This window comes from Sinohyriopsis cumingii, unplaced genomic scaffold (assembly GCF_028554795.1).
Source record: "Sinohyriopsis cumingii isolate HCF-2022 unplaced genomic scaffold, ASM2855479v2 utg000624l, whole genome shotgun sequence".
Classification (NCBI taxonomy): Eukaryota; Metazoa; Mollusca; class Bivalvia; order Unionida; family Unionidae; genus Sinohyriopsis; species Sinohyriopsis cumingii.
In genome coordinates, this window is record NW_028315919.1 from 1,939,884 (window position 1) to 2,180,663 (window position 240,780).

Below are 240,780 nucleotides of genomic sequence, written 5' to 3' on the forward strand. Positions count from 1 at the left end.
CAAACTGAAAATATAGCGAGAAGAACTAAACAGACAGAAAAGATTTTAAGAGATCTTCCAGCTGGAATAACTGCTGCTCAGCCTCCGTCAGAAGTAATTGAAGCTATTGAACAAGTTCGTGCTGATTTAAAAGAAATAACAAGTCGCATACCAGAACCAAAAATAAGAAAAGAAAGTATTTGTTTGAAATATTTAGAGGTGAATTTATCAAAGAATTAAGAAGTGCTGAAGAGGGTGATTTACCTAAGAAGATATTTGGGTGGTATTCTAAAAAGGCTAGAATTTTAAAACCTAAATATGCCACTGTAAATGATGATAATTTCACCAGGTGAATGTATCGCTTATTTTACGAGAAAAAAAGGATTATGAAAAATGATGAAGTATATCAACGTCTTGTTGATGATATAAATAAACTTCAACAAGATGAACTAAGACAAAAACCTTATTTACGACAGCGAGGGCCTCCATATCAACTTCCTCCACCGCGGCAACAAATAGAACAAAACAATCTTCCTACTGCAGCAAAAGTTGATGTTGGAACTTGAAAAGTCTAAAGAGCTACTTGAAAAAGCAAAAGTAGAAAGATCACCCTTAAGACTATTTGAGAAAAAAAAAAACGGAAACAACAAGTCAGGAAGAAGGAGCAACTGGAAGTAGTTTTGTTACTCAAGGAAGTGGCCTTATTGATTTTCTTAACAATGTTCTTTCTGACGTAGATAGATTAGAAATTCTGATTGGAGGAAAAGGTGCTGGAAATAATTCTCCAGAAATCGTTAATGAAATATCTGATAATTGTCAAAGATTATTCACAGGTGGTATCATGGATATCAATGTTTATCAATCTCTCATTGATGAACTCGTTGATGGAATTAAGATCGCCACGATTCAGATCGCTGATTAAATAATTAATAACAAATAAGATGATCTTGCATAATGCTCAACGTGGACCGATCATGGTCAGAATGATAAATTCGCGATTACCTACTTATAAAGTAACTTACGGAGATGGACTTGGCTATGTTGTTCAATGTTATTTGCGAGGGTAGCCCCAAAAAGCAATACCGATTGCAAAACAATTAGGAATGAAATCTTGAACACTAATAAACTCATCGTTATTTTTACTTTTATAATATCGCGCCAGTTCACGATACTTTTTCAGCATAAAATTTGTTATGTCTGTAAGTACCAAACTAGGCGATATTTGGATTATTCGAGCCAACAGTGACCCTGTACGTTACACTAACAAAAATTGTTACGTTAATTAAAAAAATACAAACCAGGAATGTTGATTTATTTTGACAAACCGTATTATACACGAGCATATTCTGTAACTGCAGTTATCTATGCGTTATATTAGTTAAATACTAAACCCAACGTTGGAGATCTCAAACCAATGAAATTATCAAGGCTAAATAGTATAGCCGAACGAGTAACGGAATATTTCACCGTTTCAATTCGGGAAATGGTCTAACGGATATGAGACGTAAAATAATTAACTCTTGGGGAGAAATAGTTAATAGTCTATCAAAGATGTTGCTAATTTAGAAAGAATTTTTTTCTCCAAGAGGAGCTCCGATTGAAATTATTGATCATAATGCACTTGCGTGGACTAACGCAGTAATAATATTTCCACGAAATCAAACTGTTAAATTTTACCCTGAGAAGGACTCTGAGGGAGATATATTTGAATTTATTAATGAACTAAGTAAAGATGATCTTGTATCAGTATGGTTATTTCAAAGTTCCGATGATGGAAATTATGATCAGTTTGTACTACCTAATTGCGTTATTTATGGCGCAGAATCTCACCATAAGGAAATTAAAAATCTTGCGCAGAAATACTCACTGCTAGATACTGAGGAGTTACTCAGCAACTGTTTTACAGTTTCATCGGTTGCGGGTCATTTTGCTGAAAAGAAAAAATTCCTGGAAACCAACTCGATTCGATTTTCTTAATGATATAACATCAAGTTGTATCGAATATGGACATGGTGGATTATGGAATACTAAATATAATCATAGAGATGTTATTTCTGTTGATATGGTTGCATGTTATCCTGGAAGTTTTCTTGGATATGGAGATTGTTCTGCATATTTTAAGCGATTTGGACATCCAACACACAAAATGACTCGCGTATCGATAAATTGACCTCTACATGTAGGACCTGATTTTGACCTTACTCGATTTGCTTGTATCGAGTCATTTGAGTCTACCGAGGATCTCCACGCGATTTGTTATGTTTGGTTTGTCAAACATTTCTCAACAAGGATGTGGGCACCAATAGTATTATTACGATATATGCTTGATGTGAAAATATTATTGTTGTTGATAGTCAATGAAGCATTAATATCATAGCATAAACAAACCGAAGTTTGGTTACCACAACCAGACAAATTTGATATGAGAAAACTGTCAGAGAAAATCGATGTAATGTTTATTTATCAAACGGAACTAAATTAAATACAGTTGTAAATTATATTGATGGTGAGTCACCACAGTTTACTCATTTAAGATCTTCAATACTCGCGTATGTTTCGATAAATGTATTATCGAAGGTAAATGGATTTCCTAAGTTTGCTGTCAGAGTCGCCACAGATTCGTTTTTTATCGATGGAGACTAAAACAGTAAAATATACTTGATTATTCTGAGTCCGCTGATGCTCTGATTGAAGATGTTTATCGCAGAAATAATCAAATATCAAAATTATCATCAGCACCATCTGTATATGATCCTGTGATGAGACGTGGTTGTTTTAACACCCACATATAGACTCGCCAGAGAAATAAACGAACGAGTAAAATCTAGTACTTATCACAGCTTCTTTTGATGGAGCGGAGACGCATGGACTCCTGAAAGAATGGGCGAGAAATATATTCCAAAAATTATTTGGGATGAAATATGTACTGTGTCGTTGGAAATACTAAAAATTTTCTTGATTGGTTATTGTTGAAGAATACAGCTGTGATTATGTGCGGATATCATGGACAACCACCACCTGTATTTGGATCATCTTCACATGAGTGGTTAAAAACTTTTGTAGATTATTATGAGCAGATAAATGTTGATTGTGGAGCGCTTGATCCAGAATTGAGCGAGTTTAAGAAATTAATCAGACCGGAATCAAATAAAATTCAATGTGAAATAATGCGCATAATGATCTCAGAAACACCTATTAAGAAATTTTGGGATTTGTGGAGACCAAATGATTTGATAGTTGCAAGTAGAAGAATAGTTCGTGATACACTTCAACAAACATTATTTCAGTTACATAAAGAAAAATTTCCAGAATTACCAGTGCTGCTGTGTTATCGACCAGCAGGTACACGAAGACAAAATATTGAAGTTGATATAGCAGGACCGCTGACAGAGCCAAACAAGACAACAAAATCTTGTGTTAAATGATATTGTTTTAGTTGATGTTAATGTTGTTACGAGTGCATTAACTGATAAAGTAAAAGACAAAACTCCATGGACGTTAGGATATGCAATGACAATTCATTCATCATAAGGATTAACTATTTCTGATACAGTTGTTTGGACGGTTGATGATCGTATCGAATGGTCAAACTTAGTTTATCTCGCAGTGTCTAGAGTTAGAAAAAATATCTCAGTTGAGAAGAATTATCCCTGCAGAAGAAATAACTCAATCTAATTACAACGAAATTGTCAATGACGATATATTAGGAAAAAAATTAAATAGTTATAAACAATATGACAAAAAAAAAATAAGCGCGACTTTGATCTTGACTCTGAATTTATCATGACATTAAAACAAGAACAGAATAATCATTGTGCGAGTTGCAACACAATCATGTTATGGAACAATATTCTTAATAATCCAAGACAATGTACCGTAGATAAAATTAATAATAGTCTTGGTCATACACGTGAAAACGTGATACTAACCCGTCTTGAGTGTAATCGAAGTAAGGGCGCTGGCACTTGCGATAGTTAAGTGAAGATAGTGGTAATTGTTTATCTTCAGGAATTACTTGTAATTGTTCACGTATGTGTTATAAATAAACTTCTCATTCCATTACTAATGCTATGTGTCTTTGCTAGATCCAATCCCCCAGTGTTTAATCATCTTACTACACGGTTCTCCTAGCTCAGATTCCAACCCTTCGTTCTCGATCAGCATCTCTGCCATTTGCCTTGTAAAACTTGTGTACACACCTTGCAATGACAACAGCGATGAGTAAGAAAGATGGCCATTACTTAAATAATAGTAAGAATTTTGTAGAGTCATTGCCAGGAACAACATTATCTAGCTAGGGCATGACGTTGCAATCAAAACTTGAAAGCAGTAAATAAATATCCGGAGTACTGATGACGAAGCTATGCTACCAACAAAAATTTATATAGTCTTGTTCTATCAATGGAGACATGTCTATTTCGTATAGGTAAAGAGTTTAAGTATTATATGCATCAAATAGTCATAACACAAAGGTTTGCTCCTTATAGCTTTTGTCTGGTACATTTTATTTTCAGTGATGGCATGCGAGACAGAACTTTGACTTTGGAGTGAAGCAGTACAATTTGCAAAAAAAATGTGCTTGATATATTCCCTAAAAATGTTTTCATTGATAATATCGTATTACTACTTCAGCTGAGAGTAGTGTAAAGTACACTGAAATTGGCATTCATTCAGGGTAAGGAAAGTCTCATCTTCCATTTTATTTTTGAAATATCTTTTTTAGCTGTACGCTATTTTGGCTCATTTCCTATGCAGATATACAAAATGTCACAGAAGATGTAGTTTTACACAAAAGAAATGAAGCTAATATGTACAATTATAAGTAGTATGTATTCGTTTTGATAGTTACTTTAGAAACGTCTAAAATTTTATATTGTGTTGTCTCATCTGGCAACTCATATCTTTCGCAGTCACAATACACAGGGCTACACTATGATGCAGAGTTTGTTTTGTTATACCACAACTATAGCGTTAGGTATGTTCAGAACAAGCTCAGTTTCTGTTAATAAACCTTGAGGATCATTTGGTTTTTGTAATGTTAGTTTATCAGATTCTTTGATAACATTTGATTCATCTTTTTTTGGGGTGGGGAGAGGGGTCTTTGTTATCTTCATTTATCTATTTAAAAATTTTTTAAATTGGCATAAATATGATTTTAAGCTGCTAAAAAATTTACTTGGAAGCTGATTTTACAAGCAGTTAAAAGTAATGTGAAATTTATTTAGGTGTAAAATTATTATTTAAGTCTTGCACACATGTAATCTTTATTATTGCACCTCTTATGCAAGGTGTCTACAGCACAAATGGGCATTGTCTACAAGATTAAAATTGTGTATTTTAATTTATATTAATACTAGTTGTCAACTGGAATAACCATATTTTTAGAAAACATTTTGATAATTTTTTTGTGACAATGTTTTATCAATGTTTTATGAATGCATTGAAATTGTACAGGGCAAACCTTTTATTCCGGAGAAATATATATTTAACGGGGTAATTATTTGAATTGCTGTTGTAGCTTCTTTGAATCAAGTTTCAAAGAAGTTTAATGTATCAACATCAATGTGATTTCCATTATCTTTTATGTTCTTCGATTTCTAATATACCAGCTTGGAGTCTTTTACATTATATTTACATGTAGTGAAATTCAGCTTTATATTTTTCAGTGTTGTATCTCTTTATTTCTTCGGTGCTGTCTGGATCATCCAGCTAGGATATTGGGTTTATTGTAGTCTCCACGTCACATTATCAATGTCTGCCATTTTGTTGCAAGCAGCAGTGTTTTTAAAGACTTTTCTTTAATCCATCTGGTCCTGTGATCAGTACAGATTTGCAGTCTCCACATCTTTCAACCTATTAATTTTCTATAGAGTGGTTATTTTTCGTTTCTTCATGTCACATTATGTGAGCTCATTATCTTTCAAAACTTTAAGCTTTTGTACTCCTTGCTACTTTTTTTTTTATATAATGAATTGTCTCACTTTTCGTTTATTTTAATCGCATAATATTTTAAACCGTTAACCAGCTGTTAAGCAATTCATCATACCATTTCTATTTCACCAGTATGTATTTTGTCTCTTCATACCTTTGGTCTTCAAGACCATTTCTACTTTGTTATCTTGCTCGCAAAGTATGCCCTCTACGTTATGTAGTTTTAAGTATTTCAGTTTGTAAACTATTGAATCACCAAAATTTACTTGCCTGATATTAAATGTGAGGAAGTTAGGTCTTTGAAACTTTGTCTCATCTATTTAAACTTGGGAGCTTCCTTCACATGAAATCATGTCTATTGATATGTGATAAGTGTTATTTTAGGTTTTCCATCTTTGAAGATAACTCTGAAGGCATCGTTTATGTTATCTCTCTCTTTTTGGATTTGGCCCTGGCGTATTTCGAAAATATGTATATTACTGTCAGAATGTGATAATATCCACTGTTGTATTTTCATATGCATGCATGATAAAAAATGTCTGCATGTATTTTGTCATCTATGTGATTCAAATTAAATCTTCTTTATAAAAATTTCTTTTGTTTTGTTCTGTTTCTGCTTGCTTGTAAAGTGTGTACCAGTAGGCATATGTTTGAAGGGATATGAAAACCACGGTGCTAAAGAATACTGAATGCTTGACAATTTGACATCAGGACATCCATTTATAATAAGAACTGTTTTTTTTAATCATTTAAAAAATTTCTTCAATCCTTTCAAGCTTATGAATGATTTTGAATTTATGTCAGTTTTCTATGTTAAATCATATGAATCATTCCACAGCTAAACAGAGGCTAGAATCGATACATATACATATATATGGTAGCATACATATAATCATATCTATATCTGCACTGGGCAAACAGGTACCATACTGTCAGTGTCATGCTACTTTGATTGTATAATACACATACTCAAATTGAGATTTCCACTATGACGGAAATATGACAGGCACTGAAAAATTCAATTTTGCCAACATTTGAAATTCCAGGTGGACTTACTATAGTAGTCTATTGGATAAAGTCTTGTTTCTCATGTTAATGATGGTTTTTGCTAGTAACCAAAGAAATATTTCACCATATGGTTTAATTGTCGAGCTGCTTACGAGTGTATCGCTAGTTTACATTATGAATTTTCATTGTGCTGACCTTGTCTTTCTTTTCTAGATTAATTCTCATTAACGTAAAATACTTTCTCACATTCTAGGAATATCAGTCATTTTTATGTGCTGTGGCGGACAATACACTATATTTCAACAAAAAATTTAATTAAGGGTCTGTCATTGAAAATGTACATGAGGTCAAGTCAGTTCCTGCATGCATTCAGAGTGTAAAGTGATATAGGTCTTAGTAAGGGAAAATAATTTTATACCATTTCTTAAGTTTAGACTATGTGGAAGAGGTTTCAGCCTGACCTTTCAATGGCTTTCCTGAATGTTCCAGAAATTTCATTGAAAATAATAATGTCTGAATTAGTGAACAAAATTGTTTTTATTTTAAGGCTATAAAATATTAAACAAGTAATATTCATGCAACACGATCACAAAGCAAACAGTGTATATATGAAATAAATAAAACGTGTACATCAAATGATAAAAGATATATAATGTTCTTTTGGTCATATAAAAGGTATATAATGTTCTTTTGGTAATATAAAATTTAAAAATAAATAATATCATAATTACTGTTCATCATTATAAAAAACATTGTGCCATCAATTAAGTGAAAATACAGAACTTATCAATTAAGTGGAAATATAGAACTTATCAAATTCCTTTCTACAAATATCTGCCTGATTTGTGTCTTTATTATGAATATTTGCAAATGGTCATTTATTGATGTCTCCAGAATAATGATAATCTCGTATTTCAGGAATATCTCCATTAACCACACAAAACATTTTCCTTTTTAAATGTCTAAAATATTGTATGGTGAATCAACAATAGCTGTACAAGGTTGAATGCACTGTATGCCAGGATTCTTTCTATCAAATTTAGTCATTATAAAGCTTGTCAAGTGGTTCTTGAAATGAAGTTGTAAGTGATTTTGGAGGAATCTTGCAAAGGTCTTCTAATTTTGTAACAGTGACTATATCTGAGGGTGGATCAGCATCAGCTATACAAATACTGAAGTCATCTATCTATGTCAGTTCAAATTCTATTCAGTTATTCTTGAGAATATGCTATTTAAATTTATTCCTATTTTCAAGAATGGTGGCCATTTTTTTAATTGCAGAACAGCATCAGTTGTACAAGGTTGAAAGCCCTCATTGCCAGGATGCCATCAATTAAATTTGGTCATATTCTGCTGGGAGGTTTAAAAGGATCTTTTTTTTACAAGCTTTCTGGTTATAGTATTGGTGGCCACATTAAGAAGCGGACCAGCATCATTTGTTCAAAATAAAAATCTTCATGTCAGGATGTTTTCTATACAAATATATCAAATTATATTCATTGATATTGGAGAAGATATTTAAGGTTCTATTTTTAGTAATAGCAGCCATTTTTGATGGCATTCAGCTTTATTTGTGCAAAATCTACAGAGTCTACATGACAGGATGCTTTATATCAAGTTTGGTCAAATTCAGTTTTGGGAAAGAGTAGTTTAAAAGTTTATCTATTTTAGTAATGATTGCCATATCTGATGGCAGATTAACATCATTTATTTAATTTGTAAATATTTTTATGCCTGGATGCTTTCTGTTCAATATCAAATTCGTTCAGTGGTTCTGGAAAATTAATTTTATAAACAATTTGAATCTTTGTAATGGCAGCCATATTTGATAGCAAATCAGCACTAGTTGTTCCAATTTTGAGCACTTTATATCAGGATGCTTTCTGTCTCATTTTAAATTCTATTCAGGGATTCTTGTGAAATAGTAATTAAAATTTTCTTAAAATATTTTTAGTAATGCTGAAGGCTGAAGGTGGCTCGGCATCAGTTGTATAAACCTGAAAGCCCTCTAGGCCTGGATGCTTTCTGTCAAATCTCATCAAATTATATTGAAAAGCCCTCTATGCCTGGATGCTTTCTGTCAAATCTCATCAAATTATATTGAAAAGCCCTCTATGCCTGGATGCTTTCTGTCAAATCTCATCAAATTATATTGAAAAGTTTCTGAGAAGTGAAATATTTTTCGATCTTTAGTAACTGTGGAAATGCTTGATGGCAGATTGGCATCATTTGTATAAATTTCATGGCCTCTATTCCATGATGACTCCATAATGTTTGGTCAAATTCTGTTGAGAGGTTTTTGAAAAGCTGCTTAAAAGTTTTGCTAACTTTAGTAACAGTGGCCATATTTGATTGAGGATTGGCTTTTGTACAAACTGAAAGGTATTCATGCCTGGAAGATTTCTGTAAAATAGTATCAATTATGTACAGCAGTTATGGAGATGTCACTGAAGTTTAACAACTTTAGTAATGGAGGCCATACTGGCTGGTGGAAGCCCTCTAAACCTGAAAGCCCTCTATGCCAGGGTGATCTTTCAAATTTGGCCAACTTCTGTTGAGTGGTTTGAGTTGGAAAAAGATTTTCAAAGCTTTTTGTCACGTTAGTAATGTTGGCCATACTGGATGGGTGACCGGCATCATTTAAATAAGCCTAGAAAATGTCTTTATATAAAGAAGCCTTCTGTCATGCTTCTTCAGATTCTGTTTAGTGATTTTGGAAAAGTTGTTTTATGGGTATTTTTTATTATCAGTCTCAGTGGCCTTATCTGATACATGATTTGCATAATGCATGCCAAGATGTTCTCTACCAAATTAGGTCAAAACTGGTTCAGTGTTTTTTTTAACATAGATGAATTTAGCTGATGGACGCCCAATGCACAAACAATGCACAATGGATGCAGGGTAATACCATGAATTATTTGGTCTTATGGTCAGGTGAGTTATACTGGTGTCAGGATAAACAGTGTGAGCCAACAAAACTTTATTCACATAAAAATGTCCATTCACTCCTCAGGCGCAACATTTTTATTCCCATAAATATATATGAGTTTACAATATAATCAAAATTATGTTGAATTCTGAGACAAGAATAGATATATAAAAACAAAAGTACTGTAAACAATATATTACACACCTACACCATGATTAATAGTCCTCTGTGTAGGCACCAGTAGGTCATAGTAGACTATAGAGATTATTGTCCAACATGTCTTGAAGTAAACCTATTGTGCGGAAACCATTATTTTCTTACCCGACTTGCTATGCCACTGCCCTTTTGACACCAAGTTTCTTTCTTTTCTTAAGACCAATGCATATACATATGTTTGGCCAAGGAACTTACCCTAGGACAAATGTAACTGAGCAAATTGCTTTTTATGTGATTCATAATTGCCCAATAAACAGTTGGTTTAGAATTTAAATAATTTTTATATTCACTGTGAACTTGACCTATGACCTTTTAACTTTCCTACCCAAAGTGTAAATCATCCATAAACTTTGGTGAAGGTACTGTTAATGAACTTAAATGTTTGTGCAGAACCCATTTTTAAGTTTTCATCCGCAGTGACCTTTACAGTTGGTCCTTTGACTAAGTGCAAGCCATCTACAAACTTAGATCCTGGTCAGTGACACAGAACTAAATTTATTGTACAGAAACTATTTTTTCTCTTTCAGTCACAGTGACCTTGACCTTTATCTCCTGACACACACCCAACCCAATTTTTTTATTCTACCTTATTCTATGTGCATGTTATCCACAAATATTACTGTGCAGAAACTTGTTCCTTCTTTCAGTCAGTGGTCTTGACCTCTGACCCCAAATTCAAAAGGTTTTGTCATTACCCAAAGAGCAAGTCATCCAGAACAGTTGCTCAAGGGATGTGATGCAGAACTATTGTTACTGTGTTGAAACCATTTTTCTTCCTTCAGGCACAATGATCCTGACTCTTGACATTTTATCCCAAAAACAATAGGCTTCTTCAGATCCCAAATGTATACTATTTACAAGCTTGTTAATGGTATATAGTGAAGTATTCAAGTTATTATGCAAGAATTAAAATGGGAATAATGGATGGATGGATATCATTGCATGATATGCTCCACCTTAAAAATGATTATGCTGGTACATAAAACCTTCTTTCGAATGTTGTATGTAACAAAATGTTAGGAGCTTTATGTGTTACTCTCATAGAATTGGTCATATAAAATGAAACATCTGCAGACTGATCCTTCTATAACCTAACATATTGCAGACTGGTTCAAAGACTTTTGTCCCTTAATCATTTTACTGATGATCTCTATAGAGCTGCCAACAGTTCTGGTGCCATTCATGTCAGTTTCACTTTCACTATATAATATGTACAAACCCAATTAGTGAATGTGTGGAAATAAATATATTAACCTACTGAAAATCTGTAAATTTCATAACACTGAAATACTGTAATGTATAATACTTAAGATTTAAAAAGATTATATTGCCACGTAAAGATGCATCATAAACCTGTTCCATATTTTAATACAAATGTAATTATACTGTATTGGCTTTGTAAATAGCATAAAGTAGTCCCTCAATATAAAATAAACCCTTTTTATAAGGGAAGTAGTCATGAATCCAATTAAATTACATAATTGTAATACTATATATTATGAATCACAGTAAAAGGTAACATCACCTGCAATGCAGTACACTTTTATGACTCCCTTTAGCAACGGTGTTATAATCATGATCACTGTAATTATGTCACATCAGCATACAGCTCTGGTACAGTAGTAAATCCTGTTGAAAGGGAACTACTATGCGAGACCACCCATCTTGAAAGACCAGATGCTCAATGTGCAGATTTGTTAATTACTGGTTCATAGTGTCAATAACCTGTCATATTAGATCACCTGTCTTGAAAGACCAGATGCATATAATAATTATTATATAGTTATCATTATACAATATTCTCTCATAAGAAAATCAGGAGGCAAGCTTTAAAAATGTCAGAAGGTTGTGGGTGGGCCTATTATCTGACTTGGGTGGTTATCATTGGATACATACAGCATCAAACAGTATCAGAAAATTATTTGAAAGCAAAATATTTATATAATAATTGGATCAAGAATAGTTGGTCACTGTGACCTAATTTAGCCTGTGGTGAGTGATACCCTTCAACATGATTCATTCCATTAAGTTTTATTACTGTACATATAATCAGCTAAATGCAAACATCAGAGAAAATGAGCAAAATGCAAAAATTTAACATAATCACTGGAATGTGAAAATAAATCCACCAAGTTATATGACTTTACATATAACTGTGTCAGAAATAATAAAAATAATAATAATAATTGGGACTTTCTATAGTGCCTAATCTTTAGAAGCTCTAAGCGCTTTGCAACATTAGACAACACCTATAACATAAAAAACATAATGATATGGTTACAAAAAACAAACACCATGAAATTAGAAAACATAAAAAAACATGTTGAAAATATTTAAGGTAGGAAACATTATTAGTTTGTTCTTGCAGTCGAAATAAGCAAGTTTTAAGAGCACTCTTGAATGGGATCACTGTGTCTTTGTGTCTAAGTTCAATGGGCAATTCATTCCATGTTGCTGGGCCCTGGTATGCCAAAGAATGTTCACATGAATTCATTTTCATAGTGGGAATAATGAGTATATGATTGTCAAAAGAGGAGCGTAAGTATCTTGCTGGTGTGTACACATGTGAGGTTGGATAGGTATGTTGGACTGAGCTAATGCAAAACTGTGAAATTAACACCTATTAAAACAACAATATTTGATACCGTCTCACCTATTATTAAAAAATATTATTTAACAATTTCACAAAATATATATCTTTGAAATGTAACAAAAATTCAGATTGCTTTTTCATCATTTTGAGATTTAACAAATGAATTGAGCATAAAATAAGATATAAAACAGTCACCATTAGTGATAAGTTATACAAGTTCTAAACTTTGTTCCTTTTACAGCAGTATATCAGGCACTCAAATGTTATCAGTGCACATGCATTAACTGAATTCAAAATAGGTATACAAATATATGAATTCCAAACAGATGATCCAATAAATTTATGAATGAATTCCTTGGCACAAAAATCTCAAAAACTCTACCTATTTATGAGCAGAATACATCAAACAAGAGTCTGAACATTTCTCATACAAACAATTTATTATTTATGCAGAAACCTTGATATATGTTTTCTGAAACATTTGCTCTGTATACAATACAAAATTGTAAATACAAGCATTTAGAAAAATACATGCATCTGTATAAACATTCATTGTACATCCAATCCTTGTGATAACACACCATTTCACTTTTAAAAAAATTTTTAATGAAAAGAATTTTTATTATTTCAAATTTAATTGATGAGATTAAGAGATGAATAAAAATAAATTCTTGGAAACCTTCAGTGTCTATAACACAGGCACATGTTAAATTTATCTGAAAAACAAATTTGTGTGCTTGTTAAATAGCATAAAGTAACACAAAAAATCAATGTCTAAAAAATTCTTTATTCAAAATTTAAGGTTTAACAATAGCATGCTGGTTACACCAGCTTTATAAAAAGAGTTATTTGCATCCTTTTATAATTGGGTTGGGTCAAAACAAAAAATGTGCACAAGTGCATCTGTTATTATGGTATAAATGATGGGCAAAGTTCTAAGTTATAAAGGAACCATAACTCTAGAATTCTAGACTTGTGCCTGAAAACAGTCAAATTTAAACCCAACCTTAGTATTCCTAATGAAAAGCCTTTGTATCAAATTTTGTTTCAATCCATTAAGTCCTTCAAAAGTAATTTAGTGGCTATGGAAGTACAAAGTTCTAATTCAAACAGGGGCCATACTGTGTAACATTATCTGAAAACAGTAAAAATCCCACTTGACCAAGCTAATCTTAATGTAAATCATCCTACCAAATATGGTTGTTATTTATGAAATCTTTCAAAGTTATTTAGAACAACTACAAGTGCAAAGGTCTAGGTCAAACAGGGGTTATAACTACATACAATTGTATTTCAAAACTCAGTGTGTGTGTGCGTATTTGTTAGATTTTCTAACATAGCTTTAACAATTTTTCAGTCATATCGCTACAATGTCTGCAGTGTGGCAGTTTATAGTGATGTCTAGCATTGGGGTATCATGCTGCAGACATGCAGCATCATGTCCCTTTCAGTCACATTATCCTGATACCAGGCTGACCAGTCCTAACACCAACCTCTTAATGATGATCTCCAAGCAAGGCACCTGCTAGTACATTTCTGAAAGTCTTTGGTATGACTTGGCCAGGATTTGAACTTGAAAACTCCCGCATCCGAGGCAGATACAATTTTACCTAGATCTTCCTAATGTGAAGACTCATGCAAAATTTGATTTCAATCCATTAAGTCCTTCCATTATACTGAGGATGGACAAAACTCGTGATAAATGTGATAAGATGAAAAGACACTGATAACACTATATTCTTGAAAAGTTCATGAACTTGAAATGAATATATTAAGCCTTGGCACACAGTTATTGTGTTATACATATCTGAGGTTTTTTTTACTGTAATACTGTCAAGTAAGAAATATATTTCAGAGTTTGTCTTCGGGGTAAAGAATATCCATGAAATTAAATCACTATAAACAAGAGCCCCACATGACGCAAAGATTGCTCATCGGCCTGCAATCTGCATGATAGCCAAATGCAAGGCTAATAAAAAGTTGCTAATAAATCTGGGCCATTAGGATGTTTTCTGTTCAAATTTCCTTCTATTCTGCTGACTACATATTGTTTACAAATACTGGAATTTGCCAATATGATTTAGGTCAAAGTTGATAAAAGCTCTGTAATTTTGTGTGTTTATGTGTTGTTTTTGGATTTTTAATGCAGCTTTAACAATTAGAGTCATATCGCTAAGATGTCTGCAGTATGGTAGTTTATAGCAATGTTTAGCACTGGGGCATCATGCTGCAGACATGTAACATCATGTCCCAGCCAGTCACATTATTCTGACACCAGGCCGACCAGGCCAGCTACTAACCTCTAATACTAAGCGCCAAGCAAGGCAGCTCTTAGTACCAATTTTATAAGTCTTTGGTATGACTCAGTCAGGGTTCAAACATGCGACCTCCCACATCCGAGGCAGATGCTCCAACCACTTTGGCCACTGGAGCAGTCCTGTTATTTTAGTTACATAAGTTGTGTCAATGTTTATCTACATTCAGTAGTGATGTGCATCATCTGTACAAATTTTAAGGTCATCTATGCCTGAATGCTTTTTGTCAAAATTGGTAAACTTCAGCTATCATATTTGCTGGCCTATAAGACGATACATTTTGACAAGAAAGTCTTAGCTTCGTCTTATACTCTGAACCAACTTATATAAGGATTACGTCATCCGGATCGCTTTATCATATTTCTCGTATGGAAAATAATTCTCAAAGAGTACAAAATATAATGTGCAATAAATATTTCATTTTGGGGAAGAGACCATGTATGAACAAAATTAATATAGGATCCCACAGTGTTGTTGTTGAGTTTAATTATAGTGGCGTGCGCACAATTGTGCATCTGCCACTTCATCCCACAGTGAGTATTTTAAACAATTACATGATTATCAGTATTAAAAATTAACACAGCTCAGATGTAATTGTGCTAAAGCAGCATGCACCAGTAATGTATGTTGTTTGTAATATACGTTGTTTAAATTTAATTACGTATATGTGCGTTAGAATTTATACAAGTTAGAAGATGAATAACCTAAACAAAGACATATTCCATCACAATTTTCATTTTGCACCTAATGATCAAATAATCTGTATGCCTCATTGAAAGAGACAGACAGAGATGTCTTCATGTGTGTAAATCAGTATTGTTCACTCACCTGATGACTGATTTTATTTGTGTACAAGTGCAGTACTATATTCCATTATCAGTTAATACCACTAGTTATGCGATTACTTCTAATTTTTTTGTTTCCACTTCATTCTTAAAAGAATCAAATGGTTTTGTAATGGTATTTACATGCTAATTAAACATGCTACGGTTGTATTCAGTCATTCCAAGATAACACCTGTTTGAGGTCAAGATTCTGAAGACCAGATCAGATTAGCAAGGCTACCAATAGGGAAATGAGGCTACCCATGGGTATAATGAATACTGTACCATATACAGTAGTTAAAGGAAATGCCAGGTGGTTACTATTGTAAATTTCTCAGCCAAAGTACATCTAGCATGAACAAAGATCAAAAACAATTCCGGCCTATGTACATGAAGAGTACATGCAGTTTAAACAAAATCTCAATTGCTGGGAATGGAGAGGTCGTTATACTTGCAAAGAAAATTAGACAGCATGCAAATGGCCATTCTTGGGATTTAACCTAATGGAGATGACATGGATATAACTATTGTGAATATTTAAACCCTGAAGGAGTATGGTATGCATTTTCATAGTTCACAATTAATGATTAATTTATGTTTTTTTTCTCTCTGACAAAAGCTTCAGCAACACAGGGGCAATAAGTTAAAAAAAAGGACAAATAAATCGACAAAGAGCAGAACTCACTCTCTCTCTCTCTCATATATAAGACCATATTTGATTTTGATTATGAGGTGCAAAATGAAAAATGCGATGGAATACATATGCATCCTTCTCTCTGTATCTCTCTTTCCCCCCCTCCCGGAATATGCATCTTAGTATTAGTGATGCAATTTCCCTATTGCTGGCAATCTGAAATAGCATACAGTGATACTTTTAATATTTATGAAACTGAAAGTTGTTATAATATAATTCCACGCAGCATCGCAAGTTTTATCCTATCTGTAACTCAATCAATTTTCCGGTCAGCATCATTATATGTAGTTAAAGTACATAATATATTTAAAATGCTTCTTGTGAAACAAATTAAGTACTTTAAGTTACATTTAATAATCCTGAATGGAAAGGTTACTGAGTTACAGGTAGGATAAAATTTGCTGTGTGGAACGAAGTGAAAAACAGTCTGAGGTGTTGATTTGGCATCATCTTATACTCAGCATCAACTTATATAAGGCTGAAGGATGGAAAAGTTGCCAAATTCGCTGATTCGACTTACACTCCACATTGACTTATAGGCTGGCAAATATTGTAAGTTGTGTTTTATAAAGTTAAAAAAAAAAAATTCCACTTTTATTATCAGTAACCATATCGGATGATGGATCAAAACTATCTGTATGAGTTCCAAGGATCTTCATGCCAGAATGTTTTCTGTTGAGCTGGTTAAGTTCTACTCAACAGTTTTGGAAAAGAAGTAATTTCAAGATGTTTGTATTTTTAACAATAGCAGCCAAATCTGATTGGATTATTTTGTATAAATCTGAAGCGCTTTATGCCAGCATGATCCCTCTCAAATATGATCAAATTCTGCTCAGCAGTTTAGGAGAAGCCATTTAAAGGGTTTCTATTTTTAGTAACCATGACCAGAGTTGGTGAATGAGCATCAGCTGTATAAATTTAAAACTACTCTATACCAGGATGCTTTTAATCAAATTTTGTAAAATTCTGTTAAAATATTTTGAAGAAATCGTCATTTAAATGTTTCTATCTTCAGCATCATTTGCCATATTTGATGGCAGATCAGCAGTAGTCATGCAAGGTTGAAAGCCCTTTTATGCCAGAATGTTTCCCATCAAATTTGGGTGTGGTTGAGTGGTTTTTGAGAGCTTGTCAGTGGTTTTTGAGCATAAGTTGTGTACAGGTCTTCTGGTTTTGTACAGACACTATTTTTACAAACTTTTGAAGTCCTCTATGCCAGGATGCTTTGTATCAACTTCCATCAAATTCTACAGAGTGATTTTGGAGAAGAAGCCTTTTCAATGTTCTATTTTAAGTAGTGGATGGCCACAAATGATGGTGGAATCTGGATTAGCAACATTTGTTCAAACTTAAAAGGTCCTCATCTCAGGATGCTTTCTCTCAAGATATGCCAAACTATATTCAATGGCTTCTAAGATGTTTAATGTTCTATTTTTAGTAATGTCAGTCATAATCTGATGACAATTTGCATCATTTGTTCAAATCTGAATGTTTTCATGACAGGATGCTTTCAATCAAGTTTGGTAAATTCTACTTTGGAAATGTGTAATTTAATTGCAGATTAGCATTGTTTATAAAATTTAGCATCATTTATGCAATTCTGAAAGATATTAATGCTGGGATGCTATTAGATCTCAAATTATGGTCAGTGATTTTGGAGTTGTTTAAATATGTTTTCTTTAAGCTTAGTAATGGTCACCATACCTGGTCACACACCAGCACTAGCTGTACAATCCCAAAGCACTCTGTGCCAAGATGCTTTCTGTCCAGTTTTATTAAATTCTCTTGTGTTGTTTGTAAAGAAATCATTGAAAAGGGTTTTTACAATTTTTTAGTAATGATGGCCAGAGCTGAAGGCAGATCAGTATCAGTAGTACAAATCTGAAAGCCTCTATCCCTGCAAGTATTTGGTCAAATTCTGTTTTTGAGACACAGTTGAAAGGTTACTCTATTTTTAGTGATGGTGATAATTTTGGGTTTACCACTTTTTTAGACTATGATACATGGCCGCCAGTACATTTGGTGGATGAAGAGCCCATCAAGAACCACCAACTCAAAGGAAGATACTGGCAATCTTTCTCACCTAATCACATTGGTTGAGCCAGGACCTGAACCCTCAAGGACAGAGGTGAAATAAGTGATCTATAAAGGTAAGCACCTCAGACCACTTAGCCACACAGAGACCCTCTATTTTAGTAACAATAGGCATAGTTGATCATTCAACCACAAAATCAGTAGGCCTCTCCTTACTTAAGTACAAACCTTCTACCAACTCTCATCAAGGGTGTGAGTTTTGAGCAAAGAGATATAATGCACAAACTTTTTTCTTTCAGTTACTATGGACCTGACCTTTGACCTTTTGACCCCCAAATCACTAGGCTTCGAATCTATTTTTTAATGAGCAAAAAAACCACAATAAACTCCACTTGTATTTCATATGATTATTCAATAATTAATCATATACCTGTGTAGTAAGATATGTATCATGGCCCTTTTGAGTCTCTTGTGATACAGTGAAACATGTCTATAAAGGACATCCATGTTCAAAAGGTTGTTCTTTATGGGAAGGAATCCATTATATAGAGGATAAAATAATATAAACTCCAATAAAAGAAAACAATATACCTTGCTCTTTATGCATTTTTCATTATATGATGTCCACTATGGTAGGTTTCACTGTACAAGTACTTTATCTGGATATAACAATATAATATATGGACTTCCTTTGATGTCATTGATATGTGTAAAACTAATGACAAAAATATCTATGTATCGATGTATTGACGAGTTACTGCAGAAAAGGATGCATTTGATTTAGAATCGAGCAATATCATTTCTATAATATATACACAAAAATACCTTTTTCAATGGGGATCAGGGATATTAACTCGTCCATTTAGAATCAAGTTTCTCACACTGGTAATATATATTGAATTAACATCTCTCTCTCCATCAAGAAACCTCCAATACTTAATCCCAGGGAGTGGATTAAGCTCAATTATTCGAACTCTTTCTCTGGTAGACCAGACTGGAATAATTCTGAATTTTTTCCAGTCATCATAAAATGAATCTGTCAGGATCATTTCTTCAAAGTATCTCAGCGTATCATCTCGAGTAAAACTTTGAGAAACATATACAAAGATAAAACGACAGCGGTCAAATACAGTCTCAAGTGCTCTCATTTCACTCATGACACCATTATGAAACTCTTCATAAATTACAGTCCTGACATTTGGAACTCCAATATCACGACGAAGATGATTCTGAAACTCAATAGCGGCCTGACGGTCATTTTCCGTATGGATAATGAGAGCATCATATGTATAAGGATCTGAAAATAGTAAATATAAAGCTAACATAATAGACACAATAATTTAACAAATACAAACAAAATGCAAAATATTAAATCTAAATCTAACATAATAGACACAATAATTTAACAAATAAAAACAAAAACAAAATGCAAAATAGTAAATATAAATCTAACATAACAGACACAATAATTTAACAAATAAAAACAAAATGCAAAATAGTAAATATAAATCTAACATAACAGACACAATAATTTAACAAATAAAAACAAAATGCAAAATAGCAAATATAAATCTAACATAATAGACACAATAATTTAACAAATACAAACAAAATGCAAAATATTCAATTAGGTCTTAACATTTCCTTCAAATTTGTCAATATAAACTTCCTTTCAGAAACAAGAGAATATACACTGTTGGATAAACAAAACAAAACTAGGGATAACTATTCTATGTACAGTTTTGATTTGAACTGAAATGAAAATTTCCAGTTACATTTTTAATGCTTTTGTCAAAATATGTACTAAGACTTTGGTTCAAACCCAATACCTTGCTTACTCTAGACAGTCATTCTACAAACTAAGCTATCCCAAGTGATGTCTATCCCTGTAACATATTCCACTTGTTTTGTTTGCTTGTCTACGTATTCCTAAAAAGCGATACCAGTTATAGTTTTTACTGCAATAGCTTGATAGGTTAAGAAATTGTAACAAAATGTTTAGTACAAATCTACACAAATTTGTCTCTCTAGATAAAATCAAACATAAATATATGTATATTGAAACCTCACAAGATGTTATATGCATAGAATTCTACTCACCATTAATATTAATATCATCTTCCAGTTCATTAACTGCTTGAGTTAACTTTTGAACCAAGTTGGTAATTTGGTTAAATGTTGTGTGATTAAACCATCCCTGTTGCAACCAGCCCAATATCCTATTATAACTGGAAAAAGAGAAAGAAACTAATTGGTTTTCTCTAAAGAAAAATATCTCCTAAAACCTGCTGGTGTTAATCTAAGATTAAATACCATGAATTTACAACATTTTTTATGTGGTATGAGTTTGTGTGGATTTCTTTGCAGGTAAAGACCATAAAATCTATGGTAAATCAAAGGCCCAACAAACATTCAACCTTCTGTGAAAACAGAAGGACCTCTTCCACTCAATAACTTTTGGGATGGAGGGTAAAACTTGATCTCTATAACAATTATCTTTGAACATTTTTCCATTAGAAGCCAGTATATAGAACAAAATTTCTTCAGACAAGCTCACAAAAAGATGATGTCCAGAGTAAGATATATAACCACTGAAAACAGACATTTTGATTGATTGCTTGAAAGAAAAAATTAGTTTTGACAATGAGGATGCTTAATTTTGTTGACTCTCTATAAAGAGTGAACTACTGAAAAACGCTGGTTGAGAATGTGGAGAACAGACTCCTAATTGCCACTGAAACATAAAGAACCCTTTTCTCTCTCATTTAGTTTTAAGAGTAAGGTTCTTGAAAAAAGTTTTACCCAGCAGTTTATAACAAGGTTTTGATAAAGCCCACACCATGCAAGATAGATTCTATTGAGACTTTAATGATCAAGATATCAGTCTCTGCAGGTCAAAACTTGATAAGATTGGAAATATGAGGGTCCAAACCAATCACCAGACCCCCAGAGAACTTTATCATGGTACACAGAGCTGCCCCATAGTCCTTAATAACAGAAACCAAACATTCTCGGTCTTCAAACTGGAAGAGAATAAAAGTCTGCCACTCAGAGAGGGACAATTAGGATCAATGTGTTTCCTCCTGCACCAATCACAAAAGATTCTCCACTTTGCATTGTACACCTTGACAAAACATTTGGCAACTTTGCTTGAGAACTTGTCCAGGCAGACTGATTACTTGAGATGAGTCATGCATGAAGGTGAAGAATCTGTGGGCTGTTGAGGAGACCACTTGAGCTGCAACAGAAGGTCCCCCCCACCCGCCCGCCCTAAAGGCAATGTCCTGGGCAGGTCTACCAACAGGTTGAGTACAACACTGAACAGCAATCATCAGGGCCACACAATGGCTATCAAAAAGAGCTGAGCAGTGGAAGTCCTGGCTTTGTGGAGTACAGACAATCCCACCTGACACTGAAGTCATATCCAATCTCAGCTTCCTGATCTGATCTTATCTAGGACTGGGAAGGTATAAAAGTGGAGCATGTTCAGTCTCATTGCGAACAAGTCCACTATAGGTCTCCTACCACTTTGTCTCCCATGGAAAGACTGTCTGCCAGGGGTAATCAGCACAGCAAAGGAGGTTCTAAACCTCCATGCCAAAAAAAAAGAATGTGCACTTATCATTCTAGGAATGACATTACTAAGTTGTTTGAAAAGATTATTACACAATGACTCCTTATTTGGTAATGCACCCCTTTATGGCTTAAAAACATCCCCTCATTTCCAAATTGTTTATGTGAAAAAGTAATTTCTTCCTGGGATCATGAGACCTAAAGAATTGTATCCTTTGGCTATAAGAGATGGGTTCTGGGGCATGCATTATGACTCTGGCCAAAAGCCAATCCCAATTTGTCCACCAAGGTGATGATATTCTAACCAGATCAGCACAGTCTGAGCTTACAGGGTATCCTTATTGAGTTTCAGTTTGCCAGAAGAAGAACATGGAGAGGGTGCAAGTACAATCTTCCTAGAGGGATCAGGTACACATGGACTTCACGGTCCCCAGGTGTGATAGATATAGGTGAACCAATAAGGTCTTGGCTTGAAATGCCACCAAAAGAGCCAAGATTCTGTTTATCCTGTCCAGTGGAACACAAACTCAACAAAGTCTGGAGAGGGAATTCATCCCCCTGTAAACAAAATCCTGAGAAATGATTTCTCAAGGTTCAGAAGGAGTCCAAGCAAGGTCAAAGTGGACATGCAGTGGGCAGAGCTTGCAAGAGGGACTCCTTAAAACCATTGTGCATCAAGTGGAAAAAATATGGAGGATGGGGATCTCTTGAGCCCTCATGTGGATGGCAACTATTCCCATCACCCTGGTAAAAGCCTAAATGGCCCTGTCCAGGCAAAACCAGTGGTATTTCCTATGAGGAGAAATAATTGGGATGTGAAGGTACATATTCTAAAAGTCGAGACTGTCCACTGGACGGACCTTACGGCAATCCTGACTGAAGCTGTAGTCTCAACCTTGATTCATTCTTCCTGAAAAAACATGTTCAGGGTAGAAAGATAGTTGATAAGCCAAAACTTTCAACCATTTTTGGACACCAGGAAAATACAAGAGCAGAAACCAGAGACTTGTCATTTGCCACCTTCTCTATTGCAAATCTTTGCTTAACTGAACCAGTTTGGACTGGTAAAAAAGAATTGGGGGTTCTTGCAAATGAATAATGCTCCTGGAAATGACATTGGTATCATTCTATTAGTAAAAAAAGAACCCACATATCTTATGATATGCTCAACCAAACCTGTGAAAATTGGGCCAACTGAGCACCAAGGAGATCTTTGGAAAAGGGATACAGAGCAGGAAAGGGTTCAAGCCTCTAGTGGTTCCCTCTGTTCCTTTAGAAAAGGGTGAGAAGTTCACAGATGGACAAGAGGACAGCTTGAATTGGTGCTGCTGTCTGGGCTGTTGGGACTGCAGCCTTTAAATAACTTTGAGGAAAGCCCTGAGGGGCAGTGAGGATAGGAGCAGGCCAATTTCAACATGCTAGGAGCAGCTACAAGGGACCATTGAAGTTGGTCTCAGATCCTCAAATACCATGGAGGGAATGGGACCTCTGATGACAATCTCCATCTCCAATGAAGCAGCCCTAAGAAGGTTCTTACATTGATCCAGTAAGAGTCTTGACGTGTCTAGGACAACATACCTGCAGATGTGAAGCAGTTCTGCCAATGCACAATGGACAATGACAATGCTGGCCTCAAAGTTTTGGCAAATCCCCACTTGTGATGCTCCAGCATCCAGGGGGGGAGGGGCTTAAGAGGCCAAGGAGGGTGAACCCTGTAGCTAGACACTGAAAACAGTGGTCACAGCATGGGGGGGGGACAGGTTCCTGGTCTTTCATAAACAGGACAGTGAACAATGTTGCAAGATGCCGAAAACAGTGGTCACAGCATGGGAAGGAAGACAGGTTCCTGGTCTTTCATAAACCTTTTTGAATGTTCCAGCACCATGGTTGAATGAGGGAGTAAAAGGAGAGCTGGTCATTCTGTGGACCATGAGAGTGTCGCCAATTTGTTGACATTCCTTTCCTCCATGCCCGAAGGCTTGGGATACAAATCAGGGTGTAGAAGGCAGTGAACTAAAATGAGTCCTATCTAAAGACCAGATCTCTTCCGCCAACTCTATCTGTACCAAAATGATGTCATCGTCTAGCTTGAACTCCAGAGGGGAGATGCAACTTTTCTACACAGCATCCCTCTAATGAGAGACTGGGGAGTATTGTTATCTTCATCATGCAACTTCTCATGGGGAGTGGTGGAACTTCTTCGTGGTTTGCAAACATTTTTTGTCCCTACCACTGGCAATTCCACATCATGCAACTGCTCAAAGTGATGAGACTGTCCTTACATGTAATGGGTAGAGATACTTACCCTAGCTAACAAACAAAATAAATGAGCACCACTGAAGCAAGTACTAAACAGAATTCCAGAAATACCTCACAGATGGAATTACATACCCTAACACCAGGTACAGGAAAGGGAAAGATCAGTAAAGAGAACCTATCATACACACACAGAACAATGCAGTACCCATAAACATCAAGAGAGTTATTTTCACAATCAAACAATGCAAGGGCTGAGGGAATAAAAACTAATTAGAAGGCAAAATGAGAAACATTTGCAAAAGACATACTGAAACACAAAAATGAAGGCAATTTTTCAAGAGTGAATTGCACATGACTTAGCATTATAAGCATCAGAGCAAAAAAGGAAGATTATCCTGCATGAGCTGATGATGTGGCAGTCAGACTGGTTCTGTCTTCTCTCTGTTCTAGATTTCTTGAACATTTCATATAATAGGAGGCAAGAATTTATGAGTTTCTATGAGGGGACTTAAGTGTCTCTGAAAGTAAACAAGGCAATAGTGACAGATATTGGATTAATAAGTTAAAATATGGAATCTAAGCCAGTATATATTTTTTCATATTTCACTCACTTTCCAGGTCCAATAATATCTCGGCTACTCATTAAAATGAGAACATCTTTAATGTTACGGATTTCTGCTACATCTTCATTAACTAGGCCTGCCCGCTGCATGAACTCGTTCACATGTTCTTGTCGTAATTCATTCATCCTTCGAGCAATGGCAGCAAAAAAACGGCTTTCAATATCTTGGCGTGTCTGAAACAAAGATTTTACATTTCAAGCTACCTATGACAACCTACTTACCAAGACAAAAAGTAATGAATCAACATATTTTAACAAAGACATATTAAGGAGACATTTATCCAATATATAACATTTTGAACAAGATCACATACAGAATAAAAACACTATGTGAGTTTCATTAAATTACAACTGAAATTGATTTTAAAACAAAGCCAACAAGAGCCTTGAAAAGGGACTTGTGCTCTAGTGGCTGATAAGAATTTTCAGCTATTGAAGATAAAACCATTTCTTCATTTTAACCATGATCTGCTGAAACTATCTGATATTCTTGAGCAATAACAAGATTGTCAAACTGGCCACTATATCAATCATACTGGACGTTACAAGATCTGCACCATTTGTTTCGGACCAATTAGAAATCATTAAAAGTTGTCTGGTGAAAACCCATGTCAAACTGGCCATCCATTCAAGAGAAGTAGCATTAACAAGACTTTCATGCTGACTATCAAGGCAGTCTTATTGAATGTAAAAATCATCACCATTTTCATTTAGGACTAACAAGATATCATGTCTTATGATGAAAACTATGTTGATATTACTTTCTATTTAGGAGCAGTGGTGATAACAAGGTTTTCAAGATAGTGGCCATACTAGTTGTCCAATCAGCAGCATTTTTGTGTGGCCATATTGGAGGTCAGAACAGCACCATTTACATTCAGGGCCAAGTAGACCTCATAAAAAGTCTTTTGGTGAAGACCCATACTAATATGACCATGTGTTTAAGAGGAGTAGAAATAACAATATTTTCAAAATAACCACTGTTGTGGACATAATGGATGTCTGAATGCCATCATTTTCACTTAGGATCAACCAGACATTGGGATGAATGTAACCAAGCAGTTTAGGAGGAGTAGCAATAACAAACTTGTGGTAATGGACAGATGTCAAACAAAGGATGACATAACACAATGTTATCCCATAAACTCTTCTGGTTTATGAACCGCTCTGGTGGCTTAGCAGTTGGAGTGTTCACCTTGGATGCGGGAGGTTGTGGGTTCGATCCCTGGCTGAGTCATACACAAGACTTAATGAAAATGGCACTAACAGTTGCCTCGCTTGGCACTCAGCATTAACAGGTTAGTGTTAGGACTGGTCGGCCTGGTGTCAGGATAATGTGATTGGGTGGGACATCATGCTACACGTCTGCGGCATGATGCCCCAGTGCTAGACATCACTGTAAACTGCCACACAGCAGACATCATAGCGATATGAATGAAAAATTGTTAAAGCTACGTTAAAAATCCAAATCTCACACACACTTCTGGTTTATGACCAGTCAAGCTAAAAATTAAAGGAGCAGAAATATATAATTATCTTTACTACTTGTTTTTCTTTCAAATTACTGGATAATCAGACACTTTGACTTTCTGGATGCCCCTCTAATCCACAGATATTGAGCCTGGACATTGTACTTGAATGATAGCTCATGCCTGATGATTAGTCTTTTAACCAAAACTGGTAAATTTGGTCTTGACAAATTGACATGTCCATTGCTAAGGACTGGTGATAAAATGAATGCCAAACTTTCCTAATCAAATATTCCTTGAATATATCTGCACAGGAATAAAATATTTTGCTATGTTAAAAAAGATATCAAATACATCCTCTTTTCTTGGTCTAATTTTATATTTATAAACAGTCCCAATACCTGCCAAGCTGCATTGAAAACAGTGTTAACTCTGTTATCTGAATCCAACTAAATGACATGATTTTGGGTTAAATGACATGATTTGGAGTCTTGATTAAAGTTTCTGATGATTCAGACAGGAAATCAAATGAATGTAGGTGACATTTTCCCTGTTGATCTTCTAACACTGTACAACCACAGATGCTCCTTCGTTGCTTAAGACAGATGTTAAAGAACGACAGAAACTCAATTACCATTTCAATTAAATATGAGGACCACCCCAGACGTTTCTCTGGGAAGTGATATATTAAAAATCACATGGGCATGTGTACAACTGAATTGAAATAAACTGAATGCATTTACTGCAAGCATCTAGAATTTCTCAAAATATAAATATGTATATTTTAATTTATTATCAAATACATTTTATTAATAATATTAAGTACAGTACATGAGATTCACTAGCTTTCATGTCCTAACCTACCCACAAGCAGTGGGCAAGATGGCTCCTCATTAATCATTTCTGCTGGCCAGTCTGACTACCTGGCCAATTTTCTGGTCCATTAATGAAATGTGCCAGAGTTGCTGACTCTCAAAAGTCAAGCAGTCCAAGATTGTTCTGATGCATATCACTGATTTTTATGGTGGCTAGATGATAGTCACTAATGACAAAACAGAAAAGATTTGTTACATATGTGTTTGGAAACAAAAGGGACTTATCTCTAATGATCTGCAACATGGTTTTCTCTAAAACTGGTGATCACTCTACCACCAGCAAATGGTGTTTATCAACTATTGGCAAATAATTACAGGGACAGAAATGTAAAGCAACCAAGTTTTATTGCCCTATCTCATGGAGCATATGTGAAAAAATGCTTAAAAGGCATAATAAAATTTATCAGTGACTTTGACGGTGAAAATAAAACCTTGACTGTGTTACAGTGATCTGTATTCATCTATTAAATTATGATATAGTTTCATTCATGTCATTTATATTTTAAATTCTTCAATTCAGTGGCTGACTGGTACTATATAAAAGTACATGGTCAATGTGTAAAATTCTCATTCATAAATCAAGGCTGATTACCTATGTCAAGTTTAAAACTATTTTGGACATGTAATGCATTAGTTTGAATAGAGATCACGAAAATGTCACATGATACCAGGAGTGCTTTTGTCCTTAAGAGGTATCATGCACACCCTAACTGCTGATTGGCTCAATAATTAAGGAGGTCAGACCATGACTGCTGAGCTATTTCAAAATTATATGATTTAAATGTTTAAGGATCCTTTTCGAGATTCAGATTTTTTTTATTTCATGCGCAAATAGAGACTAAATAAGAGAATGCAAGCAATACAGAGATTATTCCAGTTTATGCCAGCTTTGTATGAGAGAGAGAGGAAATTGTGATTTTTTTTATGAATCACCGTGAATTTTTTTTAAGGACTTCAACATTTAAATAATTCTGTTGGATTATGTGAAACATTCAAGGACTTTTGTGATCTGATTATGTATTTTTGGGAAATAGATTTATAGTTTGGTTTTACCTTGTCTTGTTACTCAGCTTCAGCAACTATGATATATGATGCATGAAATGCCATCATACCAAGAAGCTCAAGTGTATTCGACTTCATCTCTTTACCTCAGGCAGCTTTTATGATATAAAGCAGAAACAATGAAGGATTCATGTGTTGATCAGTGCCTTTGACCTTGAAGAAAAGACCTCACATGTGCAATTCAATACATTTTCTAGTGACAATACTTTTGTGCATTGAGCTTCATTCATTTATCTTAAACAGCTCTTAAGTTAGAAAGCAAAAGAACATATGTGACTGTAATCTAAATTACTGACCCGTGACCTTGATCTTGAAAATAGGACACCTTATGTGGTATGTGACATACTGTTATGAAATGACATAGCTACACCAAGTTTCATCATGTCATCTCAAATGGTACCAACATTTTAGATTGGAAGGAATGTTTAACAGAACAAGAGTACCATAAATTGATATTACATGCATGCCCAGTGTATAAGAGTCCTTTATGCTGGTAACTGAAATTTTTGTACAGATACCACTTTTCTGCTATCATTGTAACCTTAACCTCTGACCTTTATACCCCAAATTCAATTCTTCTTCCTTACCCCAAGTGCAAGCCACCCTTAAAGTTTAGTCCCTTTCTGAGACGTATAACTAATGTTATTGTGCTGAAACTATTTTCTTCTTAAAGTCATAGTGACATTGGCCTTAACCTTAACATATGTATTGTTACAACCGTAGAGTCATAAACTAAGTAACAGAAAGAAGCAAAACCAACAAGTTTTGTTTAACTTATCAAATAATTTAATTATCAAAGTTATAAATGAAAATGTGAGAGGAACTTACAGTATTATTAAATGAATCCAGAATAATCCTGATAAAGTCCTATGAAAGTCCTAAGGAATGATAAACTTCTGTATAAATTTCAAAATTAGAAATTTACTAGTCCACCAAGAATCATGACATTGTCAAGATGGCATTGTCCAGAACTCCTCTGAATAATCCATAACAGTTCCAGAATAATATATAGTCCGAATAATGAGCACTTTCTACTTCCAGTGAACAGTTAAAACTAAAAGTTTTTCCTCCTGAAGAATATCTAAGTACGACATAAAGCATGTAGATTTACAACAAGAACACAAGAAATGAAAGTAACTCCAAATTAGGAATGACTCGGATTGCTCAGTTTTTTCCTTATATACATCTTCAATTGCAGCTATATTTCACAATACAGCCCATGTGACATATCTTACCACTCATTTTGCCTAAAACATGCCTATTCATGTGACATAGCCCAACCAAAAGAAGTTACTGAATTCTTCTAGAATCATCTAATCCCCATCAGCCAATGAAACATTAAGCAAAAGACATCATTAAGTCTTATTATTAAAATTATTCGTAGTAATGGTAAATACCTATGACAGCATCTATTTATATATCGTATGTAATTTAATGCTCTTAACATACTTAGATCACAGAGGCAAAATCTAACTAAAGATATTCTGTACAATTTATAACCTTAAACAGAAATATCAAAAATTAAATAAAATCATGTACCAAGAGTTACAAAAAATATAGATATTCATAACAGTAAGAATTATGAAAACCAAATTTTTTCCTGCATATGGATGCATAAAAATGTTTTTTTTTTTTTACTGCAAGCATTAATTTGCCACATTTTGCTTACATCAACAGCAGCTTGAGGACACAATTTACCCAAGCTTCAGTATGAGACCTAGACACGGATCATGCACACACATACCATAACCCAGTCAGAACCTGAAATCCATTACATACATTGGGTCTACAATGATTGCTTACACAAAATTTTAAAGAGAAAATTTAAATTACTATAAATTTTATTTGACCACCTTCAAGGACCTCCAGAGAAGGTAACCAAGAATAATAACCTTTTTCACATATCTACCATATGGCCAAGTTTTTTTTAAAATTTTCATATAAAGGGTACTCAGAAGACATGGTAATGGAATGATGATGGACAGATGGATAAATGACAGACAAGGGTAAAGCCAGGGTAAAATTACATTGAAAATCTGCACCAACGAATTTAAGTATCACACTTACAATCATCTGTCCACGAATCATTGCTGCATGAGGGTGACCAGCATGATCAACCTGCCTTTGTTCATTTCCAGCATTAACATTCCTCCTATTCTGATCTTGGACAGGGTGATCTAAGGAAAATAAAATGTACATAATAGCAGATACTTAAGTTAAAAACATAACACACCATATACACATACCAGTTTCAGATGTTAAAATTAATGCTGTTTTATTTCAATAACTATTTACTAGGGATCAGAGATTGGTTGGTTGGGGGTAAGGGTCTATAGTTGTGGTTTGTGGTTCTGTGGGTTCAATGATATTTTTCAGCACATAATAGGCTCCACAAGACATCCAGTATATCTGGCGAAGGAAGAACCTGGGAAAACCAATGACTCTGCACACGCAGAAACTATTGGGTACAATTTTGGCTTTATTATCAGATACAATATATCCTTAATATATCAATGCAGCTATTTGCAATTTTTTGTTAAATTGTGGGTTATGGTTGGGTGAATATATCAGTATGCATGGCCTATCACTGGATGAGGTTTGAGTATAGATACTCTGTGTAGTGGCTGCGGAACAAGTCTAATTTATGTGCAATATGATTTGCTATTTCATCTCCACCACCACCACCAGCCAGACTAACTACTACCTATATAAAATCTGTAAAAGGTGATATCACAACATTACTTAATTATAAGACATATTGACCTGATTCACAATCAACTTTTTGCCAGTTCAAATCCTCTCCAAGCCAACCTAGGTAGGCTCCAGTGGTGCATATATGAGCAATTAGGTACTCTGCTCTCACTGTCTCAGCACTAAATAGTCTCTCATAAGCTGATAAGACCTGAAACACAAATCAACCAACCAGCCAACCAACCAGCTGATGCCCAAAGAAACAAGCAGGTAGCTCTTTAACCATTCTTTTAAATCTATCAGCTTGCAACGGGATATTATTCACTTCACACATAATGTGATGTTACTGTATTCTTTGGCATAAATGACAAAATGTTTGTACATTTTGTTTGTACTGTTAACAAAAAGCTTACCATGTATCTTCGGCTTCAAGAAGGACCACAAATACTTCATCAGTAAAATTGTCATTCCCCCTGTGATACCTATAATCACTAAATTTCCTCGAAGCCCCATCTTTCATCATCTGTAAAAAAAAAATCTGGAATTAGTAAGTAGCAGTAATAGTATTGGTTGCAGCAGTATTAGTACTAAAAGTAGTAGCAGTAGCATTAGCAACTGTGGTGATGGCATTGTAGTAGCAGCAGTGGTACTACTAGCATTAGTACTACAAGAAGGAGCAGCAGCAGCAGTAGCAGTAGTAATGGTACTAAAAGTTATAGCAGCAGCAGTAGTAGTGGTGGTGCTACTAGTAGTAGCAGCAACTTTAGTAGTAGTAATAGTAACGGTACAACTAGTAGTAGCAGCAGCGGTAGAACTACCAGTAGTAGTACTAATAGTAGAACTAGTTGTAGCAGTAGCAGTAGTTGTTGTTGTTGTAGTTGTTGTTGTAAGGTTTAACGCCATTTTTCATCACATGATAGGCTATACATGGCAGCCAGTATTAATGGTGGAGGAAGAACCAGGGGAAAGCCCCGGAAAGAACCACCGACCCACAAGAAGCTACTGGCAAGCTTTCTCACATACCCACATTGGCTGAATCTGAGACTCGAACCCACGCAGACAGAGGTGAGATGGCAGTGGTCCATAATGGAGAGCACTTTAGACCACTCGGCCACTCGGGGCCCCACAGTAGCAGTAGTAATGGTACTACTAGTAGTAGCAGTTAGTATTAGTAATGGTACTACTAGTAGCAGTAGTAGTTTGGTACTACTAGTAGCAGCAGTAGTAGTATTAGTAGTAAATTGGTACTACTAGTAGTAGTAATGGTACTACTAGTAGCAGTAGTAGTATTAGTAATGGTACTACTAGTAGTGGCAGTAATAGTATTAGTAGTAATGGTACTACTGGTAGTAGCAGTAATATTATTAGTAGTTATGGTACTACTAGTAGCAGTAGTAGTATTGGTACTACTAGTAGCAGTAGTAGTATTAGTAATGGTACTACTAGTAGTAACAGCAGTAATAATTAGCAATGGTATTACTAGTAGCAGTAGTAGTATTAGTAAGCAATGGTACTACTAGTAGTAGCAGCAGTAATAATAGTAGTAATGGTACTACTAGTAGTAGCAGCAGTAATAATAGTAGTAATGGTACTACAAGTAGTAGCAGCAGTAATAATAGTAGTAATGGTACTACCAGTAGTAGCAGCAGTAATAATAGTAGTAATGGTACTACTAGTAGTAGCAGTAGAACTAGTAGTAGTAATGGTACTACTAGTAGTTGTACCAGTAGTACTATTAGTAGTAGTAATAGTACTTAAAGATGTCAAAATTTTAGAAAATGTGACCTAGGTACCCATCTATCCTAATGATCAATTACCCAGGTACCCAATCAAAAGGAAATTATATTAAATGTGAACCTGAACTGCTTTGTTTTAAGTTCATACATGTAAGCCCCAACCCCTCAACCCCATGGTATAAGTGTAATTATTACTAATATGAGTGGCGAAAAAGCACAATCTGAGCATAAAAAGAGTAACCATATGAAAAATATTCATATTTGCTACTTACTTGGATCTGCAAAATTAGATAAAATTCTTGTCTCAAATCAGCTAAATCCATATGGATTAGTACAATACAGACACCAAAAATGATAAATTATTTATTTACAACATTCACTTTATCTAGTCTACTTAACATATTTAACTTCCCTGAAAGGTTGTAAAGTCCACAAATTCTGAATGCTGTATTACATCACTTTTGAATTATTTTTTCAAAATTTGTAAAGTACTATTTGAGTCGTCCTTTTCCTGATGCAACATGTTCTTCAGTTTAACAAAATCCCTCTCTTCTAACATTTTTTAGCCATATAACATCCATGAGTCACATCGATAAAGCACATTTTACTTAATATTTGGCACCATTATTTTAAATATAGACTGGTCTGCTACTTAGGTCTGTATCAAACTATAGCGAATCTATGGCACACAGTTTGAAATTCAAGAAACCTGTATGTTTTCTTGGAAATGTGTCATGTACAGTTACTATAAATAGAAAATTGTTGTTGTTGTTGTTGTGGGGATTAACGCCATTTTTCAGCACATGATAGGCTATGCATGGCAGCCAGTATTAATGGTGGAGGAAGAACCTGGGAAAGCCCCGAAAATAACCACCGACCCATGAGAAGCTACTGGTAAGCTTTCTCACATACCCAAATAGAAAATAAGGAAACTGTTTGACATACATAGGCAAATGGTCACATACGTAAAAAATACAAGATCAGTAGACAGAGGTTTACAATGTATCAATATCACACGATGCAAGCCTCAAATTGTACTCATTATTCTGTGTCTCACTCACTTCTGACGTTGTCAGATATAATCTTTGATCTGAACATGGAAACATTTTGTTTTGTTGTTTTTTGTTCTTTTCCACATGGGCTAAACGGGTACCATATAGCTAATTTTATTACCCAGGTAAATATGAACAGGCGTGTACCCAGGTATTCACTGACACCTTTAACGGTACTACGAGCAGTAGCAACATTAATAATAGTAGTAATGGTATGATGAGTAATAGCAGCAGTACTAGCAGTAGTGGTAATATTAGTAGCTGCAGTAGTAGTAGTATTAAGAGTAATAGTAGTAATAGCAGTAGCCAATTCTAATTTATTATTGGTAGCACAGGCCACGGTAACAAGAAAAAATCCTACTGCACTGGTTTTAAAATCAGGTTTTTTAAAATTTTAAACATTACATATATTTAATGTGATTTTGTTTTAACCATTGGGGGAAAAGTGCTAGGGGCAGTAATAAGAAACAGGGACAGTCAGCCAAACAAAATCACATATTTTTTTAGGCCAAATCACAATCAAGAACAATGTATTCATCATCATCATCACTACTTTCAATGGTCAACATGGACACAAGGGGACAACATTGCTGATTGGTTGCATACCCTGGACCTTCAATGATATTTCATGGTGGGGCCAGGGGCCATCATTTAGGGGGAAGATGTGATCATTCTGGAAAACAATTTTCAGGGCTAAATATCTGCAATTAGGAATTCTGCATGACTTTGAAATATTTTATATTAATTTCGATTGAGGTCTACATTCAACTCCAAGTACCCCATAAAATCCTTGGCCTTGTGACTCCTATACAGCAGGGAACTCAGGCTGGTCACTGGGTTGGTGAGGCACAAGATTTCAAAGGAATGGTGTGGGACACAAGTACCGGTAGGCTTCACAAAAAATGCAAATTGTCAAATAAACTAAAAATTACTGCCCATCTGGTGAAGCTAAAGTTTGCAAAGAACCCCACCCCAACCCATCACAGCCATCCATAGCTGTCAAAGCTGCTTTATGATTTAATAGTCAGTACTGAATCTGTAAACATCTATACCTCAACTAGTGCTCAAAATTTTTAATTTAGCCCCTGATGCAATCTTTTATTTAAGCCCAACAAGAACAACTTTGTCTCCTTTTCCTCACCTTCCTGTCCTGTTTTTGATACATGTATCTAAAAAGCAACTGGAAGGTTTGGGAAGGTCAGAAGGATCTTTCACAAGTAAAGTCTAATATATCACTTAATTATTTATAGAACCTGACATAGAAACAATATTTTAATAGTATCAGTGACTTCACAAATAAAAGTTCCTTTCTTTCTTGGCATACAAGACATCAATGTCGAGGAACACGTACATTATTTTTTGTCCAATGCTAGCTATGATTTTTAGATTAGTATTCAATGTTTCAAAACTTACTGGTTGTACTCTCTTTAACAATGCAAGGCTTCTACTGTAGTATTTGATGTCTCGCATCTGGATGATACTGAAAAACAACGATTCTTTAAAATATGAGTGCAGTACTGCAATCCAGAAATCAATGTAATAATAGATCCAAGTTACTGATAAAATATACAGGTTGTACCTATCCTACAGTACTGAATGAAACCTAATATTTTTGTAAGATATTTATAGTGTTTACTTTTGCTCAGTGGTGTAGTGCTAAATCAATAAGTGAGAGAATACAATAAAGATGGAAACACATGTTATTCAGATGTGTATGCATGTGTGGAAAACAATGAATACAAAAAAAGTAAGGGAATGCCATTCCCATAGCACTACATCCCTGGTTTTTTTTGTTGGACACAGGAGTATTTATATTTTCCTGAGTGTCTTCTATTACCTCTTTGCAAAGAATGGAGCCTGCTTTCAAATGTGAACAAGCCTGTAAGCACACATGCTTTCACAGAAGTTTTTGCTACTGACACGAGTTATTCATGGCAAACAACTATAAAGTGTCTGCATCTGTTAGTGGTCTCTCCAATATACAAAGACAGGGTTTACGCTGTCTCTGCTTCCTATGAACTGTGCAAGTTGCTATCAAAATCTGACCATTCTTTTCCAGCACTGCTTGTCCTGATTAGTTCAGTGCTACATCATAATCACATTTCTGTAACATGCAACATCAACCTTTAATTAGAACAAGAACTTATTTAAGAAATAAATGTGTCCATTATTTGAAGTGTTCAATTTGGTTTTCTGGCTTCTAGAGTCTGTCAGCTTCTCATTCAGTATAAAAGTAACTATTAAACACTTCTTTGACAATTCTTTTCCAACAATGCTTTTCATGTGGACAATTCTCATTAAGACATTATAGGCTGATAGAAAGAAAAGGTTTAGACGGTCTTTCAGCTTCCCCTGGTGTGTGCATGAAGCTGTTAGATGCTTCTTTGACCATTCATTTTCAACAATGCTTGTCAGATGTAATTTCTGATCAAGTCATACGCTAATAGAAGAGAGTATTTCTGTAGGGTGTGCTTTACATCTTACTATTCATTATGAATAAGGTAAAATGTTACAAAAGTATGTTACATACTTGTTTTTTTCTTTCCTGGGCAACAGAGTAGGGTTGAGAGGGAACTTATTTTACTGCTATGTCATGAGAGATTAACCTACTGGAAGATTGGAAAACAATCCAGCCCACCAAATATTGCTAATTTGCTACAGTGCTATGCAAAAGAGGGACCAGCATGCTGTAAGATCTTTAGGTGGTTTTCTGAAAGGGCAGACAAGCTCATGCATTCATGGTATGTATGTTGTAACCATACAGCTGATCTATACTGCATCATTAACATACAAAAATAAAGGTATCCCTTAACTGACAAAAGAAATGAGTGCTGAGTGCATTGGTAGGATTTATTTGGGCATTTAAGGAAACATTTTCAAAAAATAAGATGTACAAAATGAATTTATTCCATGGCTTTTGTGCAGCTCGTCAAAAACTTGCAAGCAGGACAAATGAATCAAATTCACTTTTATATACTCTCAGTACTGAAAATGTATTGCTATTAATTTAAACTCCATGATATATTTAATTTACCCATTTGATACTTTAAACTGAAAATCAAAGCTGAAATTCATCATAGCCCATTTATCTGAGCCATGTATTCAGATGTGTACAGCACAAACAATACACTGCTAATAAATACAAATATTTAAACAAACTGACACCTGAACAAAACAATACATTGATTTTTTTTACTTTCCAAAACTTCACACAAAAACTGGTCAAGTCCTTAAACATTTCAGTTATTTTGAAAGAACCCCAATAAATGTAACTGAGACCACATTTTCATGCCATTAGTGGTCATGCATTTACACCATAGTGGTAAATAATGTTATTGGTGAGTAACCTCAGTTGTAGATGTTTAACAGTTATAGGGTCTATTCAAAAGTAAATTTGGACTTCTTGGACTTGGGTCAGTGGTCATCCTATGCTACATAATGTCCATGGTCATACATTTTCTTTTTGAACATGTCTCTGATGAACTGACATAATATGCAGGGCCTTCCGTTAGATTTAAAGTTGGCTGGAGGGCAAGTTACCAAAATAGATGGGTGTTTGGGGGGACCTCCAGCAACAGGAATATTTTTTTTTAAGAAGCTGCATGTAAAGTAGCCAGGTAAATCACCCAGCTCCCAGCTGACAAGAAAAGTCCTGAATATGTTGCACTAAAATATGAGTACATGTAACCTCACCCCTACATTCCATCAACCCCTAGAGTTATTGGACATCAACATCTTAGACTGTGTTACAAACACATTCCCCAACAAGTACACATAGCAAACAGACCTTGGATTATGCACAAACTGAAGATTTTGAATAATAATATAGTTCACCCAATCTTCCCACTATTATGCAAAGCAGTAGACCTTAATCACAACCTCATTTTTATTTCTGAATTTCAAAAGAAGTCAACACTTCACTTGTTCTGGCTAGTTTCAAAAGTGAATTCACTCATCAGCAAATATATTCCAAAACTTATATATAAAACACAGACACTTGATTGACGGGGAAACTAATGATAACACCCTCTCCAATTAATACTTAGGTAGGATGTTATCATTTGTTTCCACCTGAATTAAGTGTCTGTTTCCACCTGAATTAAGTGTCTGTAATATAAAACATAGTTTTCACCTATCTAAACCACAGGTGGCTGATGCAAGCTTAATGGTGAGAAAAAAAATGCAATAGCCTGATGGGAAAATGTTATAGAGTGACACAATTACCTCAGATTACTCCTATTACCCTAGTCCTACAATGTAAGATGTATCTCATGTTATTTATGTTTTGGTGCTACATCAAAACAAAAATAACATGTGATACGTTGCACGCTGTAGGACCACTTTGACCTGTTCTGACACCAGACCCCATCATACTGCACACGAGTCTGGGTTCGGTGTCTGAAACTCTTTTATTATACAATAGGGTCCAGTGTCTGTATGGGTCATAGGATTAGTAATATGGGGTAATTTTGTCACTCACTCAGGTTATTCATTTTTTATTTTCAATATTAAGCATGCGTCACCCATCTATGAATGAACTTATTCTAAGCCGAGATGTATTGCACTGGGGCTCGTATCATTGCTTACAAGTATCACAGGAGTCTGATGTTTTATCAATAAAGTACTACGAAATCTCTGACAAAATGAAATCACCTTATCAAAGTAAATCTATAATGTGGTTTAGATTTACTTTGAATTAGGCTTGGAAATAGGTTGGCTTGTTGGTGACTGCCTGTCACAGTTAAATGAGCATTGCAGATCAAATGCGTAACTTTGGCTGCAAATGAGCTGCCAACTTGGCTTACGTATTTATGTGTCTGCTACAAAGGTAAATATCTAAAAATCTAGATGCTTGAGGGGTGATTAAACGTATGCTAATTTGCTATAGTACTAGTGAACTTTATTCATGCATAAGGCACATACTGATTCTTTTAGCTGCCTTGTCACAGGAAAATATTCAAAATATCTATTTCTTGTCAAAAATGAGTGTCAAATTTAGGGGTTGGTGGCAGTGTTGGTTCAGTATAAAAACCACCAGTTGCATCAGGAATTAACCTGATTACTGCAGTCAAAATCTCATATGTATGCTTTCTACAAAAATCATTAGTTTGTTTTTATTTGTATCTTCAGTGTAAAATTATTTTCATTTTTCTGTAATTGGTCATTGCTGGATGAAAATTCACCAGATAAACTGTCCAGTGAGACCTTCATTGATAAAACGTTAGATTCTGTGGTTGCTACCACAGGGGCTCGTTACAAAGAAAATCAAGGGATGGGGGGTTCTAATCTGTAATAATATTATTACAGATTAGAACCCCCCCATCCCTTGATTTTCTTTGTAACGAGCCGCTGTGGTTGCTACCGCCATCAGCTGCTCAAGGGAGAGAACTGAAACGCATTTCCGGTTAAGGATGATGCTTGTATGTAATAATACAGTTCTTTTCCCACAAAACGAAAATGAGTACAAATATATTTTTGGCACATTCCATATTTAGATTCGTAAATAAAACCTCTCCCGCGTGAAACCCTCCATGATCCACACATTTTGTGGATTTTTCATGAAAATGTTCCCCGAGCTGTATCAATTTCTTACCAATAAACATAGAGTTTAAAAGAAAATCCAAATGGTTTCCTTTGCGCAGGTTATGACGTATATTGTTTCCCGCTTTTCATGGAATTATCCAATCAAAGTTAAAAGAATGGGAGCCCCCGTAAAGAGTGGTACCTTCTCTGCTTCTCTGTACAAAAAAAAAAATAAATAGATAAGATGGTTGTACTCGGCCCGATTGATGCGTCCGCTTGTTACGATGCTATCGCAAGATAATGTTGGACATTTCCAACACCTGTAATCGCATCGCTAACTTGATTTATCAAACCCTTCTGTTATTCAGATCGTCCGGTGAAGTCATTATCTTACAGGGGGCACTCGCCAGATAGTATGTACTTTTGAGAGAGTGACGTATGTAAGGGGTCGTCCATTAATTATGTCAACAAAATGGTGGGGGGAGGGGGTTTGAAGAAGTTTGACAATTGTTGACATGGGGAAGGGGTGAGTTCAAGATAAAATGACGTCAACAATGTTATTTTTTTTTTTTTTACAATAAATTTAATAAGTCAAAAAATAGGAAATTAGTCGGTGCGTTGGTATGGCACACACTCGCTCGCCCGTCAACAGCCCAACAGTTTAATCCAAAACCGGTCGAGCTCTTGCCAAGGCAGTCATAGTCTTGCATCATCATATTTTGTTTTTATTCAATGTAGATTGTAGACTGTAGACAGATTTTTAAGGGAAGCTTTATCTGTAGACCTTTTAATTTCCATAATTCTATTTTTAGCATAAAAGCCAGCCGTATAAAATATTGTTAGTTGGGGGGGGGGGGGATTTTATTTGGGGGGGGGGGGTCACTGAAAGTTTGACAGTTGTTGACAAGGGGGGAGGGGGTAAAATAATTGCCTAAAAATTGTTGACATAATTGATGGACGTCCCCTAAGGCGAAGTTGTTTGCATTTTAAACATGCACAATGGAGAGAATGTTGGTATACATCTATGCTACATTACTGTAACATGGATATTGTACTTTGGGATATTGTACGTGATCTAAGCACACTGCTAACTAAAATGCATGCTCCCTTATGCTAAAAAATTAGTCTGAGTTAGTCTAAAGTACACTTTCCAGTGCAGCTATTGAAACAGGGAAAATGAATTTTGCCAGACTAGACAATACCAGCTTCTGAAAGTGCAATGAATCAATTACCAAATATATCAAATGTAAAAAAAAGTTATCGGCTCTTTTTTTATACAGTTTACCTCTGAAGTTCAGGAAGTGAAAATGACCAAGTGGAGCTTACGCTTTTTTGAAAGGTGAACAACTGGAGTAAGGCCAAGCTGTATACTTTTTAACCTATATTATACCCATCAATCATAACACCAAAATAAAGGGAATTAAAGGTTCTTTGAACTATATCTAAGATATACAAGGTCTTTTTTAAATAGCCAGTATAACCAGTGAGGAAAACCGGGGAAATTCTTTTTCTTTCAAATTCTAAATACGCAAAATACGAAACTATAGAGCGCCACCATAATTGACAGTCATGGGTTGAGTTAATGACGTCATGCTTGGCTTTTGCTTCTTTTCAGTCGCAACGGGTAAGCAGCGCTATTGTTTAAAGGTACAGTACTGCACCTTTTTGCTAAATTTTGACACTGTAAAGGTGATTACATTCATGCACTGGTTAAAACGTAAAGCTTAAATTAAGATTAGATAACGTTATGTTTTTTTTATTTATTAATGGAGCGAAATGCATTAAAATAGCAATTATTCCCAAATACAGATGCTTCTGTCACACAACTAGCAATAACAGCAGTTTTAACCTTATAGCATTTATTTAACATTGCATTAATCAATTAGGTACATGTACATCTTAGAAGAAGTTTATGAGCTATCGATTATATTGGTTCTTCGTTCAGCTCTTGGTCTTTCCGCAGTTTGTTTCGGCCGCTTGCACTTAACTGTTCCATCTGATGAACTGACATAGCTGGACGGCTATTGTGGCGATCGGAGTAGCAAGAACTTTCTTGAAATTTATTTCCTTGTCCGTTATATTCTTTGAGTGCTAGGTTTGTTTGTCCTAAAGAAATGAAAGAGACTGACCTAAAAGCCTGTAGCTGCCAGCGCCATAGAAACATCGACGTAGGTCTGCGTTTTTGTAACAAAAGACAATCTGTCTACAAGTTCTGGAAGTCTGAGCTGTTTCCACTCAGTGGCTTCTTTTAAGTGATTGTTCAGGGACTCTACACTATTGTTGGTCCATAACTCAGAAATGATATTTGCTTTTAATGGTTGGTAAACATGTTTTAACACTTTACCATCAGAACCAGTTTTTTTGTGTGTGAAGAAAATGCCTAATGTTACTTTTAATATATTTTGTATACAGCAGATAACTTGCTTTGGGGGAAATCGTTTGATAAGGATTTTCTCATTGCTTTCTCATCATTTGGTCCAAATGTCAAATTTTGTGAGTCTAGTTAATCTCCAAAATGTGAAAAAGAAATGGTGATAAGTACGCTGCTCGCCATCCCAGTGAAGACAAAGAAGTCGTAGACAAATTGAATGCTGGTTAGATTTTCTGCTAATGACACTTCTGTTCTTATAGCACATTGTTGTTACAAACACTTTATTAAGATTAAACGTTTTGTTGATGCCGATCACACTGCCTTCCTCCCCTAAACAGTTTTTCTTCAAGTCTAATATCTGATCTTCATTGTATACAATTATAATTAGTTGTTTTCCTTTCGTCATTGTAACTCCCTGGACGAAATGGTTGTCATGTAGCTCTCCGATTGCAATCAATATCTCGTCCGCAACATTATTCTTGGCACCTTCCAATCTATTTTCTTTTGAGGTTTTTTTTTTTTCTGTAGCTCTTATCCTGGAGTTGTTGGCCTGATTAAGGAGCCATTTAACTGTCATCATCATCCATCTTGCTGACCACTTCCGTCGCCTTCTTCTTGCCTAACTTTTCGTATACCATTTGGAGGATACGTGGATCCGTTCCTGTTTATGATTCACCACTTTTTGCGTTTCCATGCAGATGGTTTTGAATTTGAATTCTTTACATCTAAATACTCAGTCACTGCGAGGGTTTTTAAATGGATATGATATTCGTGTGCTTCAGTCATAGTAGTTGCTTTTCCTGTAGCGCTTATCGTCTTTCAGCTTAGTGTAGTAGCCATGAAGAGTTAATATATATCTGGGTTGAGGATCCATTGAAACATATGTTACATTTTTTCCCACGAACTTTTTCAGGCAAAAGCGACCGTTTTACTTGAAAACGTATATTTTTTAACTTGTCCTTAGTTGTAACGAATACATGGTTTACAGTGGTGCCAGAGTTTGAGTCCTTTGGCCCGCAGTCGTCGGAAAAGTCATTGCTTTTTCCCTCTTCGCTCGGTTGATACCTCACTACAACGTGAATATTGCTTTTGGGTCACAAAGGTATTCTTTATGTTGGCGCATCTTCACTTAAAAGCGTTCTAAGCAGTTCATCATTATCCAAGAACCTGTTTCCTGGATTTTCCTTAACTTGTTGACGCTTGATACTCAGGGGTGCGATGGACTGGTCTGTTTCTGTAGTAAAAGAGATATCTGTTACATTATCACTATCTCTTAAATATTTAAGAAAGATTTCAAATTAAATCTTGAAAATTATCGGAATAGTTCGATGACGACAATTCACTTTCCGGTGATATTAAGGTAAGATTGGAGGAACGCCTTGAGGGGTGTGGGTAAACTCCCTGTAGATGCCACTGAAATGGAAGCTGAACGTCTGCATTTGTGGCTAACACAATATTCAACCATAATGCCAGCCATTGATGGAGACGTTATCATATGTACCACATCAGTAGTAAAGTGGGGCACCCTACGTACAATGGGAATTAGCATTACAGGGACCCCTGGGTCACTCTACGTACAATGGAAATTTAACATGGCGAAAAATCGTGGGTCACTCTACGTACAAGGGGAATTTAACATGGCGAAAAATCGTGGGTCACTCTACGTACAAGGGGAATTTAACATGGGGAATAGAGTTTGGGCTTGTTTAGGGACAAGGGGAATTGAACATGGGATTTTTTTTTTTTTTTTTAAATTTTTTTTAAAAAAAGGGGTAGGCAATTGAAAGGCTATCTCTTTTCGAGAAATATGGCTGGCCCTGAAAAGGGCCTTTGGTTTTTCTTCTGCTTCTAATTTCTTCTTTTCCTCCACCAACTTCTTATTTTCTCACCTACACTCTTTTCTTCTTTTTTTTCTCCTCCTCTTCTTTCTTCTCTTCCTCCTCCTCTTCTTTCTTCCTCTTCTCATTTTCTTCTTCTTTTTCAATTTTTTCATTCCATGCTCTCATCCTTATCCTTTCCTCTTCATCCTCTTTCTCCTCCTTTATTTCTTTCAACAGATCACTGATGATTACCTTCATTTTTCGTAAATTGTTTATCTCCATCTTCACTCGATGGGGACTATAAGAGTAGTGATCCTCGTTTAGGTTAACCAACATTTGCTCAAACATTCCTAAATTGTCCAGGACGTTTTGCAATTTTTCCATTTTGTCAAGGTGGTTCGAAGCCATCTTCTTTTTTATTCTTTGCAGAATGGTTTGAACGACGAATACTGTGGGTTCTTATACGAAAAGCGCGGACGTGATGGAAAACATCCCCCTAAGACATAAAAATTGATCTTACCTAGATCATGACCTAACAACGCGCGAACGTGAAGGAAAACATCCCCCTACTTTCTCATTTCATATAATAAAACCCAAGCTATACTCTTCACATACGCTAAAAAACCTATAATCTACTATTCACACAAACATACCTAAGCTCTTACATCACTAACACACAAACACACATTCACTCACATTTTTTTTTTTTTTTAAAAAGTTAGTGTTTATATTCACACTATTCTACCTACACATTGGCAAATTAATAGTTATTTCTTTTCTAGAGTATTGGGTAGCCCTGAAAAGGGCTGTTTTTTTGTTTGGAACTTCATGGACACCTGGTTAATGGTGGCACCTTCCAGGCCTGGCGCCACATACACATCTTATCCCCCAGTTATTTTTTACCTTTTGGGGGGAGAGAGCAGAGGCAGGATATGTCGCTTCAGAATCCCAATTTTCGCTCTCTGGGATTCTGAAATTTCTTCTTCTTCTCTCCTTTTCCTCCTCCTCTTCTTTGTTTCTTCTTTCCTCTTTGTATCTTCTTTTCTCTTCTTCTTTATATCTTCTCTCCTCCTCTTCTTTGTTTCTTCTTTCCTCCTCCTCCTCTCTTATCCTTCCCTCCTCGACAATGGCTTCCGCGGCCAGTTCATTTAATATGCGCCTGGCATATTCCAGATGCACATGAAGTTCCAACAGTTTCTCCAGTCTCGTGTTCATTTTTGGTGTTGATCAATCAACAAGGGTAGCTGGACTGCCGAACGAGTTTCAATTTATACTGAAAGCGCGGACGTGAAGGAAAACATCCCCCAAAAACATAAAATTGATCTTACCTAGATCATGACCAAAAAACAACGCGCGGACCTAAAAGAAACACTCGCTCACTTTTTATGCTACCCATCACTATTTTAAAATTTTTTATAAATCACTTCAATAGACTATCCACATACGCAAAGCAATCCAATCTAACTCCAAATATACACCTCAAACACCAAAAAAACATGATTTTAATCTACTATCCACACCAACGTACTTGAGCACTTACAAACACACACACAAACACATACACTCTCACTATCAATAAAGAGTTAGTGTTTATATTTACACTACTCTACCTACACACATTGGCAAATGGATAGTTATTTCTTTTCTAGAGTATTGGGTAGCCCTGAAAAGGGCTGTTTTTTTGTTTGCTATGGCATTCTTTTTTAGTTTCTAAGAATGCGATGTCCTCTGAGGATAGACTTTCTGGCGATAGGTCTGCTTCTTCGGAAAGAGAAGAAGAACTCTTTGGTGTCGATACGTCAATCGACAAAGCCTCTGTCAGGTTCAGGTTGCTGCTGCTGTTGTTGTTGTTGCTGCTGTTGCTGCTGTCTCTGAAGTCTGTACTTCTCTGTCCATTCTTCTTTTCCCCTGTTCATTTCTTCTCTGAAGAGCTCTTCTATCAGGTCTTCAGTGACTTTTAACATTCTCACATTCTCTATTTCTTCTGGCTTCGGTATCAGACTGTGTCTGACCCTATGCAAATTCACGTAGGCTTCGTTGAGCTTAGCTAGTTTGGAACACATCTTCTTAGGAGGATGAGTCGACAATGGATGGTTAGACTGGAAACAACCCCGGTTCTTAAAGTCAAAGCGCGGACGTGAAGGAAAACATCCCCCACACGGTTTTCGAGTCGCAACGTTCAGTGAGTGCCATGAGAGGGATAGTAAGAAATCAAAGAGCATCAATCCAACATTCTTATAGCTAAACAAAAGACAAAGGCATTTTTTTCAAAACACAACATTTTTTATTCAAAAATCACTTAACACTAAACAACAACTCTAACATTTTTAACAATAATCCAACAATATAACATCAAACAATTTTTTCTCAATTTACAGTCTACTTTAAACAGGGCTGACAACGTTGTGATTTCCACTGTTGGAAATCATTAGGCCATTGATGGACACTACGTTTCCTAGCTTGAGACAAAAGATAAGCATAATGGTCACAAACCATCGATCTACTTTCACATCGTTTCTTGAAGAAGAACGAGGATCAAAATGAGTCACTAAATGTTCTAAGGAATAGCCCAGGCTGCGATGATGCAGAAAATACACACAGTACTGTCCACACACCAAGGAATCTGTGCCTTGTAATTTCACATTATTGAATCGGGTGGTTTGAGCATTTCTTCTCATAAAGTCGATGATATCGTCTTCCAAAGGAGGTAATCCGTACGAATCGAAATATTCCACACATCCTTCTTGAGGAAAGTAGACGGCTACCCAGTGGGTTCCTGGGAGATGACTGTCGTCCGTGTTGATCACGTAAGCTTGATGGTCTTTAGGTTTGCGATGAGGGAGTTCATCTTTAGCACAGACGACAGGATTCCAAGAAGCCGTATACGAACTGTGGTTCAAAAGGTAATAAAGTTCCCAGGTATCCATTTGTGTGGTTCTTTTTTTCTTCACAGGTAATAATAAGTCGTCAATTCGATCCTGACTTTTTGCTTGAAAATGTCTGACAAATAACCGTTTCTTCGTTTCGTCTCCTCACTCTGATTCAGGAGAGCTTCGATACGATAGATCTCTTGAGTGGTTAATGGTGGACAAGAATGTTCACGCAAGTCTTTATACCACTGGTGCAACACGTCTTTGTTTGAGATGAGACTCCAAGCTTCGTTCAGATACTCGTCCAATTTTTCTTCTTGACTCAACATCAGGCATTTATCGTGTTGAATTTGACTGGGATGATCGTTTTGACATCCATAGCAATCTTTCTTGATCAGTTCCGTCATTTTTTCGACCAAGTGTTTGGCAAAACAGGAGACTAAATGGGCTTCTTGTTCTGGCCATCTCGACTTCATCATGATATCTTCTTCGTCTTTGTCTTGGGATTCTCCTTCCACGGTCTTCTCACATTCCATCTCCAAAGTTTCTCCACTAGGTAAAGAGGGAGAACAGTCTTCCATGGCTTCTAATAATCTAGAATGACTTCTCTCAAACTGTTGATTTCTATGGTATTATCGAATTCTGCATACAGGATGACGTTCACTGTCTCTGGCAGAGGATTTGCAAACTGAAGTTCCACACGAATCTGGCCTGATTTTATAGGGTGGAAATGTCCCTCGTCGCTGCCTTGGTCTGGAGTGAAATCGAAAGCCCACAAAGCATAACCTCCTGCGTAATCCTCGTGCGTAATGCCGTGACTGGTGTTGGTTCCTAACTGGCCCGTGGCTTCGTACAGGGACAAGTACGATCTCAAGTAATTCTTCTTGGCAAAGTCAGGCTCGAAAGGTCGGTTACACAAGGTCTTGCCATCGCGACTGACTTCGATTTTCTTCACGTCGAAGTGTTGAAAGTGGAAAGGATTTTCAGCGAAGGCTCCGTTGAAGGCTGAATTCGAGACCATACCAAGGATTAAACGTTTGGGTAACTGTCCTTGAAACAGATGATCTTCGATCATGGAATGATGGTTAGCGGGAATGGTGAACGTTTTCACTTCCACACGTCGTATGGGATACTTGGCGGTCGTTCTGCTCAACGTCTGACTGATGTCGTTTCCCACTTTGGGTAACACTTCCACGCGTCGTACGTAGAGTTTGGCCTCCTCGATTTGGCTTTTGGGATTGCCAGTCTTAGTAGCATCAGCATCAGCCAACAAATGGAAAGCGGTACTGCTACGATTCAGTCTCAGGCGAACATTGACACCGTTCAGCAAATATTTCTCTTGCAACCACATGTCCAAATGCAAACGATCCATCAGTTCTAAACTCTTTCCATTTTTGATTCTGCTTCGTCTTTCCCCAAAGCCGTCATTGGCATCTGCGTCACTTATCTTAAACTTGGTCGCTTCGTCAGGTTCCCATAGCACACAAGCATTGAGATGAGTGTCGTTGGCATCTATTCCGTACGTCAAGAGATTTTCCAGGTAGGCACGGTAAGGGTAAGTATCCATGCTGCTGCTGACTAGTTTGTTGTTCAAGTACAAGTCCACTGAGCTGAACAAGGAATGCATGAAATTGTTGACGGGAACTATATTCTCACTGTCTTCTACTGTTTTATTTTCCTTATCTAGAACTTTAACTTTCAGGTACAAGTAACTGCTATTCAGATCGATGTAATCTTCGGGCTGTCCTTTGATTTCAAACTCGATGGGAGCGGAATCGGTCAATGAGGAGACGGGGTGAAATTCCACCCACTGGGATTCTTGCATCGTCATCATGGTGGGGGGCATGGCAAACAGATCCAGTTCCGTATTGGAACAGGCGCAAGACTCTCGGTGCATCATTTTTTTGTTCTGTTCTTTCTCAATAATCGAAAACGTCTAAGTCTCGAACGGTTCTTCTTTTCTTGATCTTTCTCGCTTGAAGTCTGGTGAAAGGGTGTTTTCTTCGTCGTCTCTTTCTGCCTTGTCCTTGCTGAATGCTTGATTCGGTAGCGTGCAGGGCATTTATAGGTGTGTCTCGTCGGCCTAAAATGTCTTTGCCCGTTTGCAGCAAGACATTTTTGCCTGCCCTCATGAAGGCTTCTTTAGGGTTTTGTTTGTCGATGATGACATTTTGGAGAAATTCTTTGCCTTGCGTCAGTGCCGCATCTTTCAAAGCGTGCAATCCGCGTGTCACCATCGGTTTCAACACCGGAGCCACCGAACGAAAGGCGGATTTTAACATATCTCCTAAACCGTGTCCTCGCTGTCGAGCAACCCCTCGGTACACTGGATACATGACTTACTTACGAGTCGTGAGAGAACCGTTTTCGAAAATGGAGTTTCACCGTGACTTTTCCTTTGGTGAATGGAATATTTTGTCCCAAATCTCCTTTTATAACAATGTTGACCGTGTCCAAATAAGATTTGCTGACAGGCAAATAATGAGGATGGACAAATTCGCGGTGGACGTGATAAGTGTTTCCACCTTCCTCGTCAGTGGCCGTGGCAGAATTTACTTTGAAAGGAATGACACGCAGTAACGGCACGGAGGTGTGTCCCACCACGTTGTACTCCACCACATCGGAGTACACAAAGATCAAATTCAGTCCTTGGTTCAGTTCTACCGGGAAACGAAAGTACCTCGCAAAATTCACGTTGTTGTCAATCTCTGCTTTCTCTATCTTTTTGGTCTTTTTATCCGTGACCATATTGAGGTCTCCACCCAAAATGTCATACAATTGTTGGCAAAATTTAATACGTATACTTTTTTCCTCACTTTCAAATCTGATGAGTAGGCGGTGAGACTGTTTGTGGTACTCGATGGTGACACGTTTACCTACTTTGGACAGAATTTTGTCAAATGCTGCATAGAATTTGTCAGCGATGGCCTCCACCAGATGTTGACCACTAAAATAATGGCCTGAGTTAATTTTAAATTCATAAACGTAAAAAGGAGGAGAAGGGTCACTGCTGCTGCGGGGTATTGGGGTCTTCGCAAGTGATTTATGTTGAGGAGTGGCCGTCATGGTTTGCTGCACTGTTGGGTCCAGAATTTCAACCTCAAAAGTGTTTTGAGTTTCACTGATGTTTTTGATTTGTGTTGGGTGAATCATTTCTACCAAAGCCACTTCCCAATGGGCTTCGTGATCTAAGGGGATGGCCTGAGGTAATTTGGCCGTGTAACAGCACCACGTGTTGTTGGGAAACACCTCCATGGAACTGTCACTGGGTAAGGTTAAGTAAAATTGGTTTTCGTGACTCATAATTCCAGAGTTATGTGGTTGTCCGAGGGGTTATTACTGGACGTCAGAGGCGTGTCTCCGTCTAAAATGGGGTTCTGATTGTGGTTGGAGTGGTAACTGACACTGGCACTGGACACAAGGTTCCCGTTCGAGGAGAATTTAAGGGAGGGATTGGGAAGCAGGTAACCGATGCAATTGCTCAATAAAATGGTCCACAATTGTTTGTCTCCTTGTTGCAAACTCAGATTGGCGATGGCTGCCCCGATGACACAATACACCACGAAGATTTGGCAGAAAAAGACGATTTGCGTTTTAGGCACACGTTCTCCACACCACACCCACGAGGGTTGTTTTTGTAAATCTTGCACAGAAGAACTGGGTGAAGAAGGAGTGGTCGACGTAGCTGCGTCTGATGTGTGAAAGGGCATGATGGTCACTTCTTTTTATAGTCGATGACTTGCGAAGCGTCGATCCAAGAATCAAAACTGGGCGGATATCCTTTCCAACGTACTTTGACTTCTTTGACACGTCGTTTGCCCACTTTACGGGTTCTGCGTTCGAGAATGCTTTCGATGTCGTACACGTCGTCTTCTTTTTTGGTGACACGTTGTAACTCGGGCAAATAAAACGTTCCTTTGAGCACTTCTCCGTTCATGTCTTCCAATTTATAGACGGCAGGAGGACGGCCATGCACTCGTCCAGTGACGCGAAACAATTCGGTCGTCCAGTTAGGTAAGTAACCTTTGTCGAAAGTGCGTTTGGTTTTGCCAATGCGCACCCAATCTCCTACGGCCAACTCTCCACTTTTCTTGGGGACAGCCCTCGTCGGGGACGTACCAAACAGGCGCTCAAACACCAACACTTCCTTCTCGGGAGTCACGTCTTGCGGGGCACGTCCGATGCTTCGATGGTAAGATTGGTTGTACGCTTGCACCAGGTGCGGTAAGATGTCGATGTACTTCAGAGTGTGGTGATGCGTAAACTATTTCCACATACGTTCTTTCAAAGTGCGTTGAAAACGTTCCACGATGCTGGCTTTGGTTTCGGGATTCTCGGTGGTAAAAAAATGAATGTCACGTTTCTTTAATTCTTTTTGGAAAGCTTGGTTCAGAAATTCGGTACCTTTGTCCGTTTGCCATCGAAGAGGGTGACGACCGCTTTGTTTCAACACCCGTTGCAGGGCTCGCACTAAGTCACTGCTCGATTTGGAAGTCAAGGGTACGACCCAGGCAAATTTGGAAAAGACGTCGATGACACAAAACAAATATTTGAAGCCACGATTGTAGCTGGCCAAATGAGAGACATCGGCTAAATCGGCTTGCCATTGATGATCGATGCCTTCCACTCGGTTGCGACTTCTGGCAAACTTGCGTCGAATGGGTTTGTGTAAAGTGTAGGTAGCTTGTTCTTGTAACCATCGTTGCACTTGAGGTAAACGGAGACTTTTCAGTCGCGTTTTGGCAGCACGATACAATTTTTGAACTCCTGCGTAACCTGCAGGATGCGAGGGATCGTAGTAAATGCTGGCTAAGACTTTTTCCATTTTTTTTTGTGTTGGTTGGTGTGTTAATAAGGCACCCACTCTTGGAGGATGCTACTCTTTTTCTCTTGGGGTATTTTCTTGGATTGCAATGCTTTGCGTGTGCGACCGGCAATAGGTGTTGAAGAGGAGGAGGATGTCTGAGCGGGGGATATCGGTTCTTGTTTCACTTCTGTCTTCACTTTCTTTTTCTCTTGTGATGAAGAAGGGGTGGCCATCATCTTTTTAATCCATCCAATTCTGGAAGTAGGTGGTGTTGTTAACTTGCGTACTTTTTCTGGTGGAGTTTGAAACCCTTCTTCTTCTTTTTCTCTCTTGGTCACTGGTAGTGGTGGTACTGGTACTGGTACTGGTGATGGTGCTGGACTTTTCATCAAGGTCTTAAAATCTTTCAGAGTGGGTAGAGCTGTTGCGTCTAAAGCTTTCTGGTGAAAGAGTTGCAGTCGTTGCAAGAGTTGACCGTACTTTTGCGATTTTTCTGTTTCGGACAAATCTTGGCGATCCATCAAGGACTGCAATTCGTGTTGTAACTGGGACATCTCGCTCAGATTGGGATTGGGAGGTAAATGCGGGGTGCGTTGTTCTTGCCACCGATGGTATTCCATCCATCGTTTGTAAGGCATTAAAGCTAGTTTTCGTCCTTCCATGGGGTTGTCAGGGGTCGATTCTGAGATCTTGGGACTTCCGAAGGCCTTTTAATCTTGCTCCCACCAGTCCTCCCAACATGGTTCCCAAGACTCCTTTCAGTATGGGGCCTAACAAGAGAGGTAAAATACCTCCACGCTGCACTAACATCTTCTTTTTTTGACGAATGGGAATTTTCTTTCGAACCATTTGGCGAAGAACGTGACGATGCTTGCTTATGCATTGTTTCTGGTGTTTGGACAAAGGGATCGTGCCTTTCAAAACGTTCAAACAACATTCGCACACGGTATCGATGACCTCTTTGGAGGCCGTTTGAATGAGTTTTTTTCGTAGGGGTGGAGAAGCTTTGGACAGGACAGATAACATGTCCCCATGTTTGGCTAAACGTGGTGGCAGTCCTTTCCTTTTCTTTCCTTGGGGTTTTCTGGAGGGTGACATCTTTGAGTCTTCAGGAGCACCAAAAAAAAAACACTGATACCCTACTTGGTCACAGGTCTTTTTTATACTGGAACGCGTCGCCACTGATTGTCTTTACGTCGTATTAGTTTGAGGACAGGCATGACACGTCGTGCAGGGGTACGTAACGGACTAAATCGAGCCAGTTCTTGCTTGGACAAATCCAGTAAACTTTGTAACATGCCCGATCTTTCTTGAACTTTGATTTTGGGAGAAGGTACTTTGTGAGCAGCAGCCACTGCCCTAAATTGGAAGGTCCTGCCACTGGGGAAGTTCTTTTGGGGGTCATCAACGGAGAAGTTCTTGGTGTGATCAACGTCTCCAAGTACTCCTCAGTTCTGGATGTCATTAACGGAGAAGTGGACAAACGTGAAGGTGCCGGAGACGCAGTCACCGCCGTGGCAGGTCGTGGTTTGCGAGTGTAAGGTTGCGTCCTGGCCGAAGTGCCTCTCTTGCGACTAGTTTTCTGTGGACTTTTCTTTTTCTGGGGGCTTCTTTTCTTTTTCCGGGGTGGTGGTGGTGTCTGGTCAGAGGAGGGTCCTGCCACTGGAGAAGTTCTCCTTGGGGACCTGGTCTTTTTCTTCTTGGGGCTTCGTTGGACTTTTGTCTTGGGGATAACTTTGGGGGCATTAGGATCCCATCTTAAGAGTGAGCGAATGATGACCCCTCCTAGAGTACCGCTCCCTCCAGGTTTCAAAATGATTTGTTTTTTGGTTTGAGTGTCGATGCGGAGATCGGCCAGTTGGACCAAAGCGACTTTGTTTCGATCGAAAAAGCGTTTGGTTTGATGAGGAATCTGAATGATTCCTTGGAGTAATTGACGTGCCGTCACCGTGAACCATCGTAAGACTTCTTTGAGACTAGCTTCTAAGACACGAGCTCGTGTTTGTGGATTTTTTTCTCGACTGATGCCATACAAGGCACGAATCAATTTGACGGGAAGATGCGACTGAAGGGACGTCATGTTCACACTGTGTGAGACAGACGAAAAAGGGTCTGAGGTTTTTATAGATTTTTTTATGGGGAGTGAAATGAAGTCGAGGACGGAGACGTGTACAGGACAGGCCCTCCGTCTTGGCACCAGTGGTGAAACAAGTGGGTACGAAATCGCAAATCCTCGGGAGTCGTAGGATTCAAATCGACGAGTAAATAGGCGTGTGGCGTTTGAGTGGCATCGTCGTACGCCTGAGTCAGCCAAGGGGTTCCTAACTGTTTGGCTAAGACTTGCACTTGCGATTTATCTCGAGGGCTTTTAAACAAGACCACGTATTTGCGCATTGAGACTGATGGTGCGATGGGCTTTACTTTGTTGAAACAAATTTTGGGTGATGTAAACGACACTGGCATTACGGTGATGCCCTTTGCGCGTGAACCACAGTTTAATTTCTTCTTCGTCTTCTCCTAACATGTCGTCGAAAATGACCAAATGGGTTTGACGGGAGTCAGAGACGATGCCGTCGTCTTCTTTAGGAATGCCTTCCACAAACACGATGGAATCGCCTTGACTTTCTCGCAAGAGGCTGTACGCCGATTGCCACTCTTTGTAACACCACACGATCCGCTGAGGGGGCCGATCGATCAAATGATGTTTATGTTCGATCAAACGTTTGACGAATTCGGTTTTGCCAGAACCTCTAGGTCCAGCAATGAGCATGTTAAAGGGATGGCGAAGATACAAAGCCTCCCAACTGGCACGATCTAAGTGTTCGTCGATGATTTTGACAGTAGAGGAAGAGGGAGCAGAGACAGCAGAGGTAGCCATTGTGTGAGACATTTCACTTGTGACACGAAAACAAACAAGACAAGAGTTTATATAATTTTTCAGAACACGTTTATTGAATGTTTCAAACATGAATACGAAAGACAAATATACATAAAAGCTAAAGGCTTAAGTACAAGGATAAAAGGCACATGATAACTATTAACGTGGAATAAACACAAGTGTCTGTACAACCACATGTTTTGGGTAATGTTCTAACCAGTTCTATAGTAGGGGGTAAGGTCACACAAGTGTCCTCCCGAAAGGGTCTTTCAGGTCTGTCCACGACAGTCCTGTCCTGGGTGACGGATTCTTCTGGCACCGTCACTAACACGGGTTGAAAAGTAACTTTTTTCCTTGAACAACTCTCGTGCATACTGGGCCACTTCTTGGGTCCAAGCCTCAAAACCCCATTCTTTCCAGGCACGGACATCTGTCCAATGGGGATGTAAGTCACAAGCTACACACACATCGTCATACACGTCTTGGGTAGCTAAAAGTTGACGAATCTTTTTTTCCTGTTGAGGTCGAGAAGTATCCAGATGAAAACGCAAGGCTTTGAGCAAAAGGAGTTTTTCGTGACCATTTAAGGCCATTGAGGTGGTAAGTACTGATCGTAAAGAGTCCACAAAGAATCTGCTGGTAAACGAAATCCCAGAAAACAAGTCACTAAGACACACACCACTTGTCGTCCCAAATTGAATGGATAAAATTCTTGTAATAATTGATGGTAATGATCCACGGTTTGAATATGGTCATTGAGTACCTTCCACGGAATCTGTTGAATGATATGTGACATAATCCGTGGCATGGCAACTTGATTTTATAGTGTCTTTGTTTCGGAAGCAATACAGCTCTCGGTAAATCCTTTCTCTCAACTCCTCAGGCAAGCCCGAAATGTTCTCTTGTAAAGTATCCATAAGTATATACACTGTTTTTGGAATCGTTGGGTAGTGGCCAGTAGCCTCGTTTAACTTTGTGCCTAATGTAATATCCACTCATAATCAGTCTTCTTGTACTTTGGAACATAGCATAATTTAAAAACGGACGAATCACTTTGAGTTTGCGTTTCACTTGTATTTTGATCAGTTCTCGGTAAATGCGTTCTCTCAACTCCACAGGCAAAGCACGAATGTTCTCTAGCAAAGTATCCATGAATAGGTCATACTAAATCCTCTTTGGTCTGACACAAGAAATGTACTGTTTGCACAAAGATGGTTTTACTTCAGTGTCGAATTTAAATCGTTCAGTCACTAATTTGCACATTACAATTCGTTCAGAAGTTTCCTCTTTCACCAAGTTGACATTGTGTTCAAGATGTTGGTAATTCGTTAACTCTTCCTCTGGAATTCGATGCAGTACGTTTACAATGATGTAGGTAGAATCGTCCATACCAAACCAATCCTTTTTAAAACTAGAGGATCGTTCATCAATGTCTGTCCGATGGAACACTTTCAATTGAATCAATCCTTGTATAGCCTTCAGGTACCAGTGGTTCAAACACCGGTGACGTAACGGATGCAATTGTTCTTTACGTTTCACTTGTATTTTGACCAGCTCTCGGTAAATGCGTTCTCTCAACTCCACAGGCAAAGCACGAATGTTCTCTTGTAAAGTATCCATGAACAGATTATGGTAAGAAGTTAGTTCAATGTCTCGGTCCCACTAAGGGTAAGTAATGACAATTCGGCGACCATCGAGCATGTTCTACGTAGGCCGAATCTTGCGGTTCCCAGTGGTGAAGTGACACACCGCAACTGAAGCACTTGACTTTATCTCCATCGCCCAAGTAGAAAAATCCGGCTCTGGCTAATTCTTCGGGGGTAGGTCCCCCCAGATACTTAGGCCATTTTCATTTGAACGATTGAAGCCGATTTTCAAAGTCGCAGTATTCCGACAAACGCACAGGGAACGAATATTCGTCTTTCACAGGTTCGTTTCGATGAGGGTTGAGTGACATGGGTAGGAGTTTGCTCAGGGCTGGATGACATCCGTAGGGGGGTAGACGTGAAGGTGAACATTCCCCTTTAAAACGAAACCCAGTAAAATGTCCAAGAAGACGAGCGGCATCACTTTCGCATCCCACAGGTTTGACACGCACAGCATCAGTTTCCATGATAGGGGTAGGGACACTAAAGTTCCCATGATGCTTTACGGCATCGCTCAGGTCACAAGGTACAGCATCGTACCCATCGCAAGGCTCACAATCGCATTCCACTTCCGAAGCCTCACACTTGAATTGTGCCTGTCTAAACAACTTGTTCTGTGTTTCTCTGAAAGTATTCATCTTGTTCGCTCGGTCTTGGTAGTCACAATGAACTATCGATCTTGACCATAGCCCCTTTTTATACTAGTCGCAATGCAGTCTCCAGCTTGTACATCTTTCCTTTTTTACGTTTTTTATGTCCTGTTCTGGAAGGTACCGTCTCTAAGGTACCGTCAACATTGTACCGTGGTGTGATGGGTGGAAAGGCCATAGAAAGGTAAGGGCAGTGCGGAGACCATCGAGTATGTTCCAGAATAGCTGAATCTTTATAGATACATAGATCCATTCGTAACTTCAGTCCGCAAGCGAAACACTGTACCTCGTATCCCAATCCTGACTCAGGTCCCAAGTAGACAAATCCTGTTCTAGCTAAAACATGCGAAGAAGATAATCCTTCCCTATCCGTAGGCCATTTCTGAAACGTGTCCAATCGACGGGCACAATCACAATAGTCAGGTAAGAAGACTGGAAAATGGTAGGGTCTGAACTTGGAGTTCTCATCGGGTTTCTCACTCGATTCTTGCTGTGGCGAAGTCATCTTTCTGGTGGGGTAACTATCCTCTTACAACCAATGTTTTATACCAACGTGTCCATACGGTAAGGTGAAATGATTGGGAAGTCGAACTCGCTTCTGGTACACGATTTGATAGACTTTTTCCAAGGGCCGACTGACGATGTGGTGAGTGGGTAAACGTACAATCTTGTTGGGTTGATAGGTGGTCATTTAAAGTTTCCATCCTCTCCCGATTGTAAGGCTTCTTTCAATATCCCAAAGTTGACCACTCGACTGGTACGATGATTCAGAGTCAGTCCTTTCACTTTGCACGTCGTGTGCACTTCTCCTTGTTTGTCCCGGCATTCGTAGCCGTAATTTTTGGGACCGCCACTGACGAAACTTAGAATCTTGTCGTCGGGATGCTCGTCTGTCCAGGCTCCTAAACGGTCTCCTTCGATGCCAGGGTGATGTTGAATCGGGTGATGGATGTAAATGCAACTGTCCGTGTCAAAGTACAGGACGCGTTCTTCTAACAGTTCTAAAGCTTCGTACAATTTTAAGCGAGCATGGGCTGTCACGTAAGCCGCAATGATGACATTTCCAAAAGGGTCGTCTTGTACAAAGTCCAGATCTTCTTCGTAATTGACCAAGATCAAATCCTCTCGAACGACGTCCACGTGTTTCATGTATTTGGTTTTGTCGTGAATCATCTGGAAGTGGCGGGAAGGTTCTGTCAAATATTCCGTCTTGGGTAAACACGGGCGTTGTGCCATTTTACCCCACAAGCAATTTAACATCACTTTGGCAAACGATCGCCTGCCTTCGTTTTTTTTCGATGTGGTCTAAAGAGATGCCTTCTTGTGCATAGTATTTCTCTTTGAATTGTATTTGGTCTTCGGGAGTGTGACACCAGGAAGGATAGCCGCTGGCTTCTTGTTTCAGTTTCAAAAAGGCATCCACGTAGTCAGCGAAAATGCCTTTCTGAGTAGGGTCACCCTTGTGGTATTGTTGTGTCTTGGGAAAGTGGCAAATTTCGTACACTTCTAACAGTTCGTATCCCATGTCCAGAGCTTTGAACAATTCTACGCTGACCCAGGTTCCCGTCAAGGCCCGTTCTTCCTGGGTGTGCTGACAAGGCTGATCTTGGTTGCACGTTTCGGCACAAGTACGGCACAAGGGAAACATCAGTTTGCCTTGACAATGGTGAGGTAAGACGGGATGGTATAGGTTCGTGGGAGGCAAAACTTTACACTTGATCAAGCCTTCGTATTGTCGAATGTTTTTCAGGTCGATGTGTTCCGTTAACAATTGCGGGTGCCCTACAGGAAAGCGACAATATTTGCACACGTAGGGATACAGCGAACACACGTCCAAGTATTTGATTTCTTCTCCTTTCTCTTCGTCGGCTTGGTACAGCAAACAGGTGGCATTGGTCCTTCCTCCGTACAAACTATCCCTCGGGTTCAGTGGGTCCATGAACTGGTAACTTTCCACGAGGCGTTTAAACTCGGGATCGGTTTTCATACGGTGATCGTACTCGTGTTCCCACATTTCCACCACTTGGTATCCTTCCTGTTCCAACTTCAGGCGCCGCTGACAAGTGTCCTGGTACAAGTCTTCCATGGTTCGTTGCAAAAACTGATTTTTAGTGCCACGGTCAGGGTAGCAGACGGGACATCCGTGAAATAAGCAACCGTTAAACTCGTACACGATCTTGGGGTTTTCTAAGTCCCAGCCATCAACCGATTACGTTCCGATGGTCTTTTCACCCCCTCCGTTGCGGGCATGCTGAATCCATTTGTCGTCCTTGTCGCACAAGTAATGTAACCAACGTAGGGCTTTGACCGAGTATTGACGCTTGACATAGTGGGTCGTTTGAGGGCTGATGACAGCTACGGTGTTTTCAGGCATGAATCGTTGGCGGTACACTAAGGAACACGCTTTGGCAATGGTGCAAGCTTCTTTCAAAGGATCGACCCCTCCGTGTTCCATGAACAGTTCTCGAAATTTTCCACAGCAACGCCGTAAAATGTCCACGTCGGAACGACAATACTTTAGCATTTCTTCCTGAAAGTCGAAGGGGTCCGAGGCATGAGCCTGGTACCAAGCGTAGAAAGCTTCTCGTTGTTCGGTACGCATGTTGTCTGGGTCGTAATAGTGAGCCTCAGGTAAATGGGGTAGAACGGCGTGTTGATTGGCTTCCGTATTGAAAAAGTGTGGAAAGTACCCTTTAGCCATTTCTGTCATTCCAAACGTTTTAGGCATTCGACTCAAAGGCATGGCCAAATAGCTCATCGAATCTTTAAACTGTACTTGTCCCACTTGCATGAAAATGATTTTGGCTCCGTTCAAAGTCACTTTAGGACGCTCGGTGCCTTGTTCCGTATAGTACCTCAAAAGAAACTGTCCATCGTATCCGTGGAATGACGATGACAATCTCCGTAACATTCGATGTCCTCTTGGCTCCACGTCTTGTCGATGGGATCTAAGACCCTTTGGGCAAAATCGGCTAACGTGTTCGGTCCTCGAAAGATTTTTTCACGCCCTCCAGGAATCTTGCTGCAGTGAGGGCAATGACTGAAGATAGGTTCTTGAATGCACTTCTCGCACGCTCGATGAGCCACACAGAAATTAGGAATGTGAATGCCGGTCTCTTGCATGCATTCGAAATCGAAAAAGATGAAATTGCCTTTCTTCTTGTGACCGTCCTCTTTCTCTGGTGGGGGTTGGTATTTTTGCACGTAGCATTCGTGTTCCAAGTCCACGATGTGGTGACAAATGTGACATTTTTTCTTTCCTCGACATACGTGTGCCTTGGCATTATTGGTAAGTATGCCTTGTCCACACGTAGGGCACAATCTCAGCAGTTGACAAGCACATTTCTTCTGTGAACCTTGTGTTTTCAGATGTTGTTGGTAACAGGTAGGACTGACAAACGTGCGCTGACAAGTCGAACAAGGCACTGGTTCTTCGCTCAGACAGGGTGGAGAGGCCAAACATCCTGGGCATTTCCATCCACAATGCTTGTGTTGCTCTCGATTGTTATAACCATAGTCACATTTCTCACAATAATAAACATATCCCAGGAATCCAGTGATACTGGTAATGGTATCGAAATGTTCATCGTGATAATAAAGGTGAATGTATTTTCCGTCCTTAAAATCTTGCCCTCGAAACAACAGAGACCCACGCATTTCTTGAGGGTGCACTTTCAAGGTGTATCGTGGAGCTAGGACATCTTGCAATTTTTGCATCTCAGGAATGCCACAGGGTGTGTCTTTGGACAGTCCGGCTTGTTGTAACAGGAGTTCTGCTTCGTTTCGTTGTTTGGCTCGGTAGGAACGTTGAATAGTGTTCCAGGTTCTTTTCCATTCTACCGTGTCGTTCTTGTTGGCATAGGTTCGTCCCACCACGATGGCTCGAGCTAAACACATCTGGTCTTGAGGGTTGTTAATTCGGACGAGACTTGTTTTGGTGTTGCGAAGGTCGTCCACCAATAACATCTTTTTGCGTCCAGTCCCTTGAGGAAGAGAGACGTGGGCCATTTTCAGTGTGGCTTTACCATCGGTGATGTCAAACTGGTCATTAGATTGTTGTACGTGTTGAATCTTGTCCATGACTTTGGAAAGGGTTAGTTCTGCAGGCCTGCTAAACTCGATCCAAACAGGGGATTTCAAACCGTCGTGATCTATGGATAGTGTCAAACGATCGTCTTCTTTGGCTTGACATTGTCGCTTGAGTGCGGTGAGCAAAGAATCCCACATCTCGGTGATAAACCCTTCTGCTTTCTCTAAGGGTACGTCGGCCTTGAAATCTTTAAACTTCACTGTGTAGGTGTAAGCCGTGGTTCTAAATTTTCTAGAGGAGCGCTTTTCCGTCTCTCGAATGGAATAGTATTTTTCAGGGTTGACTAAGGGTGGTGAACTTGGTTTAGAGGGTTCAAATTCTGGTTCACTCATGTCCTCTTCAAAATCACTGGCATGAATTTGTGCCAAGATTTCAGCCCTGGTTCGAGGCGATAGATCACGTTTCTGCCTCTTACTTTCTTCTTCTTCTTCTTCTTTCTTCTCGAATGAATAGGATCGTTTCATCTTGAGTGCAAAACGTCAAATACTCAAGTTTAAACACCATAGACTAATTTATAGTCATGGCAGACCAGCGTATATAAAAGGGTGTGTGTCTTGTCCTTTCACTATTCATTTCACTCTCAAGCCGAGCACAACGATGGAAGAGACTAATCAAATCGAACGTTTCGTCAGAGCTTTGCGAGGGGTCATTAGAAAATTCTCTTCAGACCAGCCCACGGACTACTCTCCTTCCTTTCGAGATAAAAGTCAAGATACTTGCTATATCTGTCAGAAGAAAGGGCATTGGTCTTCAGAGTGTCCAGACCGTCAAAAGAGAACAAAAACAGGGGCTAAAAAAGACAAAAGTCAAGATACCTGTTATTATTGTAAAGAAAAAGGACATTGGTCTCCAGATTGCCCAAAAAAGAAACAAGAGGAATCAGAAGAAAAGAGGAATTCTTCAGAAGAAGAGAGGGATTCTTCAGAGGAAGAGAGGGATTCTTCTGAGGAAGAAAGAAGACAGGTGAAGAAAAAGAAACAGAAGAAAAAAAGAAGAAGGGAAGAAAGTGAGGAGGAAGAAGAGGAAAAGAGTGTGACGGTGAAAAAATTCAAAAAACAGAGAGACTAAACAAGGAAACAGAAGAAGTCAATGAACTTTTAATTAAAGTGTTCTGTTGCGAATTGTGAATTGCATTGTAACAATGGATAAATGAATAAATTAATGATATAAAGTAAGTGTCTTTGAGTAAAATGGGTGGGTTTTTTTGAGTTATTGGCAAATTGAAATTGTATTTCTTTTCGAGAAATGTGGGTGGCCCTGAAAAGGGCCTTTTTTCTTTATGGTGTAGGGGTGAGTTTAAGCAATCAACTTTAACTGCCTTAAGCCTTTGCCACGTCCAAGGCCTACTTCTGGACTGCGTAATGTTGATGATGATGATGATTGGGTTGAAATCACTAAGGGTGGTACGGTAGGCTTAGTCACAGGGTTGATGTGCTTAGCTCGGGAAGGTCGTATTCTCTTCGGTCGTAATAAAGAAGTCTGATACATTTGTTTCAGACTTCTTAACTCCGCTAAAATGTCCAACAGTACCGTAACCGTTTGATTTTCACCCTCTTGTTTCTTTGCTGCTACTTCTTCTTGCTGTTGGTGCTGTTGTTTTTTTCTTACCTCTTCTTCTTGCTGCTGTTGCTGTAGGAGAAAAGCTTGTTCCGCTTCCTTTTGTCGTTGTATAAATTTCTCCAATTCTTCTTTCTGTCTCTGTCTAAAATTCTCCACTTGCGGTAATGAAGAAGGTAACGCAAGTTCCGGAACAAATTCTTGCGAGGAGAGAAAATCCACAAAATCCCAATTCACCTCTTCTGAAAGTAAGTCCGGGTTCCTTTGGGCAGTCTCCCCTGTTGGTGCACCCCAATGGATCGTTTTCTGAATTTCCGTCATGTTGAATCACTGTCGCATAGATTGACTGCACACAAGCGCTAGCGAATCTATATAGACTACGTGGCGTCACAGACTGCTCTCTTCGGATTGGATGCGGGCTGACTGAATTTTGTAACGCGTGTTCGGATTGGTGAATGAACTCAATCCGTTTCAATCCTACCTCTACCTATAAATAAGCGCAGTTCACTGCATTGATTCACCTGTTCTCGTCGCTTCAAGATGTGGACCGATGTGCAATCTTCTACGCTTGTGTCTTCCATGATGTTCAGGACGGACATGCTCATGTATGTCCGATCCAAGTGGACCGTTGTCCACAGGACAAACACCAGCCTGTGGATACGTAAGATCTACGTTGAAAGACAAGGATGCCTGAAAAGAGTGCTGATTTACGGGCCAACAGTGAGACGCAACCTAAGGACAAGAAGAAGACCAATGCGGTGCCATTTATGTTAATGAATACATTAACATAAACCCAAAGGTCCTTTTCAGGGCCAGCCATATTTCTCGAAAAGAGATAGCCTTTCAATTGCCTACCCCTTTTTTTAAAAAAAATTTAAAAAAAAAAAAAAAATCCCATGTTCAATTCTTCTTGTCCCTAAACAAGCCCAAACTCTATTCCCCATGTTAAATTCCCCTTGTACGTAGAGTGACCCACGATTTTTCGCCATGTTAAATTCCCCTTGTACGTAGAGTGACCCACGATTTTTCGCCATGTTAAATTTCCATTGTACGTAGAGTGACCCAGGGGTCCCTGTAATGCTAATTCCCATTGTACGTAGGGTGCCCCACTTTACTACTCACATCAACAATGGCTGCAAAGTGGTTGACTGTGTAGCACTTTCCTGAACCTGGTATTGATACGTCTCCATATATGTACCAAATGACTGCTAGCTGCCGACCGTTTTCAAAATCTCCAGAGTTTGGTAGGCTATATCGTATTTTCCCTTTGCATATGGTATCACTCAGTCTCATGTTAACACATTAACCCCTGGTGACGAGTGTGGAAGGAGGTAGTCGCCTACTGCCGAGCTCTCTAGCGTCAAGGTCATGTAAGATACACTACAGTGGGCGGTATTATAGAAAGGTAGACAGATGTAGCTCTACAATGATACCAAATAATCTGGAATTTTCCGTTGCACTACAAAATACAGAGGGAAAAACCTCATTTTTTGGACCCGATGTTTTCCACCCAAAACTCGCCCGTGGTCGGAATCCGATTTTGTGTCCGGATTTTAGACGTTTTGGTCTCAGCTCTAAGGTAGACCGGTATGAACTGCAAACAGACAGATGAAGGTTTGCAAAAAGTAGGATAAGATGGGCATTTGGAATAAAGAGTGGTCTCGATACGAAAATAATGGGTCCGTTAATTTAAAAAAAAACAAAAAAACAAACAAACAAAATCCAACTTTTACCCTTCGGTTAAAAGATATAATCAATTAAAAATATAAAAAAGCAACAAATTGTTTAACTGATTTGTATATACATTGTATATGTATTGCATTTAGATACAAATCACATAAATAACTAAAGAGATTTTAGTCTCTAATGTTTTTTTCCCCTTTTATTTCTATGTGTATATAAGAGTTTTTGTATTCTGTATCAATTTATTCATATGTCATCTTTATATACTTACACATCTTAAATTGTCGATTAATAGCTACATAGTATGCGTTGTGAAATCAAAAGCAATTGCATACGTGTAAAACCGATATGTATTCAGTTCAAAATTATGGGACTTAAAAAGCAGGGTCCACGTACCAAGTTCCTGCTAGACAAATGTGTAGCAAATGCTTACCAAACTATATTAAAGCATTCTTCTAACCTAACCCTAACCCTAGAATATAAATATCTGCAATTAATTATGCAAATTAGGGACATATATGCAGATAATTTCAGAGCAAATGATAATTGGAGTTGGTGTGTTCGTTAATTTTCATACAACGAATATCTAATTATTTTTACTTTAACGTATTTCATTTTAACCCAGAACATAACTTTGCAATGAATTTAAAAAAATCTTTAGTTGCACACGTATCACGTAGCTTGACAGTAGTTTAGTGTATTTGGGCAGTATCTGAGTACATTTGGGCATTATCTGGGTATATTTGGACAGTATTTGAGTGTATTTGGGCAGTATCTGAGTACATTTGGGGATCATTTGGGTATATTTGGACAGTATTTGAGAGTATTTGGGTAAATCGTACCACCCCTAGGTGTCGCTTACCTTCTTTACGACGTCATCAGCGCCACTCGCGGCCATATTACTTGTAGATAAAAAAATGACTGGTGACACAAAATGGTTAATTTCTCATTGTCTGATGGGGTTTGGACGGTTGTAGAAGAATTCAAGAATTTCTCAGCGGTTGGGTAGGTCATATGAATAGGCAAATTTCGAAATAAATTAGTACGATCTGTCATATGGAGTATGTTGTGAAATCTAGTCGTAATAGAAGGTGTATATAAGAAGAGACCTGAGCCGATTCATTCCCATTTTAGAGTCATTCATATTTCTCGTGTTTCTGTTATAAGTCTGCAGACATGTGTTCAGCTGTGCTTACATATCATTCGAGAGGCCCTCCCCCCCCCCCCCCGTGTTTGGACTGTTCAATGTGGAACTAAAAAGTGCTCATTATTTGGGTTATAATATTATTCTGGGACTATGTGAATTATTCAAATGAGTTCAGGACAACGCTATCTTAACAACGGCAAGAATCTTAGCGGACTAGTAAATTTCCAGTTTTTAAGTTTATACGAAACTTTTCATTCTTTGGTACTTTCATACAACCTTGTCAGGATTATTTTAGATTCACTTCATAATACTGAAAGTTCATCCCACATTTTCATTTATCACATAGAAATATATAGATATATGGGGAAGTACATAATTCAGCAGCAGAAACAAGAAATCGATATCTTCTACACTAAAGTAAGAAAACACATCTAAGCAAACAAGATAAATCAATGCAAATGTGCTGTCCCAAAGGTAAACCTTGTGAACACGTGATAGTGTTGGACAAGAAGCAAAGAAACACCGGGGGTGGGGGTGGATTTAGTGGAAATGGAGGGTTCCACAGAAGCAAACATTCTGCACTTTCTGACAGTAACAACTTTAGGCTTCTTTAAAGCTAAACTTGCAAAGGAAAGTCACCTGATCATTCCACTAAATTGGTCAATTTTCCATCGCCAATGGACCAATCAAAACAAATTACGTTGACCTCAGCGCCTGCAACTACTCGCACTGCCATATCTACCCATTATTGTTCCCCAAACCGTATATACAACATGTAGACGTCATACATTTATTTATGCTGCGACATAAATCAACTTATGACATATTGATTGAAAGAGGAAGATTAAAAGTCACTGCTGCCCGTCGCGTGCCTCCTACGGTAATATTTCTAACACCGGAGAAGTTGGACAATTAAAATGTTAATAGGTCCGAGCCCCCAGTCAGTAATGCCGACGGTCTAGGTGTATAAAAACTCAAGGTGAAAGGTATAACAATTTCATAAGGTATATCAAATGTATTCAACTATATCATCGATAAATCTCTCAATCGCAATTTCTTCGGACAAATACAGTCAATGACCTATTCACAGTTGCCATTTACTATCATCATATGAAATTAAAGTCTTAAGTGAGAGTGTTTCCCATCGGTGTTGATTCTGTTGCTCATCTGTCCGCCTATTGTTCCTCTCTTTTGGTACTTCCGGTACCCTTTACTCCGTGCTCTCCTGGCACTTCCAATCCGTCCGTCCGACACTTCCGGTACTCCATTCCACATGTTCTCTCCAGCACTGCGCCTCCCCCACAACTGCTTATGTTAGAATATTCATCCCACGTGCTCTCATCGTGTCTTCCGTCTCTCCTATCCTCGGGCGTCGCTTCTCACACCCACCGGGAAAGCTTCCTCAAGAAGCCTTCTTTCGAAATCCAAACTTAGAATTTCACTTGAATTCCTTCCCGCCTTTTTATCTAGTGCACAGCTGCAGTCGGAGTACAGTCTAATGTCTCCCAACTTCTCTATGATCCACTTCTAGCGACCGTCAAACATGTACTAACGCAAAAGTGGACTTAGTCCGAAGAAATTGCTTATTGAGACTCCACCCTAGATTTGAATCTCTCGGTTTTGATTGGATACAGTCTGGTCTCCTTGAAAACTTACCTCCAGTAATTTATCACTTACGTGTTGATCTCGGATTTCCTGTCACCAAAAAGCCTGAACTGCTCCAAGCCGGTAATGATGTCACTGACTGAGTGTAAACAATCGAAGGCGTGTCTACATGGTCTTTGAATTTAACCCCCAACGGATCGTTGCATATTGGTAAACAACTGACATTCAGTTTCTTTGTGTCCTGAATAGGTCCAAAGTCGTAATCTTACATAATACGTATTGAAATTATTCCAGGTGCTCTTACTACGAATTAACTTTAGGAAAACATGTGTATACATGAGGCATGAATCATCAGCAAATTTTCCGCACAACGTGACACTGCCTAAAACGAACCATATCAGTCATGAAGGTCTGTCTACATCCACCCCGAAAAGTACAAGTTAACGGGGATCTGGTCAAGCAGACCGGGCCAACCATTTAGTCAACGGATAACCAATGATTATAGAAACCTTAAAAACGTTGCAAAAGTGACCGACTCAGAAAGATGTCTCAAAGAGACACAATCTGATGGAAGCCATGTCGCCCACCAATCTTGTGATGATGCAAGCAACATTTAGAATTGGAACCAGGAATGTACGTACCATGGAAAGGTAGCCCAGAAAAAGAGGAGATGCAATATCCAACTGCTTAGAATCGGCGAGAACAGATTGAACGGATCTGGCCAGGCAACTCTTTCCAGCGCAAGTGCAAACGTTGACCACATCAATACAAAAAAAAAAAAAAAAAACGATCATAGGAATCCATAGCCAATGCAGAAATGAAAAGGAGAGCTCCGCATAAACGTCTATTCCTTCAACAACTATTGCAGATAGTGTTTGTCCGCACTGTGACATTCATAAAACACGTAGATTTCGCCAGATGAAAAACGAAAACCGACTCTGCCCATATTACGATAGCCAGGAAGTGGAGATGCCCGGAGTTTGTTTGATGCTCGGGTGAAGAAAGAAGCAGATGCTGCATCCGACCGCTGCCTCCTGATAGGCGCGCTGTGGTTGAAGTGATGGGCCTTAGAGATACAGGTGACCTCACCATAAATTAAATGATGGAAGACTCTAAATAATTGAGACTATGGAACATGTTTGTGTCTCCCTCAGAAACAGGTTTGCAGTCCAGTTTGCAGTGAGAACGCATGCCAGTAACTTCTCGTGGGTCGATGGTTCTTAACTGGACTTTATACGCTGAAAAAATGCATTAACGAAAAGTCTCTTCATTTTGGTACGAAAACAGTCATGAATTTGACATAATATACGTTCTCAAGCATTATATGTACAATCTAAATTTGTAAAAAGTCGCTGTCCTAAAATTAATGAAAGAAATTTTGGACCTCATTTTGTCGATTGAATAATGCAGCTTTTAATCGCATCGACCACTTAATGGAGATACAAATGCATGCAAGATCATAATGTGTATTTTGTGTTTTAATTGCGTGTCCTGTATAAGACATACACTTCTCCTGCTCCCTTCATCCCCACCCCAACCCCCAAGTAGAAATATTCCTCGTACTTTCGACAAAAGCTCATTGGACAGTTTGTATAATAATCAGGTACATCATTTGATGCAAGCATTGACCTATTAGTTTTTATGCTCTTGAGTGGTTTGGCCTATAAAGTTATATTAACCTAAAAAAGCCATGGTCGGCGACACATTAAGTTATAAGGGTGTAAAATAATTTGTGGGCATGTGGTCTCATGAAATGATCCAAATATTCTGATATCCTTTATGTCGGATGCAGCTGTGGTCGTTATAAATAAGGAAAACTACATTAGTGAAGCAAATAGGCAACTATGTGCGCTAGGTTCTACCAAAAATTAGACCATGATGCAACACTGGAATTTGCAAAAATCATCACAACTATTATTGACGAGGCGTACCAAATCGGGCACATAGACCAGCAAGCGAAAAACTACTTCAGCCAAGAAAACCCAAGGGTAGGTAGATTTTATCTTCTACCTAAAATCCACGAACAAGGAAACCCCGGCTGACCTAAAATCTCCGGTAACGGGCATCCCACAGAAAGGATATCAGAGTATTTGGATCATTTCATGAGACCACATGTCCACACATTAACATCATATCTTCGGGACACGACAGATTACCTCGTAACAAGCAAAGCAAGCGAACCATTACTGCCAGATACATGACTTGTTTCCTTAGACGTCAAATCTTTATATACTAACATACCACACAACGAAGGGATACAGGCGTGTAGAGAAACATGGGAAACAAGAACTATAGACAATCCACCCACTCACTTCCTAGTCCAACTCCTTGAGCTTGTCCTAAAATTCAATAACTTTGAATTTAATGAAGAAAACTACCTCCAAGTCAATGGAACCGCAATTGGTACAAAAATGGCCCCTTCGTATGCAAATATTTGTATGGGAAAACTGGAGGGTCAACTCTTAGCATCGGTGGAACTCGCACCATACCAGTGGGTGCGCTTCATCGATGATATAGAAATGAAGTGGCAACATGGAAGAGAAAATATGGATGACTTCATATCAAAGGAAACAACTTCCACCCTTCACTAAAACTCACGGCAGACGTCTCCAATTCAAACCACGTTTTCCTGGACACAACAACCAGACTGGTAGAAAAGAAACTCCATATAGACATATACTATCAACCAAACAACAAACACCAGTATCTCCTCCCAACCAGCTGTCATCCAAAACACTGCATTAGGAACATACCGTATAGCCAGGCACTGAGGATACCCATAATTTGCTCCGACGATGAAACATTCCAAAAAAAGGGTCTGAAGAGTTATCTAAACATCTGACTTACCGAGGCTATGACAAAGACCTGAATGTGGAGGCAACCCAAAGGGCGAAACAAACAAACCGCAATGACCTACTAAAATATAGAGAGAAGGGAGCAGCAGAGAGGGTGAACAGACCATAGAATTCCGACAAAACAAATAAAACAAGCAAATAAATCATCTCGTAGAAAGGTCAAGATTTTACAAATGAACGTTTCCTTGAGATGTTTTATTTCTGCAATGACCGATTGTACTAATAAAACCTCAGTTCGAAATAGTAGCTAAAAAATAAAGTACTCTACGTGTTTATTTATTTCTTGTTTATTTTTTTGACGACCAACGTTGGTAGGCACCCTCTCTGCTGCTATTAATTTACCACCATACCAAGTTTGATGAATATTTCTCAACTCGTTCTCGCTGTCGTTTCTCTTCATCTGTTTCATCTTCATCTGAATCTTCGGAATTTGTTCTATGTTTCAAGTAATATTCAAGTTCTGATGGTGGTTTTTCTATTTTTGGATTTATGTTCTTTCTTTTTCTGTAATAGTTCATCAAACTTCGATATCGATCTCCACCGCAATTTTTGCAAATCTGATATAATCCTCTAACACCGTTGTTACAACCAACACAACTTCGTGGACCAGCATGAAGGTTTTTCTTTATAAGATAATTATGTTTCTTGCAATATTCTCCACGGCATTTTTTATTACAACTGTTAGTGGTTCCTTGACGTAACCACGCGCAGTTGTTCATTATATTAATGATATCTGTTTAATTCAATTTAATTTTATCATCACCCCTCTCTGCTGCTCCTCTTCTGCTGATATTAATTAAATTATTATGTTATAATAAAATGATACATCCAGAATCTCATACTGCAAGAACAGCTCGAGAACGATTAGAAGCAATTAAAAAATTTCTTCCTGTCAAAGACTCATTTAGAAAAAATCTACAAGCGCAGCAAGAAGCACGAGTTGAGTATGAAGAAGACACTAAAAAACTGTTTAAGCCCGTCACTGCAGCTACTGAGAAAGTTGCAACTGTCATCAAAGAAGATCTTCTTCCGGTATCAGAAAAAATAGCAAGAAGAACTAAACAGGCAAAGAAGATTTTACGAGACCTTCCAACTGACATAGCTGCGGCTCAACCTCCACCTGTTGGTGAGGAAATACTTGAAGGTATTGGAGAACTTCGTACTGAAGTCGCCGATGTGAGAGAAAAACTTGCATCTAAATCCAAATCAGCAGGAGAGAGCTTAAAATTAATTGCAAGATTTAACGAAGGAGTTGTTGAGGAAATTAGAAAAACTGAAAGAGAGAAATTACCTGAGATGATATCAAAAAATATATCTAATAAATCTAATTTTTTAAAACCCTTTTATGGAAAAACAACTGATGATGATTTCATTAAATGGATATATCGCGTATATTACAATAAAAAACAAGCTAGAGGTCAAGAATTTAAAAGATTTAATGAAGAAGTAAATAGACTTAGAGGGAGACGGGAACAACTAGGACAAGGAGAGTCCTCCCAGTATCAGCTTCCTCCACCTCTGCAACAAATAGAACAACAGCAATCTTCTTCGCCGCAGCAAAGGTTGAAGTCGGAAATTAAAAAGGCTAAAGAGTCACTTAAATCACCCCCCTCGAAGAAAATTCCTTCACCTTTACGTAAAATTTCTGCACCGAAAATGACATTTACACCGACAGATTCACCACCTGGATCACCCCCGGCCACCACTGAAGTACTTACTCCGGTAATGCAACCACCACCTCAAGATGAACCTAAACAGGACGTGGTTTATGTCCTGATAATATCATCAATGACGTGTCACGGTTAGAAGTTCTCATAGGAGGAAAACGAGCTGGAAAAAATTCACCAGAAATAACCAATGAAGCAGCTGATATTTGTCGGCGACTATTTCAAGGTGGTATCATGGATATTGGCGTTTACCGAGAACTTATTGATGAGCTCGTTGATGACTAGTTGTTAGATAAATGGTAAATAAAATAAGATGATTGTGCATGATAATCATCCTAAACCCACACAGGTTAGAGCGGTAAACTCACGATTACCAATCTATAGTGTTATTTACGGAAATGGACTTGGTGATGTCATTCGGGGATTATTCACGAGGATAGCTCCAAAAGTAGCACCTGTTGCAAAACAATTATCGATGAAGGCTATTGATATTGTTCGTGATAAAGCTCCTGGTGCAATTGTCAATGTTGCTGGTAAGGCGTTCTCGGCGATCAAGGAAAGACTAGCACGATTATTGCGACGAAAACAACAACCACCGGTGAAACTGGCAAGTACTGAGGTGATGCCCGCAGACGTAAGTAAAATAATAAATCAGGCTGCAAATCAAAAACTAGCGGCGATATCTGAAGAAGCAGAAAAAAATATAACAGCAAATTTAATAGCAGGGAGCGGTCTTCGTCGACGATGATCATCATTTGGAAAAATGGTAACTATAATAAAAATGTTCAGGCGCGAATCAGACCCAGCATTTGATATGGAGGCACCTGTCCTTAAGTACGAGTCAGTACGTGATTATCAATTTTATTCTTATGACGCAAGACTACCAAATCAGCGGGGGAGAATCGAATTACAGGTTCATGATACAAGTAGATATTTCTTGCCCGCTGAAGCGTTTATTGAAGTAGAAGGTAGACTTGTAACGAATGTTGTAGCTAATACGGCATATGCTGCTAATTTACGTGTTGGTTTTGTCAACAACGGGATCATGGCATTATTTAGTGGCGCCACATACATGATTGATGGAAAAAATATTGAATCAATTCAGAATGATGTCGACGTTGCTACAACAATAATTGGTCTGGCGAGATATTCTGACGACTCTACAAGATCAGCCGGTCCAACAATGATGTTTGCCAAGGATATTACTGACAACGCTGATCATGTTCAGTATACCAAAGTACTGGTAACACGAGCTACTTCAGTTGATCCACAAACGGCTGATTTTGAGCACGTAGACAGACCAGGTGCTGATTTTGATATTATAAAAAGTGTTAATACGACCCACAACTTGGGATTTGCAACACGCCGATCAGCGCTGTTAGGAAATGATAGAAATTTTTCATGTGCAATTCCATTATCTCACATCTTTGGATTCTGCAGAAATGTTAGAAAAGTCATCTTTGGAGCTAAACACACAATTGTGGTCGTAAGAAAAGGTGATGATAATGATGCAATCTGGCGAGGTGCTGGTGTTGCTGAGGGTAAAGTAAATATATCAAAACTTTCACTATGGATGCCAGTAATGACTCCATCTATTACTGAGGAACAAAAATTACTATCTTTTATGGATCAAGGCGGTAAATCATTGCTATCATGGTTAACAGTAACCACAGATGCTGCTCAAAGCAATATTAATGGTTTATTTACATGGCATATAGCATCACAACAGGGTGTTTCTGTACCACGACATATTTTTATTGCACTACAAGATAATGCTCGGACGAATAATCAACAACGTTCACATATGATATTTGATAACCTTGGAGTTAATGAAGTTTCCTTACGGATAAATGGACATCAAGAACCAGCCGAGGATATACAACTAAATTTTGATCAAAATCATGTAGCGCGCGCATATCATCGTTTAATGTCATTCATGGGACGTGATCAAAATATAGATACTGGTTTGCAAATATCACAATTAGATTTTACAGGTCTATATCCGATTTATTATTTTTCACTAGAACATCTTGGTTTATCCAAACAATCTGTTGTTGATATACACTTTCGAGCTCATGTTACTAACCCTCCTCCTGATATACCCGGTCCACCAATTGTTCCAGGCTTCTACAGAGCGATCGCTGTCGTACTTAGCGACAAGGCCATGTTACTTGAAGGTGGTAGTGGTCGAATGAGGGTCGTTGATGCACCGGTGGAAAATATTTAATCGTGTTATTTAGAAAAATATTATTTATATAAAAATGTCGTATAGTCATGTTAATGTTACTCTGACTCCTGGTCAGGTAAAAAAGCTTCAATCAAAAACCGCCAACAAATGCGGAACTAAAATATCACTAAAACGAGATCAGATTGGTGGTGGTCCAAACAAATTATCGTTGACAAATAATCAGATTAAACATTTCAATAAAGCCCTAGAATCAAAAACTGGAGTTCAATTCCATCTCTCCCCGAGCGCTATCAAAGACATGGTTAAAACGGGTGGTATATTCCCATTTCTTGCGGCCATTCCGGCATTACTAGCTGCAGCTGCTCCAGCCGTAGCAAAAGCGGCCGCGTTAGGTGTTGCTGGAGCGGCGGGTAAAAAAATTTTCGAAAAGGTTACTGGTGGACGATATAACAAAAAAAAGGGACGCGGTCTAAGATTACCGGGATCTCGTTGGGGGAGAGGCCTAAGGCTTCCAGGGTCATTTCGTTAGACGTTCCAGCATCAAATTTTGATTTACTTAATGCCGCTAAAAAATTAAAAATATCCGCCTTTAGAGGTGTTTTTATGCGAGATCAATTACCGAAACAACCAAACAAACTAGAAACAGGTATTATTAATCTCGATGAACGTTCCGGACCCGGTACTCATTGGGTATCATACGCGGTTGATCCGCGTGGAATTGTTTATTTTGATTCGTACGGGTTAGCTCCACCTGTTGAATTTATCAAGTATGTCGCACCACTCCACGCAACAACCAGAGGTTCCAAAGTTTGGTATTCAACGCTACCCACACAAACAATGACAGATCCGCCAATATGCGGCCGTGAAGTAATTAATGTACTCGACGCTATATCAAAATCATCCAGGCCGCCACATAAAGTCGTGCACGATTATACAAGCAACCGATTTGTTGCGCGTAAAGCATTTTAAACAACGGATCTTATTATAATGGTTGACATTTACGGAAGATCTTCTACTAGTAAGAAAATAAAATCCGACGTTGATCTGTCAAAGTATGCGACTAAAGATGACCTCGCTGATATTATGAACCTTGCTGGAGTTGATCCAGATGAGGTTGTTATTTTTCAAGATCGATATGGTAAACTAAAAACCAGCAATGTCAAATGGAATGATATAGTCCGGCGAGTACTCGGTGCAGTTACGGATAATATTCCCGTGTTTACTGACGGTGGTAGAATCAGAGATTCAAGTATGTCACTTAAAACCATCAGAGATGAAATTGCAAAAAGTGTTGCTAGTCGCGTGAGAAACACCGGTGACACAATGACAGGTGAACTTAGCATGAACGGGAACAAAATAGTAGCTGTAACAGCTCCAAAATCTGACAACGACGTCGCAAACAAACTATACGTCGACGACGTGGATGGAAAACTATCCACGCTGCGGGCCGAATATGATGTTCACGTAACCGGTTTTACAAGGCTTCGAAGAAATTTTCAGAAAACCGATGATGCCATAAATAAGTTCTTTGGAACTCCTTCCGTCATCGATATAGAACTTTCTGATATCAAAAGTAACCTAGACACGATCAAACGAACACAACTAGACATCGTAGCGGGAATTCCTGAGATTATCAATAAAACCAATCTCATTAAAATTTCAGCTGAAATAACTCCCGGGCATATCACAAACATCGTATACACGGTATCATCGGGATTCGCAACATGGTCAAAACAGAATAATACTATCGAATATATCGCAACAACCACTGGCGTGTACAGGCTGTCTGTGTTTAGTGCTGCAAAATTTGAAATATTTACAACGTTTCCATGGCGTCATTCCACCGACAGGTTTTCCGGGGTTGTATCTGTTATATTAAATATCGGATTCAAAGAAATATTTATCCTGGAAGCAGCTGATAGGACATTAACCGCAACATCTTACTGGTGGTGTTTGGAATTTGTAGCTGAAACACCTCAATTGGTTACTGTATAAAAATATATATCGACGGTGCACAATACAGATACAATCAAGCGCGTGAATGGCAGGCGGCGCTAAAAGATCAAGTTGATCAATATACAGTAAAAGTAAAAAAATATCGACGACGATTGGTTATCGTTGATGTGATTGTTTATTCAGTATCCGCTGTTGTTGCTGGAACCGGTGTAATATTATCAGCGTTGACAACGATGGCACCAGTAGCTGTAACTATCTGTATTTCAGCAGCAACAACTATTGCAGGTGTGCTTAATATCATCACAAAAAAAAATATGTACTTGTACGAACGAAAAATTATCCGATTACACAATAAAATTACATACAGCGACTGTAGCATACTCGAAATTATCCTCGTTGTTATCAGCGAGTCTCAGTGATGGAATTATATCTGATTTCGAATTTTCAATGATAACCAAAATATACGACGAAGGTATCGGTATTAAAGATACAAGTATCAATAATGACAGAATTACTCCAGCAGATCGTGACCAACACAACTCCGCCAAAGATAACGATGATCTCGGTAAGTTCAATTAATCCTGAATTTAGTGTTAATTTTCCTACTGCAATTCCAGTAAAAGAAATAGCACTAGCACAATTACGAGTATATTACAGCTGGCCAAATATCAGATCAAAATCATTTAATGGTACACCAGCAAATAATTCGCTCGTATTTGCTAACAAGAACAAACCCGATGGAACACCTGACTGGGTTGTTGTTGGAATACCAACCGGCAGTTACGAGATTGAAGAGATCAGTGAGGAATTTGCGCGTAGAATAAAATCAATAACAGGAAAAGAATCAAAAATATCAATTAATGTTCATGAACCCACCCTGTCCTCGACGATTGAAATAAACTCGCCTGATTATGCCGTTGATATTTATAAATCTTCAATCAGATCCGTGCTAGGATGGCCTGAAATTCCCAGGGTGTATGAAGGACCACCAGAACCAACGAGGGGTGATTTTACGTCAAAGACCAGTCTTCGTCATGATATTAAAATGAGTTCAGAATGGTTAGATTACATAGAAGTAAAACCAGGATGGAGGGGGGGGGAGCACCTGTATATGATCCTAGAGCTCTTTTGTATAATCTTAATGAACGTGTTATTGCTTTTGATATTGATTCTATATTTGCTTCAATAAACTTAGACCATGAAATACAGGTAAATAATTTACGTGATAGTTTTCAAGAGTATTTATTTGATTCAACATCTGCGCGCGATAATATTATTAGGTACATAGAAGTTTTAAATTATATAGTTAATTCTTCTGAAGTTATCTATAACAGAATTAGAGATATGGTTCTTAAGTCATCAAGCGATTATAAAAAATCCTTCGCGGCCAAGTACAAAATACCCGAAGCTGACATTGTAACGTTTAAGTTTCCTGATTATAATCCGGATAAATTAAGAAAATCTGTCAGTGATGTCATTGATGAGTTTTTTCCTAAAATACTCCATGCATGGAGAAAACTAGCACCATTAGCAGTTGTTCTCAGATATGATAATGATCCACATGGCGGCGGAAGACACGTATCTCCGGGAATCGTTAATATAACACCGACGGTCGCGGTCAATCTGGTTTGTGACGTAATCGATGGCAGCTATCAAATAGATCTCGGAAGATCAAATCAGGCTCAACAAGGATACATCCTGTACACGTTCACACCACAAGTTCCCCCTGGAAGTTTAATCGTGCAAGAACCAACTAATCCCGTGTATTTACGGTGTCACAATAATATGTTAACACGAATAAATTTTTAAGCTCACAGACCACCTTAATCGCTTAATTGACATACGTGAAGAAGAGCTTGTAATAAATCTGTATGTGAAATCTTAAGGATTTCTGTCCTAAGGACTTCCGTCGTAAGACTTCCGTCGTAAGACTTTTGTCCTAAGGATTTCTGTCCTAAGGACTTTTGTCGTAGATCTTCATGTAATGGAGGGTTTTTACACGCGAGGATTTCTTAACAGTTAGAAGAACATTTGTAACAGAGATCAGACTCAAATTCGATCAACTTAAAAAAATATTTTATTATTACTGGCACAAATTTGTGTTTGGTACAAATTAATCGGCCCAGGCAACTAAAAAAGCTGGTCGATGAAAGTAAAATTAAAATTTCTATCACAAAAAAAAATAGGATTTATTAATTTTCCTGATTTTTACTGAAATTGTACAAATTACTTGATTTTGACTACCAACTACCCCGTCAGAAACATAAAAATGCACGAATTACTTGATTTTGACTACCAACTACCCCGTCAGAAACATAAAAATGCACGAATTACTTGATTTTGACTACCAACTACCCCGTCAGAAATAAGAAATTCTAACCTTGTCAAATTGTTCCTAATAAATTTTATTTATTATAAGTTAATTTTATTTATTAATAATATTATTTTTACTGAGATTTTTATTTTTTTTTTACTAAAATACAACGAAATTGCTCAATTTTCCTGATTTTGACTACCAACTACCCCATCAGAAATCAAGTAATTCGTGCATTTTTCTTTGATTTTGACTACCAACTACCCCGTCAGAATCAAGTAATTCGTGCATTTTTCTTGATTTTAGTAAAAAAAAAAAATTAATTCAGTAAATAAATAAATTAATTCAGAAATAAATAATTTGTAAAATTAAGAAATTTGTACAATTTTATGTTTTTGATGGGGTAAATGGTAGTCAAAATTAAGAAATTTGTACAATTTTATGTTTTTGATGGGGTAAAATGGTACTCAAATTAAGAAATTTGTACAATTTTATGCTTTTGATGGGGTAAATGGTAGTCAAAATTAAGAAATTTGTACAAATTTGTTAAATTTCAGTAAAAAAAAACAACAAATTACTAACCCATCAAATTCAGAAATAATATTTCTGATCAAAGATCTCAGTCATCTTCATCGGAATTACTACTTTGGATCGTTTCACGATCTGACATAATTTTTCTTAATAGTCTTATGCGAGTACTAATCGTTTTCTTTGCCTCATACTCGTGGGATAATAACGATTTAATTCTTTCTACGGCGGTAGAAAGAGGAACGAACTCCTTCACATGATCATCTTCTACGGTAGCTAGCGACTGAAACATTGCCGATTGAATCCGTTTCATGAGCCTGTATTCAGATGATAGTGTGTGTGTCCCCTGGGTTTTACGTTCTTGTAAAATCTCAAAATCAGAAACTATTTTTTCAGGATTAAGTTCATCAGATATATTAATTCCATCTTTTTTCAATTTTTTAATAGCGACAATTACATCATTGATATTTTCATGGTTCATTATATAATATATAAATCTTTAAAATAAAAAAAAATATCCCTAGAACACCTATCGAGTGTATTAGCGAGTTCGTCGGGATGTTTCAGGGACAGCACAACCAAGAACTCGTAGCTTGCCACCGCAATCTACCAAGTTCATTAGGCAAATATTCCCTCTGCGAGAGCCCCTAACCCGCCAAACAACGGTCTAGAAGGCCCAAGAGGGAGGACGGCATAATCCTCATTAAACTCGTAGCTTGCCACCGCAATCTACCAAGTTTAGAGGATATACACATAACATATAACTAACTAAGGACGGCACAAGGACAGCACAATCCTCATTAAACTCGTAGCTTGCCACCGCAATCTACCAAGTTTAGAGGATATACACATAACATATAACTAACTAAGGACAGCACAATCCTCATTAAACTCGTAGCTTGCCACCGCAATCTACCAAGTTTAGAGGATATACATATAACTAACTAAGGACATCACAATCCTCATTAAACTCGTAGCTTGCCACCGCAATCTACCAAGTTTAGAGGATATACATATAACTAACTAAGGACGGCACAAGGACAGCACAGTCCTCATTAAACTCGTAGCTTGCCACCGCAATCTACCAAGTTTAGAGGATATACATATAACATATATACAATGAAATGGATATATACAATGAAATGGTTATATACAATGAATGAAGAGCCCCTATCGAGTGTATTAGCGAGCTCAGATTATGAATGAAACGGCACTAACTAAGGACAGTACAAACATGTACGCTCAGCAAAAACCCACCCACAATAATTAATCCAGCGGGTGATACGAAAATATGTATCACCCACAAGTCAATGTTGTGGGTGGGTTTTTGCTGAGCGGGGGGGGGGGGTTTGCGGTTCCCCCCACTATTATAAAAATCGCAATTATGCGTACACCACCGACAAATTGTCAGCCATGGGGGTTTGATCCTGGACCGCGAGCGTCACAGTCCAATACCATACTGATTGAGCTATCAAACATTGTTACGCACATATGTTTCGGAAGTTAATATATAGTTAGCTATATAGCTAGCTATATAGCTAAGGAACCAATATTTACACATAACAGCGGTTTCTGAATAATAACAGTTTCTGTATTTATAACAGTTTCTGAATAATAACAGTTTCTGTATTTATAACAGTTTCTGAATAATAACAGTTTCTGTATTTATAACAGCGGTTTCTGAATAATAACAGTTTCTGTATTTATAACAGCGGTTTTCCTAAGCAGACTGAGAATCAATAATAACAGTGGCATGAACACACACCTGCAGGTCGATTACCATGACAACGGTTTCTGTTCCACACACAGCTTCCTACGGATCAATAACATTATCATGATCTCTCGTAATGTTGTATGATGGGGAAATATTTAAAAAACATAAATAATACTTCTACGAGTAATTAGTTAAACTGACTAATTACGATCATAAAAAATCAAAAATCTACGAAGAAAACTATATATTACAAAGTAATCTCCCCTTATATAATCAAAAATTCAGTAGTGTATGGAGGACCTACTGTGACATAAATTAAAAAAATTAATTCAATGTGGTGATGATAGTTAATAATGTGGTGATGATAGTTAATAATGTGGTGATGATAGTTATTGATACTGAAATGTAATTTTCTGTTTATATTTTTTCGAAAAAGCTGTTTTATATATATTTTCTGCCACTTTTTGCACTGAAGACGGATTAATATCAAAATATTTCGCAGCAGCACACATCGAACGCAATTTTATTTCTTCACCAGTTTCCATGTTTGTGGAAATTACCGCCCTCTTTCCGATTGTCTTACATCTTCCTGTATTTCCACGTGTATTATTCTCGCTGTGAGAGATAGCTTGTAAATTGGATAAATTATTGTTTTGAGTATCCCCGTCAATATGATCAATAACAAGACCGTCATTGATCACTCCGAAGAAACATTCATACGTAAATCTATGACACAGATAATGTTTCTTTACCCCCCCCCCCGCATGTGAAGATTAGATAACCAACATTAGTAATATAACCAACTTGTCTCTTCAACTTGCAGTGTCTGATGATACCATTAATATTTGATTCATAGTTTGTTATGACAGGATGTGGGACAAATATATTTTGCTCCATTATACTAATATTATACGTTTAAATCATTGTTTGTCTGAAATCTTGATATATAATCCCTCACGGATTTTATAGCGTTTTCACCGCTATTATTTTTTTTGTCATAATATCTTTTAAGTTCTCTGAACCGTTTCCCGCCGCACTTCCCACATAATTCTGTCTTTCCTCGCACTCCAATACCACACCGTAGACATGGTATTGGTCCTAGACTTCCTCGTCGTATGTTTTGTGAGTGCATCCAACAAAATTCCTTTCTACAGGATTTGTTGCATCGATTTACTGAGCCGATCATCAACCATCTGCATTGGGACATTGTATATATATATATATAATTTTCTTTATTTAAATATTTGTTTTAATTATATGAACGAGTTTGAGAGATTATCCCAAACTAGGCCTGTTAAATATAAATTCAACCTTGACAGATTATCTTCTGACTTGCCAGTACGAGATCTGGTTGATCCGAAAAATAAAAGTTTGATCTCGAAAATTCACGACGCCAAGAAAGAATTTTACACAGATGGTGCATCTCACACATGGTCAACGTTCAAGATTATTCGCAATACTGTCAAGGACGCTACAATGAATGACAAACGAGCGGCAACTATCATTAACTACATTGCTGAATACGAGGGCAATCAAAAATATTTCTTCAGAGTAAAATTTATTGTATTAACAGAAACAGATAGTTGGATTATCCGTGACAAATATGATCCTGTCCTTGGCAATAATAAAACTATCATATTAAGTAAAAATTCCAGACCGGGTCTACTGACAGGTATTGACAGACCGTATTATGAGCGAGCATATCCTGTAACGGCGGTTATTTATGGAATCTATGAGATAAATAAAAAACCCAACGTTGATAAACTAGCGCCGATGAAATTTTCAAGGTTAAATTGTGTAGCCGAACGAGTAATAGAACACTTTACAAACGCGATGCGTGGAAATGGATTAACTGATTTAAGGCGTGAAAAAATAAACTCGTGGGCTGATTCAGGTAAGGATACCGGTGCTACAATAAAAGATGTTGCTGAGTTAGGAAAAATATTAAAATTTCCAATAACCGTAGCGACAATAACGGGAGAAGTACTGTACCAGTCGAAATATAAATCGAAGGGAGCTCCAATAAATATTATCGATCATAACGCGCACGCATGGACTAACGCGGTAACAATATTTCCACGTGATCGAACTGTTAGATTTTACTCCCCAGATAATTCTGGGGCAGATATGTTTGATTTTATCAACGAAATAAGTAAAACCGATCCTGTATCGGTATGGTTATTTAAAAGTAATGAGGAGGGTGAATTTGATCAGTTTGTCAAACCGAACGGTGAAATATATCGCACAGAATCCCTCCATGGCGAGATGAAAAATCTTGCGACGTTTTTACAGTGCAAGCACGCGGAAAATACTGACAAATTACTAACTAATTGTTTTACCGTTCCATCTGTTGCGGCTCATTTCGCCAGAGAACGAAATTCATGGAAACCAACACGATTTGATTTACTCGAGGACGTACGCGCAAGTTGCGTCGAATATGGACATGGCGGATTATGGAATACCAAATACAATTACAATGATGTTATTTCGGTTGATATGGTTGCATGTTATCCAGGAAGTTTTCTGGGATACGGAGATTGTTCTACGTACTTTGAAAGATTTGGTCACCCTACAAACGAGATGACGCGAGTGGCAATTAATGGACCATTACCTGATTTTGATCTGACTGGATTCGCCTGTATTGAATCGTTCGAGTTTAACGAAAATCTTCACAAGATTTGTTATGTTTGGTTTGGCAGACATTTTTGTGAAAAACGTTGGGCACCTATAGTTTTGTTGCGATATATGCTAGATTGTATGATACTGACATCGTTGGTGGTCAGTGAGGCAATTATATCGTATCATGCACAGACCAAAGTTTGGTTGCCCATGTCAGATTCTGAAGTTATTAGCGAGTTTAAGGAAAGATATCCTGATGTTTCCGAAGATGATATTCCTAATAAACTCAAAACCGCAAAAGATCTCGGTAGAAAAATTATAGGAAAATTTACTCAAGGTGGTGCATATGATTATAAAAGACATCACGCACGATTAATTCTAGATGATGCCGAGTACGATTTTATAATCGCTGATACAACGGCGAAAAATACGTTTGTAAATCGAGAGAGTGTTTATTTATCCGACGGAACAAAATTGGGTACGATCGTTAGTTACATAAATGACGTATCCAAATTGGGTACGATCGTTAGTTACATAAATGACGTATCCCCGCAATATACTCATCTAAGATCTTCCATGTTGGCTTATGTTTCTATAAATTTATTATCGATGATTAATAGATTTCCTGAGACCGCAGTCAGAGTCGCAACGGATTCGTTTTATATTTCAAGTAAATATTTAGAATCTGTTATGAAATTTACAAGTAATGATGAACGATGGGGTTCGTGGAGAATAAAAAAGGAACTATTACACAATTATGTAGAATCAGCAGATGTTCCAATGAGAGATTTTTATCGTGAGGGTAATAAAATATCAGAAATGTCGAAGGCACCATCGTTGAGTGATCCAATAACCAGATATAAGACAGTATATCTCAATGGACCTGGTGGATGCGGCAAAACAACTCGAACGATTAATGTTTTTAGAAATTCAGATATAATCGTGCTGACACCCACACATAGACTTGCACGTGAGATGAAACAGCGGCAAGTACAATCGTGCACGTATCATAGTTTCTTTCGGTGGCGCGGAGATACATGGACTCCTGAACGGATGGGAGAAAAATATATACCTAAAATAATTATTTGGGATGAAATATGCACGGTGTCATTGGATACATTAAAAATGTTTCTTGATTGGTTGTTGACGAAAAATACCGCCATAATAATGTGTGGCGATCATGGTCAACCGCCGCCCTTTGTTGGACCATCTCCACATGATTGGTTAAAAAATTTCGTTGATTATTATGAAGAAATAGATGATGATCATAGAGCTCTTGATGCAAATTTGAGGGAGTTTAAAAAATTAATCAGATTACAATCAAACAAAATTCAGTGTGAAATAATACGTGGAGTGATCTCAGAGACCTCAATGAGTGATTTTTTGAACTCATGGAGACCCAACGATTTGATAGTAGCAAGCAGAAAAATAATCAGAGACGCTTTACAACAGCAGTTGTTTCAGCTACATAAAGAAAAATACTCAGAATTACTCGTACCGTTATGTTATAGACCATCAGATACACGAAAACAGAATATTAATGTTGATATTCCAGGACAGACTGAGAATCAAAATCTCGTATTAAATGATATTGTCGCCGTTGATATCAGTGTGGTCGAAGATGCAATACACGCTGACAAATCTCCATGGGTGTTGGGATACGCTATGACGATCCACTCGTCTCAGGGATTAACTATTTCTGATACACGAGTTTGGATTGTAGACGATCGCATCGAGTGGTCAAATTTAGTTTATTTAGCGGTATCGAGGGTCAGAAATATATCTCAATTACGTAGAATTATAATTCCTGAAATCGTTGATAAATTTAACATCATCGATGATGATATAATAAGAAAAAAATTAATCGGATACAAACAATCTGATAAAAAAAATAAACACGACTTTGATCTTGATGTTGAATTTATTAGGAAATTGATATTTATGGCGCGGTATTCGAGTAATGATTCAAGACAATTTACCGTAGATAGAAAAGATAATAGTCGCGGTCATACACGAGAAAATACCATGCTGACCTGTCTTGAGTGTAATCGACGTCGGGGTGCAGGCACCCTTGGCGCTAGCGCCTTGAGTGCAGGCACCCTTGGCGCTGGCACTAGTGCTAGTTAAGTGATCGAAATCACCGGAGTGATTTTGGTGGCAGTTGTATATCCGCGGGAATTATTTGTAGTTGTTCACGTGTAAATCCACGTTGAGGAGCGGCCGAATCTAATCTGTAGATTGCAGGTCTGGAAACGCCTACGTTTCTCCCAGTGGATCTTGTCACGGTAGATATTTTGTGTGTGGTAACACTCCAAATAGGATCAGTTGCTCTCGCTTTACCACCTTCAAGTTCACCAGGCTCATATAAATATCTGGCTGTGACATCACCTAATATTTTTTGTTTTCCAGCATCTTTTCGTTGTGTTGGTATATTTTTTTTTTGTGACCGCGCTAATGGGTTTCATGTTGGTTGTTCGTGTGATCTCATTATTTAATGCAGCTATCACGCCTGGTAATCTTGCAACCCATTCGCGAGATCTTTTATCCTGAATAAATTCCCTCGCGTATTGATATCCAAATAACCGTTCAGCAAGTGTTCGATTAAATCGCTCAACAATTGCTTGATCACGGTGAATTGCAGTATGACCTCGTCGTATTTTGGTATTATGTTGTTTCATCAGCGATGATACTGGACCAAGAAATTCCTTACCAGGATCAACCTGTAGTAGCTGTGGCCATCGTAGACCACCTTGTGGTCCGAGTCCTCGTTGATAAATTCGTTCAAACGCATCGGCTACTTCAGATGATGTTTTCGCTGATAGCGGCTCTGCTTCTTTATATCTACTTGCAACATCAACTACGGTTAGCGCGTATTTGTACGTTTTTCCACGCACAGTATCATGCGGTAAAAACAGAATATCAGCTTGATGAACTTCATTAGGAACACTGACATCGAAATACGAGTACTGAATTTGTTTAAGACGTGGTAGATAAATTTGCCATATTGCCTGCCTGGACAACCACGTTTTAGCAGTAGAATGTTTAACCGCTGCTGCATCAGCGAGTTTACCAATTGCTGCTTTGCCTCTCCAGTATCCTCTCGGTGAATAATAAATTGATTCCATTATTAATTACCAGCCCCAATCGCTAATTTACCTTTCATCGAGGATCTTACTAACCAATTAGCTAATGATTCTCTAATATTTTTATTTTTTATAGAATTTAATGAATCAATTAATTTTACATCTGCAATATGCCTATCTTGTAGATTTTGACTTTTATAAGCTACATCATGAGCATGACAAGCTCGATCAATAGCATTTATTGGTTCCTCGCCTGGTTTTGGTTGATCTTGATCATTGAGCCTGATATCGAGTCGAGTACCAGGACCGCAATAATTATATCCTGGTAGATGTTTTTCTCCACTGTATTTAGCCCATGGAGCACCTGGAAACTTTGACATCAAATTAGCAATATCACCACCGCGCTTATTAGGTAAAAACGAAAATTTCTTTCTACCGCATATAGAACATTTTCCACCGTACGCTATTTTTTTATTTTTTGTTATAACCGTGGCTAAATCAGTAGTTGGAGTTTTAACTCTACAGCGTAAACAATATAAATTCATGTTATAATATATATGGATATAATTGATTTCTCAGCAACTCGGCAACGAGAGCCAGTTAAGCATCATCCTGCGCTACCGAACTCCATCAGAATGATTATCATAGGACCATCTGGATCGGGTAAGACGCAATTATTACTTAATCTGATAATGAGATGGTTGAAATGGGATAAGTTGTATTTAGTAGCACCATCCGTTGATGATCAACGATGTTATGATGTACTTAAAGATTTCAATGAAAACGCACGATTACTGGATGAAGATAATGATGTTATAGAGTTTATAACCGACATTGATGAAGCACCATCCGTAGATTCCATAGACGGATTTATTAATAATTTAGTTGTATACGACGATGTGATGCTAGATAAACAATCAAATCCAGCCAGAATATTTTCCCGAGGGAGACACAAAAATACAGACGTGATCTATGTTACTCAACGATATACACAAATTCCGAAGGTGATCAGAGACAACTGCAACATTTTAGTTGTGTTTAATGGCGTAGACACACACACATTGCGAAATATTCATCAAACTTGGTGTGGTGGTGACATGGATATAATTAAATTCAAAAATTTCTTCTCACGAGCGCAAGCTACTCCGCATGGATTTATAACAATAAATTTACATGATCCAAGAACAAGATATCGTGTGGGTATTGATAAAATATTTGGGTAACAGGGGTGATGATAAAATTAAATTTAATTAAACAGATATCATTAATATAATGAACAACTGTACGTGGCTGCGTCAAGGAACAACAGATAAATGCAACAAAAGGTGCCGTGGAGAATATTGCAAGAAACATAATTATCTTATAAAGAAAAACCTTCATGCTGGTCCACGAAGTTGTGTTGGTTGTAACAACGGTGTTAGAGGATTATATCAGATTTGCAAAAATTGCGGTGGAGATCGATATCGAAGTTTGACGAACTATTACAGAAAAAGAAAGAACATAAATCCAAAAATAGAAAAACCACCATCAGAACTTGAATATTACTTGAAACATAGAACAAATTCCGAAGATTCAGATGAAGATGAAACAGATGAAGAGAAACGACAGCGAGAACGAGTTGAGAAATATTCATCAAACTTGGTATGGTGGTAAATTAATAGCAGCAGAGAGGGTGCCTACCAACGTTGGTCGTCAAAAAAATAAACAAGAAATAAATAAACACGTAGAGTACTTTATTTTTTAGCTACTATTTCGAACTGAGGTTTTATTAGTACAATCGGTCATTGCAGAAATAAAACATCTCAAGGAAACGTTCATTTGTAAAATCTTGACCTTTCTACGAGATGATTTATTTGCTTGTTTTATTTGTTTTGTCGGAATTCTATGGTCTGTTCACCCTCTCTGCTGCTAAGGGAAAGGCTGATGTGATACCATTTATCCTGACCTACCATCCAGACAACCCCAAAGTAGGTAAAATCATCGGGAAACACTGGCCCATCGTGGAATCGCGTGACGTGCGAAAGTTAATACTCCCGAACAAACCTGTAGTAGTCTACCTGAGACCAAAAACCTCAAGGACATTCTGGTCAGGACGAAGCTAATGCCAATCACTAACCAAGGCCACACTAGTCAACCTGGCCCCTGTGGCGATAAAAGGTGCAAAACCTGCCAACATATGAATGAAACTAGGACATTTTCTAGCACAGTGACTAGAGAAAAACTGAACATACATGGTTCAAAACAAAACGTGCAAAACAGAGAATGTAATTTATCTCATCACATGTAAGATCTCTGGCATCCAGTATATCGGAGAAACTGAAAAACTACACAAAAGGATCAACCTTCATAGATCTGATTGGATGACAAAGAAGCTGTACAGAAGCCCAGTCGCAGAACACTTCTACTCCCATGGCCACACTTTCAGTGATATAACACTTTATAGCAATTGCCCACAACCCAAATGGCGCTCCGAAACCAGGAAAGAAAAGGAATATTACTGGATAAGCTAAGAAGACTAGAAAAAGACAGCTATTCACAAATAAAATTATCTTTTTGCAGCCGACATGTTTTCTTTTCAGTAATTCTCTAAATTTGCTTATTAGTCACCCAATAGCCTATAATTACAACTAACCAATGAAATATCCGGGATACAATTTGCACGTACATAAACTAACATAAATAACAGATGTCGCTATGGCTCATCAATTTCTAGGTCAATATAAAATATCTTCCAGCATCCGCAACAAGTCATGGTCGTGTAAAGTTTTGCAAAGACAACGGTTTTTTCTGTTTTATTTGTTTGTCTTCTCTATGTTTTGTATTTGCCTTTGAAAAAGACTCATTAAGAGTCGAAAGTGCTTAGGTTATTTAGATACTAGTTTTGCACTGTTCATAATCAGTTCATTACATTTATCTTATCTATTGCTGACCAACGTGATCCAGTGCACTTGAAAGAACTGTTATTCGCCATATGATTTGTATTCTTTTTATATTCTATGTATTCTTATATATATATATATATATATATATATATATATATATATATATATATATATATATATATATATATATTGTGGCCCGAGTCCATCAAGAATGTCAATCTTCATAAGTTCCTGTGATTTTTTTTCTTCTTCAAAGTCGAATCACATCTGTTTAGGCATTATGGGATTGCGAACTATATGCATGCAAAATTTACCAACCTCCGAAAGTGCAGAGTTTAACAACGTGCAAAATCATGTATTACCAAAACCGGTGACTTGAGAACAGACGTGCTCCATATGCATGGGCAATGTTACACTTTGTGAAAACACGTTAATATATTTTGTTTGCTAAGAAGTGTGCTTTGTTAAAATCACAATCAAGTGATAGATTGACTTTAGCAGGTCATGAAAATACACATTGTTATAGGCTACGTGTTTGGAACAAATTCGTTTCTCTTAACATACAGACATGACCTCCGAGTTTGTCGGCCTGGGGATAGTATCTAGAATTGTGTAGTTAATAGCTAGATAGCAGAGGCGGTTACTTAACGATGATGGTGCAGAGAGTAAGAATGTTCAAAACAGTAAAAATAAAACATAGTATGAACTAATTCACAATGACCCCAAGAGCAAGCCAATTCTCGACAGGGTGGATAACCAAAGGTTTGTCTTCAATGGACTTTTTTTCTCCAGAAATTATTGTGCTGAAAATAAATATTTCTAGGCAAGAGCACGTGTTTGAACGTTGAAGAAAACGGACAACTGTGTTTCGAGAAAGATACCAACTGACTGGATAACGATCCAAATTAAATCCAGTTGAAGAGAACAGCGATGATAATATGAGTTGGGGTTTTTTTTTGTACCATAGGGGCCGACGCCATCGGCAAGTACACCAAGTCACCATGCAGCTAGACACACTTTTATAATTCGGCAACCCGCATTGGTAGAAAGAACTGTTAAGAAAGTTTCAGACTACGTGCATTTAGATGCTGCAAAATGTTTACAATCAGTTTGATTCGTGTCTCCTACTCGTAAACATCGACACCCAGTCCAGCAAAGCTGCTGCTGCTTTTCACAAGAACCTACAAGGTCTAGCTCTTACATGGTTTTACTCCTTGACTGCCACGTCCATACTGTTATAATGTCCGATACTTGTTTCCTGAGAAACACGGAAAGGAAAACCTACATATAATAGCAGAAGATGCTATTTTTAATAACATTTGTCCACAAGATGGACAGCCTGTCAGAGAGTTTCATTCCCTTATGCTAGAAAAAGGACACAAACCTGGCAAAAGTCAAAGAGAAAATATGCAATTTAGAGCAGGGCTTCCAGCCCAACATACTAATTTGTCACAGCCAAAAAGTGGAAGGAACCTTGTGTCCTCGGTGTAAAAATAGGAAATTGTAAACGCAGATCTGAATTTGTAATTAGGACTTCGGCAGAGCCAACAACAAAGCAACATTCTAACATTCTTAAACTCAGACTCAGCTTAAAAGACTAGCTATTAGAGATTGGTATGTAATTTGATATAAGCCAATCAGACATCGGAGTTTATGGGTGAGTCAAAGCCTTGGTATGGGAATTCTGTCATAATTTTGGGTCTAACGTTCATGATTCTGATTGTCCTATCATATCTAAATGACCAATTTACCCTGACAATCCCAGTCTGGATTGTCATATCTAAATGAAGAGTTAACCCAGACAATTTCATTAAAGGATTATCACATCATAATTACCAACTTACTAAGACAATCCAATTAGGTGTCTTGATCTTAATTACCAACTTACCCATTCAATTCTATTGAGGATTATCATATTTTGACCAAATTACCCACACAAAACCTCTTGGAAGAAGAGTCAGAATAATTAAACAATACTTTGTAAATAAATGACCTGTTGTGCGATCATTATAACTAGGAATCTCCAAATTTAAAATTTATATAAATATATTGTGTAGCTGTGTTGCTCTGTGTTTTAAAATGGTTTACTAGCATCCTTCTCTGTGGCAATTATTTTGTTGAAAAGGCGCTTTCTTCTACTAATATACAAGCAAACGTTTGGTTGAATTTTGTGATAAAAATATAAAAATTATGGCATGTAGGCATCCAGCTCTGAGGCATATGTTTTTCTTTCATTGTACATTCAGCCACTATTGCAAGAGCTATTTTTTATATTATTTAAGTTGAATAAGAAAATTAGTACATGTCAATGCAAACTAACCCATGATCCCAGAATATGTGACTAAACGTGTTCAGCCTTCCACTTAATGTAACCTACTGTATCATGTTACTCATCTGAAATCGTTCCATATAAAGTTTAACAAAGAGTGGCCATTCCTCATATTGGTAAACAGGATGAAGAATATATTACATAAACCATGAGGAAGGTTTGTAGACCATAGACCTTTGCAAGGGGCATAACTCTACATAATCCTCATAATCAAGGTACAAATGAAATCTAACATGGTATACTAATCGAGTCCCAAAAGAAACGTGTGACATTATTCAGGTATGCTCTATATGGGTCAATTGCCTAAATATAAGGTAAAATTATTTTTATAAACAAAACAGAAGATAAAATAGATCTGATCTACAAAACTCAACATCTGCAAACAGAGGCGGCGTTAGGAGTAGGCGAGGTCTAGGACCGAACATGACCGCGCGGGGCCAGAGTATCGGCATCTCGATTGGCATGCTACTGCAAACACTGATTATGTCTAGACTAGATCAACTTTCGTGATTTGGCGCACGAATTTAGTTGGGTTTTTTTCTTCATTATTCAGCGTTTCCAATTTACCGGAGAATATAGCTTGATAAACTCATAGGGACGACCTTAGGCCTGAAGCGCGTGGCCTGGGGCGGTCGCCCCACTTGCCACCTCCAAACGTCGTTCATGTCTGCAAACATGGCATTCTTAATTGGCCGGTGTAGTGTTAAATTTTGACCCTCGTTGAATTCTGACCCGCCGGGTCATTTTTCAACGACCGTGATCAAAATTTCACGTTAAAATCTGACCCTATTTTAAATGTCCTGTTAAATAACGACCCAGATGTAGTATCACATTTTGACCCTCGTTGAATTCTGACCCGGTCGGTTATTTTTCAACGTGATCAATATATATATATATATATATATATATATATATATATATATATATATATATATATATATATATATATATATATATATATAGTGTTAAATTTTGACCCTCGTTGAATTCTGACCCGCCGGGTCATTTTCAACGAACGTGATCAAAATTTCACGTTCAAATCTGACCCTATTTTAAATTTTTAAATGTCCTGTTAAATAACGACCCAGATGTAGTATCATATATATATATATATATATATATATATATATATATATATATATATATATATATATATATATATATATATATATATATATATAATTAAGTTGGTTCCCTATCTTTATATCTGGGTAGCCTCTATCTATTTATCCTGATTCCTATTTATGTTGTTTATTATTATCATGTTTTTATTTTTAGGTATTAATATGTGTTTTCCCTATTTGTGGTTAATTGGTCAGATTACTTTTAGTCCCAGATAGTTATCCTTGTCGATTACTCGAACCTTCTAAGAGGGATCAAGGACATCTGATCTGGTTGGTCCCTATTGCGTTTTCCTTATTTTATTTTGTATTGTTATGTCAATGGATATGAATAGTTATTAATTTTATTTTTATAGTATTTTTATAGTATTTTTGTATGATAAAATTGTTTTTTTTTATTATTTAAAAAATAAATAAATAGGATTTGATATATAATTTAATTGTGCCCTATGGGAAGTTAATTGATCAGAATCATTTTAGTCCCAGATAGATATCCTTGTCGATTACTCGAACATTCTAAGAGGGTTCAAGGATGTCTAATCTGGTTGGTCCCTATTGAGTTGTCCTTATTTTACTAGTTATTGATATATCGATGATTGGCTATTATATTTTTTTTTATCTAAACCTGTTTTACGCAAGTAGGTTATTATATTTGTATAGGTACTGTTCAGGTTAGGGTTGGATTTGTTTAAGATTTCTGGGAAGGTAACTGGGGATCCTATTTTATTTTGATCTGTTTTGAATATTTCCTTTCTTTTTTAAACTTGAGGCATACATTGAATATGTGCGGTAGGTCCTCCGGGACCCGGCAGTAATAGCAATTAGGATTGTGTGGGAAGGGTCCTATGTGCTTGTCATAACTGGTAGCCAGTTTGGTTTGACCTGTATATATTCTATTAATTATCTTTTGATCTTTGCTTTGGAGTACGGGTGGTTTTCTGTTTCTTTTGACTTCATTAATTATGTTGTAAAGTTTCCTACCTTGGGTACTGTCATTCCATTTTTTGCTGCCAATTTCTGTCAATAATGATGTTGTTAGGCTGTATATTTCGCTAACACTGTAGTCTAATTGGACGTGGCTAGGTTCGTTAAGTTTTTGTTTAGCTATTGAATCTGCTAGGTCATTGCTTGGTATATTTATATGGAATGGAATCCATTGGAATTATATGTGCTCTTTATTGTTGTTTAAGCTTTTTAGCTTTAAGCTGGTTTGTTTCAGAAAATTTTCTCCGTATTTGGTATTGTTGTTAAGTATTGAGGAGATGACACTAAGTGAGTCGCTTATAATTACTGTCATCCGAGTGTTGTTAGTCTCGACCCATTTAAGTGCTTCTTTTATGGCCCAGAATTCTGCCGTATATATTGAGCAGTGGTCGGGTAGTCTATGTCCTACTTTGATGTTTAATTCAGGGATGACAAATGCGGCTGCCGTTTTGTCTGGTCCTTTAGTTTTTGATCCATCAGTGTATATCTTAAGGAAATTTGAGTAGTTGGTGTTAATTTCTTCTGTTGCGATGGTGTGTAATTGATGTTCTTGATCCTTTTTATTGCCATATTTGGTGAGGGTATTGATTTTTGGCTCTTCGTTGGTCCAAGGTTCGGTTCCGAAGTGCTTGTTTGTTTTATGTTAGAGGTTTCCAATGTAGAGTTGTTCTATAAGTTCGCTCACTAATTTCCCTGTAGGGGTTAGGTGTTGCAGTTTACTGCTAAATGGTTTGTCACATTTTTCTATCGCTATTCTAGTGGGGTGGGAATTTGAGTGGGATGTTAATCTGGCTGCGTATCTTAGAATCAGTTCTTGTCGTCGGAGACAGAGCGGGAGTTCTGCTAGAGATGTTGATGGTAGCGCGCCAGTGATTGTGATGAGGGCTTTTCTTTGTATATTGTCTAGTTTTTTAAGATGCTGTTTAGGTGCTGAGTTGTATATTTGGCATCCGTAGTCTAGTTTGGATCTAATCAGTGCCCTCTATAGGGTTAGCAGTGTTTCTTGATTGGATCCCCAGTCGGTTCCTTTAAGGTTTTTGAGGAGGTTGAGGTCCCTATTACATCTTTTAATTAATTATTTGATGTGGTGTCCCCAGCTTAATACATTCCCAGGAATCGTGCAAATTTTTCATACTTAATTTCATGATTGTGTATTATCAGTGTAGGGAGATGCTTGTTTATTTTACGTTTTGAGGTAAATATTACGGCTATAGTTTTTTCGTGTGCTAGTTTGAAACCCCGTTTATCAGCCCACTTTCCTATGTTGTTTAAGCTATCTTGTAAGTCTTTAATTATTTTGTGGTTGGCAGGGTTTCCTGCTCTCCAAATTCCACTATCGTCCGCAAAGTGCGATATTGCAGTTAGGTTAGATGCCAAGTTCTTATCTGGGTCATTCATCATGAGGTTGAACAGAGTGGGAATGAATACACTCCCTTGTGGAGTTCCGTTTTCTAAGGGTTGTAAATCAGAGTGAGTGTCACCAACTCTGGTTATTATCTTGCGGTTCATTAGGAAGTATTCGATGAAGTTGTACATTCGGCCTGTTATGGCGTAGTGATTTAATTTGGCTAATAAGCACTTAGTCCAAACTAGGTCGAATGCCTTTTCAAAGTCTATGAATACCGCTATTTGAGGTTCCTGTCTGATTTCCTTTTGGAATGTTGAATAATTAACTATTAGTAGAATAAAATAAGTGTTTCTTTTAGGTCCGAGCGTTTTTTTTTTTCTTGTTTTTTTTCTTCGGTAATCATATAGGTAATGTAAGATTTGGTTCTTAGGGGATGTTTTCCTTCACTTCCGTGCTTCAAGTATATATACAGAAACACTCGTCAGTCTGGCTACCCATTGTCGACGAGACATCAGTGAAGAATGAGTAGCAGAATAAGCAAACTGTTGGAACTCCAGATGCACCTGTAATATGCCAGGCGCCTCCTGAATGAGCTGGCAGCGGAGGCCATTGCAGAAGAAGGAAGAATGAAAGAGGAGGAGGAGCAGAGAAGAAAGAGAGAAGAGGAGAAAAAGAAGAGAGGAATCAGGTCTCACCCTATGATGAGACCTAAGTGTGAGGTGAAACCTGAGGCGAGGACGCCTCCACAAACAACAGTAACAGTACCACAACGTCAACCACATCCATAGACTCTTCCACCAGTAGTACAATTACCTGTGATTCTCCAAACTGAAAGCTGGGAAGAAGAAATAAGGAGGCCACAACATCCTAGACTGCGACATAGAAGAGGAGAGAGGGAAGTTTATATTATCCCAGAGACAGAAGATTGGGGTGCTGAGGCTAATCATCAAGCCTCTGCACCCCCATCTACTACAGTCAACTGGGATAATTACTGGATCAGAAGATGTGTTTGTGGAGCAAGACCTGGAAGGTGCCATCACTAACAGGTGTATGTGGAGTTCCAAAAAACAGCCCTTTTCAGGGCTAACCAAAAACTCTAGAAAAGAACACTATTCAATTTGCCAATATGAGAATGTGGAGTAGTGTTTATATAAACACTCCCTCCTTTCCTGGTGTAATTGTGTGTGTGTGTGTGTGTGTGTGTGTGTGTGTGTGTGTGTGTGTTTATGTGTTTGTAAGCGCTCACGTACGTTTGTGTGAACGATAGATTATTGGGTTTTGTAAGCGCTGAAGGACTCATGGTAGTAATTCAACTCCAATGGTAAACATATGGAAACGCTATCATATTCAAAATTCAATAACTTAAAACTTCTGGGTGCTGATAATGAGACCTATAATTCTTCATGCACATCTAACCTTGGTGCAAGCTTATGTGTGGAGAACACCATATGACCCACGGCATTTTGTTTACATACATGTGAATGAAACACGTGTTATTGATTCTGCACCAAATGAATCAGGTGCTACTTTCAGTATTGAGTACTCCTGAGTCAAGCCTGCAAAAATGCTAAAATTGCATCAGTAGAAATTTGTCAATATTTTTTTTACATTACATATAGGATAAGATCTCAAAAGATATTTTTCCTAAAATTTTAATTTTCATTATTAACCAATTATGGACCACCAAACCTGTAAATACTCTACTATTTTTTCACCCATTTCTAGACTGGTTCACAGTTCTTCCGTATAATTAGTACCGTGTGTCCTGAAGTACGTTTGTGTAGATGATAGTAGAGAGTATGGTTTTTTACACCTTCACCTGTATGGATAGTATATTATGGTTATGATTCTGCTTTTCCGTGTGTGGATAGTAGATTGTGGTTATGTTTTTAGCTTCTCCCGTGTGTGGATGGTAGATTTTGGGGTTTGATTTGGCATCTCTGCGTGTGTGGGTAGTAAATGGTGGGCTTGTTTCTGCTTCTTGACGTGTGTGAATGGTAAATTTTGGGTTTGATTTGGCTTCTTCTCATGTGTGATTAGTATACTGTGGTTATGTTTTGGCTTCTCATCTTGTGTGGATAGTGTATTATGGTTATGTTTCTGCTTCTCCGTGTGTGGATAGTAGATTGTGGTTATGTTGTTAGCTTCTCCCGTGTGTGGATGGTAGAATTTGGGGTTTGATTTGGCATCTCTGCGTGTGTGGGTAGTAAATGGTGGGTTTGTTTCTGCTTCTTGGCGTGTGTGGATGGTAGATTTTGGGGTTTGGTTTGGCATCTCTGCGTGTGTGGATAGTAAATGGTGGGTTTGTTTCTGCTTCATGACGTGTGTGAATGGTAAATTTTGGGTTTGATTTGCCTTCTTCTCGTGTGTGGATAGTAGATTGTTGTTATGTTTTGGCTTTTCGGCGTGTGTGGATAGTAGATTGTTGTTATGTTTTGGCTTCACAGCATGTGTGGATAGTATATTATAGTTATGCTTCTGCTTCTCCGTCTGTGGATAGTAGAGTATTGGGGTTTGTAAGCGCTCACGTAGGTTTGTGTGGATAGTAGAGTGTGTGGTTGTTTAACTTTCCTTTTGTGTTAATAGTATAATTGGGTTTTGTTTTTGCTTCCCGGTGTGTGTGAATAGTATAGTTAGGGTTTAATTTGTCCTCTCCCCGTGTGTGGATAGTATAGTTTTGGTTTGATTTGACTTCTCGCGTATGTGGATAGTAGATTTTGTGTTTAATTTGGCATCTCTGTGTGTGCGGATAGTAAATGGTGCGTTTGTTTCTGCTTCTTGACGTGTGTGAATGGTACATTTTGGGTTTGATTTGGCTTCTCAGCGTATGTGGACAGAATATTTTGGTTATGTTTCTGCTTCTCAGCGTGTGTGGATAGTAGATTGTGGTTATGTTGTTAGCTTCTCCCGTGTGTGGGTGGTAAATTTGGGGGTTTGATTTGGCATCTCTGCGTGTGTGGATAGTAAATGATGGATTTGTTTCTGCTTCTTGGCGTGTGTGGATGGTAGATTTTGGGGTTTGATTTGGCATCTCTGCGTGTGTGGATAGTATATAATGTGATTAGGTGTTTGTATCATTATCTTTGTTTGAGTAGTTTATAAATTATGAGAAGGCAAAAGTAGGGGATGTTCTCCTTCACGTCCGTGCTTTAGATATAAATGTAAAAAGGGCCCGTCATTCGCGCCATTCTACGGAATAAGCGAAAAGAAGATGGTAGCAGTATCTGACTTGTTTAACCAGTTGAAGGAGAGTTGGTATTGGATGATAGATCCGGAGTATGTAGTGGAAAGACTTGACAGAGAATGGAAGTTCCCAGGCAGCTTGGACTTTGCAAACAATCTGTTCACAGACTGACACATCCGTTCATAGCCCGAATAATAAAAGCCAGTTAAGGACGAATCTAATCAAAAAAACAATTTTTAAAAATTTAAAAAAATCACTGTTTGGGAATTATGACGGCCTGCTAGGTCTCGTGGGTTCACAGACTGACACAGGCGTTTATAGCCCGAATAATAAAAAACAGTTAAGGACGAATATTACAAAATCACTGTTTGGGAATTATGACGGCCTGCTAGGTCTCATGGGTTCACAGACTGACACAGCCGTTCATAGCCCGAATAATAAAAACCAATTAAGGCCACAAAAAATTAAAATAGGAAAATAGGAATTAATTAAAACAGGACTCCATAATAACATACAAACAACCATAAAACAAGTTTTCACTCCAAACCAATGAGATAAGGAATCAAATAAATAAGGCATTCAAGAAGAAAAAAAAGAAAAGAAAAAATTTAATAAAAAAAAAATCTTTATCTATACTGCCTTCCTGATCTACCCTTAACCGTCTCCTTGTCTCTTAAACAACATCTGGCTGAAATTTTAAATCAAGCTTCCACAGCTATTTCTACTAACATACTCAGTCAAATCCAGGCAATGTTGGCAGACGACCCCGAAGAATTTGAAACTTCCACGCTGGAAGCGGCCCTGGAAGTATCATCCAGTGGCGATGAAGCTGAGGAACCTGCACCACCTAAACAGAGTGGAAAAAAAGGAAGGCTCTGTCTACCGGAATATGGGACTGGGAAAGGCAATTGATGATATCAAAAAAGCGGGCCACTTCGTCAATGCAATCCAATACATTAATTGGCGCTCTATTATGACGCTTACTCAGAGTTCTCCTTAAGCCAGCTTACCGAGGCGGCTAAATACATCGCTAAACTTCATGGTTATGCCTTTCCAGGGGAAACTAACGAAGAAAGCAAACAGCCCAGCTATGCAGGGAAGCAGAGGACAGACGGGGAACGTTTGCCTAAAAACAAAAGCCCTTCTTAGGACTACTAAAATTGCCTGTAAATATCTAATAGGGATCCATTTTGGCTTGGTATTCCTCCAAGATCAACTAATCTTACATCTGAATTGATCTGTTTTGGTACCGCCGTTTAAATTCTCACACTTACTCTTTTACCATGCGTTACTCAATTGCTATAAGTCGTTTAGACTTGACCGATTGATTTTTAATTTCAATAAGTATGTACACTAAATTCAAACTTATTCAAAATTTATAACTCTTATGATTTGATTAATTGCAGAGGTGGCTAACACATTGTTGATATATTTTGTCCATTAGTAAAACTGGACATGATTTGGAATAAGTACGGGCTGGCGCTTTGGGGAGTACATGACATCCATGGCTGGCTTTCCGAGTACCTTTCCTCCTTTACCACGCTCGGACAACGTACACGTGGCAGTATGTGGAACGATTTCCACCTGCCACAAGACCAGGTGTCCTAATGTGACGTCATCGCTGCCGACCAATCGTAGAGGGCGTCACATACTGCTTGGGTTGACACCTGGGGCATTTCAATCCAACTAAGAAACATGAGTGTGTGGTTTGACTATTCCCACTCATGTTTATTAGCCTTTCAGTCAGGTTGTTAAGGACTAGTTAGTCCTACACCTGAGTGGCTAAATTAAAAAGTACTCTGTGAGTACATAAAAGCCTGGGGGATGACGCTCTTTTTCCTTCCCCCAGGATAATTAAAAATCACGCAGTGCGTGAATAAACAAGTGGTACATTTTCAAAAAAAACGAAACCCACTATAATCCAACTAACCAACCAACAATCTGAAATTAGCCAGGGAAAATATTGAAGGGATGAATGAAGAAGAGGTAAAGAAGTTGAGAGGTTTCATCTCGCCTGAATATGTAAGAGTCGGAACATTGAAGCAGTCTCTTGAAATTGTTATCAAAGTCAGGTGTTTTTTGGATGATATCTTTAACTTGACAGAGTGGGCTTTTGTCAAAAGGGGACGGAACCAAGTCCATAAAGCAGTGTGTGTGTGATTTGGATTTTTAACGTAGCTTTAACAATTTTCCAGTCATATCGCTACGATGTCTGCAATGTGGCAGTTTATAGTGATGTCTAGCACTGGGGCATCATGCCGCAGACATGTAGCATGATGTCCCACCCAGTCACATTATCCTGAAACCAGGCCGACCAGTCCTAACACTAACCTCTTAATGCTGAGCGCCAAGCGAAGCAGCTGTTAGTACCATTTTTGTAAGTCTTTGGTATGACTCGGCCGGGGATCGAACCCACGACCTCCCGCATCCGAGGCGGACGCTCTAACCACTAGGCCACCGGAGCGGTTTCCATAAAGCAGAAGAAATTATGAAAAAGGGTCTTGGAAGAAGAAGTCAAGAACGTTAAAGACACATGGGCAAAAGATATGAAAGAACAAGAGAACAGAAAGAAAAAAGAAGCATTTGAGAGAATGAACAAAAACTGGATGAATGTCCAGGAGAAATGCAGAGCGATAGGTCATCCAGACTGGATTCCTGAGTCAGAACACAAAAAGAAAGGAATATTGGGAAAATTTAGGAGATGGATAAAGAAATGGAGAAAGTAGAAGAAGAAAAAGCAGAAGAACCAAATGACTTTCATGCCTAACCCTTCCAAAAAATAATTATTTTTTAAATGTGGTATCAGTGTTTATAATCCACGATATATTCCCATGTTTATTTCCCGTTGACGCTAGGCAGGCCCATGATATATTCCTTTGTTAATTTTCCCTTGACGCTATACAGGCCCAGGTTGTACTTCAAAGTACTTGTCGCTATATCGTCCCACGGGACCTTGTAATGGTAATTCCCATTGTCGCTATAACTCTTGTCGCCATATCGTCCCAGGGTGGTTTGTAATGCTAATTCCCATTGTCGCTATAAATCTTGTCGCCATATCGTCCCAGGGTGGTTTGTAATGCTAATTCCCATTATCGCCCTATCGTCCCAATATACTACTCTGATGTCTTTCTTTAAATGTTGGTCTACATCTGAAAGTTCTCTACAGGCGTAGGCAATAATCTTTCCATTATTAGTTAATAATGTGCCTAGACCGACAGGAATTGCATGTACAAGTTATTGCGTTTCCTTATTAGGATCGAATTACGCTATTATTGCGTTATTTTATTAAATTCTGTTTTGAGTTTTTCAAACGCTTTATCGTTTTTTACTCCATTCCCATGGTTGAATTTGTTTGGTTAAGGCTCTAAGAGGGTCATTGATTGTTTGATGGAACGCAGCAGGCGAAGTACAAACAAAATTACGTTATATCCATTTCAAATATGGAAGATAACTATATTCATAATTTCATTACTACATGTACTGCATTACATTGCTTTTGTTGATTTTATACATACTAAGCATTTCCTTATTGACGATTCATAAACCCATGTATGCATAACTTAAAACAATATCCGTTAAAAAATGACCCGGAAATCTGATCAAAATTCACCGCTGCGATCAGTTTTCAACGACTGTGAAAATCAAAATTCAACGTTAAGAACTGACCCTGGGTCAACTTTCAACGTTAAAAGCAGACCCGGAGGGTCAGAATTCAATGAGGGTCAAAATTTAACACTACACCGGCGATATCGGAGACCAACTGGGGTCAGGGGAGCCGTTTGTTGAGTTTGAAGTAGTTTTTCTGAGTGTGTGTGTGTGTGCCAAAAGCGATGCTTACCTGGGGAAATATTTCATCCAGTGCAAACTTGTAATGGCCGGCCTGTCTGCAGATTCAGAATGTGAATGAGAACATGTCAAATAATAGTACCAAATAAAATTTGCAGACTGAGATATGTCTTATTTTCAAGCAAAAATCAATGATTAATAAAAAAATTATTCCATGTAATTTGAGCATTTTGAGTGAGTTATATGTTTGTGTTGTTGGTTCTTTCCAAACAGATTTTCAATAGGTATTCATTACAAATGATAATATAATTATTTATGTTTGCTTTTACCAGACAGAATAAGTTGTAGACATTACGATGACCATTCCTATGCATAATAATAACCAATAATCCAATCTGTTATTTGCTACAACAACATAAAAGCATGACTGTTTAGTTCTGACTCAGAATTACCTCAAACTTGTCAATTAATTTATCACTCACTATTTGTTAGGAAACATACAAGCTAAAAATATTTTCTGTTAAGAAAATTACACAGGAGTGGGATTGTGAGGTTGTCCATAATTCTGAGAGGCTGTAACTCTCTCAGGCACAGGAAAACCGAGGCAAAAGAGAGACTCCTTTGATCAAAATAAGACACATTGGTCGACCTGATTTGGCAATACAGTAAAATAATCACCATAGAAAATGGACAAGAAGAGAAACTCCTCTAATTAAAAAAAAAACACAATTAAGTCTGCTAAAATTTAAACTGCCTTTGTTACAAAAGAGACAACTATACAAACTTAAGAAAACATTCTACACATGCATCTGGTGCATTAGCTCGTGTACACTTGTGAAAATTTACAATATCAAAGTGACAAATTGGTTGCTGTGTAAGCCAAATTAGATATCAGTTTTGCCATTTTCATTTGGGTCCAACTGGACATCACAAAAAGTCTTTTTGTGAAAACCGCATCTCGATACGACTTTCCTTTTTGAATAACAAGCTATAACAAGATTTTCAAGATCGCTGCCATGGTGGCTATATTGGACATCAGGTCAGCACCATTTTCTTTTTTAATGAACAACCAGACATTATAAGAAGTATTTTAGTGAAAACTCCATTTTGATTTAAAGTAAGAAAAAGAATTTCTCATACTCATTGACTAATAAAGTCTTGAAAGCAGGAATATGTGTGTTGATTTCAGCAGAAAAAAAAGAGTTCGGCAGGACAGGCCAATAAATTCACTTCACACCTGTCGATGATATTGATACGTCCTCCAAGCAGTTGCAAGGACAAGGCAGAAAGAAACATCGAAGACTCTTCAAGCCTCACAAACATGACCAGAAAAAGAATAAGAAAAAAATAGCATTCAGCGAGTTGGACTCTTTTGATTGCTAATAAATGACGCACCGAGCTTCTTGCGAATTTTCCAAGTCAGAACTCGATGTGTTTGCCATTTCACCAACTATGACGACAATGCAAATATCCCAATCAGTATGATTTAATTCTCTGTAGTCATTTACCACCTCAGCACCTCTCAAGCATGAAATCAAAGGACAAACTGTAGATTACTTTAATCTGAATAACAGTTAATTGTACCTGAAGTTTTCAAAACGGAACAACAATCCAGAGGCCGATGACATAGTGTAATGCTTTCGTTATTCACCGAAATGAATTTGTACTTAAACACCCAGCTGGACTGCATCATGGATACTTACTTTCACCGAGCTTACCTGGAAACTTGTAAACTGTTGTTTCATACTATTAAAATATTTGCTTAATCGTTTTACCGTTTATCTAATTCATGAATACTTCTTGGTACCACACTAATATTATTAACCCGCTCTCGCTCAGTATATTCTTTCGTTTCTGTTTTTTATATTTTCATTTCAGATTTTGAACTTGTCATTTAAATCAGTAAAGAATAATTCATATGTAGTTCTCATAGATCTAATCATACTGTCACTTAAATTTATTGATTGTTGTTGACTGTAAGAACTGTATTATTCTAATGATTTTTTTAAAAAAAAATTCACTCCATGTCACTCACTAATGAATCTCACTCTTAATCCTTTGTTCAGTCGGTTTTAAGTAGTATTGAATGTTTGGCATGTCATCTACTTTTAATCGTACAGTCTGTAAAATCTTTATTGCATTAGCCATGATATTAAATCTCTTTTTACACAATTTATGTGGATCTAAAATCCTTTTATTCTTTTCATCAATTTGTCTTTGCAAGTCTGTTGCTAGCTCTTTCTTCATCTAAATAGATTTGTTTTGTTTTTTTTAAAATGATCATATATGGTAAAATAACTTTTCATTTAAATACACTGTTCAAACAGTTAAGATTTAAAGCAGCCAGTAGATACGGAGTTTCCATGTATTTTATACAACTTAGCATTTACTTTGTTACTTGTTTTATTATCTTTTTCATGCTTGGAGCGTCTCTAAAATCTTATTTTCTTTTCTTTCCTTTCTATTCTCTAAAAATAATTTTTTTTAGTTCATTGGTATTTTGCCTTTCGATGTTGCTTACTTTTTTCCTGATTTTAATCTAACGGTACGTTAGGTTTGCTTTTTAATGCGAAATGTAATTATCCATAGGTCAAATATCACTCATTTATTTACCTCAAACTAATTGATTATTGTATCTGGTGAGAGTTAGTGTGCTCTGAGGTAGCAATGGCCAACTGGCTTAATGACACTGACCGATCCGGTGGCCTAGTGGTTAGAGCGTCCGCCTCGGATGTGGGAGGTCGTGAGTTCCATCCCCCGCCGAGTCATACCAAAGACTTACAAAAATGGTACTAAGAGCCGCCTCGCTTGGCGCTCAGCATTAAGTGGTTAGTGTTAGGACTGGCTGGCCTGGTGTCAGGATAATGTGACTGGGTGGGACATCATGCTACATGTCTGCATCATGATGCCCCAGTGCTAGACATCACTATAAACTGCCACACTGCAGACATCGTAGCGATATGACTGAAAAATTGTTAAAGCTACGTTAAAAATCTAAATCTCACACACACACACACACACTTACTGACACTGGAGTGATCGGCTTTAAGACTTTCGCAAAACACGTGATTTGCTAAGCCCACTGTAAAATTTGCAAGCCTTTTCAGAATGATGTTGTAAATGACTGTAAGAGATGAACTTAGAGCTACAAGGTTAATAGTGTTAATTATGCAGTTTGTCTTCATTTATTTCTGTGAAAAACTGAAGTTAAATCAGAGTATTTCTTCAAATGAATTTAGCTGACGATATCCTGGCTCCTTTAATAAAAATTGTTCAAAATCACCCTGAAGATATAAAGTTATTACAACTTACAATAGAACCAGATTGATTTTTCATTAGAACACCTAAAATAGATAAATTAATTGTGCCTGCACCTAGTACGGCATAACTCGGCTTTTCTCAGGATCAGAGGACTTTGACCTCACTTGTTCCTGTCTTAGTCTTTTTACTTTGGCTGTTTCATATTACACTTGTTTCCCAAGCTCAGCTCTAAGTGCCCCTTTCTTTATTGTGTGATATTACCATCTATCCTGACTTCCTAACCTTAGAAATGATCATTACACTGAGGTGGAATTTTAATCTCCTATACAATTAGGTGCAGTTTAAGTTGATCAATACAAATAAGTTGTTAAACAAGATTTCAACGTGGATGAAGAACAGTGCAAATTAATTAAGCCTTATTTATACACATGAAAAGCAACATTTCCAAGGAGTAATAAAAGCAATACAAATGTCTCCAAAGGGTAATCTAAAAATAGCTTTATCAACTAGAGCCTCGTATGAAAAGGTGAAAGTAAATTTGTCCGTATTTTAGGTTGGAAAGAGACTTAATGGATATAACCAAAAAGTAAACCTACCTCTTTACAGCAACAAAGGAAGCAAAAAAAAAAAAAAAAAAAAAAAAAATAAAGAATTCCTGAGGAAATATAAATGCAAATAATTAATACAAATGAACCATTTCAACAGCAGGTAAGAGAAGCAGACAGTTTAATAGATGATTACCAAGAAAGAATTCAAAGTTGAAAATTTCTAACTACTGGTTGTAGATTATTTATGCTGCAAGAAGGCAAGTTAATAGGTTATGAGAATGATGTTGATGTGGTCAATTCAAAATTGATCATATGAAATCATACATTCCCATATATAATAAACAGATAGAGAACATCAAGAAATGCATTAGCAATGAAACAAGCTATTATAAAAGCAAAATTGAAAGACCTGTTGCAAAACACTGAAAGCAAAAGCGCACAGTTAGACATCTAACCGATATAGAGAATAAGTTTAGAAAAACATATTAACATAAATCACAAAGTTAAAGCATGTTACTAAATGGCAAAAGGTTTAAAAATATTCAAAGAAAAAAGTGAACAAATGACACTGATTTTACAGCTATAGGTATCATAGCAACTCATACTTTAACCAATGCAAACTTTGCCAAAACTCAAACATTATTCCTGTAAGAAGTGCTGGATTATCCAGTACAGGTAACAAAAAGTCATTCGTAGACAAAATCTAATAATGAATTTAAAATACTCCCAACTAGTGTTTCAAGTCTTCCAAGAGGAATTAGCACTATGGTCAACAATCATAGGAAGTATTAAAAATGGTGATTTACAACATCAGCTCAGGATGTTTCCATTTTACCTGAAAATATCATTTTCCTTGTTTAAGCATTAGTTATTGTATTATTTGCAGCTATTGTTAATGATATAACCAATGCCTCTAAAGGATTAGAAACTAATTTACTTTTACATGAAAAAGTCAATCATAACAATTATAAATGGTTATTTCATGATCGATATATTAATTTGTTACATTTTTCGAGCCCATGACTTACACCAGCTTTGTCTTTTTATCTACATAGTTTTTCTCTATATGCATTGTCATTATCATCTGAACAGTTATCATTGACCAAGGACTGCCTACTTAAATTACATGTTATACAAAGCTGGTAATTATATTACTCTTTAGTCCCACTATATGATGACAATTTTAATTTGCAATTGTAACCAACAATGTTATTTGTTTCCTCACCATATCCCAAAGTAACAAATATTTCATCACCACCATTAGCACAATGCAGTCTGAAATATATTGCTGAAATTGAATCATATTGTTTTCATATGAATCATCTCCTCGTTCACAAAACATTTTTAAAACAACCTTTTACAGTATCTTGAACAGTTGAAACTGATTGTGTTCTATATGAAACTTGAGCACCCAAAATGCAATCAGATATTTAACTTAGACTGTTAGTTTGTTGCTATTTTGTTAAATGAATAAGCGTATCCTGTTGTTTCAACACTTGCCAAAATTTTATTAATTTTGTCAGGTGCCATTTTTCTCATGTTCAGCTGTTCCAGAACCATAATTATAATGGCATTTGCAAGCACATTAAATTATCTGGCATAGGTTTTCTAAAACCTTTATGTACATTTTTACATTTTCCAGAACCAATATCAATCATGTATTTATTTTTCCATTAATACATCTCCAGTCATGATCAGCAGGAATATTACACTTATTACAGATTATGTTAAAATGTTTTAAACCTCTACCATCATTTGGAATAAAAAACTTAAACATGTATATTGATTTTATTAATTGCATTATATTTCTTTCAGTTAAATGCCAATATGATATTCAACCTCAAGCTGTTGACATCCATACTGCCCAGTTTAATTATTCTTGCCAGAATTTCAAACGGCAATGTGATCTACTGTATATTCCTTAATTAATGCCCCCACTCTAACATCCGCCTCCTTGTTTAAGAACAGAAAATTTAAAAGATACAGTGTAAGACCTGTGCTTTTCAATACCTGTCTGCTTTAGATCCATAATTAAAACAAAATGCTGCAGTAGTCTCAGTTGATCTCACTGTTACAATGTACTTGTATATATCAATGTATAAATCACTAAAGTTACAGGCACAAGTTCAAAGACTTACCAGTCCTACTTCAGCCAGCCGCTGAGTGGGAAAATGCATTGCTCGTCTGATCATTTTAACTGTGCTGATATTTACACTGACTGAATTCAGTGGCAGAGAGACCCACAAATGTACATGTAGTCATTATAAGAGCATATCAAAAGAACAACTTTAGCTTTAATTATTGTGCTCTAATAAATGCCCCCCATTTGGAAAATGTAATGCCACCAGGGGCATTAATTAGGGAATATATGGTATATTTATTCATTGACTCATAACTGTCAAATTTTAAAGTTAAATTAACAAACTGTATAGTGGCAAGTACATCAACTAATTGTCTTCTATATAGTAGATTTGTATCTCTTTAAATATATGTGCTTTTGTTGTTGTAAGGTTTAACGCCATTTTGCAGCACACGATAGGCATCAGATGCAAGATCACCTCATTAATACACAGAAATCTCATTCATTACGAGATCTTGATCATATGATGATACAATCCCATATTTTGAGTTTGATTAAAACAGGATCATAAATATGGCAAAGTGGCAACAAGCAGTTGTTGTCAGAAGATGGATGCTAAGCCATACAATAAGTATTCAAGTGAGGTAAAATTGAAAGCAGCATAAAATATAAATCTGCAGTGAGTAAGAAAAGTTCTTTATTTTATTTAGAGATTCAATAAATGAATTAAGCATAAATAATAGCATATAAATGATTGTCATTGGGACAAAATGTTGTAAAAAGATCATATCAAAGGATATATACTCTAACATGTAATCAGTGCAACTGTATTCCCTGAATTCAAAATATATGCATGTCAAATAGATCATTTAAAATAAATGTGGATGAGCATTTGACCACAATAAACTTAAAATTTCCTGTCCGCCAAACAAAATATCAGGATTCATTATACACAATCTGACATATATTTTTACTCAAAGGTTTTCCTAGTGTTATACAAATGTTTAATGCAAGCATGATAAAATATAAAAGTATATACATACATTCTAAAGGTATGTCTATTCATGTTGGTGATTAATACTATTGCATTATACTAAACAGTCTATGTGACTATTACATGCTAACTTTATTTAAAAACTAAACAATAATAAAAATTTTTTACCCATGTTTCAATACTGCTTTTTAACAGTCCCATCTATTCATAACAATTAGTTTATTATTTAGAAAAATCTTTCTTGGAATAAAATTGATATAATTAAAAGTTTTAGACAAATGAAAATGAATTTAATATATGCCGAAATTAGCAGAGACATCATTTTCAGAGAAACTGCTCTTTTAAGTGTAAAAAATTGTTCTCTTTATTACTTCAAGTTCTGACACAAGAATAATGCATTAGTCACAGATAATACTTATAATGAGCAGTGTAATCAGGATGGTATGAGGACATTTCAAATCCAGGCTTTATAGACCTAAGAAGCAATCATATATATATATATATATATATATATATATATATATATATATATATATATATATATATATATATATATTCACACACATTAGAGCTGCTTTGAAAAGGTTAATTATACTGAATTTTCAAAAATAGTCCCAGTGTACTTGATAATTATGTAAGAAATTGATATCAATGACTCTTAAATTTGCACACAAAAATTCCTTTAAAGGGACTCTTTATATTTGCATACATAAAATTCCCATTAAGGAATTAGACTGATTGATAAAAATATCATAGGACTTCAAGATAAACCATTTCTTCTTTTTAACTAATGAGTGTTGAAGCCATTTCTGATAACAGATCCCATAAGCTCTTCTGATTTATAGCAAGAAGAGCTAAAAAGATATCAGCATTTACACATAATTGTATGAGCAGAACAGCAACTTCAAAGGATACAATAAAACCTTATGTATCATTGCTGGATTATCACAAAATGTTTGTAGTAAAGTTTTTACTTACATTCAAAGTAATAGGCGTTGAATCTTTCCTAAACGATCACCTCTGTGATCCAGCTTCCCAGTGGTGTACCAAGAAAACCTAATTCTGGGCTTCCCCTTCCAGTAAACAAATACTTGTTTGATGGGAATTCTGGGCCCCCAAGCAGTTGTGGAGTTGCCTGAGCAGTTGCACTACAGCTTCCTCTACCAACAGGCCACATACTTTAGTCCAGGTAATGTAATTGTTTTGCCCTTCAAATGTCTTACAAAATGCCCTAAATCTTTTGCCCCAAAAATGTCACTTTTAAGCTGGATTGAGGTCACCATATTACAGGCAAATTCTGTCATAAAATGATACACAGCCATGCAAAGTATTTGGCAGGTCTGCAGAAGAAGCCAGTTTATCGAGTTGATGCTTTTTAGGGAAGTATTAAAGAATCTCAATACTGCATATGTTTTTAAAAATGTTTAGAACACAATTTCATTTCTACAGATTACTGGTTTTATATGATATCATTTAGATGTGCATTTCTTTTACAATTAAAAAGGAGTATAATTATTTGAATATTTGTCATGTATTTCCTCAAGACATCTAGTCAATGAGACTAATTATAAATTAGAGGACTCATCTACATCCACCCAACAATATCACACATTAGAGGTATAATAACTGTCTTCTTTATTTCCCTTACACATTTTGATTACCAAGGTTAGGGATTTGACTCAATGTTAATAATTAATAAGTAAATTTGAAAATATAAAAAATTCATAGGTTCACAACTATGAACCATATATATATATATATATATATAACAACAAACTCATGCACATTTAGCACATGAATATATATTTCCTTGCCTTAATATGTACATTTCCACATGTCTTTCTATCTGTCTCATGTTTAGCTATCCATGCACATTTTGCTATGGCAGTGTGGATATATAAAGATACTATTCACTTCTACTACAAATAATCAAGTTTATGTTTGTCTTTTCATATTCCTTACAGTTTTGCTTCATCAAATTTTCAACCACACATATTTCTACCTGTGTATGCATTCATGTTAAAATAGATGAATCTATACTGAGTATGACAATGCATACATAAATACAAATATACATACAAACAAACACACATACTTGCATAAAAAAGACATACTATCAAACATATGCACACTTGCAAACATGTATGTACCTACAAATGACATATGTAATTAAAGACATATAAACATATTAATAAAGTGAAAGCTATCACTTAGGGAAGCCTCATGATATATAAACATGTACATGTAACAAAATAATGCAGACAAATTTATAAAAACTCACCTTATTATAGGCATAGTGGCAAATCAAGACAAATTAAAAGTTCACTTTGAAAAGCTTTTTCTATAGCTGCCATTTGGTATCAACATGTTCCCAAGTACAATTTATGTATACATGTGTGCATCTGGTAGAACACAAACTACTCATTAAAACTCCCATGCATTCAAATGTCTTTTGCATCCAAGGTAGTTTGGCTTAATGAAGTTCTATTATACCATACTAAAGACAAGATACGACATGAATGAATTATCAGAATAATCACAAAACAAAAGACCAAAAAGGACCTAGTATCATTCACTTGGTTGGAGATGCCCTCTAATAGAAGTGTAAACATTACATTGACAGGGTGATCACACATCGGGATTTTTCCATGAACTGAATATTTTATAGAATTTGTGAATCTGTACGAAAGTTTGTAAATTTTGCAGATTTTGTTATATCTGTGAAATTTATTTTAAATTATTAACTTTTCTTACACATTTAAAATCCTAACACAACTCACAACGACTGACCTATTGCTGATGGAAAATTATGTAGACATAATTTATGGCACAAGATAAGGAAGAAGTCTAAAAGTGCACTCACTGGTTTAAAAAAGTTGGAAATTCATGGCTCAATTTTTTTTTTGTAAATGTGTGGATTCATTGACGGAATTTGTGGATTTTCTGTCAAGTTCTTCTGGTTACTATATATTAGGTAACTTTTAATATTCTCCAATTCTCTTTCTATTTCTCTCTTTCTCTCTCAATGAACCACCAATTATGTTAACAGTGCTATGCAATTTAGAAAATAAGCTGGAGATTAGGAATAAAATGCACACAATGTGCAGTAACTTACAGTGACAATTTATTTATAATTTTACTTTTGAAGCATATGCACTCACAGCTCAGTAGTCTAAACTTATGTTCATCTTTAAAAAGCTCAAGTTGGTGAGTCAAATGAACAATGAAGTTTCTGTCAAGCCTGCCTTTCTGGAAGCTTGACAAAGTTATTACTTTGGCATTTGTGTGCATGTCCAGCTGTCCATATATTCATGCACACCTCAGATTTAAGGGGAATATTCAAATTCTTCATCTTAAGTTAAATGTTAAAGTTTCTCTGCTTTCTGCATAAAGATATTACATGCTCAAGAAAATTAATTTTTCCATGTTTCACTGAAAAAATGAATTCCTACCTTTACAAGGAAAATAACAACAATTCTTCTCATAGATCTAACTGGCTGCAGGTAAAAATAATCTTATATGTGATTGTCACTGAAATTTGTGTTTGCAAATTGCTGTGTCTGATGTATATAGACATTGTGTCCTAGTTGTAGGCCCCTTGCAGGCACTATCAAATGAAGGGATGGAAAAATTCATCATTTGGCAGCCCAGAACAATTTGAGAAAGTATTTTGTTTTGACTTGCCCAGAATTTTACAAATAATATGAAAGAAATTTCACATTTTTGAGTAAATTCACAAAATCCTTGATTCTTGGGGAAATAACATTTTGGAATTTTTCTATACCTGCAATAGCTATCAGATTCATAAGCAGAATGGGGTTCAAGTTTCACAATGGCACTTTTCTGTTTCGCTATTCAGATATGAACTTTACTTTACTTGCTCCAGTATTCAACTCAACTGTGAACATGTAACAGAACTAATGTGCATAGGGGGTTCAGATTGGAACAACATCTCACATGATGAACCATACATTCTTAATTGCTTCAATGGGATATTCTTTGCCCTTACAAACCTAAGGCTTCAGTGGGATAACTTTTGCCCTTACAATCCTGAGGCTTCAGTGGGATAACCTTTGCCCTTACAATCCTGAGGCAAAATGAAAAAGTATAGACTTGGCAAGGACATGCTTAAAAAAACATTTTAAAAATACTGTAAAATGTGGTAAATAAGCAGATATGCTTAGCTTGAAACTATTGCAGGTCATAGTATTGTGCATAATTTTTATATGTTCTTTTTGACTATGAAATGTACCATGAGACAAGCATTTGTAAACAAAATTCAATAGCATATTATATAAAGATGGTTGAATATAGAGAGTAAATGATATGGCATGAAAAAAAGACAGTAGGATATACTAAAATAATATATTTTCATCAGTACCAATTTCTGATGTTTCTTTTATAAAAGCAACATTTTTTTATCAATACTTAAATTCATGAATCCAGGAAGCAGTCTTGTTCAGCTCACAAACAACAACATTATTAGTTAGTAATCTTTTGCTTACATGAAACTACAAAATCCAGGAAAATGTATACCCGATGAAAAATGATGAGGGAGGGGCTGTTTGGGGTGATGGGAGTTATACAACTAATTCCATTTATGTAGTACTCACTAGGTATTATTGCATTACCATAACCTTTCCTGGCACCAGTCACCAGACCAATGAGATTTCCCTCCTCTAATTAGTAACTGAAGCAGCAGGGTTAGCAATCATAGTAAGAGTTTCATAAAAAAAAAAAACAATTAAAATGTTACACCTTTGGGTGGTGAGTCATACAGAGTCATTCATATACTACCTCACATGGAAAACTACACTAGCATTGGAAAGCTGCATCAATGAGTTTTCATTATATATTCTTTATAAAAACATAAAAATTAATATGCTGAAATGAAATAACTATCACCTTTGAAATTAAGTACTAATAGGCATTCCAGCAGCAGGCCATCAATTCCATTTAGTGGAAACACAAGCTCTGCAGGCTAAGAAGTGAGTGGTGACTGCTCCAGTACAAAACAAATGCAAACTTGATAAGTATGTGGTACAAGTGAGCTGGAGGCCTTTACAACCCACATGAGTGCTGGTGTAATTAATGGCCAACAAAATCGTGTCAGCTGGTGCAGTTACAGCAATCAATGTGTCTGGTTTGTATTGCTGGGATTTGCAAGACTTTCAAAACATCTGCGTTTTGAAATCAGCAACAATACTGACACTATCACTGTCTTGGGGCACTGTTTTTCATTAACCTCCACAGGAGTTGCAATCCTGGATCATGGACATCACATTCCATGTGTGCAAACAGGTTCTTAATGGCACATAATTACCACTTTTATGACCACATATACCCACGTGTTGAGAAATAGTGAATACTTAAGAGAAATAATATTATAACAGAAAAATGAACCAGAACAATAATTGGGTGGATAATAATTACCCAAACACTGGTTACCAAGAAAGGATATAAACTTATGCTACATATTCAAAAGCCTTGAATTCATTGAAAAGGAACACAGATAAATGATAAGTAAGGACTTGAGAGAAAATATAATAAACAATAAGACGGATACAACTGACATTAGATATGCCAGAAGACAATAACTGAGATGATAAAAATGAAGAGTATGCAAGACATGTTTTTTTTATTCAGGAGCTGCAATTGTCATATGTACTCACTTATAAGTCGAGTCTAACTGAAAACAATAAAAATCCTGATCTTATGTAGCATTATGCATCTGCAGATCAGGGTTTATTATGTTTGTTCTACTCCTAACAAACTGCACAGACCCAGATCTGCCAGTGCATTCAGTGATGGCAGATCTGGGTCTGTGCAGTTTGCAGTTGGACTCGACTTACAAGCCAGCATATATAGTACTAACTGGATGAGGGAATAAGCTCTTTGGACTGCTGACTAGTGCCTGGAAAAGATACAGCAGCACAATAATAGCAGGTAAATGACTGATATTAAAATAATGAATTGACATTAGATCCATTTATTCAAATGACTGCTAAATCAGCATCAGAATTACTGAATAACCATCAGGAGATTTTTTAAAATGGACTCATGTTATGTGAATAAAAAAAGATAATTCTTTTACGCACAAAATTTATGTGCAATTAATTTTGTTACAAAAATGTTGGAATGCCAGTAAGCAGTTACTCACTGTATATGCTTAACTTAAAGTACACACTTTTTAAAAATCCAGATTTTATATTATTTTCTTAATATAATGGATCAGGGTACTTTTCTCTTCCATCCAAAATCACTCTCCGTACACATGTAGCATACAGATCATTAATATTTCTCTCCCCTTCAAGAAATCTCCAGTACTTAATCCCTGGAAGTAAATTTAACTCTATTATTCTAACTCTATTTCTGGTAGTCCAGACTGGTATAATTCTATACTTTTTCTGGACATCATACAATGAGTCAATCAAAATTATCTCCTCAAAATAATGCATAACATCATCTCGGGTGAAGTTTGCAGTTACGTATATAAAAATATAACGACATCTGTCAAATACAGTTTCAAGTGCTCTCATTTCACTCATTGTACCAGAAAACTCTTCATAAATGATGGCTTTGACATCCACAACACCAATGTCATGTTGGATATGCCTCCGAAATTCTATTGCTGCCTCACGGTCATTATCACTGTGGATAATCAAGGCATCATATTCATATGGGGCTATAAATAGAAAAAATTCAAACGTAAGTATAAAAATTAAAGGACATGTGCCACATTGACTCAGAAAATGTATGCACAACTGTAAACAACTCGGATAAGCCTTGTGCTTTATTTTTTTGCAGATCAACATTTAAGGCATTTATTTTACTCATGATCTTTGCACTTAGCTGCAATGAGCCATACAAAAACAAATAGGATCAAAATGTTGACTTTAAGTAAAGACAATAATGTTTAAAGAAAAAGAAAACCATGTCTGCACTATTTGTTTTGCTTTCATTTTAATTCTAAGATGATGTCACATTTTTTTATATCAAATTTCATTATTTGATACTTTTTTCAGTTTGTATTTTCACCTGAAAATGAAGTGTTTGCATAATCATTCAATTTGTACTAATAAGTCATGGTGTCCTTCTCTTTTTATCCCGCCTTTAAGAAACGCTGATCCAGGAATCATCTACGAATAACATTATATTTTTTCATGTTAGACTCAACTGCTCGTATGTTGACTTCACACATAAAATTTCAGTCCACCTCTTACAATTGGAAGATATCCTATTTATGTCAGTTGATAATCATGGGATTATTTTCTAATAACAGAATTAATTTCTAATAACATAATGCCCAAAGTCAAGGTCACGGGTGGCAGTGTTGCGAGCTGACTTTTCAAAATTATCATCCAAGTGCTTGCTTGGAAACCAAGACAAGCCACCATATATACTAGCTTATAAGCTGAGTCTAACTGCAAACAACATAGATCCTGACAAGCCACAGCATAATGTTCCTGCAGATCAGGATGTATGTTGTTTGTTCTACTGATTACACCTAACAAACTACACAGACCCAGATCTGCCAGCGCATGATGCAACAGCAGATCTGGGTCTGTGCAATTTGCCTCATCTTATAAGCGAGTATATATGGTAAGTCACACACACACACACACACATCCATTTATTACACCACTAACTGAAGGAATCAACTGTGTTTACTTAATTAGTTCATTGTTCTCAGGTCCTCATTTGTATGGAATATGGTCTAAAAATACAACTGAGGACCTGTTATTCTAACTTGGGACCTACTTTGTATTCTTGTTACATTGTATTACATGTACTTGTTACAATGTCTGAATTCTAGACTGTAAGACTCTAAACACACATATATACATGCACACACACACACACGCACACTTACTCTCTCTCTGGGGATAGATATTGTATTGTTTCACCTGCATTGGTAAATACAAGTATAATTTTTATCATGGCAGGATAATCAGTTAAAGTTTTGTTTCATAGTAATGGAATGTTGTGTAATTTCCACATCAATCTGTAAATAAGTCTTCCAACTAAAATACAGTATTACTCCCACATGCCTACAGTTTTACAAATTTAAATACTTCTTGCAGGTATAACAAAGTGTCTCAATGCTATACTCTACATTGATTTCAATCTAAGAAAATTAGTTTCATCAATATGAATATTTCCAATTATAGCTTAAGTTTCTTTTCTGTATACTCACCATTGATATTAACATCATGTTGCAGATCCTCTATAGCTTGGTTCAGTGTTCTAACCAATGATTTTATTTGACTGTATACTTTATGATCAGCAAACCAGTCAGGCTGCAACCATTGTATTATCTTGCCATAACTGAAGAAGATATTTGTAGATATTTTTTGTCATGATCATAAATACAGTGCACCTTTAATTTTTATCTGAATACAAAATGCTATGCAGCTTCAATAAATATATAATCAAAACTTATTAAGTGACAACTTTTATATAGCAGCCAACTGTCTAGGGCAACCACTAACTTATAAGTCACCTTCAGTTTCCTGAGCTATCCGCATATAGTCACCACCTGCCAAACATGACCAATAACCTGGATGGTGATGTACGGTTTATATAGTAACCAGAGAATTTTATAGGAGTAATGTATACAGTCTCTTCACAAAAAAATAACACTTTACTATCAAAAGACATCACTCTGACTGGCTAAATATTATTTCAAGATTATTCAAACATTTTTTTTATTTTCTGATATCTCATGAATGTTTTAACATTAATGAATTTGCACAAGAGACCTATCTGTCACCCAGGTTGTACATAATACCTCAAATACTTTTTGATCTATTTTAAATTCATTTCTTCCTTCAGTCACTTACATGAAGAAAAAAAAAAAAACTTGACTTTGCCTTACTTATCAAAAGAATAAAACTGAATTTAAATTGCAGCAAATGTTGTTTGGGCCATAGTTTCCTGGAAATACACCACAGACTGTAAGAGTTTATGCAGAAAGATTGACATCCTTGCAGGATCCAAATGATAAACCACAAAAGGTTTGTGGCCAATGCTTTTAAAAGACCATATTCAAAGCATCTTGGTCTCTTTCAAATGACACAAAAACATACTCATCTTTCAGATGAAGACTTGAAAGTAATTGCAGTGATGTTTCCAGTGTGAGAAAACTTTGATGATAAAGATATGGCTAGATTTGCAAAGAGATCACCCTTTATTATGCAAATAGATACAAGACAAATAATAAATAAAAATGGTGTTTCCCATGAGTACCTTAACCCATACATTTTGCTGAAAATTAGTCTACGCTTGAATAAATGCTAAAAGAAATGGTAAATATAGTTTACATGACATCATCGATTATACTGGACTTTAATGAGTGCATAATGTATACAATTTTACATTAGTTACAAAGTCTCTCAAGTGTTAAAAACCATCCAACTTTTGAACACACTGACCATAATTGTACAAGTCATCAAGACAGAAAGTTTCATGAAGATAAAGCTTACAGCATTGAAGATATTGGGTTTAATCCACTCTGGTTCTGTAGTCAAACCTAATTTAAAGGATGCATAATATGACATAAGATGCATCTGTAGATAACCTTTGATTGGAATAGTAATAAAGATATTCAAATTTATTTAAGCAATGAAGTCACTAAATCTATAAAAAAACAAGTTACAATAGAATTTATTCTGCTCTGGTTTTTAGTACTTGTAAACAGGAGTTAATGTACATGTATCAAGTTTAATGGAAGTAGGGCTTCAATATGTCAAAGATACGAGGCAAGGTACATTTTGATTAAATGTTGATCAAGCATAAAAATAGGTTACCTACTTTTGGCATGGCTAAGTTGCTGTTTATAACATTCATCTACATGAAAATTGTACTGCCAAATGTAAAAAAGGTTTAAGATATGGAGAGTGTAATAAACTTCTGAAAAAAACTAAAGTTACTTAAGGACCAAAAATATGTAACAGTGACCTAATTTGGTACAATTAGTTACTTTTGCAAACATACATTTATGCTGCAATTTTGATAAATGGTGGTTAGATGCCATGGGTGTTATTAGCAGACATCTAAAAATACAGAAGTCATTCAAGCATCAAACATAGGTCACAGTGACCAACTTCTGAAGAGCACAGATGAAATAGGGTTCAAGTCATGGTGAAGGATGGAAATATGTGTACAAGTGACCTAGTTTTGGAACTTATTCTAGTTACTCATCTGGAGCTGAATTTACATGTACATACCAATTTTGATGGATGTAGTTTGAATTTGGGTTCAAAAAGTCACTCATGCATGTACATTTGTCACAATGCTTGACATACTTTTGGCATAGTTGAGTTCCTCTAGCTATGACACATTCACATATAAAGTTTTAAACATGTAGGTGAAACAGGATCCAAGATATAGAGGGTGTTACAAACAAACAATAATCTGGAAATACAAAAGTAAAAGCTTCATTTAATATGGACGAGTTTCCCTTGCTGAAATGTATGCCTTTACTTACTAGTTTTGTTCAGTGCAGGTGAAACCATGTCAAAATATGAAGGGTGTTACAAATGAAGGATATAAATAGCAAAAAAATCACTCAAGCGTGAAAAAAGATCTTACTCCCATGTGAAAATACTACTTGTTTCACAAGAACAAATTTACCCAGTATGAAACAACAAATATTTCTGTGCTTAGCAGAACTCAGATAACTGCATCTCATCAAGCAAAATTCATTCACAGAATGTTAAAAAAACTGAAGCAATTTTTGAAAAAGAAAATTACCAAATTTTTACAGTAATGCATGGTATAAAAACTGCATGAAAAATACCATACATCTGCCAAGAAGTTAGGTAATCAAAGAAGCATCAGAAAGGCAAAGGTGCAACTAAAAGTAGGGTCAATATATATATATAATTTGCAATCATTTAAATAATTGCTATTGAGTACAATACCACAATAAGAGCAAATATAAATGTAAAAATTGTATAAGTGTCATAATTCTTAAAGAAAGGGAGACAAACAGTTTAAAAAACCACTAAACTGGATTAATTTCTCTTAGGTGGTGTCAGAGTGGTACTAGTTACACTAAAGCATTATTGTTGAGTTACAAATTTAATTATCAAAGGTCACAAGTCTAGCTGTAATTATGGCAAATTGACAGTACCCTCAAAGGACCTGAACTCATGTGTAAGACAGTTTATATATAATACAGGATACAATACGTTGAATAGTTCTTGAGCCAACACTGGTATTACGGATACCTGTATCATCCATTAAATTATGATATAGTTGTATATAAGCTATTTGGGTTTATGAAAGTTATATTTTGAATTCTTCAATTCAGTGGCTGACTCGTACTATAGTCAAATATGTGTAGTACAATATATAGTAGGCTTTTCATTTATAAATCAACAACTATTTAGTCAAATATAACATGCATTTATTTGAATTCATGTCAACATGATTCTAGGGAGTACATTTGTATCGTGGATATATCATGAGTGCCTTAGCCGCTGACTGGATAAAACAATTTAAAAAGTATCTTTGTTGACCAAAGTATTTTGAAAGGGAAATATCATGTAAAATGTTTGGGAATCTATAATTGAATCAGATTTTGTTAATCTGGGGTATATAGAGAGACTATGTAATGAAAATACATGCACCACACATTCTACTCCTTAGTCAATGCCAGTACTATAATTAATGAGTCACTGAGAAAAAATAGTGATTTAATTATAATATTTGTACATTGGATTTAGCAGAGTGGAAAATCTTTAAACAGTCAGTACCTGTTGAATTATGTACATTTATTGAAGTGCTTAAATATTTAATTAATTCTACCGGATTATATGAAACTTTCAAGGACTTCAGTGATATTCTACTTTCATGGAATTACCTTGAAATAAAAACATTTGGATTTAGAACTGCGATTCTTCAGTAGTGCTAGCATGGTAACAAATAAACACATTAGAACCTTCATTCAGAATATTTTTGGACAGTTTCCACATTAGTGTAAAATTGATATTACAATTTCAGATAATATTCTCTGAATTCATACGCTGTTATTTTTAATTCTTGCACTTTATTTGATTTTATATTTTGGAAAATTTGAATGCTTGTGGGTTTTCCTTGTCTTGTTACTTAACTTTAAGCCCCTAGATGTAACACTGGTTACAAGCAAGTCCCTACATGAATAACAAAACTGACTTTATTAAGGGTCATGAATATATCCAAAAATGGAGGGAAATCAAGAAAACACTACAATATATTATATACAATTAATACTTCCTATTGCACTAATTTCTTGAACCACACTATATTACAAGTTATTTTTGGATGAACAATAATATTGACTGATGGAAAGGTCAAGACCGTTAAGTTTTCCTAGCAATGCCTTATGATCCAGACCTATATGAATCTGTACAAAAAAACATTATTTTTTAACTTACTCTCCAGGTTGAATTACATTTTCACTACTCAGCAGTAGTAACACATCCTTAACATCATTGATTTCTGCAAATTCATCAAGTCCTGCTTGCCGCTTGAACTCTTCTTTCTGCTGAGGTGTAAGTACCTTCATACAATTAGCAATACCAGTGAAGAAACGGCTTTCCACATCATGACGAGTCTAAAATATAACAAAGTCCATTCAAGCCTCAACTGCCTTGGTCTAAATATGTAACAAATTGAAGAACCTGAATTATCCCAATACAGGCAACCATGAGATATGAAATTTTTTCAAATACGAAATAGTTCAAAAACATATCTAAAACTTTTGTCACTGTCTTACTTTCTAAACCATTAAACTAAAATTAATTTTTAGACAAGATTTATTTCAGCTAATGTAAAGCTCAATGATCAATGTAAACAAAAGGTGTCATCAGTGGGCAGTAAGTCAGCCATAACTCTGTGACATTAGTGTTTTAAGCCAAATTTAAAAACTGTGTAGTGGAACCGACTTCTGCTATACAACTATGGCAAGCTGAATCAGTAACTTTTTGAGGAACTAAATACATCTATCTCATAAACTAGATAACATATCTAATAGGCTTTAAAAGATCTCTCACAATTATTACAGCATACTGAATAAGATAATAATACAAGGTATCCTGTATGTTATGTATTGAATCAGATATCTCATAAACATTATTAATTTTATAATATACATACTTTTCAATTTTATTTACAGTCTTTATATTTGATATACCATTTTAATTAGGATACTTTATAAGGTCTATGAGGTGTTCTAAAGGATGTATGATACATCTTAATTAACTTTCATAAGATTTCTTACTGATTTTCTAAAACTGTAAATAACAATATTTGACTAATCTTATAAATAATACATCTTAAAAACTATAAGACATGTGCATCTTGTCAGCAAAGTTAGTATAAGATATTTTAAAATGTTATAAAAAGCCTTTAATACAACTATGCAAGATATCTTATAAAATATATCAGACCTTTCTTAAAGTACATGTAATATCTTATATAATTTATGAGATTACTGTAATAAATTTTATACTTGCGTTATCCAAGACACAGATGGGCAACATCTTAAAAGGTATAAAACTAAAGTAAGGATATCATATTCATGAAGGCTTTAATTAACTCTGAAAAAGGTCACAACAACCTAGCTTGTGTGTGCAAGAAACCTCCACTGTAACATGCATGCACACTGATTTAGACACATTAGTGACAAAAAGACCTAATGCTGGTACAATCGGCATGCCTTGGAACCTTTTTTATTCTACCTCCCTTACTTGATTTGATACAAAAAGACAGCACAGTTGGCACTTAATTAGGTTCTCGAAGTGCTTGCAGGTACAGAAGTGACAATTTAGTTGACTCTTTTCATGTCTGAATAGAACAGAATATAAAATACTTATAATGATTACACTGAAATAGAATTAAAATATTAAAACCGAATTTCACAATATCTTTTTTCTTGCCACCTGTTATGTATATTTAATTTGTATTCTGTGGTTGACCTTGGTCAGTAATTGAGGGCAGAGGCTTACGTGACTAATAATTTTTTTTGTGTAAACAACATATTACATAAATAATTCTTGTATATGATTTTACATTATATTTTAAGATCATTATTTCTTGGAGGTAAACATGTTTACTAGGATATGAGTTCAAGGTTTAGTTAATTATTAGAAATTAAACATGTAGCTTATAAAATTGATGGAAAAATGACCCTATTCCTGGCTTTGTTGTTGTTGTTGTTGTGGTGGTATGGTTTAATGCCATTTTTCAGCACAAGATAGGCTATACATGGCATCCAGTATTAATGGTGGAGGAAGAACCCGGGAAAACCCCAGAAAGAACCACCAACCCATGAGAAGCTCCTGGCAAGCTTTCTCACATATCGACATTGGCTGAGCCCGAGACTCGAACCCACGCAGACAGAGGTGAGATGGCAGTGATCCGTGACAGAGAGTGCTTTAGACCACTTGGCCACTCGAGGCCCCCTCCTGGTTTTGAAAATGTGTCTTAGGATGTACATGCAATCAACAACATTACTCATTCCTAGTCTCTGGAGGAATCAATCTTTTGGTTTTATTCATTTGAGAGGATTTAATTTATTTATTTAAATTGCTCACTAGATTTACAATGTGCTTTTTGATCATTTTGGAATTATTGTGAATTCATTAAAAGATATGTTGGATTATACCACTGTGATACATCAAGACTCTTAGCACATCAACACTATTCCAGACTACTAGCAAATCTGGACATTCAAGATTGGAATTCATTCAGAACACCACTATTCATTCATTTGGAATTTTCTATAATTTTGGGCTTGTGAAAGAGCTTTTAGGACCATTCTGAGATTTAATTCACAATACAATAAGTTCCTTCACCAATTTTAATTTGTATTCTATGGAAATACATTATTTGTCTAATTTTACAAAACTTGCTTTGTTTGCTTTTTCTGTTACTTAGTTTAAGACCATAGAGCTTTATCAAACCTGTTTGCAATTGCCAACATTTTTCACTGATTGTTATTTTGCTATAATATTGTTATCTACCATGTATTGAGAACATTACGAAATGTATTTATTTCTTTTTTAAAACATGTGAATTCATAACACTGATTCTAACTATTCAGGCACTAACCAGCATTTTTCAACATTAAAATAAGCAATTTATCAAGGTCCATTTACCAATTTTAATCACAATTATCTTCACATTAAAAAAATAGAGATCAATTCGTTTGGTATTATGTAAGAAGAATATGGGATCTACACCTGACTCCATGTTCAAGAAGGTTCATGTGTTATCCAGGCATGAGTTATCAAGGGGGAGGTAGGTGATATATTATATATATATATATATATATATATATATATATATATATATATATATATATATATATATATATATATACCTCTGCATATCTCTGGCTTCTGTAGTAGGGGAAGAAAAATATACTTACAACTCTCTGCCCCTGAATTACTGCATAGGGATCACCAGCATTATCAATTTGTCGATTGTTTTGCTGATTTTGTCTCCTAGTCCTGCTGTTTCTCCCTTGAAGTAAATCATATTGAAAAAGAACTTATAGCTATAAATATGCTGTTATTTAGAATTCAAATGAGTCTACTGTTTATTTTGTGCAAAAGACGAAAGATGATAAGATGCCATTAAAGTATTTTTGCATATGAATGCAATTCTGTGAGTATGGAAAGCATCCAGAATAATGGCATTTAATTAACAAGGTTCAAATGATTCTCTAACCCATACTGCCAGATTTAATCCATTCATTCATGCCTAAATGTATAGAATTCATATTACAGCTTATAATATAGCTAACAGTAGATAAGGGTCATCCATGCATGATATACAATGCAAATATTAAAAAATATAATTTGATTCCCTGAATTAATAATAAGATGTTAATTGTGTTCAAATGCAAGATACTGTTGTATGTTTGTGAATTTGTTTTAAACATTTTCTATGTCCAGATTATGAAAGCACAAAGGTTAGGCACAAGTTTCTTCCCACTTTAAATAACTGTTCCTACACCAAATAAAAAAACGTAATACTTCATACATCGGACAATAGTTACAAACTGAAATCACATTTGAATGAGTGGAAGAACATATTGATCTTAAGCAATCATTGTTTTAAGTGCAAGATTGTAAAGAAATAAAGAAATGTGGGACACTATGTTATAATAGATCACACACAAATTTATAGATATCATATCCAAATATATGAAACATTCTTATTTCTGGATAAATAAATTTAATCATATTGGGTTGAAGTAAAATAGCTTTGAATATGTGTGTGAGTGTGTGAGATTTGGATTTTTAATGTAGCTTTAACAATTTTTCAGTCATATCGCTACAATGTCTGCAGTGTGGCAGTTTATAGTGATGTCTAGCACTGGGGCATCATGCCGCAGACATGTAGCATCATGTCCCACCCAGTCACATTAACCTGACACCAAACCAACCAGTCCTAGCACTAACCTCCTCTTAATGCTGAGCACCAAGCAAGGCAGCTGTTAGTACCATTTGTATAAGTCTTTGGTATGACTCGGCCGAGATCAAACCCATGATCTCCTGCATCCGAGGTGGACGCTGTAACCACAAGGCCACTGGAGCGGTTAGCTTTGAATACATGTTAACATGCATGCATATAGATACACAGACATATGCACACAGTTATACATATGCATGCAAATATACGTGTAAACAAACATATATACATGCATATACAAACACATAAATGCATACATGCTTACTCATATATATACAATCACATACATGCATATACACATATGTACATAATACACATACACACTTGAATAAACATGATACTTACACACACATGTATGTATTGCTTAGTCAAAATATGATCGGAAGAGAGAAAACCATGGAAATCCCTTATGGAAAATAATAATAATAATAATAATAATAATAATAATAACATTGCTCAAGACTTAGAAACAATGACACTGATGTAAAGAAAAACAAAACACATTTATATTGAATTATCTTGAACTGTTCTTAAATCTAGAGGCTCAAAACTGATTAGAACATCTGAGGTAATTGTGAACCCGCTTAAAAAATTCAGGATTAATTGTGTCATTAAGAATATCATTGCCAATAGAAAAGCATGTATAGGTCTATATGAACTGGAACTTTAGGTTGTTGTTGTATCAGAGGTATTGGTGTATTAATGTATACTTTACATATTTGAGAAATTTTCAGATAAATGTGCACTACTTTTTTGTTCTTATCACCTTATATGTTTGATCAATAAAGTTTACTGTCAAATTCAATCTTAAACATGTAGGTGATAATTGTATTTAAGATTTAGTCAAATTCTTTAAATATCACATTCACTTCATGACATTTACTGCCTTTTCTTTTCTCTTTTTATTGATTTTAAGTGCGAGATTTAGGTGTAAGCCCAATGTGTATGGTTTTGGTTATTTAATTTGCTCAAATAATTACGTGTTCTGGTCACATGTTTTCAATTGACATGTTCATGTTTTCAACCATTTCATTAAGAATCTTATTAAAGGATACGGTTTTCAACTTCATAAAAATGTATTTCAACACAACTGTTTTCTTCAAATACATGAAAAAGTGATAGTTAAGATATAGTTCTTTCTTTCCTACTAGAATTTTTCTTCCCATTATAATTTAATGAATAATTCAAGGCCATATCCTCAACAACTACCAGTCCCTGCATTTCAGTCTTTGCATATCATAATAATAATAATAATGAGGACTTTGTATAGCGCCTAATCTTTTGAAGCTCTAAGCCCTTTACAACATTATACAACACCTATAACACAAAAAACATATATAATGATATTATTACAGAAAACAAATACCATGAGATTAGAAAACATACAAACATGCTGTAAATATTTAAGTTAGGGAACATTATAAAATCTTTAAGTTTGTTCTTGTGGTCGAAATAAGTGAGTTTTAAGAGCACTCTTGAATGGGATCACTGTGTCTTTGTGTCTAAGTTCAGTGGGCAATTCATTCCACGTTGCTGGGCCCTGGTATGCAAAAGAACACTGTCCATATGACTTTGTTTTCATAGTGGGAATAATGAGTATACAATTGTCAGAAGAGGAGCGTAAGTATCTTGCTGGTGTGTACACATGGGTGAGGTCGGACAGGTATGTTGGACTGGAGTCCATCAGTGAAACGTAACACAGAGAACAAATTTTGTGCTTGATTCTGGATCAAATGGATAGCCAGTGTAGGGTACAGAGCAGCAGGGAGATGTGCTCTGATCATGGTACTCTAAGTATGATCCGAGCAGCTGTGTTTTGAACTTTTTGAAGTAGATATTGCAATGAACCAAACAGAATTGAGTTACAATAGTCCAGTTTTGAAAGTACTAATGAACATACAAGTGTTTTAGCAGCATCAACTGAAAGATATTTGCGAATGGAGCTGATGCATCTCAGCTCAAGATATGCAGCCTTGCATATATTCATGACATGTTGGTGCAACGTGAGAGTACTGTCCAGAGTGACACCTAGGTTTCATACTGACTGTGTGAGTTTAATGTTGGTGTTGCTGATATTTATTGTGTGAGGTAAAAGATGTGATCAGAATGGCCTCAGTTTTATCATCATTCATCTGTAACTTGTTACATGTCATCCATGATTTCACATCAGAAATGCACCTCTCTACACCTTGGATGGTAGCATCAACTTCAGTTGGGTGGCTAGATTTGTATATTTGGGTGTCATCAGCGTACAATTGGTGAGACACTGGTTGATGATCTATGACACTTGAGAGTGGCTGAGTGTACAGAATGAAGAGAACAGGCCCAAGAACAGACCCCTGTGGAACACCACAACATAGATTAACTGGGTTGGAGTGCATTCCATTTGCAGACACAATTTGTGTCCTGTTGACCAAGTAGGATTTGAACCACAGTAAGGCTGTATCATGAATGCCAAATACATGCTGGAGATGGTGAAGTAATATATCATGGTCTATTGTGTCAAATGCTGCAAATCAAGGAGGGTGAGGACTGTAATCTTTCCGCTATCCAAAGCAGAGAGAATGTCATTAACTACTTTTAGCAGAGTAGTTTCAGTACTGTGGCAAGGGCGATATGCAGATTGTACATTGCTAAAAAGACTGTTTGAATTCAGATGAGATACAAGCTGGGATAGAAAAACCTTTTCTAAGATTTTTTATATGAATGGGAGATTAGAAACTGGTTGGTAGTTCTTTAAATCATTATGGTCGAGTATTGGTTTCTTCAGCAGAGGCTTTACAATGGCGGTTTTGAAAAATGATGGGAATTCCCTGGATGAGAGAGAGGTATTAATAACATCCGTTATTGAAGGCAATACTGGATCTAAGCACTCAAGCAGCAGTGATGTTGGAATTGGATCAAGTTCACATGACAAATCAAGTTTTGGTGTTTTTAAAAAAAAATATACTTTTCTAGGTAAAAAACCCACCACCACTTATTGTTTTAATAATAGGAGATTTGATTATAAATCAATTCAATATTTAAATTACTTGTTATAAATGTTTTTACCAAAAATTATTAAGAAAAAATGAAACATAATGTTGGCAAACAGCCCTTTGAAGAGATTATATGATGATTCAGTAGAAGTATGTATACATGATAAATGCATCCCTGAAGCATAAAAGAACAACATTACTAATGGAAAATATGGCACAGGACACATAATTTTATCACAATTCCGCAGACTGTTAAAGACAAAGAACAAAACCTGAAATGTAAAATGCTGTGATTCTAGTAAACTTGCTATATCAATCACATTGATCTCTAGAGATGATTTTTTTAAGGTTCAGCAATTAATGAACGTAACAGGTATGGACAGGTCAAATTGTGATGGTCATCTTCACATTGAACATGTCATTGTACATATGGTCAAATTATGATGGTGACAATCTTCACACTGAACATGTCACTGTACAGATGGTCATCTTCACACTGAACATGTCACTGTACAGATGGTGATATTATGATCGTCATCTTCACATTGAATATTTCACTGTACAGATGGTTAAATTATGATGGTGACAATCTTTGCACTGAACATGTCACTGTACAGATGGTCAAATTATGATGGTGACAATCTTCACACTGAACATGTCACTGTACAGATGGTCAAATTATGATGGTCATCTTCACAATGAACATGTCATGGTACACACGGACAGGTCAAATTATGATGGTCATCTTTACAATGAACATGTCACTGTACAGATGGACAGGTCAAATTATGATGGTCATCTTTACAATGAACATGTCACTGTACAGATGGACAGGTCAAATTATGATGGTCATCTTCACAATGAATATGTCACAATACATATGTTCAGATCAAGTTATGGACATCATCCTCACACTGAGTATGTCACTATACATTTTCAAGCCTAAACCACAACTGGTGAATGGATCATAAATCTGCAAGGAAAAGAGGTGAGCGTGCACAAACAGGGACAAGTGAACAAGCAGACAAAAAGGATTCAACTAAACTTTAATCTGACTATTGCATGTCCAACAATGCAATAAACAATATGATCCAAAGCTTCCTAATTAAGTTGCTTTGATTCATAAATACTGGGTCAGCACAATACTTAAAATGACAATGATTTGCACTTCTATGTTTAAAATATTCTCTCTCTTTCTCTCACTCTCTCTCTCAATTCAATGATTAATGTCATCTAATTTCAAGAAGAAACCACAAATATTTCTTCACATAAAATTTTAATTTCTGCAGAAAAACCATTAAAGTACAGTTCATTTTTAAAAATCTGGGAAAGACTGAACCAGACATTTGTAATCTGTGAAACATTAAATATTAACAAAAAATATCAGTGATTGACAAACTAGTTAATTAAATAAATAAATAATTAATTAAAATATTTCCAATGATTATGACTCAAAATATACTTATCTTACCTGACCATAACTACAGAATTTTGGTATCTGCTGAATCACTATTTATGTGGTGCATACGTATATTTTAACAAAACACTGCTGTATACTAAATTGGAGACACAAGTGACACCACAACCAGACACACAAATGCAACCAAACTGGACAGGAATAAAAGCATCAAGCTAACCAAACTGAACACCTAGCATCAAGTATTTAACAACAGTCCTTCAAAGAAACTGATGTTCTACTGACCGAAAAGAACTTTTAAGAATTCAAGATAAGACTTTCTTCTTTTTAATTGCTGAGTGTTGAAACCATCACTGATATTTCTGAGCAATAACAAGAGTTTTCAAATTAATCACTCTCACAACCATATTGGATAAAATACTGGCACCACTTTCATTAAGGACAAACACATCCCTTATGTCAGTAAGACCATCCATTCAGAAGGAGTTGCATTAACAGAATTTTCAAGATGACTGACATGGTGGCCATATTGGTTGTCAGTCAGATCAGCACAATTTTCATGTAATAACAATGTAACAAGTCTTTGTGGTGAAAACACATTGTCAATATGACCATCTGTTTAGGTACAACAGCAGTAAAAAGATTTTCAAAATGGCCACTATCTTGCCAAGACTGCAAGAAGTTAATAATTTCATAAAGTTTATTGAAAATGTTCAACAGTGTATTTAGAGCTGTCTGAGGGCTGTCTCTACATAAAATACAGACAGTGTGTCAAAGCCATCACAAGAGTAAACTCTGCCCTTATTGCAGTCTGTATGGGAATAGGAGCCTGTGGTATATGCTTACTCTCTAGTACTATTGCTTTCCCCATTATTGTGGTCCTGAGGCCACTCAGCACTGCCCAAATCTAATGGACTGGCTGGATTCTAGGCAAGTTTATTAGCCATTGCCTCCAAGTTAAAACAAAGAATAACAGGATCTGGAGCAGAGTTCAAATTGAATACCATCTTGGTCTACACCTGTGGTTATTAATAGATTGAAACATCTCCAATGAAGTGTTCTAGCTAAATATGAAGTTGAATAATACCATTAGATGAGAGCTGAAAATGGTTCTTGGTCCATAAAGTGCATACTGCTGTGCCAATCAATGAAGAGGCCAAAATCATACTTACCCAGTGGTCATGAAGAGGTCTGTACTGCTCTAGAATCTCATGTCATAAATACAGAAACAAGTCAAAGGGACAGTCTGACAAACAAAATTTGAGTTTAACTAAGAGACTGACTAAATTTATTTAAGTTTGACACAAATTTGCTTGAGTTTGATCACAAAAGTAGTTGTTTTGTACTGATGTAAAACAGATGCAATGGCCTGAATTCAGGTTTGGAAACAAAGAACTGACTGCACCATATTTTTCTGCTTGGCAAGCTGACAATCTCTTACAGAGCAAATGCAAATGTTGAAGTAATAGCGTGTGCTCAGGGCAATGATGGTGAGTGAAGGGGAACGAGGCATCATTTCCCAAATGCTCTATTTATTTAATCAAGTTGGGGGAGCAAAGATGGGCATGGGCAGAGGATCCCACCACTCTTTTTTTCCAAGGAGTTGGAGTGAGGAGGACATTCCCCGCTGCTTCTTTTCTGATATAGTAAAAGAGAACCAAAATAATTTTTTTTATTGCACATCAGTTGATGGCAAAAGAAATGTAAAATAATCAAACCCAGAAATTTACTTCAAAATCTTTTATAAAAGTTATTTAGCCTGACTTCACATATATATGTATACTGGTTTATTACATGCTCATTTTTTTTCTCATTTAACTTTACAATGTCAGAATTGTTCAGTATTTTAGGATATTGCACACCTTAATATTGCATTCACATGCATAAAAAACTACTTTCTAAATGGATACACACACCAGCACTTTTGTAAACCCATCATGTACACTCACATAGTAGGCGCTTTACATTTTGTTTAATGAAATTTGTTTCTGAATGAAAGCAGATGTTTCATGGACTAGCTAGCTGCAACATACCAGCTGCTTTGGCATATTCAGCATCAACTTTTTTGATACAATCCTTTGGATTTAGGCTAGCTATACAGTAGATGCCAGACAGGGTCCTTACAAATAACATGCAAGTGACAAGGCATAAACATGTCTTCTTTAGCTGGTAATAAGAATAGCAAAAATATACTTACTGTTTTACATCCTGAATTTCCTCAAAACATACTTTCTTTGTTCTGCAAATCCGAATTACATGAGCCATGTCATAGGTTCTCAATCTTGATTACACATTTCGAAATTGTACTGTAATTTTGAATATATTCCAAGTGCAATTACATCCTCCTTACTGCACTCAAAATCAAATAAGCATTAAATTCCATAGCATCTTTTTGATAATTGTAATTGAAAGACTTCATATTTTTCCCACATTAGGATTTCAAACATTCAATGATAGAAACAGAAACACATTTGCAGATGTCAACACACTTCTCCCTCACTTCTTCAATCCGCTGTATTTCATGTGGAATTGTTACATATAAATCCAATCCATACTCACAAAATTTCATAGAATTGAAAACAAATACCAAACTCTATTCATTCCAGATCAAATGGGAAAGCTGTTGCAATGCACATTCATTCAAATTATGACTCTAATGTTGTTGTTGTGTAATGATGAATCTGCAGTTGTGCATTTAGCTTGGAATACGGCATACATTCAGTTGCACTGTTTCTTGTAATGTATTTTTGTTTATATAATTAAACCTTAGGTAGAATAAGAAAATGAGCATATAATAAAAAGGTTACTGCATTTATATGGGAAAATAGAGAACTTGTTTTGTCTGAAGGATATATACTGCACTCCCAAGATCGTGCAGTATTTCCATCCGAAACACTCGTTCATATTTTCCCATAGAAATGCAGTAACCTATAAATACTTTATTGAGGTACCTGGAAAATATCATATGTATGAATATTTCTAGACCATTTGATTCTGAATTATGCCACAATGGTCTCTTCTTGTAATATTAGGTACAATGTAAGTATTAAAATCTCACCTTGTGATGGTAACAATGACCATAAATACTGCACAACAGCAACTGCCACAACTGTCACACCAGCTGTAATACATATCACTATGGTTTCTCGAAGCCCCATTCATGAGCATCTGTAAGTAGTTCCAGTAACAGTAGTAGTGGCAGTGGAATAAGTGGAAGTAGAGGAAGAAAAGAACAAGAATCTCTAGAAGGAACTGCTGCTCTGCTAGATGACAAGAATGTCAATGTTTTAAAGATAAAACTCTTTAACTCTTTATTAAAGGCAAAGGAATTAAATTATTTATGATATTCCTAAGAAAATCCAACATACCATATTTGGTAACAAAATATATTTTTATGTTACATGACTAAGCATGTTTACAAGATGTCTTTAGTTCAATACAAAATTCTTTTCATAACTTATGACCTTGAACCTGATATCACAAAAAAGAAAATCATTAAGCTGGTCTCAGTGCTAAAATAAACCCACCTGACTGGTTAGGTTAAAGTCTGGTTAAATTAAAAAAACTGATTTTTCAGAAAAAAAAGTGCCTACATTCAAGGTATTCAGATATACATGTATCGTCAAACTGGTTTTGATAAAAACTTACTCATACTTGTAAGTGGTATCTTACTCACAAGGTAGTACAGATAGAAACCAAGTCATGACCTTTGACCTTAAAATCAATGTCATAAGGTAGCACATGAGCACAATTTTCATTCAGAATCAGTTACATATTGCCATCACAGTATTTCAGTAAATAATTTCCATAATGCCCTCCATTACGGTGAAGTAGCCATAATGATTTTCATGATGCCCGTCAAGGCTTTCATTTGGGACTCTTAATAAGCTTCATTTTAATGTAGGAATAAGTAGATATTACAAGAATGAAGTGGTGAATTTTTTTTTAATGTCTGTATAGACATCCATTTAGGAGAATATTCATTACAAATTGTTTCTTATTATGGGAGGTTGCATTAGCATCCTTTTTTATAGGACCAAGTACATATAATGAGAAGAGTGTGACTGAAACCCCATCTTCATTCATCCATCCCTTTAAGGGGATTTGTGAAAACAATATTATTGGAATGGCCACTATTGTTTAGCACCATTATTATTTAGGACGAATTGTGCATCATCAGATTATTCAACGTTAAAACCTAAAGACCACCATCTGTTCATCAAAAATTGCTGTAACAAAACTTTCAATATCACTAATATGGTGGCAAAATTGTAGGTCTGACTGGTGCCATTTTCATCTACAACCAACTTTATAACATAATAGGTCTTTAGTGAAAATCCCATGTCACTATGACTATCAATGAGAAGTAGCAACAACAAGATTTAAAAGATGGACATCGTGTCCATGAAGCTGGGAGATCTGCTGAGAGCCATTTTCATTCAGGTCAAACTAGATATTATCAAACGTCCTAATGGATGTCAAAAAGGCAACATTTTCATTTGAGACCAACTGGACATCATAAAAATTATTTTACTGAAAACCATATGTCAATAGAGCCATTTGCTCAGGAGTAAGGATAACATGGTTTAAAAGACTGCCACCACTGCAATGAAATTGGATGGCTAAGGGGCACGATGTTCATTTGGGATCAACTAGACTTCATAAGAAGTCTAGTCATGAAACCCAATATCGACAATACATTTTATTCTGGAGCAGTAGCACTAACAAGATTTTTTAGATGATCATCGTCTTTAATGGATTCAGATTGGCAAAATCTGCATTTAGTACAAGATATCTTAAAAAGTTTGTCAGCAAGAAAACCATGCAGACAAGACCATCCATTAAGAAGAACTAGCATAACAAAATTTCAAGCTCCTCATCACCATGGCTATATTGAATTTCAGACTGGCACCATTTTCAAAAAGGAATAAACTAGACAGCATAAGAAATCTTTTGATGAAAACCCCATGTTGATATGAGGAGGAGTAGCCATGACAAATTTTCAAGATGGCCACCATGGCAGCTATCTCAGACATAACACTGTTATACTGGATCAACTGGATAAAAAGCCTTTGAGTGAAAACCCATGGTGATATGACAATTCATTCTGAAGAAGTAGTGATAGATTTTTAAGATGGCCACCATAGTGACCATTTTGATGCCATCACACAGTACCATATTAATTCACAACCAATTGGAAATCAGAAGTCTTCTAGTGAAAGCCCAATGATATAACCATCCACTCATGTGAAGCAGCAATAACAACATTTTCAATAAGGGCATTGTGGTGGTCCCAATAGATGTGTCATTTTCATTACAGCTAGATCTTAGGATGAATGCAAGCATAAAGTTTCATACCAATCCTCCAAGCCAAGTATGAAAAGCAACAAAAACAAATGTGATAACAGAAGGACAATGTATGGATGGATCGCAGATGGATAGACGACGACCAGCAAGCCACAGCATGAGCTCTTCTAGTGTATGACCAGTAAGCTTATAAATTTTTACCATGGACTATAAATTATGTCTGCCCTACATATTTTAAAGTAATTTACAAGATGATGAGCAGACATAAGACGATGGTATGTAGAATAATGACTTCACAGGAAGCAGCTCCTTCTGCATCAGATACATATGAATTCTGGGAAATTAATATGTTGCTTCCTCCACCATTCACGTGGGCAATGGACTTTGGTCATGGTAAAAAGATATCATGCAGACACCACTTTCCTTTTCAAATGTGCCTGTAACCTGGACTTTCGACCTCTTATTGTCTGCATCAATAGTTTATATTATTGTAATGTTCCAGTGCATGCCTCAATGAAAGCTGCTTAAGATGAAAGCAGCCAAACTCAACTTGATATTATATAACATCACCTCTGATGACAACCATCTAGTTCTAAACCTTTCCACCCTGATGACAATAAACTTTTATCCCATGGGGCAAACTATTAATGAAGCTTGCTGGACAGTGATGGACACTAATTACTGTATCAGCCTGTATCCCTTAAGTATTATAATATAATAATATATAGTATAATGTAATATATTAACATATTTAGCAACTAACTAGATATAGCTGCATATCATACACAAAGTCCGTTGTATGTGGTTTGTCACTGAAGTTATTTTACAGAAACTTTTCCTTTGTTTGTGTCATTACAACTTTGACTTATGACTTGAAGCTCCAAAAGAAATAACTTCCCCTAGCACAAGACATCTATGAAATCTGGTGAGAGTATATTGATTAGAACTCAAGTGCAAAGCATTTTCTTTCAAAGTCATGGTGACACTGACCTTTTTCACAAAAAATGCAGTAGCTTATGGTTACATTGTGTGTGTGTGTCTTTCTATACCGTAACCTGTACTTAAAAAAGACCATACAAAAATGTAAACACTATCTAATATGAAGCTTCCTTAATTTCTTATTTTAAGTGGTATAGAACTACAAAATCTAAAAACTATTAAATGGATAGACAGGAGAGAATTAAAATATGAAATGCCAATTCTTACAATGGTTGCTGTGTAAACGAGAAAAAAAAAACAAAAAAAAACAAGTAACTGTTGTTTTTTTTAAAACAAATATTTTCTTGACTTCTAACACTTCCCTCTTAGATTTAAGCGAGTCATGCCAGCATAGGAAATATTTACAATGAATTCACTTTAGTACAAGAAATACATTTTCTTCTCTTTTGGGGAGATCAGCATACTAATCATGATGATGAAAATCATGTGACATACTTTGTCCTCTGAGCTTACTGACAAGGTCAGACAACTGACTGTACACTATTAATGCAAATGTAGTAGTATTCATAGCAACAGTAACAGCAGTAATAATGAAAGTGATAATTTTACGACAGTATTAAGCAGCAAAAGTAGCAGAATAATGGAAGAAGAAAATATCAACGCTGACAGCATCATCATAATGGTAATACACCCCTGCAGAAAGGAGTTATCTCTACACCCCAAGGCTCTGTATGAGGTTTTCATGCTCGCATCACAACTACTATTTCCAAAGGTCTGATAATATTTTGTTTTCACTAGCTTCATAACATGTTTAGGTTTATTCTTGATTAGTGTAAATTTATCAATCTACCTGGAATGTAAACTTATTTTTATATTTATTTATTCAAGGCTTGGTGTTAGTGTAAAGTGGGGATGAGACAGATAACTGAATTAAAGAATTATACCCCCAACCCCACAATGCTTATAATTTCCTGTGTCTTGTCACTTCTATCACATTATACCAGACAGAACACCCTTCATCCAAAGTCATGACTTTATCTGAAATTTAAAATTATTATATTGAGTGGTTAACGTTCATGGCGGTAGTTTTTAACAGCATGTAAACCTTACATGTACTCAGCAACCTTTTCTATCGATCTAAACTAAACTGTGTATATTTCTGTATCTGATGACAGCCGTCCTACTATGATTTCAAGACCCACTGGAATCCAAACCGAAAGTAAAAAGGATCACACGAGTCTGACGTTTTATCAATAAGTATCAAAGTTTTATCAATAAAATTTGAATATGATACAATTAGTCGCACAATGTAAGACATATCACATGTTGGTTTGGTTTAAGTGCTGACGCCCAAAATATAAATATCAGCGTCATGGTCTTACCTGTATGACTAATGATACAGTCTAAAATAAAAAGCATTCAGCCGGTGGTAGAATGGGTTACTTCCGTCTGATTTAATCGTATAGAAAGGATTTGTGACCGTAATGGTGAAAATAAAGGTTAATTCGCCGGATTGGATTCATGCGAATTGTCATCAGAGAGTTAGGCGCTGGTACGTTACTGTCTTTTGAATGGATATGAGTAGCTTTTCAGGACACACAGTACTAATTACACGGAAGAACTGTGAACTAGTCTAGAAATGGGAACAAATAATAGAGTATTTACGGGTTTGGTGGTCCATAATTGGTTAATAATGAAAATTAAAATTTTAGTAAAAATATCTTTTGGAAGTTTATCCTATATGTAATTTTAAAAAATATAGACAAATTTCTACTGATGCAGTTTTAGTATTTTTACAGACTTGACCCAGGAGTACTCAATAATGTAAGTAGCACCTGATTAATTTGGTGCAGAATCAATAACGTGTTTCATGCACATGTAAATAAACAAAATGTTGCGGGTCATATGGTGTTCTCCATAAATAAGCTTGCACCAAGTTTAGATGTGCATGGAGAATTATAGGTCTCATCATCAGCGCCCAGAAATTTTAAGTTATTGAATTTTGAATATGATAGTGTTTCCATATGTTTAATATTGGAGTTGAATTAGTACCGTGAGTCCTCCAGTCTTCTTGCGATTCTGAAGCGGTAAAAGACGCGTGAGAAAAGTCGAATCGAACAGAGGGTTATGGTCACGCTTGCACTCCTTATGTTAATTTATATTACCGATAAGGTAATTTCATGTCAGAGATTTCGTCGTACTTTACTGATAAAACGCCAGACTCTTGTAAAATGATTAACAAACGATGTAAACCAGCCGAGGAATTCGGAATAATGCATGCGCGATCTGTTTGAAACAAGTAGCATTTATCTATGGGCAGCCGTCGCCGCCAAAATTACATTAATCAACTGATGTAGTATGAAATCAAATGATTTAAATCCAAAACAACTTTCCTCCGCATGACTAAAAGAATTTTACATTCTTGAGCTTTATTATAACTTAAAATTTGTCAGATTACATTGTGCACGTTGACAGTCTCCGTCATGATCACACCATGTTTTATTTATTGTAAAATGAGTCTAACTTCTATGTTGTGAACCAAGCAAAATTAGGTAATTTGTATCCATTGTTTAAGATTTTTATTTATGACCCTTTACGAATTGTTACTATAATCCGGGCAGTCGTAAGTGAACCAAGACAGGAGTAGGAGCAGGAACGTCATTTCAACTTTTTTCGGGGTGGGTGGGTGCGCAAAACTTGACGGGCTTGTTAATTTTCGCATATAGGCTACATCAATTTTACAGCACATGCAAATTCAGCCCCAGATGAGTCCCTGAGTTGAAGTGGGTCGCCATTACGCTGTATGTTTGTTTCCGATGGGGTGGGGATGCCTGCGACGGCCTTGACTATATTTCGACAAAACTTCAGCTTTTATCCAAATTCTTTCCCATTGATATTGCTTGAATCGCACATGTTTGTGGTGTGTGTAGTGGGTCGAGCAGGCAATGCACCAAACTGGCCATCAAAAAGTGAAAGTTAAATACGTTTCTCCAGTACGGCTTGTTCAAGGAATCTATCGCCCAGTTTGAATCTCCGGATTTACTTACTACGAAAGATTTGAATGAAGAAATCAAACATCCTTGTCACAGCTTAATGCCCTCGTACGACTGTAGCGTCATTGTCTTTATGCAAAAATGCACCTGCGTGCACTTGATTTGTTATTTGTCAAGTTCACTTGAGAAAGAAAGTGTGTGCCACACATGAAAATGTTTGCACTGATAGACGAGCACAAACGAACAGATTTGTATTTCTCTTCGTTTTGCAGATCAAAAGGTGAACAGTAAAGCGTATCTTGGATATGCGTCTTCGGGTTTCGCTGGAGCCAAAATGTACCAAAGGTGTAGAGTTGGCAGGTACTTTTCCTCCTACATATATTGGAGAATAACGTTGAATATAAATATAAGATAAAAGCAGTTCAAGGAGAATAAGACAGAGACAGAGAGTCTCTGAAACTGTTCACGTTCACTGTAAAGCGCCTTGCTTAAACCTTACTATTGCATGCAAGCAATAATCCCGAAGTTATGATGTTGTGATCTAGCGAGAAATATCTTTTGCATCTGATTATTCAATTAACATATTGGAAATTATTTTCCGAAGATTTAACAGCTGAGCATAATGCATAAAATCAATCATCAGGATAACAAAATTCTGAGCGCATTACCAACATGATGGACCAGTTGTGCAGATGCACTGACAAGTTTAAAATGACCTTTTCTCTACATGTTTGCGATGGCAAAGTTGGTGTGCATCTAGATGCATTTACACTAATTGAATTTATAATTGTGATTTTTGTTGCATAACATATTCTGAAAAATACTGTTAATTTTGTTAATCTGATCTTGCAATTCCAAAATGAGAGAGCTGATCCCTTATTATGGGATTACTCTGAGCTGGTGGTCCGTTAGTTTTTCATTAGACGAAGACATTGCATGCTTTGCCGATCATCAAGCCAACAGAAAATGCAGACAACTAAAACAATACTGGCATAAATCTGCATAGTTATGGATCAGATGAATGAGCAATTTGGAGACAGCCTCCTGGGGAAATTCTGCACCAGTATTATATGCATCAAATATAGGAACTAACTTAAACTTGGTGGGCAAAGGCAAATTAGCAATTATGCCCACATAGTACCCATTTTAAGAATAGAATGGACAATGGGATATGGAGCCTTATGGGAACTACGGCAGATGTAATGCTAAAACTAGATGCATTGACCCACAACCACACGTACTGATCAGCATCCAGACGAACTTACCAACACACATATTTGCTGCCCAAAACACCATCTCACTCGCCAACAAGCCGTGAGAAAAGGAATGTAAAAATAGGAGGGAGATTAAGGAATAGTGACACCTAGAGTAGACAAAATGACATTTCATACTCGTACATAGATACTTGCAAACCTAAAGCCAGAATAACGAGGAGATTCAAGTTTTAGCTGCATAATCAACATAGACCTAAGATAAACACACCAACACATCCATATAAACACGCATGTTTTGGCAATAATTGGGTGGTATCTCTGTTTCTGAGAGATCTGGTGGGTTCTTAAAAGGGTCGTTGCTTCTTAACCCTGAAAATAGCTCTTTATTAGGCCATACTTGCCAGCAGTGACCAGATCTCCAGGACCGAATCCTGCCCTCCCTTTAGCTTGGTCTCCGCTAAACTTTAATCCAGTTTGGTTCAGGCTTTCCTGTGTCTGCGCCCTCCTTTGTCATTCCCTGTCCCTTTTGTCCTGATCCCAGTCCCTCATGGTTTTCGGTATCCTTCCCCATCAACTGCCTAACAAATCCTTTTGCTGTTTTAATCATTTCCATTTGGTCCTCCCAATTCAGGATGTGTTGATCCATTGCAAAAACTCATAATCTGTGAAAATTTGCTTACTTTACAGTGCTCTGACGTCCCGAGGAATCGATTAGGGCAACCACGTGACTAATGTGCCTCTATATATAATCTAAGAGATGATCGGAATTGATTAGGAGCTTTCACCAATCAAAACGAATGTGACATATTTTGCTGTATTGTGATGACCGTTGCAGCTGTATCTATATGTTTACATTGGTTAAGTTTGCTTTCTGTTGTTGCTGTAGTTGTCAGCCTTCTTGTTGTTATTGTGGGTGAAGTTCTTTTCTCTGGTGCTATTGTGGGTGCAGTTATTTTCCCAGAATCCTGGATCCTGTAGCCCCTTCGTCTGGGTGTCCTTAGTTGACTCAGACTACGTCTCACTTTGCTGCTTACTCTTTGATTCCGCCTTGCCGCTGTGGGGGGCTTCTTTTTAAGACTGAATTGAACTCATTGAAGTTATAGGTGTTGTTATAATGGGTGTTGGTGAGGTAAGACAGACCTCCTTTATTAGATTTTGTGAAGTTGGTGTACTTCGCAGTGGAAGTTCTTTGAGGTGGGGCAGTTGTGGAACCGACATTTGGGTTCGGTCGGCTTTTGATGTTATAGTATTTTCCCTCTGTTTTACCTCTTTTGCTCTTGTTAATGCCGGTCTTCTTTGGGGTGCATTTCTCTAATTGTATCTAGTTGTATTATCCTCTCAGATCAGCAAAAGCATTGTACGTTTTGCCTGGACTCGAAGGCTCCATCCTGTACCGACTTGGAGGTCCAGTCTCCTTATCGCATTCAGGTCTTGTGGTGAGATTAATGTCTCCATCTCTGACTGTATTCGCTGATAATAATACTGTTCACTGTTCTTTTAGTTGAAGACTATAGGAATTCCTTCCTTCCTTGCATTAATGTCGCTTTCACCCATTCGGGCATGTGCGATGATTTAGTTCCAGTACCGCTGTATTCTTAATATATCGTATGGGAGGGAATTAGAACACCGCTCGCTACATAGTTGTGTCGCAATTCGGGGCATTGAAGCCCCAAACCATAGTAAGAACTGAAGATGTGTGGGAATCAAAACCGCGCGCGCGCGCGCACACACACACACACACACACATAATGGAACAGTCAGTGTTTCGCTTATGATATGCCAGGTGAAAATTGATACCACCACCCTGGCGCCACCCCGGTTCGGGGCACTTTGTTGCTAGACGAGTATGAATCGGCCAACACAGTTTTTTTTGTATGTCCAAGACGGATAGAGAGGAAAATGGCCCGGCAGTAGGCTCCACGCGTCAACCATAATGACCCTAAAACGACAGAACAGTACTAACTTGTCAAATCTGGCACAGTTTATCCCAATGGGCAGATGTCACGGAATTGTATACATGTACTCTGGTTTCGTTTTTGTGTACAACGATACCCGAGGATGATTTATGTATATTACACAATATTTCGAAACAATCAGTTCGGTGCTTCCTATGCCGCACGTGCGAAGTGCTTTCGATGGGAAGAACCGAATACTTGCAGCGTTCAGACGATGTATGGCGACATCTTCTGTGTATAAATGCCTCACCGTAGGAATAAATCTGCACATTACAGAACTTCTTGTCAATGAGTGGTCTGATTCACTCTGTTGTTCACTGGAACAGGAGAAATGTCAGGAAGAAACAAGGGAGGGAATTGTGTGTATAAGCCTGACCACGAGGCGAGAGTGAATCAGCTGGTACTTCTTTGGAAGTATAACCCATGAAACAAATCTAAAATACCATGGCAACGGATATGGACTTTGATTCATGCCTATGGATTAAATTAAGGATAATGGAACTTTTGACTTTGAATTTCTAAAGAAATAAAACCGATAAAACATACCATAAAACAAATCATACCACGTAACGGCAACGGATACGGACAGATACGGACTTCGATTCAGGACTATGGATAAAATACATATATAATTTCAAATAAGGTACTTATGAAGTGTGGTAAAGCCTGCCAGTAGCTTCTCGTGGGTCGGTGGTTCTTCTCTGGGTTTTCCAGGGTTCTTCCTCCACCAGTTATACTGGCCGCCATGTATAGCCTATCTTGTGCTGAAAATTGGCGTTAAACCCTAGAACAACAACAACAACTTATGAAGTATTACCCATAAAATGCGACTCTTCACGAGCCTAACCAAGAACACGATTAGTGAACCAATGGAATATTACAGAACGGAGGTGGAAATGTACATACGTGATACAAACAGGACAGAAATTATTCTAAACGAAGCGAACAAAAAAAGGTCTCTGAAACAGGAAATAGAGGACCAAATTACTCAAGTGCTGAGACAAAAGCATATTCCACAAAAACGATCTTGCACAAGTTAACAACGAAACAGATAAGGAACCAAAATAAAACAGATTTCGTGCATAGAGAATTACTGTAGCAACACTGCAAACACCACCAACAGAGGACAAAATCTGACCTTGGCAAAAGTCACTAAAAGTTAACAAACTTTAACAGGAAGCGGAAACATGATCCCTTAACGGTGACAAGGGTAGGGGAGTACGAAGCCAGGTTCAAGCCTGCAGGGTCTAGGAATGGAAAATGTCCCCGGAGCTCTAAGAGAATAATCCACGAGGACTATGTCTGCTGATAATCTTATTCTGATTGGTTTTAGGGAGTGGTTGGGAGAAAAGAGTCCTCCCAACCAGAAACTTCACCGGTATGTTAGTCGAGGGTATTGCATTCAAGTTCCTCGAATGGATCCCAAAAGAAACTAGTTTCGAAGAATTTACGAGCTCCATGGGGTGTAAGTACAGACCAGGATCCAGCGGAAGGGATAACTAAAAGAACATTGATAGAACAGAACCAAGATCAACTCTGACAAAAACTACTTATTTAGCACTATTACCTTTTTTTTACATCAACACTGCACATCTATCATGGGTGGGCAGGGAAACAATGCAAAACACACACACACATTTGGAAAACCAATGTGTCATCTCTTGACTTCAAACCAGCTTTGTGCTGGGGAGAAATGAGAGATGTCAACAAATACTTTAAGGACTTGCACATCTTCAGCTGTAGAGGTATGTGAGTTATTTATTAATTTCTTATATATAAGTTATAAATACTGTACTACCACATTTATTAATGTATAATTTATATGTCGAGTGGTCTAAAGCGCTCTTCGTTACGGATCACTGCCATCTCACCTCTGTCTGCGGCGGTTCGAGTCTAAGATTCAGCCAATGTGGGTATGTGAGAAAGCTTGCCAGTAGCTTCTCGAGGGTCGGTGGTTCTTTCCGGGATTTTCCCGGGTTCTTCCTCCACCATTAATACTGGCCGCCATGTATAGCCTATCGTGTGCTGAAAAATGGCGTTAAACCCCACAACAACAACAACAATAATTTATATGTAGCTTCGGCTTACGTAGTATAATGCAAATATTTTCTATTCTTGTTTGTGACTTGGCAAGAGATTTATATTAGCAATATAAAGTTGCATTTTTTTTTTAAAGAAACGTTTAATACTGTAGGATCCTTATCGAGCACGGGTTCACTTCTGAACCTGTGTATTATTTTGTAATCATTGTGCCGATAATGTAATCTGTGTAGCTTACCGTATATAACGTCATTACGTTTTATCGTATATGCCCCTATCATGCATAGCACACGGTGTTAGATGTCTTTTCAGCTGATTGGAGTCGCAGTTGTAGAGCTGATCGGAGTCGACTTGGTACCAGCTGAGAGCTAACCATAGAAGCTAACCATAGCATATTTAAAGCTGAACCATAGCAATCGTAGAGGTGAGTTAACAGTGTTGCTGGTCGAGTAGCAGGTGATCAGGCGTTGCTGACCGATTGATGGGTACAGATTGCTTGATTGACCAAGGAATTGAATGGTGGTCGGTGACTATCTGGAATACTGACTGCTTGACTGACCAGTGTGACTGGTAGCCAAGTGTGCTGGTGACGGAGTGTGTAACTCCATACATCTAATCTTTTAGTCGTGATCTAATTTTGGGGTTTGTATCACCCATTGTTTGGGGATTGTAAATATATTTCGTATGAATCTGTCCCATTGTTTTCATCGTTTTAATATCTGAGTAAAATACTTCATTTGTCACTATTTGAATAACTCCATTTTTACTATTTGAGTCAAACACATCATTCTTTTCGTGGTGTAAAATTATTGTGGATCATTCACCTTGTCCTTGTACTGTGTAAGGTCATTATTTTTCTTTCATTTTTTTTTTTGCAATATTAGGTTCGTGCAGATTATGTTAATTTGTATAATATTTGGATCTTATACACGTACGTATAAATCATAATTCTTTTCTCATTCAAGTCATTCATCATTAAACATTGTATTTGTTTCACCATCGAAAGTGTTCTGTTTTAAATCCGAAGACTTCTATGTTAAAAAGGGTCCCGGCACTATAGCCTCAAACTGGAATTTTACATGGGCCTGTTTAGACTGAATAGGATTTGACGTTACGGTAGTGGACACTGGTAACAATATTGCAGGTGGCTGACCTCAATTGGGCGGAACACTGGCAACAATGTTGCAAGTGGCAGACCTGAATACGCGCTTACCAGGGTAGAGACATATACATATATGACACATATAAATATATTGATACCGTAGGGCAAATGAGGACATATAAGGAAAACACAATGGGAACGTATAGGGACCAGGGAAATTTAACATGGGGAAATTTAACATGGCTGGGACTATAGCGGGACAAGGAAAAGTTTGACATAGGTTGAGACTGTATAGGGACAAGGGGAATCAAACGACAATGGATTGGGACTGTCTAGGGACAATGGGGAAATTCTATAGGACCTATCTAGGGACAAGGATGGTAGAGAACCAAACACAACAGAGACAGACATATACTAATACAAGCCCGAGATTTATATATAAAGCATTACATAGACCTGAAATTATGTTGGCGGTTTTCATAAATTTGCATCACTGTAATGATGATATAAATAGCTATAATCAAGAAAAAGACCAACGCCAAAACGCCAACGCCAAAATGGATGTGACTAAAAGTAACGCTAAAATGACGAAATTGTCCCAGATTTTAAGGAGACTAAACATATCCCCAAACATTAGATTACATTGGATAAACCTAGAAATATTTATAGTCTCAACTTGTGTGACGATCATGGATAAACACCCATGTATCTATTTATGGCTATAACCTGTTGAAATTCCTATGAAAAACCCACTTTTCATATCTATTTATAGCTCCAACGTGTGGAAAATTCCTTTGGAAAAACCCACTACCTATTTATAGCCTCAAATTATGTGATGTTCCTGTTTAAAAACCCTAGTATCTATTTATAGCTACAACCTCTGGAAAAACCCAAGTTTATATTTATAGTCTCAAAATGTCCAGCTTTATTGACGTCACTATACTTGACACTAGGGAAATAATGGCAACAGTGTTGCAAGTGGCTGACCTGAATATGCGCAACTATAGGTAGGTGAAATTAATTTCGTAGGAATAAAGATTTTTACAGGGACAAACAAAGACCAATACATACACACAAACAAACATATGTGCGCACACATACACACAGATGAAACATATGCATGCACACAAACACATGCACACAAACGTACGAGTGCACACACAGACACACACACATACACCACACACACAGATGGAAGAAGAAAAAAACAAACCCCCCCAAAAAAACCCAAATATACTGCCACACAACGTATGCGAACGCATACAAACCCCAAATATATTAGCCACATAATGTACATGAACGAATACAAACCCCAAATATAATATACACATACAGAAAAAGGAAAGGGGAAAAACCCATTATCTACTAACCACACAGAGGGAAGAGGAAATAAAAACACACACTCTACCATTCACACAAATTAAGACCAAGAGTCACATTTTCTGTCTGGTCTATTCTGTTATAAATTTTACAATCCAATTCCCAACACAACACTTTAAAAAGTTCATAGACTTCTTCTATGACTTTATTTTCACTCTGTTTTTTATTTTAAAATTTCTTCACTCTCACATGTTTTAACTCCTCTTCTTTCTCACTTTCTCTTTGTTTTCTTTTCTTCTCTTTCTGGATGTGTCACGGTTCTTCCTTTTGGGAGGATGTCTCTTCTTTTTCCTGTTCGAAATCACTCTTCCTTTTGCTCCTGTGTTTCTTCTGGCAGACTGAAGACCAATGTCCTTTCTCTTGACAGTGATAACAAGTATCTTGACGTTTGTCTCTTCTGACACCTGTATTGCTTTTTTGACGGTCCGGACATTACGTAGCCCAATGCCCTTTCTTCTTACAGGTATAGCAAGTATTTTGACTTTTACCTCGAAAGGAGGGGGAGTTGTACATAGACTTGTCGAAAGAAAACTTTCTTATGACACCTTCCAAAACTCTGATCAGAAGTTTGATCTGTGCGGGCTCTTCCATCATTCTGGTTGGTTTGAGAGTGACATGAATACTGTGACGGATGACATTGACCATTTATGTAGGGAAGACACTGGTCTGACATGGATATAGGGACCCATGGCATTTAAAATGTAGGCATTTGACTTTTTGCAGTCAAGAAGAAACGATTGCATCATTTCACGGAGTAAGGAGAAGAAAGTAAGAGGCAGAAATGTGACATATCACCTCGCACAGTAGCTGAAGTCTTGGCTCCAATTCATGCCAGCTATTTTGGAGATGGCATGAATGAGCCCGAATCCAGACCCAGAGAGTCTACACTCAACCAAAGTCAACCAATAAACCTTGAAAAGTACTACCACATTCAAGAGACGGAAAAGCGCTCCTCTAGAAAACTTTGAACTACAGCTTACACATACATGGTGAAGTTTAGAGATTTCAAATCCGATGTACTGCTGGAAAAAGCAGAGGGGTTCATCACCGATGTGTGGGGTTCTTTGTTAACCACACTGAAATGACCACGTTAAGCCAACGAAAACGATCGGTTGAGACTTTGCATTCATCACTACAATTTGAAGTCGCCCGTTTGGATCGAGTTTAGCAGCCCAGTAAAATTGACACCTTCCAAAGTCATTGACAAGATTCAACATGTGCAACAATCCAATTACAAGTTTCACATCACGATAGAAAAGCGACACTGTTCATGACCCATGTGTCTCTTCCCCAAGGGAAAGAACAAGTAGAAAAGTGTTATTGGTGGACCACCTTCATATCATCAAGCGTAGTGTCATGTTTACCCCGACCCAGAGTAGCCCAGTTGAAACATGTATAATCAAGGTAATTCTGACAGGCCATTGTTTGATGTCGAACATTGCCGAAGGCTAGCACTAATCCGTTATGTAAGATTGTTGTGGCTAGAATAGAAGAACCGGACATCGGAGTTGCAAAGTCACGATAGCCAATTATCACCTAGGTGTCGAAATGTTTCCAAGATCAAAAGAAATTGCCTGAAGAAGTGGGAGTGTCCTAACTTCTTTCCCCTGCAAACAGACAGACAGGTTGAACTGGCCGCTAAGACGATTGGACAGGGGCACAGCGCCACCCAATCAGAATCGAGATAGGGGAGAGACCTTGATTTGGGTAGAATGATATCTCCGCGTTTTCCGGCAAAAGTTAGTTCGCTGAGAGAAATTACCCAGAGAAGAGGTTAGAGTAACTCCGAATAGCCATTCGTTATTGGCGGGAAAATCTTAGAGCGGGAAACTCTAAGTACAGAAAGCTTCAAAAGGTCAGTAGATATTTGTTCGGTCTTTGTGGAATGCGACTGCATTTTAATTGTAGGTCGTATGTATACTTTATTATTACTAGAATCGTAGTACGAAGAATTACTTTGTTTTGTTAATATGTTTGCATATTTTGAAGAAATTAGTTGATATTTGTAAAGAATTATATAGCTTGCAGCCGTCGTAAGAGTTAATATTGTAATTTACTATGTGGGTATTTTATAGTAGACTAACACATATGTTCATATGATTATAGATTTTGCCATTGTTGAATATTTGTAATGTACAGACATGCGTCTGATTGTTGTCAGATTGTAGCACGATGAGATTAAATATATATGTGTATATACTGACGTGACGCAATGTATTGATGTCTGTATAACAATTCGCTGATACCGTGTTATTACGCCATTGTTTACCCTGCAAGAAGTGTGTGGGAATTTCGATGTGTATGCATGCGTGACCGAAACAGTGATAGCTATCTGATGATTAATTGTCGCTATAGTGTGAGGTGAGATTCGATAAAACATATGTTAACGCCTTGTGGTTTTTCACAGGAAGCTTTGAGGGACAGACCAGTTACAGTTTGGTCCCGTAGTCTCAGATAGAGAGACGGAGGAAAAGAGAAGAAAGGAGAGAACTCAGGACAAGTGAAGTCTAGGGGCGAATTGGAGGAGGAGATAGTAGAGACGGAGGAAAGGAGAAGAAAGGAGAGAAGTCAGGAGAAGTTGAAGTCTGGGAGCGAAATTGGAGGAGGAGATAGTAGAGAGGGAAACGGAGACAAAGGAGGAGTTAGAGAAACGGAAAGAAGGAAGGAATCAGCGGGAAGAAATAGATGAGTAGATGCAAGGACAGGGGGAAAATCGAACTCACACTGTAAATCACGGGATGAATTAGGCTGTCACTTGGTCGAGGGGAAGACGAGTGATTGGAAGTTATCGTTTTAAATTATCACATTTATTAAATTGTTATTGATTGAATTTCATCTTCGTGTTCTCTATAATTTAACCTTCGGCATTGCTGACTGGGGGCTCAGAGCTGTAAATCTATCTTGTCACTAATTTAACTTTCTAACCTAACGAGCCAGGGTGGAACTTTCATCATAATTTAATTAAATTATATTGGAAGAACCCCACCCCAATACGTGCAAACGTCACGCGTAGCCTCGTTCAAATTAACAATTCTCAAGACCAGATGTGTTTAGCCCATGTCATCATGGTGGGACAAACGTATGCCGACAAGAATGACACGGCAGAATGGGAAAGAGCCTGGAAAACTATTTGACAATGGGACTGAGCCAAACAACGAAGAGAAGCAGAACTCCTGGCATTCCTGAAATACAAAAATTGCAAGACGTCTTGGCTCCACGCTACACCTTGAAATTGCATCCTCAAGAAGTGTGTGGACCTCTGTTGTTTCGAGGAAAAGATTTTCAGGACAGAAAATACATTCACACTGAATATTTTGATGCTATTACCAGGATCACCCGATTCCTGGGATACAGTTATTACTGTGAGAAATGTGACTATGGCTATAACAATCGAGAACAACACAAGCATCGTGAATCGAAAAGCTCAGGATGTTTGGCTTCTAAGCACTTTCTTGACGAAGGACAAGAACGAGTGCATTGTTCTGCTTGTCAGCGCACTTTTGTCTGCCCTGCCTGTTACTAACTACATCAGTTTTTACAAGACTTGTATGAGGCCACTTGTCAGCGATGCTTGAAGTTAGAACAGCAAGGATACCATGTGGTGGAAATGTGGGAACACATATACAATGACCGTTTGAAAACAGATCCCAAGTTTAAACTTATCATGGAAAGATATAAGCTGGTGGACCCTCTGAACCCGAAGGATGGTTTTTACGGAGGATGGACGAATGCCACCTGTTTGCCATACCACGCCAATGAGGAGATTTTCCACTTTCCCAAGACACAAAAATACCTCAAAGACAACGAGACTCAGAAAGACATTTTCGCAGACTACGTGGATGCCTTTTTGTAACTGAAACAAGAAGCTTATAGCGGATATCCTTCCTGGTGCCACACTCTCTAAGACCAAAAAGAAATTTGAAGAGAAATACAGGGAGTAGGAAGGCATCACTTTAGATCACGTGGAGAAAAACGAAGGAAGGGGATCGTTTACCAAAGTGATATTAAATTCTTTGTGGGGCAAAATGGCACAACCACCGTGTTTACCCAAGACAGTATATTTGACAGAATCTTCTCGCTACTTCCAGATGATTCACGACAAAAATAAATACACGAAACACGTTTACCAAAGTGATATTAAATTCTTTGTGGGGCAAAATGGCACAACCACCGTGTTTACCCAAGACAGTATATTTGACAGAATCTTCTCGCTACTTCCAGATGATTCACGACAAAAATAAATACACGAAACACGTGGACATCCTTCGTCAGGACTTGATCTTAGTCAATTACGAGGAAGAACTGGACTTTGTAGAGGCTGATGAATTTGGAATGACATCATTGCGGCTTATGTGACAGCCCATGCTCGCTTAAAATTGTATCAAGCTTTAGAACTGTTAGGAGATCGCATCCTGTACTTTGACATAGACAGTTGCATCTACATCAAACGCCTGGGTCAACGCCACCCTCACATCGAAGGAGACCGTTTAGGAGCCTGGACGGACAAGCACTATGGCTACGAATACCGAGACCCACAAGGAGAAATGCACTCCAAGTGTAAAGTGAAAGGATGGACTCTCAATTATCGCACCAGTCGAATAGTGAACTTTGGCGTACTGAAAGAAGCCTTGCAGTGTGGACAGGATAAAAACTTTAAAGTAACGCCTATGAACCGCACAAGAGTGTACGTTTACCCACACACCAAATCGTCAGTCAACCTTTGAAAAGAGTGTATCAAATCATGTACCAGAAGCAAGTACAGTTTCCCAACCACTTCTCTTTGCCGTATTGGCCAGCATTTAAAGGGGAAAACATCCAATGTAATTTAATGTAGCATGCAAGAAAATGGCATTCTTTTATGGAATATAAATGTAAACTTTGTATATGAAGTGATTTCCCCCCCCCCCATGATATGAATGGTGATTTTTAAAAATATTTTTCTAGGACCAAGAGCTGGGTTTTTTAAAACTTTTATGAGATATATCTGAGTGAGGGTTTTTAGGCTTTTTGGTCATTGCCTGGTTAGCTTCCTTGAAATTAACATTGACTCATCATCAAACATTGGTCGTGTTGTTTTCTTTTTTAATAGAATGATCAATTTGACAACGATAACAATGTTCTTTGGTCAGAAGTGCGATTCTTTAAGCTAAGTGGTGATGAAAACAGAATCCTAATGTTTGCTCTTTTTCTTTGCATTGTGACATTACCTAAATCTGCAAAAGCAATACTTTCCTGTATAAGAAATGCCATGGTTACTGTTAGTTCCTAATTGTCCTTTGGCTTCAAACAGAGTCAAGCAGGACCTTAAGTAGTTCGGTTGGGCTCAAAGGGTCTGGTACACAGCATCTAACCATCTCGGGTCACTTCTATAAAAATCGTTGAACTGTTGGAATGCGAAAGGGTTTAATCAGCAGTTTCCTTGAAGGCAGCATTGCTGACGCTGCCAATAAACACATTTAGACACTTGATCCTAGAAGGCATGATATTCAATCTTGGATCAAAATCCAGAGACAATAACAAATATTTTTACTTCCATTTATGGCAGTGGATACTTGGCTGTATTTCTAGTCAGATCCAGACTGGTGTCATTTACCACCTTGGGTAAGAATTCCACATGTTGTATGTAGAGTTTTGCTTCTTCAACCTTGATTTTGTTGTTGTTGTTGTAGGGTTTAACGCCATTTTTCAGCACACGATAGGCTATACATGGTGACCAGTATTAATGGTGGAGGAAGAGCCCGGGAAAACCCCAGAAAGAACCACCGACCCTCAAGAAGCTACTGGCAAGCTTTCTCACATATCCAAATTAGCCGAATCCGAGACTCGAACCCATGCAGAGGTGAGATGGCAGTGATCCGTAACGAAGAGCGCTTTAGACCACTCGGGGCCCCACGTTGATTTTGTACTCTTTAGTATCAGCAAAGTGACTTTTATTCAGTCTCAGATGTAAACTTAATTCCCAAACCAAAATGCAAGCTTACCACAAGTTTGCAGCAAGTTTACTGCAAGCTTACGGCAAGCTAGTTGAGGTTGTGCAAGCTAGTATGGAAGCTCGTGCAAGCTTGCAAAAGAAATTTTTTTAAGTCTGCAAGCTTGCTGCAAGCTTGTAAGCTTGCTGCAAGCTTGTAAGCTTGCTGCAAGCTTGCAAAATCTTAAGTTGAAGATTGTGCAAACTTGCAAAAGAAATTTTTCCAATTTAAGTCTGCAAGCTTGCAAAATAAAAAATTAAAGCTTGCAGAAGGAAATTTTACAAGTCGGCAAGCTTGCAAAATCTAAAATTCTACATAAGCCTTCATGCAAATTATAATTTATTCAGTCACGACAGTTTAAAGTTGGCAGGTAGCTATATAGCTCCTGCATGAGATCATGTGCAGTAAGAAACAAGTCAAATTTAAATGTTATTTTGTTTTAATTAATGCACTCTAGTTAAATATATATTTATACATTTTCAATTCTTACAGAAATGCTAAACAGCTGTACTTAGCTGCTACATGCATAAAATGTATTATTCCAACATTTCTGTCTGAACTTAAATAGGAAATTTATTAATATATATTTTAAATTAAACTGATTTCTTTTCCTTGTTTAATATAAAATGTAATTTATTTCTACAATGTTTTTTTTTCTTCTAATTGAATGATATATCTTGTTTAAAATATCAGCCAGGTTAGATAAACAATTGAGCTTTTTGCATATAAGAAAAATTCTTTAAGTGACTGTACTCTGAATTGGCTATTTTGTCAGTGAGTGACATGGATTATAATCATAAAATAACTACTGGTTGTCTTTAATCTGTTAATGTTCCGAAAAATACAAATATTACAATCTACAGGTAAAACAGTTTTAAAGTATACAAAAGCTTGTCATTACAAATACACATAAATAGTATATTATCAAAGTCATACCATACAGTGTTTACTATAGAACTAATTCAATTACTTTCCACAGTATATTATCAAAGTCATCCCATACAATGTTTACTATAAAACTAATTCAATCACTTTCCACAGTATTAGGTCCTAGTATGATACAGCTCTTATCTTTTAAAAAATTAATAAATAAACCCAGACCAACAATGTTTTCAAGAGGTATGGCTACAAAATGATCAGACAATTTCCCCATATAAATGTGATTCAAACATGCATGAACCAATGTGGTTTCATCTACAAATGCACATTTTTCATCTTTTGTGAATTTATTTACAATTGCAAAGAATGAAGGAGTACATCTGCAGTCATTCAACAAGTAGCAGCACAGTGGATAAATTTTAACGTAGAACATAATTTGTCCACATTGGTTTACACCATTGAATGAATAAAGAACAGAGCAAGAATTTCTTGAATGTGTGTTATATTTTACACTGTGATAAAGAATTCCATTTAGCAAAATCCGGTAAAATACATAAAAATTACCAATTGCAAAGTTATTTACAGACTGACTTAATGCAGCGAGATATTTGATGTCAAGTACTTGTAAATGCTTCTTACCAACAATGTATGCACCATCAAATATAGTCTCTGTAATTTTGTGATGATAACTTCTGGCATTTAGTTTTTGAAAGAATATTCCGACTTCTGTTTCATTGACAAATTTAGTAATACGGTCTTGAAAGGGGATCCTTTGAAACCAACATAGTAATAAAAAGCAATTTTGATTTTGACGTCAAAATATTGTTTGTGTCATATATTTTCACAGAACTGACGATTACATTTTTTTATACTTTTTTCTAGATGTGGACGTGACTCCAAGAAAGGTGAAGTTTTTGAAGCAGTTGACCAGCACATTGGAGGTTAGTGTATTACCAGCCAATATTATATATATATATATATATATATATATATATATATATATATATATATATATATATATATATATATATATATATATATAATGAGGACAGTCTTAAGACTGGTTAGCCCAATGTATAAATAATTTGGATGAGACATATCAAGCCCTTATGTCTGCGATATGATGTTCCATTGTTGACATCTCTATAATATTCACAAGTATAAATAGTCGTGATATAACTGAAAAATTGTAAAAAGCAATATAAAACCCCCAAACACGCACAATTGATAACATACATGACGTGAAAGAAAAATCATGATGACGTGAAAGAAAAATCATGAGTCATCGCTGGCATATTGCTGAATAATATAATGATTTTTATCATTAGTCTATTTAAGAATGTATAAAACCTAACAACGTTATTGGTTACATGCACTAATACAGTGTTGTTATGCTAAGTAATTCAAATGATTTATCAAAAGCTAGGATGTGACAGTTTGGCTAATTTTTTATTCTTGTTAAAGAAGTGTAAAACCTACAAAGAAACTTGGTTACATTTGGCGTACAAGTAAGAGATGAAGTAAAGATAGAAACAACAAGGAAATTTCAGATGTTATGAACAGAATTGAAAAGTCATTTATTTCATGCATCTGTGACTATAATGATGGTTGTAGGCATGATAAAACACTACTGTGTTAATTTTCTGATATTGGTACTTAGAGTTTATTTTAGCAGGAAGAAAAATATAATAAAATCATGAAATGCTCAGATACATGTACAACAAACTTGGCTTTGTCAGGACTTCAAACTAAAAGTTGTAGATTTTTATATCTTCAGCAACTGCAGGAACATTTTCATGATGTATTGCATCTAGTAAATTGTATTTCAATGACCTGATAATTCAAATAACAAATATTAAGAAAATAATACTAGTCTGCATTGCTAAAACAAAGTTTTCAAATCTAGTTATTTATTTTTTAGAGATCATGGCAGCAGAATTCTGCAAGTATTGTTAAACCAAAAGCAGCTAGGCTGCAGTTTGAATCACCTTCATTTCATTCAATGGCAAGCCATTCTGCTTCTGAAGCTCAGGAAATTCCTACTGTAGATAAGCCAGTTGGAGCTGCAGCAGACACTGCATCCAAGAAATACGCATGGGAGGAAAACATTACAGTATTTTGTTTCTTCATGTTAACTAAAAATTTCAAGTAGCCAATGCACACAACGTTTCGGGACAAGTTCATTTTGGATTTTGGTCTTGATATGGTGCAACTTTCTCAAATTATTTACTAATTTAAACTTGTGCTAGGGGCATTATTAAATGTAGCATTATTCATAACATTGTACAAACAGACTCGTTTTAAACTGTTTGAAATTTTCTGTTCATTTATTTTCTTTGCTACTGAAGAGCCTCCTATAATTTTTGTGTCCACAAAATGGAATAGGTCTGATCAATGCCTTATGCATGACAAGTAAATGTAATGCTTTTCTACCCAATCCAACCTTATCAGAAGAAAACAATTGCTAAAATCATTAATTTTATTTTATTTTTCAGAGCACTGGAGTGAAAAAATTCCGGTTGGTTGATGATATAGACTGTTTTATTACTCAGTCACAACTGTCCCACGCACTTCACATTGGAACACAACCAAGAAAGCTAGTAATATCTCTTCTGGACACGCTGTTTACAAAAGAACAGTTGGCAACATCGAATGCGACAGGGACTCGAGTTGCTCACAAGTGCCTTGCCAAATTTGGCAATACAGGCAATAAAGGGATTTGTTTTAAAACAGTTCAAGAAAGACAGTGGTGAGCCCTGTCTTTCTGAGGCAATCTTCAATGATGTAATAAATAGTAAATGTGCCACAACTAGACGCAGTATAAGACAATGAACTCGTGGATCTGAAAATTTCTTCTGATTATGGATTTAGATTGTTATAACTAATGTTGTTTTTTGTAACAACACTTCCTTCACATGCTTTTATATTTTTTTAATTGAATATTAATAAATGATTTGATGGCTACTCATTTGTTGTGACATTGATTTTGTGCTAATTACTTTCTAGCATATATCAACATTTTACTTTTAATATTTGATATTACTTGTACTTTTCACACATCAAGAGCAAGAAATATGGCAGCATTACAGGCCATGCAAGCTTGCCATAGTTTCATATCTAAGCTTGCGGCAAGCTTACACAACAAACTTGCCGCAAGCTTGTGATAAGCTTGCTGCAGTTTCAAATCTAAGCTTGCCGCAAGCTTACACAACAAGCTTGCTGCAACCTTAAAAATAAGCTTAAACAACAAGCTTGCTGAAACCTTAAAAATAAGCTTGCGCAAGCTTGCAACTGGGCAAGCTTGCTGCGGTTTCAAATCTAAGCTTGCCGCAAGCTTACATAGCTAGCTTGCTGCAAGCTTGCCGCAACCTTAAAAATAAGCTTGCGATTTTGGTTTGGGTTAATCCAACAATTATTTGCCTTGTAGCCACATGCACAAGTGAAGAAGATCCATTATTTCTACACTATGTCCTTGTATGATTTTCTTTTGTCGATCGTTAAAGCTTAGCATTATGAGGGTCATACTCAGCTGTCAATTGTGTCGCCGTTGAATGCACATAAAGTAATCTGTTTCTACACCACCCATGCATCAAGATGTGTGTTATTGGATTCTTTTCTGGAAGTCATTATGTGATGTGATGTGATTTGGATTTTTAACATAACTTTAAAAAATTTAATTCAAATCGCTATGATGTCTGCAATGTGGCAGTTTATAGTGATGTCTAGCACTGGGGCATCATGCCGCAGACATGTAGCATGATGTCACATTATTCTGACACCAGGCCGACCAGTACTAACACTAACCTCTTAATGCTGAGCATCAAGTGAGGTAGCTGTTAGTACCACTTTATAAATCTTTGGTATGACTTGGCCGGGGATCGAACCCACGACCTCCCACATCCAAGGTGGACGCTCTAACCACTAGGCCACCGGAGCATTTGGAAGTCATTAGATTCTCTAGGTAAGCTCTCTAATGGTTAAGTTTCCATGATGTTGCTGACAAGTTTGTTCTTCAAGTACAAGTTAAATTTTCTGAACTTTACCGAATGTTTAAAACTGTTGAAGAGAGTCACTCTACAACTGGGAGCTGAACAGTTATTGTAGTTCACAGACATTGTACACATGCTTAAAGATTAAATGTATGTGAATAAACATGAGATAATTCTTATGGGGAAAAACAAATTTCAAGATAAAATGTGCATTATTAGTATATTTTATTGTAAATTAGAAAAGCTGAGGAGAAAAAGAAATGTGATGACTTTTTATTTTAGTGAGTGTTGTTGAAGAAACAACAATTATTCCATATTTAATGTAATATGTTAAAAAATATACAGTATATATATATATATATATATATATATATATATATATATATATATATATATATATATATATAATGCTTTCAACAGTGTATGACAGCCAGCTTTTAAAGACATATTGACTTTTTCAAATATAACATTTTTGACCTGATATACTGGTATACCATATATGTTCACTTATAACATTAGTTCAACTGCAAACTGCACAGATGCACAGACCCAAATCTGCTGTAATTAATGTATAATGTGCCAGCAGATTTGTCTGTCCAGTTTGTAAATAGTAATCAGTAGAATAAACAACATAGACTCTGATCTGCCTGTGCATTATGCTGTGGCAGAGCAAGATCTTTGTTGTCTGCAGTTTAATTAGACTTACAAGCTATTACATATGGATGGTTCAACAGTGTATGACTGAGTAGTTTTGAAAAAAGATATTTAGTTTTTAAATTTAACATATTCCTTGACCTGATACATTGGAATTTTCCTCAGTTGTTTTGAGTGTGTGTAATTTGGATTTTTAATGTAGCTTTAAAAAAATGTCAGTCATATCACTGCAATGTCTGCAGTGTGACAGTCTATAGTGATGTCTAGCACTGGGGTATCATGCCGCAGACATGTGACATGATGTCCCACCCAGTCACACTATCCTGACACCAGGCCGACCAGTCCTAACACTAACCTCTTAATGCTGAGCACCAAGCGAGGCAGCTGTTAGTACCATTTTGTAAGTCTTTGGTATGACTCGGCCTAGGATTGAACCCATGACCTCCCACATCTGAGGTGAATAATCTAACCACTAGGCCACCAGAGCGGTGAAGTTATTTTGACGGTTGCATGCTATTATACATTTCTTGTCATAAAAAAAGATACTAAAATTATGCACACGGCACAACCATGACAAGGTTTACCTTCAGTAAATTTAACTTTAATGTTTAGCAAGATGATTTTACTTCCTTTTTAAATTACATCAAGATAACTTTCTAACAGTGATTTAAATAAAATAAAAATAATATTAAAGTCAAATAAAAATACCAAATATTTTTTTTTATGAATTAAAGAAAATCACACTCAATGCTAACAAATACATTCAGATTTTCTTCATATTCTTTGTCAACAGATAAAATGGCTGTAAATGATGTAATAAATAAATGTATCTAAAATATTTAACTTCCTTTATCACACACAATTGAAGTCTTTAAAACTGTTAAAAGTTCACAACAAGGTCAATGCTACTGTACCATACTGTATCCTGTCTTGCCTCCATATTGTGCTCAGACTGCAGAAAAGTTTCGGAAATAAACTTTACAAAGTACAAATTTTGATGATAGCATCATCACTGCCAGCACTGGAAAAGTGATATATATGCAGCTCTATAAACTAATATAGGTGAGATGAAATGCATGAACAGGTGGAAAGAATAAAACAATCAGTTTTAATGTTGAAAAGAATCCTTTTTCAAAATAAGGAAATGCATTTTAATAATACATATCATAAAGCATCTTTATCTATGCTACCTCAATATTTTGTCTGATATGTGTGTGTGTGTGTGTGATTTCGATTTTTAACGTAGCTTTAACAATTTTTCAATCATATCGCTACGATCTCTGCATTGTTTCATATATATGTGTGTGTGTGTGTGTGATTTGGATTTTTAAAGTAGCTTTAACAATTTTTCATTCACATTACCCTGACACTAGGCCGACCAGTCCTAATACTAACCTCCTAATGCTGAGTACCAAGCGAGGCAGCTGTAAGTACCATTTTTGTAAGTCTTTGGTACAACTCGGCTGGGGATTAAACCCATGACCTCCCGCAACCGAGGCAGACACTCTAACCACTAGGCCACTGGAGCAGTTTTGTCTGATATGAAGCAATGTATTAAGACAGTATTGCTTATTTATTTGAAATAAAAACATGGCATGCTTTAAGTAAAAGCACTGTATTGTTCAAGTTGCAATAAATACAGAAACACAGCTACTGTTATTTACCATATATACACACCTTAAAAGTCAAGTCCAACTGCAAACTACACAGACCCAGATCTGCCATCACATAATGCACCAGTAGATTTGGGTCTCTGCAGTTGGTTGTAATTAGTGGAATAAACAACATATACCCTGGTCCACATGTGCATTATGCTATGGCATATCAGGATCTTTGCTGATTGCAGTTTGATTCAACTTATATGTGAGAATATACAGTACTTGAGTATAAAGTGTACACCCTAAGTGTGCTTCGATTAGATCCTGAACTCCTGTGCACTACTGCAAGTCATATCTGGATCTATGCTGTTCTGCAGTTAGGTATTCATCACCCACTGGTATAGAAAGTAAACAGGACAGGGCAGCCCACTTGGCAGGAACTTCAAACATGAATCCATGTGTATCTCAATCTGGACTAATTGAATCATTCTTATTACAGTCAATGATGTTATTAATGGCGGCAATTTTTCCATCTTTTGTATAACAAAATGCCATTTTAATTAAATATATGCTTTGCTGAAAACAAACTTTTGCGTGGTCTTACTAATGGAATATATACTATCAAGGAAATAAGCCTGTATTTAGCTGTAGTCACACCAATGATCAACCTTGTGTCCTTCAGCACAACTACCCCATGATAGTAAGAGAAACAGAATTATAAATGTCAATGTAAAAACAGGTAAGTGTACCTTCAGTAATTAGGATATTGGCAGAGCCTCGGGTGGAACTCGTCTATCCCACAACAAATATTCTCATAATGAAGCTCACACCCCATTCAAAAGACAAACCTCTGATTGGCCAGTAATTTGATATTAGCCAATCAGAGCTTAGGAGTGAGTCACAGCCTGGGAATGGGAATGTCTTCATAATTTTGGATCCAAAACACATGATTGATTCTGTCAGTCATATTAAGGATTATCATATTTTAATAACCTATTTACCATGACAATCTAATTATGGATTATCACATCTAAATGAGCACTTATTCTAGATGATATGTTTATAGGATTATCAAATCTTAATTACCTATCTACCATGACAATCTCATTATGGATTATCATATCTAAATGAGCACTTATCCCAGATGATATGTTTAAAGGATTATCAAATCTTAATTACCAATTTACCCTGACAATCCCATAAAGGATTATCATGATAATTTATCCTGAAAAAACCTATGTCTCCGTAAGAGTCATTATAATTAGGAAACCCCTAAACTGTAAATTTATATAAATATAAAGTACAGTTATGTTGATGTTTGGTTTAAAAATTGAATATTGGCATCCTGCTCCTTGCAAATTCTTTTATTCAAATAGCTACTAATATGCAAGCAAATCATGAATTTCTGTTACAAGAGCTAGATTTTATTTAAATTGAGCAAGCAAATCAGTACATGCAAACCAAAAACCATCACCCCAGAACCAGTGACTAGACAATTACAAGACACACATAACCCTAACATTAAAAAAGTACACAAAATAATACATAACACTCAGCACTACCTTCATGTATTGCTATAAATTCAATAACAACACAATAAAAAAATTAAAAACAGATTTCCTATTTGCAACATACCAAAACCTAAAACTACCTTAAAACAAGTCAAATGAAACTATGACACATATGGAAATTTACAACAATAGTATTAAATCCACTTGTGTTGAATTTAATTTAACATAAGTAGCTGTGTTATATTCTCAGAATTAAATAATGAAATTGATGCAATAATCTGCATGTTTAGAGTGATTTGGCATATAAATGTTGATGCTGAAATTCGGACAAAAAAGCAAACCTTTAGATCATTGCTTTCTCCATCTTATCAACTGACAAAAATGTAATACAACTTTTAACTCTAGTTACGATATAAAGCAGATGCTCTGTGAGTGTGTCTGTCTGTCTGTATGTGTATTCTTTAGTGACTGTCACCATCACCTATGTCTGCAAAAGCAATAAAAACCTGCAGTTCATATGCAAAAAACATAAAACCTCCCAAAATGTGTTCCACCTTCCAGTTAATATAACATAGTCATTTGCAAGTGGCATAATTCTACATAATCCACTGAATCAAAATTAACTCCAACATAGCATACTAATTGCATTTCTAAGAGAAAAGAATGATATTATTAACAAAAAAGCCATTATCAGGCGTACTATACATGGGTCAATTGCATAAATATAAAGAAAAGTTATATTTCTAAACAATACAGAAACTAAAAAAGATCTGATCTACAAAAACTCAGCACTGACAAACAGGGCCATCTTAAGAGTGTGTTTGCACGATACAGATGAACAACCGTTAAGATGGGGTGCCATTCTGTGGAGTTTGCAGTATTTTTTCTGAGTGGTGGGTGCTGAAGGTGATGCTGGCCTGGAGCACCATATGCCATGGCCCTGTCTGCAGATTCAGATTGTGAACGAGAACATATCAAATAATAGTACAATACATAACTTGCAAGTTGAGGCATGTAATATTTTTCAAGCATCAACAATGGAAAAATTATTCCATGAAAATTTGAGCATTTTGGGTGAGTTGCTCACCAAACAGTTTTTCAATATGTATTTGTGACTACACATGATAATGAAATTAATTATGTTTGCTTTTACCAAATATGAATAAGTTACAAACCTCACAATGATAATTTCAAAAAATAATAATAAGCATTAATCAAGCTGTAATTTGCTTCAACAACATACAATATCATGGCTGTTAAGTTCCAACTCAGAATTGCCTAAAAAAAATTAATTTATACATCAATCACTATGTAATAGTATTTATTAGAAAAAATATGGACTTAAGGAAATTTTCTGTTACAAAAATATAAAAGAGTGGGACTGTGAGACAGTCCATAATTCTGAGAGGTTATAGCTCTCTCAGGGACATATCACAGGAATGTTGAGGTATAAAAACATAGTTCAGTGTCAGTCTACATGGTTTGGGAATACAGTAAAAGAACAACCTGAGAAAACAAACTAAAGTAGGACCTCATTTGATCTAAAGACACATCAATATTTGATAAAATATAAAATGCCTTTATTACAAAAGAGAGAACTGAGCAAACTTAGAAAACATTGTATACATGTCTCATATAAAAATGTGAAAATAATGTACATAGTCAAACAGACTAAAAAATCTTTTAAAACAAAACACAATTTCAAATTTTGTTTCTACACAAATGCAATTCTTAACTCCAATATGTATGAAGGATAGAATTATGCATACTCAGTAAGCAAGTGGAAATGTAAAACTGAGCTTAGAAAATGGTTTCCATGGAACATCTGTAACTACAATCTCTCAATTGTGGGACATAAGTTACTGTGATTTCATTAAGACATTCTTTCAATTTGATTATATCTTTTTATACTGAACATGGTATTTGAGTGTTTGATCAAAAGCTGGTAAAATGACCAAACATGAGCTATAATAGATGCGATGAAGCAAGCCAAAATCACATCCTGTGAATTCATTACTTTTTGTTCAGTACAAATATTTATGAATTTTGTGTCTGCTACAAAGAATGATTTTAAAAATCCAAAGTCATAATGTTCCTCATGTGGAAACAATAGAACCCCCTTTAAAAATCCATGAATTTAAATACCAATGAAAATATCATTTGTAACAAAACCACAAAAAGTTATACCCATGAAAATATGAATTCACAGTACAGATTGGGAACTAACATGTATACCAGCAGTTATATATTTACAAGGGTTATAACCAGCTGAATACTAATTGTATTTGTCTAGGTATAACATACGTGCAAGTGTACATGGCACAGAACCAGTCTACTTTACATAATGTAAATACAGATCTGGTTGTTGTTGTTGTTGTGGGATTTAACGCCATTTTTCAGCACACATGGTGGCCAGTATTAATGGTGGAGGATGAACCCTGGAAAGAACCACCGACCCACGAGAAGCTACTGGCAAGCTTTCTCACATAGCCACATTGGCTGAATCCAAGACTCGAACCCATGCAGACAAAGGTGAGATGGCAGTGATCCATAACGGAAAGTGCTTTAGACCACTCAGCAACTCGGTGGCCCTAAGTACAGATCTGGGTTCATTTTATTTGGTTATCATAAAAAGAAACAACACTGACCCTGGTCTGTAGGCATATAATTTGATGGCAGATCTGAGTTCAAATTACTGTCATTTGTGTTAAGTTATACACTAGTAATAATGGTAGTATTCACATGTACACAAAACAGTGATACATGTAAAATGACCATCAGCATATTAAGTATAAAATCTTGAAACTGATCTCACCATAGCCAGAAAACAAAACTGATCTCACCATAGCCAGAAAACAAAACTGATCTCACCATAGCCAGAAAACAAAACTGATCTCACCATAGCCAGAAAACAATCTTATCATCCTTCAATAAAATTGTGAAATGCTTCAGGGTTTATTTTTTGGGGTGGGGTGGGGTGGGTGTCTGTAGTGGCTTTATGTCTCAACCAAATGTAATAACAGACTGAAGGTTTGGAACAAATTAGCACCACTCAAAAAAAAATATAACCAACCAAAATAGATGACATTTAGAGTATGGAATCAGTGTTAGATAATAATGACTTCATTTACATCCTATATCACTTTCACAAACAATTGACAAAATGGAAAACTATGGACAAATCTTGCTTTTGAATCTGATGTCATTGAAATCACATTCAAGTTAAGTTTTTGCCTATAATTTTGCAATAATTAATGCTTGTGAAAATAATGTTGTTCACCAAAGACAAATCTGGTTTCCTTGTCTGACCAACTCTTTTTTCAACAATCTGACCAAATGTATTAATCAGGTGAGTGTTAAGAAGAATGCAGAATTGCCCAAAGTATTCCAAATGCCCATGACACAGAAGGGTGATGTTGAGAAAAGCTAAACCTATTTCATCTTATCTGATACAAAGATAAGGCACAATCTGGGAACATAAAAATGTAGTGTTGATATGTCTGATTTAAAAACCTAGAAATGATGTGTACAAACTGAGGAAATGTACTGCCAAAAACTCTTTATTCAATGTTTATATACTTAAGTACTGCCAGAACTTCATTTGCACACTGTACATTTTTGACATTTATTTTATACTATGAAAAGCAATAATGACAAGAGTCAACTGAAGGGAATAATGCTCTATTGGCTGATTAGAATTTCCTGGAATTCAAGGTAAGAACATTTCTTCTTTCACTCTGATGAGTGTTGAAACTATCTTTGACATTTTTAAGCAATACCAAAAGTTTCAAAATAACTGCTATGGCATCCATATTGGATGCAAGATCACCAACATTTTCATTTGGGAGAAATCAGACATCATTCGAAGCCTTTTGGTGAAAACCCATTGTGAAACAAATATCCATTCAGGAGATGGCTGCCATGATAGCCACACTGAATGTCAGATCATCACTGTTTTCATTGAGGACCAAATAATCATCATAAGCCTTTTGGTGAAAACCCACTGTCAATATGACCATCCATTTAGGAGGAGCTGTAATAACTAGATTTATAAAATGGCCACCATAACAGTCCTATTTATGGTCAGAACAGCATGCAATAACAGTGGAATAAACTAGATTTCTGGTAAAAACCCTATACAGATGTGACTTTCATCTAGCTGAACCAAGATTTTAAAGAGAGCTGCCATGATGACCTTAAAGTAAATCAGATCAACACCATTTTCATTTAGGTCCAGCTAGATAGCATAGGTATTGTTGACATGACAATGGATCTAGGAGAAGTAGCATTGTAACATTTTCAAGATGGCCACTGTGATGGCTAGATTGGCAGTCAGATCAGCACCATTTTCATTTAGGACCAACTAGACATCATAACAAGTCTCTTGGTGGAAACCCCATGGCAATATGACTTTCCATTGAGGAGGTGAAGCAAAAGATTTTCACAACTGCTGCCATGGTGGCCATAATGTACATCGGCTCTTCACCATTTTCATGCAGGACCAACTAGACATCAAAAGAAGGCTTTCCGATCAGGTGTAGTGATAACAAGATTTTCAAGATGGTTGCTGTATCAGCCTATTATATATACTAATTGCACCAGTTTCATGCAGGACAAAACAGACATCATAAAAAGTCATCTGGTGAAAAACTACAAGTCAGTATGACCATTTACTTAGGAGGTGTAGCAAGACTAAGAATATCAAGATGGCTTCAAATAAGACCACCCCAGCATCATATGAAATCTTTTGGTAAAAAACCTTTATTGGTATCATCATCCATTCAGGAGAAGAATCAACAAAAGTATTTTCAAAGTGGCCTCCGTATTAGCCACATTTGGTGTCTCAACAAGACCATTTTCATTTAGGACCTTGAAAAGAATATATTTGTGAAGTCACATAGCAATGTTCTAAGTAGTTTAGGAGGACCAGTAATAATAAATTTGGGCTGATGACGGACTGACAACAGATGACAGATCATGGATGACAGGCCATCTCATAAATTCTTCTAGTCTGTGACCAGAAGAGCTAAAAACAGGTTTTGTTTGACTTTTACATATCTTGAACACATGTGTGAAGCATGAGTTATATGACTATAATAACACTTGTTTAGCCATTTCAGCAAAAGACCCATGCCAAGTTGATGAGATAAATATATGCACAGTCCTTCACTAACAATGTAACATCTGTTTCCCTTTTCTATAAATTATGGATGCAACATGAAAGGATTATTGGCATGGTTGATCTATTATTCATCACATTCCTAGCTGTAACAAACTCTATTATTAAAAAATATGTAAGCATATAAAACACAGGAATTGGGGTTTGAATGGGAAGCAATTGCAACATTTTGGCCATTTTGCAGTTGGACAAAAAATAGTGTGGATTAACACATTCCAAGTTTGTACATTTTCTGGAAGTCTGACCATTTAGTCATGTAAATACATTCATAATCTCAGTTGCCTTTCTCACCAACCAATGTCAACAATATCTGTGCACTGGATGAAGCCATGTGTTCAGTCATGTGACTCAAAATGGTTCTAAATTGTTCTACATGTTGCAAGTGAATGATACACTATGTATGTAATAATATACAAATATAAGAGCCCACATCCCGTTAGATTTCTCCACACCAAACCCCTACTGGTATGACCCCAACCCTTGTAATATAAAACTACCACCTTGGACCCCTAAAAATATCTGGCCGCACAAAAACAGAGAATGTTATGATAATGAAATCTCATTATTAAAAATACATATTTATGTAGCCTTGGCCCCACTATCCCTAAATATCTCAAAATTTCTACCTCTAAACATATTTCATACTGTATAGCTGGTTGGTAGAAAAGTTTTCACAGAACAATAAGCAAGTATCAGAGCTTTAAGAAAAGGATGAAAATCTAGAATTTTTCTTAAAGAAGTCTTGTTTTATTTCCAGGATATTTTTAAGATTTCCTCAGATTTGAGAAATTCCTAGACTTTTTATATCAACAATAAAAAGGTTTCTGTGTGTTAAACTTTAAAATTATACATAACTTTGCTTCTGTTACATTACCAGACATACAGACAGAAATACTGATATAGCCTGAATTGAAATAAGCAAGAAAATGAAAAATCTTAATTTGAGGTGAAAATTATTGTTCTGGTGAACTTGGACAAGGCCCCTGTACCATAACACTGTGACCAAGCCCCTCCATAATAAAACTGGGCTCAGACCCCTTAATCATAAAAGTGGGATCAAGTCCTTCCAGTCATAAAACTGCAACCAGGTCTATCTATCATAAAACAGAAACAAGGCCCCTCTGTCATAAAATAGGAACCAGGTTGGCACCTCTTTAATAAAACTGGACCATGCCCCTCAATCAGACTGGGAATATTCAAATGTAGTATTATGATTGGTAAAAAAGACTTTTTGTTGTAGCATGATATTATTATTTTGGGAGAAATGTTTTTAAAAATAACAGACAAAATACAAGGTTAATAGAAGGATTTATCAATCTCAGAAATGTTATATTAAACAACCCCAAAGTCAAGGTAAATATAATATTTCCTGGGTTCATAAAGCCTTGAATGAACCAAAATTAAAAGTCAGTAATTGTTTTATTATAAGACTCTAATTTCCTGCATTAAATATTCAATGGTGTTCAAAGAAAAAGCTATAAAAAAGTACAAAAAGTTATTTTTTAAAATGCTCTAGGAAAACAATATGAATTTAATGGACTGTAATCATGCAGAGAAAAAAAAATGAAAAGTAAAAATGTTAGAGTACCAGTATATTTTTCGTTTCCTTTTATATTTTTTTGTACCAAAGCATTAATTTCATATCAAGGTCTGAGTAGATAAATTGCAGATGAATGGAAAAATGGACAGACATGCAAAAAACATTCCATCACTTAAAGATGATGTGTGATGTATATTCAAGTATGATACTCTAAACAGAACATGTGCTTTGTTGTCAGTAGTCACAGTTCCTAATGTTACCCCACTTATAACGTCACAGGCCAAGCAAGACTTAGGAATCTTATCTCACAGGTGGATCTGGGGGTGGTATGAAAGTGAGACAAAAACAGTTTCTATTTATTAACACATTAACCCCTGGAGGTTTTTGTCGTTTTCGCCTGAAATTTGAATAGGAAACACATTTTGAAAGCTATTTCTGAATACATCCTAAGACATCAACTTCCCAGTGATTTTCCAATAACCTAATGCCTAGTTGTGTTAGAAACATCATTTTTCATTGGCTATTTGGCTCGTGCATGAGCAGAAGGGTAAAAGTTGGAGTTCTTTTTTTTGTTGCCTAATGGACCCATTATTTTCATAACGAGACCACTCTTTATTCGAAATGCCCATCTTATTGTACTTTTTACAAAGGTTCATCTGTCTGTCTGTTTGCAGTTCATACTGGTCTGCCTTAGATATGAGACCGAAAAATCTACAATCCGGACTCACAATCAGATTCCGACACATGGGCAAATTTTGGGTGGAAAAAAATTGGGTCCAAAAAATGAGGTTTTTCCTCTGTATTTCATAGTAGCAATTAGAACTTCCAGATTATTTGGTATCATTGTAGAGCTACATCTGTCTACCTTTCTATAATACCACCCAATTTAGTGTACCATGTATGACTCTGACTCTACAGAGCTTGACAGTAGGCTACTACCTCTTGCCACGTTAACTCATTGCCAGGGGTTAATGTGTCAAGACCAATCCCAACACAGCAAAAGAAGTCATATAAAAAACTACATTAAGGTAAATCCAAATGCAGACTGCATAGTCCCATCCTGTCAGATCTGGGTCTATGAAGTCTGTAATGATTAAACTGCAGAATAATGAACACAGACCCTGATATGCCTGCACATTATGCGCTGGTAGGTTGGGTCTATGTTGCTTGCAGTTGGATCAGATTTATATATATGTACACATCATACTGCTATTTACCTGTGTATAACATGAACCAAGTTTCTAACATTACAGACCCAGATCAGACACATTATAATGCTGTAACAGATCTGGTTCTATGTTATTCACAGCTTGCTGGGCATTAAACAAGACTGAATATAGTACATACACAACTTTATCATTTTGTCATGATGTTCACATACATTCCACAGCTACCATACCACTTCATTTCTTTGTCATGTCTAAGAAAATATAATATATGTTTGTAAATCAATTACTCAAATGCAAACCATCCCCCACCACCTCTTTCTCTCCAGTAACTATCAAAGTTTCATACCATATAACACACTTATATCCACACTTCTAAAACACTTTTGCACAAAACATATTCACTTGAAATGTCAATAGTTTAGTAATGTTAGGACAATTTTAAATTATGCAATTATAAGTACACAAAATAATATAATAAAAATATTTCACAAATGGAATGTTGATTGTTTAATAAAATATGTATTCATTTAGCAGTAAACCCTTTTGAACACCGAATAATTGTAAGTTTTGGTAGACTTGATCAAACACCATTCATAAAATACAAGGCAAGTATGGCATAAATTTGTTCCATTTAAGATGATACGATGTAAATAAGCTGAAAGTTTAATTATTCCTTAGTGACTAATGTGAAAACTGCAAATTTAAACTTGCACAGGTCCTAACCAAAATAGGAATGGTTTTCATGAGCATTTGTTTTTCTTTAACTCTGATTCCTGACATGACGTGACAAATCTGGATCTATGGTTTTGACAAGTTTGACTTTTGTCACAATAACAAGGTATTATATACATCAGCAAGCAGCCCAAAAGAAAAAATACTTATCACTATACCTCAACAAATCTCTGAACCAAAACAAACTTATGCTTTTTCTATTCCAATTGGTCTTGAATTAGCTTTTATAACATCTTTCGTATTGCTTGGTTTCGATTGATCAGTTTTTCCGTGTACATTAGACAGGTACCAAAAATTAAAATACAATCAATTTATCCTGCACTTTTCTAAAATAAGTATTGTTTTATCTCTGAAGGATACGTCAACCCATTTAAAAAAAATATAATGACTCCAAGCTGCACACAAATAATTATTTTTCATTATTTGCATGGTGTCTACCTCTCACAAAAATCCCAATATTGTAGAAACAATAGCATATACAATTCAGAATTTCAGTCTGAGAAAAGCAATTTGGGAATTTTTGTGACACTGGAGCCTGATAAAAGCATAGCAACCCTTACATTACCATGTTTGGTTATGTATATTGCATGCTGCACAGTGATTGACAAAGACTCTGATAATCCATGGCATGTGCAGCAGATCAGTGTCAAACTGCTTAATCTACCTCTGTACTTACTTAACCTACAGTAGTTATTATATCTAATAACTGCCCTAGATCCATAATCACTAAACTATAACAAACAAAATTAAAATACATTAAAAATTAAAATACATGATTTTGGACAAAATTATTAATTTTATGTTTGTATACAATTCTGCTACATGGTAATTCATGCACACAACACAGACCTTGATTAGCTGGTTGCATTATGCAATGAAAGATTTTGGTCAAGACTGGTCATAATTTAGTGTGTATTATACATGATTTTCAATCCAAAGTTGGTTTCTTCTCCATAGCAGATCCAACTCCTGTCGACCATGAGACCTATTGATCTTGACATGTGCACAGCCAGAGACAAAAAAAGTCAGTGCAACTGCACTAGGTAAATATTACAAAAAATGATAATTAAAAGGAAATAAAATGTCTAATCACAGTGTACATTTAGCTCTTACTTTTGTCTTTGTTCGAAACAGCTGCCATTAATTACTAATACTATCAGTCAAGGATGATAATTGATTTCTATTCATTTTTATACCTCTGAATCTCCAATTCAATTTGATGTATCTGTCCATCTGTATGTGTGTCAAGTGATTGGAATGTATCCCTCAATGTTCATCCCTGAATGATCAAGCCACTAAATCATAATGCAGTAAAACACCAATTATGCTGACACATCAGATATGTCTCCCTTCTTAATGTCAGGCAGACTGGATAAGTTTCCACAAAATAAATTGTGTATGTATGGAACACTCCATTAGTCAGTGTGGTCAAAAAGTTTAGAGATCTGGTATTTGCATGACTGATGTTTGACTATAACTTGTAACCTCCCTTAAGTAACACATTCAGGAAGCAAAAGTTTGGGCATTTGTTTCTTCTAATGAAAAAAAAAATGGGTGGGGGTATACATAATAAATTAAGGTAAAGGAAAGTCCATAACTGATTTGATATGAGAGGTGAGTGTTAAGGGAGGTGACCATTATAGTTGGCTGGATTGTATAATACTCTAGTATAAATGATCATTCATACAAACAGTACCTTCATTACTATGACAGGAAGAACAGTCAGTTCATTCTTGATACATTATATCAAGCTTATATACAAAAATCTAATTAAACTGTGGCTTCAATTTTGGATAGAAGTTCCTCTGTCAATTCACTCTCGCACATGATATCTGATTGGCCCTCTAAATTATCACTGCATGGGCGTGATATCAATGGAACCATAGCCATTTCAAGCTGTGATGCAGTCTTCAGATAACGACTATCACGTGATTGCAGAAAGTCCCTGTTCACCGGGTGTATGGAGTCCTTAGAAATGAGACACTGCTCATCTAACTTACTAAAGTCACTTTTACTGGAAAGAGATTCATTTTCCTGTGTTATTATTACACTAACTTCCTCGAGTTTACGTGACTGTTTGGAATTCGGAGCATTACTCTGGTTATGTGAAGTTCCTCCTTGAATATGTTCGCTACTACTAAATCCTTGGCTTGAGCTAGCCTCATCTGTAGTAGGTCTTGTTGATGACCTGGAGTTTTCTGTATGCCTTGGTTGTCCACTTGGCCGAGGTTTTTTAATGACCGGCTGAAGAAAATTAAAGGTGAAATATATAATTAAATTTTAATTATGATATTTTTGTTCCATCTGTATGTGAGATAAAAAAAAATGAATCATGTATATGTAAGTTAATATGTTAAATGAAATCTCTGTCTTCCAGGTATAAGATAATTTATGCTGTGTTATGCAAATATGCACATATTAGACCACTTTCCATTTGCGGCATGCTCTTTTACTGCTTAATTACACTCACTTCACTGTTTCATATCCAGATGTTCTGCAAGAAGTTCAATCCATGATACACTCAGCAGTAAGTAGTTTGACTGTAATTTATTATAGTTGTTTGATATCACCTGTATTCTTTAGCCATGTGGGGATATAATCGATAATAGTTCATACCATTCCACATACACCAGGCAGACTAGTTTGTTTTCTTGATTTTGAGTGTAACTGAGTCACACACCAACACATTTGCATCATACAATAAGTGCCAAAATTATACCACATTCAGAAACCTCACCAGCACAAGTTTAATATAAACAATACACTTTTGTGTACCCCCAGGATGTGACTGAACATATGCAGATGTATGTAAGTACAGTGGAACTTTGCTATAACGCGATAACTGGGGCTCAAAAGATTGGATCGTGTTAATAGCAGGGGGTTGCATTAATGTGGGGTTTTACAATATTTTACTTTTTTCACAGAACAATTCATCAGCACATCTGCATGTATTGATGTCTAATGTATATGATGAATAGGGTATCAACACAGTGTACTATCATGCCGTCATGGCATGCAGTTCATCCATAATACATGTAATTCCAATTCAACATCGAATATATAGCATGAACAGAGTATTAGCACCATTTACTTGCGATCAGATATCGTAATGTTGGGGCTTGCAATTAATCCATAATACATGTAATTCCATTGCAAAAATTGCACACATATTTAAACTATTCAATAATTCTGTCACAGATCATTGTGTGTCTGAATTCAGTGGGAAAAATTAACAGCAAAATTAGGTTTAGAAAGATGAAGCACGTGTACAGTTCACTACATTCCAGGTCTATGAATGGTGTCTGTACAAATTTCATACTGCTAAAACAAAAATCATATGTGTTTCCATGTACATTTATCCACTGTAAGTTTCCAATAATTAACACTTGTATGCCACGATCGTAATATATTAAAATTCATATGCGAACTCTTCCCCAAAATGATAATAAACATTTTACACACTGTTTCTTGTACTTAAATTTTTTTTTTTTTTCCTGGTATGAGAAAAATACACATACATGTATTTAACATGTCAGGAACCATGCTACGATCATATTATATTTGAATTCATATGCGATCTATTCCCCAAAATAATAATAAATTTTTTTATACACATTTTTAATGTAAATCTGAACAAAAATATTTTTTCATGTGCAAATGTATATATGAAATTTTGGGAGCCATGCCACAACCGCGTTATATCCAAATTCGCATTATCAAGGGGTATGTTATGACAGGGTTACACTGTATTGGGTTCATAAAGAAGGCTTTGCTTTTGCAGAAGAAACCTGTAGAGTCCTGCAAATAGAAGGTTCATCATTTATACAGTAAATCTGCTTTTCTCAGTTGCTATTTTTATAATGTTTAAGGAAGAAACACATCTACAAAATTGAACATCAATATCATTTTTTTAAAAGCAGTTAAACAAGCAGTGTGACAGAGTCATACAATTGTTGGACAGCTGAAAAACACATAATTTAGAAGCAGCTAGAAAGAACAAATATGTTTACAATAGTTTGGGTGCTGTTTCATGGAAATATGTGGTACCTATACAAAAATTTGGGATGATAGCTAGTAAAAATTCCCTCTTGTGGTGGAAATGTTTTAGGTAACAATTATTTTTAAAGCCAAAATAAACATTTCTGATTATCTTGCTTGAAATCTCTGTCTGCTATCTTCTGGTACAGCAAATGCATGATAGCAGTAAAAAATTTAACAATATTCAAACAACTTTGTGTCTGATAATAAAAACATAAGGATTACATGCTTTAAAACAAATATGTATGTATGAAACACTTTATGTACCATAGTGGTACATAACTTTTGCCAACAACCATACAAAACACAGCTGACCTATAGGTTTGGATGGTATTCCCGAGCAGATAAATCAGATACTGAAAATTATTTATAACAAAACTGGTAAAGGTTTGATCTGCTAGGAGCAAGGAAACTCCTTAAAGGATTTACCTGGGATATTTTCTTTCTTAAACTTCATACCAAACAATAATTTCCTGCCAATGAATGGGGACAGAATCGTCTTCTTTTAAAAGAAAAGATCCAATCCCCCTAATGACTAAATGTTTAGTGCCTGAAATGAGCTGATGCTTCATTTTATACTCACCCTATGCTTCTTGCCATTTTTGTACTGACAATATTCCCCCATACAGACAATGAACATCATGGTTAAGTAGAAAACAAAAAGGGATCCAAACACAATGCCAGCTATCTCTTGTGGGGTCAAATCAGCATTTTTCCCTGAAAAAAAAAACCAAAATAAAAAAATAAAAAATAAAAAATCAATACATTTTCCCTACAAATGAAGGTATAAGGAAAAAGTACAACTTTACAAACCCATTAAAACTTTTATATATTTATCTCTAAGTATTTTGCTGTGTTGTGTTTCTTACAAAACTATATTTTCATTCATAAAAATCATATTTTTTTTATTTGTCAGTAACAGACTGGATAGATACAAACAAGGTTTTACACTTAATTTATTTAATTCTGCTTGTAGAATACACACTCAGTTTGTATTATGTACTCATGATGGCCCTTGTCTTACCAATGTGCTAACCATGCCCTTAACACACAAGAATTCTGGAAGAGCACATCGTCTCATCTACAAACTGTGTCATGGTGTATTCCGCTATATCTGCCTAATATAAATTTGATTATGGAACAGCAATTAGCTTCAAGAAATGTAAAATGTCACCTCTAAAGTATCAGTCACAGGACCAGATATGCTCACACAAATCCTGTCAATATAATGTAGGGCTACACAGTTGAAGTTTCATGAAGTACAAAATGCTATTTCTAAAGAGTCACTGTCACAGGAGAATATATGCTCGTACATTTTCTGTCAATGTAGGGCTATATAGCTGAAGCCTTCTGAAGTGCAAATTGTTGTCTTTAAAAGGTCATGTCAAAGGAATGCATATGCTTGTACATTTTCTGTCAATGTAGGGCTATATAGCTGAAGCCTTCTGAAGTGCAAATTGTTGTCTTTAAAAGGTCATGTCAAAGGAATGCATATGTTCGTACATTTTCTGTCAATGTAGGGCTATATAGCTGAAGCCTTCTGAAGTGCAAATTGTTGTCTTTAAAAGGTCATGTCAAAGGAATGCATATGCTCGTACATTTTCTGTCAATGTAGGGCTATATAGCTGAAGCCTTCTGAAGTGCAAATTGTTGTCTTTAAAAGGTCATGTCAAAGGAATGCATATGTTCATACATTTCCTGTCAGTATAGGGCTATATAGCTCAAGTATAATGAAGAGTTAAATATTATAATATTATAGAAAGAAATTAGAATATTTGATAAACCAGTTTATCTTTTAAGTATACAATTGTCCAAAATGGATTGGGAGTAAAGTCTTTAAGCATTGACTATAAAATCCCAACCCGATACTGCAGATTTAAAATATTCCAATCATAAGTCAACCAGTGAGTTGGAAGGATAAAATAAACCACAAATTAAATTTTTTAAAGATAATAATAAATTGAAACAAGAACAAAATTAGTCATGTATTCACTTAAAATAAAGAAATTTTTTAAAGTCTAGCCTCCATTATCAACACAAATAGTTTCTTATAAATTTGATGGATAAAAGTAAATGCTTGGTAAAAAAAAATAGTAAAGGCTTTGATGGTGGAATCTAGGTAACTTTCTACACATCTCAATGTATGTAAATGATGTACAAGTAAAACAAAATATGGAGATGTTCCAGATTAACTAGAGTAGAAAAGACTGCATTGTCAATATTTTAATGAGAAACAGAAAGATACTGGGAGGGTGAAAAGGATAAAAGTTTAGTCTGCATGTACTAAATGTTTAAAAAGTACAGAAAAGAACTGAAGAACAGATAAATAGACATCTATCAGTGAAGTTTAAAAAATGCACAAATACTAGTAGATTAAAACTAGCTTAACCAGACTGGCCAACACCATGGTCCAATGGCATGATCATCAGCTTGTCGGACTACTGGTTAAATGAACCAATAGTGAATTAGGTAAGTTAGCAAATTTTGTGCCCAAAGTACTGCACTAGAGTTGGACATAGAATCTGTCACATTAACATGAGTATACTTAAATAATAACAGAACCATATTCTTCCCAATATCATCAAAAATATTAATAATAATATTTTATACAGTTCTTATTTAATGAGGGTGATTCAATTAATTCATGATTATTTTTTTTTATGTTAATGATACCTTAACCTTTCAAAATATTGACATATACTCTCCCCTTTATAATGTAGTACATGGGGTACATGAATACCAACCACATAATGTATTGAAACACTGTATAGTAAGAATGATAGAAAATTCTATGAATGTGTGTACGTATCAATTGGGGGTGGGTTGGCACATAACACAAGTCACAATGTAAGGTAGTAATTTCATTTTATGTAAATTACATTTCTTTCACTTCATGGTATTGGTAAATTTAATTTTGTCCAATAATAATGTTTCAAAAAAAAGATATACTACTAAGTGTTGAATGATGGTCTATTTTGAATCCATATTGTCACATTTAAAGAATGACATAACACCCATCTTTAGTAAATATACTTGCCAATCAATATTTCTAATCTACAGCTACAGTGTAATCGAGCTTTAGGTGATTTAAATTGATGACAAATCTGTCGCTTGCAAAAAAAAAGTGTAAAATTCAATTGAAATTCCTGATGTTAAGAATCTGATTCTTTTCTAAATTTAGGTTTGAAAATTACATATTCACCATTTCTAAACATATTTTGCAATTAAATAAATGGTACACTGAGATATGTTAAGTCATTTTTGTTAAGTAAACATCTTGTCTTCAGTTCAAAGCACTTGTTACATATGCTGATTATTGACAGAATGATATCGCAAAATGTGTGACACACTTTTAGCAATTCTCAAATGACAGAAATAACAAACCCACATGCACACATGTGTGTAATCCGTTTAAAATCTAATCATTTCCAAAATATACACATCTGATCACAAAAAGTGATAATCCAAATAGTATATGCAATGTTCACTAACACAACATATATTGCCTACTTTAAGTAGGTTGTGACTGTATGTTGTTTTAGACATGTTCGTGCTTATTTATATTGCAAACGCTATGATGCTTCTCAGATGCATAATCATTAAAAACTGAACTTCCTGGCATTGTAGTTACATCAGTGATTTCACCAATCTGTATATGGCTTCAGAATGGCTTCTAGTGGAATCACCTCATCACTGTCAATAGCAGAACATACTTTCTGCTTATCTGGAGCTCTTTTCTCTTTTATTGTTGCCTGAGAAAAATTTGATATTTAAGTATCAGTTTTACATTCAGCAGTGGAGCTGTACTCATTAGTGTTTTATCAACTAATTAACATCATCAGGTGATTTCAACTGAACTCTTAGTGTAGCTTATTCCTTAGCAACTTAACTGATTTAAGTTGTTTCAAAACATCCAGTGCATCTTTTAAAACAAATAAGCTTTTCTTAACCTGGATGTCTCCCCTGATAGATTAAATGTCTCAATTCTCTATTTATCAAAATGGTTTAAGTGAAAAGTGTCTTAATTTGTTTGTAAATGCATGTAATACTGAATTTACTCTTAAATCTTACTTAGCAGTAAGTGACACTTTCCATGTAACTGCTTTAATGGACATTAGTTTTAATTGCATTATGTAAAACTAGCACCTATCACTGACTGTTACTTTCTTCTCTGGAGACTGGATAATACACTGGGCTGCACTGAAAGACTTAAGTTGCTAATTTAGCAGGACAAGTACCAAACACAAGTTATTGTGCACATTGGTTTACTGATATTAGGATAGCAACAGATCCCAGAAAGCAGCATCAATGATCTACTGCCATCCAAGTGTTAATAAACAATGTACTATCATAAGCTCATTTTTATCCAAGTGTTAATAAACAGTAACCTAACATAACTTATTTTTATCCAAGTGTTAATAAACAATATCCTATAATGGGGCCCCGAGTGGCCGAGTGGTCTAAAGCGCTCTTCGTTACGGATCACTGCCATCTCACCTCTGTCTGCGGCGGTTCGAGTCTAAGATTCAGCCAATGTGGGCATGTGAGAAAGCCTGCCAGTAGCTTCTCGTGGGTCGGTGGTTCTTTCCGGGGTTTTCCGGGTTCTTCCTCCACCATTAATACTGGCCGCCATGTATAGCCTATTGTGCTGAAAAATGGCGTTAAACCCCACAACAACAACAACAACAACAACAATATCCTATAATAACGTCATTTTTATCCAAGTGCTAATAAACAATATCCTAACACAACCTATTTTTATCCATGTGCTATAAAACAATAACATAAAATAAGCTCATTTTTATCCAAGTGTTAATAAACAATAACCTAAAATAACTTTTTTTATCCATGTGCTAATAAACAATAACCTATAATAACCTCATTTTTATCCATGTGCAAATAAACAATAACCTATACTAACCTCATTTTTATCCATGTGCAAATAAACAATAACCAATACTAACCTCATTTTTATCCATGTACAAATAAACAATAACCTATACTAACCTCATTTTTATCCATGTGCAATAAATTATAACCTATACTAACCTCATTTTTATCCATGTGTAAATAAACAATAACCTATACTAACCTCATTTTTATCCTAGTGCTAATAAACAATAACCTATACTAACCTCATTTTTATCCTAGTGCTAATAAACAATAACCTATAATAACCTCATTTTTATCCATGTACAAATAAACAATAACCTATACTAACCTCATTTTTATCCTAGTGCTAATAAACAATAACCTATACTAACCTCATTTTTATCCATGTGCAAATAAACAATAACCTATACTAACCTCATTTTTATCCATGTGCAAATAAATAATAACCTATACTAACCTCATTTTTATCCATGTGTAAATAAACAATAACCTATACTAACCTCATTTTTATCGTAGTGCTAATAAACAATAACCTATAATAAGCTCATTTTTATCCAAGTGTTAATAAACAATAACCTAAAATAACTTTTTTTATCCATGTGCTAATAAACAATAACCTGTAATAAGCTAATTTTTATCAGTGTTAATAAACAAAAACCTAAAATGTTGTTGTTGTTGTTGTGGGGTTTAACGCCATTTTTCAGCACATGATAGACCATGCATGGCAGCCAGTATTAATGGTGGAGGAAGAACCTGGGAAAATCCGGGAAGAAACACCGACCCACAAGAAGCAACTGGCAAGATTTCTCATGGACCCACATTGGCCAAATCCTAGACTCGAACCCATGCCAACAGACATAAAACCTAAAATAACCTCATTTTTATCCAGTTGCTAATAAACAATAACCTATAATAAGCTAATTTTTATCAGTGTTAATAAACAATAACCTAAAAAAACCTCATTTTTATCAAACTGTTAATAAACAGTGACAAATATTAAGCTCATTTTTATATGAACAGTGAGGTGATGTACCAATATTAAGTTGCTGATCTGAGGGAGTGGCTTTGGTACTAAACCAAATTTGAGAGTTCTGTGTACTTTTACAAGATGCAACAGCTGACATGGGCCAATTACAACAGCTGGAAATTAGAAACATGGGTAATTTCAGGTGCTCTATAGCCTATGATGAATACAAATCTGATGGTGAATACAATACCTGGAGTGAAATGATGACTGTAAAAATGCATTGTGATGAATACAAATCTGACAGTGAATACAATAATTGGAGTCAAATGATGACTAAAAATGCATTGTGATGAATACAAATCTGACAGTGAATACAATAACTGGAGTCAAATGATGACTGTAAAAATGCATTGTGATGAATACAAATCTGACAGTGAATACAATAATTGGAGTCAAATGATGACTAAAAATGCATTGTGATGAATACAAATCTGACAGTGAATACAATAACTGGAGTCAAATGATGACTGTAAAATGCATTGTGATGAATACAAATCTGACAGTGAATACAATAATTGGAATCAAATGATGACTGTAAAAATGCATTGTGACAATGACCAAATCAAGTTAAAAAAATTATGTAACATGTTCAGAATCCTATTAGAAAAGATAATTTGTATAATTTTGGCCTGTGGTCCGAAGCATTACAGCATTATATCCAGTAAGGGAGCACTTACAGATATTATGAACTTCTGAGAGACTGACATATATAAATTGAAGTTGTTTACATTTGCAACATGCAAAATGGAGAGAATGTTGGCATACTTTTATGTAATGAGGCTGAAATTTCTTTGGATACTGTACTGTGGAAATTGTACATGATCTAAGAACACTGCTGACTAAAATGGCTACTCCCCTTGTGCTGAAAAATCAGCCTGAACTAGTCAAATATACACTATCTTTAGCAGATACTAAAATTGGGAAAATAATTTTTTCCAGGCAAGGCAATACGAGCTCCTGAAAGTGCAATAAGTTACCAAACATATAAAATGTAAAAAAAAGTATGACCAAGTGGAGCTAGCAGTGTTTTGATAAGTGCACATCTGAAGTAAGGCCAAGTGGTATACACTATAACCCACACTACACCCATCAATCATACACCAAAAATAAAGAGAATTAAAAGTTCCTTTAACAAGACTTAAGATAAACAAGGTTTTTTTTTAATTAGCCGGTATAACTAGTGAGGAAAGCTGGAGAAATTCTTTTCATTTGCATTACACCTGTTAAAATTTTTTAAGTCTAAATATAGTAACATAAAACTATTATTTAAAAATGTTACCTGTGCTTCACTGACAGACAGTATCTTATTTTACAAAGAAGGTATAAGGCTGAATTTACATTAATGTTAATAGGTTTTAAGTGTTCTGACCAAGCTAGAAGCCATAAATCTGACTTCACCTTTCTGCTAATTGGTCTTCAGTAGGCAGATCATGCTAAAAACCATATGGCTGGATTTACTTCCTGCAATGGTCTGAAAGATGCTAAACATAGCTAGAAGCCATAAGGCTGAAATCACCTTCCTGTTAATGGGTCTTAAGTGTTCTGACCATGCTAGAAGGTATAAGGCTGAATTTACTTTCTTGATAACAAGTCACTAGTGTTCTGACCATGCTAGAAAGTATAAGGCTGAATTTACTTTCTTGATAACAAGTCGTAAGTGTTCTGACCAAGCTAGAAGGTAAAAGGCTCAATTTACTTTCTTGATAACAAGTCATAAGTGTTCTGACCATGCCAGAATGTATAAGGCTGAATTTACTTTCTTGATAACAAGTCGCAAGTGTTCTGACCATGTCAAGTTTTTGTTAGCACACATGGCAACAATGAATTATTATAATTATATCAACAGATTATCATCTTTTCATTTGAAATGAGGATCATCCATGTTAAGATATTTTCTTCTAATTCAAGGACAGAGTTATCATGTCAGTTAATATGCCATTATCAACAAAAAAATCATTGGAACATGCCATCTTCTAAAGTGATCAACAAATTATTTATAAATAACAAAAACAACAAAGGCCCAAAGAACTGAACAATGACTTGACATCATTCCTATTTCTTTGAATTCAGATAGGACTACATTTGTAATAATAATAAATATATTAAGTATTTTTCAAGGTAAATATGATGCAAATAATGGTACTGTACTATGATGCAAACCATGGTAGTGTACTATGATATAAACCATGGTACATGTGTCCTGTACTATGATGCAAACCATGGTATTGTACTATGATGCAAACAATGGTAGTGTACTATGATGCAAACCATGGTAATGTACTATGATGCAAACCATGGTAATGTACTATGATGCAAACCATGGTAGTGTACTATGATATAAACCATGGTACATGTGTCCTGTACTATGATGCAAACCATGGTATTGTACTATGATGCAAACAATGGTAGTGTACTATGATGCAAACCATGGTAATGTACTATGATGCAAACCATGGTAATGTACTATGATGCAAACCATGGTAATGTACTATGATGCAAACAATGGTAGTGTACTATGATGCAAACCATGGTAATGTACTATGATGCAAACCATCGCATTGTACTATGATGCAAACCATGATAATGTACTTACACCACATTCAACTCCCAACATGTTCACCAGATTTCATGATTTACTGGGTCAAATCCTTTTTCAAAATCAACAGTCACATCACCTATTAATTTACCTTGATCAGGGGTATGCAGCAATTTATCAATTAAGGAACTAAATGCATCTTTACATTGAATGAATCTATAAAATGCCATATTGGCTTGGAAGTAATAGGGCATATTCATTTACAAATCCATTCAAAGAGTACTATACATGCTTTGCTTTCAATTTTGACCATGTGGGGTGTATAGAAATCAGCCTATAGTAACTGAAACCTTCTTTGGAGCCAGACTGGTAAAATGACAACACTAGATTAGTTGATATTTTAATAACAAGATTTACTAATACATGCAGTCTGAAATAAGTGAAGCAGATCATAATAGTTTTGCATCTAAATGATCAAGTCTAATGGCTGTTTGACAGTCTTATTCATTAAGCAACTTAAAAACACTGTTCTTCTATATTGTGGGAACTGAAAAGTGATTATTCTCACAAATATAGTCAATGCAACAGCTTTTTCAACTTATCTAAGATGTTTTCAGCCACTTCTGAAGAGATTATTAAGTTAAAGTTGTATTTTCTTCATGGTTAACATCAGCTATGAGATAATGAGTTTTTGATTGAGTGTTTAGCTGCTTTGCCCACATACCATTCACATGTTGGTAAGGAACTGTAGTATCATTGGTGTTGTTTGGTAAGGCTGCAGTCGAAGACATCAGTGTTCTTGTAACTTGTCTATCATATTGATGGTGAATGTCACTCTGCCTATGACCACAGGGAAAAAGTTGAAGGAATGTTCTGGAAAAAAATAAAATAATAAAAACCTCAATATCTGCTAAAAGTCAGCTTTATCAAATAAACATGCTTATAAATCAAGTCCAACTACAAACAACACAGACCCTGATCTGCCATCATATAATGTGCCAGTGTATCAAGGTCTATGCTGTTTGTTCTTCAGATTATTCCTAACTGGAGCCATTATATGGCATTATATGCAACAGCAGATCTGAGTCTATGCAGTTTGCAGTTGGATGTGACCTATAAGCAAGTACATATGGTGATGCAATTGTCACACTAACCTAATTATAAACCTACCATATATACTCACTTATAAGCTGAGACCAACTGCAACTGCACAGACCCACCTATGCCATTATATAATGCACCAATGGATTTGGGTCTGTGCAGTTTGTTATGAGTTATCAGTAGAAAAAAACAACATATACCCTGGTCTACAGACACTATGCTATGGCAGATCAGGATCTTTGTGTTTTGTGGTGTGACTGGTCTATAGACACTATGCTATGGCAGATCAGGATCTTTGTGTTTTGTAGTGTGACTGGTCTACAGAAACTATGCTATGGCAGATCAGGATCTTTGTGTTTTGTGGTGTGACTGGTCTACAGACACTATGCTATGGCAGATCAGGATCTTTGTGTTTTGTAGTGTGACTGGTCTACAGACACTATGCTATGGCAGATCAGGATCTTTGTGTTTTGTAGTGTGACTGGTCTACAGACACTATGCTATGGCAGATCAGGATCTTTGTGTTTTGTGGTGTGACTGGTCTACAGACACTATGCTATGGCAGATCAGGATCTTTGTGTTTTGTAGTGTGACTGGTCTACAGACACTATGCTATGGCAGATCAGGATCTTTGTGTTTTGTAGTGTGACTGGTCTACAGACACTATGCTATGGCAGATCAGGATCTTTGTGTTTTGTAGAGTGACTTGATTTATAAGCGAGTATATACAGTATATTACAAACAACACCTTGTAAAAAGCAATAAAAGTTTATTCATATCTGATTCTGGAGATGCCTGAAAAAAGACGAATAACTACATTACTGAATTTTTTCTTTTACCTCGACTAGTGTTGTTCCGATTATTGATTATAACTGATCATCAGTTGGTTGTGCAAACCAATAAGATAATCGACTGTGTGTAAAGGGAGACTACTTTTTAGTTGCATACAAAACACAAAGGTTAGTAAACACTCGTGTGTAAATGGTAAGCTAAATATGGCTTACAATCAACTTTCGTAATTTGGAAGATATTGCCATGATTACATGATTAAGCTCTTAAATTGTTGAGTTAATATATTTAAATAGATTTTGACGATTTGTTTCCATTTAAATGTAAATTACTTTGTAGTATTTGTAAATAATGACGAGCAAGAAAACTATATCCTTCTGTACTTTAAATTATAGACACATCATATATAAATGAAAGGATTTATGGGGATTGCAACAGTATTTCAGTTACATAAGACTAATCAGCCATAAAACATTGAATAGGTAAAAATTTACTTTTTTAAAACCAAAGTTTAAATCTATCCTTTCAGAAATCCCATGCATTTCATACCTTCTTTCTGTAATATTAATCATAATGTTCGAGTCAATCAACTTGGTTGAGCATTGGTTACTTTTGGTGACATTAAAACATAACTGATGATTTTTATTATCAACTTTTGTCAAGCTTCAATTCTGCACCATTTATAATGTTTATAATTTCAGCCTTTTTGAAAGATCACAAAAGATCTGGCTCAGACATCATGTAGAAAAATCAATCAAGAACTGATCATGGATTTGGTTAGTAGAAATCAATGACTGATCAGTAAATTTGAGCTAATTCCCTATAATATCATTTAACCTGTACTAAGTGGACAAAATTCAATCAGTTTAAATGTGACAATTATGATGTATTTATTGCTAGGAGCCAAAGAAGCTAAAATATTTCTTTTTACAGAAATCCATGTAACTCCATTACTATGCAATATTCCATACAGTTCTATTATCAGTAGCTTGTCTTGAAGAAATAATTCTCACATTTCTGCAGAAATGTCCCTACACAATAATTTTGGAATTTTGCACACACAAAAATTGAACTTGGAGGCCATGGAAATATGCCAATATGGAAGCCATGGAAATATGCATAAATGGAAAAATATAACTGACAATTTCAGACCAAAACTAAGACCTGATAAAAGGACTTTAATGTTTTTCTAATTTCATGTTGTTTGTTTTTGTAATAATATTATGTTTTTTTTATCTTATAGGTGTTGCCTAATGTTGTAAAGCGCTCAGAGCTTCTAAAGATTAGGCGCTATACAAAGTCCTCATTATTATTATTATTATTATTATTATTTCAATGTGAAAATTTACTGAAATTCTGACATAATTAATGTTTCTTTGCATAATTTAATAAGCCTAATGCTCACATTCATTTTTCATATAGTGTCCAGCTTCTCAGGAAAAAATCAGTTTTGATTTCACTTTATCACTTAAGCTATAATTTGCATATTTATACCTGTTCTTAGCTAAGATTTAAAACTATAACAGTTATTTTGAAACATTTTTGTACATGCCAATAAATAATTTACATTTCTGTACATGTATGCCAATAAATAATTTACATTATTAGTTGGACAAAACCCTGCTATTTATGTTAATAATGAAAAGAAGAAAAAAAAGAAGAAAAAAAGGTCATAAAATGATATTATTTTCACAGAAACCCCACCATAACATGCTTCATTAAAACACAAATTAGGATATAGCACTGATTGTGGTTTAAAAGCAAATGGTGGCTGGCTATATCATTTTATGAAGTGACATAGATTAACCCAATTAAATAATCCCCCGGATGTTTTATTTAAAATGTCAGATATATTCAACAAAGTCATGACACAGAAACTGAATCCTGTTATAATGAGAGGTACAAGACCTAAGATAAATGATGCAATCACACAATGAGCAAGGTACATAATGCATATTATCAACAGCTCCAGATAAATATAAATAATGGCAACACTAAAATTGTGGGATTCGAGTCTCAGTCTTGGCAAATGTAAGTGAGAACATTTGCCAGTAGCTACCCATGGGTCAGTGGTTCTTTCCCACATTCTTCCTCCTCCAGTTACACTGGATGCCATGAATACCTATCATATGCTCAAAAATGGTGCTAAACCCACATAAACTAAACCAGATAAACAGCTGCCAGCTCTACGTCCATACTGTAGATTCTATGACAGGTTTAGTTTCAACTCGGTTTAATTAAATGGTATTATTTGTAGTGAATATGATGTACACATTTACAAATGTTGGTTGCAGCTTTACTCTTGAGATGATGATCAGTAAGAATACATGTATCCAGAATTTATGAACATAACCAATTAGTATATAGTTTCTTTAATTTATAAAATCCAAACATCCAAATGCTATTAAAGCAACTGTGATCCTTTTTAGTTGGATCATTCCTGTATTACCAGATTTCCCAGAATATTATTCTGATCGACCTTCCAAATGGTTTTGTTAAGTACCCAATTATAAATAATGTTTGATTTTCAACTAAATCCATGCTAGTAACACCTCAAACAAAATACATATCAAAGCTCTCAGTACTTCCTAGACCATGTAATGCTTGTTTTTTTCTCGGACTGTGTCTCATTGGGTTGTATTCACTGACATCACGATTGTGTATGCAAATAACCACAATGCAACATACGTGCACCTTGTGCCACCAATTTGAGTCCCTAACTAACCTTTGTGAACATTAGTCATGACGTATATTCAAGATAATAATCTGATTTTTTTGTTGATAAGGATATTTATTTAACTGAAATGCTACATAGATTATACTTGAAATTAAGTGCCCTTAAAGCATGAAAATAAAAATAAAACTTGAAGTTCTCTGGCATATTTTGAAAGACAGAATAGTGAAGTTGAACCGTAATTGTGTGTATTGTTATCAAATAGAAATACAGTTATGTTTTTTACAAACAGACAATATTGGCATTTTTATCTAAGCTTATCATCTTGAAAGAGTATTTCCAGACAACGATCTTTAGGAAACAATATCAGTTACAGAATTAAAATTTCAAAGCATGTGTATTATGCAAGAACTTTTATGTACAAAATTTTTTTCGCAAAAACATGTTTTTGTGCCAAAGACAGCTGTCAAACCAATTTTAATTTGTCTGGTCAAATAATGTATTTGTGGCGGAGATAATGGACGTAGGATGATATTGAATGAAAGCCATTATCATTCAAACAAGTTGCATCTTCACTGTATTAAAACGAAGCATGAGAATAACATAACTTGACATTGTGCCGAATGTCAAAAAATTATTCTTTAAATGCTTTTTAAAAAATGAATATACGTTTTAATGATTGTCCTTTTAACCTGAACGACTGCAAAATGATTGATCTCAGCCCATGAAAATTAAAAATCATTACACGTTTCTACTTGTTTGTGAATCCGTTTGTTTATGCATCAGTTTATTGATAGATCTATTTGTTTATGAAAGAATAACTGAATTTCAATGTTTTACTTGAAGAGAAAAGGGGAAAAGTCACACATCTGGTCTTGTGTGATTGACATGCACAACAGAATGTAAGTATTATGTCCTGATGCCCAAATTAAGACATGCCTTAACAATCATGTGGGAAGAACAATATTGTTAGGAGCTGGTTTATGTGGCTAGAGAATCAAAATTGCAGATAAGGAAGTACACACATTTTGTGACATCAAGTGAAAACAATGGATATTCTCAGTAGCCTGGATTGGATCCAAAGCTGTGGAAACTAGTTGTGAATTCTGCTCATGTACATTTTCCCCAATAGATCAAAAAGAAGTTCTCATTGACAAAAAAACAACATTAAATGAATAGAAAAGAATTTCATATGTACAAATGAAAACAGGGGTGTCCTTAAGTACAATCCTATTGATCTGCCTGAATATTATGACTTAATGCCCAATGAAAGTCTCTTTTCTTTTTAGGACCCCTAGTTTTCCTATGACCATCTCAATATATTGAGGCTGTTAGGTTAAGATATCCTGTGTCAATGGCTTATACAGAGCTCTCCCTATAATTATAGTTTTTGCCTGTAGCAATTGGTATCCTTGATAGGAAAACAAGTATGGAGTCATTTATACGAAAACTGTTCATTTCAGATAAAATGTAGTGGAGGGTGTCATTGTTGGAGGATTTGGGAGTGGATTTTAAATCCTGTAAAGATCTATTGATCAAAGAAATTGGATTCCTTTAACAGTTATTACCCCTAGGTCGGTACCCATGAAAGCAGTTCCTATCTACTTTTAGAGTATTATTTTCTTCCATTTTTGGGGTGGTGATCCTCTCTCTATATGTTGGCATTCTTGGTACTGATTTAAAAGGAATTGTCTATTCTTTATAATACGAGTATTATGGCGTGTTCTCTTTTTATTTTCATTACAGTGCACTGAGACACTGATTCGTTTCCGGAAGTGAAATCATTGACCCACTATACACTGCTTTATTTCCACTTATGTCTCTCTAAACAATGCTAGACAACATGACAAGAACTGTAAAATTTACAGCAAAAATACTTTTGATCAACATATAATATGTTCTGGATATCGACACAATGGAAAGCCCGGTACCGAAAAGCAAGGACATATAATACATATCGAAAATAATTGTGTAAAGAGTCCAAACACCCACAACTATCAAAATACATAAGACGAAGCATTATAAACCTCGCAGCTTAAGATACAGTTACCTAAACATTTTAAATTTTTAAATGACGAGTTCACTAGAATTAGATAAGGTAATTAATAAAAGCTCATTCGAACGAGGACGTATATACTTTAACTAGCAACAGAATACCTAGAGGCTTATACCGACTCCCTTAATCACAAATTGTTACTTGATAACTTGTATTAAATGTAAACAATTTGTGAAGTGGAAAATATATTTTTGCATGTAAAAACGACATACATTTTTAGACAGTAATACGCTTAGCAGATCTCAAAATATGTCAGAAAATCGATATTAATAATATAATTTACATCACATAGAAAACGCAAGTTGAACATCTGTTTACGCCACTGTAAACAAACTTTTGTAAGGGGAAACAATTCTACAAGTGCGTATCAAAGAACCAACTCAATGAAGGATCTGGATTTCGAGATCGGAGTTCTGCGAAGACTCAATAGCTATTTTCACTTCAATATACGAAATATGAAATATACGAAATATGAATCAAATTTATAAGTTAAATTAAATAATCCTCATAAAAAAGTTTGCTATAAACAAGATTGAAACTTAAACCGCCCTCAATTATTTACCTTTTTGAATTAAAAAAGATTATTCTCTCTCATATAAATTAATATATATTGAAATAACCAATTGAAAAATGAAAAGCCCTTCTATCTCTGTGTACATTCTTATAAATCTACAGAGCATCTAATAATTTTCAATTGAAAGTACCGTTAGGGGACATCCATTTAGTACATATGTAAAAAAATCTGGAAAAGTTTGACCCCCTCCCCCTTCCTGTACACATACATACTTTTTTTTACACCCACCCACCTGCATGGATATGCTTGGAATCAGGTCACAATTAATAGTTCATTACCCACGAATGTAGTTCTAGTCTATTAGAACAGTTTTTCCTTTCTCATTTTGGTGGTGATAGAAGAGTTAGATTTATGCATGTTTGGTAGGGATTTAAAGGTAATTGTTTATTCTTCAGAATATGAGCTCAGGGTGTGGTTGTCTATGTGTATTTCAGCCACAGTGCACAGTGAATAATAAGGCCTTGGTGATGATCCAGGGCTGAAATCTGTGTTCTTTTTACATGCTCCTCTGTTTACAGTCCAGCCTCTCAAAAAAATGCAGGTGAACCTTTGACAAGAACTTCACAGTGAAGTCATCTGTCAAGGTATTTGAGATTAACACACGATTTGTATTGACTAACACACAATGGATAGGTCAGTACTGAGAAACAAATGTAGAGAATATATAGTAAAATTAATTGTGTTCTATGTCCTGTCAGTGCAATATTTGAGTAAAGTTTAAATTGGTATAAAATCTTTATTATTAATGATAGACACATGAAATTTGAACATGTTACGTATATTGACTTTGAAACACTTGCTCACTTTTTTTAACTTACAAACACTAATTACAAATGCAAACTCACTGACTATTTGACAAGCTACGGAAACGAAGTGCTTATAGACACATTTCTAACAAAGTTACAGAAACAAAGTGCTTATAGACACACTTCTATTTTTTTTTAACTTACTAACATACCACTGACAATTGAATTAGTATCTCTTTTTTCTAGAGTATTGGGGTAGCACTGAAAAGGGCTGTTATTTTGTGGACAGGGAGTTATGGTTATCTTTTATTGTCTAAGATTGCGTCCCCGTCTGGAAGCAGTCTTTTGCAACAGGATAGGGTCTGCTTCTTTGGAAAGAGAACTCTTTGGTGTCTACATGGCAGTTGACACAACCTCTGTCTGGTTCCTGCTGCTACTGTTCTCTTCTGCTCTTTACTGTGATAAAAAGTGCAAGAAACTTAGTCAATTCATTCACTGATTTATAGTTTCTAACCTGACTGTGAGTTGAGTTGCTCTAACACAGTCATCATCTGTGCATTTCATGTTTAACGGAAGTTATCAGTATCATAGACGGACATGCTCAAGATTTATTTCCAGTTTCCAGCTCCTGGACAAGTCAAGTTTCAGCAATGGGGTGCGTGCACTCTCATCGTTATGGTAATTTATGAAATTATCTGGCAGTTACCGAATAGGATGATCTACGTCATTATGTTGTCTGATGGAAATAAAGTAGCCCATAGTGTAAGCAATATGGCTCCATGTTAGTATGGAAAGCTTGTTAAGCATGAAAGGTGCAGGGGATGCCAGTATTAGTGCATTTCTGGTCACACAGTCAGGTTATAAATTATAAATCAATGATTCAGTTGACTTGGTTCTGTGCACTTTTTATCACATTAAACGTTTTTGTTATTGAAATCAATAGGGGGATACAAATAAAGAGGGATGTATAGTCGAGTTTTTCTGGTTTGTTTCTTTTGATGACCCATTCAGTTTCATTGCTCCCGCAATAACAAACAAGCATTTGTTTGGCCATCAAAAGTTGGTCTTGGTGGCAACTTCAATAACACATGCACTCTTCATCAAAGCACGCCGGCTACACCCTTCATCAAAGGAAATCAGCACCATAGCTATTTTCCGCACGTTTTTTTCTTCTAATTTCATGGTGTTTGTTTTTTCACTGTAATCATCTCATTATATACGTTTTTAGGTGTTATTTAATGTTGTAAAGCGCTTAGAGCTTGTCAAGATTAGGCACTATACAAAGTCCTCATTATTATTATTATTATTATTATCACAAATAAAATTGCCTAAGGTCATTAGATGATTGAAGAGAAAAAAAACAGCAACTATAACAATGCATTTAAAGCAGTGCTGATGTCTGTTGAGAGAACAGTTTATTTTGTATTAAATCTGACGCATAAGTTACATATTTCTGAAATAACAATGAATGTTAACCTATCTTCTAGATCATTATAAAACAATTTTAGGAAATTAATTATAGTTTGAATTTCATCATTAAACAATATTATTGTATTTTGCATTCATTGTTTTCTCATATAACCTGTATACAAAATGTTAGCAAAAAATGTCTTGGAAATCTATGTTTGTGGTCATTGAAAGTTTGAGAAAAGTCTTTGAATTTATCATTCAGAGTTCAGTATGAAGCCTGCATGTCCAATGTTGTTTACTGGCTTGCATGTCAATAGCATTTTTAGGTTTTGTAGTGCAATCTTCATTTGCCAGCCACAAAAGGGGTGAGATAATTTAAGTTGTTGACCTAAACAGGCTGGTGAAGTCACTGTAATATATAGAAGAATGATGGGAGAAGAAACTTAAAGTTCATTTGATGCGAGAGGTGACTTAAGAAAGAAGATGACTCCTTTAGGATGTTGTACTTGACATAATTTTCTGTCACAGATGCCTGGATGTTTTCTTAGATAATGTTTATCTGGATAAGAACATTGCTAGGAACACTTCCTTGAAGGAGGACGTGTTCATGATGGTGATTTGTACAGAGTTACAGATCCCTCTGTTCCTGATGGGAAAACCAGGCAGCTTCAAATCTCTGGCCAAAACCATTGTAGAATATGCCATGCATGGGAATGCAGCTCATGAAGAGCTGTTTAGAGAGTTCAAGCAAGTAAATAGACAGCTTTGCCACATGGCGTGTTGGCTGTGATATTCCATTAACATAAAATTAACTCTCTGTTCCTTTTGTCTTTTGTCTAGAGTATATCCATTAAGATCACATTTTACAAGTCAGTAAGCCACAGTTTGTCTGTAAGAAACATCTTTGCAATTGTTTAGTCTAGCAAAATGTACCTGGCAATGACTGCACTTTTTTCCAGCGAAACTAAAAATTTATCTTCTGGAAATGAATATTTATGACATATTTTGTTGAAGTGGACATATTTTTGCATTCTATTACAGGATATACTTGTACTCACCCTTATGAATGTTCAATTTTTCCTCAATGTTGGCTGAATATAGCTGAATGTTAATTTGTTGAAATATGTTTATTATAAAAATTCCTTGCAGGTATTCTTAAAATAATGTACATAAGATGGTGTGATAGAAGTGTTAATGCAGTTAACTGTTCCAATTATCCGGGATGAGAATCTTACAATTTTTTTTTACTTGTTGATATTTCAAAACTTCAGATTTAAAATGATGATTTTACTCTGGGGTAAGATAATTTGTTGTTTTCTTTTCTTTGGTGTTTTGTTTATTTTTAGTAAAGGTCATTCCCATTCCAAAAGTATATATCTTTTGTAAGTCTACAAGTCTTTTTTAATCATTGAAAACACAATTCCTTGTCATTCTATGGTCCAGATGGTGTCTTTCCAGTGCAGCCCCCTGTCAACATCCAGATGGAATCATGGGAACTTTCTGCCAGTGGGTGCAGTTTCAGAAAGATAAGGATCTTGAAAGATTTGTGTCTGTGGTTGTTCTGGATGAGGTTGGGATTGCAGACAGTCCTAGATTGCCTCTGAAAACCTTACGTCCTCTCCTGGAGGATGGTTGTCAAGGAGATGAGGAAACAGAACCATACAAAAAGGCCAGTCATTATTTTTAGTGCAAGATAGATACATCTCTGATGTGCCTTTTGTTCAGTTACATGTATATTACTTGAAACTATGTTATCTAATATCATTATCCCAGGATTTTCAACAAGTTTGTGCATTAACATGAAATTTTACATACATATTCCAAGGTTAAGTTGGTATGAAATGAAAATGTTGTGGTTCAGGCATCCTGTATGTCTGCTACAGTGTCCGTCTTGACAGTATTGTTAGCATTACTCTTCCTGGTCATATCGACATGGCATTTTCACATAAAAGACTTATTATATCTGATTGGTTCTAAATGTTGATCTGACATTGTGAAAATTGTGTGGCTAAATCTCCTACACAAATATTCATACTGACTTGGGGTTTTCACCAGAAGAAGCCATATGGTATGTGTTTGATCTTTATTGAAAACTGATATGAAATACAGCCTCCATTATGGCCATTTTGAAAATCTTTATACCACTACTTCTTCAGGATGAATGGTCATGTAAATTACAGAAAAGAGTGAAAAGCAATAAGCTTTGTAAAATTCAACAAATAATGTATTTCCCTAGAATGCAAAGTGAAAATGCAATTAAAAGGAACTTATAGTGTTATGATTTAAATCCCAAATAATCCTAGAATTACAGACACAAGTGTCCTAATAATTTAGAGGCCTGAATAAGTTAAATCCAAAACTGAGGGTGTTGCTGTGTCTCTAGTAGCTTGTAGAGTGTTCACATTCCAACAGTCTTTTGTTGAATCACAGTAGTATAATTCCAGGTTTGAATTCACTATGTATTCCAGTGACTGTCTCTATCCAAGAATTTTGTCAGAGCACTTTTGTATTTTCAGAGAAAATAATCACTTAAATTCAATAATTTGAAGAGAAAGATTCCAGCCTGAAATAAAATACTGAACACAACTCATAATTCAACTTAAAAGTGCTAGATCTTAAAGCATGACTGAAAAATCCTCTTATTTACTTGATTACATAGTACTCTACTTGACCTCAGGACACTATTAGCATTTTCTAAAACAAAACCTAATACCTAATTGACAGTAACCTTCTAGAATGATCCTGATGCTAACAAAGTAAAAATGATAGTTATTATTAAAAAGCAGAACTTGGACTATGTGAATTACACTAAGGGAATTTCAAAACCATGACCCAGACCCAAACAAACATATTTACTTCTTCTGTTAATAATAATCCTGATATTAAGCCTATACACATAGAAAATATTTTAGCTATGTATTATTTGTTTACAAAATAAAATTTTAAAAATGTCAGTTCAGGTCAAGCAGAAAATAAACTCAATTTTGGACAAGGTCAAGTCCAACATACAATGTTACATTACAATAGCATGTACTGAAATACAAAATTAAAAAAAACTAACAAACAGTGTAAATTAAATTTACATAACAGCAGAAATGTTTTGAAGATAATATATTAAACTTCGTGCCCCTTTAGTCAGCACTTGAAATAAATTGATGTGCAATGCTTTAAAAAAACCCAACCCAGATGTGATCAGAAAAACCACTAAGGCTGTGAATTCCTTTCTTGATGGTTACCACAAACAACTAATTGCAAGAAACCGTGATAATCTGGAAGATTAGCTCATGTATTAAGGACATCCACTTAGTAATATCTATAAGGTGAAATTACATGATTATAACATATTATTTAAATGTATCATACTAGATTGCTTGGACCTTTTGTTGTATCAAAATAATTATATTTCAGAACATTATAGCACCGTCAGAAATATATTTATTACAAACTACAAGCTTTTCACATGAAAATAAAGAAATCACTGTTAATGCTAACATCTGTACTTTCAAGATTGTTTAACAAGAATTGGTGATAACTATATCCTACAATATTAAACTGAGTTCATCTTATGTCAAAACTAATTGTTCCAGTATATCTAAATCATATTTAGTTAATGGCGCATTTTTCCATTTTTGATTTGAAATATTGCTAGAGATGTATGATATTCACTGGTAGCTGATGCTGCTAAAACAAATTAATAGTATGTTACACTAATATATTTGTCAGTGTGAACTCAAGACCCTAATGTTAATGTTTCCTGTTGTCAGTATTGGTTTCTTTACATTGCTTAGAGCTGTTCCATTTAAACATACATGGCCAGGGAAGGCAGTGTTATAGAACTATATGCCACAGTACTTTGATTTCACAGAGTTCGAAATGATAAAAAAAATTCTAAATTGTATCTTTGGGCGAGTAACCACTTTAAAAGTCCCTTCCCTGGGTTCCATGTATGTTTTAATGGAACAGTCCTTACATGGCAAACAGATGAACAATTCCTATTTCAAATGGTATCAGTGTTTGGGAATGTAAGATCTGAAAGTAAAAGGGAATATTTTGTTTTAGGTAAAAATTGCAAGTCAAGTGTGAAAGCAAAAAAGAAGAAAATAATTAGAATACCATGGTCTTTGGAGGAGAAGGCAGCTGTAGAAAAATAAAAACTGGGACAATTTATAAGAACTGCTTCACTACCAGGAAAAGCAACATGTGAAGAGGCAAAGAAGAAGGAACCTATTATGGCAAGGTGTCCATGGAACAAGATTAAGGTCTATTAAAAATTCAAAATCTAAAGCCATTATAAAGCTAAAAACAAGAAACTTTACCTGCAAAATTCAAACAGATGATAAATATTTTCTATAAGTTGGTACTTTTGGAATAGAAAGTCTCAGTTTTGTTTTATACTTCAAATCAACATGTATATGGATTATGTAATTCAAATTGTGTTATCGTTCCTGTAATTTTTTATTATGTAAATATATATATATATATATATATATATATATATATATATATATATATATATATATATATATATATCTCCAAAAGAATGGAAAATAATGTGTCAAATAATTATCATTATGGAAAGAGATTGTGTAGTAAAAATTTAGCAGCCGACATTGAGAAGGATTTTAAAATATCTACATGATCTTCTATATTACATTCATGTGCTTCAGATGTAATTGTGCTAAAACAGTATGTACTAGTGCTATATATTATTTTAGTTTGATTACATATATGTGCATTAGAAAATGATTAACCATGACAAAGACAGGTATTCCATCGCATTTTTCTTCTTGCACCTCATGATCAAATAAACGATGCCCTGATATGAGAGAGAGGTTTGTGGACAATTGAAATCTGTATTGTTAAGTTAGTTAACAGTAATGATGATATACTCCTGTACAAAGGCAATGCTACATTCCATTATCAATTGATACCACTGTGTCAACAATTCTTTCTAGTTTTAATTATGACATCCATTGTCTCAGGAACAGTTTTGAAGATACGACTAGTAACTTAGTCTCAAGTCCAAATTTTAGACACTTAAGTTTTGAAGGTGGGACTGGCAACTTACAGTCTCAAGTCCAAATATTAGACACTTGAGTTTTGAAGATAGGACTCAAGGTAATGAAACTTACAGTCTGAAGTCCAAAATCTTGGATACTTGATTTTTGAAGACAGGTCTGGAGACCATGAAACTTCGTCTTAAGTCTAAATTTTAGACACTTGATTTTGTGTATTAAACTGAATTTTCATAGATTTTGTCAATGTTTAGAATTTAAGTTCTGTAAATACCCAATTATAGGCTTTGTAAAGTTGAATCCACTACAAAGACTACTCCCAGCTAAATTACACAGTATTTATTAGGTAAGACCTCAAATCTTTGTAAAACAAACACTAACAACTACCTCTGAATTCTAATGATGCAATTCAGTTGCCATAATGATTTGGTCAATCAAACATTAGATGGTTTTCATTGGTCAGAAACTGGTTTTCATTGGTCAGTCATACATTATTAGATTCCAGTGCCATATATATGGTTTTTCTATTGGTTGCAGCATAAATTTGTGCACCACAGTGCCATCCTAGGAACTCTGGCATAATTTGTTAACCACAGTATCATTATTGGAACTTCAGCATAAATATGTGCACCAATCTGATTAAAATCAGACCTCCACATTCATACATATAGATACAACACCCACCCATAAAAGTTCATCTTCTGGTGACCTTGGGAATTTCTGGTCCACTTATATTTAGTATCATATCAGACAAAGCATTGTAATTTAGTGTTAGAGAGATTTATTGTTAATAATTGTATGTTCCCAAATGATGTGTGTCACTTTCAGAAATTTGAAAGTTGTGATTTGCTTGGTGAACCACAAGGTCAACAGAACATGACCTCTGACTGGAGTCCTTCAGATCTAAACGTAGGACTGTGGAGATCTGATTTTCTTCAGACTGATATGGGCACTACAGTACTGTCCTTGGAACTATGGCATAAAAATGTGCACAAAGTACTGTCCTTGGAAATATGGCATTAATATGTGCACTGCAGTTCTGTCCTTGGAACTGTGGCATAAATATGTGCACCCAAATATTGTACTTCGAACTGTGGCATGCACCACAGTACTGTCCTTGGAACTGCAGAATAAATATATGCACCACAGTACTATCCTTGGAACTGGAACATCAATATGTGCACCAGTTTTGTTCTTGGAACTGCAGCATAAATGTATGCACAACAGTACTGTCCTTGGAACTGTGGCATAACTATGTGCACTGCAGTACTGTCCTAGAAGTTCATAAGGATTCGAATATAGCCATGTTAAAAAGACCTGATTGGATCCCTTTGGAGACAAATAAGGGATATTGGTCAAGGAAACCAATATTGTCTAAAAGCTCTGATAGATCTCTATCCCACACAGATATGTTGCCATGATGCCAGAATTTGTATATCATAGGGTGGTAGACTTTGGGGTCCAACTATTTCTGCTCCAAGAACAGAGCCAGAGAAAGTTGACCAGTTAAGTGATAGAGGCATGCAGATGGGCGACATAGATGGTTACTCTTTAAATTCTCTCTACAATTGAAGGTTTGAATTGTCCAATTCGCAAGGCTGTACTGGTAAAAGCGGAGTATGTAGAAGAAGCTAACAGTCGATTCAGGTTGGCAGGAATCTTCCTGTGTGAATTATCATTTGGGAAAATAGAACGGTGATACACGGCTTGTGCTCTCAAAGATGGGTTATCAGAGTCATCTTTCCATTTTGACCCCGTAATTGTAGCACTGTAGGAGGGGTGGCAAAGGCCTACAACCCCTCCCAGATGGCTGACAGTGCATCTCACAGCCCAAGGTGCTGTGTCTTGAACTAGGGGGACAAAGGTGGGTAACTGTTGATTCCACCTCATCGCCAAACAGTTGATCATCAGATGCCCTTAAAGCGTGTGAATCTGAGTGATGACCAACTGATGGAGGGGGACATTTCATGTGAAGGACATGACCTCTCTGGATTGATTCTCAGTGAAGCCATTGATGCAGCCAGAAGGTGTCTAAATTGATAGGGAGATTGTTGCACCCATATAGAAAAATGCCAAATTAGAACACTGGACAAGTGGTCTGGTACATCCCTGTTTGAAGATATAGATCACCACCACAGTTTTGTCCAATCACAACAGGACTGTTTTGACCCCAGGATTGATCTTTACGGAGATGAAAGATAATGATGACAGCCTTCCATTCTGAGATATTGATGCAGAGAGGTCATTCCCCAGATTTTGCTAACGGTACTAAAAGTCAGCAACAGGTGGGTAATCCCACCATGTGCAAAGGTGGCGGCTTTAGATGTTATTTCTGCCTAGGGTTCTTCAGCGGGATTCCAATAGTCAGCCAACCTGGATTGCCCCAATGACATGGGAATGATCAAATTTTAGGTGTGATCATGACTGCTTGAGTAAGAGGACATAAAATGGAGTACCAATGTGCTGGCAAGGCCCGCATAAAAAGATGGCAGAGTGAGGTCAAGTCCACTGCTGGATAATAGCTGAGGACAATACTGGGACCACGAACACAAGGGGACGTGCCAGATTCCGGTTGGTTAAAAAGTCTGTACCCAAATGGATGAAATTCTGGCATGTACGGAGGTGTGAACTTACCATGTCTTTAAGATGCTGCCCAGGTATGCTGCTGTTGATGTAGATGATGACACCTGGAAAAGGGAGAGAGTGGAGTCCCTTGTGTAAGTGAAAGCCCAGGGGTTGTTGAGGGCCGATGGGAAAAATGGTAAATATACATCTGTCTGCTCAAGACTAACAGCATAATCGCCCCATCTGATGGGGAAGGGGAATGATATCGCCTTCCCCGTCTTGAATATAGTGAGGAGACTCCAGTCGATGATGGGCCTCCACCTGCTGTTTGCCTGTCAAAGCAAGTCTTGAGTAATTCATTAGGGAATGTGTCCTTAGCATAAGCTCTGCGCCTTTTATGAGCGACTGTATCCTCTGTTAGAAAGGCATCCATCTCCCGATCTGACTGTGTATATCATGTGGAGGGATGAAGGCATTGTTGATGAATGAAAACCCAAATCCCTTCCGACTGACCTGGATCAGTTCCCCCCACTTCCTAGGAAACAGGGAGGTCCAGTAAGCTCAAATCAGTTTCATACAGCCACTGTATTATTGCACGATAGGGGCTGATGTAGGTGCACATGAGCTATCGATGACTCATCATCCTTACTGTGCACCAGGTTATCATCTGGTTCAGCTTCAGGCTCAGCGTAAGTCAATCCGGGTGGCCTCAACAAATCCTTTCTGTTGCATCTGTGCAAGACATGAGCTCTCCCTTGAGTATAAGCCGTGAGTACTCTAATATCCGGCATCGCCAGTAAAGACAGCACTGCCAGCATAGTCTGCTCTACTGGCCTTACCAGCACTGCCAGCATTGCCATCCTTTCCCACACTGTCAGCATCGCCTCAGTGCCTACCTATCCATCACTTCTGGAATCTCCACCCTTTCCTGTACTGTCGACATCACTGCACTACCAGCCTGCACTTCCAGCCTTTCCAGCACCGTCACTGCACATATATTGGTCCAGCATGCACCTGTGCCAGCCGCTCCAAAGCCTTAACTGAACAAGCCAATTTATCATTGAAATCATCAGTGAAATAATGATATGTTGCAAACTGCCTAGCTAGACAGACGGATCTATCACAAACATCCCCATAATTGTAGTATAATTGGCCCATTCTGGACCAAGAGGTCTTCATGCTGGGCTGCTGGTCATGTTGGGGTGACTGTCGGTGTTGGCTGGAGTGCTGGTGTTGGTGCAGTATTATTATTATTAGTATTATTTGGCTCCAGCTGATTAATCATAAATTCCATCCACCCTGACTTACCGGGCTGAAGGCCATGCTGACATATGTGGAGGCTTACCCAATCTGGGCTGCCTAAAAGTGTGGAATATTCCCCTAATGTTTTGCTCAGATTGAAGAGATTACAGCTTTGACTTCAGTACCGACTGATGCATCTTATCCAGCGACAGATGGTCCCATCCTTTATCCTCTCTGTCCCCCTGACATAACAGTATGTGGTGGTTCCGTGCGACGAACTTTAGTGGTGGGGGGGATTCCAGTGACCCCACAAGGCTTGCCACTGAGGCTGATTTGGGGTGGAGACTAAGGATGTCAGAGGTATCCTGCGTGACCTTGACTGTCTCTTTCCCCTTTACTGCCTTCTGATGTACAGCAGAGCATATATTTTTCAACCAAACACTGCATACTTAGCTCCTTCGCTTCAATGCCAAACAGGGAATCTTTGTGCATGTGCATGTCATGCATGTAGTAAATATTCCTCCTGAAATGACACGAGAGAAAACAAAGCACAGATTAGCAAATTAGTATGTGACTAACTAGGTAAAAGAATAAACCACCCAGCTCTGCAGCCCATACTATATAGACGCTGTATATCAGAAACAATATATACATAACATAACAAAGCAGGAGTCATGGTGAACTTTCACACTTTGAAATTGCATATAGATCGATTAAATAAATATTCTGCGGAAACGACTCAAAAGACACAAACTAAATCAGAATCTAGCAATGGGTTGAAATTACTAGATCGCTAAAACAATGCTGTAACAAACCGACCCATAAACGTGTTGTATCATAAACTTATGTCCTATATTAAGCTTAAGCACAATGCATAGTTACTAGAGATGGGATAATGTGTACATACTATAAACCTAACCAGAGTCATGGTAGGCTACCATGCTCTGAAATATGAAACACACCATAGCCGAAACTAGTAATATTTTGAAATTACTAGGTTGCTGAAACAAAACACTTTAGTAACCACATTTTATAGATGCTGGAAAACAAAAACCATGTATACATAACATAAACAAAACAGGAGTCATGGTAAACTTCCATGTTCTGAAGTGTCCTGAAGAAAGTTTAATTGATATATGCTTAAACGACACAAAATAAAGCAGAAACTAGTAATGTGTGAAATTACTAGATGACTATAAACACTGTCGTAACTAACAGATCAGTAAAGTGTCATATCAAGAACCTATGGCCCTGTTTAAAACTTACACTGCATGCTTGGTTAATAATAATTCTATCAAAACAGCATGAAATATGAATAAATTAAGCATAATTATGAAGCAGCACTTCAGAATTTGCTATTAAGAGCTCCGTAGCGGAGAGAGTAAGCTAATGGAAGTCAAATGTACACTAACCTTTAATGACCTTGTTTAAGATCAATGATAGCATTGTGGGATGGCGATCCTATAAGATGAAGTTGCAGCAAGACAAATCTCTCAAAATTTTGGCAGAAATTGTAAAATAAAGTATACAACTGCAGTAGATCGATAAATCCCCATTATAAATGCAAAGCAAACATTTGATGGGTCCATAGGAACACAAAAATGGACTGGACTGTTGGATGTTATTACAATGCGTGTCTCAGGAAAAAAACCGGCGACACTTGGCATATCAAGGGGAGGTAATGGGCAAGAGTTACTGCCCTTTGTCTTTAAAACAAAAAAGAAGAAAATAGGATGATTTTTGTCTTCTAGTAGGGCTGGATTTGTAAGGTAGCAGGCTAAGATTCCTTATGTAATATGATTGGGGAATGTATTCAAAGGAGAAAGTCTGGAATATGAATTTAGTAAATAAAAACAGTACTTTAACTGAAAATAGAAATTTATGAAGCAGGAAACATCTCATATTGTTAATTATACATCATTCCTTCATTAGAATCAAAATTTTAAACACACACATACACACCACTGAAACTTTCCAAGAACAAAATTATTAAAACACAATTCCTTACAGCATTTACATTTAAAAGTCCTTTCATATTTCTATAAATAAATAAACTACTGGACATATTCACAAGCACTGTAGTATTTGCCTAGTGAATATATATACATATTCCTCTGAAGGGATTTTTTGGAAAGAAATGTACAAATATTTTACTGCATAAAGTAATACTGAGATTTATCATACATGAGCATGAAATATAGAAAATTACTGGTGAAATAATTCTCATATTGTATCATTCCTATATTCTCACATGAAAAATATATCTTTATACTTTCACATTTGAAAATACCCGACTTCCATCATTCCATGCAATATTTGATTATGTGTGCCTAGAGAAGTTATGCATGCAGCAAGAAAAATGAGCATTTTGTGAGCTAGAACAAAAAAAGGAAACTATTACTTTGCAGACAATGAAATTATATTAGTGCTGAAAATTCAACTTACTAATAACAATGAACAAGCTGTGATGCATTGCTGAATCAGACACAGTATGTGGTCAGATAGAGCAAAATAATATACAAATATTAAAAGTAGTTTAGCTCAAGAGATTATCCCAATCCTACCACTTCTTAGGTCACAGATATTTTTATCATCAATTAATGAAATTAATTTTGATTTTAGGAAGATGGGGTGGGTGGGAGGGTACTGAAGAGTATGTTTGATCTTAAAAGCTTTGAGTCAGGAGTAAGTCTGGTATGTAATAAAAAGAAAATTTTCTTTTCCTATACAAATTCCCAACATATTTTATCTTGTACAAAATTATATATTTTAATTTGTGGCTGTGCCACTTGCTAAATTATAATGGTTTTTATTCTACATGATGAAATTATATATTTATGCAAGAAAGGAAAATATATGTTAAGAAAGTGATTATGGCATTTTTGTCAGAGCTAGAAATAAGAGTATAAAAATGTCACCCCAATATTCTATGCAATGTTAGAAGAAAAAAGATGAATTGTTGTTCTTTAATATTACAAGTATAACATTTAAGTTCATTTCCTGTGAATATTTAAAACTGGTTGATTAATTTCAATCTTATTCTGAACCACTGGCAAAATAAATCCAATTGATGAATTTATTTCATAAATTTCATATCATATATAATAATCCTGAATAAAATACACAATGATATCTTAAAAAAACTGAAGAAAAATACACTATCCAAATAAACTGACGAAGGCATAAAAAATACGTAAAAAGATTCAGGCAGCATACAATTTTCATTTTAGGCAGTATTACTTACATAACTATCAAAGTACATGCAAGATATGTAAAACTATTAAAACTCATTTATACAATTTTTACAACAGCAGATACATTGGGAAAGTCAACCAATGTACAAACATAACAGTGCTTTTCATTGTCACAAAATAACAAAAATGAACTCAAGGTATTTCATTATATTAATTGCAATGGGATTGTGCATCCAAATTTTTACATGGAGTAAACCGAATAAAAAATTGTTACAACTTTGTGAGAAGTGTACTAAGTTCAGTATAGTTACAGTATACGTTCCCTCCAAATGTGTTTCAAGAAACCAAACTTTTTTGTGAGAAAATTACTTTTGTGTCAAATATGAAAGCAAATATTCTGCAAATATCCTCTACTCTAATTTAGTTTAAAATACTTATACTATTCTTTATACAGCATCTGCCTACATATACAAATATGTTACCAATAATCCAGTTATTGGAGACAACTCTTCACTATTGATAAAGGTATCTGCACAAAGGTGTACTGACACTGATAATCATTATCTGAGTGACGAGGATCAACCAACAATAACAAAGGGAGGTTACTTTAATGGTCTTTCTTTTAGGAAGCAGTAATTCTATCTGTATCATGAAAGACTGATTCAAACAAGAAAAAAGATAATTTTATGTTTGAAACAAACAGACATTGCACAGAAATTGTTCTTTATGTATATATTGTGAAAACAGCTCTCAGAATGTTGGAAGATACTTGTACTGTTTGATTAGGAAGCTGTCCACCAGCATATACCACCATATCTCCTGAAAAATAAAAAATTATGTCATTCAAGTAACTGTAAATGGCTCTTGACTTGCATACAAATTAAGGAAAGATATGTCACTGTAAAGACCCATTCATAATTTAATAAGAATTCAAATAATTAAATTCAAGTAATTAGGCATTAAATGCATCCAAATAATCATCCTCTATTTGTGTTTGTATTAAACTGAAAAGCATCTTGAGTACAATAAAAATTACTTACTTGATGAAATATGTGAATTATGTAAATGAGATTGATGAAATGGAAATGTCTTAAAGTTATTTCTCAACAGTTAATAAGTGAATTGACATGATAGCTTTGTCTGTAATGATTACATGTTGTGTAGAAAACAACCGGAACTGTGTCAGGAGCTTATAAATGCATATAATCTATATCTTTATAATATGACTTTTACATGCTACAATATACATGCTTTGACAACTGAACACTTTTTACTTGGACAACACGGCTCATTCCAATCTGATAATTTTACTTCATCCATTCATCTGCTAAGCATTGGAAACATTTTTCAACTATGAAGCAGAGAGCTATGATAGCCCTGATGACAGAGTGTCTCATAATCCAAGGGTTACCAGTTCAATACCTGCCCTGGTCATCTACCTCAGTGTGTCATATGACACTTAGATCCATATTTTTTTATGGTGTGACAATCAAAATACAGTAGGTGGAGAGGCACATTCATAAAATAAGACACTACTGATGTCATAGAACACTGGCAATGGAACCCAGGTCTCATCAGTATCAAGCAGTGTAATAAATTTAGTTGGAGTCCAATAATAATCAATGGATTTACTGTGTGGTAAAGAAAGTGGAGGATCTGACAATCAGGGGCTATAACTCTGGGGTACTATTCTGTTAAAATGATCATGCAGAATGCCTATAACATAACTCAGTCAAGTCTCATGAAATCAAGCTGCATACTCAGTCAAGTCTCATGAAATAAAGTTGCATACAAAATTTGGTTGGATGGTTTTATTGTCTGGAAATGAAAGTGTGTAGACCTGATAATATTAACTTAGCTAAATGTTGATACAGAATGGTGGCAATCAAATTCAACCAAGGCCTTATAAATACTAAAACTACCTTACTGTTACAATCCCATCAGTTTTAGGCCAGATGCAGAATGTTTTATGGGGTGTTATGATGGTCCTTGATGGCATTCAAATCTGAATAAAAATGGACTTCACTTCCACAGAGGACAGACAAAAAATAGAAACTGACCAAATATGACTTGGCACAAACACTCGAGTACTGCATTTGTTTTATTGTTTAATTCTTATTACATTGATCAAAATGTTTTAGAGGAATATTTAAGGATAGCTCATATGTTATGTTCAAATCAGAATGACAAAAAATGCATGTTCTCCCACTATTAAAAAACCAATAGCTACAAAATATGAGACCCAAGAATACATCTAAATGTAACTCAGAAACTACCTCCCTAAGGAACTTCGGTTCTGTGAGTATCGTAAATCAGTCAGCAACCTTAAAAACCCAGCCATAAAAAAACAAACGTTTTTACAGGCTGGGTGCAGTTGTTTTTGTGACTGCCAGTTCCATTATTCATATACGGTGTTCCCATGCTACCAGAAATTGGGAAAAAGTCAGAAGAAATGATAATTTTTTTCCAGACTGTGAAAAGTGCTTGTATTTTGCAACTATTGATGAAAGTAGGAAAAACCCAGGAATTTTCTGCCACAATTTGACACCCGAAACAATCATGTAATTGAGTCGTAACTAAACTGATCATGAGTTAAATTTACAGAGTTCTAACCAGAATATTTGGAGGGTGCAGTACGGATCATTTGGTTGCTTGCAATAAACATATATGCTGAGTCGATCCAAATGCCCAGTGGATTAGATTCGTCTAGTAGACTTTTATTTTCAAAGTCAGCTTGATATCTGTATCTTTCTTTACATGGAAGGTATGAAAACTAATCTAGCATCACAAGCGGCCAACACGGTGGCGGCAAAGCGTAGCCGCATACTGGATGGCCTAGCAAACTTTAAACGTTGTTAGATCGAGTGATACATGCATGAAATTGATATCAAAATTACTTATTTTCTCAGAAATTGTGAATATTAAAATTGTTATGTCTTTAATCTGCTGAAAGACAAGATAAAACTACGTCGTTGATGAAATATGACCTGGTATTCGTGATTTGCATTGCTAGTTGCAGGAGTACATAAATCTAACAACCCACATTTTCAAATGTTGTAGAGAAAGAAAGAAACAAATTAAATGAAAGTTGCATATTTGTTGAAATAAAAATACAAAAACGAAAGAACGCAAAATTCTCCATATTTATATATTCCAAGTTCTGGAGTGTTGCTGTATCATGTGACCACCACGTTGAAATGTGCTCTCTGCTTGATAAATCTGACTGTCCAGATTGCTGGTTTTTACAAAAAGTACCTGACTTTCATTTAATATAATTGAATTTCTGTACAGCAACATTATAAAGGAGTTTATTACTGGTATCACGTGACTATTGGACAACCAATGTCATCATCTGAGATTTGTGAAGTCATGTGACTAGTAATGCAAATGGCGAATATGGGTCAGTTTTCATCTACGCGATAGTTTCATCTTGCCTGTCAGCGGATTAAGGACATAACGATGACAATATTTGTCATTTCTGAGAAAATAAGTCATTTTTCAATCGGTTTCATGCAAGTATCAATCAATATAACATAAGTTTAAATTTTCTAGGCCCACTGGTAAACGACTAACATATGTCGCTACTGCAAATTCCAAATTTTCGATATGCAGTTGCAATAACCCCATACCCCAAAATAAATGTTCAAATCTGAAAAATAGGGTGGGAATAATCGGAGGAAACCCAGATTAGAAAACTGACTGCTATTTGTTTTAAGCCAAATTTGTAGCCAAAATTGTTGAATCTCAGAGCTGAAATAAAACATTTTGTTCCTTGTACTATATATTAAAAAACAATACGAGCCCCTGTATCAATTTCGGTTTGGGGACTGGTTTAATGAATTACAAGAAGACAAGTTGATTTTACAGAAAATTCAGTCCTTGTTTGTTCAACAGTATATAATTTTGAAGGTCTTTTGTAAAAATTTAAATCAACCCTTTTGAATATATTTTTTAAATGATGGATTTTTAACCAGATTGTCTTAAGGAGATTAGGTTGGTTGAAAAATCTTGTTTGGTATTTTATTGGTACAGATAAATTCATGGTTAAACTCCTTTAGTTACAGGAAAATATTCTAATTATTTGCGTTTATTGTTTTGTTATATACACTATAATAGGAAATGTTACTTTCTATGAGATGCATATATATATATATATATATAGAATTCTTTAGAATTAAAGGTTTGAAAGGAAACAAAACACAATTTATGCTCATTACGTTGTTTCCAATTAGCAATATAATGCAGCAAAATAAAGTCAGAATTTTTTATTTGTACACAGAAATGACTTTGCATGCCATTTTGTAGAAATATAAGCAAATTTGTTTCGTGTGATACATTTTGGGAATTTGCACATGATCATCTTTTCTTACTTAGATATTTTGGAGAGCCTTGAAAGAGAAACATCTTTAGATTTAGAAAATGCATGTTTTATAATAAAAAATGTTCTTTGATTCATTCAGTAATAGTCATATGTCAACCTTGAAAAATGTAATTTCATCCTGGAAAAACCCTGGAAATTTATCTTTAGAAAAGCATGGGAACCATGCATATATTCTCTAGAGAGTACATTCTCCATTTTTCACAACATACAAAAGTAATTCAAGGAAAATTGATTAGAAAACTATTTGAGCCTGGTAATCAATAAACAGCTCGTTATTTACAGCTTAGCCTTCCTAAGCATATTACTCATCCACACATCATCGCACCAGTACATTTCCTGTCCCCCAGTAGACTGGTTCCCACTGATTTCTGTCATGTATGGAAAGAACATGTGAAAAGGGGAGGGGGGGAGGATAAATACATTTTTTTAACAAAATCTTTAAGTTTTCAAAATCAGTAGATTTCAAACTTTAAAATAGTATGTGTGGTAGACAACATTTCAAACAGTATTTTTGTCCTACCACCAGTAGAATCACATGTAAATTCATAGCAAATTTTGGAATGAAATCTAATAATCATTCAGATTTCATAATGTTATGACTCACAGGATGTTTCGTTTGCTGAGCATGGAAACATTTATTGGGTGTGCGACAAATAGCTACAGTAGCTTAGTTGGTAGTGTGTCTAACTTAATACAGGGGTCACAGCCTTGATAACTTCCCAGGTCAGTCCAGATTGCCTGTGTCTGTATGTCTTAAGACATTTAGCTCTTAATTCCTTAACATGAACTGTCCAAATAAAATACTAACCCACAAGAAAAGCAAAATTGGCAATAAAACAGACAATAAATTTTTTGTGACATATCTAACGAGCAAATTCAAGGAGCTGATTTCCCATTTGTTACTGGAAGCAGAGAATTATGCATTGGAATGGACTGTGGTAATGATAATACAAATAAGTTAATGTACATTGTTAAGAAAAACACTACCAATGACATACAACACTGACAATAAATCACAGGTAAGGTGTCATCATGATAAACCTGTATAAAAATATGGGTCCAACATTCATATTTTTCATGAGTAGCTGCCTCCCTTAATGTTACCTTTTTTATGTGTAATTTATTTGATTATATCTGATCTAATATATATTTATTTCATATCATAGCCACCACTTTGTTGAACTGACAGTGAACGGTAAATATCACTAGCTTTACCAGTGAGTACACATTGTAATAATTGAGACCAATGGTCCCTTGATCACTTCAAATTTTCAGCAACTTTTTCAAAATAAGGAAAATATTTGTCTACTTCTTTTTCTCTGAAAGGGGGCACTAACCTAATATTCTTTGCAAGAACAAAACTTAAATTTGGATTTGAAGTATGAATGTGCTTTTCACTTGCTGTGTCATTTCTTTAATTCTACATTGATATTCCCTCTCTTGCTTCTCTTTCTCCAACTGTAAATGTATTTGCTCTTTCTGCAACTGTATTTGTTCTTTTTGTAACTGCATTTGTCTTTCTTTCTCTCTTTCCTCCTTATCTAACTGCATTTGCATCTGTTTTTCTTTCTCTCTTTCCTATATATCTCTCTCTCTCCTCTTCCTCTAATTGCAACATTATTTGTTCTTTTTGTAATAACATTTGTTCTTTTTCTTTCTCCAATTTCATCTGTTCTTTCTCTTTCTCCAACTGTAACTGCATTTGCATTTGTTTACCTTTAGTTCCAGCTTCCTCAACTCCAATTCCATCTTGTATTTTAATTCTAATTCCTTCATTTTTGTGTCAGAGTCTGATACAGACTTACTGATCGAAACCAAAGCATTTTATCCAAAACATTCTTTTCTACCAAATACTGAATCAAAATATTTCTTATTTCCTTTTTCGTTAAGGAAGCCTTTACTTCAGAAAGATCATATTTTCTGGCAAGTGAATCAAATCATCTTTTCTGAAAAGATCTAATTGTTCCTATGTAGGATTTGAAAGAAAGATTTCTACTTTAGATGACATTTTAGAAAAAGCTTGCCGATTTCACTAAGATTTCAAAATCATGGGGAATTCAAATTTCAAAAAACAAGTTTTCTGACATATTCTATCCACAATTTAATATTATCATTAGGACCAGCACCCTAATTTCGTATGTTACATGTTTAGGCTCAAATAAACAGTAACACAAGAAAGTGTGAAAACAATAAGCTTTGAAAAAATACAATAATTTATTTCCCTGGAAAAATTCTATAAAAAAAAATAAATATGAACATATGGTTTTATAGAATCCAATCGAAAATAATCCAAGAATTATCCAAGAATAAAATTTTTGATGTCCTAATAACAAAATGTTCTACTGATTTCAAGTTTGAATCCCGAATAAGAATCCAAGATCGAAGACGATGCCATATGCTGCAATCTGTAGAGTGGAAGTCTACAGTTCATTGTAGAAACAAGAATTATCACTCTGGTTTCTGTTAGCTGAATACATTTTTATAAAAAACTGTCCTTGTTGAACAATTTTACATAAGCACCAGTATTTCCAGAAAAATAACAGAATTAAACTTTCTGAATCCAAGTAATTTGAAATAACTCCAAACAGCACAACATACAACTTCTAGTGTAAGAAAAGGCCCAGCTGCAACTAAGATTAATTTTCTTCAAAACATGGGTTGTATCATATTCTAAACGTAAACATGGGGTCATGTAATCATCTTCTCGAAGGTTTATAGAAGCTAAATACTTGTTAAAGATCACATTTACCCAGTGTGACCCTGACAAAAACCAATCAATTCACTCTAAGAAATAAAAAATATAAAAAAATTGTTTACATCTTAAAGACGAAGTCCCATCATGACCTCGAAAACAACAAATCATTTAAAAATAAAATAGAATTTATTTACGATGGTTGCTATAAATTTTGAAACAAGGCCAGGATTTAGATCAACACCTGGTGTTTATAAACTAACAGCCATGGTCAAACTATTTTCTGAAAAAAGTATCCTCTCTAGTGAATAAATTTACATTACAATATCATGTAATGAAAAATAAAAAAATTTAAAACTGACAAACAATTAAACTGAAATAAATATACATTAAATCAGATATAATTAAATCAGATATACATAACATTTTATTCACCTTGAGCTACTGGATCAACAGTCACCAAATGAGGTATTTAACTTGCCCATACACTGAAATATGTATTTAACTTGCTCAAACACTGAAATAGGTACTTAACTTGCCCATTCAGTGAAATAGGTATTTAACATGCCCATACATTGAAATAGGTATTTAACTTGCTCATACACTGAAATAGGTACTTAACTTGCCCATATACTGAAACTGGTATTTAACCTGCCCATAAAGTAACCATAAGTATAAGGATTTTCTGTCATGTTTCATTGCTAGGGAATGATATAGGTCAAATTAACAAACTTCAATTATTGCAACATTGCAAAATATCTTTTGACCAAGCTCAAAGTAACCAGCCATTGATGGAAGACACACACAATATATGTTTTAATTATTTTGCTTCCTACCCCTGGGGATTTGGTTCCTACCCCTGGCACGAGGATTTGCAATAGTAAGGCATTAAATTTGCTTTAAGTTTAATTGCGAAGAACAAAGGTCTGTCAAGCTGATCAAAAGCATTCAGCTCTGCAAATTCAACATTTCTGGTTTACTAATTCCATGTCCCTTTGATTAGAGTACAAAAAAAAGAACTTCCATCTACCTGGTTCAATGACAAATCCTTTCCCATCAACCCAGACTGCCATCTGTTGAGAGTTAATCTGAGTTGAAATAGCCACTGTCTGCCCCTTGTCTATCAGGGTCCTATTGAAGCCAACTAGCTGGTACTTTGGGGTTGACACGGTGGCATTCAACCAGCTCATGTACACTTCATAAACCTGGAACACAAGTTACTACATAAAATGTTATTACATTTTCAGAACAAACCTAGACTTGCATTAAGTTGTACACTGTTTTTAATACTATAACAAGAAAATTTCAGATACACTAGTAAAGCATGCACTCAGCAGTCTCATACTTTACAAAGGGTTAAGTTTCAAAGTAAAAAGAATTTCACAGATTTTCCTCACTGTTTATATTTGCTATTGAAACAGATGTGTATCTTATGTATTGTTAAAATAACCACTAATTGGCTTGACTTTAAATATCCACATATAAGAAAACTAATAACTCTACTTGGTCATTTTCACTTCCAGAACTTCAAAGGTAAATTAAAAAAAAAAAAAAAAGAACAAATGAACTTTTTCACTTTTGATGTATTTTGTAATTCATTCATTGCACTTTCAGAAGTTGGTATAGCCTACTCTGCAAACATTGCATGTTGAACTCACACTGCAATGATGAGAAGACAACAAGCCCATAGCCTACATGTTGAACTCACACTGCAATGATGAGAAGACAACAAGCCCATAGCCTACATGTTGAACTCACACTGCAGTGATGAGAAGACAACAAGCCCATAGCCTACATGTTGAACTCTCACTGCAATGATGAGAAGACAACAAGCCCATAGCCTACATGTTGAACTCACACTGCAGTGATGAGAAGACAACAAGCCCATAGCCTACATGTTGAACTCTCACTGCAATGATGAGAAGACAACAAGCCCATAGCCTACATGGTGAACTCACACTGCAATGACGAGAAGACAACAAGCCCATAGCCTACATGTTGAACTCACACTGCAGTGATGAGAAGACAACAAGCCCATAGCCTACATGGTGAACTCACACTGCAATGACGAGAAGACAACAAGCCCATAGCCTACATGTTGAACTCACACTGCAGTGATGAGAAGACAACAAGCCCATAGCCTACATGTTGAACTCACACTGCAGTGATGAGAAGACAACAAGCCCATAGCCTACATGTTGAACTCACACTGCAATGATGAGAAGACAACAAGCCCATAGCCTACATGTTGAACTCACGCTGCAATGATAAGACAACAAACCCATAGCCTACATGTTGAACTCACACTGCAATGATGAGAGGACAACAAGCCCATAGCCTACATGTTGAACTCACACTGCAATGATGAGAGGACAACAAGCCCATAGCCTACATGTTGAACTCACACTGCAATGATGAGAAGACAACAAGCCCATAGCCTACATGTTGAACTCACACTGCAATGATGAGAAGACAACAAGCTCATAGCCAACATGTTGAACTCACACTGCAATGATGAGAAGACAACAAGCTCATAGCCAACATGTTGAACTCACACTGCAATGATGAGAGGACAACAAGCCCATAGCCTACATGTTGAACTCACACTGCAGTGATGAGAGGACAACAAGCCCATAGCCTACATGTTGAGCTCACACTGCAATGATGAGAAGACAACAAGCTCATAACCAACATGTTGAACTCACACTGCAATGATAAGACAACAAGCCCATAGCCTACAAGTTGAACTCACACTGCAATGATGAGAAGACAACAAGCCCATAGCCTACAAGTTGAACTCACACTGCAATGACGAGAAGACAACAAGCCCATAGCCTACAAGTTGAACTCACACTACAATGACGAGAAGACAACAAGCTCATAGCCAACATGTTGAACTCACACTGCAATGATGAGAGGACAACAAGCCCATAGCCTACATGTTGAACTCACACTGCAGTGATGAGAAGACAACAAGCCCATAGCCTACAAGTTGAACTCACACTACAATGACGAGAAGACAACAAGCTCATAGCCAACATGTTGAACTCACACTGCAATGATGAGAGGACAACAAGCCCATAGCCTACATGTTGAACTCACACTGCAGTGATGAGAAGACAACAAGCCCATAGCCTACATGTTGAACTCACACTGCAATGATAAGACAACAAACCCATAGCCTACATGTTGAACTCACACTGCAGTGATGAGAAGACAACAAGCCCATAGCCTACAAGTTGAACTCTCACTGCAATGATGAGAAGACAACAAGCCCATAGCCTACATGTTGAACTCACACTGCAATGATGAGAAGACAACAAGCCCATAGCCTACATGTTGAACTCACACTGCAGTGATGAGAAGACAACAAGCCCATAGCCTACAAGTTGAACTCTCACTGCAGTGATGAGAAGACAACAAGCTCATAGCCAACATGTTGAACTCACACTGCAATGATGAGAGGACAACAAGCCCATAGCCTACATGTTGAACTCACACTGCAATGATGAGAAGACAACAAGCCCATAGCCTACATGTTGAACTCACACTGCAATGATGAGAAGACAACAAGCCCATAGCCTACATGTTGAGCTCACACTGCAGTGATGAGAAGACAACAAGCCCATAGCCTACAAGTTGAACTCTCACTGCAATGATGAGAAGACAACAAGCCCATAGCCTACATGTTGAACTCACACTGCAATGATGAGAAGACAACAAGCCCATAGCCTACATGTTGAACTCACACTGCAGTGATGAGAAGACAACAAGCTCATAGCCAACATGTTGAACTCACACTGCAATGATGAGAAGACAACAAGCTCATAGCCAACATGTTGAACTCACACTGCAATGATGAGAGGACAACAAGCCCATAGCCTACATGTTGAGCTCACACTGCAGTGATGAGAGGACAACAAGCCCATAGCCTACATGTTGAACTCACACTGCAGTGATGAGCAGACAACAAGCCCATAGCCTACATGTTGAACTCTCACTGCAATGATGAGAAGACAACAAGCCCATAGCCTACATGTTGAACTTACACTGCAGTGATGAGAAGACAACAAGCCCATAGCCTACTTGTTGAACTCACACTGCAATGATGAGAAGACAACAAGCCCATAGCCTACATGTTGAACTTACACTGCAGTGATGAGAAGACAACAAGCCCATAGCCTACAAGTTGAACTCACACTGCAATGACGAGAAGACAACAAGCCCATAGCCTACAAGTTGAACTCACACTACAATGACGAGAAGACAACAAGCCCATAGCCTACATGTTGAACTCACACTGCAATGATGAGAAGACAACAAGCCCATAGCCTACATGTTGAACTCACACTAATTTTCTACTAATGTAGGTCCAACAATAATAGCAGAATACCTAAATATGACACTTGTTGATTGAAGAAAATATTTGATATTAATAACTTTGCTAAAATTTGATAATAGTTCTATTTAGCTAATTTCTGAACATATAAAAATGGTGTTTAATGGGAATTGAATTGCTTAAAGTAGAAGTAAATTGCCACAGTGTTTAAAATCTTTACCTCTGAACCTGATAGTGATCCAGTATTTGTAATGTTGAAGGTCACAGTGACATTGTCACCAGCCTTGACCCTAGTAGGTGTGAGTACAAGGTCATTGTATTGAAAAGTAGTGTATGACAGTCCATAACCAAAGGGGAAGAGTGGGTCTCCATTGAAATATCTGTAGGTTCCATTGACCATGCTGTAGTTGGTCATCGAGGGGATCTGAAATGGTGGATAGAAAAATACCAATAAGAAACATTTCTCATGAAGAAATTTTAAAACTATACGTACTGGACAAGCAAAACACACCAATGCATTTGACAAATTTTTATCTTATGAAGTTCATGATCAGAATGAAGATTATTGCACATTCAAAGTTACCATGAAAATTTAGAATTAAAAAAGAAGCCCAGATCATTTGCCAAGGTACATGCTTGGCTAAGCTAATTAACTCTACTTGCCTTGGCATAATATAACCTTCAAATTATTACCATACAACACCAAACCAAACCAAAATCAGAATGAAGAATATGAACTGTTCAAAAATGAAATTATTAAGAACATAGGCACTACTTTAATTATTGCTGATGTTCAGGAACATTTTGTGAACTTCACAACATCACACAGCTGTTAAAACTTTTATATATCAAAGGATGAGGAATCTGAGAACTCTTTCATTTCTTTTCTATGCATTTGTATACTGCAAATGTACTGTACATTAAGGAATATACATTTGGCATTCTAAAGAATATCAGCTGAACTCATAAGTTGTTGTTGTTGTTGCTGTTGTTGTTGTAGGGTTTAACGCCATTTTTCAGCACGCGATAGGCTATACATGGCGGCCAGTATTAATGGTGGAGGAAGAAACCGGAAAATCCCCTGAAAGAACCACCGACCCTCGAGAAGCTACTGGCAAGCTTTCTCACATATCCACATTGGCCAAATCTGAGACTCGAACCCACGCAGACAGAGGTGAGATGACAGTGATCCATAACGGAGAGCGCTTTAGACCACTTGGCCACTCGGGGCCCCGAACTCATAAGTACATGTACTGTACACTAAGGAATACACACGGTATTCTTCAAACTCTCAGCTAAACTCATCAGTACATGCATATTATGGTCAAGTGTACAAATGATAAGATTAGATTTGGCAAGCATTTATTGTCTTATTTCAAGAGAGTATTTGTGTTGTTGTCTTATTTCAAGTGTGCAGTCAGAGGAAATACTATTTATATGTTAGAATCAGGTATCTCGCCAAGGTGTGAAATTAAATAATAACACACTGCTACAACAACAACACCAAACTTGATGCTTATTTGTATTTAAAGTTAAATTTAATTAACTCACTAACCTGCTCATCTGTGGCATACCAGGTGAAGGGAAGTCGACCTGCTGGATTATCAAATGAAGATTTCATCGTGATCATTTGATACAAAGCAGCACCTGTTCCCTGGTTTGGAAAGAAACACTGGATAATGGCCACTACATTATCAGCTGGCACAGCCTCCATGATATTAACAGGTCCACCACTAAACACCAACAGAATGACAGGGCCAAGAGCTGGAAACACATGTAATATATGCTCAGTATGCAACCTTTGAAACATCTGAACCATCCATCACTTTTTTCAAGCTATTTACCTATATAATTTTAAGTAAGTTGTTCCATACATATTAAGTCAAAAAGAAAGACTTCTTTATATTTTTCTGACAACTACAAAGCTTGATAAAGTAAGAAAGGATCCAAAGTCAACAAAACTATGGAAGCCTATATGGGTCATACTGTGGTTAAAAAGCATGACAATCTAAGAATGCACTGAAAATGGCACAAGCTCATCTGACTGGCTACAATAAGGTCTGTTAGTCTGTCAAAATCCAGCAAAAATGATGAGGTCCTCAAAAAGCATGTTTCATATACAGTGCAGCTCATGTGTATTTTCAGAAATCCATGCAACGCGGAGGGGGGCTTAATCCCTCCACTTTTCACTCTGCTATAACACTCCACGAATGAGCAATAACATACTAACAAATCACTACCAAATACCTCAGCTGGTATGGCGATGGCATCTCCGCCATGGAGTAACTGATCGATTGACATTTGAACAGCCAATCAATGAGGACCACCCATTATAAGACCGACGTATCATGAGTAATTCACATTCAAATACAATTTCACCAATCAGTGATCTTTATTTCGTTCATATATATGGACAATAGAAATTAATGTGAAATATCTTGTATCTATTTTTCTAAATTTAGAAAACTTGCTCGCTGACTTGACAAGAGGCTTGCCTTGTTGAGTTTCTCGCGAAAAGTGTACATTTATCCTACTGTTTAAATATGAAAAATAATACTCCGAGGTATGGACAATTAAATTCCAGACAGCGGCAGCTTCTGTTTATATAAACAAACAACAAAAAAGAAAACACGGAATTTAAAAGCTTTAATTCATTACAAGGTAAGTTTGTTTCAAGCAAAGCAAGAATGGCATAGTGTTCTGTATTTTATACCACAAATCAGAATAAGAATAGTTTTCAAACATTTACCCCCCCCTTCAAAAACTTATATGGTCTCTCCCAAATAAAGACTTGGTTTCAGTGAATGTTCAGCAGAAATCAAGGCAGTGACCATTGTAAACTGTTGTCACCAGAAGAAACTGTCAATTTCAGTTTGGGAAAGGTGTGTTTCTCACACAAATGACTTGGCAAGTTGCATGTAATACATGTAGCTCAAATTACGGTGCAGTCAATAACAATGTAAGTTTTACTGATTGAAATTTGAATAGTTGATGGATGATGACCATCCACATAGAGACCAAAATGTTGTGCGTGTTTTACAATCAGATACAATTTCAAGAATCGGGTGATCTTAATTTCCATATAAAATAATAAAAGAAAAATGTCTTGTCTATTCTGTACACAGAGGTCTCAGAAATGTGTAATCATGTGTATTTGGATGCATTGGGTGCAGAAAATCACTTATACAGGAGTCCTCTGTACGCACACATTTGCTGGACTGCAAATTCAAGGGCTTGCAAATCTGGATAGGTATTGTGGGGTTAAAAAGTAAATTGATGAAGATTGGAATGAGATTCAGCAGAGTGCTAAAAGTTGCTAGAACTGATATTTCACATGGAACACTATGTGTGATGCCTAGCTTAGTGCTTGAAATAAAACCTTTCCTTGGCCTGACATAATTCACTCTCACTCTAATAGACAAACAAGAGCTATAAGTCAGTGGTGTAAAGAAGTTTGAAAATTAATCTCAATGGCAACCACTGGTTCTGCTGATCTGGAAATTTAGCCACTTCAGGTATGCCCAATATGCTTCTGCTACGGGACTGCAACTCTTTCTGGTGGGACTCCTGTTTTCCCCAAAATATAAGTCCTGAATTCCTGGTGTTAAAATCCTAGTGAGACCTCTGGTACATTCAGAGATGGTTGATCAACTTATTTTGCAATATGTTTACACTTTTACTTTGTTCAAAGACATCTGAACCAACTTACTCTTCCTAAGGATTAGATAATAAATTCCAGTTGACAGCTACTTTTGTTTTTTAAAAAAATCAAACGAAACCAAGCAAATTCTGAATTTACAAAGCATGCAATGACTCGGTCATGAGATTGTATATACATACTTGTTCAATTTTAATTACACGTGTACTGCAAGGGACTGGCCATTTAATTTATGGGGCTATATTGTTCCTTCCAATATTTTTTGTTATTACATTCATCACAAGATAAATTTATTTCAAATAAGAAAATGAATGGCATGGTTCCTTTTTAAAATATAAATCTCTAGTTTAAATCACACCTCTATAATCATGAGATCGGATGTCAAAAGAAATAGTACAAAATATTACTCAGAACACACACAAACATAATCTCCTGTCACTTAAAATTTGACTAACGTTTTATTCTTGCACATGCTTATTGGGTCTTATGCATACTTTGAGTAAATAGAGACATCAACTTTTGCTTTGGAGCCCATTTGAGGACAATTGAGGCCCTTTTCAACTTTTGCCACTCCCCCAGCACCTGACCTTATCTGGCCATGCTCGTGCATTGGGTATCTATTGGAACTTGTGAAATACTATTTCACATCTATTAAATATGAATGTGATTTTGTTGTCTCTCTCTCAAAATCTAAAGAGCATACTACTTGCAGGGGCCATATACAGTAAGCCATGCCCATCTGACAGAGATGACGTCCGCTCCACGGTGGTCATCCTCAACAACTCTGCAAGAAAGTGTGGCATGCAGAGCAATTCACAGTGAGCATCAGTGGCAACTCCATGATTACTTCTACTGTAGAAGTTTACCTTTCTTAATCACATCTTGTATGAGAAATGGCTGGTACCCTGGAAGCTTCATACTGGGACGGTCAAAGTTTTCTGTCTCCACAGCCTGACCTACAGTAAAAATATAAAATTCTAGCAATCTTCTGCTTCCACAACCTGACCTACAGTAAAATTATGAAACTCTGTGTTTGTCTCCACAACCTTACCTTCAGGAAAAAATGAAAACGTTTTCTGTTTCCAGAGCCTAACCTACAGTAAAAATTTGAAACTTAAAAGTTTTGTGTCTACAGCCTGACATACAGGAAAAATCTGAAACTAACAGTTTTCTGTTTCTAAATCCTGACATACAAAACTCTAACAGAGTCATCTCCTAGTATAACAGACTGAGCTGGAAAATTTTATCTAAAAGACAAGTAAATGTTTTAAAACTTTCACTTGATATATAAAAGTTTATTTGCCCAGAATTTTACATAAAATATGTAAAAGTCATTTTCATAAACAAATTGTATTGAAACTGTTTTAAATAAAACACTGTTCAACTTTCTTAAGTAAATAAAGATAAGTAAAACCTTTAGCTAATATGGCCTTCTAAAAATACATATAACAGCCTTAGTTTGTCAATAGTAAGCACTAATTATTGCTGTACAAGATAATGAAATGTTGGAATAATTTGTTCACTAGAAAAGCAAATTTCTGTTCCAAATCATTTAACATTTGTATTAGTCTAGGATTAACTAATATTTTCTTTATGAAAAACTCTTTCTATCCCATTGTTTTCTTTTCACACTAATAAATGCTTGATTTAATGTTAATTTATCAATATCTGCCAGTATATTTCTTAAGAATTTTAGTACATTATACATATCTGTAATATAGCCTCATAAATATGTGATACTGGTGGTTGGCAGTGACTTCCAAGGCAAAAAATGGCAGTCAACAGAACAAGCTTCCTATTTTCAATTATGAACTCTGTTGTAAATTTACATGAATTGCCAGCTTTAAATATTTATTGCATTGGTAATTCTGACACCTTGCTAGCACCACCATACTTCATATTAAATGCAGGAAAATCTTACTCTTTTTATAGTGACTGTATCATTAATATCTAATAGGTAACTAATATATTACCTTGTATTTAAAGTTATCATGGTTTGCTAACAAAATTATGCAAAAGAAAATAAACATTTCTTAGTAACAAGGCCCAATGAGGATTTCACTGACTTGCTTGTTCCTCTAATTTCAAACCTTAAAAACAAACACAATGTGAATTAAGTTTAACAACACTATGGGAATTAAGTTTAACAAACATTATGGGAATTAAGTTTAACAAACATTATGGGAATTAAGTTTAATAAACACTTTGTGAATTAAGTTTAACAAACACTTTGTGAATTAAGTTTAACAAACACTATGGGAATTAAGTTTAACAAACACTATGGGAATTAAGTTTAACAAACATTATGGGAATTAAGTTTAACAAACATTATGGGAATTAAGTTTAACAAACACTATGGGAATTAAGTTTAACAAACATTATGGGAATTAAGTTTAACAAACACTATGGGAATTAAGTTTAACAAACACTATATGAAGTAAGTTTAACAAACACTATGTGAAGTAAGTTTAACAAACACTATGGGAATTACGTTTAACAAACACTATGGGAATTAAGTTTAACAAACACTATGGGAATTAAGTTTAACAAACACTATGGGAATTAAGTTTAACAAACACTTTGTGAATTAAGTTTAACAAACACTTTGTGAATTAAGTTTAACAAACACTATGGGAATTAAGTTTAACAAACACTATGGGAATTAAATTTAATAAACACTATGGGAATTAAGTTTAACAAACATTATGGGAATTAAGTTTAACAAACACTATGGGAATTAAGTTTAACAAACATTATGGGAATTAAGTTTAACAAACACTTTGTGAATTAAGTTTAACAAACACTTTGGGAATTGAGTTTAACAAACACTATATGAAGTAAGTTTAACAAACACTATGGGAATTAAGTTTAACAAACACTATGGGAATTAAGTTTAACAAACACTATGGGAATTCAGTTTAACAAACATTATGGGAATTAAGTTTAATAAACACTATGGGAATTAAGTTTAACAAACACTATGGGAATTAAGTTTAACAAACACTAAGGGAATTAAGTTTAACAAACACTATGGGAATTAAGTTTAACAAACACTATGGGAATTAAGTTTAACAAAGGTTTGCTGATATTGTAACTTAAGAATAACAAGCAGTAATCTAATTCTCAAATGTTTATATCAAGTCTCTAATTATGAATGGCTGAAAAACATAAACAACAGTAACAGAAACTGATGCAGACATGCAAAAAATTAATACTTCCTGCATTTTCTTAGTTTAATGAAAGTTAAAAACAGACCTGTTCCAACACAAAGGAAGGTCACATCTGCCTTGCTGACAGCTTTGATGACACCTTCTACATCATAATCTAGGCATTTTGTATCACTACATCCAGAAACAACATAAGAAGTGTCAGCCAAGGGAGATAATCCTGTCTTTGGCGTGGTGACTGTTGTGGGATCTGGATTGGGAGCATAGTTCCCCATTATTTGATCTGGATTGTCCGCAAACGGTCCAACAATCTGTAGAGCAAACATTGTGTTCATAAGTAAAATAAACTGTTTTCACGAGTTCTCCATAAAGTAAACCCTAACCTGAGAGTCATTAAACATCATCACCTCAGTTTCTTTACTTTGCATTCAAAATACAAACAATTTCAAATTTTAATATCTTAAGGTAGAAGTATATATATAAATAGATAACCATTTTATTGTAAGTTTTAAAACACAAAAACTTTAAGTTGTTGAAGAAAATAAATAGATACTGAGGAATTGGATAAAATGAATATTTATTAATATTAAAAGTTCTACATTACTGAAGAATGAACTTCTATATTTCTGATTAATCAAGTTCAACATATTTGTAATTCTTAACAGAGGCACAATTTGTAGTAGAAAAAAATGAATAACTGCATAAAGATTATCATTTGACTAATAGATGATGTTTCATCAAATGAATTAAGAAAAGACTATAAACACCTGCTTGACATGATAATTCTAGATGGAACCATAAATAACTAAAATACTAATAAAATAACCTAAATGTGAAACTCAGCCAAAGTTTGACACATGAATGGACAAGGGTAACACTATCATCTCAACCAAATAATATTGTTTCATGTACGTATTTCAGGCTCAATTATTAATCCCTACGTACTTGACAAACAGGTGCCAAATTATTCACCCCACTATAGACAAAATGATAAGATAAACTTACAGCTATGGATTTGAGTCTGTCCCTCATTGGTAAGAAGCCTTTATTCTTCAGTAGAACAAATGATTCAACTGCTGTCTTCACAGACAATGCCTGATGTTCTGGAGTCAATACATCTGATAAATTAAGCTGTGTATATGGGTTTGTTTCTGGTGGATCAAATTCTCCAAACTTCATCCTTGCAAGAAATAATGGCTTGACTCGCTCTACCAACATCTCTTTGGTTAATTTTCCATCATTAACCACCTGTTCTAGTGAATCAAAAATTCCTTGAGGATAGCCAGGATGTAGTTCCAAATTAAGCCCTGCTTTCACACATGCTGCTGCAGTATCGATTATATCATTCAAATAATGATGCCATTCAATGATGAATTCTATTGCTCCAGCATCGCTGACAACAAATCCATCAAATCCCCATTCTGTACGTAATATATCTGTCAGAAGCTTTTTATTAGCACAGGCTGGTATGCCATTTAAACTGAAATTTAAAATTATAAACAAAGTATAATAAAATGTTTTCTGTCCTGACAACTTAATTAAATTTCTTCAGCAATATAATTACAGCATACTGCATCAATATATCACCCACAAAACACACTGGTAACACTTTAGTAGCAGGTTTGATTCCCTTATCAGGAATATACAAGGGTAAGTGTTCCCTGTCCAAGGTCACAATTTACTGTGGGCAGTGCTATAATTTCCTCCACATGAAAGACCACTTTACATTAACATCAGAACAATTATGAGTAAACGCAAGTGGTGTAAGCCTATATGTGTAAAAGCATTTTTTTTTACAATGGTAGAACATCAATGGACAATATCTATATCTTTCATCCCATAACGTCAGAATTGTTCTTTTTATGCTTTATCTGAACTGACTGGGCCCCATTTTGTTTACAACCTAAGCTTTGTATACAGGACTGTAAGATAAATAATTCTTCATTATACATTGATAGTGGATACATAAATTCCACCCTTACAATCAGAATTTTCATCAAACACAATGTTAAGTCTCATGTCTGACACAAAATTCTTACAATGGGTGGAAGGACTTTTCTTTACAACTCTGATATATATAAAAGTTTCTGTATTAACACACACCCATCTAATTTTACATGGTTGATGTGGTGATCAGTACAGATACTCAACCCACACTTCATTACTGATAGACTAACATAAATGTTAATACATTTTGATGCATCAAATCAAACTTGTATAAATCCCAATTTGTTTAGAATGATATCTGTACAGTATATAAATATCTAGAAAGTATAAAAGAAGGGGTATGTAAAAAAATATTCACCCAAATTCAAGGTTTGTTCCAAACTGCGGAATGAACTTGTTTGACACGGCATATGAATATGGAGGATAGCATCCTACTCTATGTTAAATGTGTTCTTTCTGCTGACTTAGAACATTTAGTTTTGTGTATTTTCTTGCTGCAAATGTAAGCAGAGTTTACATCATTAAAAATATCCTGATATAAATGAGACGACAGTTGTGAATTCATTTTTATTTGCAAGCTTCCATTTTTAATGTGGCTTGGTTGCTAGAAAGAAAGAATTAAAAAGCCCAATGAAAAATGTTTTCATGGAAACAATGCAAACCTATTCTCACAAATCATGAATTTATGTGTCCAGGGATCGTCCTGGCCTTTGACAATGTCACAAATTGCGATATTTTTTTCCTTATTGGCAACAAAATATACCATCTGGCGATTTTTTTGGCAACAACCATTTTGGCTGTCTAATTTGTACATACAGTCATGGGTTTGGAGTGGAGACATTCAAAAGGACCATGAAAGAAAGCCACAAACTTGGAAACACAATGCACTGGAATCTATCTGTTACATGAACAAATCCTTTGTTCATATTGACAAACCCATCTTTACAGTGTATTGTTACATCATAATCCGCTTATGTTGCCATCTGGCCTTAGTACTGTATGCTGTGATACACTCAGTCATGCTACCAGACTATACCTGCAATCGACTGACCTCTGAAGACGTGAACAGAAAAAGCTACAATTAATTGAATGATGGCTAATCCTTCTGGTTATTTTAAATGTACCAATAAAATAGTTTTGCTGAAACTTCAGAAAAACAAATTACCTTTGAAGTACTAATTGCTGTGTACAAATACAAAGCAAATGGACAAAATCTCAATCAGAATTATATACTGTCAACAGTGCAACTTTATCATGGGTAAATGCAAGTCAGATGTTGGGAGTTTATCATCTCATCCTAAGGATAAGTTAACAAAATTAACAGCATTTGGATTTAGTGAAAATTCATCAGACAACACAGTCAGTGAACCTGAAGTTATACCTGGCAGTCCAACATCACCTACATGTAGTGCTGGTAGTAATGCTTCAAGTGCAACACCACATCATGATGAATGGGGTCAAATGTTCACAAAAATTTCTTGACAGCTGGAAATTTAGGCATCATTGGCAGAGATATGCTACAAAGTTGTTAAAGCAGATGTTCTGTGATATATGTATCAATGCACAAGTCATCAATTCATTTACAACTGGTTGTGATGTTTTGAAGAAGGAGTGTGTCACTAAACATGAATCCAGGCAGGGGAAGTAATATATGTTAATTTTGCTCATTGATCTTTTACTTTTGCCATCAATCCCATGTTATGACTCCAGGGACTTGAACTATGCAAAAAGAAATAGCAAAACAAACTAGTTTTGCATAACTTAAAATAATTTATTTCTCAAAATACAGGAGTGAAAGAATTAAATTAACTCAGAGCATGGTGAATGAATTCCTATTTCCTAAAAGTCCTTTCATATCCAATAGTTCCAAGTAATCTGAATATGTTCCAACTAAAAATGCCCCTTCTGTGCTGAAGTTTCAAATGTACACGAAGTTTTTCAAAGAATTCAAATAGTCGTCAAATAAATTTAGTTAATACCATACAGTTATTCTAGCGTGTCATGCAAAAAATAAATCTGTTCAAAAACCAAGTTGGAAGATTGAATCCGAAAACAAGCAGATTGGGAACTACCATTGGGAAGTTCTTTTGCAGCATATCTAAGCATCATTTTCACTAAATATTCACCGATTTTTGGGGGGTCCAATACATGTGAAATTCTCAAAGGACATGCAGTTTCTCCCTGTGGAGTGTGCCATTCCCTCCCATGTGCCCCCATTTCATATCCTGGTCAGCAGTGCCCAAACTGCACAAGAGCTAAAGGTTAGACTCATGCCTCTTTGACATACTTCAAAGAAACTGCCTGTTCTACAGTGACTAAAAGCACTAGGAATTGATTGACAAATAAACCATGCCCTTTTTTGTTATAGCTAACAATGCCAAAATGGGTGTGAATTTATGTTAACAGTTCAAATGTGGCCTCAAGCTACCACACATGTGATAACTATTGCCCACATTTTATACCCCACCATGTTTCCATATTGTTAACTCATATACGCATATAACACTGCTTACTAAATAACATATTTATTCCAAATTAGTTTCTTGGGGGCAAATATGCTCTGTGATATGTTTCTTCATTCCTTCTTTTAATTTAATGATGATAATTAATACTTATATATACTGTACATTAATACCAGGTGTTGACTTATGTAAGTTTCATCGGCGGGAATGGAAATCCAAGTAAGCTTGTCCAGAAAACAATCTACAGCATCCAGTGATCATTCTTTGGATTTAGAAAGCAATTCACTACAAGCAAAGCATGTAAAGTGTGGCAAAAATAAATTTATGCACTCCTGGTTGATAGAGATGTACTTTATGAAGTTAGCCATAAAAAACGGGTGGAGGGGGCATTTAATTCCTGAATGCATGAAATCGACGGTCACATTATATATCACTTATCTTACATTGCAAAGTATGATAATAGGGTTTTAGTACCAAAATATCGTTAACTAAAGTTCCCTATGAAACTATTATTTGGAAAATAATATACATAATATAGATTTGCTGAGTACCTGATGTTTCTATTAAAACAATGAGAGACTAGATGTCAGGAAAGTTGATATTTTGCAATTGATAATGTATTTATTTCAGGTGACAACAGTCATACTTATGCACTAATGGTGATGCAGGATGCAAAGATCATGGAAATAGTGCAAAACTGTCATGTAATAATTTATTTTGTAATATTATGACTATTGTTTGTTGTAAATAAAGTAATAACTATCCAATCTTTTTCAAGTTTCATTGCCTGTTACATTAATAGACTTGGAAAAATATTCACTACTTGATCTGGTGACATGTTTTGAAAATTTGCGACAAAATACTAAGGTTGGCGAATTTTTAGGCAACAACTTTTTAAAAGCCAGGACCCTCCTTGGTGTCAATATAAATGTCATTTTTGTTGCAAAATCATTAATGCCATAAACATGAAATCACACTAACCCTGCAACAGAAAACGTTTGTTTGGGTTTTACTGTTTGGATGATTATTTGCAAGGATGTGTGTAAAATATTCATGATAATGTTTTAGACTATTTTTATACTACAAATCAGAACAAGGCAACTGTTTTTAAGCATTTAACCTCACACCACACCACTTTGAAAAATTAAATGGTCTCTCCGTAATGAAGACCTGACATCAGCAGATATTTGCTGAAATCAAAGCAGGGGCCATTGTCAACACTGTTACAAGATGATGTCAATTCAGCTTGGGAAAGCTGCATTTGTACTGTATGAAGTCATCTGACTTGGCATGTTATACTTAACAGCCCCAATTATGGTCTTGCCATTAACAATGGCAGTTTGATATCTGTTCGTAATTAATCTGAATTCAACTTATTACTGAAATGAATAATAATGTGGAAAATTGTCAAATCTCAGATGTTCAGAGATTCTGATTTCCAACAAATTTAGGGCATTCTGCATGTATGTATTGTCTCCACAGGTATCCTTTTATTTGCTCATTTTTGTAAGTGGAAATTATAAAACAATCTTTTTTATCATCATTGAAAAAAGCAAATCATTTGCAAATGGTATGTCACTAACCCAATTGTAATGAATTTGATAAAGTTCTTATAATTGTTTTGATGCAAATATTAAAGTATGCAGGTTTCTAATTATGACTGTTGGAACATTTAGTTATCATGACAAAAGAAAATGTAAGCTCATTTCCTAGACTAGTGTTTGGCATGTTTCTGCATGTGATGATTTAGACTCACACATACATTTGACTTTGGAAAAAGAGGTGAGTTCGAGTCCATTGGCAGGAAAATTTCTTTCTTTTCTTTTCCTCCATGATGCTGTAATGTCTAGTACAGTATTACTTTTCTTGCTACTTATGAACATTCCAGTTTTCAGTTTTTGTTGTTGTTGTTATGGGTTTAACACCATTTTTCAGCACATGATAGGCTATACATGGCGGCCAGTATTAATGGTGGAAGAAGAACCCAGAAAAACCCTGGAAAGAACCACCAACCCATGAGAAGCTACTGGTAAGCTTTCTCACATATCCACATTAGCCGAATCTGAGATTCGAACCCACGCAGCCAGAGGTGAGATGGCAGTGATCCGGAACGGTGAGCGCTTTAGACCACTTGGCCACTCAGGGCCCCTTTTCAGTTTCTGTACATGTAGATTTAAAATCAGTTGATTTTTAATATTTTAATTCTGAAGATTGCCTAAACGTGTTGACATGTCTAGCATCGAAAAAGTAACATTTTGTTAATGATAATAAGCATTTTAGCATCATTTTTCAAACTCACATTGGTAAAAACTTCTTGACAACATAAACAGAATTATGAAAAACTTTCATGACTTTTTGACTTGGTGTGTCTTCTACAAACTTGACTACAAAATAGAATCATCCAAATGATATAACATGTCCTGCTGATAGTGACAATACAAAACAAGTGTTCAACAGAACCCAGCATACCACAGTGTATCACCCCACCCCCAAGATCTGACTCGCGAAAACTTAAACACTAGTCTATAAATTGATGCATATGTTACTGCTACCTCCTGAAATTGATACCTATGTCTCAGCATTCTTATGCTTGTAAGCCAAAATCTCACACTGCTTATACATCTGAGACAAAAATCACACCATGCATATGCACATGAGACAAAACCTCACTATGCTAAGCATTTGAGACAAAATTAGAAAATATATACCTGTTATAGCTACACATAACACCTAAGGCCCCTCCTTGAGCACAAGCCTTAAACTGAGGCAGGTATGTCATCCTCAGGTCTCTCTCTGGAACCTATGAGATCAAGGCCACAAGGTCAATTACCATCATACTTATTTTTCAGTATACAATTTGCTCTGACAAATATATTATCCAAAATCTGGAACAGTGTTGATTTAGAATCATCCACAAGAATACAGCTTTTTGAAGACATTTGAAAATAAAAAACTTAAAACTAGAAATCTGTTTATGGAACACAAATACAGTGCAACCCCGCTATAACGCGCCATGCTTTAACGCGAATTCGGATATAACGCGGTCATGGCATGGCTCTCAAAATTTTGTATATTTGCACATGAAAAAAATATTTTTTGTTCAAAGTACATAAAATAGTGTATAAATAAATTAGTATCATTATGGAGAGGAGATCACGTATGAATTCCAGTTTAATATGATCGTGGCGTGGTTCCTGAAATTTTAAATACATGTGTACTTTTGTACTGGGAAAAAAAATTGTTTTAAAGTATGAGAAATAGGGTGTAAAACGTTTATTATCATTTTTGGAAGAGTTTGCGTATAAATTTTAATATAATGTGATCGTGGCGTAGCTTCTGAAATTTAAAAATATCACCAGGTTCTTAAAGTGTTATGCCAAAAATAAACATTATCGGAAATGTTACTTATTACTGATCCATGAGTAAAGCCAGTAAGTCGTCTTTGTGATTGTCTTCAATTAATTCTGTATACAATCGGTGCTCAAACAATAGAAAACATGTGTTTCTTCTTTAACTGCATACACAACCAAACAGCAGACAATGTGGTGGTTGATGAAAAATTCTCACAATTTAATAAACATCAACAAAAAAACAAAAAAAGCCGCCAGCAGGTTTGCTGGGCTTGGTGGTGTTATTAGACACAATCAGTTGGCCAGTAAATAATGTCCACTTTATTAGCTGGAAATTGAAAGGGTACGAAATTGTATATGCGTTCAGCTTTAAAAATAAAAATAAAAAAGTAACTTGTAACGTTTGCAGGCCTACTGCACTTAGTTCATGGGTTTTACATGTGCATGGGGTTTGCTTATGAGCCTGTTATTAATTTCCTATTTTTTTTAAAAAAATATTTTAGCGTTATGGAAAAGCAAGTTCACAAACACAATTCGTTCTCTGCACTTTGCGCAAAAAAATTGATTATCATTTTGGGGAAGAGATTGTGTATGAAATTGAATACAATACGATACATATATAATACGATCATGGCATGGTTCCTGAAATTTTAAATACATGTATGTGTATTTTTCTCGTACCTGGAATAATACTTTTTTTTCAAGTAAGAGAAATAGTGTGTAAAACATTTATTATCATTTTGGAGAAGAATTCACGTATAAATTCGAATATAATACAATCGTGGCTTGGCTTCTGAAATTTAACAATTTCACCAGGTTCTTGAAGTGTTATGCCAAAATAAACATTATCGGAAATGTTACTTATTACTGGTCCATGAGTAAAGCCAGTAAGTCGTCTTTGTGATTGTCTTCAATTAATTATGTAAACAATCATTGCTCAAACAATAGCCGACATGTGTTTCTTTAATTGCATACACAACCAATCAGCAGACAATGCGGTGGTTGATAAAAAAGATTCTCACAATTTAATAAACATCAAAAAAGAACCAGTAAATAATGTCCGCTTTATTAGCTGGAAATTGAAAGGGTATGAAATTGTACATGCGTTCAGCTTTACGTTTTTTTTTTAATTAAAGTGTCTTGTGACCATTGCAGGCCTACTGCACTTAGTTCTCAGGTTTTACATGAGTATGGCGTTTGTTTATAAACTCTTTATTAATTTCCTACTTTTTATAAAAAAATATTTTACCATTATGGAAAAGCAAGTTCACAAACGCAAATCGTTCTCTGCACTTTGCACTATGATTAGTATAGTAGTTTTCACATGTTTCTTTCGATAGTTACAAAATCTGAAGTAAAAGTTACATGTATGCTGAAAGCATGTGTTGATTTGTAATTATTCTTGTTGTAGTCGTTCAAACGAATAGGCATACAAGCATTAATTATTGGAAATTTGCAATGGATAAATGTACATGGAAACGCATGAGAAAATTTTGGCAGTATGAAATTTGTAAAGACACCATTCACAGACCCTGGAACGTAATGAACCGTACATGTGCTTCGCCTTTCTTAACCTAATTTTGCTGTTAATTTTTTCCATTGAATTCAGACACATAATGATGTGTGACAAAATTATTGAATAGTTTAAATATGTATGCAATTTTTGCAATGGAATTACATATTTTATGGATTAATTTCAAGCCCCAATGGTACAATATTATATCAGACAGCAAGTAAACGGTGTTGATACTCTGTTCATGCTATATATTAGACGTTGAATTCAGATACAATGATCAAGGAAAAAAATACTGAATATTGTAAATCTGTGTGCAATTTTTCAATGGAATTACATGCATTATAACTGAACTGAATGCCACGACAGCATGATAGTAAACGGAGTTTATACCCTATTCATCATATACCGTAGACATGAATGCACGTATATGTACCAATGAGTTGTTCTCTCAAAAAAGTAAAATACTGTAAAACCCCGCATTAACGCGATCCCGATATTAATGCGATCCAATTGTGTGGACCCCAATTATCGCATTATAGCAGGGTTCCACTGTATACCACAATGATCTTAATACAAAACCTAATCAGATTTGTGATTTTTGGGTTTAATGACATTTTTCAGAACATGATATGCTTTACATGGCAAGCAGTATATTTTGGCAGAGAAATATCCTAAGAAAACCCCAAGAAAAAACACTAGCCCATTGGGAGCTACTGGCAAGCTTACACACATACGCTGGTCGAGCACAGACTTTAACCCACACAGACAGTGATGAGATGTGAGTGATCGGTAAAGGTGAACACCTTAGACCACACAGCCACCTGGGACCCCAACTTAAGCAGACATATAAATGGATGACAAGTGGAACACTGTATATTCCTACTGTATTTATGTTACTATCATTCTGTGGAAATGTGGTCCTGAAATTAAACTTCTGAAAATTGTAGAGAGATCTTTGAGAAATAACATACTTTTATTATTCTGACTAAAATAAGACTAGGTTCTGCCAAACAAAAGGATACACTGTGCATGTTTTGGTAGCCAGTGATCTGCCATCCTAATTTCTGCAAGACAGTAGAATTCAAGTCTGTAAAATTTACACAAGTGTCTTCATTTTTAACCAATCATATTTCCAAATTTGTAATTCAACCCGGACTTAAACACTTCGGGGTAAAATGATAGCAATTTTTAACAACATTTTTAATTTAAGAAGAATGACAGACAAGAAAAGGGCTGCATTAGCAATAGATAATTGGCTTAATTTTGTGTACAGCATGACTTGAATAAAAAGTATATGTTATTTATAGAGACCCATCAGAAGAAAAAAAGTAATCCTTTCATGCAGATTTGCTTACAACAGCATTAAAACTAAGTCTAGAAACAGGCAAGTCTTCAGGTCCTCCATGGGCAACAAAGTGTTTACATATTGCAGCTGCACGGTAGAATCGAGGATGTGTTCCCCGCAACCCAGCTGCAAACTTAGCCGCATAAACTCCACTCAGGTATGGATCCTCACCGTATGTCTCCTGTAAAATAGTAAACCCAACTACTAAAGACAAGTTTTCATTGCAACCACCTAAATTAAGGAGTTATTGCCTGGAAAATCATCCCAGCTGATATACTGTAGTCATGAAGCAGACATTTTGTACAGCTAAATATTACTGATAGTCAACTAAAGCTACTTTCAAGTGACACAATTTTATGCATGCAATCTTCATAAAAGTCTCAAAAGAGTAACAACAATTTTTGTGTGGGATTCAACTTTGACGAACTCTCAAGTCAATGAAATAACCAAAATTAAATCTACAATACAGTGCTTAGATTCTACAACATATTAAAGATAGGAGCTCTAATTCAAAAGTAAATACCGTAGTTATTCTAATAGAAGCCCCCTTCTAATAAACGTTCTCCCTTTTTTCCACAAAAAGAAATTCCTACATTATTGAGGCTTATAGAGCCAATATATCGATTATTGTATGTCCAAATAATTAAAACAGTACATGAGTAACCCAATGATTGCTACAAAAATCAAAACAACTTAATGTTCTCAGCCAGTCAGTGATGTACAGCATTTAATGCCCCCCACCCCCATTTTGGAAATTGCACTGCCCCCAGGACATCTATTACAATAACTACTATATAATGTCCTGGTACATATAAAAATAATTTCAGTTTACATATATTTTACAGAATTTTTTCAATGTGAAATATTTTTTCTAGCAATTGATGATCTCTTTCTGGGGTTTTCATTAGTATAGAAGACAGTGTACCATCGAGAATCAAAATACCAAAAGAATGTAGATGATATGTTATTCATTTCTAAAATTAAAATCTCTTAAATTGATCCAGACAAAAATATCTCTAAGCATTTATAAATAATAGCAAACATTTCAACAAATAAAGCAGGTCAGAATATTTTTTAAATTTGTTACAGCTGGTGAATCTGATGGCATCTAACCCTGTATTCCTTCATTTTCATATTGACCAGTAAAACTTCCAATATCAATACCTTTTTACATTGTTGCATGATGACTAGATCAAAGTTTTATTCAAAAAATACTAAATGCAACATGTTAGTAACTTAGACAGATAATTTATCTACTCAATGTATGTCAGTCGAACAAATTTAATTTTTAGAATATGTTTTATAATCAACTACGTCTAAGTAAATAATTCCATAATATTTTCACGTAATGATCTGCAACTTTTTGTTCTTTAAAAAACAAACATGGATGGCATAAGTCATTTTATTACATCACCTGATTTCGTCCCCACAATGGATGTCTCATAATGTTAATGACTGGACTAAAACAGACTAGGCCTGAGTGTTCTACATAGCTCTTCTTGCTCACAAAGTCATTGTGCTTGGCTCTGACCTCTACAGATATTGCTTCAGCAACTTCATATATCAAACTGGGACTGGAAATACAATGACAATGTATAAGTACAATGAGACAGTTTGATGTATGCATTTAACAGACTATTCTTACATTTCATATTATTCTTACATTTCATATTATTCTTACATTTCATAACATTCTAACATTTCATATTATTGTTACATTTCATATCATTATTACATTCATACTATTCTTATATTCCATACTTTTTTTACATTCCATACTATTCTTATCATCCATCATATTCTTATATTCCACATCATTATATTCCATACTATTCTTATTCCATACTATTCTTACATTTCGTACTAGTCCTGCATTCCATACTATTTTTTCATTCCATCATATTCTCACTTCCATACTATTCTTATATTCTGTTCTATTCTTACATTCCATACTATTCTTATATTCTGTTCTATTCTTACATTCCATACTATTCTTATATTCTGTTCTATTCTTATATTCCATACTATTCTCATCATCCGTCATATTCTTATATTTCATATCATTATATTCCATACTATTCTTATATTCCATACTATTCTTACATTTCATACTATTCTTATATTCTGTTCTATTCTTACATTCCATACTATTCTTATATTCTGTTCTATTCTTTTATTCCATACTATTCTCATCATCCGTCATATTCTTATATTTCATATCATTATATTCCATACTGTTCTTATATTCCATACTATTCTTACATTTCATACTATTTTTATATTCTGTTCTATTCTTACATTCCATACTATTCTTATATTCTGTTCTATTCTTTTATTCCATACTATTCTCATCATCCGTCATATTCTTATATTTCATATCATTATATTCCATACTGTTCTTATATTCCATACTATTCTTACATTTCATACTATTTTTATATTCTGTTCTATTCTTACATTCCATACTATTCTTATATTCTGTTCTATTCTTATATTCCATACTATTCTCATCATCCATCATATTCTTATATTTCATGTCATTATATTCCATACTATTCTTATTCCATACAATTCTTACATTCCATACTATTCTTGTATTCCATCCTATTCTTAAATATTCTTAATGATGCTTAAGTGGTTGTTTGTACCTGACCTCTTTGCCAATAATTACCTCTATAACAATTTGGTGTATAAACAGCACCAAGGATAGGGCTATTTACCATTTTACATGTTACAGGAATATACTGGGTGGTGATTTTTTTTCTTCTTCAAGATTACTGAAAATTGTGTTCTTCAAAACACAACTGTAATCTTGTGAAAAAGAAAATACCACTCAATATGAGCATCTGAACATTGGTAAGTCAAAGAGATGCTAGATACATGTTGAAGAACAAAAGTTACTACACATCAGTGCCTTGAATGAGAATTTTAAATTCATCTGTATTAAAGATTATTGGCATGTTTGTGAACAGCAGCAATGTTTCATTTAAGATTTTACTCCATATATAAAATGCAAAGCATGATTATATGAACATAAGTCATTCTGGAGTGTGGAACTCAAGGTGGCTGAGTGGTGTAAAGCATTCGCCTTTATCAATCACTGCCATCTAACCTATGTCCATGTGAGTTTGCTGATGATCAGGCCAGGCCAATGTGGGTATGTGAGAAAGCTTGCCAGTAGAATGGCAGTTTTTCTTGGGGATTTCCTGGATTGTATGAAACTTGTATACATTTGTTTTATTTCATGTCAGCGTGATTGTGGTTATATGATTGTTTGCACATATGTGTATATGTATGGTGATGATATCTGACAATACTAAGTCTACCAGTTCTTTTTGTTTTTGGTTTGTAAGTGTATTAAATGCATTAAAGATTTTATTCAGATTTGAATTTTCAATAATTTTCTATAGGCTTATATGAAAAGATAGTTTATTGTCAATTGTACAACATTTTGTTTTGGTTACATGCGCTGAACCCCACTTTTGGACCATAAAACACACTTATTGAGCCTCAACCCCACCCCAAACACTTTCTAAAGATATGGCAGCATGCAATGTCTTTAATCCTTTTGGAATTACTTCTGCCCACACAAAGTGTTAAAACTCTATGGTCTTATATTGAGTAACAGAAAGAAGCAAAACCAACAAGTTTAGCAAAATAATAAATAATTTCAACCAAAAATTTCATTCTCTAAGTTAAAAAGTGAAAATCTAAGAGGAACTTACTATATTGTAAACCAACTCCCACATAATCCTAAATGTTTTATCACCAGTACAAAAGTATGGAATATTTTGAATGAATTACAAGTCTTGAATATTCTGATGTACCAACCGACTTGAATGAGTTGATGTACCATAAGTCTTGATGTACCACAATTTCATCATCCAGAATGTCTTTGGATGAGTCCTCAATACTTTCAAAGTAATGTGTGTGTGATTTGGATTTTTAACATAACTTTAACAATTTTTCAGTCATATTGCTATAATGTCTGCAGTGTTACAGTTTATAGTGATGTCTAGCACTGGGGCATCATGCCGCAGACATGTGGCATGATGTCCCACCCAGTCATTATCCTGACACCAGGCCAACCAGTCCTAACACTAACCTCTTAATGTTGAACACCAAGTGAGGCAGTTGTTACTATCATTTTTGTAAGTCTTTGGTATGACTCAACTGGGGATCAAACCCATGACCTCCCGCATCTGAGGCGGATGTTCTAACCGCTAGGCCACTGGAGCAGTTTCAAAGTAATGTTTAAGTCTGAAAAGTCAATTACCACTTTGTAATTATAGTGAATAATTTAAATTAATGATTCCTGTCAAATTATACCCCAACACAACTAAAAGTGATTCCAATGACCAAACTTAAAGTAGGAATGAATAATTTTGTCTACTTCATCTTATATAAACAACTAAACCGAAATAAAATGACCAGGATGTGGGTCACAAGTTCAATTCCAGAACATATGAAGTTTGTAAATAAGGTTAGACCCTGAACTCAGATATCAGTAAACAACTTATTTGTAACTTTAAACATGACAAAAAACTGAGTAGTCAGGTCAGCCAAACTTCCACCCTCAATTTCTGGACAAAGGTCAAGCACACAAATTAAATACACACAACAATAGTTGATTCCACCTCGACGAACATCAAACAATGAAGCTAGCCAACTATGCTGACAGGATCAGTGGGTGAAATCAGCAATTCCATTGTCTTGCCCTGCTTACGCCAGTTCAGTCATGTGATTATAGGCAGTATTACTGTAAATATACTAATGGAACCAAAATGTGAAGAAGAAAAATATGGCAAAAATGAAATTTTCACTTATAATTTTCCACATGCTGATTTCAGTGAGTGACAGGAGGGATAGTAGATACCCTTAAACTCAAAAGAAAAAATCTCCCATGAGAGTGATTCACATGTATGGAAGCACATTGTTTTGCACCCAATTTTATGACACACTCCACTTTTTAGCTGATGATTATAACACAATACAGTACCACATAGCATGAGTACATTCTGTGGATAGCCAGGTTTCAGTGTATATATTCAGCAAAAGGAATGCTTGATTTACTGTTCTGGAAAGCAAATTTTGGAAATAAAGTGGGATTTTGCAATGTATGACCTAGTCCTACATCAGAACTCAACGCTGATATTTATATACTGGGCATCTGGATCTTACTGCCCAAATAACAGCACTGTATAGCGTGTTCTGATGTCGTTTAACATCGGAACGACAAGTAAAATTTCCAAGAATATCTCATATACTTGGCAGCCCATATGGGCACTTTTCTACAAATTAAAGTAATAATGTTTTAGTCAGGTTTTACAAGCAAATGGACATGTTTTGAAATTCCGTTGGACACTTCGGTTGGCTGGAATGCGATGGAAGCCAGGAATACCAAAATTGATTAAAAGGATGATATGAATCTTGAACGAAACAAAGCTTTATAAACACTTTCTTCAATATTAATATATTTTTATTCTTTTTGTTAAAGAAGTATAATTCAACTTAAACCGATTTTGGCATTACCGACTTCCACTGTATTCAACTGAAATGTTGGCCAACAGAACTTCAAAACATGTCCATTTACTTGTGTTGGCCAACGAAACTTGAAAACAGGTCCACTTCTTTTGTGAGAATCAGAATTTGATAGAGAAAAGACATCAGAGTTAAAGTCTGACTAAAGCATTATGGCTTTACTTTGTAGAAAAGTGTGTTATTGGATGCATGGTTCCCACGCTTTTCTAAAGATAAACTTCCAGGTCATTTCCAGGTTTTTTCCAGGTTGAAATTACTTTTTTTCAAGGTTCACAAATGACCATTATTCAATGGAACTAAAGAACGTTTTAGATTACAAAACATGCATTTTCGAAGTATAAAGATGTTTTGCTTTCAAGAGTCTCCAAAAACATCGATGTCAGAAAAGATGATCATGTACAAATCCACAAAATGTGTCACACAAAACAAGTTTGATTATATTCCTATAAATTAGCATGTAAAGTCATTTCAATGTACAGAATAAAAATTCTAACTTTATTTTGCTGCATTATGTTGCTAAGTGAGAGAAACATAATGAACATAAATTATGTTTTGTTTCCTTTCAAACCTTTAATTTTAAAGAATTCTATAACAATATATATATGCATTTTATTGAAAGTAACATTTCCTATTACAGTATAAAAATAAATGCAAATAATTAGAATCTTGACTTATAACGAAAAAAGAATTTAACCCCGAATTTATCACTGCCAATAAAATCCCAAACAAGATTTTTCAAACAACCTAATCTTCTTTAGACGATCTGGTTAAAAATCCATCATTTAAAAAACATTTTCAAACGGGTTGATTTAAATTTTGACAAAAGACCTTTAAAATTATATACTGTTGTACAAGTAAGGAATGAATTTTCTATAAAATCAATTTGTCTTCTTGTAATTCATTAAACTATTAAACTTTTTCCCAAACATGTATTGATACACATATACATTCAAAAGACAGTGACGTACCAATGCATCACTCTTGGATGACCATTGCATGAATCCAATCTGGTGAATTCACCTTTATTTTCACCACTAGTTTCTCAGAAATGGCAAGTATTTTAATCGTTATGTCGTTATTCCGCAGTCAAACAAGATGAAACTATGGCCAAAATAAAACATGACCCGTACTCGCCATTTGCATTACTAGTCAAATGACTTCACAAATCTCAAATGAGGACATCAGAAGTCCAATATTCACGTGATATCAACAAAAAACTCCTTTATAATGCTGTTGTACAGAAATTCAATTATATTAAATGAAAGTCAGATACTTTTTGTAAAAACCAGCTATCTGGCCAGTCTGAATTATCAAGCAGAGATCACATGTCAACATAGTGGTCACATGATACAACAATACTCCAAAAGTTGTTCTCGGAATATATAAATATGGAGAATTTTGTGTTCTTTCATTTTTGCATTTTTATTACAACCAGTATACGACTTTCATTTAATGTTTTATTCTTCTCTACAATATTTGAAAAGGTGGGTTATTAGATATGTGTACAGTACTCATGTGACTAGCAATGCAAATCGTGATCGCCAGGTCACATTTCATCAATGATGTAGTTTTATCTTGTCTTTCAGCAGATTAAAGACATAACAATTTTACTACTCAAAATTTCTGAGAAAATAAGTAATTTTCATATTGATTTCATGCATATCTCATTCGATCTAGCAACGTTAAAAGTTTGCTAGGCCATCTGGTAAGCGGCTATGCTTTACCACCACCATCTTGGCCTCTTGTGATGCTACACTGGTTTTCATACCTTCCATGTAAAGAAAGTTATGGATATTGATCTGACTTTGAAAATAAAAGTCTACCAGACGAATCTAATCCAACTGGTGTTTTGATTGACCCAGCATATATGTTTATTACAAGCAACCAAACAATCCATACTGCACCCTCTGAATATTCTGGTTAGAACTCGATAAATTTAACTTACGATCAGTTTAATTACAACTAAATTATGTGATTGTTTCGGGTGACAAGTGGTGGCAGAAAATTCCCAGGTTTTTCCAGACTTTCTTCAATATTTGCAAAATTCCAGGACTTTCATGGTTCTGAATTTTTTTTTCTCATTTCTCCCGACTTTTTCCCCGATTTCCCGTTAGCGTGGGAACCCTGTGGATGCCAGCTCTGAGATATTCCTGAAAATTTTACTTTTTTTTTACGACGTTAAATGACACCCAAACATGCTACACAGTGCCGTTATTTAGGCAGTAAGACCTAGACACCCAAAACATAAATATCAGCGTCGAGGTCTTACATGTAGGACTATGTATGACCATTAATTTTACCTCTGAAAATGGGTATTAAGTGAAACACAATAAGCTTTCAAACATATATGTCCAATCTAAGATTTGTGAACGAAAATCCATCAAATTAATTTTCAAATTAACTTTAAAATTAAACTTTCAAAAGCTGTTGTCATGGATATGACAAGGGGAAGTAATTTCACTTAATTGTCGCAATTATCTGTGTTAACTGATATAATATTTGTAGGCATGGTTGTCATGATTGCTCCCTATGTCTCACATTTTTGGTCAGTTTCGATGAACTCTTTGATTGTGAGGACGCCGTCAAATTTTCTTCACTTCATAGTATCAGACACTAACCTAAAGGCTGCTGCCATTCCTATTGATTGTGGAAAAGAAGTTGTATAGCCTGGCGCAGAATCACCATGTATACATTCAGTGCTCCACTGGAATGGCCCTATACCAAGTCGCTCTATTGCAGGAGAAGGGCCACCTTCTTTTGAACCCCCTCCCTTGGCCATCTGTTGGGCCAGTTCACTAAGTTCAAGTCTAGATACAAGATCTTCGACTCGTTGTTCAAATGACAGTGACGTATTTTGAAACGGATATATTTCTCTGACATCATTTTGAATGGCCGAACTTAAAAAGGGGTAGACGATCAATAAAAACAAACAAAACGTTAATGTAACTTTCGGATCTGTCAATTTGCCCGCTTCCGCCATCACTCTATCATATGATTTCTCACGTGACTAAGTTTTTACTACTAATTTCCCAGAGGTCTAATACCGGGAATTATTTTCAGCGCTGACACAGATTTTCGGTAAATATTACAGAAATATGGTACAGAAATAATAAACCAATAATGACAAAGAAGCAAATAGCCAAGCAGATGAAACAATACGTTTCTGAACAAAAAAAATTATACATTTTAGACAAACTTTGAAACTTATTGTCTAAAGCACACACAACTGATTTTGCTGTATGATTTATGGTACATTAATCTAAATATATTGTAAAGTAGATAATATTAGTACGCTAATGGAACAATCAAAGAGACTGCAAGGATAAAAGTGTTAAAATTAGCATTATGATAATTTAGTTTTACAGTTTTAAACAATCTCTCTATTGAAAAAATGTTGCTAAACCAAACAACATATTTACCAATAATTTTCTTTCCAGTAGCATATTAATAAATAATCTTTCCATGATAATATAGTTGTACAAATTTTTCAGTGCCTTCAGTCAAAATGTCACAAGCAGCAGGAAGGAAATTATTACTTACAATTAATTATTTCCTTTATT

At 35.8% G+C, this 240,780-nt stretch overlaps 5 protein-coding genes across 6 annotated transcripts; 1 reads left to right on the top strand and 4 right to left on the bottom strand.

The window, feature by feature from the left end:
• Positions 1–7,436: 7,436 nt before the first annotated feature.
• Positions 7,437–39,176, bottom strand: LOC149773602 (uncharacterized). Its single transcript, XM_089946351.1, has 7 exons — positions 39,046–39,176; positions 35,276–35,342; positions 31,488–31,597; positions 30,451–30,560; positions 24,967–25,151; positions 20,624–20,751; positions 7,437–19,820 (listed from the first exon to the last, which is right to left on the bottom strand). Exons 3-7 carry the CDS (start codon positions 31,585–31,587, stop codon positions 19,354–19,356), a joined length of 990 nt encoding a protein of 329 aa, XP_089802477.1. The 5' UTR covers positions 31,588–31,597; positions 35,276–35,342; positions 39,046–39,176; the 3' UTR covers positions 7,437–19,353.
• A 68,460-nt stretch (positions 39,177–107,636) lies between these two features.
• LOC149773603 (uncharacterized) lies at positions 107,637–136,655 on the bottom strand. Its single transcript, XM_089946303.1, has 6 exons — positions 136,441–136,655; positions 131,871–131,980; positions 123,369–123,463; positions 120,373–120,551; positions 116,148–116,278; positions 107,637–114,635 (listed from the first exon to the last, which is right to left on the bottom strand). Exons 2-6 carry the CDS (start codon positions 131,968–131,970, stop codon positions 114,169–114,171), a joined length of 972 nt encoding a protein of 323 aa, XP_089802429.1. The 5' UTR covers positions 131,971–131,980; positions 136,441–136,655; the 3' UTR covers positions 107,637–114,168.
• On the top strand, positions 136,521–157,514 carry LOC149773604 (uncharacterized). Of its 2 annotated transcripts, XM_089946306.1 has the most exons (4): positions 136,521–136,610; positions 153,473–153,531; positions 154,512–154,703; positions 155,086–157,514. In XM_089946306.1, exons 1-4 carry the CDS (start codon positions 136,580–136,582, stop codon positions 155,341–155,343), a joined length of 540 nt encoding a protein of 179 aa, XP_089802432.1. In that variant the 5' UTR covers positions 136,521–136,579; the 3' UTR covers positions 155,344–157,514. The 2 variants fall into 2 exon arrangements, 1 of the variants encoding a protein (XP_089802432.1); XR_016417356.1 differs by lacking the exons at positions 136,521–136,610; positions 154,512–154,703 and adding an exon at positions 136,952–137,230 and having other exon boundaries at positions 155,086–155,217.
• A 2,665-nt stretch (positions 157,515–160,179) lies between these two features.
• On the bottom strand, positions 160,180–188,414 carry LOC149773605 (uncharacterized). Its single transcript, XM_089946305.1, has 4 exons — positions 188,360–188,414; positions 182,181–182,329; positions 173,584–173,717; positions 160,180–171,206 (listed from the first exon to the last, which is right to left on the bottom strand). The coding sequence occupies exons 2-4, from the start codon at positions 182,245–182,247 to the stop codon at positions 170,733–170,735; spliced, it is 675 nt and encodes a 224-aa protein (XP_089802431.1). The 5' UTR covers positions 182,248–182,329; positions 188,360–188,414; the 3' UTR covers positions 160,180–170,732.
• A 4,460-nt stretch (positions 188,415–192,874) lies between these two features.
• Positions 192,875–240,206, bottom strand: LOC149773606 (uncharacterized). The gene is made up of 11 exons (XM_089946354.1): positions 239,839–240,206; positions 233,094–233,253; positions 231,690–231,860; positions 228,177–228,268; positions 222,065–222,539; positions 221,148–221,370; positions 218,759–218,848; positions 215,790–215,998; positions 214,455–214,658; positions 210,926–211,100; positions 192,875–203,641 (listed from the first exon to the last, which is right to left on the bottom strand). Exons 1-11 carry the CDS (start codon positions 240,198–240,200, stop codon positions 203,547–203,549), a joined length of 2,256 nt encoding a protein of 751 aa, XP_089802480.1. The 5' UTR covers positions 240,201–240,206; the 3' UTR covers positions 192,875–203,546.
• Between the last annotated feature and the right edge of the window lie 574 nt (positions 240,207–240,780).

What these genes read in the sequence shown, in the direction of transcription:
- LOC149773603 (XM_089946303.1), bottom strand. Translation starts at nt 131,970, where the DNA reads ATGGGGCTTCGAGAAACCATAGTGATATGTATTACAGCTGGTGTGACA. An exon ending in GTCATTGTTACCATCACAAG is followed by an intron (nt 123,464 to 131,870) that starts GTGAGATTTTAA and finishes ATTTACTTCAAG; the next exon opens with GGAGAAACAGCAGGACTAGG. An exon ending in TAATTCAGGGGCAGAGAGTT is followed by an intron (nt 120,552 to 123,368) that starts GTAAGTATATTT and finishes GTTATATTTTAG; the next exon opens with ACTCGTCATGATGTGGAAAG.
- LOC149773606 (XM_089946354.1), bottom strand. Translation starts at nt 240,200, where the DNA reads ATGGCGGAAGCGGGCAAATTGACAGATCCGAAAGTTACATTAACGTTT. An exon ending in GGTATGCCACAGATGAGCAG is followed by an intron (nt 214,659 to 215,789) that starts GTTAGTGAGTTA and finishes CCACCATTTCAG; the next exon opens with ATCCCCTCGATGACCAACTA. An exon ending in AGGATTTGTCATTGAACCAG is followed by an intron (nt 203,642 to 210,925) that starts GTAGATGGAAGT and finishes TTTATTTTTCAG; the next exon opens with GAGATATGGTGGTATATGCT.
- LOC149773605 (XM_089946305.1), bottom strand. Translation starts at nt 182,247, where the DNA reads ATGTCTTCGACTGCAGCCTTACCAAACAACACCAATGATACTACAGTT. An exon ending in TCCTTACCAACATGTGAATG is followed by an intron (nt 173,718 to 182,180) that starts GTATGTGGGCAA and finishes TTTTTTTTTCAG; the next exon opens with GGAAAAATGCTGATTTGACC. An exon ending in AAAATGGCAAGAAGCATAGG is followed by an intron (nt 171,207 to 173,583) that starts GTGAGTATAAAA and finishes AATTTTCTTCAG; the next exon opens with CCGGTCATTAAAAAACCTCG.
- LOC149773602 (XM_089946351.1), bottom strand. Translation starts at nt 31,587, where the DNA reads ATGGGGCTTCGAGGAAATTTAGTGATTATAGGTATCACAGGGGGAATG. An exon ending in TGATTCGTGGACAGATGATT is followed by an intron (nt 25,152 to 30,450) that starts GTAAGTGTGATA and finishes TCTTTGTTTCAG; the next exon opens with ACACGCCAAGATATTGAAAG. An exon ending in AGATGATATTAATATTAATG is followed by an intron (nt 19,821 to 20,623) that starts GTGAGTAGAATT and finishes TACTATTTTCAG; the next exon opens with ATCCTTATACATATGATGCT.
- LOC149773604 (XM_089946306.1), top strand. Translation starts at nt 136,580, where the DNA reads ATGCGAATTGTCATCAGAGAGTTAGGCGCTG. An exon ending in CATCAGAGAGTTAGGCGCTG is followed by an intron (nt 136,611 to 153,472) that starts GTACGTTACTGT and finishes ACTTTTTTCTAG; the next exon opens with ATGTGGACGTGACTCCAAGA. An exon ending in CATGGGAGGAAAACATTACA is followed by an intron (nt 154,704 to 155,085) that starts GTATTTTGTTTC and finishes TTTATTTTTCAG; the next exon opens with AGCACTGGAGTGAAAAAATT.